Raw genomic sequence first — 288,358 nt, forward strand, 5'->3', positions numbered from 1 at the left:
TCTTATTGCCCAGCCTCCCTCCTACCTTCAGCTTACTGGTGCCCAGTGGGGCTGACCAGCCAGAGCCCAGTGGCTCTTGGTCATGGTGGCCTCCCAGGTGAGGCATGACCCTGCCTGTGCCCCAGATGTAGAGAACCTGGGCCCCCAGGTCACAGAACTTACGTATATGTCCCCAGAACTGGGGTCATCCTCTGGCCCCAGAAGCTCCCAGAAACACCAGCTTCTAAAGTTATAGGCAAAAAGGTCAACAAATCTGAACCTATTACCTCCTCCTGCAAGCTCAACACATTTCCGTGTTTAGACATCAGCACAAGATCCAGCCTGCCTTTCATGACTCGGAGCTTTGTATCCAACTTACCATTAACAGGGTTCAGCCAAGGCAGGCCTTTGACTCGCTCTCCCCCCACCACGGCCCCCTCGCTCCGTCTGTCAGCCTTTTCTTCATCAACTATATTTGTTACAATCAAGTCCTGTCAACTGTCACAGCTTACATACGGACTGCCAGTAAATATGTCTTTCCACTCATTAGACATTCCTCCGAGTCACCTTGGGATTTCTACCTTGTCTATCTCACTCCAAAAAACTTTTGTTCAGAAGTACGAGACACCCACTGAGCAATGTCAGCTTGCGGCCATTACCTCAGGAAGTGACAGAAAACACCCAACTGTCACTCATTAAGATCCATTTTTTCCAGAGTTGATGTAAGTCAGACTTTGCCCCCAAAACGAATCATGATTTATTTAATATATTTGCTTCTACAAGTGTCAGCTCATCAGTTTAAAATGTTCCTCCTTTAACTCTATTGAGGACTGTACAGAAAGTTTTCTTTGAAACCTAGTTTTTGCTTTAAGGCTTAATAATTAAAACAGAACCAAGAACAGTCAAGACTCTGCTCTATGGGTGCACTTTGGTGGCCCCTGGTTTTATAATTATATGTACAAAGCCATCGTGTTGGAATTATCGCCGGACACTCTGGGAAAATTGCCTCCCACTGAGCAGGCTGGCTTTTTCTGCCGGGCGCACTGGGCTGGGGCAAGATGAAATGAAAAGCGGGATGGTTTGAAAGCAGGGACAAAAATAACAATTAGGGAAGCGAAGAGGAGAAAAATGCAGTTTCTTAATTGCTCGGCCCAGGTGCCAGCGGGCAGCTCCCTGTCACACTGTAGGAGCGTGGGGACCCAAGAGGACCCGGTGCTGTCCAGAGGCCTGGGGGATGCAGACACAGGTGCATGGGCTAGAGCTTTCTGGAAAAGATGCCCGAGGCCTCCCTTTGACCTGGATTTGGGGAGAGATCAGGGCCTGAGCCCAAGAGGAAGGTGATTTGACGGGCTGATGGCTTCCTGTGGGGGTCATTCCAGCCCAAGGTCATTTCCAGCCACCCTCCCTTCTGCTTCAGATTCACTCTGGCTGGTCCTTTCTCCCAGGAGAAGTGGGGCTGAGCACCCCAAGAGGGGCCACTTGGAAGGCAAGAACAATGCCCAGCAACTTGATGTCCCCCTAGGCCAGGCAGCAGGAGCTGCAGCCACGTCTCACTCGACAGTGAGGTTTGCTTCCCTCTATCCCAGGCCCCAGGAGTGAGGTCCATCTTGGCCCCAGCTCCAAACATCAAAAGGACAGACACCCCAGACCCATGTCGGGGCTGGTGCTATGCAGCAAGGACAAGCTCAGTTGAGGAGAAAGGACAAAACCTGGGAGAACTGGAGCCCTGGGCAGAAGGCGGGGCTCCTGTCCCACGCATGCCCTCACCCGTAGGAGAGCCAATGCTCCCATGAGCATTAAGCTCAGACCCTCAAAGGCCCTCTCAGATGAAGGTCTCAGCAGTACAACATTTTGCCTGGTGCTGTTTTCACTTGTTTGTTTCCATAGCACCAAGACAGCATGAGCCTACGTCCTCGCCTGTCCCCCGCCACTCAGCTCAGGGTACGGAGCTCCTCCAGGGCCAGACTTTGGGGTTACAGCCTCCATCTCTGAGACATGCAGGTGCTGGAGTAGCAGGAATCCTAATGAAGTGTCTGGATGCAGGCACTGGAAGGCAGGCCCCCAGGAGGCGGAGGAAGTCACTACCCTGTCCAGGGACAGCTCTGGATATCCTGCCTCAGCACCTCCTCCAACAGAAACCAGTGACGTTCTCAAAGCTCAGCTTCCATCATAAAACCTCAGGGCGCACCCACGAACCACCCACATAGGACTTTCCCCTGGCTTCCCACGGTTTGCAGGATCAAGGTCAGACTCAGAAGAGGGTGAGCCAGGCCTGGCCCACCTGTCCTGGACCTTTCTCCTCCCCCCACATCCCACAGAGGGCCTCCACTTCTCCTGAGTGGAGCCTCTGACTTCCAAGTCACCACACCAGTCTTGCCTCACCTTAAAAGCCTGGAGTCTCTGACCAAATGTGAGTCCACTGAGGTAAGAACAGCTTCAGGTGGCAGCTGAGGTGAAGGCCAACACTGTGGCTGCCCAGCGGATGGAGAAGGAGGGAACCGGAGGCACAGAGTCGTGGGGCAGTTGTCACTTTGCCAGAGCACCCAACAGTTTCCAGCAGGCTTTCTGACAGGTGAGGGTGACTAACTAAAACCAGGTCCAAGACCCAGGCGCCAGGAGGCGCAGAAAGTGGTTGCTACCCCTGCTGCACCTGCCCTCCTCCGAGCCTCACGGAGTGGAGAATTCTCCAAACAGGAGTCTCAGGTGCTGGCTCTCCGTGGGGGGGAAAAATGCTTCCTCCTAACTGAACTCTTGCTTTCCCAGGCTGAACTCCTCCATCAAGGCCTAATGTGGGACATTTTCTATCCCTCCAGCTCCTCAAATACCAGGAATGGAACCATCTGCCACCAAGCGCCTGCTACGTCCCACCCAGCTCCTCCACCTAGCATGACAGACAAAACTGAGGGGAAAAAACACATTGAAAATCAGCCTGCAAACGGGACCCTTTCATGTTGCCCGTGATCCGCAGCTCGCAAGGTAAGATCAGATACGGAAGCGTTTGATGAGGTTAAGTCCATTGCCAACCCTTTATTCAGCATTTAAGACCATCAGTTTTAAGAAGTGAAGGGCTTTAATGCAGGGGGTACGGGAGCTGGGCTCCTGCTCTACACAGAGCACCAGGACACAGGGGATGTGGAAAGTGCTGGAACCTTTTTCCCTGACTCCATAAGGAAGAGAAGCCCCTATATGCTGAGCTCTAAAGATGATTGCTAATGATCTACAGCTGGGCTGACATCGGGACCTATGTTAAATTATAAATCTGGGTGGGAGAGCTCTAGGATGGACACATCCCCTTAGGGACCCTGAGCCTAATAGGCCCCCTTCCCCAAACAGGAACCAAAGAAACAGATGTGTGCTCTTCCTCCTTTGGCCCCAGAGCCCTGCTGAAATCCTATTTCCTCCTCAAAGCCCTTACTGATGAGTGACTCACTGTTCCTTATCTCCCAGAGGATCTCTCATCCATACCACTTATTTGACCCTTAGTATAAGATTATTCATTCACTTTTTTTTCATTCGTTCACCAAATCTTCATTAAGACACACCATGGGCCTCTCAGAGGGTTTTACCTCCAAGATCTTCTTCCAATAGACCCCAAAACTGAGACAACCTTGGAGATGGGGTGGGAGGTAAGGGTTGGGGGTGAGGTCTCTGGGTGCCCACAGATTCCAACAAACTGGTCCCTACTTATGGCTGGTCCCTCCTTGGACTCTGTTCTTTCCAGGATTAGCTTTCACCATGCACTGTGGTCTCCTGGCAAGTCTCTCCACCCATCAGACTGTAGGCTCGTGAGCAATGATTGTCAGCCCGGGATGACTACCTGAATTGCATGAGGAAATTTACAAGACACCAATGCCTGGGTTCCTCTCCAGGGATTCCGATTTCACTGGCATGGGGTATATGGCCTGGGTATTAGGATTTCTACCACCACCATCTCCCCAGGTGATGCTAATAGGCATCTAAGCTAGAGAAACACTGCTTCTCAAACTGTAGTGTGCACACATATTGCAAGGTAAGCTGGTAAAAGGCAGGTTCTGATGCAGTCAACCTGGGATAGAGCTGAGGATTCTGCATCTCTGATGAGCACCTGGTGTGGTCCTTCTGTGGACCACACTTTGAGTAGGAAGGCTTTGAAACTGGGTTTCCCAACCTCAGAACTATTGACCTTTGGGGCTGGCGAATTCTTTGCTCTGGGGAGAGATTCAGAGGGAGCTGTCCTATGCATCGTAGGATGTGTAGCAACATCCCTACACCCACTAGATGCCAGCAGCACCTTCCCCGGTTATAACAACCAAAATGTCTCCAGTCAACACCAAATGCCTGGGATGGGGGGACAATCACCCCAGGTGAGAACCACTGCCCTCCAGGACAAAAAGCTCACGTTTAGCATCTTAGAGTTCTGCCTCCTGATTCCGAGTCCTCGCACAGTGCCCTGTTAATTATGTTCACATTTATCTTATTTGCTAATTTATAAACTACTGAAAATTAGAGATCATACCCCATTCATTAATAAGTCAGAGATTTAGCAAATAGGTACTTAAAAACCATCTTCAATCTTCAATCCTCAATATAACCCTTGGAGGTAGGTCCTAGGGTTAGCCCCATATCACAACTGAGACTAGAGAAATTAAGTAATTTGTCCCAAATCACACAGCTAGTAAATAATAGAACCCAAATGCACAGATTAATAGGATACAGATCCTCTCCCAATGAGCTCATAATCACCGGCTCAGGGCACATATCCACATTCCTGACTCTTCCCCTATATGATGAGCACTGGATCCGTAGGCAGGGCCAAGGGAGCTTACAAGGGGAGCAGTCAGTTCCGCTGGAGGGGTACCAGGGAGGAAGGAAGACCACGAATAAGAGATGATAATTAAACTGAGTCTCAAAGGACGAGAGGGATTTCACAACCACCCATTTGCTTGTCAGCTGCCCACCTGCACCGGACTATCTTCTTAAGGGGAAAGACAGTCTCGTTGATTCTTCTCTTCTCAGTTGCTGGCATGGTACTGGGCACTTAGCAGGTGTTCTGTAAATAGTGAATAAATGAGCAATCCAAGCCGAGACCATGCCAGTGTGGAGATGGGTGAGCATCATGTGCTAGAGGAGGGCGGGGTGGATGTCAGGGTGGAAGTGGTAAGAGACAGGCAGGTCTCTGCCATTCTGATCCCACCCTGAGCAGCTGGATCTGTTCTCACTGCATGCTGGGGAGAGGCAATGGGGTTTTGAGAAACTTCAGGGAAATGCCTCCCATCCCTACCTAGGGAAGGACCTACCTAGGATGGAACAAGTCTCTGATGCATGCAGGAAAGTGAGATAAAGACACCTGGCTCCAATTAGCACGTGGGGAAGGAATCATATGTGTTTTTGTTTTTTTTTTTTTAATCCTACTCTCCTAATGAATTGATGGATCTAAACCTTGATGACCACTAGTGGCGAGAATCACAAAGAGGGTCCCCTGGACATCTTGAGCTTCCTGATGGAAGGACAAAACACCACCCATGAATCTGATGCAGGCAGCCCCTGGGAGAAACAAACTGCAAGAGTCACGGAGGACAGAGGAACGTGCTACATCACGGGGACGTCATCAGTAAAGTCCAGGCTGGGGACACAGCCTGGGACAAAGACTTGGTTTCTTAAGGACTGCAGATGAATTTCAGAGGTGGGAAAAAAAGAGACCAAGGAAGAATTAAAAGACACTTAAGAACATTTCAACCACCTGCAATGTGCAGACTTCATTTGAATCCTGGTTTAGACGATTGTAAAGCGGAAATTTGTACAATAGATACTTGAAGATACTAAGAAGTTACCATTAGAGTTTTAGTTGTGATAATGGTTATGTCTTTAAAAGAAGTCTTACCTTTTGGAGATACATACTGAAATACAGATGGGATAATATTAATGTCTGAGAGGAAAAGGGTTAAAATACAGGCTAGCACCCGATTGGCTCAAAGCTGGTAACTGTTGAAGCTGCCAAGATGGGTACCCAGGCTTCACCTGACTATTATACTTATTTTCTTTTTTAAAACAGTTTTATTAAATTATTATTTACATACCATACAAGGCATCCATGGAAATTATACAGTTCAGTGACTTTTAGTATATTCAGAGTGTACATGCATCACCAGTCCATTCTATAACGTTTCCATTACCCTAACAAGAAAACCTTGTACCCCCTTGCCATAACCTGCAAATCACCAGGCCCCTTAGGAAACCACAAATGTACTTTGCATCTCTATGATTTGCTTATTCTGGCCAGTTCAGATAAATGGAGTTCAAGACTAGCATCTTCACTTAGCACAATGTTTTCAAGGTTCATTCACAGGGTAGCATGGATCAATATTTGATTTCTTTTCTTGACCAACTAATATTCTAATTTATGGCTATATCACATTTTTACCTACCTGTTCATCAGTGGATAAATATTTAGATGGTTTCCACTTTGGGGCATTATGAATAACATCGCTATGAACATTCATGTGGAAACTTGTGTGTATGCAAGTTTTCACTTCCCTTGGGTGTATACCTAAGAGTGGAATTGCCAAGCCCTACAGTAACTATGTTTTACTAGTTAAGAAATCTCCAAACCATTTTCCAAAGTGGCTGTACCATCTTACATTTCCACCAGCAGTATCCTGTCTGTGTTTTTATGTTTGAATTTTCGATAATAAAGAATTAAAAACACCCACCTTCCCAGGCTGAAAACCACCTATACATCATTACTTTGTCAGCTACTGTGACTTTTCCTGCGTCTCTTCTACTGACAAGGGCTCTGTGAGGTAAGATCACAGTCCATGGTCATTTTCAAAACCTTGTTTGTTAGACTGATAGGCATGTGTCTTCTCCATTTCAATTTGGGGGCAGAACTCTTAAAAAAGAGAGAGAGAGAGAAAGAAGAAAAAGATTAGAGTCGGTAATGACCCGTGCAGCTTCCCAGAGCAGAGGGAATCTGAGGCAAAAGTCTCGCTCTCCTCTGCCACTAAGTAAATGCTTTCACAATGACTGTCCAACATAATTACATAAAATGAAGGCCACAAAGGAAATAATTGCTGTGGTAAGATGAAGGAAGGGGGAGAGTCCTCGGAACCCCAAGGTTAAATGCTGGAGCATAAAGAAATGTAAACAAGAAAAATCTTTCAGCACAACAATTTGGAAAGTAATGACACAGAGTCACATTCTGCAGGTGGACAGCAGGCACTTGGCCGCATTATTCCATCCCAGGTTCCCATTTTCTCTTGTCAAGAGGTCTTTGACTGAAGACACAATTGTCCCCTAAAGAAAGGTTGAAATGCCAGGCAGATGACTTCAGCGGTGGGCTATAACATCTTAGATGCTTAAGAAAAAGCAATGCTAATGGATTTGTACACTGAGTAGCATGAAAGGGAAGAGAGGGAGCCCCCCCCCCCCTCCCCAGCCACTGCAACAGTGCACAGCAGAGTCGCCTTCTAGAACGTTACTGGGGCATTAAGGCTTTGGTTTTTAAAAAAAAAAAAAAAAAAATGGCCTCCCTCTAGTAAGGACAAAGGCACCTGGGTTTCGGGCATCCAGACCCAACTCTGCCCTCCCCACATAGGCAGCCTGGGCTGACCTCTGGTTCTCAAATTCTCCAAAGACCCAGCACATATTCTCTCACAGGCCTTAGGAAAAGCAAGCTTCCTGCCCAACCTGACCCAGGACTTGGGGAGTTTTCCCTCCCAATGTGTTCAGAGCATCCTGGAGATTTCCCAACCCTCCAGGTGAAATAGTCCAAACCTTCCTAGGTTTTTACAAACCCCCTGGGGTGCTTAAATGAGCTGTCATGGGATTACAAAATAAAAGACATATAGAATTGGGGCACAGGAAGGAACCTCAGGGTCCTTCTTAGCCAGTACCCTCCTATTAAAAACAAGGACACGGAGCACCAGAGATGAGCCCCCCTACAAGCTTATGTCACTGGCTCATGTCAAGCTGCACAATTCCACTTCTTTCCCCCACAGGAAAAATAAGAGAATATCCCATCAGAATCTTCTCTTGGCTCTCTGCTTCCTTGTTGCCGTGTCCTGAGCTGCTTTCCCCTCCATGTCCTTCTGCCATGATGGTCTGCTTCACCTTGGGCCCAAAGTTATGGAGTCAGCCATCTATGGACTAAGACCTCTGGAACTTTGAGCCTCAAATAAACTTTTCCTCCTCTAAAAAAAAACCCATTCTCTAAGGTGTCTAGGAATGAGACAGGACAGGAAGTCCTGAGATGTTTATATCCTAATAACTTGGAGAACCATGACCTAGAAAACCACTTCTTAGGAGTTCCTTTCAAAGACGGTGACAGTGTTTACTGCAGGTTAGATTGTTCTTGTTCACAAACGTCAGCAACAGAGAACTGGAACATGGCTTTGGGGATCACATTGCCCATACCTATTCATACAGAGAGGAATCCTAGTGGATCCATCCTTGTGGAAACCCCAGCCCCATCCCTCCTGTTAAAGGAACCAGAAGGTGAGGCGCCAATCTTGAGGTGGGCCCTCTCCTCCCTCTGCCCACCCATCTATCCTCTCCAGTGTCTCCTCCTTTTCCTCGCCGGCCATCACCACCACCTAGCATGGGCCATCCTTACCTCTGCTTGACACTCTAACTGGATTTGAGTGTCTGCTGTTGTCACCCTTCTCCATCCTTCTCAAAAGGATCACCACAGGTATGGTGATCATTATAAGAATGTGAATGCCCATTTAAAAGCCTTCAGTGACCCTTAAGATAAAACCCCAAATCCCAACATCAAGCAAGCCCTGCCTGGCCTGGCCCTTGTAGGAGCCTCCAACGTCATCTTGGAGCACTCTGCACCCCTCGTGCCCTTGGTTAAGGCACACTGACCTTCTTCCTCCCCTTCAAATGCACTGTGTCCTCCTCCACTCCAGGGCTTTTGCATGAATGCTGTTGCCTTTCTGGAAAGGTCTTGTCCCACTCCTCACTTCCTTCACTTGTAGGCTTTAGCTCACGTCTGTCCTCAGGGAAGCCTCCCCTGACCATGAACTGAGAGAAGCTCCCGTGTGTTCTACTCTCATAGCAGAGCTTCTTTCCTGGAACCTCCATCCCAGTTCACAATCATAGGCTCGTTAGCGTAATGAACCGAGGACAGCCTATGTTCAGAGATGTCACTCCGTCTCCCTGTTATTTTCCCAGCACCTAGCATCGTGCCAGACACCAGGCACACCTTTGTCATTATGCACCTGCATGACAGGAACAATTGTTAACTGAAATGTTTCTGCATCCACTGTAATTAACTACTGCTGCAAACCTTCCAGTGTCCCATGTCTACCACCTGACCAGTCCCTCCCCTGGACCTTTCAGAGCACCCTTAAATCCAGTAACTGAAAGGGCAATGTTTGGCACAGCCTTCAGATAATGATAACTAAATGTTTTGATTATCACTCCAGCCTGTACTCGGTGAACTTAATAATCATGGGTCACCTGAAAGAACAATAGCAGATGAGCGTTTCTATCTCGATCTCTCAGAGCTACCCTCTCTGCATGTCCTGCTGTCCTTCACCCTCCGCTCCTGCAGTTGGCACCCTGGGCTTTCTTGGCAAACTCCAGAGGCTGGCATGGTCAGGTTCATGCAAGGGTTCTTCTGAGCATCCCCATCCCCCATTCAAGCCTACAAGAGCACTACCGCAGACAGACCAACCACCTGCCTGTCGGGACACTAAAATCCACAGCCTGTGGTGGGCACCAGGAGCAGAGGCATGCAGCTAAGTGTGTCTCACCACCTGCCAAACTCTCTAGGGGTTCCCTACCTCATAGAAGTCATGTGACCCTGGAAAATCCATCCATCCTTTTCAAGGAGTGAGAAACCCATCAGTCTTCCCTCCAGAGGAGCGAGGCAGAAAAAGGAAAAAAGGAAAATCTTTCTTCCATTAAAGACGCTCGATCACCACCATGCTTCTATTCTTGTCACTGGCATGGTCCTGGAGGCTCCCTAATTTCTGGGCATTGAGGAAGGGGTGCTTTCTTAGTTTTGGTTTCCCCAAAAGTAAAACCTAAGGGGAAAATGTAGGTATAAGCACTTGATCTGAGACCTGAGCCAAGAAAGTGCTCAGAGTGGGTAGAGAAGTGAGACCCAGAAAGCATGGGCCTGTGCGCAAACTCTGTGGGCGATGGGACTCAGTCCAACAAGAGACCCTGAGAAACGGGGGGCCGTGCTGCCCCCTTGTTGCTGAGCAAGGAAGCTGGGATCCTTTATATAGTAATTCCCATCCCTCCTTGGTTGAGGATCCCCCCCCCAGGGAACATTAACTCTGGCACTTCTGGCCTGGCCTGTCCTCTGCGCCGGCACAGTCAGGAGCCATCAAGAGAAGTAGGACATTGTGACTGCTGATGACCTCATGGGGGTCACGGAGCTAGGCTGAGTGCAGGGGGTCCCATAGCAGCTGTTACAGTGTTCAAATGCCTTGGAGGGAAAAATCCTGAAGTCCACTAAGGAAACTTCACTTGGAGCCTATGGTACTGCAGGAAGAACCTGACCTTGGAAATCCAAGTCTTGACCTTGAATGTCCATTGGGTCTGCCCTTTACTCCCTGGGCCACTGTGTGAGTTAGCTTCTCTGAACCTGGTTTTTTTCATCTGTAAAATTACACTAAAGATGAAATTCATTGTTGTATATAAAATGACTGACACCGTGATGGGCAGCACGTGACTAATGGTCATCAACATAATAGAAATTACTATCTGAGCTAAATCGCCTACTCTGGGGTTTCTCATGACCTAGGAGGCTCACCCCAGACTAAGGATCTAGAAAAGAAAAGGGAATGAATGCCTGTTCTTTTTAAAGGTAGGTGTAGACGTGTTTAATTAATCTTTGGCTTTCATCCATCCATCTCTTCATCCAGCAAACATTCATTGAGAATGCATCTCAATTACCTCATCAGCAGAAAGGAGGGCTGCAATAATTGCTGCAAACATTATTTCTCAAGTGCCTTCTAGCGTTCCCCTCCTTCCCATCTTCAACTGTTCTCTGCAGACAGAGCTTACTATCTTGAAAAAAAAATTGTGTTGTTATGGTATAACGGTGCTTAAATGTGGATTCTGTGCACTTAGTAGCTACAAGATTTTGCACAAATTTATTAACCCTTCTATACTTCTTCATCTGTAAAATGGGCACAATAATACCCACCTGTTGAGCTACTGCTGAACTTCAGAGCAGACGGCACCCTAGGAATGTTTTCAATGTCAGGCATGTGAGAGGAACTCAACAGCATTGGCTCCTTCCCGTCATCTCTATGATACGCGGGGTCCAGTGTGGCAAGGGGCATTCAAAGGGCAAGGCTTTCAGATCTCTTCAGAGAAAGAATGACACAGCAGGCCATAAATGAAGCTGAGCTCACCAGCCGCACTTCCACGTTACATGAAAGAACAGGCCCTGCAGGACCGTGACGCCCACGACAGAGCCTTAGTCTGCTGTTCATTCCCCACTCCCAACAGCGCCTGCACAAAGTCGAGACTTCATCAATATTGGTTGGTAAATAAGTGAAGCAAATCCAGCCTCCTTTTGTGAACAGAATAATATTGCAACACTTTGAATATACTTTGAAGAAGAAACGTGGACAAAACCAAGATCCCTGAAGACAAATACCATCTTGGTCCAAGAACCAGACAGCTGGGCAGTACTAGGTTCAAAAATGTTCTAGCAAAACAGAATAAAATGTCTCCTAAGACTAGAATCTACCTGCACTACAAATACAACTTATTGGAATAATAAGCCCTATTCTAAAGAGAACCGCTTGAAGCCAGGCATGGTGGCACACCCCTATAATCCCAGCTCAGGAGGCTAAGGCAAGAGGATCATGAGTTCAAAGCCAGCCTCAGCAAAAGTGAGGCACTTAGCAACTCAGTGAGACCCTGTCTCTAAATAGCAAAATAGGGCTGGGGATGTGGCTCAGCAGTGGAGTGCCCTGAGTTCAATCCCCAATACCCGCCCCCCCAAAAAAGAGAACCCCTTGAGCTCCTAACCATTTAAAAAATGCTCAGCCCTGGTGTCCCCTGGTTCTGCATCCTCAGATTCAATCAACCAAGGACTGAAAATATTTGGAAAAAATCGTCTGTCCCAGACGTGCACAGACGCCCTTGTCACTATTCCCTATACAATATGTACAACAACTATTTGCACAGCATTTACATTGCTCTCGATATTGTAAGTAACCCGATGTTACGATATTGATTTACAATATTCAGGAAGGTGTGGATAGGTTCTATGCAAACACGAAACCGTTTTTTTTTTTGTTTTGTTTGCGGTACTGGGGATCGAACTCAGGGCCTTATGCTTGCAAGGCAAGCACTCTACCAGCTGAGCTATCTCCCCAGCCCTGAAACCATTTTATGTAAGAGACTTGAGTATCGTGGTTTTGAGTATCAGTCCCCCACCCCACGGATACTGAGGGGTGACTCTGTACTGTTTGGTTAAAAAGGCAGAAATATAAGGAAGTACCAATGGCAGAAAATCAGCCTTACTCCTCAGGTGTGATCCCCCTGCTAACACCAGCATCACTGAGTTGGTTCCGACTAGCCAGATTTGCACTCCACCAGCCTCCACGCAGTTGTCAAGTTTGGGCCACGTTAGCGCTGGTCTTCTAACTTGGTTGCACATCATCTGGGGAGTCTGTAAGAACATTGGAGACTGGGTTCCTCCTTCAAGATGCTCAGGTTAAGTCAAGTCTGGAATGCAGTTTGGGCAAAGAGATTGGAAGAAGGAAGAGGAGTGGGAAAAGAGAAGGGAAAGAAGAACGAGGAGGAGGGGCAGGAGAAGGGGTTAGAGGGGCGGAAGAGGAGAGTGAGTAGAATCTCTGCAGCGAATTCTAACTTGCAGCCCAGTTTCCCTGCCCCACCAGAAGGGCAGCGAATGCAGGGAAAGAACAGTTTCCACACGTTCTTCATGGTACCCTGCATCTGGCCCCTGGGAAGAAGGCTTTACTGTTGCCCAAACACCAGGCCCCCAGCAGGCTGGGCTTCCACCTTCTGGGGGAAGAAAGAGTTAACCCCAAATCCTGCCTGCCCCCGCCCCTTTTGGCGTATGGCCCCTCTGCTGAGCCCCATTCGCAGCCCGTAGCTTGTACATCTGGTTCCGTTCCTTGGAAATACCTCCTTCTCATTGCTTCCCTCTCCTCAGGGACCGCTTTCCTGATTCCTGCCCAGAAGAATGACCCAGGGCCAGCAGGCTCTAGCCCCGGAATGTCCCCACAGCCTCCTCCCCGGTCCAGACTTCCAGGTGGGGCTTTTGAAGTGATTACATCAGCCGTTCATCAGAAACTTCCAACCCTCCCAGGAATCTCTTTGGGACAAGTACAAGGTTCTGGCTAATTTTAAATATAATTAAAAGATTTTCTTCCTTTCTTCCAAGGCATGCTCAATTTCCATAGCTCCCCCTCCTTGGAATATATTTCCTCTGAGGTCTTTTTTTTTTTTTTTTCCAGAAATTTCCCTCAAATGAGAACACTTACAGCAGATGAGCAGATGCAAATCCTTTGCTTATTTGGCCTACTTTATCAGCAGATAGTGTTTTTACAATGCAGAAAGGTTTTCTAATGGGATGTAGAAAATGTCTTTTCCCCCAAAACACTAATAATAAAGAAAAATCCCTTTTTTTATTTTCTCTAAATTGCTTTTTATAACCCATTCAGCATTTTCAGGGACATAATTAAAACATCAAACAGTTTTCCTGCTGGTTATGCTAAAATTTGAATACTTGAGGCAGCCACTATTATTAGATATTAAAATGGACTTGAGTATTTATTAAAAAGATCCTCTTAAGTAACTATTCATTTGGGTTTGCTCTGTTTAATATAAAGACAAGCTCTATAATGTGAAAATACCTGTTTCTAATAAAGACCATAATTGGTAACAGGAGGATATTTTTTAAAAATATAAAATATGTATTTTGTTCACTATTTTTCTAGCTTAATGCGACTAATTTCCCCATTCAACTTTATCCCTAAGGAAAAATATAGAAAGAAAGGCCATTACCAATACATGAAGCTCAGTAGTTTGCTTTCGTTGGATGTAATTGCTATCGAGAAGGCTAGTAGCTGGGTAATTTTAGTTTAAATGAGTACATAGCCTGAAAAAGGATAAATTAACCTTTAAAGGACTGAAATTAGATTCCAGTGAGTGATTGTCCTAGCTCAATGACCACTAAGTCCAGGGTAGGGGGATGTGCTGCCCAGGAGGAAAAGCCTAAAACAGCTCCAGGCCCATTGGGTGGGTGGGGGCAGCCAGGGGGGATGGTGGAGGCCAATTCAGTGAGAGGATGGGGCAGAAATGGGGGAACTATTTCTCTTGCTTTTCCAGGGGTTTGTGGACACTGTCTATGTAAACAATTTTCTCTTTTTACAAAATCCTGGCAGGCTTCTCAGAGACCAGTGCACGTCAGGCCAATCTATTCCACACGGTTGTCACCAGCATATGGCACAAGAGAGCCATGATTGACACACAAGGTCTAACCATGGAATGAAGGTGTGAATGCCCTAGGAGAACTGGTCTAGGGAGAGCAAGACTGGTGAGCGAATCTGGATGCTGATGGCGTGGGCCAACTGTCCTTTAGCACAGAGGAAATTCATGGAGAAAACTGCTTTTGGTTCAGGACATAGTAGAAGGGTTCTCAGTGGAGGTGGTGAAAAACATGTTGGCTTTTCAAGGCACGGACCATCGAAAACACGTCGGCTGGAGAAACCACAGCCAACTAAGTCCTCGGAAATCCCTGCAACTGGGTGTGTTGTAACTTCCAGGATTAAAGTCCTACCTTCCATGAGGCCTTTATGAACTCACGCCTTTGCATGCAGGCCTTGCTTTCTTTGTGGGCTGGAGAAAGAATGATCAGTTGACCTGCAAACGGTAACTCGATGTCCAAGCATAGATGCTGTGGAAAAACAAGAAGAGGGGGCCCAGTTAACATCTGCAGCTGGCAACCAACTTCAAGATCAGGGTGTGCACCACCCCGCAGGCTCCGCCAGCCAGGACTGACAACCATAGGAGATATACAGCAGGTACCAAATGAGCGCCACCGTGGCCAGTGTTGTGGAAAGTGAGGTCCCGGCAGCTGGGAAGACCAGCTTAAAAATGCATGACTTGAAGTCAAAGCTGGTAGATCCACCAAAAGCCTGCTGTAGGTGAGGAACTCTACAGTGTGGCCCAGGAGAGGGAGGGAGGTGGGGAGGGAGGAAGGTGGGGAGGAGGGGAGGTGCATTCCTTGGCTGCAACACTATTGGCACCTTCAAATCAGAGAACAGATAGTTTCCATAAGGCGTGAGTAATTTCTCCAGGGAACAGCTTTCTCTCCCTCCTCTGCTCCCTCTGTCCTTTCTAAGTGCATCCCAGTCCTCTGCCCTCGTCCAATTCAGTGATGCTGGCCAGTGTTCGTCGGGAGAAACTAGGGCTGGGAAAGGTTCCCGTGCCAAATTCTTCTTGATGAAAGCCTTGTCCCTCGCAGCTTCACCCTCCCCACCCACGCTGGGAGCTGGCCCAGACCTCCAGGCCTCAAGGTCAAGGCCCCTGCTGTGCAGGTGGGGAGCACACCTGCATGTCACAGCCCGTCCATGGCCTCCCAAATGGAGTCCTGATGGATGGTAAACACAGAAGAAGAGGCAGAGCTCTGAGGAGCCAGCGACAAACGTGTATCTAAAGCCAGAGAATTTTGTTTCACTACCCTCTGTTGAAGTCAAGACATCGCCAAGTGTATCCCCACGAGTGCAAGCCGGTTCTCTCATCATCCGGGGTTCAAAGGCACTGGGAGGCGTGTAGCGTAGCTGAAAGTGTCTGTATATAATAATGCCTTTATGATGTTGTTTTGTTTCTGGCTTGCCTTTACCTGAATTATCTGAAGACATTGTTTGAGGCTATGAAAAAATGAATAATATTAGGCCTCAAGATCAAAAATCATTTTTTATTTCCATGGTTGTTAGCCGCCAATATCCCACGCACAGCTCTCAATTTCCAAAGCGGCAATGAAATGCTGGAGAGAGCAAGTGAGGGGTTTTTTGTGTTTTGTTTTGTTTCTTTTTCTTATTTTTATTTTTGTTATTATATACTGGTCTTGATTTTTCAAACTGTTGAAAACTGTTTGATGTCACAAAACCAATCAGGGGAGGAAAAGCACAATTTAAACGTGAGATAAAAAGGCACTGTGCATGCATGTATAACGAGGCATCTGCTGATGGAACGAACTGTCTGTTGCCTTCCCGGGTGGCACCGTCTGCCCAGCAGCCCTGCAGAGGAGGTGCTGTTAAGGACCAGGGACCCGCTGTGGCAAGAGATCCAAAGAGCACTTCCCATACAAACAGACAACCCTCTGGCCCATCCTTTGGAATGACAAAAAAGAGGGTTGTTGTTGTTGTTGTTGTTGATGTTGTTGTTGTTGTTAGGTGGTTTGGTTGTGTGTGTGTGTGTGTGTGTGTGTGCCTTTTTTTTTTTTTTCCTCTCTTCCACCACTTTGTCCAGTCGACTTGAGTTTGAGCTGAGTTTGAAGAACAAAGTAAGAAGTTTGATTTCTTTTTCCTTCTGCCCATTTCCCGATCACAGGCAGTGTCCAACCCAGGTTCCAACAAGCAAAAAAGGTCCAAAGTCACAGCTGACAGGAGTTCGTCTCAGGATGATCTCCAGGGCACAGGCTCCAGGATGTACGGTGTCTAATGCTCCTCTAGCAGGGATCTCTAACATCCGCCATGCTAATGGCTTCCTGACTGGAAGACAGAGCATGTGGCTTCTGGCCTGACTTAACCTCTAACTAGGTCACAGGTTTGCACGAGTCACTACCCCTTCTGGGTTTCGACGTCTTCATGTCTGCCCCGTTCTCCCCGTTACTAAGACTCAAAGCTAGAAAGCTGTCAATGGCTCGGTCTTTGCTGGCTATGTGCCCAACTGGCCTGTAAGCCAGAGTCATGGCGTCCAAGCCACCACCCCCACTTTCATCCCAGACGCACTTACAGGAGCGCAGCACTCACATACCCCGAAGCTCACTCCCACCCAGCTCCAACTCATCTCCCAGTCTGCAGATTCTTCCCCCTCCCTTCATTGTCCTCTGACACCACTGTTGCGTTGCTCAGCATGAGCACTTCTCTGACTCTGTCCTGAACCTGTTCAGAACCCATCAGTGGTTGCCTGTCACCTCTCGACTAAGGGCTTACCTCCCAGCCAGCCAGTCATGGTCCTCAACAGCCTGCCTCTGCCTGCCTGCCAAATGCACCTGCACTCCAGCCAAACAGCATGCTGAGCTCCTGAGCGTTCCTTCTCCATGTGTTTGTTCTCACTGAGGGCTTTCTGGAACACCCCTTACCTATCATCTCCGCCCTCACAACAATCTCTGCAAAACTTTCCCATTCAACTTATGCATGAGAAGATTCGGCAAAACATTATTCATAATTGTGAGAAAATAGAAACAAAGTGAATGTCTAATTGGAAAACAGTTAAATAAACTATTGGGCAAGCAGGAAATGCATTTATAAATAGTGTCTTTGAGAAATGTCTCATGATATGTTGAAACTCATTCTTTTATTAAGTGAGATTCAAAAGTATTTATTCAGTATAGACCCAATTTTGTGAAATGCATACGCATGTGTGAACATATAGACATGCATACACAGTGACAAAAGTCTGGAAGGAAGTACATCAAAATGTTACTTGTATTCTCTCTGGGTGCTGGGATCATGAGTACTTTAATTTTCTTCTTTATACTTTTTAAATATTTTCTATAATTAACATGGTACTTTCTATAATTTACAAGTCCTATAATTAATCACCTATAAAACAGTAAACAAAAGAAGTTCCGCTGAAGTTCAAAGTCATCTCAAAGTTTCTTCTTTCCTCCAAGCCTCTCTTGACAGTGTCCCCTGTCTACTGATTCCTACCAATTGGATGTAATTTTCTCTTTCATTTGAGCCTCTACAGTGGCACACGGCCCACCCTGCTAGCTGGAACTGTCATGTCCATCTTCTCCCCCAGGACTGCCTCCTTTCTCAGCCTAGGCAGGGTGGACCTTCACCAAGGGCTTCTACACTCAGGTTCTATGGCTAAAAGGGTCAATAACCAGACAGCCTAAATGCCTGCAGTGGCCATGCTGGGTATCTTGGTGGATCTTTTTTTTTTTTGTTTTGCTTTTTAATTCTGCAGGGAACCAGTTTGAAGAGAAGTTACTCAAACAACCTGTATTTATTCATTTTTTCAGAAGAGGAAGCCAGGTCCAGCTCACCTCTGCCTTCTCCTTGTTAGCAAGTTCAAGAGATCCCTCACAATATTGACCCCAGAACACCAAGACTGCGATCGAGGTTTCCTAAGGATGTTTGTCCCTAGAAAAAGGTATATCCTCATTCTTGAAAACCTAAAAAATAGATGTACAGTCATTACTCAAACACCCCCAGGCCCAGGCCCAGGCTAGGAAGCATCAGCTGTGACAGATTAACACCAGCATGGTCAGCGTGCGCACGCACTCAGGAGTCATCTCAACTTGGGCCTCAGTCCCAACTTCTCAAGCCTCAGAGCCCGTGTGCAAGGATTTTTTTTTTTTTTCTTTTAGCCCCTGAAGCCTTGGCAGCCTATCTTATTTCTTTCTCCCTCACGATGCGAGAGAAGTGCAATTCTTTCTGTGTGTAGGAGGGACTGACGGAGCCCACCAGTCGCGCAGTGGCTCAAACACACCGGGGAGCAGGGCACACTCCCTGTTTGGGAGGAAAGCCACAGTATGGAAGAATGAGTTGATTCACCCCAGGCCAACCCTAGGCACCCTCCCCTATTCTGAGTCCTCTTCCCCTGAAGGGGTCCTCTGAGGCCGTCCATCCTACATCACCTCTTTCTCTGAACCCCCACAGCCAGCTCAACACCCAGCTCATGAAGTTTTATGAAAATTATTGACAATGCAAATAAAATACCCAACACAGGGCTGAACATGTTGGGGCTCAGTGACGGTCACTGGGAAGCCATCATATGGCATTTACCTCTTCAACTAATGTCAGCCCCTGAAGGTAGGGACCCTGTTCACCACTGGGAGGGGTTGGTCGAGATGTCAGGAATTTCCAGATAGCCAAAGTCTTGGCCCTGTGTGGGTGGCCTCTGCTGGGCACTGTGAGCTGTTCCTCTCTGGTGCCAGAGGGTCTGGGGTCCTCAGTCCCCTCTTCCAAGTATGTCTCTCTGCCCTAGGAGCTTCCTCTTTCTTTCCTTACATCCAGGCTGGTTGCCATTCTGGATGGTGACAGTGAACCTCAAGATAACAGCGCTTCTCCTCTCCTTCTCCAGGACCCCTCCCACCTGGTTCTGGATGATCCTGCAAAGCTGTCACTGAACAAGAAACTGCTCAGGCCCGTACTTGGCCTCGGCTTATCAAGGATGCATGTGAGCCACAGAAACTTCCCTGAGCCCTCCAAGGCTCTGCTGAGTTTTGAGGGGAATAGAAAGTTTTAGGTGAGTTGGTTTGATTTTTGTAATTTCCTGAAGACATTTGACATCAGAAGCTTCTAGGGTTCCAGACGTCTGGGTCTCTGTGGCATGACCCCGCGTGGGGCACGATGCCGGGAGAAGAGGCTCGGCGGGTTCAGCAGATAATTAGCGCAGCTGAGGAGCAAACAAATCCCTGCCCACTGCTCTGCTGTCTGCCTGGCGCTCCTGGAGTCTGGGAGACGGGGACCTCCTCCTCCTCGGCAGAGGCACGCGGGGGTGACTAGGGAGAGACGCAGGGAAGATGAAAACACGTCTCATGCAGCAACACCGCCACACGCTCTGTGAACCGCTTCTGATTTGCAAATGAAATTTCTCCCACAAACAATGCGGGCAGCACGGAGCCCCCATTGAAGAACGGCTCATGAAAGTCTCCAAGTCAGAGCAGGGAAGCCTCCAGCCACCGAAGGCGGAAGGCAGCGCTGGAAATAATGAACCGCATTAACGAAGAAATCGCCAAAGCCATCTCTATTAGACAGCTGCGCAGGTCAGAGGAAACCAGACAGGAGACATCCAGAGGAAACTCAGGCTCCCCGGGATAATTGCGGTGCAATTAATACGGGTGAGTCACCGCCCTGGTGGAAGCGGGCTCCTGCTGCAGCGAAGAGGGAGCCCAGGCCCTGGCTGTCCGCAGCAATTCCCCTTCCTCACCATCTGTGGAACCCAAGGAAACATCCTCAGGAAATAGGTCAACCAGATGACGTCGCTGCACAAAAGCCAAGTCGGGATCCACAAATATCAACACAGAAAGGGCATCACCTAGAAACCTGAAAAGGGATTTAAAAGATTCCCCTCCCAGTGCTTAGACCCGTTGGGCTCTGACAGCGACTTAGAGGCGCAGCCAGTTACCAGGAGGCGGTGAGAGGGCCAGGGGCAGGTAAGCTGGAGTGGACGGCACGCACTGCCCGCCTGCAGCAGGCAGGGCAGGGGTGCTTTCCTCCCAGGACCTTGTGGGCTGAGCACTCTGTCCCCATTCCACAGACATGGAAACTGAGTGTCAGCCATGATAAAGAAAATGAAGCCAGGAGAAAAAAATGGGGAGCAGAGGCAGGAATGGAGGGTGGGGCATGAGAGGAGAAAACGAATTGGTCCATGAAACGTTCCCGTGGTCTCCTCCCTCCCCGCTTGGCCCTTGGCATCCCAGATCCTGGGGGGTGGAGGTCACTGCACTCTCAGAAAAGCCCCAGGGCCCTCTCCAGACCCCCAATGGAATCACCTGCAGGATGGAGCGTCGCCCCAGCCCATTGGCTGCACGTAGCACGTGCTCCAAACGGGACAGCAAGGGGCTGATTCTGTGGAGGGGAGTGCGTGACATGTGCACAGTCAGGGACAGACTGGGTCAGGGTGGCTCTGAAGACGGAGACAGCCACCAATCACACCCAGAACACTGAGATCGTACAAGTGCTAATGCCTCAAAATTAAAGTGTGAGGTCCTCCCACCCGGGGTGCTCAGGGAGGGCTGAGCACTTTCCAGGATGCAGAAGGGGCAGCAACAGGCCACCCAGGTGGCACGGTGGTCACTTCCCTCACCTCAGTGGGTCCACAGGGAACCTATTCACTGGGACTCTAAGTTGCAAGCTGTGGAGGGCTGGAGCTGGCTGGTACTTGCTCACAAAAGCCAATTGTCAAATATTAAGTTTTCAAGCAACCAGTTAAACCTGGGCCACTTGACATCTGCCCTTGTAGGCAGCAGTTACACCACGGTAATGGACAAACACTAAAAATCAAGGTGTGTGTGTGTGTGTGTGTTTTCCCTTCCAGAAAACCAGGTTAGTGGTTACAAGGTTACAAGTAACAGACTATTTGAACCAGTTTAAGCAAGAAGGGAGATTTATTTGTTGTTGTAACTAAAAAGTCCAGAACTGCCTATAGAGATGGCTAGATTCAAAACCTTACAAGACACTGGTAAGTCTTTGTCTCTATTTCAGTATTAGTTTTAATCTGTAGACACACTTTCTTTAGGGGGCAAAGAAACTGTCAGCTGCTACAGTTGGAATATGGTTTGCCCCTACCAAAGTTCATGTTGAGGTTTGTTCCCCACCACAGCAGTTGGGAGGCGGAGCCTAGTGGGAGGTATTTAAGTCATGGGGGCGGGCCCTCACAAACATGAGTGCCTGTGTAAGTTCTTACTTCCACAGGACTGGACTGGTTACTGTGAGAGTAGGTTGTCATAAAGCAAGCCCACCCCCCATGTCTTGCCTCTTCTTCATGTGCCCCGGCTTCCCTTCTACTTCCCAATTTGAGTTGAAGCAGCAGAAGGCACTCACCAAAAACTGGGCAGGTGCTAGCACCATGCTCTTGGACTTCCCAGTCTCCAAAACCATGAGCAGGGTAAACCTGTTTCCTTTATAAGTTACCCAGTCTCAAGAATTCTGTTGCAGCAACAGAAGAAGAACTAAGAACAGCTACCTGTCCCATATTCACATTTACCCAAAATATAAACCCAAGGGAAGAAGATTATCCTGATGTTGAATCTATTAGAGAAATATTTAGAAGGTTCTGATTAACTCTGGATCCCATGTCCAACCCCAAACTAATCAGACATAAGGGGGAAGGGGAACCCTAACTGACCAGCAAGGATCAAGTGTCCTGCCCTGAAAGGGAAAGTAGCCAAGATGTTGACATTAGAGATTTTTAAAACCTCCATTAGAGAACACTTGACCAACCCCTCTGACCTGAGACCATGGACAGTGAGAACCTCTGAAATGGAAGATTTTGCTCAGCCTATTGATGCGCTAGAGGATGGAAGAGAGTTAAGACATCCACGGAAATCAAGCAAGTCCACGGGAAGAGACTGACTAATGATGAAAGCAAGCGTAAGAAAATGGCAAACAGGATATCGGAGTCAGACCCAGGAACATGAGCTACGGCCACGTGAGCCGTGATGAGGACCAAGTGAGATCTACACGCATAGGGGGAGGCAGCTGCCTGGCAGCTCGTGAGTGCTCAGCAACGGAGCCACCATCACTGTGACCTCTGTGTGGCCTCAGATCCCTCGTCTATAAAAAGAAAGTTAAGATATTCGGGCCTACTCTGTGGAGCTGTTGGGCTGCAAGGAGCTGCAGTAGGACAAGTCCTGGCGTATCACAGGAGGCCACTCCATAGAACCTTAATCAACCTATTAGGTGGGGACTTCACTTCAAGTCTTCCTTCCTCTCACTTCAGATCCTTCTTCAAATCACTAAAATATACACTTGATGTTTTTTTTTCTTTTCTTCTGAACGCACCAAGCAATAATCAAGGAAATAAGACAAGCATTTTGCCTCCAAAATGAACCTTCTGGAAATGTGTTCCTCCAGTAGTTTTTCCAGAGCAGGTGGGTTTGGTTGAAGGGAAGTCAGATGTTAGCAAATATTTTCTCTCATGCTAATTTCCTGAGAAAATTGTGCAACTTCCTGAAAGGTTGGGAAAAAAAAATCTTTGCTCGAACTTCAAAAAAGACATTGAAGGGTAGACTGCGGTCCACAAGATCTTTTGCAGAGTGGGTAATATCAATGCATGTTGCTACTTTTGATATTGCCTCGATGACAGGAGTGGGGGCGGAAGGGGGAGTTCAAAAAAACAAATTCAGAAGAGACAGATGGAAAGAGCTTTGTCACTCAAAGAATAATAAATGTTTGCAATGGCCTACTGGGCAAGGCACAGAGGTAAAGACAGTGGGTTCGTTCAAGTGGCAATTAGATGCTATCCTGGGGGAAATACCGTATTACAAGAGAGCAGCCTCAGTGTGCTGAGTGACTTTTCACGCGTCCGACACTGCCTGTGTTCTTTTCCTAGTCTTAAAGGTCTGCAGTCCCAGCAGAATAAGTGAGCGCAGAAATTAGGCCCAGCAGTATGCCCCAGGAAACTGGGCCAAGAGAAATAATGCCATTCCGGCAGGCCGCCATTGGTGACATTCAGCTCCAACGTCCATTTTATTTCCATTGTATCTTAGGTCTTGAGAGACACAGGTGAGGTCAGGGCAGAGAGTGAGAGACAATCGCATCCTCAGGTCCCACCAGCTCTGCTCAGCCATGCCCAAGAACGCCACACAAGGCCCCCTGTGTTCCTGGGTTGGGGAATTCAATGCCATATTCAACGAGCTTATTGAAGTACATGGTGGTTCTCAATAAGAAAGGTCAAAGGCCAAAGGTCAGAGCTTTCCCTCCTGGAAGTCCATCTTGATCATTGGATATCCTAGTTTCAGGGACCATCAGGTCTGTACCATTTTCCTAACACAGGTGAAAGTCAAGGTTTTCAGATATTTTTCTAGATATGGACTTTGTAGACTCCATTTGCACTGAAGCAATCCACATGTCTACTTTTGAGGTCTTTCAAGATTTTTGTCAAACACGTACGTTTATGGTGCAGCTTGTTCATTTCTAACCTCAAGTCAAGGCATCAGCATAGTGGTGTCTCCTGAACATCCCTCCCAAGTAACATTTGAAAAGAATAGGCAGGTAGATGGAGTCTTGGACAAAGGAAAAGAAACAATTGAAAATGACCAAATACATGAGAGGTGCCAATCAAACATAAGAATGAAAACTAAGGTAACAGATTTACTCAGGACAGAAAAAGATTCTAGAATTTATATAATTAAGAACTGAAAAAAAAAAAAAAAAACCTGGAAAGCAGTATGGAGATTCCACAGAAAACTTGGAACGGAACCACCAATTGATCCAGCTATCCCACTCCTTGGTTTATACCCAAAGGACTTAAAATCAGCATACTGTAGTCACGTGGCTACATCAATGTTTATAGCAGCTCAGTTCACATTAACTAAACTATGGAACCAACCTAGGTGCTCTTAAACAGATGAATGGATAAAGAAAATATGGTATATATACATGATGGACTATTACTCAGTCTTAAAGAAGAATGAAATTATGGCATTTGCCGGAAAATGGGTGGAACTGGAGACTATTATGCTAACAGAAATAAGCCAATCCCAAAAAACCGAAGACAAATGTTCTCTATGGTATGTGGCTGCTAACACACAATAAGTGAGTGGAAAGGAAAGAATAGAAGTTCACTGGATTAGACAAAGGGGAATGAAGGGAAGGGAGGGGGATGGGAATAGGAAAGACAGTAGAATGAATCAGACGTAACTTTCCTGTGTTCATATATGAATGCAATGACCACTGTAACTCCTCATCATGTACAACCACAAGACTGGGAAGTAATACTCCATGTATATATGAAGCATCAAACTACACTTTACTGTCATGTATAACTAAAAAGAACGAGTAAAAAAATTTTTTTAAAGATCTGCAAAAGAGAGGAGGGGAGAGAGAGAAAGAGAACCAACTAGCAATCTTGAGAATCAAAATATTGTCCCCAAAAATAAGGAATAGGTGTGCAGAAAACCAGCAAGAACTTAACCATTTAGAAAACTGAGAGGAGGTATTTGTATAGAATACAGTGTAAACTGATGAATCCAAAATATAACCCCCCAAAAAGGTTGTCCTTGTTTTTCATTTCATCCAGTATGACTTTTTGATGGAAAGGATGGAGAGAACAGAACAAAGAAAAAAATGGTCTTATTTTAATAGCAAAAAAAAAAAAAAAGTAGAGCTGATCCTCCCTATTGAAGGCATCTACTAAGTTCCTTGAAAAAAATTGACTTTAAACTAAACATATCATGCAAAATTTTATAAAACATATGATAGAATAAAAAATCTTTTTAAAAAATGGAATCGGACTTCTCAATAGCATCATGCTAAAGGAAAAGAATACCTTCAAATTCTAAGGGAAATTAATTTTTTACCTCAAATCTATCTACTCAAATTACAATCAAGTGGGAAGATTAAATATTTTGTCTAACATTCAGAAAACTGTAAATATTACCACATTTATATTCTCTGAAAGAATTATTTCAGCAAAAGCAAAGATAAAGTAAAAGGTAGATGAGGAGTTTTTAATTCAGTTTTGCTTAGTGTATAGTTAAATTCAAATCACTTTCATGCATAAATAAGTGCATAAAAATAGTATTTGGAAACATCTCAAATGATGTCAACATTAGAACAGGAGGAGATGGGGAAGACTAAAAAATGGAAGCAAGCCAAGATTCACAGTGCATATGTGTGTGTGTGTGTGTGTGTGTGTGTGTGTGTGTGTGTATGCTCTGCACACTAACAGAAAAATAAAAGGCTAATGCACCTGTGTTAAAAGTGTATGTGGGTTCCCTGATAATGGCAGAGTAGCTCCTGTTGATATAAACTTCTTTCAGATGCTAAATGTAAACTCTGTACAAAATATACAAAACAGTAATCTGCAGGAGTTGGAGAGTAAGCAAAAAGTGGAAATCGATACTTGGACCCAGGGTACGAGAATGAATGAGTTTCCCATTCCCATGGTTTACCAACAGTCTCATGGCTTGAAGATGCACAGGGTAGAACTGGTTCTCAGAAGCTAAGGAATGAGAAGAAACGTCCGAGAAAAGAGAACGGAAGAAAGGAACCACAAATAAATTGTGCTGACCTCTGACTTAGACTGGTGTGGGCAGACTTCCAGAAGTTCACTTATGTCAACAACCACAGAGGATTTAGAATTTGAATTTTGAGCCCAATCAAGTTAAAAGTCTGCAAAATGAGTGTGTATGTGCCTGTGTGTGTCCTTCAAAATGTCCAGGACACAATCCAAAATTACTAGACATATGAAGAAAGAAGAAAATGTGATTCATACCCCAAATAAAAGGCAATCATTGGAGACCTACTGGAAGATGAACCAGATATGGAATTAGCACACAAGAACTTTAAAACAACTATTATAACTGTTCTCAAGGGTGTAAAGGAAAATATGTTCATAAAAATAAACAAAAGTAGGAAATCTCAGCAGAGAAATAGAAACTATAAACAGTCAAGTGGCTATCCTATAACAAAAAAAAAAAAATAATAATAAAGTTTTTTAAAAAGAAGTTAACAGTCAGTGGTACAGTGCTTGCCTAGAATGTGCAAGGGCCTGGGTTCAATTCCCAATACCCTCCCCAGCAAACTGAAGTTAACAGCAGATTGAAAATGATAAAAGGAATAATAATTGAAATTGAATATTGAGCAAAGGAATAATACAATCAGAAGAACAAAAAGATGAAGGTTTTTTAAATAAACAAATTTAATGATCTGTGAAACAATATCAAATATCTAATATCATTTAGTTGAATTTTCAAAAGGGACAGATAGAAAGAATGAGACAGGAACAAAAATGTACAGTAAAAAGAGCCAAGTATTCTACTGCACATTTTCTTTTGGTGAAAAAGATAAACTTCCAGCTTTAAGAAGCTCAGAAATCCTAGGAAACACAAATAAAAAAAAAAAATCAGTCTTTGATATATCACAATAAAACTGGTGAGAAATATAAAACATTAACAGCAGACAAAATTAAATGACACATTAAACAGAGAGAAATAATAATACAAGTTATTGCAGACAGTAAATAATTTCAAGGTCAGAAGGCAGTAGAAAGTTCTTTGCTTGTCTGTCTGGTACTTTTTGCTGGGGATTTAATCCAGGACCTCGCTCATGCTAGCACGTGCTCTACCACCTGCAGCCCCCAAAAATAAAGTGCTGAGAGCAAATTTGTAATGAGAATTCTGTATCCAGAAAAAATAAATCTTAAGAATGAGGGTGAAATAAAGACATTTTTAGATTAACAGAAACCAATGGAATTAGCACACAAGAACTTTAAAACAACTATTATAACTGTTCTCAAGGGTGTAAAGGAAAATATGTTCATCACCAGCACACCGAGGCCACAAGAAATGCTAAAGGAAATTTTAAGAGTGAAGGAAAATTTGGATTGTCGGGACTAAATAACACCAGAAGTAGTAAGTATATGGGTAACATCAAAGGCCATTTTTTTCTTAATTTCTTTAAAGCATAGCTACCCGTCTTGATTGTTTTGTATAGTATTATTTTGCTTTGTTTTGGTACTGGGCATTGAATCCAAGGTGCTTTATCCCTGAGCTACATCCCAACCCTTTTTACTATTTATTTTGATACAGGGTCTCTCTAAGTTGCTGAGGCTGGCCTCAAATTTGTGAAGAAATAACAATAAAGTAAATTGAGTCTGGTGCAATGGCATGCACCTGTAATCTCAGCAACTCAGAAGGCAGAGAGAGGAGAATCACAAATTTGAGACCAGTCTCAGCAACTTAGTGAGACTCTGTTTCAAAATAAATTTTGTTTTCCTAAAAAAGAACTGGGGATGTAAAGTGCCCCTGCGTTCAGTCCCCAGTACTACAATTAATTAATTAATTAAAAATAAATTGAAATGAAATTGTGAAAATACTCAATAAATCCAAAGGGCAAAAAGGAGAAATAGAGAAACAAAAAAACAGGTGGGGTAAACTGAAACAATATAGGAAATGGTAAAGCAAAATCCAGTCATAATACATTACAAAAAACGTAAAAGGAATAGCCACTCTAATAGAAAAGATCATGAAAATAATAGCAAAGTATGACTCAACTGTGCACTATCAACAAGAGACAAGCTTTAAATATAAACACTCAGGTGGTTGAAAGAAAGAAAACAGATAGAAAAAGATGTATCATGCAAACAGCAGGCACAAGAAGGCTAGAGTTATTACCAGCAGATAAAGTAAACTATAAGAATAAAGAGTATTACAAGAGAAACAGAGGTTTAAAGTATGAGTTTACCAACAAAACAGTTGTAAATATGTATTCATTTGATGACAAAGCTTCCAAGTATATAAAGCAAAATGGACAGATTTCCAGAGAGAATGCATCAAGTTCACAGTCACGATTGGAGATTTAACACCACCATCTCTCTGCCATTTCATCTCTTGATTTATAGAATAACTAGACAGGAAATAAAGCATAAATTTCTGAACAACATTGCCAACTACATTGACCTAGATACTGAAAGAGCACTAGGCCCCGCAACAACAGAACACACAATATTTTCAAGGGTACGTAGTATTTTCATCAAGATATACCATACGCTGGAATTAAAATGGGTTCCAATAAAATTAAAGAATTGAAATCATACAGAATGTTATCTGACTACAATGCAATGAGAAATTAAAATCCAGAGACTGTCCAGAAAAATTCCCCAAATAAAATTCCCCAAATATTTGGTAATTCAATAACATGTTTTCAAAACTTGATGGATCAAAATTATGGTACAATAAAAAAAATAAGTAAATATTTGATCATTGCCTACAGAGTTCCTAAAACACTTGGCATTCGTGATCTTCTGTGTGCCCATGAAATGAGTCATGGAGGGGGGGAATCCATGGACAAGTTGTGGAGGCGTGGATGGGAAGAAATAATGAATAAAATCCAACTAGGAATATCTAGCAAGGTAACTTTTATTAAACTTTTTCTTTGTAAGTCATTCTTAAATATGAGACAAAAAATTAAATAGTATCGAATATTCAAGGAAAGGATAAAAAGAAAATGGATGTAAGTATGTAACAGGAAAAATCATTCTAAGAAAAAATGTAGGAATTTAGGAAACAGAAGAAAAGTTGCTTCCTTAGTAGTGTTTCAAGAAGCCACTGTCTGTGCACACACGTGTACACACACAGGAAAGAAAAACTGGGTAAGAAAGAGCTCCTAAAAAATAAAAATACCATGATTGAAATTAAAATACCAACAGGAACCTAAGAGCTAAGAAGGAAACAAGGAATTCTGACAGAAAACAAAGAAAAAGGAGAATTTTTCGAGTGATTTTTTAAATATGAAAGACCATATGATGGATGTAAATGAAAAAAAAAAAGATTCTTTTCAATATTAGCTGAAAGAAATTACTGGGAAGATGGAGAAAATTGAAGGAAAAAATTGTCAAAGAAATAATAGAGGAGAATTCCGACAAGTTGAAGTAGACAAGTCTTCAGATCATGAAGATACAATAATGGGTAGAGGGGAATCACATAATGGCTAACAAACATAAGATTTCAGAACACCGAAAATAAAAAGCTCTTTAATCTCAGAAAAGGAAGATTAAGAGAAAGCAATCAGATTGGTGTCATATTTCTTCTCAGCACGCTGGATACCAAGATGCCATGAAGAAATTGCCTTTGATATTTTCCACACATAATTTTATATCCAGCAAAACAGTCACTGAAGGATGGGGGTGGAATAAAGACATTTTCACACATGCAAAGAGGTAGAATTTTCACCTCTTTTGCATTTCTTCTTTGAGGTCATCCTCTAACAAAGCAGGGGAATAATAAGAGGAAAACAGGGAATCCAGGAAATGATGAAACCAACTGAATAGGGAATTCGATGGAAATGCCAGAAAAACAGATATGCTTCCATCTTCTTAGTTTGTTTTTGTTTTGCAGTGCTGGGGATCTAACCAGGGCCTTGTGCTCCAGGCAAGCTCTGTACCATGGAGCTACAGCCCCAGCCCAGCTTCCTTCTTAAGGAGCGGTCTGTTCACATTTAATGGCAGGCTCATGGGCAAGGAGGGCTATGTCTGAGAAAAGAAGGGGGGGGGGGGGGGGGATTTGGAAGATATTAAGGATGTGGTTTTTAAAACAACTCAAGAAAAAGAGAAATGCCATTAGAAATGCTTTAATATAAACAAGAAATTCACAGCAGAAATATAACTGGTGAAGCAAAATATGATCTTTAAAAGGCACTTGGCTGGTTGTAAGATTATTAGACTATTAATAGATCAAAATTATCTATCAGTTTGATAAAAATTGAAGACTAATTACATCTGTGCCAACAAGAATGCAATTTAATGGGCACTCGTGTGTTATTGGTGTTGTTTTGAAAGGAGATTTGGCAATAATCAGGGAAAATTTTAAATTCACATTTGTTTTAATCCAAATAGATACTTTCAGAAATCTAGGATAAGGGAATGAATGTATGTCAGGAGTATTCACTGAAGCATGTTTTGTAACCGTAAAAGTAACAATGGTAACAACTTAAGTGTCAATAAATAGGAAGTTGAAGAAAAAGATAAATATAGTAGACCCACACTGAAGAATACCATGTAGTCATTTTAAAAATATATATGCACTGGCATGAAAATTTTCTAGAAATACAGTTCAATGAAAAACAAACTGTCAGGGAATGATATTGGCCAAATTATATTGTTACAATCTACAAATAACAACAAATCCCACCATTATGTACAACGATCATGCAGCAATAAAAATGTGGAAAGAAAAAATTCTGCAGAATGAAGTAGACATAAACAGGCTTATGTTTTTTTTTTTTTAAGTTTAAACATATATTATATATACTACTGAAGAGAAATGAGCTCCAGAGGAGTAAGATAAGAAATAAGGGAAAAACTGATGTGAACCTGGATACTTTCTACATTTTGATTAGTTGACTCTTTTGCAAGATAATTAATTTACACTTAATTTTAAATTGAATGAGCCCAAGAAAATAAGGTCACTAAGGAAGAAAGTCCTAGGACACAGAGGCCGCTAACCTGCCTCTCTGTGTGTGTTGGGGCAAACTGAGCCGAATCTCAAAGATGATAAGCAGGATGGTGAAATACCCAAGAACAAAGCTTTAAATCACGAGAATATGTAGTCAGGAGAAAAAGAATATGTTTGAAAAGGACATTTTTTTAAAAAATATTTTTATAACTATTTTGTTTATTTATTTTTATGTGGTACTGAGGGTCGAACCCAGTGCCTCACACGTGCTGGGCAAGCACTCTACCACTGAGCCACAACTCCAGCCGCTATGACTTTTAAAAGGGGTTGGGACAGGATATTTCTCTTTAGATGTGGAATTTATGCTGTGTGAACTTGGACAAGTGGATGGAATGTTATGGAAAGAAAAAATGAGTTCACTAGATAAAAAATGGAATTTTATTTGGTTTTTTTTTAAATATACACAGATTTAAAAGCAAGATATATTCCTGTTAGCCTTATTTAAACAATTTGACAGTATGTATCAAAAGTGTTACTAAAAGTGTTCATTCCCAGCAGGGGTGTCTGTAGTCCTAGCTACTCAGGAGACTGAGGTGGGAGGATCACTGGAGCCCACAAGTTTGAAACCAGCCTACAAGCATAGTAGTTTAAAAAAAAAAAAAAATAGTGTCCATTTCCTTTCAGTTAGTAACACCAATTCCAGGAATTGATCTTAAAGAAATAATTTTTGCTTAAAAAGTAGTCATAGATTTAAACAAAAGGTCGTTCACCCCAATGTTATCAATAATATCAAAAAAAGACTGGAAACAACTTAGTTGTCCAAACATGTGAACTTTGATTATTGTTCATAGTTATATTGGTTATACTGGTGATGATCATTTGATGGTGGCTATCCAGTCTTTAAAAGGTATTTAGAAAACAAGAGATTATAATCTTGTTTGGATATTTTTGTTTGGCCAAGTGATTAGCTTAAAAAACAATGTCTATGACATAATTCTAATTTTGCTTCATAAAGAATGTACATATCCATAAAATTTTATAAAACATATAACTGTGTTAACTTTTCATCACTGTGACAAAATACTTGAGAAAAACAACTTAAAGGAGGAAAGATTTATTTTGGCTCAGAGTTTCACAGGTTTCAGGTCATAGTCCCTTGACCCTCCTCTGGTTTTGTTTCACATTACTGGCAGGGTTGTAAGAAATTCAGTGACTGCATGCATCTTCCAAGAAGGCTATAGGAGAGCCCCCTCAGCTCAGCCCCTCCTGGGTCAACTCCCTCCTCCAACACCTGTCTCTATGATGGCTTAAATGATGGTGTCTCCTCCCAAATTCAAGGAGACAGCTAACCCGAAGCGACAGTATTGGGAGGTGTCTCCTCTGGGAGACAATTGAGCCCTGAGGATTCCACTTTCATGAGTACAATTGCCCCACAGCCTTCCACCGCATGAGGACACGGTGTTCCTCTGTTCCCGTGTGACCATCTTAGCGGCAGAGAATAGTCCTTCCCAGAAAAAGGAAACTGGACTTCCTGACCTCCAGAACTGTGAGAAAATAAATCTTTGTTCTTTGTAAATTATCTAGTTTGTAGTATTTTATAGCAGCACAGAATAAGGCAGGCTCTAACAGAGGACATGCCTCTGTTCCATCCCCAAGAGCTTCAGGGAGAACGGGATCCCTCCTCCAGCTCCCTTCGGCAGGGAGCTGGCAGTCAGCATCCCAACCTCTCTGTGCCTTCTCCACTCTCTACGCCCCCAGCTGTTCTCTGCATTGTATGTTTCCAACGCTGAGTCTCAAGGTTGTTTCTTCAGGAACCCTCGTCCATGAGCAGCAGACTTTACTGGCCTTCCCCAAGTCCCTCTCCAACCTACTCTTCTTTTCAACCCACTCTCAGCTTACATAAGAAATAGCTGATTCCAACAAAAACGTAATTGGTTTTATTAACCTATGCAGAAAGTTCCATGGTGCCAAAGAGCTAATGCAGCTATATCAGGGGTAGAAGCCCACCAGCTAACAGTGTGGGCCTGGTCAACCCAGAGAAACCAGAAGGAATCATCTTCAGCTTTGGCCCACGAATCACATCAGGTGTGTACGAACTGCAGGAACGCTGGGGAGAGGTAAGCGCTGCTGAACCACACTAGAGATTCGAGATTTTGAGTCAAGCACCACCTCTTCATGGTCTTTTGGGAACACGCATTAGCTTACAAACAGGAATTATTGCACTCCCTTCCAAATGGAAAAACACCAAGCAGATAGATGGAGTAAATGCCCAAGGTCACCTAGCTGCAGATCACACTCCACTGACACTCTACACTCTATCCAGATCCTCTGGTTGGTGAGTAATTATCCCAAGGTACACTTGCTATTTTGAATATGGGTTATGATCAGGGGCTTTAGAATCAGACCTGAGTTCAAAGTCCAGATTTGCTATTTAAAAGCCTGGGCTCTATCTCTGAGCCCCATTTCCTCATCTGGGTCACATGGGTAATATCCTGCCCCCCAGGGCTAGTTATGTGGGTTACAGAAGATCACCCCTGAAAAGCAGAGTGCCTGGGCCGTGGCCCCTGACGACAGTAACCATTACAACTGTCCGTAATGTTAAAGCTCAGGCCAGGGTCACGGGACACCTAGGCTGCCCCACTCACCGCTGGACACGTCACTGTCACTCCCTCTGTTTACCCGCAGTTTGCATTTCTCTGGCTTCACAGGTCTCTCAACAAGTCTGAAGGATTCTGTGGAGCAAACACCTCTGTCTCCTCATGGCACAGGAGGCCCAGAGGAGCAGAGAAAATTGCCCAATTAAGTGGAACCGTCCCTCTGGCTCCCTCATCTCACATCCCTTAACAGTACGTCATGAACATAACACCCTTTGTGAGAGGCTGAGGAGGATGGCAGCCACCACTGGGTCTTCTCAACAGCCCAGGCATCAACCCAGAGAGCCAGGCACCACCCAGGCCAAGTTCACTGCCAGCCAGGCCCTGCCAAGAAGCATGCAGCTCAACTACACTTGACTCTCAAAATAAATACTTTAAGTCAGAACAGATGCTGTCAGCTTGGCCTGGAGCCATCAGTGGACAAATGGCTTGTAGAAGGTTCTTGGAGCAACAGGAATGTGGCAGGAGGCCCAAGGAAGGTGCCAGGTCAGGCCCTTGGGGACCTCCAGAACACACTCCCTGGGTGGAGGTGCAGAGTCTGCCCAAGAAGACGCAGCTCAGCACAAGGGGCTGTGCTGCAGCCTGTACTCCTGCCCAGGGACAAAGAGCCAGTTCTCTCCCGGCTCTGCAGCATCTCCCTCTGGCTCTGGAGCTCAGAGTCCACACTGTGAACGGAGGTCGCAGTACAAGTTCCGGGAGCTCACTAATGTAAATGTTGGAGAGGGTGGAGATACAGTAGCCTGAGACCACCCAGCACATTCTCTGTTGCTATCATCAGGCACAAGGACAAGCTAAAGGGAACTGTCTTGGTGACCAGGACCTTAGGACCAGCACAAGAGAAGGTCATGAACAGAATCCGGTGCTCTTCCCCCACTCCCAGTCTCCTAACAGAAGAGTCCTGAACTCAGACTTCAAATTTTCTCTGTCCATTTGCCTTTCCCTTCTTCCTCCCTGTCCTCCAGCCCTCTCTTCTCTCTCCCTCTTTCCTTCTTTCTGCTGTCTGGCTCCAGACCCTGACAGTTCCCCTCAGGTCCTCCTCCTTCTCTCTGGCCTCTGCGCTTGCTGAGCCACTCTCTGCTGACTCTTGCCATACTTGCTCACCTTCTGGGCCTCCACTTGCTATTTCTTCCTCTGGGCTGGGAAGGGGTCCCTCCGTCGGCTACTTCTCGTGCCCCAGGTCCATGATGATCTGTCTTTCATCAGGACTCTGCAATCTCGGAGGACAGGGACAGCTTCTTAACCATCAATCAGAAAAGATGTGTGGACCAAATGGATAAGTAGCTGTTTCTCAGGGACACAGAGAACGCGGCCTAGCTCCTCTGAGTCCAGTTCTCCCTCCTTCATCTAGTTGTTCACTCAGGCCACAAACACGCGCTGAGTGCCTTCAACATGCCAGCCACTCTGCGAAGTGCTGACCACAGTGGGGAGCAGGGCAAGTTCTTTGTTCTCAGGGAGTTTGCAATCTAGCAGGAAAGGACAGGCAATGGTAGACGACGAGAACAGCAGTCAGGTCTGTGGGTGCCGCCTGGACAGCTGAAACAGTGGGTGGGAACCCTAGGTGGGACAGAGGGGACAGCCCCTCTGACGGAAGCACTGGGAGGCAGTGACAAAGAATGAGAGCCAGTCTGTGAGTGTGGATGGACAGTGTGGCATTCCAGGAGAGTGACAGCGGGGGGAGGTGGCTTAAGACGGGGAGGTCTGAACAGAAAGAAAGTCATGTGATGGAACGCACTGACAAAGGGGAGCGTGTTTGAGAAGTTGGTGGAGCCGGGAGGGACCAGGTGGCCCATGATAAGGGAGTTCTGTTCCAGTCCAGGGAAGCCAAGCCCATTGGATCAAGGCTGGAAGTGAGGTGATATAATGTATGCTTTTTAAAAGGTCAGCCTGGCCACTGTGTAGAAATGGAATGAAGGAGTAGGGAAAAGAGAGAAGCGGAGAGGTCAGCTAGGAAGCCGTTCTGCCTGTCAAAGCTGAAGGTGATGCTGGCTTAAACTAGGAGATGGACTTAATAATGATGGCAGACCCAGCTGGATCCATGCCGGCAGAGTTGTCTGGACTCGCTCATGTTCAGAAAGTAGAACTGATAGACAGTGCTCATGGATTAGACATGGACAGTGGGGATAAGGGAAAAGAGGACCCAAGGACCCTGGGTAGATGGAAAGCCCTTTACTACAAGGCAGGGAAGGAGAGTGGAGAAAGAAAGCCCTCGAGAGAGAAGATCAAGAATTGCTGGGCCTGTTACTTTCTAGATGCCTGTTAGGTCTCTAAGGAGGTATCGTTTCATGGCTGGCTTTACATAAGACTGACGTTCTGGGATAGATCAGGGTTGCGCGTGCAGATTTGAAGATTACCTGCTTCAGGTGACCTTTAACTAGATGGGTCTGGACCAGGTTGCCTGAAGAGAGAAAATATGTAGATAGAATGCTATGGACTGAATGTGTGTTCCCCAAAATTCATATATTGAAACCCTAACCCCCCATGTGATGGTATGAGGAGGACTTGGTACAGTCATGAAGGTAGCACCCTCATCAGTGGGATGAATGCCTTTATAAAAGACAAAAGATACCCAAAGGACTTAAAATCAGCATACTACAGAGATGCAGCCACATCAGTGTTCATAGCTGCTCAATTCACAATGGCCAGATTGTGGAACCAACCTAGATGCCCTTCGATTGATGAATGGATAAAGAAACTGTGGCATATATATACCATGGAATATTACTCAGCTATAAAAAATAAGAAAATTATGGCATTTGCAGGCAAATGGATGAAATTGGAGAATATCATGCTAAGCGAGATAAGCCAATCTCAAAAAAATAAAGGACGAATTATCTCACTGATAAGCGGATGATGACACATAATGGGGGGTGGGAGGGGGCAAGAATGGAGGAAGGCGGGACTTTATAGTGGGAAAAGAGGGGAGGGAAGGGTGGGAGGGAAGGAAAAAAATAACAGAATGAATCAAAAACTATTACCCTAGATAAATGTATGATTACAAAAACGGTATGCCTCTACTTCATGTACAGAGAAACGAGATGTATTCCATTTGTTCACAATAAAAATGAATTTAAATAAAAATAAAAGACAAAAGAGGTTGCTTTCTGCTCTCTGCCATGAGAGGCTATGAGAAGATCACCATTTGGGAGCCAGCAAGAGAACCCTCCCCACACACCAAATGTGCCAGCACCTTGATCCGGGACTCACCAACCTCCAAAACCACGAGGAACAAGTACCTAATATTTAAGACCCCCACTTAGTTCGTCACAGCAACCCAAACCAAGACAGTGACATTTCACATGATAGGTCTGGATGAGATTCCCTGGAAGGAGAAAACGTGTGACAGAGGACACAGTACAGGGCACAGCTCCCAGCACCCCGTTATCAGGAAGTTCATACAAGAGGTGGAAGCAGCACGAAGATCAGGAAGGCTCAGCTAGGGATGCAGGAGGACAACCAGGGGAGCCTGAATTCCAGACACTAAGCAAGGGGGGTTCCAGGCGCCTTTTTTCCAGCTTGGTTTCCCTGACGCCTCTCCCAAAGCTTCCCTGGGCCACCCCACCTCCCGCCGGCTTGTGAAGCTCCCCACCAGCCCTTGAGTCAGTGGCTCCCCGTGGCACCAGCCCACCCTGCTGACCAGTGGCACAGGGCAGTCCCTCCCAGCCTCCTGGCACTAAATGACTGTGTGGCCTCTGCCAGGTCCTGGCCCTCCCTCATTCTCAGTTCTTCCTGGGACAATGAGGCGGCTGGAGTGGTGTTCTCTGACTGACCGCCCTCCCTGAACCAGGACCACTGCAGGCTCAGCCTCTCCTCCCCACGACAGGGGTCTCCAGGTTGGGCCTTGCTCAGGCCCCCTTCCTGCTAGGCTTCCTTCCCTAGAGACAAAGACGGTCTCCGACAGGATCGCTGGGATTGGACCCAGGGCTGTTACTCGGGCTGTGCAGTGCTTGCCAAAGCAGGGTACCCACAGAGCTACATTTGCCTAGAAGAGGAGACTTCAAACGTGCCCAAAAGTGCCACAGAAGCAGTGCCTGCCACCCTCCTTTGGATCTGTCACCCACCCTCCTTGTTCCTCAGCTTCTTTGCGCTCACTGCCTGGCATCCTTGGCCTGCTGCTCACTATCTTTCAGCCTTCCATTTGCATGATTTAGGCACATGGCCTGATGCCTGGGCAGGCCTCCCAGTGTACAGGGCCCGCCCCACATTTCTTTAGGTTCGCTGTCTGGAGTATTTAAGCATGTCATGTCATATCTTTGGGGTTGCTGCCAGATTGCCCAAAACCCTGGGAACTTGGGCTGCTGTTGAATATCACGGCTACCTGGAATGTTAACACGACCCTGGGAGGCTGCTGTCAAGATGGGGGATGAATGCTAGCATCTCTGGCCCCCAGTGGTGACCACTGTGATCAGGCCAGCGACTCCTGCTTTGAAAGGAGCGTTTGTGTGGTTTGTTTCTCTCTCCACGAGACCTCCAAGGCCATTTCCCCCAGAGACAGGCTTGTTTACCCTTGTGATTTTTTCTTTTTTCTTTCTTTCTTTCTTTTTTTTTGATAATCCATGTTTAATAGGGAGCCGTGTGTGCAGCTCCCCTGTGCCTCTGGCCAGGAGCTGCATGCTGGCAGGGCGGGCAGGCAAGGAAGCCCAGCAGCAGGGGTGGGAGCGGGCCAAGAAAAACCCCCAAGCTTCAGGCTCTGCAGGAGGGCTCGCCCCTGCGGCCTGCTCACTAAAGCCCAGCTTCAGAGAACATGGGACTGGCCTGGCCTGGTGCCAGCAGCCACTGCTCAGTCCCTTTGCAGAGAGCCAGGGAGACAAAACAGAGCCTGATTTAAAACAGAGACACAGAGTGGTGTCTTCACAGACCCTCCAGCCACTGGGACCAACACAGACGGGTGTTTTCTTGCAGGAGAAGGGGCCTTGGGAGGCATAATATACAAGATCCATCACGTGCAAGAAAGTTGGGCTGGGACAGAATAATAAATAAAGCAGCTCCTATTTAGCAAACCCTCCTAGTACAGCAGGCACCATGCTAAGTGCCTTACCCAGACCATGTTGATCAGCTCCTGTAAGAATTCCATGGAGGCACAACTATGGTCTCCATTTTACACATTAAAAACCAAGGTTCACACAATTAAAGTGGTTAAAATTCTAAAAACTGACAACATCGAATGCTGGTGAAGAGGCAGAGCAACTGGAACTCTCATACATCCCAGTAGGAACATAAATTGGAACACAATATGACAGTTTCTTATAAAGTTAAACCCACACTAACCATACGACCCGGGATCACCAGCCAGCTTACTCCTTGGTATTTATGCAATAAATGCATAATCACCCCAAACTGGACACAAGCTGAATGTCCCTCAACCAAGGAATGAATAAACAAATTAGTTCTTCCATACCACAGAATAGTACTCAGCAATAAAAAGAATACCCTACTGATACCTGAAAAATCTGAATGAATCTCAAATGCATTATGGAGAGTAGAAGAATACCATAACCAAAGAGTCACATATCATGATGACTCCATTTATATGACATCCATGTGAAGGGAAAGTCATAGGACGAGAAAATAGATCAGTGTTGGCAGGGGCAGGAGCTGAGGGCCGGTGGGTGGAGGGGATTGACAGTAGGGGCAGGGCTGAGTTTGGGGAGGGTTTGGAAATGTCCATGTGTATCTTCATTGTGGTAGTGAATTCCACCACTGTATGTTTGTCAAAACTTTTAGAACTACACACTAAAAAGGGTAAATATTACAATATGCAAATTAAATCTTAATTCTTTTTAAGTGGGGGGGAGGATCAGAGATTAAAGAAGATCATTTGCCCAAAGGCAAACAGCCAGGAAGTGGCAAAGTCAAGACAAACCCTGCAGTCTGATTACTGTGCTAAACCATGATACCAGTTGCCCTGGAGACCATCTGGTCCAAGTCTCGTTTACGATTTATAGGGACTTGTCAGAATACTTAGGGATCGGTAACTCTTCCAGAGGAGCTGTCCTTTTTTATATTAACTAAAGGGTAATCTCCCAATCATTTTTCTTTCAATTGCTCTTGCTACAAGTCGTTGTAAGCGGTCTGAAATACTGTCATGCCTTACTACTCAGGTCACAGACTCTGTGATGTTGGAGAGCTGCAGATTCTCATGCCCTGTAATGTAGTCACATTTTTTCCCCTCTTTTAGGAAGCATTAGCTGTGTCACTTTGCATATGCCATTCGCCCTTTTCTAGACCCTGGTTTCCTTGTGTATGAGAAGGGGATCGCTGCATCCAGCTCAAGATCAAATGGGAAATTTACATGAGAATCCCAACACCTACAGCTCTTTAAGTCTTCGTGATCTAATCAACTGCTTTCCCCCCACATTGGAACTTATGTATTTGTCCAGCAACGACATTAGTGAGCACTTAGTGCTTACGGTGTGCTCTGCGGTTCACCGACATCATCCTGCTGTTGAGCCATTGCGAAGAAGAGAGGGAGGTACTTGGAAATGGAGCCATGTATCAAGGTCCCACAACTAAAAGTAGGAGAACCGGGACTGAAACCAGGGTCTGATTCCAGAACCTGTGCTCTTCTGTTTACTACTTCACCTCTCCAGCCACGTCCATCCTGAATTTCCACTGCCATCTTGAGAGCCAGAACAGGTAACTCCACACCTTGCCCACTATGGAAGGAGCACCCCCCTACTAAGCTTCCCCCAAAGGGACTGGAGTCCAATCTGGATTCTTCTCCAGCTCAGAAGAGTCAGAGGTCTGCTAGCCTCCCGGGGGTGTGTGCTGTTTCCACCACTAACCCAGCCCAGGGCGCAGGACAGTGATGGGCAGCTAAGGGTCCTTTGGTACTGGGAGAGGGAAGAGGAGGAAGAGGAGAGAAGCTACTTCCGAGGGAGAACGAGGGAGTATCAGCGCTTTCGCCTCCCGGTCCGGGCGGCTCATTGTTCCTCATTATCAGAGCTAACTATGTTCAGGCGAAGGGCGAACATGTTCCTAAATTTATGTCTCTGTGTGCGACCACGACAATGCGTGTTTTGTGTGCTTCTCCCTGAAAAACTCTTCTGGTGACACGGGCGACCCAGCTTGGACTTGGTCTTTCATGTGCGCTACCCACTCTGACTGGCACCCGCTGGCAGATTTTTCTTAAAGTCTGAAATGAGGGGCTAACCTTCTCTTCTCTGCTTTTTCTTCTCCGCTACCTATAATCTTGATTTGAGTCACACAAAAGTGACTCAGTGGGAAACCCACTCAAGAAGGCTTTGACGGGGAACAATGGACGGGCACCTCTCAGAGGCCGGCCCGCCGCGTCGAGAGAGGGAAAATGGATTAAAGTTTAAAGATGTCATGTATGTTAACCGATCAGTATCAGTTTTATGTATTTTGTCAAAGAGACAGCAGCGAAGCCAGGCCCACGAGGGCGAGGGGCGCGAGGAGGGAGAGGTGGCCCCCACACACTTTGGCCAAAGGCCTCACCAGTGATCACGAGCCCAAGGAGCCAGAGGGTTTGAAAGGTAATAATAACAATAATAAAGAAGAAAGGCTGAGAGGAGATGGTGGAGGGATTGTTGTGTGTGTCCGCTTTGTGCTTCCACAATGGCCTGGGGCCAGGAGCCAGGCAGTCTCGGGCAGCAGAGCAGCTCCTTCAGAAAGCAGACGCTGCCCATTCAGGCCTGATGCCTTTCTTCCCGGATAATGCTTCCACCGGCCCCCAGAGCATGTGGAAGCCCAGGGGAGTCGTGGGTGATGCTGCTGGACAGGGAACTGAAAGCATCAGCTCCCCACCAGCCACCTCTAACGGCCAGGCCCAGCACAGGAGCCGTGCACAGGAGCCAGGCCAGCCTGGAGCCTGCGTGGGGCTTCGGCCCTGACCCCGCTTCTCCTTGCGTGGGAGGTTACCCATAATGCCCTGCTCTCCTGACAGGATGCCAGTGAGCAGATTTGGCCCCTGGCACTTTTCTTCAGCACCCCTGAAGGAAAGTGGAATTCCCCACTCTGATTTCTTTGGACTTCTGTGCACTTTTCCTTTCACATGAAACGCCCTTTGTGAGAGTCGTTAGAATTTTCGCAAGTAGTCAATAGGCTGAAAATCAAGTATCTCTGAATCTGAGGGAGTCCAGATTCAGACAGGACAAGCCCAACTTCCTTGGAGTATGCTGCATGTGGCAAAGCATGTGTTTGTACATTACTTAGCCTTCATTCATCTCTGGACTCTAAATACTAGCAACAGGGGTGGCCATCTTGGCTGGACATGCAGGGTGGATGCCCTGGACATGTTATGTTCCAGAGGCCAGCAAAGGGAAGTCTTCAGCTGGTTCAAAGACTCTCCCAGGGGCTCCAGCTGGGGGCAGTAGTATACTGGGTTCAGTTTATACTGGCTTACAGTTGATAAATTTTCAGTAATCTTGCAAGCCAGGTTTTAAAAATGAAGATATGTGAACTTAATATCCAATAAATACAACAAAGTAACAAATACTTAAAGCTCATCACTTCCTGATTATTTTACTGTTACGTTCGCTCTTGAAGCGAGATATGTTCATTGTGTCTAAATGGTAGGAATATGATAGAACGGCACACTTCTGAGGATCTCTTCCCAACTCCACGTACAATGATGTCCCATCAAGAGCTGGAAATCAGTCATGGTGGAATATTTACACCACAGAAATTGGCAAAGGCCACAGACCAGGGCCTTTTCCTCTGAATTATTAGTTGTTGAACATTTACCAGTTCACCAGTCAGGGGGTGGTCTGGCCCAGTCCCTTAGTCACTGAATTGAGTTAGTTTCTCTCTGAAACTAATCACCATGGAGAGAAGAAAAAGAAATTGAATAGCATGTCGCTTTGAAGATAAACTGTATGAAAGTATGAAGTTCAGATTTCGGAGCTTCTCGACCCTAAATTTGTGTGGGCATTCATCCACCCATCCTATTTTTTTTTTTTTTTTCTCCTCTCTAAAAGAAAATATTGGATCCAGAGGAAAAAATAATTTCTGATGCCAACACCCTTTATGAACAATCTGATCCAATGTCTATTTTTAATGAGGACAATTCCAGGTCAAATTTTTGTGGCTAGAGGCCATGCTGGACTCAGGAATGGGACTAGGAGGGACTCTTTTCCAGCTCTGGGGACCTCACCTCCCTTTGGACCCACCTATGCCTTCACGTGGCCTCTCCATGGACCTCAGCTGAGATGGCTGAAGCTATGGACCCTCCCATGGAGCATCTAACTTTTTTTTTTTTTTCAGTTGTCAATGGACCTTTATTTTATTTATTTATATGTGGTGCTGAGAATCAAACCCAGTGCTTCACATATGCTAGGCAAGTAAGTGCTCCGCCACTGAGCCACAACGCCAACCCTGGAGTGTTTATCTTTGAAGAAGGATCCTGGAAGGCTGAAGGGTCTTCAGGGTCATGCAGGATGAACCCCAGGGGGATCTTGGGCCTGGGGAGTGATCTGCAAATTTAAGTTTGGTGACCTTCCAAACACACATTACAGAGGCAATCATCTGCCCCATCCCAGAAGGCTGCCCTCAGTCAGGGTCCTTCTCTTTCTTGCCCCAAAGAACTCAAGGCAACGGAAACAGTAATAATAGCAAATGTTGATGGAAAAGGCCTTAAGTGTCAACCTCAGGTCTAAGCACTTTCACCTTAGCTGAGCCTCCCAGAAGTAAAGGGTGTCTTGGTCCCATCTTCTAGCTGAGGAAACCAAGGCTTAGAGAAGTCCCTTAATGTGGCCCAAGCTGCTTGGCCAAGAGAACACACAGCTGGGACTCAAACCCAGGCTGAGACCGGAAGACAAACGCTCTGACCCCAGAGGGCTCTCTCTTAACCCCTATCTCTGTTGGTTCTCAGGAAGTTGACCTTTTTAACCAAACAGTCACAAATCTTGCTGGCTCCCTTTGGCCCAGGTCTGGCAAATAGAAAAGAAAATGATAGGGAGGGAGGGAGGGAGGCTGAGGGGAGAGGGAAGGGAGGCCAGAAGTGGGACGAACCCTGACACGTGTGCAAGGAAGCTGGCTGCCCCACCCTGCGGGGCAGTCCCACAGGTGACCACTGCCCTCAGGGCGAGGCTCACTCAGGCCATTCCAGAGTCTTCCTCCTCCCTTGACATAATGGACTCAGTGTCTACTTTGAACCAATTCACATTGTAAGGGGAAGCCGCTGGGGTCCTGAGACCCTGGGCATGTGGCAGGCTCTGGGGTTGCCTGGGGGCTCTGGGGACACACATGCTCCCATCCCCATTTCCAAAGAGGACAGTATCACTGAGTGGCCCCCACAGCATGAGGCATATCATGGTCTTTCCTTTCCCAAAGGCTTTGCCATCTGCAAAGCGCTTTCAAAGCCCATTTTTCATTTACTATTCATAATTTTGTAAGACCAGCCCTGGTCTTGAGGATGCCTTTCACGGAAAGGAGACATTAACTGAGACACACTGCAGCCCAGCCCTCAGACAGCGCGGGGGCTCTCTGGCCAGTGCGCTCTTCACTACCCAGCAAACACACCCTCGGCTCACAGGAGGCCTGGTTCTGCAGCAGATGAAATCAATTGGCCCCTGGAAATGTGTCAACTGCTGAGACTGGAAGACAAGTGCCAAAGGAAAGAAATACTTGAGATTCCTGTTAAGAAACAATGTTGGGTTTGACCTGAATAACACCAGAGAAAGAAAGAATGCCAGACATTACATAATCGAGGGCGACATAGGCGGGAGCAGGGTCGCAATAGTGGGGCAAATTTCAAAGGGGACAATGCTCCCCACGGATGTGACGGGGGTAGGAAGGGCTGTGGGTAGACCAAGCCACCGTCATCTCTTAGACACAGGGCAGATATGAATTCAGATAACTGCCATAACAGCCCTGTGGTCCTGATTAGGACCCCCAGTCCGCAGATGAGGAAACTGAGGCACCAGTAGGAGCAGGTGAGATGCCCAAGGGCTCTTCCTCACATCATGGAGGTGGGGTGGGCTGCATGGTTCAGGGGCCAAGCTTTAAGTGTCAAGAAGTGAACAATCAAAGGCAGCCTCAGCAACTTAGTGAGGCCCTGTCTCTAAGTAAAAAATATATAAAGGACTGGGGATGTTGCTCAATGGTTAAGCATCCCTGGTACCAAAAAAAAAAAAAAAAAAAAAAAAAAAAGCAGCAGAAACCACCTGAAAGTCCATTACCTGTTGAACAGGTAAACCCCATGCAGCAGGTGCCTACAGTGGAGAAACCATCAAAAGGGCAGCAATACAGATTCAAACTCCAACAGGGATAAACCTCAAAAATATCCTCCATTGGGATGATAAAACTCCTAAGCAGGGAGAAAACTGTATCTTGGAGTTAAGAAAAAATTCTTAGATATTTGCTATGGTTTGCAAGCTCAACCCTAACCAACAAAATTGCATTTCTTGACATGTAATTTCTGACTTTATAGAGAATTAGAATTAAATTAAATTTTTCTCCTAGGGGGAGGATAGGATGATAATTAAAGAAAGGTTGAGAAACTGTTCAATAAAATAAGCCAGACACCAAAGACCACATACGTGTGAAGTGTCCAAAAAGGCAAATCTGTAGAAGTACATTAGGGGCTGGGCGTGGGAACAGGGAGTGGCTGCCACCAAGCAAGAGGGATCTTTTGGGTGATGAAAATGTTCTAAACTTGAATTGTGGTAACGGTTGCACAACTCTGTAAATTACCTAAGAATCATTGAATTGTACATTTTTAAAAAAGAGTTTTCTGGAGTCTACATCATACTTCAATAAAGCTATTTTTTAAAAAAAAGGAAGAACACAGGCTTGGAAATCGAGTTCTAGTGCTCCATTCCATGGCCCAGGCAAATTCCTCTCGGCCTCAGCATCCACATCTATGAAATGGGGTCTTCACCCGAGTTTTGGGAGGCTCCGAGGATCCCATGAGATCTCTATTGCCATAACAGAATTCCTGATAAATGAATAAAGAAAAGAAGCTATTTTGGCTCAAGATTTAGGTGGCTGAATGGTCCAACAGTATGGTGTTGGTGCATCCCAACATGGCAGAGAAGGGGAAAGGCAAATGGACCAAGCACGTGGGGTGGCCTCACTTTAGAGCAACTCATTCTCTGGTCCCGAGAAACCTAACCTACTCCCAGAAGATGGGCGGGAATCTCGGCTGGGGTAGAGTCTGATCATCTCCCCCTATGCCCCACCTCTTCGAGGTTCACGGCCTCTCAATACCATCACACTGGGGACCAGCTTCCAGCACAGGAACCTTCGAGCACAAGTCATAAACCCGAACCCTGGCACTGTGATGTGAAGCCCAAGGGCAACGGCCTCAGGACACTCTATTTGAGCTGATGTAGAATTCCTTCTCATCTCCAGGCCTCAAGTAAGATAGCAGCTCCTTGAGAGGCAGTCCTTGATCCCTGGAGGTTGTCCCTCAGCATGTTTATCTCTGTGGCGCTCAACGAAACCTCAAGTGTCTCCCTTCTCACTGGAATGTTAGCTCCTGGTGGGCGGGGACCTTATCTCCTGTGTCCCTCCTTGTTGTAAGGGCATCCTGCAAGGCACGAAAGGGGAACATACCGATATTAGCTGTAAGTATTCTGTGGGTTGAGTATCATATGAATGTGGCCACGTGAACTAAATTTGTTTATCAGAAAGTTACCAATTTCTGGAAGCTTCTTTACCTCAGAGAGACTTCTTCATCCAGTGTGTGAAGGGGTGAACAACTCTGGGGGAAAGATGGCTTCAATGTCATTGATTCACTTGCATGTTTAGTGTAATAATGATTCTTATCCTGGGGCCAAGGGGCTCAGGAAACTCCAGAACCATGTGCAGCATGCGCACACGTTCACATGTTCTTTGGGGTGAGGGTGACCAGCACTTCCTGGAGTCACAGAGGGGTTTGTGAGGGAAACAAGGTCATGATTGGCTGGTGTCCCAGGTGAAATGAAAACTCCTTGCTAGGGAGACCACGTCCCCAGCCCTACCCCTCGGCTTGTGCCATCTCACCTCTGTCTCTGTCTGTCTGTCTCTCTTTCTCTCTCTCACATACACACACATACCCACCATGGGAAGCTCAAATCTCAACAGAGGACCAAGGCTCGGCAGTGCTGGGGAATCTTGGTGAATCAGATCAGCTTAGACAGGAGCCCGTCCCTAGCATAAGCTGAAAATAAGAACCTGGGACTGGCACACATACAAAGAAAGCTGCGAAGAGACCCAGTGAGACAAAAGCTCCCCTCAGCCACCTACCTGGAGCACATGCCAAGGGAGGAAGGGCAGGGCAGGACCTGGGAGCAGGGCATTGTGGGTAGCACACCAAGGCCGTGATAACAGTCTGCTCCTGGTGGTTCTCCAGGGAGGGGTGTGTGTGAGTCAGGCTTGAGGCACAGAGAGGAGGGCGAGGAACCAGTGATCCACCACGAACATACTTAACGCATCCGCTCTTAAAACAGGGCGTAGGACAGTAAGGGGCCCAGGAAATCAGATCCTGTTCTCTGAACATCATGGTCCTTAAGGAATAAAAACAAGAAGGGAGAGGGCCAGGGAATGGGCTAATTACACCTACCAAGCGACAAATCACTTGGAAAACATAAATACGTGTTCAAGGACACTCCTCCACTAACGATGCTAAAGTGTTTTTCTTTCAAACCCCAGCAAGAAAATCCAAGGGATGAAACAAACTTCGCTTATTTTAGTTTCTACTCAATTACCTGTTAATGGAAAAAATCTGGCACCAGCCGTAATGAGGCAGGCATGAGCTCACTGGCGTGGGGGTCGCCGCTGTCAGGAACGGCTGCAACAAGCGCGCATTTATCTGCCTCTCTATAACCCTTTTCAAGCCGCTGTCAGGACGCCCACGCGGAGCGGGAGGGGAAGGAGGAACTTGGAACCTGCTCCAGGCCTCCGAGTCCCTCTGGGAAAAGGAAAATTGTTGTTGGCAAGTCTGCCTGGCTCCAGAAATTGATCCAGTGCCCCCCACTTGTCCGAGCAGCAGCAGACGGAGCTAAGAATTTTGTTATAATTAAATAACAGAGTGCTGATTGGTTGCTGGAGGTGGTCTAGAAACTGGTGTTTAAAAGCAGAGAGAACAACGGTTACTATTCATAGGAAAAGCCCAGAGTCTTAAAAATCCATCTGTTTCATTCCCAAATTTAGGCCAAAAAAATGCTCACTTGCTGTCTTTAAAAATACCACCTGCTTTGCGACGTTGTATAATGTGCCATTATATAAGTTGGGGGGTAGGGGGCGCGGCGGGGGGAGGATGCAGCGGGATGGGCAGAGCCCCTTCCTGAGGAAAACAGACGGTCTGGCAGGAGGCGTCTACTCCGCCTCAGATGCCCGACCAGCTTGAGGCACTGAGTCCCACCAGGACCACCTCAGCCAGCTGCAATCACCAGCCCCCGAGTGCCTGTCCTGTCAATTATGGGCATCCATCCTGTACCCACCCGGCCTCAAGAGTTGGCCAGCCAGCTGTTGCAACCAGGGCTGATCTGGGTTGTGACCTTAGCCCACATCCCATTTGAGCTGGGCCCAGGCTCCTGGAACCACAGGTAGGAGCATCCGGGGCCTCTTAGCCTGGCCTCTGCCACCTTCCCACCAATCACCACCCCACCCCTTGGGTGTGGTGGCCATGGGACAGATGAGTTCTTCCTTATTTCTCACAAGCAGACAAATGCCTCAGTATAGCCTAACCTGACAGTTTCCCACAAAGAAATTTGGAAATTCAGTTTCTTTTTAAGATTCTTATTCATAGGGTAACTGAAGAAAATTGGCTCCAGAGTCTTAGGCCTAATTTTAATTCCACATCTGCCACTTTCTGAGTGATCCTGAACATGCCACTTCTATGACATTAGGAATATGCTTTACATTATAGTACCTGAGTACAGAATGAATAAAATAATACAGCTGTTCCAGGCCTATCTGATGCCAGACACAGCAGAGGCAAGGCCAGCAGGTGCTGCTGGGCTTCTGGGAACGCCATAAATTCGCCACTGCACTGGAGTCTCCAAACCTGGATAGCCATCCAAACGTGGGAGCCAGTCTTGGAGCTGGTAGCAGGATCAAATTTCCCCGATGAAAGCAAGCAGTAGAGAATGCAGGACAGCATGTAGTTATGAGGAGGATCCCTGGTTTAGACTGCAAGGACTCCTGGCATCCAGCCTAGACCTTGCCAGCACCCACCTGGTGGCGACAGGCAAGGGCCCCTGGGGACCCTTCTCTGGGCTTCAGTTTCCTATGGTCCACCCTTCCAGGTCTTAGAGACTCAACAGCCTGACTCTGTTGAGAGAGGCTGCTCTTCTACAAGTCTCTCCCAGAATTCCTACCCAGGAGAGAACCTAGATGTTCCCCTCTGGAGAGTTCTGAGGTCCCGGGGGAGAGGGACCACAGAGGGAGCCCCAGGCACTGAGTTCCATCCATGCCCTGACACCAAGGGGCAGCTCTGGCTTCACTACCAGGCCCAGGACTTCCCATTCCCACTCTCCCCATCCACCTTGCACCCCACAGACCCCAGGACGATTTCTAGCAGAATTATCGGGAAGTGATTCAGAGGGCTTGAATCTGTTTTATTATTACTTATTCTTAGGGGCCATTCCAGAAGCCCCACGCCACCAGCATTTCTTGCTGTGGGTTTTCTGCCATACTCAGTCTCTCAAAGCCAACAGGAGTGTGGGTGAGGGGGTTGGCGATATGGAGCTCCTTCTCTGCACAGCAACCGCCACACCTTTAGAATGCACAGGAAGTGAGTGTCACATAAGCTGGATTCTTCATAATGCCGTAAATCAAGTGAATAGGGGGCATTAGCCATGTTTTCTAAAGGCTTGTCATGACAGCCGTGGCTACATCCCTTTCAGGTCGCACTCCACAGAGCCAGGCAGCCATGGCTGCAGAGTTTTATTGCTTGCTCTTGTGTTTCTGTCCCTATCACCCCCAGCATTTTGATGGAATGGAGCATATACAATGGGAGATAAATCCAGAGGAAGCTGTGGGTATTGGATGAGAACCACCACCCTGCCTAGCTCCTCTACTACTGATGGACAGTTAGCCTGGCCCAGTTTTTGGCCATTAAGATCGAAGCTATTATGACCATCTACTGAAGCCAAACACGGGTCATTTGGATATTCCTTTTTGTGAGTTACCGAGTCCCAGTTTTGGGTTGTGTTTTGCCCCTTTTTAATGGATTGAACACTTCTTTTGAAATCTGGGGATTTTTTTTTTTTGTACTGTTGCCAGATTTTTGTCCTTTGCCAGATAGATGTGTTACAAAAGCCGTCTTCTGAGCTGCAGCTTTGTCTTTACACTCTTTAAATGAGTTTGCAATACTTCTAGCACACTAAGACAACAAAGGAATGTTCTTAACTTGATAACATGCATCTACACAACACAGCTAATGGTATACTTATGGTGCAACAGTGATTGCTTTTCCCGAGTTCAGAAAAATGAAGCCAATGCTCCCCTGGTGTCCAGCATTCTGATGGAGGTTCTTGCCAGTGTGCAAAACTTGAGATCTCTAAACCTCAGTTTAATACTGTATACAATAGGGACAGTAATTACACCTGCCTTGAAGAATTTTTGTAAAGATTAAATAAGATGTGAAAAGTGATTGGTGCAAAGCTTGGTAGATTGTATTTTTCGTGTCTAGTGATTCCTCCTGATATGACTGTAGGATTATACAGGCACACCCTCTGGCATTTGATTTCATCAGTCAACCATGGACAGGGTACTTTCCCACCTTAGTGGTGTGTGGTTGAACCATGCCACGTTCCAGCCAATGGAATGTGGTTGGAATTGACAGTGTGCTAGTTTCAAACTGAGTTCTTAGGAGGACTCAATATATTTCTGCCGTAACAGTGAGGGAAAGCCCTGGAAAGCCACTACTCTCGGGGAAAGAGACACACTGAACAATTTGGAACCCAAGTCGGCCTGAAGCCAAGGCACAGCTAGTCCCATTAGGGTCACAGTCAGCTCATAGACCTGATGGCAAGAAAGAGAAATGCTTGTAAGCTTCTGACATTAGGATAGAACGTTACGCAGCATTACTGCAGAACCAGCAGACAAATACATATAATTTGTGCATGATAAATAGTAACTATTTAAGTGTTCATTTCCTCATCTGAAAATTGGAAGTAATACTATAACAGAGCTGTTAAAAGAATTAAGAGAGGTAATGGGCTGGTAGAGTGTACTCCATAGAGCATTTATTCAGGAGGAAGTTAACGGGCATTATCCTCTCAAAACAATCTTCCATTGTCAGTTACATCTGGAAAATATTGTAGGTGAAGATGAAAAAGAGTCTTCCCGACAGCCTTTCATAGAACCTTATAAATTAATGAGCATTTTGAAATGCTACCAGGAAGCACAGTATAAAATGTTACCCACAGCTGAGTGCGGTAGCACACTGTGCCTGTAATCCCAGTGACTCAGAAGGCTGAGGCAGGATGATTACAAGTTCAAAGCCAGCCTCAGCAACTCAGAAAGGCCCTAAGCAACTTAGTGAGACCCTGTCTCAAAATAAAATATAAAAAGGCCTGGGATGTGGCTTAGTGGTTAAGTGCTGCCGGGTTCAATCCCCAGTACCAAAAAAAAAAAAAAAAAGTTGCCCACAGATTTGACCTTGAAGACTCCATAGTACTAGGGCTTAATGGAGCCTATTGAGGAAATGTTGGCAAAATATACTTAGTAAAATGCTCATCAATAAGCTTTATTCTCGTAGCTACATTTTATACACCATGGATATTACATTTTAAATATAAAGATTATTATACTCAACATATTACAGCTATTATTGTTTACACCTGGCTTTTAAACTATTTTACTCTTGTAGAAAGAACTATTTTATGTAATGCATTACACACAGACAACAACAGAGTCCATGTTCCATTTCATTGTATCTTATTTCTTTAAAATGCTGGCTTTGGTTCATTACATTGATCTTCTGACCCATAATTTGAAACACTATGTAATTTGAATGTACAATATCATAATAAATATTCATATATATCTAATTTTCTTCTGATTTCTAGGATTCTCTAACTTCGAGTGCTTAATCCAAGTTTTTATTATTACATACCAGCATGAGAAACAAACAAAAACTTTTGCATACAGAGGGAGCAAGCACACCTGATGGTCTCATAGCAAAAGCCTCTCCCAAGGGTTTGGCTCTAATAACTCTCCCTCTCACCGCCCCACAGCCTCTCTGCAGTCAGGCAGATGCTCCGCGTCTTTTTTATAAGCAATATGGCATGGTCTTTAGCCATGCAGGCTCCAAGTCAGGCTGCCAGGTTCACATCCTAGGCTCAGTCTTCTCATATATGTGAAAAGCCACTCAACTTCACAAGAAAGAGAAATGCTGGCTCTATAAACTTCTGATTTAGGGTGCTCTGTTACGCAGCATTATTGCAGAACTGGCTGACACATACACTTGGCATATAATATGTGCTTAGTAAATAATATCCTTGCATGAACTTATTTTTAAAAAATTGCATCCTATACTATGGTGCCACACTGAACTCAGAGGGAAAAATGGGGGACCAACCCGGTTTCATTCACACACTTGTGCCAGTGCCTAGTGCAAACAAATGCTCATAAATAGTTGTGAATGAAGGAATGTGCTTACTCATAGCTTACATCAAGTGTGCTTGCAAGATGCTAGCTTTAAAAAACCCAGCTTTAGAGCTAGAACTTGACAGCACTACCTGTCAAAACCACAGCATGCCACAGTTCACAGCAGGCCTTGGCCAGTGCCCCAGTCTGGGGATGGTAAACCAGACCTGGGGTGGGAGACAAGAGGCCAACAGGAAATCAAATCCAAGGACCTCCCTGTTCATTAGCGGTCCCAGCTCTGGTCTGTGGCACTTGCCTGGGGCATGGCTCACAAGAGACTTTTAGGCTAAACTTTAGTTCTTTCCAAAGAGCTTTAATTAAAAACCCATTTCTATGCCACAGAAGCATGCCAGTCAGGGCTGCAGCTCCCCCAACAGGGGAAATCATTTTCCAAGGTCATGAAGGTAAAACGAATAGCCATGGAGAAGTCACAATGTCCCTGGGCCACGTGCGGAGTCTTCCACATCTAGATTTCTGAGGTTTTCTATATGGGGGGTAAAGAGCTGAACTTGCAGAATTCCAAGGAAAAATAAAGATGGCTGACCTTGGCCTTTGTGAGCAAAACAAACACGATGACTTGTCATTCCAGGTGACCCTTCCAACACCTGAAGTGGAAAACCACCTACTACAATCCACACTTCCTCACAGGCCTATCCGAGGCCCCCTCCAACTGCCCATCCTGTAAGAGTTCTGTGCTAACACTGCATTTGTCCCTGGATCAGTGAAGTAGGCTGCATTGTAGTCCCTGAACATAAGTATCCACATCCTAATCCTAGAACTTGGGAGTATGAACTTATATGGCAAAAGATATGATTAAGGATCTAAAGAGAAGAGGTACATCCAGGATTATCCAGGTGGGCCTGGAATATGATCACAAGTATCCTTATAAGAGAGAGGCAGAAGGAATTTGGGGAAAGACACAGAGAAGGAGATGTGAAGATGGAGGCAGATCGGAATAATGTGGCTACAATGCAAGCAATGCCAAAGCTGCAGGAGATCACTGAAGTCAAACCAGGCATGGAACAGATACACCTTCAGCACCTTCACGGGAGCGTGGCCCTTGATTTCTGATTCCTGGCCTGCAGGAAATACATTTCTGTTGTGTTAAGCCACCAAGCTTCTGGCAATTTGTTACAGTAGCCACAGGAAACAAAAATAGATATAAAAGTACACCACCAACAACAGTTGTAAGAGAACCTGGATCTTCTAGATTCAGGACTTCAGGAGAGGAAGAGGAAGCAGGTGGAGCAGGAGAGTGAGTCTGAGCTTGGACATTCCCACATCTGACTCTGTCCTTGGTGTAATTCCTTTGCATCCATGTGCACGAATAGATTTGGCTAGGTCTGTCAGCCAGGAATGACATGACTCAGAGTGAATCATGGTCTCCTCCATGTTGTCTCAGGGTCTCTTAGTAACAGAACCCCACAGATTCACTTCTACAGATGAAGGAAAAGATGCTGAGTTTGAAAATCAATTCTTAAGGATGACATCAAACAGATGCAGAGAGGAAGTGGTGACGAGCAGGACTGGGCCCAGCACTTGGGAGACTAAAACCTGGGCCACTGAGAACAAAGTAAGCCCAGGGGAAAAAAGTTCCATAGAAAGCGCCTCCAAGTATGCATCGAACACTGTGGGGCGAGCAAAGCATGCGGCTCGGTGACACACACTGCGGATTTTAGAACGAGGTCTGCCCTCAAACTGGCTGATGACAGAGGGGCCCGTGCCCTCTGTCCCTTTTCTGGCCCTTATATTGAGCTTACATTCCAACATGGCTGAAAGGGCAAGGTGGTCACCAACACCCGGGAAGTTGTGAGAAAGAAAACCGGGGCACTACGGAAAGTTTCCATCCTTCTGCTTCTCACGACACACACGTCACGCTGGCCGACCGCACGCCTTCCTTTCTGCACCCACTGGGGGCCCGACATGGAACCAGGACCCTATACGGAGCAGCGAACATGAAAGCCACACTCCTATCGCTCTGGAGGGATCTCTAAAGGATTTTCACCCAGTAATATCAGAGGCTGCAGAGGAGGATGGAAGTTCCAGGCCAGCCTGGGCAACGGAGTGAGACCCTGTCTCAAAGTTTTTAAAAGAAGTTGAGGGGGAGGGCTGGGAATGTAGCTCAGTGGCAGAGGACACCTGGCTCAATCCCCAGTATAGCAAAAATTTATATAAAATATTGAGAGAGAGAGAAAGAAAAGAAAGGGTTTTCAACTGGGGTAACTGTCTGCCCTCCCACCCAGGGAACATATGGCAATATTTGGAGACATTTCTAGATTCCATGATTGTCAGGCGCAGGAGTGCCACTGGCACCCAGTGGGTAGAAGCCAGGGATGTTGACTGTCCTACGATGCACAGGTCCAAGTTGTCACAGCACCGGCTGATACGCCATGCCCTTGAGTGGCCTAAGTAGGCGGTGCCCATTGGTGCCATGGTCATGGTGAGCTAAAGTGAGGGAAGACAGGGCTGCAATAGGCATCAGCCGCCCTCATGGGGGGTGACAGGCAGGACTGTGAGAAGTCCTGAACGTGAGGGGGAATTGTCTAGGCAGGAGAGGACACATGCTTACGTCCCCAGGAGAGGGGAGAGTGAGTGGGCATGTGGAGCAGAGAAGCGGGTGGGGAAACACGGAAGCCTTCCCAAAGGACTGTCCATCACCTGGTGCGGGAGCCGAAGGGCAACTCTTCTATCAAAGGCAGCTCAACTTGGCATTAAGAACGTGGCTTTGAGTCAGGTCTCCATCTAAATCCCGACTCTACCACACACTAACCGTGTGGCCTTGGACAAAACACTTTTGACTTTCTAAATTCATTTTTAGAAAAGGCAGAGGGAGCAGGGAAGAATAATGTCTTCCTCAGGTGGCACTGTTAGGATTAAATGAGAAAATGCACATAGACGGCTTGGCACATGGCCACCAATAACACACAGTGCTCTTATTTGTGTTTTCAAAGGTCACTCTGGGGCCAGTGTGCAGAATAAAATGGGAAAGGACAACGAGAAACACTCCTCACTGGGAATACAAAACAAAGCAAAAACAAAATACCGAAATTTCACAGAACAAAAACTAGCTCGAGCAAGGCAGTTTCCAAGGAGCTTTAAAGTCCTCGATGTGACACCGTGGTAACCTTAAGTAACAATGGCAACACGAACAGCTTCCATGCCCATTGAAATCACAGTCCTTCGAAGGTGCAGACGTCCTAGATTCCCGGAACAACAGATCTGTCCATCCACCTCATTCACCTCGGGAAGATCTTTACTTGGCCCTCCACAGTGATGGTAACAAGCTGGCACCCTTGCCAGTGTACAGCCAAGGCACTTGGGTCCCACAAATATGGCACGACCGCTGCCTATCACTTAGATCCAGTTTTCTAACAATCCACTTGCTTGTTGATAGAGAAAGGATTTCAGGGCAACTGCTTATAGAAAGGTCTTGAAAAGAAGTCAGGCAACTTCTACATCCAAGGTCACCAGGCAGTAACCATGGTTTCCTAAGCCACTCTTGGTGAACCAGTCTCATTCACCAGAATTAAACCCTTTCCGCTAGACACTGTGAGGGACATAGGCACAAACAGGACATAGCAGAGTATTCACAGGCGAACAAGTGACATCCGCTCTTCATTGAACCACTTTCTGGTAGTGGCATGGTTGAATACGGGGAAAGATGCTCCAGTGACCCATATTTCCGTAGGTAATCTTCACTACAAATGACACTTGATACAAAGCAGGTACCCAGGCAAACCAGATGGGCATCTAGGATGGGGGAGGGGAGTCACCCCTTCGAAGAGTGCAAAACCACCTTTTGGTTATTCTGGTCACCACACAAAAACCCACAACGTGGTCTCAAATCCCAACCTGGGAATGTTATCTCCCGGTGAGGGCAGGTTCAATTGCCAAAGAGATAAAAATCCAAATCAACACAAACAAGGGACCAGCCTTGATCTGCACATACTAAGTTGCTTTTATTAATCCAGAACGGCATGCTACAGATACTGTACAGCATGAACATTTATTCATTACAAAAATGGCTTCCAAACCATTAAAAATGAACTCGGAATAAGAGCATAAAACGGAACAGTAACGTCACAACTGTTAGGAAACATTCAAAGTATTCACAAAAAATGTTATAGTTAGCATTTAATAACCAGAGAAAAATCGAGCAGTTTTACAATCGCTTCATGTCAACTACAATGGTACTGAATGAACAGCTTTCAGCTTTATACAGCATTTGCAACATCACATGCCTAGGTTTTTTTTTATTTTTAAAGTTCGCTACCTACTTGTATGTCGTGTGTATACATAAAAGCGCAGCTGGTTTTTCGTTTAAGAGTATCTAATATACAGAATTTTGGCCCTTAAGGGTTTATACCTCTTCATTTAAAATGCTTTCTGGACAATCTGCTACCAAACACATTTTGTTATAGGTGACATTAAAACTACATACAATCTACCTATGTAACATCACAGCAAAACATGGTGAACAAAAAGTACAGCATCAAAAAGAGGGAGAAAGCTAAAGTCACTGAGAATTTTGGCACATCAAGTTTTGCACACGGTCAGTCCATGTCCTAAGGGCACAGGGCATTTGACTAGGAGTTCAAAGGGGAAACGGGCCGTTCCCACTGTTGCTCAGACAGCTTCCCTAAGATTCCCTCACTAATGTTCAAGTCTTGTTTTACAGAATGGCTTTTAAAGCAACTTTTGTTAATGCTACTGATCCTTAATGCAACTATGAATGTCCATTTGGCGGCATCTGGGTTTCATACAGAAAAAAAAAAAAAAAAAAAGTCAAAAAGGGAAACAAAAAAATATATACACATTTTATATATAAACTTAAAAACCTTGTACAAATGAGTTGTTATATATAAGATGCTTATGCTAAGGGGAAAAAAACTTTATACAGTTTCAAGAAAAAGGAAAACATATTTAAAAAAGGGACGACGTACAGGTACGACAAGCATCTCTAAAGCAATAAATACTACTGGTCCAACAGCGTTGTGATTCCATAATTGTTGCGTAGCATCCCCGCCCCCCAAAAGAACAACACCATGGAACAAGGTATATTAACACATTTTAACCCTTTGTTTCTGTACATTTAAACATACAAGTAACATCACAATAAAAGTTGTTCACACAGGGAAAAAAAAAACAAAAAACAAACAAAACAAAAGTCACGGCACTGCATCCACCGTGCCCCTGTGGTTTAAAACCAGGTGTAAAATGATTGGTTCGCAAGCTCGTATTTAATACAAATATACAGAACCAACATCCCGTCTGGAGGGCTGCTTCAAAATTGCGTCTCTCTTTTTTTTTTCCTTTTTGTTTTTTTAATCAGTCTTTTAAAACTAAGCTATCCGACTACATAACAGTTATGTATATATATATATATTTTAAAACGCTACAAAGACTTTAAACAGCTGTTGATAAAAATTTTGGTAGAATCATGAGGTTCTTCTCTCATCTACATATTTAAAAGGAGAAATTGAAATAAGAATGGGTCAAATATTGACCAATGAACTCGATAAACATCAACTCATGTAGCCACGTGGCACAAAATCAAGAGTACAAACAAAAGCTTTCCCGGCGGGGGCGCAAACCAAGGGCCGAGGACACGGACAGCAGCGGGACACCGACTACTCTAACGACTTGGTGACGAGGGACAGCGGCTGCGGCTGCGGCCCGGCCAGCGCGCCGAGGGAATGTAAGGAAGACGTCGACGGCTGCGCCAGCGGGGCGGGGGCGGGCTGCAGGGCGGCCGGCAGGTCCAGCGCCCCGTTGGGGCAGAGGGCGGAGGCCTTGCCGTGGGCGGCCTCAGCCAGCAGGAGCGCGGGCGGCGGGGGCATCATGGCCAGGTGGGCCAGGGGGGTCGGGCTTCAGGGACAGCGAGAGCGGCTGGGTCTGCTCAGTCTGTGCCTTGGCGTCGGGGGGAGGGGAGCCCAGCGGGTGCGGGGACGGGGGCGGCGAGTCTAGTAAGCTTCCATCTGAAGAGGGTGGGCTGAGGCAGCTGCCTCCACCTTGTATGTAGCGAACGCACTTTTTTTTTCTCCTAGAAACAGGGGAGAGAGTCATCTGTGAATAGCGGGCAGGGATGCCAGGGGACAGTCAAGCTAAAGCTCGGGGCCAGGGCAGGTGGCACTGCCGGGCGCCTGGCTCCCTTGACCCTGCCCTAGGTCCGCTCCGCACGCGAGGTGCCAGGAGGGCGCCCTACCTGCTGGCCCGCCCGCGGCCCACCCCTGCCCAGCTAGTGAGCAGACTGACGGGCGTCACCTGCGGACGGTGGCACCCATTGGCCAAAGTGGCTTTGTCCAAACGGAGATGAACAGAAACGCTCACTTCTCCTTGGGCTTGCACGTTCCTTCACTTTCCCGCCACATTTCCTTGCCCCCCCTCCCCAAATCCCACCACTGCCACCCCAGCCCCCAATGGTGTGTGTGTGTGTGTGTGTGTGTGTGTGTGTGTGTGTGCATGAGTCTAAAAGAGAAAGACAGAGCTCCTTCCCCAGCCGCCTCTTTCAATGAGACTCAAAATGCTGACTGTTGAGCCCACAGAGCTGAAGGCAGCCCTAGCAAGAAGCTTAAAGGTTTAACACACCACCACCGTAAGGCTGCCGGCGCCCAGAGAGCTTTCGGGCTTGTCTGTTAAGAACCACACCAAATCAAGAGAGGTCAGAATCAGGTGAGAGGGGAGGGGGAACAAAAATAAAACAAAATAAACTAAAAAAAAAAAAAAAAAAAAAAAAACAAAACAAAAAATCGAAAGAAAAAAAAAAAAAAACACCAAAAAAAGGTAGAAGAGGATAAACAAAGGTGGGGGAGGGGCAAGAATAAGAAAAACAGAAAATGATCCAAAGGAACAAGAATAACTGGTTGTATGGCCTGCAGGTTGTGGATTAAATTAAGATTCAAACTTGATTTTTTTTTTAAATTTTTCATTTTATCTTTTTTTTTTTTTTTTTTGGAAGATTTGGGGCTTCCCCTCCCCCACCCCCTGGTGAGAAGGTTGGAAGGAGAGACAGTGAGGATGGGATGGAGAGCTGTCATGCCCTTGACAAAATGCTAAGGCCAGGAAGTGGAGGGCGCAGCACAAGCCAGTCACAGAGGAGTGACCACAAAGAAGAAGTGCCAGGGAATCGCAGCATGGACCTTCCTGGGTTGGGGTCGTCATGTCTGAACCAGAAAGACTCACTCTACTCTGCACCAAAACCGGAACCTCCCCTCTCCGCTACCCATGTATGTAAGGAATAGGAATGTGAATTTCAGAGCCTTTCTTGCTTATCATCAAAGGATGAAGTCAGGGAAAAATCAACTCAAGAGATTGGGCATGTGACTTCAAAGCCTCTCCCACCCTTAATCCCAGTCTGATGGGATCACACTTGGTAGGAAAGGTGATCCTGGGATCAACCCACTAATGCTATAAAAATAATGCAGATAACAGAAATGTGCTCACCCAAAGACCCTTAAATATGCAGTCAGAACCAAGGCCGCAACACTCCATCTAAAAACAAGTGTGTGAGCACTGGCCACTGCAGCACGGCCAAGACGCTGCCTGCATAAAGGCAACCACTGCTGGACAGTGTCACTGGCCTTTGAGAGATAGGGGTGTACTGAGCTCCCCCTCTGCTCTGAGCCCCACACCTGTCAGTGCATGGGCTGTGGACTCTGCAAGATGGCAGGGAAGGGAAGGAGAGGAGGGTAGAAGGAAGCATGCTCGGTCCTGCTGGCCTCCTAGAGGCCGAGACCCATTGGGGCTTGTGGCCTCAGGTTTGTCTGTCCCCTCTGGGTTGGAAGGAACTCTGGGGGAGCAGGGGCAGCCCCCCCTCACGGTATGGTGAAGTTCCTTTTGCTCCCTGGGACAGATTGGCACAGACTACAGGGTTCTGCGCCCATCCCAGGAACTATAATAAATAAGTAAATAATCAAGCCTTTCCATTTTAAACCATCTAAGCCTGCAGATCAAAACATGCTCAAAAACTAAGATGTCCATGCATTTTTAAAATGGAGGAAGGAAAAGAGGGGGTAGGGGGAGGCATATGCAAAACTGAGAAAGCAATGGGTAGGTAAATGAGAGCGGAAAGGACAGGCGAAGGAAAGGGGGGGTGACCAGAAGACAGGGTGGCATCAAGCAGCATTCCAGGCGCTCAGGGCAGAGTGAAGAGACTTGGTGAAGAGCAACTTGGTGGGCTCAAAACAGAGTCGGGTGAGAATGTTCTCGAGTGCCGAGTGAACTCAGGAGCCCTGTGTGGCGAGCTAGGAGCCCTGACTGGCAGAGTCTCTCAGGGCCTTCCTCACCTCCCCCGCCCCCCTTATGACATGAAGCTTCCAGATCACGGGGATGCATGGGCACTGTGAACATGGGACACAAGGACGATGGTGACGGAGCGATGCTCCCCAACAGGGCTGAGGGAAAGGCAGCTGGACACACACACGCGTCAGGAAATGCCTCGGTTGGCAACTGCTTTTCTCTGTCCCCCCACCACCCACTTTTTCTTAAAAGCACATTTGGTCCTATTGATTTTCACATTAAGCCACATGTGGTCATGGCAAAGTTAAGAGAAAGAGTTTGGGGGGGAAGGGACAGGTTACTTTACAGGTTACATGAAACCCAAGCTCTACCCACCCGTCTAGGCATCTGCAGCCACAGCTAGCTTCTTCCATATTTATTCTGAAAGGAAACTAAGGACTCTTTCTGATCCTGTTTTGGAATAATATCCTCAAAAATGATAGAAATGAATTTGCTAATACATTTAAGGTATGAACAGATGTCCCTAAGAAAAATAGCTGTTGGAAATGTTCTAAGGGGGCTGAGGCAGGAAGAAAATCTGGGGAGAGGGCCTGCTGAGCTGCTCCTCAGACCATGGCCTCTCAGCATCTGCAGCCACACCAACAGCCCCTAAAACTGCACATGGAAACCACGCTGGTAAAACGTGAGGCAGCTACAAAGGTTGGAGCTACAAAGGCTGGCGGATTTTTTTTTTTTGGTAAAAAAAATATCAAGAAAATTCCGGTCTCTGAGGAAATACTCCACCCTGGCTTTCAGCAAGCGTGGGCTGGGTGAGGAAGGGATGCCTGTCCAGGTCAATGTTAGTAGCAACTTCTAGAAGGAAATAAAAAAAAGCCAAATCTAATATGCTGCAGCTGCTTCTGAAACAAAAACAAAAACAAACAAAAGGGGGGGGGATTTATAAACCGCTCCCCATGAACAGAATAAACCAACTGGGAACCCGAACCACTGTCACTGTGAGGCACACTCGTAGGTGGCAGTGAGACATATCTACTGCTCAGGAGGAAGGCTCCCACCAGCCAGTGATTTGCCACGGCACAGTGTCGCAGGAACGTTTCCTGGCCAAGGATCTCCCAGCTTGGCTGGTATAGAGTGTGGACAGATGCACTGGCCTGTCTTCCCTGGCTCATCCTGATTACATACCTACAACCTCAACTTCATCACAGAACTCCTTTCTGTGCTCCAGAGAAGACTCCAGGGATGTGCTGCAAGGACACTCTTGAGAGCTGCCGGCTCTGAGAACCAGGGACTTCCTCTCCCACTGGGGGACCATCTAAGGTCCCAAGTCCCTCACTCAGGACACCTGCCTCATTCCTGCCTTGGGCCCTTTCTCCCCAATCATCTGTTGGGTCAGCTAGAGGAGCACTTCACCCATCTCAGTACTGGCTTCAGAGAAGGGGGTCAGAGACACAGCAGACTCGTGGGCATGCACGTGATGGGATGGACATCTGTTCTAACGTCTAGACACAGAGCACATGGCAAAGGCATGGAGGAGAGGGACACGTGACAAGGAGGCACTACAAACAGGGACACGTGTTGGGGTGTCGAGATACCTACCATCATAATATTCCAAATTCAAAGACTGCTTGTATCAGAACAAAGAAACAACAAATTTAACCAAAGGTGGTCATTAAAGGAAAGGAAATGAGACAGGAACTAGTTGGTAGCCCTCCACCAACAAGGAAGTACCTACAGCTTCCCTGAGAAGAGTGGGGCGGGAACCTGCCGGAGGAACACGGGGTGTGGTTTGGACTCTTCCGGGCTGCTCTGTTAGGAACCACTGCTACGTCGTGCACACCTGTGCATGCATTTTTAAGTCTGTGGCTCTGGGACGCTGCAGCATGGGGCTGCAGGCCTTGCTGCCCACAGTCCCTTAGCTGGTGCATGCCGGTCAATGCCACGCTTCTTTTTTAGCACTGTAAAACAATGTCAGCTACACAAGCTCCTCTGTATAGAAATACGTAGTTTTAAAACACAAAACAACCAGGGGTGTTGAGGGGGAGCAGAAAAAAATAAGCCTGCCCCAGAGCACTCCTCAGAGTGCCCAGGCTCCCGAGTGCACAGGGATGCTCTGGCTGCCAAGTGTAACTGGTCCAAACTTGAGAACTGCTGGCTCTCTACACTCAGGACACAGGCCACCAAGGCACTCATTGGGCCAGGCCGGGCCAGGCCAGGACGCTGGATGGCCAAGGAAAAGCACTGGTGTCCAGCCGTGTTTGTTAAGGCCATGGCCTAGTCCTGCCACCAGGGATACTTTATTTGGAAGAGCAGGGGAGAAAGAGAGGAGGAGAAAGTGGAGAGAGGAAACAGCAAGAAATTAGCCAGGAAATTTTGAAGAATGAGGATCATTAGTCATTGATGCCAGTGGGGAAAGGAGATGGGAAAGAGGTCAAAATAAATTGTCACACTAAGGTACCAGAAGAACAGAGTGATGTGATTTTCCCAAAGGCCTCGCAGTGGTAATATACCTGCATGGTTTGCACCATAAAGTCTGTCGGTCAAGCCCGAACAGTGCCCGACACTTCTTTGGAGTATTTGCATCTGTTAGCATAAGGTAAACACAAAAAATACAACACAATGGTGGGTCGTGCTCAGTCGGATGTGAGATCTCAGCTACAGCTTACTGTCTTCTACAGCACCTTGGCTCTATTGGGTAATCGTCCCTCACCAAGGGCATGAAAGGAAAGGACTTCTATGAGTCAAATGAAAAAAAAAAAAAAAAAAAGAAAAAAAAAAAGGGCAAATAAAACACACACACACACAAAACAACAACCAGAAACCAAAAAACAACGATAAAATAAATAAATAAAAATAGAGAGAAAAGAGGAGGGGAGAAGGTGACGTCATTGGCTTCTACCTAGGCCAGGATGAGGATCCTGGGCTGTCACAAGGGGGTTGGCAGGCAACATTCCCTGGGAGAGGGCGCGCTGGGGTCTGCGGTCGCTGACCCGAGGAGGCACACGTGATGCTGTTTTACAGTGGCATTTTGGCTAGCAGCAGCGGGAGAACAAGCACATCCCTCATCGAGCCCACACATTTGGCATGTCCCACTCCCTCGTGTCTCCTATGATCCACACACAGAGCTATGAAGCAACAGGCCAGAGAAGGGGGAAGAATGGAAGAGACCAGCTGCAAACCAGCACAGCGAATCTGGGAGACTATACACACCTGCAAGGGCCGCACCAGTTATTCTGTTGATCAAGGCCAAAGCGCGCTCGGCATTTCTTAGGAGCGCTCAGGTCTGAATGAGTTCAAGAAAGGAGCGAGCAGAGGAGGAGGACGTGGGAGAAAGGGAGAGAGGGAGAGAGAGAGAGAGAGAGAGAGAGAGAGAGAGAGAGAGAGAGAGAGAGATTGGGAGGGAGGGAGGGAAGGGAAGGGAGGGGAGAGAGAGACACAAATAAGAAAAAAATAAAAATAAAAAAGGGAATAAATCAATGACCTGGTTACTAATGGCAAAATATTGACTTTTGTTTTTTAACTTTCTTTACTTTAAAAAAAAAAAAAAAAAAAAAAATAGGTAAAAATCACATTCTTATTCAACTTTGAAATTAGCTGTTGCAAATAAAGCTGCAGTATCCCTTCTTTAAGGACTGTGTCTCAGATTCAGTTTGAGCTGCCAAAGGGAAGTTAGGCACTGGAGAACTCACTCATTCAATTATTTTTCCCTCTTTTTAAGTTCTGCTTTCCCTTTTTTCCTCTCAATTTTCTTTTTCTTTCTTTTTTTTTTTTTTTTTCCAGAAGAAAATAAAGCGAAGGAGGGAATTAAGTTGTAACATGCTTTTTTCTTCTCAGAGTATAACAGTTTAAAAAAAAAAAAAAAAAAAAAAAAAACTACAAATAAAAAAAAAAAAAGAACAGAACGAAACAAAACAGAAAGAAATAAAGAAAGAAAAGGGTCGTGGTCTTGGGATATTGCAGCTTTTGGAATGTCCGTCTTTTCTTTTTTATCTCTTTTCGTTAATATTGAGAGAGGAACAGAATGAGGTCAACAGGCTGTGTGGACGAGCCGTTAAGGGTTAGTTAGAAGCTCACAGCAGCATTGAAGCAGGCATGGTCAGTAAAACGCTAGTGGATTTGCAAATTATAAGCAGAAAAGCAAAAGGGAGGGAAAAAAACTAAAATAAAAAAAAGCAAAGGAAAAAAATAATCATACTGCGGATGCATGCTTGTGGGAGAAAACTTAGTGGGTGCCATGGAAAAAAATGCCATTAGATTAAGGAGGTTTATTACTGAATTCCTTCCATTTTTTTTTTTCTCTTTACCAGTCTCTTTTAAAGAAATACTGCATATTCAATTTGCACAGTTAGTTCAGCTCTAAATCATTGTCATTGCTGCTTAAACAACTGTTATGGGAAAAATAAATAAACAAAACAGAAGTTAAATTAAATTCAAAAAACAACAAAAGCAACTGGAAAAAAAAAAATCTACCGAAACATACGAAACCGTGTAGATGGTCATTTTAAAGGATGTTCAAATGTCATACGTGTTTAATGTTAATAAAACTATAACGGCAAGAAAAATTAAAAAACAGTTTATCAACTATTTTAATGACTCAAAATGACATTAGCACCTGTAATCGGAGGAAGTGAAAGGCAAGGATTTAGGAAACATTCGCTGTGTTCTGAAAAAAAAGAACAAATTATACAAAGCCTTCAAGAGTTTTGTTTGTTTGTTTGTAAAAGCCTGGTCTTCTCCCAGGGACCTCTGAGATTGCCTATGCAGTATTTCTAATTCCTCTAGAGAATGACAAACCTCCTTAATTTAAAATGGGTGCAATTTACCACTGTAAAGGCATGCATCAGAACATTCAGGAACAGCCCAGTTAATACCCGACACTCACACCCCTCCTGCTCCCTGGCCCCTCCTCAGCCCTCCTCAGACACATACAAAATAAGCAGACTGCCTAAATCCCCGCAGAGGCATGCCTGCCGCTCACTCTCCAGTTACAGGCTTTGCAGTTATTTAAAAACACATTCCACTAGAATTACAATGTGCTTTTTCATGCAACAATGGATGTTACTAGCTTTAAAAGGGCAGTCATGAAGCAATTAATTAAAAAGCATAAATAAAAAGGCTGCCTAAGATGCACCCCCCCATGTCCTGGCCTTGAATTTCTCCTGCCTCCCCCAGATGGAAGCCTAACATAAGAGTGGCCCTCCAGCTACTGCACTTCCTCCTCCATCCTGAGGATCACAACTCACCATTGGTCTCGCCTGGCTGCTTGTCCCTTTTCCTCTTCTTCTTCTTCCCCTAGATGAACAGAGGAAACACAGAGAGTCAGCTCAAGAAAGACGGGAGGAGGGTACCTGGGCTCCCCTGGGCGAAGGCAGAGGCGGGCACCCTCTTGCCATCTCCACTCTCACCTGCCCCTGGAGTCTGTCCAACCTCCCACCCCTCTCACCCAGATCCCTTGAGCTTGGGCCCCATCCAGAGGGATGCGCGCTTCTTGAGAGCAAAACGCCTCTCTGCTCAGGTACCTCGCTCATCCTCCCCTCGACCCAGGGCACCTGATTACACAGTAGGGAGGACGAGAACAGGATGCGGGGCATTCAGAAAGGGGTGAAGTGCCAAGTGGGAAGGGCTCTGAGAGCCCCCCTTGGGAGGGTCAGATGTCCTCTGTGACGGGTAGGGGAGAGAGCTGCCCTCCCCTCTTCTGGATCCAAAAGGACAGCCAGAGTGGGCACTTCCTGGGCACGGGTTTTAAGAGACTGGGTGGTGGATGGGACACAACCCGGGGTTACCTTCTGGGTGGACATCCACAAGAGAAAGCAAATTCCCCTCTTAGCCTGTCTTATATCACCAGGTGGTGTTGCAAGAAACCCGACCTAAGTTAATATATGGGTAGGTCTGAGCGCGTCTGATTCCCCTCCCTCCTGAGCCCGGGCGCTCAGGTCCAGCCGACCTCAGAGGTGATCAGAACACTTGCCTCGGCCTACAGCTGGCTCAAATGGGCTGGCACAAGCCTACCATAGTAATAAAGTGTTGACTATCATGTCATTTACTGAAACTGGAAGACAGAATGGTTGTACAGATACGTCTTCACATGACAAGCAGCTGGAAAATCCTACATGGAGCCCTGGTAGGGGCGGGACCACCTGGTGAGGAGAATGGCGGACGCTCCTGACCGAGCTGGCACCCAGCGCGCACTGCCTCGGGCTGGGTGTGATCTAAGAGCGCCACGCGCATTGAGTGCTCTACGCCTCCTGACAACCTACACACCAGCTATTACCGCCACTCCAGCAAGACCCGGGCCCAGGACGGGGACTCAGGAGGTCTCGGCACCCCGGCCTCAACCCCAGGGCTCTGCTGCCCACTATGTAGTGATGCCGGCCCAGCACAGAAGCCCTCGGAAGTAGATTAGGGGTGATGAACTGCATGGAGTCATCCACGTCCTCCAGCCTGGGCCTGCCTGGGATCCTGGCAGGGTGCTAGTGGGCCGAACCCCTCACCTGGGTCTGAGGCTCACTCCTGCTCCCCGCACAGCACTAACCCTGCCTGGCGGGAAGGACACTGCAGTGGCCTACACTCCTGGGTGCTGCAGAACACCTTCAACTCTCACGGTATGGGGATGAAGTCGAAGAGAAAAGAACAATGATGGACAGGAACCCAGACTGTGTGAGGCCCCGCAGGGCCCTCCAGGAGACATGCTGTGGGGCTCTGCTCCATCTGAGAGCTGAGAGAGAAGGTAGCTTGGTTTTCCTGGGGCATGGGGCCTGTGTCCCTGGAGAAATGTGTTTTGGCTTCTGATCAGCACTTCGCTTAAGCATGTTCTATTCCTTGGTGTATAATGTCAAAGAGGCAGGAAGAAACCCACGTTCTGATATGACGCGGGGGTGAGGCATTACTATGGTACCCTAGACCAAGTCTGACCATCCAAATGTGACTTTGTTTTCCTAAAGTAGCATTAAAAAGTTCTGTCACCCCTTGGCTCACATCAAGGCTGTGGAAGGGGCAAGTTCAAAAGCATTTCCCAGAAGAACCACTGGGACAAGAACCACAATAACAAGAGTAATTTGCAAAAACTCCTGAGTCCAAGGGAGCTAAGGAAGAAAAGTTCCCACCACAACCCAAAACTCCATGCAACCCATGATTCCACACTTTGTGCTCCTTGACTGTTCCCCAGGTGTGGAAGAAGACTGAGTGTGTGCCCATGCTCCTCACATCAGGGACCTGACACACTCCTAAGAAAACACACAGTCCTAAATCCAGACCTCCCCCAAACCTCAAGTCCCCCAGGAATTGCCTATCACACCAAGCCACCTTCTGAGTGAGCAAAAGTCACATCAAGTGCCTCTGGAACCTTCTGAAGCCTAGAAAGAACATCACAGAAAGCCTCGGGGAACACTCTAAGCGATTCCCAGGCAAGTCCAACACACCGTTCTTTTGAAGATATCAAAACACTGAGCTTGTCCCTTTGTGGAGAGTTCACCCTGCACAACTCCAGGGGGCACCACTGCCGCAGACCCTGATATAAACAGCACAAGCTAGAACTACACAGTGTCTGGCCTGCACAGCTGTATAGGAAGCCCTACTGGGGTGACCCCAAAGGTCCACTGGAGCTATGACATCTACAGAGAAGCTGGATTCCACTGTGTGGTACCCACTGGAGATCCCTCAGAGAACTGGGTGTACAGCAAGCAGACCTGGAGATGACTCAGGAGAGCAGCTGTCCTGAAACCGTGCGGCGGCGGGCTGTGGAAGCTGCCTGCTGCTGCCTGCTCCACCTCAGGCTCAGGCAGGGTGAGCAGCAAGCCTGTGGGAAGCCATCACTTTCTCACACTCTTCCTTTCAGCTCCAGAAAAAAGGCATCCGCTTGGCACGCATGCTGAGGACGCAGCAAAGGTCCCAAGCAGCTACACTCTGTCCACCCGTGGGTGACAAGGGCTCTCGGCAGAGCAGCCATGCCATCGGACAGTACTACTACTCCTTCCTGTTTCAGGCCCAAGGAGGAATGCAGACTGATGCTGCCAGTCATGGCTGGTGGGACACAGGGGAGACAGGCAGGAGCGGGGCAGTTAAGCCCAGTGGTTTCCCTTCCCCTGGGTCTACACAGTAAGTAGATGAGCAAGCACACGCTTAAAGGTATGAAAATAAAGAAGGTGGAAACCTGAGGTAAGTGGCCAGGACAAGCAGGAAGCCACCTGCCACGTAGTAACGCACGTGTTCACGGTTTCCTGGTGGATGCCAGGTTCTCAGACAGCAAAACCGTCTGACCTGACCCTGGATCCCCACGATGCCGAGTGTGCAGTAAGGCTACAATCAGCGATACACAGAGAGCTTCCTGACCACGGATGATGCCCAGCAGAGAGCACAGGCTGGTGACATGGCTCTCCAGGGTCCACAACACCCATGAGACGGGAGGGAAGGGCTGCCACCAAGATGGCGTGGTTTCCCCTCAGAGTGGACAGCAAATCACTATGGAAGGAAATGCCATGTAATAGACTATCATGCAAAGAAAGAGGTGTCTGGTGCATACAGGGGGAGAAGGAGCCCAGCCCACAGGCCACGGGGGAAGATGTAGGGGTGGAGACGGTGAGAACTGACAGTCTCCAGAGGACCGCAGGCCTATGGGAGAGGAGTGGGGGCTGCTGACGCAATCAGCAAGTAATCCTCCAACCAGGGCGTTTCCTAAAACCCCAGAAAGGAAATGAGGCAAATCCCGCAGCCACCAGGGTCCAGGAACACACACATCACACAACACACACGATGTCTTCCATCCTGCCAAGGGCGACCTCCACTAGCTACTTTAGGGACATTCCGGTCATTTCAGGGATATGCCCTCTCTGGAGAAGGCAGGCTTCCCCCTTCTAGTACCCCATGGTGTAAGGCCACTGCTTTGATTTCCTTCAGGCCGCAAGTCCTGTGAGGACACAGGCTCTCTCCCTGACCCCACCCATGGTCTGCTCTACAAAGTCACAACACGGATGGCCGCTGAGCGATCTCATCCAAGGCACCCTCTGAGTGCATCCTAGAGGCTGCTCTCCTGACAGTGTGCACAGCCCCCAGTGAGCTCAGGGATCCTGGGCTGGGTAACAGACTCCCACTTCCTCCTCCTTTCTGGAGGAGGACAGCATGCTGCCACAGCCAGACTAGAAGCGAAGACACACACCTCCAAGGGATCAGGCCAGATGGAAAGGTCACAGAAGTGGGCAGGATGAAGGGTCCTACAGTCAGATTCAAGCTGGTAGTGACCAACCTCTGCCCACTGGACGTAACGCGTCTCTAGGGAATGTGTCCTGCGGCAATGATCCACTTACATAGTTATCCCGCGCGGACCAGCCAGGGTACAGCTGCATGTGAAGCTGTCGCTCCTTCCGGGCCAGCTCGTAGTACTTGGCTTGCTCTTCTCTGGACAGTGCATGCCACTGGAGGGGACACAGGGTGGCACAGAGAAAGACATGCAAAAACAACATCATCAACCAGACCACAGTCGATGAATGACTGACGCTTCCTTGGGAGCGAGCAAGTCCAGAGATGGCCTCAGGGACAGACGGAGAGTTGGTTGGTCCTGGTGCTCACAGGCCTGCTTAAGCAGACCTATGTCCAACTATCATGTCTGCCCTCTGGGGTGGGGAAGACTATGCTCACGGCTGCCTGAGTGCTGGGGACTGACTTGGTGGAGTCCCCCCCGAAGGCTTCAGAAGGGAGCTGGGGACAGGAGCCACTCCTCCCCTCGTCCCCGGGTCAGGGCCGCCTACCCTGCGCCCGAGGATCTGGTTGATGGCCGCGCTCTCCTTCAACGTGCACTCGGCCACGACCTTTGCTCTCATTTCCTTCATATACAACATGAATGCATTGAGGGGCTTCTTTATGTGGGGCTTCTTCTTTTCCTCCTCTTTTTTGGAGTCCTGGTGCTTTCTGGATACAGACAGAACGGACACACAGCCCAGTGAACCATCACACGGTCCGACTTCCTCCAGAGCGAGCCGCTGTCCCGGCCGCCTCACGCCCCAGCCTTGCCGTGTTGAACAGAAACATGCTTCCACTTTCGGGCTCCTCCACCCCAGAAAATGGAACAAAAATAGCCGGGGAGGGGCGTGGGCAAGCGACAGACTCTGTAATCACTTCAAGTTTCACAAACAGACAACTTTCCCCAGGCGAGGGAAGCAGGCCGCGGCAGCTGCGAATGGTCCCTTCTGGGGTGAGAAGACAGGGAAGTGGCCACAGATCCCAGGCCATCCAAACACACTCACAAAAGAGCTCTGTCCTAACCCACAGGGGTACGACCGGGGAAGCCCACCACGGTGTGTTTTCTCCTCCGTCACAGGGGAGCCCAGAGCCCACAGGGCCGGGTGGCGTGGGCACTGCAGCCCAAGCAGACGAAGCCAACACAGGGGCGCAGCCACCACCACAGGCCGCAGCACAGCCACAGACTCGCTGGACGCTGTGGCCACAGAGGAGTGATGGCGAGGGACACTTACGAGCTGTGGAGAGAGCCGACGTCACTCTGGGAGGATTCCTGTTTGACGGTTGGCGTGACTATGGCCGGATGGGGTATGCCGGTGGTGTGCAGAGTGTGATGTGGTGGGACCATGTGGGGAGGGAACCTGGAAGACAGGAAGCTGTGTAAATCGTCAGAATCAAAATGGATGAATGAGGAGGGATGTGTACACACAATTAAAAAAAAGGAAAAAACAGCACGTAACAGGCACATGAAAGGCACCCACGGCATATGAAACCTGTCAGCACTAATTAGTGATAAATTAAACATAATGATTCTCATAATGTCATTAAAGCCAGTCTTCCCCTTCATTATTGCTACTGACATGAGACATTACGATTTTTAACATCTTTAGCAAAAGACAAATTCAACTGATGTACTTGGGTGGAAAGGCGGGCGTGGGCTACCTGCCGGAAATGGCATGTCCACTTTTTTTGAGACATTGTTAGTGGCATCTAAGAAGACAGTTTCCTAAGTCCTAATCTGCTCTAGAATGAAAGGTGAACTCTTTTGTTGTATATTGACAGCTAAATAAAATATTAACGTGGTTGAAATATACATACATTTCTGACAATGCTATGCAGGCCTCATTAGGCCTCATTCTGTTGATGGAGTGCAATAAAATTTTTATTTTTCTTTCGTTGCTATGTCCCTCATTTGACAGGAATGGGAAAGAGTGAGGAAGAAAGATAGGGAAAAAATTCAAATGTTTTCTATTTGGGTCTCATAAGTCATGGACACTTTAAATAAGTCCGTATCATTTCATAGAAAGGTACCCCCCACACACCCCACACACACACACATATGTAGTTTTAAGTACTGACTGTCCTTTCTCAAAGTCCTAAGTCATTTTTAGGTACTATGTTGTCTGTATGTCATGAAAAAAGCCTCTTGAGCAACAATCAAAATTCTAACTAAAGATCAAGTCTGCGCTTTCTTCTCTCATACTATTCAATTCTGAATTTTAGTCCCTGAATTACCACTTCCCAACCAAGCAATTGAGCCAGGACACACAAAGTGAATGTCAAAGCACTCATGGCCCATCTGCAAAGTGACAACTGGGCAGGACGAGTAGATTCTGAGCCCTGCCTCCCGGTTCAGAGCAGCGCACGATGCATACGTGGAGGGTGTAGGAGCCAGAGGACCACAAAACGGCAGCACCTGCTCCAACCTGGCAGGACCACGCAAGCCAGGCACAGGGAGGCTATCCCGCCCAGGAGGAGCCTGGACCAACCACCACCCAGGGGGTAACAACCTCCTCTTCAGAAAGCCACCTCCTGTGGGAACTAGAGGTCTCAAGGAGGCTTTATCAGGACACTTGTTTACAAAGAACCTTTAATCACAAAGTTCTTCCCATAAGCGGATCAGAGAGAGCTTTCATTTAGTCAAAATGGAATGTTAATTTGAAAAATTAAACAACAAACAGACCTACAACAGATCAACAGACACATAAACATCGATGAACAGTGACTTTTGCAGGGGCCCCAGAGGTACTGTGGACACTTAACCTTGAAATTCCACCCTGAGGTGGTCCACTTCTGTAGCGCCTTTACAAGTTTAAGAAAGTGCTGAAGTTTGGCGACCATGGTATGATTGTTTCATGTACTGATTTCTTTTTTGATCTTTTTAGTGGTGCATCACAGTCAAGCATCCTGGCAGGGTTCATTCTGACACAATCATACACGCAGGGAAGGAAATCAGCTCCACATCATTCCCCAGTGCTTCCTCCTGGCATGACTATTTTAAGAGAATCACCTAAGAACTTTTAGAGTGTATGTGTGGTGGTGGTGGTGACCCAAAAGGGTTGGGTGGGGTGAAGAGACAAACAACTTCCAACCCCTTCCCCCCAAAATAACTATAAAAGGAAAAGCAAGCCCTTGGGAGTTACTTGGGCTCCTCCCAAGCTACCCCTGCTCCTTCCCACTGCTTGAAGGCCTCCTGTGTTCTTGGAGGCGTGCTGGGCCTGACGTTCCTCAAAACTGTATGTTCCCTTCCTACAGAACATAAGTGCACACACGCAAAGCACACAGTATATGCGTACATGTGCGTACACATACACGTACAGACACACGATACCAGAGGAACACAGACACCAGGAGGAGGTCATTTTGGGGTGGGGACAAATCTTGGGTGCAGACACAAAGAACACACGCTTCTGCATTCCTCTATCCGTACACAGTCACCGCTCTAGAAAATGTACAGAGCAGAAAGAACGACTGCGTGTGGACGTGGATGTGGCCTGTGTGCATTCCTTCGCTCAAGAAATCCCCTTCTGCAGACAACTATTTCATGAAATGCAATAAACACCCTAAAAATTCTAAGCAGCTCATTATATACCCCCGTCTGCTTTTATGGCTCCAAGCCAGAATATAATGATGAACCTTAACTTGTTAAGGACAACTAATTTTTGTTTCTGGCTGTCTCAGGGGCTTCTCCCTTACTCACGCTCACTTTACTTCACTGTTGACACGCTTCTGTTAACTGGATGTCATCTGCCGGCCTTGATTTGATGCACAAGCAGTGGGATGCATCTTCCCGTGCCACACTCCTGCTTTGAGTTGCATTAGGTTTGTCATTATTCTCTCATTTTCCCCCTTGCACTTGTAACATTTCATCTCTTCCTGCCTTATTTTTTGTGAGCCACGGTGCACCCACATTATGGTTTATACATGATCTCGCTCCCTTTGAAGCCGGCAGATTTCAGAGCCCGCTCTCGTCAGGAGGAGAGCCTTGCACCAATTTAGCAGGCTGAGGGCCCGGAGCTCCAACATCTCAATCTAAAGGGGGTCACAGGGTGGCACAAGTGAGTGTCAGCAAGAGCTGTTTAATTGCCAATCTAGGCTTCTCCATGGTGTTTAAAGTATAATGACCCATCACTTAATTCTGAGAAGTCCTGGCCCCGCTGCTGAATAGAATGAATATCAAAGGGTGTTCTGGAACAGGGCAAGCTGCCTACATTTGCTATAACTGCCATAAGTATAATAGACCTATACTTCTGTCACCCCATTATCACAATAATGTATTTAATTTGCTGTATACGCTTTTTAACTAGCTACCTTTCATACGGCCTACCTGGGGAACCGGCCGCCTTCCCTGCACCTCTAGGCCCTCACCTCTCCCCAACGCTCCCTTCCTCTCCTCCCCCCCCGCTGCCCACCTATAAATCATCGACTCACCTCCTAATGATAATTCAATCGATAAGCTTAACCCCGATTCCTATCCTACGACTTTACTGCTTTCAACCTCTGGACGCATCGAATAAACAAACACAGAAAACCAATCGGGTACCACGCAAATGCGGGGGCGTGGGGAGGCCAGCTGCGGTGCCAAGGCAGCGCCCCTCCTGGGAGGCTCCCGCACTGCTGCTGTGCTGGCGAGGCCACAGACCATGATCCCTAACGAGAGTGACGTCCTCCCTCTCGGTGGTCCAAGAACACAAAAAAGCGTTTTCCCGCCTAATGCCGACTGGATTTTGAAATTGAGATGATGTCATTACACGTGGGAAATGATCCTGCGGTGCTACCCACGGCATAATTACCCACACTACACGTGCTATGGTTTGTTTTTCTCAATGGGTCTGATTCTTATGCTCTCCCTGGCCAAAATCCACTGTTCTGTAAGTAGGAACAGAGGCATCCTGGCCTGACTTTCTGTCTCTGGTCTTGCTGCCCCTGTGTTGGCCACAGAGAAGAAGGGAAGAGGCTTGGGACAGCATCCTTGCCGTGTAATGCATGCTAATTTAATTATATGCCATCATCAAAATGGATTGGTTGTTTCAGTCCATCAGGAAAGTCTAAACCTCCACCGATTTAATTAACTTGACTGAAAATCAGATGAACAGAAAATAAAACTATCATTAGGGGCAATTAGTGACTACTTAAACATACTGCTGCCAACCAGTTTGTAAATAAACTAGCAGTCACTGAAAAATTAGCCAGAATTAATTAGAGGGAGGGAAATGAGAACAAGGAGATATGGAATTTTGTCATATAGATATTTATATGGTTAAATAGAAATATGCATGACTGTCAACATGCACTGGATGTTTTTCTGTTTTTAAGGATTTAGAGCTGCACAGGCCAATATGGTAACCATCAGCATATTTGGCTACTGAGCACCTGAAATGTGGCCAGGCACACACACACCCCCGCCAAAAAAATAAAAAAAGAGGGATGGGGGTGGTAAAATTCCGTAATCCGCTGTTGTATGGTGATCGCCTATTATATTTCAGCTATATTGGGATGAATAAAATATACCACTAAACATCATTTTACCTGTAAAACTTAAAAAAAAAAAAAAAAAAAATATGTGGCTACCAGGATATACCCAAATCCCTATGTGGCTCATACAGTTTTTATTAGGCAATGTTGCTTGGAGCTGGGGAGGGTACCGGGTCCCTCTTGGTGACTCAATCAGAATCTGAGTTCTGAAAAAAAATAGTAAAAATCATTCCACAAAACTCTTCTTTGTATCATAATAAAATGACCTCCATTTCGTCCCTTCTCACCTCATTCAGGACAAGAGAGAAATAAAACTTTAAAAAGCTCCATGTGCCCCAACTGTTTTATCCTGCCTTCTAAATCTCTGAACATCCAAAGCTCCCATTGGCTGAGTTATGAAGATTCCACCTAGAAAGGCCTCAATTCCCTGGAAGTTCAGGTGACCGCTCAGTTTTTTCTAGAAGCGAAACCTAGTTACACGCCTGCTTTGCACTCTCAGGGCGCAGACACCCACGTGGTGGCTGGCCAGAGTACTAAACAGTCCTGCAAGGCCATGGCCCTTGGAACTCACCTGGACATGGAAGCATTGACGGTCAGCGCTGTGGGATAAGGGTGTCTGAATCCTCCTGTCGTGATAGGGTACACTGGCTGACCTTGCCTACAAAGAAGGGGTACAAGATGAGAGACTGAAGAACAAGGCTGGGGGTGGGGACAGGAAGAAGAACTGGGGAAAGTTCTCTCTGCACAGTCAGCTTTATTCTCATTTGATCAGAACAAAAATCTTGGGGATTGTACAGCAAGGATCAAAGGGAAGAAACACAGAACAATTTGAATGCCATAAATCTGATAGGAATGGCTAATTAAATTTTATAACCTCTGCTTATGTCAATAGAGACCCTCTCCCCAAGCTGAAACTAGGTGTTTTGTTGTAATAATTAAAGGCGAAGTCTAGCTTCCTTTAATGGAGCCATCACACTAATTGAGGGCTACACATCCAAAGGAAAACAATAATGAATGTAAATTTATACCAAAATAAAGTACAGTGAATCAAAGGACTTCAGTTGCGCTTTGGGCCTCTTTCGGTATTTAGATCTCGGTGAGAAAACATTAAATTAACAGAGCTTAATTTGTAGCCTTTTGTCAAATTAACAAGTGTTGACAAGAGTTACCGGGGGGAGAGTCCCCAAGAAGAATTGTGGGTAACCAATAGACAATCACACCTCATTACAATAATTAAAAAATACAGCAACATGCAAAATAGCATCCTCATGAAAGACACACAACTTTTCCTGACAGAGGGTTGTCTGAGTTGGCTATTCCTTTTTATCTAGTCTTCAATATCTTCCCATCAGCCAAACCAGGCACAAGATGACTGAGAACTATCAAGGTTTGGATCCCATCAATTTAAGAAGAAATGGGTCAAAATCTCAAGCTCGGTTCTCCCCCAAACAAAAGTAACACAAAAGAGAAGCTGTGCAAGGGCTGGTATTCGGTATAACCAATACTTAATCCAACCTATTCTTTAAAAATCATCCCAGAACCTGTTCAACTAGAGCAATGAAGTGGAACTAGGGAGTGAATCAGCCCCAATTTTTCTTTAAGGCTACCAATGGCTGGCTTCCCTGAGACCCAGGATTTCTTTAAGCATTCAACAATTGTCCTGTGTTTTCTAAAGAGCAGAAGTTACTGACAGATGTGGAGAAACACACACAAACATACAATCACAAAACAGGACACGCCTGCTCAGGCACACTGTACACGTGGCACAAAACACTGGATATGTTTATGCATGAAAGGCCTTTCTGTTCTGATGCTAAAATGTTAGGATTTGAGGCTGGGAAGGGCAGATGAATCATCTCCCCACCACTCAGAAGGGCCCCGTGGGCTACACTGGGTGCTCCAGCCGCCCACCCCACCCTTCGTAGCTGGGAGAAGCACCCAACGTGCCAAGGATCCCAGAGAGTTGCTGGTTAAATCATGGGCTTCTCAGCACACAAACATTTTCCACCGTCAAATTTTGGAAGTGATGGGAGCAAAGGGGTTGGGGACACCGGAAGTGTAAGAGAAGAGCCCCAGTCCACCCCTGAATTTCAGAGCCAGGATGTCTCTGTTCCCACGCCCTCGCCCCACATCTGCAGTGAGGACTCCAGCTACCCCTTGCCACCCTTCATAGCTGGGTGAAGCACTCAGCATGTCAAGCATGTCACCACAGTGACATGACTTCACAGTCTGGGATGCCACCAGCAGAAGACCAAGATCAACCTCAAAGGGTGGAAGCCCCACAAGCTTTCTGCGACTCCCCAAGCACCCAGTTCACAGGGCCTTTGGGGACCCTTCACGACCCATCTGAAGGTTCCGATCCTCCTGCGTTCCCATGGACACGTCAGTACCATCTGCCCCGGGGCCTCCCGCCAACCCTGTTCTCTGAAACACACACACATGCACAGACTAAATAATAAGCATGCCCATGTAAGAAACAAAAAGGAAATTAAAAAAATGGAACTCCTTACTGTGGTACTAACCATCCTAGCGGATGGGGGATTTGTCCTACGGTGCCAGGCGAAAGCGGGTAATACGGAGATATGTCTGGAGGGTGCGGAGGCCGTGGGATTCCTGAGAGAAGACGCAGTGTTTTAGGTACAGGAGGGGGAGGGGAGGAAGCAGCAAGTTCTGGGGATGGGAGCAGGAAAAGGATCAAGAGTGGCCTCTTCACAATCCTAGCATGAGGTCATTCATGATCCCGATGGCAAAACGTGTCACTAGGATTCGTCTCCTTCCAACAGCCTCAGTTTAAACAATTATCTCATTCTAGATGGACTGGTATAGTGGCTCAAATCAGATTAAGAAAATGTCACCTGGGGCATTTCAGCCTCATGCAATTACTTGAAGTTTAAAAAAAAATATCTGAAGAGCTGTGCACACAGTAGGTGAACAAAGTTGTATTAACTTCCTTTGCCCTCAGAATGGGTTCCTTTGCCCTTTAAATGCTATGACTTACCTGCGGACAGCTACCCCTGTGATTTACAGCACCTTTTGAGCTATGGCTTAGAAAGGTTACCCAGACTTCTTTCAAAAGAGGTGACCCCTCTAGAAAGGCAGCTCCTCCACTGAGACCAGCAGCTGCAGGAACTACCAGATGCCACTGCTGCCCTGACCCCAGGAGAGTCAGAACTGAAGGGACAGCAGCTGCTGGAGGCCCAGTGTGCTCAGCTCTGGACCTCACTCCCTAGAGGCTGTGGGCCCTCGCCCTACCTGCCGACAGGTCTGGGGGTCCTCCCAAGGCACGCAGGAGTAAAGCTGAGGGTGGGCCCGCCACACTCTGCAGGGAGTGCTGGAAGGATTCTGACGGGGCCTCTCCTGCCCGGCTGAGCAGGAACCAAGTGCACAGCCACACCATCACACATCTGCGGCATCACACCAGAACGGCCCCGGAAAGAGCTGTGTGTTCACGGATTAAAAACTATTTCATTTTTTAAAAAACTTCATTCCTGCAGCTTTTAATCTGTGAATGAAGTCTCCTGGGTGACGCTGCCATGCAGACACTGCTTTCTCTCAGACATTAACTGGGCTTGGACCCTACACCGAGCCATTTGCACACTTGAAACAATGTTCACAGAAGAAAAGTAAACAGTCCACGGACGTTAATCATATGTTTTACGATAACCATTTAAAAGCTATTCCCTGTACTACCATTATTTAAATAAGACGCTGACGCTGCCATTCACTCGCAGAGCCTGGGGCCGGCTGGCAGTCCCCTCCAGTCATGCAAGTGCCAGGCTGGGTCCTGCACCAGCACAAAGCGGGCTCAGAAGGGAGTGAAAACCCACTCATGTGGCTTCTTTCAGGGCCAGTGAAGTTCGCCTGGCCAGGCAGCCTCCCTCAACCCCACACCGACTGCTCGCTCTGACAATGAGGTGGGACGACCATTTTAAGTCCACTCCTACAACTGGCTAGCTGGGAAGAGGTACCCCAGCCAGCAGCATGCTGTCCAGCCTGCCAGCGGCTCCCTGGCCTTAGCCGTTCTCCCATGGCTGTCCCCCTGGCAGCTGTGGCATCAAGATCTTTGATGAATCTTGTTCCTTAGAGGGCTCCAAGGAACCCTGCCTTCTTGCCCTTTCCCCTGAGGGAAAAAAAACAGTCAGCAAGCTGGGTGTGGTGGCGCAGCCTGCGATCCTAGCAACTCGGGAGGCTGAGACGAGAGGACTGCAAGTTCAAAATCAGCCTCAGCAACTTGGCAAGACCCCATCTCCAAAAAAAAAAAATTAAAAAGGGCTGGGGATGTGGCTCCGGGCTTAGGTGCCCCTGGGTTCAATCCCTGGAACCAAAAAATGAAAAAAGAAAAAAAGTAGTCAGTGACCACCAGAATAAGGAAAGGGCTGAGTGGCAAGAATGGAGGATAACGTGGCAGCTGCTGCCTGAGACCCTGCAGCTTGTCCTGTGAGGGAAAAAAGAACCCTTCCCGGACGTAAGTTTTCACATCTGTAAAATGGGCTTGGTAATACCCACAATACAGCAGGGGAGAAGAGTCCAGCTGAATCAGCAAAGAACTCAGTGGTCTTCTGAGGTTGCGCCTGCAAGTCTGTCCAGAAACTGGAGTCTCTTGGTCACCAAGAGAACTGTGGCCTACAAGCCACGTGTCCTCCCTCCCAGAACTGTGCAGGAGGCCAACACCACTCCCACGCCCAAGTCTGTTGGGACTCTTGTTGTTGGAGTTGTGAGCCTCTCTTGAAAGAGAGGCAGGGACTCTGGAGTCACTCTGGGCTGTATCCCTGCAAATGGGCTTGTCCAGAGGGTCAGGGGGCCCTCCTGAGAGCTTCCTGTTCAGTTCACAAGAGGGAACCGGGGCCCCCCTCCACCCCAACCCCACCCCACCCAGTCCCCTCCACAGGCCTCCTGGGCGCCCCCTGCCCTGGCGTGCAGCCTGTGGCCTACCTGTTTTGGGGTCTACGTCGGCTGGTAAGTGTGGAGGCGGGTTTCCCGGGGTGAAGTGTTCGTTGCTATAGGTGATGAGAGGCGTGAGCGGGTGGACATGGTGAGGGTGCTGCACCACCGGCACTTTGTTCGACTGTGGGAGGGAGAGAGCAGAGAGTGACACATCGCGCCGCCCGGGCCGGTCCCCCTGCAATGCCCCCGCACCTCAGTTTTGTGAGATGCACTCAACTCTGCCTGCCCCCCACCTCCCCCATCCATTTAAAAATAAGTTTTAAGCCGGCCTCTGTGTTGGTCTGCTTGGGTTTTCACCTCCCCACTGAGCCTGGCTTTTAAAGCGTTTTCTCCGTCACCACCCCAAGAGCCTGCACGGTTCCCACCGCAAGGTGAGTCGGAAGTGGGGGCTTTCATCTCCCAGGCCGACTGTGGTCCTGCACGCGGGGGAGCCTCCCACCCAAGCTCCCACGGCAGGGCTCTGGGAGGCAGGCAGGCTGGGCAGGGACCCAGATCCTCCCAGCTGGCCTCCCTGCCTCCCCACCCCTCCCTGCCCTGGAAACAGCGGGCACGCTACAGTCTTTACAGATCGCAGGATGAAAAGCTCCCACTTGGGCTCTGGGTGGGAGTGTGAACTTTACCAGAAAGCTCTAAACTGCCTGGCAAGCACCTGCATATTTTATGCAGATTACAGCAGCGCTGATTCATTAGGAGTTTCATTAGGAAGTCATCAGGGACCACTAATAAATTAACTGGATGATGATGAATTGGGCTAATAAAAGGTATGAATTTTAGAAATGGGCAGCTCTAGCAAACAAAGTACAAGCATTTTTGCGTGTGGGCAGGGTGGCTCAGAAGGGAGAAACGGGGGAAAGAAAAAGAAAGAAGAGCATTTAAAACACGTTTCTAGGTGCATCCGCAGGCTTCCGCCGCTCACTCTCGGCTTCCCCTCCCCACGCGAGTCCACTCCCTCCTCTACGCCAGGCTATAACTCAGCCCAGCAAGATCACAAAGAAAAAATTAAGCTGAAACAAGCGAACTACTGGGCCATTTACTGAGAGTAATCCAATTGCAAAAAACCCTATTCCCAATAGAGGATTTTCACTAAAATCCTACAACAGGGACATTTAACCAGATTAGGTACCAGCGAAGATAAAGAGGCTAGTATTAGATGATGAATGGATTAGAGTCAAGTTTCATTTCAGAACGTGTCTTCATTTCCTTTTATTACTTTTAGGAAGGCGCAACTTGCATTAACATCAAGGAAAAGGAACTGCATTAAAAGAAGAAGTCAGGTGCCAGGCTGCCCACTAGCGCCTCTTGAGCTCAGGGACCGGAGCAGCCAGTTCTCAGCAGATTTCTGCTGGTCTTTTTTTTTTTTTTTAAAGAAAGGGTGGGGAAGGCATAGGATACAGGAAGAACAAACACAGTGCACCTTGGCGGAGGTGTGTTAGAAAGACTGATGTGGTCTCACCAGATGAATCAGAAGGAACAACGGAAAAAGCACCTCCACATAACCTGCATCGGCGACTCCTATAAACCGAGGGACTCACAGAAGCCTGGCTACCATTTTGCAATCAAAACAATTGAGTTAAAAGCCATCAAAGCAGAAGGAGCAGCTAGGAAGGTCAGGGCTGGGTGGTGAGAACCAAGCAAAGGGCCCCGGCGTCCAGGCCACTGGTAGCATCTGGAGGTGCTGAGAGGCCCTTTAGGGAAACAGAACAACTGGAGAAGAAATGAACAGATTAGTCCCCACAGCATGCTGGGTGTTGTTGGGAAAAGAGCAGTGGAAGGAGGTAGAGAGACAGACATACGCTGGGTGCACTGGCACATGCTGCAATTCCAGAGTCTCAGGAGGCTGAGGCAGGAGGATCATGAGTTCAAGGCTAGCCTCAAACTTGAGAGACCCTGTTTCAAAAATTAAAAAGGGACGTGGCTCAGTGCTCCAGGGCCCTTGTGTTCAAACCCTAGTACTTTAAAGAGACGGACAGAGACAGACAGAGGCAGTGGACACCAGAAGGAAAGGGAAATGACTGTGGTTGTCTTCTAGAAGTTTCCTATTTGGTTGGAAAGATAGGAAGCTACTGACATGAAAGAAAGCAAGTGGGTCCAAGACAGTTTAAGTGTAGAAAAATAGTGACCCCACCACGGAAAACAGCACCCCCCCAGGAGGGAAGACTGCCACTTGGGGGTGGGGGACTGCTCAGGAAGCAGAGGAAGCCCACCATGCAGGGAGAAGAGGCTGGTGGGCGGGAGAGTCAGCAGCTGCCCAGCAGGCCGGAGACAGGCAGCTCTCGGGAAGCCTTCCACAAATCCAGATCCCAGGCTGGGCGATCTCAAGGGGAACCTGGCCCAGGGAGTCTGCGCTCAGGCTGCTGTGGAACACCGTGGTGGCTCTTCCAGCCAAGAGAGAGAAGCCGCAGGCCAGGGAACCACAGGGATACAGGCAAGCAGAGACTAAGGGGTGCGAGTTCTAATGGTGAGCCAAGCCCCAGGTCTAGAGAACCCACAGGGAGCGCAGGCACAGGACCTCGCCCAAGGTCAGGCTATTAATCGTGGTGGCTGGTTATTAATGTCACTGCTAGGGAGGAGCCCCCTGGTGACACTGCAATACAAAAGCACAAGTCCCAAGCCGCCTTTCCAACAGGACTAATGGGAAATGTGGAGCAACTGTCTCTTCCCACTTGTACAGAAGAAGATGAAGACCACATCTTTTGGCAACAGGGAAGTATGGGGGGGATTTAAAATTTAAGTCTCCCCCTTCTTCTTGAATACATGTATGAAAGCAATTCTAACGAGGTCTGAGCTCCGGGGCGGCTGCCAGGGGCCCCGCACGACTCGGCATGCCTGAGCCTAGCCGACTAGCTTTTTCCTGTCCATTCAAATCGCGACAGCGTGATGGAAGGGTAGGTGTGCAGAGGGGTGGGCAGGGACTAGGTGCTCCTGGCTTGGGGAGAAATGATGAGAGTCCTACTGGGGCACAGTCCCCCTTCACGGCATAACCACAACTGTTCCCAAGCAAGAAGGGAGAGTTCTGTGGTCATTTCTGCCAAGGCCAGGGACCATCTGGGGCTCCACCCAACTTACCCGGATGGCTTTCATGATGGGAGGATTTTCATCCTGCAAAGGCCTGTGTCTCTCTAGCCTCAGACCCCACAGTTCTCTCTTTCCACCTCATGTCCTGCCCGCTGCAGGGGTTGGTATGTGTCTTTCTTAGCCCCACCAGGTTGCTTAAGGAAGGATGGTGCCTTCTAGAACTCTGCCTCCCGTGGGAGCGGTGAGCACCATCTACCTCAGAAACACTTGAGAGCCACCAAACTGCAAATGAAGTGGCAGAAGAGGAGGACAGGGCCACTCGCAGACCGGCTTCGGGGAAAGGCAGGCTCTGCGCACACAGCATCCTTAGAAGTCGGGGATCAAGCTGGATGGACCTTCAGGAACCGTTCAGCCCAGTGTCCTACAGACACCAGCACAGTTAGATCAGTGCCTTTAAAATGCTTTCAGAGCCCACTGAATTTACACAGGGCCCAAAATTATGGGCTGTGAACTCAAGGAAGACCCAGGTGTAAATTCTGCTCCACTGGTCTGGCTGTGAGACCAGTGGAGCAGTGAGTGACGTGACCTCTCAGGACTTCACTTCTGTCCCTCGATAGTGCAGAAGAGAATAGTGTCTACCTGAGAGGTTGTTGCAAAAAGTTAAATGAGACCATGTATGTGAGGTGCTTAGCACAGTGCCTGGCCCACAGCTAAGCTGCCATTAAAAAAACCAATGGAATGTTCGTGAGTGGCCATGAGGTCAGCTGTCCCTCTAGTCTTGTAATTAAATTCACAGGAGGATAAAATGCAGCCAAGGACAGCACCCCTTATTTCAAAGGTAAGGTTGCTCAGGACAATGTGGACGACCTGCAGATCCCCTTCCTCAGTCACACGCCCTTCCTAAAAATGTAATATTTAGTAAATATATCACATCTCTTGTGAGAAAAATCATTGCTTTACTATGCCAATGAACAAGATTGTCAAAGAGGAGCTGAGGTATTTTTGAAAAGACAGACCAAAAAAGAAAAGATACTTGGAGATGGCCAAGTCCTCTGAGAACCTGGGTGAGGACCTTGAAGAAGTCAGAGCTAATATAAATAAAACAAAAAATTCAAATAGCAAGATGTCCCTCCAGCGTTCCCTTTCCCTTTGAACAGCTTCTACTTCTTAAAAGAGGTCTGAAGTACTGTGTTCAAAACCGGTTCCCCCTCCCTAAGAAAATTCACGTGAAAAGGGACTTTGCTGGGGAGGGACACAGACAACCCCCCAGACGCACAGCACAGAAGCTAAGTCAGGGGCTGGTACTGGGGTGCCCACGTGGCGGGGTGGGTAACAGCGTGCATGCGAACAATTGCAACACCAAACTTGGTGCCTTAACTTCAATATGCCTTCAAAACCACCTGGGTGTACACAAGCCAGCCAGGAAATGCCCAAGTTTCTAGTATTTAACCCTTTCAGAGTGAGGAAAATCATGAATCCCTGAGGCAGGAAAACAAATTCTCCTGACACGCTCCACAGCTGCCCACGTACACCAAGGCCAGCAGCACCACACACTCGCCGAGGGAGCTCACCGCTTCAGGCCCCGTATGGAAGGTCTGAGGGTAGCCAAGGGACTGACCAACTGCCAGACCCAAAGGGCCAGCCCAGCCCAGTTCAGGGTGGCCCCTGCTTCAGGGAACCAGGGCTGTGGACCAGCCTCCGTGTTGAGCGTGTGACATATTTATTCTATGTAACCTCGTGACAAGACTATGGAGCGGCTGGCGTTTGCCATTAGTCTCATACAGTAAGTGTCTCCCAGGTCACATTCTTGCGAGATGGCATTTCCAAGCCATGCAGCCCCACCTGCCTGCCTCCACATCTTGCAACTGCAGCTGCCCAAGTGGAATGGGGTTGGCTGCCATGCTGTTGCAGTGAGAGGCACCCCATGAGATCAGCCAGGGACGAGCTTTCCAATTGGACGCAGATGCTCCAGGGCTCTGAGTGGGAAGCAGTCCTCAAACCCCCTAGTGACTCCCTCTGGGCCTACCCCAGTTTCAACCAACAATGTCCCCTGCCCACCACACCTCCCAAATCCAACTTCGGGAGCAGATCAGGACTTCCCAATCCCTCCAGGCACACCCTGGCCATGGTTCACTGATTATTTTTAGCTGGGATTTTTTTACAGCATCGGGTGGTTGTGGAGGAGCACAGGGGGAAGGAGTTAAGATATTTAATGGGAAGTTTCTGTTTCCCAAATACAAACAGGCAAGTATCAGGACCCAGCAGGATTCTGATAATAAAAACTCTGTATGTGGTCAGTTCTGGGCTTACAAGAAACTAAAGAAAAAAACTGAACTCATTAAGAGAAGCAAACAATATCTATTTAAAAGAAGCCAAGAATCCTCACCTGACTTCAAATTAGCGGGGCTTTCTGCTTTCTACCTGGAACGACCGCTATTTCCAAAGCCAAGCCCTCCCCTGCTCTGTTTCATTGAGCTCCATGGGTTCTGAGCACTGAATAGTTAAGTCATGAAGAAAAGGTCCTTTAACGGCCCTCAAAGCACACAAAGCCTTTCCACTGGAGTATTCACAGAACTACAGTGGGGGGTGTGGAGGGGCTGCCCCTATGGCTGACCTTTGACCTTTCGAGGACCCTTAAGTGTAGTGTTCTGCAACTTGGCCATGCCACCCTGGTCGCCCAGCGCCCACACACCCGTCCAAACGCTACTTAGAAACTGGAACTTGGCAAGTAAAAGATTGATGAAGGCACTTCTCCATCCCTGCGCCAGCCCCTCTAACCCCAGCCCCTCAACCTCCTCTAACTAGGGGCAACCTGAAGGGATGAGAGCTTGCCTTTCACCTCCACAGCCGATTAATCAAGACACTGGAAACAAGTAGAGCCGTTGCTGCGAGGCCTCTCCCGGCCCCTCCTCAGCACCCCCACACTTTGCTCTCTCTTTCTGCACAAGAAAAATGGGGCCAGAAAGCGCCTTGGAGCCCAGCACAATAAAACAAAAGCCACACAGAGGAGCATTTGTCAGCCTTCTGCCCTCCTCGGTGGACAGGGAAGGTCTTCAGTGGTCTTGAATTACGAGGGGCTGGCAAGGGCTACGGGAAGGGCCACCACTCACTCTGGTTTTCATAAAACATGGGTTTATAGCTTATCCTTGCGTTTTTCCAGATGCCGTCCATTATGGCAGCACCGAGGCCAATGGCGACCAGTAAAATGTTAATAGATGCCTCACGTCACTGCAGCCACGGAGGCTGGGGAAGAGGAGGGGCTGGGGGTAAGCCAGGAGGGGTGCTGCTTCTCAGTCATCAACAACCCTGTGGTGACACCACTGCTCCTGTTTGGCCAAGCTCTGTGACAGAGGGTGGCGGAACACTCGGCCAAGGTAGCCCTCCTACAACACTGGGGTTGAACCCCAGTGCTGAGCAAACCCCAGTCACCGAAGGACCACAGGGGGGCATGCAAGTAACCTGTACCAGGTATTGTCTCCACCCCGGCCCAACACCCTGCCAGAGGTGGGAAAAGGCTGGCAGGGGCCTCCTCCCCAGCCCCAGATGGGCTCCCTCACAACAGGGCTGCCTCCCCGTTCCTCTCCTCACTACCAGACACCTAAGGCGGGCTCCCCCCACACTCTGCCTAGTGGGGCATTTTTTCTTGGACAAGAGTCTATCAGTGGCCACAGCACTACTGCTGAAAATAATAGATAAGAGGGAGGCTTTCTCCAGGTGTGGGGTTTTCACTTGAAGAAAGAAGGTGGGAAAAGAGATCTGCCGTGAGATGCAGAAATGAAACGTCCCCAGCCGTGGTGGCTCTCAGCCTGCTCTGGCCACCAGGTGCTGGAGACAGTGCCCACCATGCCAGGTCCCTAGGTTCCACCTTCGCGACCCGGGAGCCTGCCTTCTGGGAGTTCTGCAGACTGTTTCTCATGGGCTCACACGGGCACGAACGGTCTCCTCCCAAGGAGATGACTGACCGGGCAGGCAGGGACAGGGCAAATGTGCGGTTTTCATCCAAATTCTCACGCACACGCATATATGGAGAACTAACTCGAACCCTCTTAAGTTCTTGGGTTGGGGGCAATGGGTTCTATAACATGGGCACCCAGCTGGGAACATGCCAAGCAGACCACCAAGCGATGAGGGCCTAGAAGGTCAAGTTTAGCTCCTCATAAGGACCTTTTCTAAATCCTCACCAAGGAGGTGGAGCAGGGCTGGAGGTGCTGGGTGGGCACATAAGGGGTCATTCGAGCCTAGAAAATAAAGACACACTCCAGCTGCTCAGCTCTGTGCAGACAGTAGCCAAGGCCCGAAGCAGCCGAGCTGTGCTCTCACAGGCTCTTGAACAATTACTTCCAGTTAAGTTCATTAAACATAATTTATTTCCACTCATTCTCATTTATTTTCTAATAAAAAGAAAGCATCCATTGTGCCTCCCCCAACTAAGTCTTAAAACACTTGTGAGCTTAAGGCGAGGCCCACTGGTAAAGTTTCACCCCTGACCAACCAGGTTTCCAGAGCTTCCTTCCTGCCGGCCTCTCTCTAACAGCATGGCTCTGCATCAAAACCTCAGCCCAGAGGTCAGCAAGAGGTACCACAGGCACCACAGGGTCCACTGTCTGTCCCCATCCTCTGTCAGGCACGGAGATGAAGGACCAGCTACTTCACCCCTAAGTAATTTCCCAGGAATCTGCAACCTCCTCCCTCCCTCCAAATATTTCTCTACTACTTGGGTATTAAATGATTAGTGTTAGCATAATCAATCTTGTTGAGCATCCGGGTTTGCAGAAAATGTTTGGGAACTGGGTAAGAGGGTACAGCTGTTTCTAGGAGATCTGATCTTCAAAACAGAGCCAGGGATAAACCTAACCTATTCCAAATGAACTCCAAAAGCCCAAACTGAAACAACTTTTAATAATAACAATTTCCAGTCGCTGCCCGCCCCCTCACACTCCCAGCAAACACAACAACCCCAAACCTAGAGATTCCTCAGTACGGTGGAAAGGAAATCACCAATTTTGACTGGGAAAAAATTTTAAGTGGGTAACAGTTCTTATATCCCCAGAGTTCAATAAAGAAGTAGTAAGCAAAATCCAACACTACCTTCCAAACTGACGTGTGAGAACAGCTGCTAAAATGTCTTTTGTTGTTCTCCTGAACCCTGGGCCTAACTTTTCAATCTTAGTCTATGTTTGGAAATCATGCCTGCTCCATGGAGCCTGACAAAAGTTCAAGAAACAGCTATTTCCTTCCGAGATGAAGCACATTTTCTCCCTAGACAAGAGAGGGTAAACCAAGAGGAGGAAGGGACATTTCACTCATGGGGCCCAAAAGCGCAAAAGCAGAAACCCTGGGATTCAGCGAGAGGTGAGCAAACTGCACTCTACTGCTGCCTTCCGCCTGCGAGTAGTACCCCAAACATGGGCGTCCTTTAAAGGCACCTATGCTCTGGAAAGATGACAGTGTCGCCAGCAGGGCCAAACATGGCCATTGCAAGTTCAAGGTCAGGAAGGAATGACTCAGGCAAAGTTCAATTTTTAAGAATCCTCGAATGTGTGCAGATATATGTAATCTGGAGGGCATGTCAGGATTTCATCACATTCCACTGCAGAGGGAAAGAATTCCATCACATAGCTCAGCCGGGATCCCACCAACTCCAAACCACCAAGGGGAGTTTTCCCTAAGAATCCAAGGTTGCAGGCCCTGTTGCTTCCAGAAAATGCAGATGCAGCAGCCTGTCGTAACAATACAAAGATCATGATATCTGTATCACTGGAGTTCGGAATTCACCCTTTGAAAGCAACTCCCTTCTCAGAAGATGTCAAGAATGGAGGTTTATCTTCCCAAAGCAGCAGGACAGCTAGTAAGTAACCCAAAGCTATTTCACTCAACAAGGGTCTGGGGCCCCTCAGAAACCTTGCAAGGGGCTGGTGCTGGGTGTGAAATCCACGGCAACCAGTCTGCACTCTCTTTCCCACAAGTCTTGATAGTTTCCATAGTCTCAGAATGAACTAGAAAGCTGAACACAACTAGTTAGACTTCACACCTGGCCTTGTTTGCACTCAACTTTAAAGCATCACCTGCCACTCTGGGCTTTAATCCATGTTTAGTACGACATGTAGGACTTAATTCACAATTTTGAAAACATGGATTCTCGCAGTCCATGATATATTTCATTCCTTCTCCTCGGACTGTATCTGAACTGGTCAATCACTGCAAGTATTTCTTGGACATTCAACAACAAATAATAAAAGTCATCATAAAGGTAATGAAGGAATTGCCTCCAAAAGAAAGAGAATTCCTTTCCTGCTTTAGGCAAATGATATGACTTGACCACAGAAGAGGACAATGTCCTCACCCCGGTCCGGACTGGAACAGGACCTCCTTCCCCAATACCAGAGCACAGCGAGCTGTCCAGCAGTCCCGTGTGCTTGGGTTTCCAAAATGCACTGTTTTATTAAGTTCAGGAAATACAGACACCACAAGCAATCACCAGAAGCCAGAAAGGTCGACATCTACATCTGGAGATGGAAAATGAATACAACCAAAGACAGCAACAGCAAGTGAGCGTTCGATGTGACAGCCAAACACACAGTTTGCAGCAGCCCTGCCACCGTGCGAGACCGGGAGCTCAAGACCTCCCTGAGCTTTGCAAGCGAGCACCTCTGTGAGGCAGGCCATTTTCCCTCCTCTCTCCCAGTGGAGCCCACTCTGGTGGGTGAAGGGAAACAACGAAGCGATCCCAAGACCCACCACTGCTTTCCAGACTCCAGCTCGCCTGCCAGACTGGAAGGAGGGCTGTGCAAGTCAGACTCTCTCCTCCCCATCTTTTCTTAACCCTTTCTCTCCCTCTCCAAAAAAGCTGTTGTGAAAAGGACACGGGGCAAGGACTCAGCCTGAGCTGACCAGTTCTTCTTCTGGTTTCTTCCTCCCCCCCGCCGGCCAATTTTTTTGAATTAAAAAAAAAAATTATTAAGAAAAGAAAGCACAAGTTTAATAAATGGTCAAGACCATGTGCATGGAGACACACACACACACACCCCGCTACTCACCCAGCAATTCAAATTGAGGTGCCAACCGCCCAACTGCTGCAAGAGAGAGACCCCGGAGGCCACTGTGCCCCCCTTACCACTCAAATCCTCCATCCCCACTAGGACTGCATCCCTAGGGTACATAACAGCTCCGCTTTTCCTTCTCTCCACCTCTGAAAAAACTTTCTCTGTACCTTCAAGATGGGCCTGGGCCAGCTTTTTTTTTTTTCTTCCTCCCTCCTGGCTTTTCTCACTTTTCTCTCTCCTCCCGGCTTCCCCTCCTTTTATACCGCTCACTTAAAGAGCTGAAAAAAAGCATCTTAAAAGATGGAGAAGGCTCCAGATTTGTGGCCAGATACACTCAAAATGCTCCAAGTTCTCCACTCACGATGCCTATAATTACTTAGCTAATTCTTCCCCCCCTGCACACCCATCCCTATGAAATTTCTAAAAATTAAAAAACCACCGGTAATCTAATTCAGCTGGTTGCGGATTAAAAAAAAAAAAAAAAATTAAAAACTCCTTCTAGTTCCTGTTCTTTAATACCGCAGAATCCATGAAGGAAGGGGGAAGGCCCATTTTCCCCAGCCAGCTCAGGGCACCTAAGAAAAGGCCCCCTCCCTCACCCGTTACCTTGGGCAGCAGGGACAGAGCTGCCGCTAAGAGTAGCAAAGAAATTACGGTCAGCCATGAGGGAAATGATCAACCGGATGCGGTAGGCAGGCACTTTATCTGCAAGATTGTCAAATCCCTCATAACAAATTTCTTAGGGAGAGGGCTGCGACGGGAGAGGGGGAGGGAGGAGGAAAGTATATTTTCTTGTCACGGTGACACGGAAGTGACACTTTGCAGGGCCTTGCCTGCCACTCGTACGCAACCTCTCTTCCTTCCAGAGTAGGAGACTTTGCCTGAAAGATTTTCAACTGACCTCCCTGGAAGCAGGAGAATCGAGGCTTCCTGCGCTCACTGGCATTGCAAGAGTCGGACCTTTGACCAACTCCTTCCTTGGCTGATGAATTTTGTGAGCTGTCCCCAGAAAGAGCAGGAGGAGGAGGAAGAAGAAGAGGAGAGGGGAAGAAAGGAGAGGAGAGGGGAGGGGAGGCAAAGGGATGCACGGGGGAATTCCAAAAACCCAACTTACTTTTCCCGGGGCTCTCATAGGATCCAGGGCTGGGTACATTTGTGTGGGTTTAACTTAATTTGAGTTGAGACCCTGAGACATCACAGGCCTGAAATCATCTCTTACATGCAGCAGGGGGGGCAGGAGGGTGCTGCTCAAGGAGGGGTTAAGCCAGAGAGCAGAAGTCCAGAGGACAAAACCCATCCACAATCCCTTTCTGGTCCTTTTCACCCCCCAAGTGTTAAATCATTCACCCTCCTCAAAATCAAATGTACGGCTCCAATTTGCACGCAGGTAAGACAACATCTCACACCTGTCCCACTGGAAACAAGACCAGTGGCAAAGGTTTGCTCTCTCTAGCGGCAGGACACCTAACCTAAAGGAGATTTGCTGCACTGATTGCCGGACTGTTTATCTCCAACCCCACAGGACTGTTTATGACGTAGATCTTTCTTTAAGCGACCTTAATGCACGGGCCAAGTTAATAACCCCTTGCCTCCCCCCCCCAAAAAAAAAAAATTCAACAAAAATAAGGGCTGGAAGGGCTTAAGGATAACAAAAAAGTAAGAATTCTTCATTTTCTTTTTTAAAATACTGCTCCGTGGCAGACTCTTTCTGGACTTATCTGGCCTTCCTGTGTAAGTGTCAGGCAGCAATCTTTAAGGCCCTTAATACCAAAACAAAACCCTGCCATTTCCCTTTACATGGCGCTAACAAAAGCAATGAGCCTCCAGTTTGACAAGTAAAAAGCCCCAGTTACACAGCCCCCTAATTGCCTTCCCTCCCTCTATTCACACAGACCACCACACTGCTGGCAGCTGCCTTTGTCGCACATGCAGTTTCTTAAGTAAACTGCAAGTTCTCTGCCTGCTGATGGACAGCTCCCAATCACGCAGCAACACTCAGAAAGTGCTGCAAACATGACAGGCAACTTTGACTAGGAATTTATTTTCTGGCTTTCTCAAAAGACAAGGAAAATGGAAACAGCAAGAAGAGCCAACACATTCCAGACAGACCTCCTCCTCCGCCTTAAAAGGAAAAGGGAAACCTCTTGAGTTTCTCCAAATTCAGGACTGCTAAGACACTCTTTCCAGAAATCCGCTGTCCCACCACACTGTCCTGAATTCATGCTCCCCAATTCAAGCACCCCAATGTGTTGGCACACCCATGCACCATTGCCACAAAAAAAAAAAAAAAAAAAAAAATCCAAAGGTGACGGATGGAGTGCGGCAAAGTTCTGTGGGATTAACAAGGGGGAAAACCCCTACGATGTCCTTTCTTTTAGCACAAAATTACAATCGCGTACAGGAGAAAGGAAGTGGGGGGGGGGGTGCTATTTACATCCTGCCGGTTTCTTCTTCGCAGCATCAGCGAAGTTTTGTTTTTTAAATAAAGCGACTTGAGATGACTGGAAGGGGAAATGGGGTCTTGGAAGAATACATAAAAACGAAAAAGAGAAAAACGCAGCTACTTTATGACAATACTTGGGGTTGGGGAGGAGGAGAGCCAGAAGGAGGGTGGAGCATTGTGACTTTAACTTAGTGAACGGAAAGAATCCGAGTCCCCCCCCCGCCCCCCGCGCAGACAGTCACTTCCAATAATAATCATAAAGCGTGTTGCATGGGGAAAAGCGCGGGATAAAAAGCGATGGTCAATTTCTTTCGTTTTTATTAAGAACCTTAAAAAAAAAAAAAAAAAAAAAAAGCCTCCATCCATCAGGCACCTTACCAGTCAAAGGACATCAATCTTAAAGTTACTGCGAAGTGACAGCGGACGTTGCACGGGCTGCGCGCAGAGCATGCGAGGGCGCGGCGGGCTGCGCAGCACGGGCGGCGGCGCTCCGGCCACCGCGCCGCGCACCTGCACCGCCCGCGGGCGCCGCTTACCATCTAGAGCCGGTCGCGGCGCTCCCCTTCCCGCCGCCGGCTCGCGGGCATGCTGCCGCGCCGAGGGCCGCCGGGCCGCGCCGGCCGCGGGCTCCACTGGAGGGCAGCACCCGCCCTGCAGCCCGCGCCGCCGCCGCCGCGCGCCCGCAGCACAGGGGAGCCGCACACAGCAGCAGCGCCGCCAGACAAGATGCTCACGCACAGTTCCATTCACAGAATTATCTCGCTTGACGGGGAAGCGCACAATAACCGGGATCTCCCCGGTTCCACAACAATCCCTCCATCCCCCCAAAAAAGGGAGGGGGCGTTAAAAAAAAAAAAAAAAAAAAAAAGGCAGGGCTTTCTTACTCTTCTCTTTCTCCCCCCAACCCGGCATTCAATCAAAAGAACAAAGCCTGATATTTTGTTTGCCGACTTGGCAAACATAAAGGCAATTTCAATAGTCCAAAGGAGTTCACCTAAGTTGGTGAAAGTAATGCTTTGCAGTTCTCCAGCGAAATTAAGCTTTAATAGCTATCTGATGCCATTCAGAGAAAGAAGGGGAGGAAACTGGCTGAATTTAGATAAAGTTAGAGGACCACTTCACTCCGAAGAAGTTTTTTTGCCAGCTGAAAGTACCCTCTAAATTCTTGACAACATCCAGAGCTTAATTATCTTGCTGAATTCTTGTTTTGGGGGGCGGGGGGATACAAAAACCAAAATAGACCATTAAAAACACCCATATGTCAGAGAATTCAGAACAATTTACTGTATAACATTTTTTCATAACTTAAAAAAAAAAAACCTACCAAAACTTGTGGATGTGTTCCTTTAAAGCAAATGGTCCTAACACATATTAAACCACCGCTGCGCGTCTTCTAAGCATAGTAGGAAAAAATGACTATTGATCTTCAAATAGCGATAATTGAAAAGATCAAAAAGATTAAACAAAATCAAGAATGTGCTGACTTACCATGCTATGCTTTTTTGTTGCAACTTTGTAGAAATTTCACTCAAAGAAACTGCATCAGAGGTGTCAAATTTTTTAGCGGACTGTGATCGTATTATTTCCGCAGCCCTGCCTTCCAATGCTTCAGAACTTTTTCCCCTTTCTCTTTTTTGTTTGTGGTACCTAGCTTTTTGCTATAGACTTTAAAAGCCTTCAGCTCAGCAAACCAGCACAAATTATCTTGCCACCTTGCGCAGCTCTGATGCTTTGGCCGCTAACTTTGGAAGGCCCTTTACTACTGCATCAAAATTAGCATTGTCAAAGCAGTTAATGAATATTAATATTGTATTTGTCATTGGAGCCGGTCCGTTGCTGAACTCCAAGTCATCCATCAGGGACAAGATTAAGAACACAATTATTTCTGACTGACAGGGACCAAATCTGCTAGAATTTTTTTTTTTAAACAATTCGGGGGGAAAAAAACCCACAATATCATCATCTTAAGGTGTCTCCCAAGAGACTGGGAACCAGATTAATACGCTTTTAATGAAGTAGAGATCATTATGTATGAAGGGGAAAAAAAAAAGAAAAGAAAAGATGTACTATTCAAGCTATTTAGTTATGGTGGCGGCTAGAAATTTTTTAAAAAATGCAGACGGCATATCTTTTTCGACAGCTGTCCAGATTTCATACTGTTCTAAAGAAAAAGACGACTTTTTTTTTTTTTTTTCCCTGAAATCTTTTCCTTTTTAAAAAAAGAACAGAGAACCAGCGATTCGTCCCATCTGGGATAATTTTCCATGTCTTCACTTTTACTGTGGCGGCTCAGGAAAGACAGCACGGTAAATAATTCCTACACAAATTTGACAAGAAACACCTTCATCAGCTCAGCTCCTTCCACCCTTATTCCCCAGGTTCCAAGCACTGTCTCTCTCACTTTATTCAGAATGAACCATTACATTTACAGAAACTCTTAAGTTCCCTTTCACAGTGACATCTTTCTGTCATCAACACACAGGAAACAACACAACTCAACGAAAGCCCCTCTTGTACATGCCGCTGATCCCGAAATGCCATTAAGAGACAGTGCCCACTACCCTCCAAAGGAACCGACACTATCTAAGCCAGGGTGCTGCAGAGCGGAAATGCAAGTTTTCTCAGAAATTAAACCAACCGGCAGCAGCTTAACGAACGGCACAATTAGCCCAGAAGCAGAAAATGATTTACGAGATGACTACAGTAGAGGACTTTCTCTACACAGGCAAAGGACTAATTAAAAAGAATTAAGTTTAAAAACTTGAAGCTTACCTGGCATTACCAACTTACATGAATACACCCAAATCACTTCAACATCTCTATCTGCCATGCAGAGTTACATCGTGATAACTATAATATACATATGGACACACAGATACATATATAGAGCGATTTCTTAGGCATTTTAGGAATAGCGTGCTTCATTGGCTTGCTCCATATAAATTGTCTTCGAGACGATATTTCCACCCCCCTTTTCGTATTTTAAATGTGGTAAAAGGGATAAAATGACAGATGTGACGGTTAATCTACCCAATGAATCGCGGGGGTCTAGGTAAAGCCGAAATGGCCACTGAGCTAATCTTCAACACCCACTGACCACCCCACCAGCCCTCTAATACCATTATCAACCCTTAGATGAACATTCTAAATTAGAGTTTTGTTCGAAAAGGGTGTGAATCTGACCTTCGATGCTGGGAGGCCTGTGCTGTACATACAGATGGCAAAGTTCTTATTAAAAAATTTTAAAGGTTTGCTACTTTCTTGTGATTTGCATCTTTGAACTCTGTATCTTTCCAACCTCCTCTTACACCAAAAAAAAAAAAAAAGCACCCTCCCAAACCCCCTCCTGCAATAGCCACTGATGTCATCTACCACACACCCACGATGTTTATACTTATCCCTAAGAAGGATCGAAGCAAAACCACTGAAAACAAAGAAAATCCCAAACACACATACAAACATGCCACCTTGCCCCAACTTGTCGTCTTCTCTCTTTCAATTTGCCAGTAACTTGCCTACTGGTTTCTTTATGTCCAACAAGTCTTTGGAACAGATCATAAAAATGTTATCACTTTCTAAGTGGGGAGATCTGAGACAAAATCTTGTAGGGGAATAGAGACGGAGCGCAATAAAGAATTCCATCTGTTTGCACACACATCGAGTTAGGCATTAAAGGAAAGTAATTTGGGGGCTAAGATGTCTTTAGATCAAAATGGACAGGTAGCAAATCATCACTGTCCAGGCATTATTCACTTGAAAGAGAGGATTCCCACTTTTTAAACAAATCGAGCTAAATCCTCATAATGTAGTAAGCATACGTTCAAAGCTTCCTTCAAAAACCACAGGCTTTGTACTCTCTCCATCATCCCATGAAACCTACAAATGGTCCTCATGTAATAAAACAGGGAGTACTTATGACTCTTTATTTCACAAAGGCCTGTGCATGCATTGCCCCCATAACCTATTAATACCAAACTGAGAGAGAAGCAAACACATAGATAAACATGTATATCTATCGAAGATTCTTCAAGCACAGACTAGCTTCCACATAGCCTGAGATGTCTAAATTAAGGAGCCCTTGCATTAGCAATCCACGGCTTCCCCATTCCCAGCCAGAGCTTGGCTTTTCAGGGCCGTGCACATATCCTTCATCTGCATCTTTGTGCGCTCTATACCAGAGTTGTTAATAGGCAGCTTTCTCTGCCTCTCTCTCGGCTTCCCCAGCACGATCGCATCAGCACTAGTATCAAATTAACTCTCCGACTTTGAAACTTATTGATCTGCTATTAAGACACCAGTGAACTTGATGAAATGAGTGCTGTAGGTGCAGTCATGACTTCAAAGTCTAGCACAGCCACATAAAGCAAGCGCCTTTGATCCTAACTCCGATCTACTGAGGGTTTAAAGCCCAGTTCTCCCTAAGCTGCCCTTCACTCTCGTCATGTCTGATGTCTCACCAACTAGCGACTTGATAATGTTAATAATGCAAATTTTACAAATGATTTTTACAATGGCAAAATTAATGATATGAATTGATGCTTCTTGCAACGGGGGTTTCTGCTCTTCTCTCCCCGATACCATGACAAATGGAGCAAATGTGGTGGCTCAGGAGGATACCAGGCCCAGGTAATTCCCGACGAGGATCTACTGCCTTCTCTCACCCTTCCATTGTGCATCTGAAACTAAAGTCATTTCTAGAAATGTAGCTGATGATCCTAGCAACATTTATTCCTGTAATTCTCACTTCCTAGTAAATAACTACTGTTGAACGGAGGCAGTCTCTTTTTGACATGTGGTTTCTGTGTTTATGAAGGTCAGTGTAAAATCTTTTTTTGTGTTCAGAATTTCTTCCTGATGGTCACGAACCTGCAATTAGGTTGCAGGATCTTGTGCCCCCTGTTACCTTTTTCCAATTAGGAATTATCCAAAGTGGTATTTAGACAAGAATCAGATTCTGCGGCATGGAATGTTTAAATACACATATCCTCTCTTGATCTGGCTCAACAAAACTTTTAATCCAAAGCCAGATTTTTCCCATCACCAAGGAGTATGTGTTTAAATGTGGATTACACTTACAAATTTCTAAAGTCAATATTTAGAATCATCGATATTAAAAATAGGTTTCAAATTTTGATTCTCTCTAAACAGAAAGAGAAACCATAGTAATCAGTTTCATCAAGAAGTTTGGGCTCACATAATATAAAAAGATGTTATGTTCTAGGTTGAAGAACAATCTCATATTTAACCAGAACGGCACAATTTACACAGAACTACGTCTTGGTACTCGAGTGAAGAAATCAATTCCTGAGAACAAACCCTCTGCCAAGGTTATTCTCCTTATGTTGATTTTGGACAGAAGAACGTACTTGACTAACAGACACTTTATGTGACCCTCTGATTGTAGTTCGTTATGTAATATTTGGGTCACTGTGGTTCAGGCTCTCTTAATTATGGGATATATTTCCCTCAATCAATATGGCAAAGTGTTTTCCCCATTCCAGATGTCAGAGCTGCCCCTGCCCATGGCAAAACATAATGGAAGTTTAAAAGGACCACGATTTCAATACTTGCCTTCATCCTTGTGTATGTGCTGGGGGAGGGGTGAGTGCAATTAGCTGCCTTCCCAATGCTACTCTGATCATAAAATTTAGGGAGCAGTGACTTAGTGTTGGTGTTTTCCCTCCTCCCGCCCACCCCCAATGTTGATACTCACTTAACCTACTTGCAATTCTAAAGAAGTCAACACTTGATTGTGACAACGTTCAAAAGAATTTCCTCTGCCACTAGCACAGTAAAAAAACTTTCACCAATTAGTGCAGGAAAAAAGGAGGGAAAAGCCACAGTGCTGGCGCTCAAAGAGCCAGGCCTTGCGGCAAATCTGTCATGTCGAGAGGATTGATCAACAGGACGGCAATTTCTAATGGCATGTTGTCATGAAAAGTCAGCCACAGGGAGCCACCTGCTTTGCTCCTCACAGACAGCTAGGAAAGGAAGGAAGGAAGAGGCGGGAGGGGGAAAAGAGGGGACCCGCTCTCCATCCATCCACTTCCCTGCCAGCTCCCTTTTGCTAACAGTTTTGGTAAAGGTATCATGATTTTTCGTTCAGCTGAAATATGTCAAGTCTCCAGCCACATTACCCCTTCTGGAAGCCTGGACTATGGTGGTTTGAAGGCTGACTCTTCTAATACCTCAATCCCTCTTCCCCCATTTTGCAAAGGCATTGAGGTACCTTTCGATTACCATAGTCCCTCCCCACTATTGCCAACCGGCACTCCTTAGATCAGAAGACGTCTACTGTGGCTTTAAATCAACAAGGAGCATCCCCACTTCGTAAGAGTCCATGTTGGAAAGTTCTGGGTTCTGGAAGACGAAAGAGATGCAGATGACAAGACCTGATGTTCTTTTTCTGAATCAGCTGGCATTTAGCCAACTGAAGGCAAAACTGCTGATGGCCCCATACTCCATGAGGCTTTGTCTAGAGGAGAAATGGTTCTGAAACGAGGGTTTTATAGATGGTCTAATCCACTACAACCTAGGCTGCCATCAGTATCCCCCATTGAATGCGGTGCTAACTGTTTTTTGGTTGTATATTTTCTTGTGCTCAATGCAACTCAATAGTCCATAACAACTTCCAAGATACCTTTGAAAATAGCAGATGCCCCGCCTCTGAAAGCATTACTTTCTTGGTACACAGGATTATCGACCACTCAGAATGAAGGGAAGGGTGTTCCTTCCTCCTCCAGATACCCTACTTGATGGCCCCCTACTTCTCTGAAAAGATGCTGTACCTGACTATCCATATTGCTAGATGGTCTAGCAGTATTCACCCCTCCCCAATGTCCGGCTACTGGAGGCTAGTAGAAGGACTCAACAGTACATTGAAATGTCTGAAAAACTACTTTCCGTTGACCTGATCTTAGAGTTGATGTGGTTGCTCTCCATAAAAGCTAATAACACAAAGGCTATCTTCTCTGTGAGGATGGTCCCAAATATCATTGTGACCTACTGTCCCTGGTAATTTTCGTACTTTAAACACTCCACAAACATACTACCCCTCAATCCACTTTGAACAAAAGAAAAAAAAGTCAAATAAAAGTTAAAGAACTTTTAAGTTCATGAAACCAAACCCCACTTGGCATGCAAATCACGTACTGTAACCTTTTATTGGCGGAGCCTCTGGTCTCATCAGTCGATGAAATTCTCAGCCCGCGGCAACAGCTTAGCCGAGGGACACAGACCAATGAGAAAATATTCATTGTGTTAGCATTTCAAATGGCGAGAAAGGAAGAAGAAGCGCTAACTGATCACTGCCCGTGGAATTAATTGGATATTCCAAGAATAATGTCTCTCACTGGAGATCCTTGGAGGCCGAGCGCTGGTCGAGACCACATTTTGTGCGGCGCCTTCAAAAAGAGACCGCTTGGGGGTACTGGACATATTAGGGTTTTAGCGCATTTCCCTAAAGGCCAGAAGATAATCAGATGCACTGAACCAAACTCAACTAATCCAATCCATAATTATACACACAAATCCAATAAACTTTGCCACATTACTGGAAAATTAAACTATTATATTGAAACCTTCGATAACTTTAAAAGAAAAAAAAAAATAACTTGAAGGGGCATTACGGCTAACATGCTTCTTTCAGGGGCAGGGGTGTGTGTCCCAGAACCCTGCTCCCGGTGCTAGCAGCGGGGCCTCCTGTTAGGCTCAAGGGCTGATCTCAGAGCCAACACGGCTTCTTTATTCAGGGCCGGATCTGCGCTCCGGCTTTCTTGCACATGACCCAAGCATCTGCAATGACCCTGAGAGATATCCGTGTATCTTTCCTTAAGACACATCCCAATCTAACCTTTTTAAGACTCTTTTGCTTTCAAACTCAAAACAGCATAAAAAATAACCATTGTTGGTGGAACCAGGAGCCTGAACTAAGGGCCTGGCATGGTCGGCGGCAGTAGCCCCCCGGATAAACAGCTGCCGGGGAAGCTAAATAACCATCGGAGACCAAAAAGGTGAGGGGGGAAAAAATGAGATTAGGAACTTTCCCAAATGTTCCATCTCTCCTATCGACCACTGGCCTAGCGTGAGGTGTCAATTTTGACTCCAAAGAGAGCACACGAATTCGCAGTGGTCCCATTATGCGGTCTCTGCTCTCATTGTAAATTCTGTCAACGAAGTCAATCTTATTAACTTCCGCACTGGTTCACACATGACATTTTCTTCAATTTTCTTGCTGACATCAAAAACATCAATTAGCAGCCCGAAAATAGGAAGGAACGAATGACAGGGCCTGATAACGTCGACTATTTGAAGCCAAGGGTAAATCTATTCTCCAGTTCTGAATGCGTTCATTACAATTGCATTTTCAAAGAAGACCTCCAAATAGCAAAGAAAATTAAATTTATCATCTAGAAATGCCTAGAAATTGTTTTTTTAATCCTATGTCTATCTCTCAATCCCAGAGCGTAATACAAAGTATCGCAATTGAGTTTTATGATAACATGCCACAACTTTAATGGAAAGTTTATAAAATATGCAGCCTGGACCATGCTCACTATCAAATGGCAACTACAAGGCTGAGAAAAAACTTCCCCAACAGATTACAGCCTCGCCGGGTAGGGTCCATCCATTTGTCTGGGCTGTCGCTGTGAGGGAAATGTGTAGGGGAACAAATGGTGGGTGCAAACACACGCGCACACACAACCAGATAATCAGATGGTGGAAAAGTTTTGAAAAGGAAAAAGAAAACACTATCTGGGTCTATCATCCAAAACTCAAAGGGTTTTGGGAAAGCAAGCAACACTACACCTCGATATAAAACTGGAAATATCTTGCTACCCACAGCCTCTGTCTCTTCTCTAAAGAATCAAGTCTCCAAATAGAATCCCAGCCACCCCCACCACCGGCACCTCAAGACAGTGTGGCTACGCCTGCTCATCTGCCCCACGCAAGCCACCTGACTGCCACCCATTGCATCCTGACGGACTTTTTCCCTCCAAAATCAAACAGACAAATAACAAAAATGTCAAGTGTTCTCTCCTGTCCAGAGAAGCAACAGAGCTGGAGGAAAGCTCCAGACCCATCTGGGCTGGGCCTGGCCCAGCCAGGAGTGGTGGGAAATGAGGCAAAAGACAACACTAAAAAATGTGGGTTTTGTCGTCTTAGGAGAAAAGCTTTTTAAATTTATTTTATCTTGGGGGCGGGGGCAGGTGTGGTGCCAGTCAGCTAATGTCCGCTTTGTGAGCTGCGTGGCGTCTCCCAGGGAGGAGGCGATGCGACTTCGGTGGCTGGCCTGGACGCCGCCTTGGACTCCTGGCGGAGCAGAAAGAGCAGCTACACCCTGGTAAACAGATCGCGTTCCTGCGGCCCATTGATTTTTTGATCTTTTGACATTTTTTAGTTGCCTCCATTCCCTGCCTTGTCTTTTCTTCAATGTCACAAAAGACAAAAATGTCTGAACAATTGAGGGCAGAGATATCTATTAGCTGTCAGACCGCCGCTTTCCCGGCATTGACTAAGCGCACGCCACAAAGAATGCTGAGAACTGGTAAGATGACAAATTATATCATTTTTTCCCCCTTAAATAGGGATAATCATATTCCAATACCTTGAGTTCTCCTAGCCAACCAAAACATGCTGCTGAGAGGAGGAAAAGAAATCTCATTGTATCCTTTTCTGTAATTTCTATTACATTAGCTAGATTTGTTGGGAGGAGAAGAAAGAGAGAGGGAGAGGGGGAAGAAAGTCCCTTCTAGGAAGGTGGTCACACATTTCAGGTTGCAGCATGTGAGAAGCAAACACATCCCCTGATCATTTTCCCCTAAGAACTGCTGCCACGGTGCAAGTACCACATTAATAAAAGAAACAATTTGTTCTACTTAGGGATGAAAGACTGTAAAAGAATGAACTGATGTCCCCTAAGTTATCTGTTTCCCCCTGAAGACAAGCAAAGCCCCCCCCCTTTTTTCAAAGCAGTTAAATTGTGGATTTGAAGCACAGCCAACCTCAACTTTTTAAAACCTAAAATCTGAAACTTATCATTCCCCTTAAATAATGCCCTGACAGGAAAGCTTTAAAAAATTGTTTCAAATGGGTTCTCCCTGCTTGTGATTTGACTGCAGTGAACATGCTGTACATCTGTGATTTCAGTTAAAATTCAAAACACACCCATATGTACATTCCCCTTCAAAACCAATAATCAACGATTTATAGACAAGAAGGCTAAAGTGGATCAACTTTACACTTGCATTTAAGAAGATTAATGATTTTCTTTCAAGGAAGCAACGTTAGGAGCATTGCTTTTCAACGTATAGTTTGTGTGTGATAAAAATGTTTGCTTTCAAATGTATTTACCTACAGCTCTTATTTATGTGGGAAAATGTGTAATGGGAGAAATTATTTTAACCCTATTCAAAATAGGCTCAAATGAGTGGGGTGCATTTAGGGAGGAAAAAAGAGACAACAAAAATAACTATTTCAATTTGTACTACCTCCTAGTCTTATAAACAACTATTTTGGAACTAAGCAAAGGCTCTCCAGATTTCCTCCGTATTTTTATGTCCATTATATTTACAAAGACTCCTACTTGACATCTAACATTTAATGTTTACTTTTCTATTTTCAATTATGCTTCTGACAGACTAAACACTAAAGATACTGGGGCGTGTTTGTCCTTTCACGAGGCAAGGGAAAATATTAATTACATATAATATTTAGAATGTAAGTAATAAAATAATTCAAATTCGGGGAAAACAAAGCACGTTGAGGTTTTCAGCAATTGAAATCACCCTGACTTGCAAACGTGGGCACAAAACAGCAAATATGTAAACTCCAAACTGGAGGGATCAAGATTTTTTCACCAAATTTTTAACGTAACGTAACCATCCTGGGTTTTCTGCTGCTGACAAACTAATTTCTGTATTACTGGCATTACTGCTTCTGGGCATCCGTGTTTTCATCGCAGAGCATGTTGCAGGATCAGGCAGGCTCTCTCAAACATTTTAGTGAACAGACCCAACGAGCTAAAGTCATTCTGCAGCACAGAAGGCAGGAAGGAGCTATAGGTGCGTAGAGATTATACAGTTTAATACTGTTCAGCTTTAGCTCAGGAAACAAAATTCGATGCCCAAGCAAACCGTTCCCAGGGGCAAGGCAGGAAGGGCTCACAGGTGCCGGCACAGACAGACACACACACACACACACACACACACACACACACACACACACACACACACACAACCACACACGGGTTCACAGAACTGACCACAGGTTGCGGGCGGGATGGTCGGTGGTTGTGGTTTTTAAAACCGCGCGCTGTCCTTGAAACAGAGGCCGCACACAGCTCCATTAGATACCCATCCAGTGCTCTTGATCTATTATTTACAAAGAAAAACCCTTCACTGCCTAAGTGCCCCCGTCTACTTCAGCCTTCCATCTCAACAGCATCAAACAACCTGGTGGGGGGAAAACACAAGACACAACAACTTGTGTTCATCCTAACGTCCCGGGCAAGTCAAATCCTACTTGGATGGAGGAAAATGGAGAAGAACCAGAACACAGAATGTCAGCTAAGGACAAACAAATGCGAGGTGTGCGCTGCAGATCTAATCTGACTGTCACTCTCCAGCAGGCGACCTGAGCTTTGGCCATCGTTCTGTGGGAGAAATTCCTATCTGAAAAGAATGGAAGAGACTTCACCTCAAGGATGTGAAGGGAATGTTTTTCAAAACGTATATTTGGTATGAAATTCTTTAATTATCGCGTCTGCTCTTAAAGTCAAACTGCATTCGATCTAATTAGTAAGCTTAGATCTCACCTTCATGCTGAACTTTAAACTCTCTGAAGCCAATTAAAAACTATTTAAATGAATATTAAAAGGATTCTTGTGATCATTTCTGACATGAGAGAAAACATGCTTTTCAGCAAAAAATGGGTTTACACAGCATGCCTACATTCCATAAAACATTTGAGTTGAGTCTTGCACTTCAGCTGTGTACTGCCCTCCTTCAACTCTGCCATCCGGTGCTTTTCCTCCGTCGCTTTATCACCCTTGCTCAGGCATATCTGCTGCCAATACAGTTTTAACTGCAATTAGAACTGCTTTATTATTCAGCGCTCTTCAAATTTTCAATAACTTGTTAAGATTTACTGGACGGTAACTGTTTCCTGCTTTCATTTCAATACACGATTGGACTGGGCACATATGGCTATGTACCAATAAAAGTTGGAATTGAAAAAAGGCAATTCTTAACAATTTGCAATTTGATAAGCCAACGCATGCTAACGCCACCGTTAAATGCATATTCTTTCTGAGTCCAGGCCTTTGAAATAGCTTTTGGAGAATTAATAAATTATTCTGTTTGCTTATGAAATTAAATGCTCCCATGCAAAGCCGTTACAATTAACACTACTAAATGTGTTAGGTTACACTAAAGAAATCTTCACAGTATAATCATATCAATGAGTCATTTAACTCACATATATTAATTCAATTTATCTTCATTTTGAACTGAGTGGACTGATGGATTGTCATCATTAGAAATGACAAAACTCCACACTGGAGGAAAAAAACAGACCTGCTAATGCTCCGACTTCTCCCAAGACCACACACCACTGCCTGCACCCAGGGCCTGCAAGTCCTCAAGAGAGGTATTCTCTGCTAAGGACCAAAGAGTCAGGGCTTCTGTTCAGGATGCCAAAGAGTATCACCTGCAGTTGTCCAAGCCTACAAACCAGTATCCATAAGTCACAGGGCTAAGACAAGGACCATTACCTATCTATTAGAAAAATCCTGCAAATGCTTTTTGGGAAAATGATACACAACAGATTGCCATTTTTCCCAACTGCACAACCTCCTGATAAGCATTTCTGATTAAGCAGAGACAACTGCGCCACAGCAAACATATTAGCCAAGAGCACCCAGCTGGGGATGCTGTCGATAAATAAGACGTTACCACGCACAGCAATTCCAGGGTTTCCTTCTCAAAACGCACAGGATTAGAGAGGGCATGATTAAGACTGTAACAACCATGAGGCCACATTTGACCTGTAACCACCAGTGGTCAAACTAAACACACCCTGATGGTCTCAGCCCATGTTCTGAACAGCAGAATCATAGTGGGGAAGTTTGAAGGTAAGTGCCTGGCTTTACGTTTGAATCTGAAAAGGCTGGCTTTTAGACTCAGATCTGACTCAAATGCTTAATTCCCTCTCCCTATTTAAAAAAAAAAAAAGATCTTTGGCCACCTAACACAGAAAACCTTTGTTTATGAGACTCACAGTAACGCTGATCTTTAGTAAGGAACCAAGGCATTAGCTTCATTTCTTTAAATGCTGGTGGGAACGGGGAGAAAGCATGGAGTTCTCTGGGCCTGAGAGAAGTGGGAGCAAGGCCGGGGGGTAAAAGGCTGCTCCAGGAAATGTCCCACACACACCTCTTTCAAGATGAAAATGTGGGCCACGCAGGGCCTCCTTCAAGAGAACCCACCCACCTGGCAGTGCAGCCTGCCCAGGCCAGCCCTCCTGGGGAGTGAGGAGGCCCAGCCCCAGGATGCTACTGACCAGTCAGCCAAGTATGGAGGAGAGGGAAGATTAAATGATGACATCAAGTTGCTTTACAAGTAGTTGCCCTGATGTCAAAGGGAAGTATTTCAAAATAACATGCTGATGGGAGGTGGGGGGCACGCAGGACTATTACTGTGCATCTCTCAGCGGGAAGCAACACTTAGGCACCTGTGAGTTGCCCGGATTTCCCTGACCTGGACAGCCAGTGTTTGGGGTTGCTTTTTGGTTACTGAACCAAAAGACTCCTGTCACTCATGGGGCCTCTAATTAAATGCCACTGCAGCACTATGACAAAAATAAGGGAATGTACTTTTCAGGTCACCGTGACTGCTGGAACCAACAGTTAAAATTCACAAGTGAATTGCAAGGGGAAGGAAGAAGCCATTATTAACAACAGCCATGACAAACAGAATGCAGAAAAAGGGGACACGCTTCTACCTTCTATCTCATGTAAGGAAAAAGACCTGAACGTGTAGATACCAGCCAAATTCCTGCCCTTTCTGCCTCAAATGCTTAAAATGCAACGCTGCTCCCCACTGGGGTTAACAGCACACGCTGCCAAAGGTCAGGGGCAAGGGGACAGCACGGGAAGATGGACCCCATCTAGAAATTGCTTGGTTCTTGTCAACCCTTGAGTGATGGGTTTGTGCCTCGCATGAAGTTCAGGAAGGCAGCCAGGAGAGTCGCCCAAACCCAGGACTTGGCTTTCACTGTGCTGAGCAAGCCTGCAGACTGGTGTTACGTGCGTTCTCTGGGAAGTCAGGCGTACGCACGCCCATGCCTCAGACTGCCACAGGGAATTCCAAGACTAAGGGGAGGGGACTTTAGGAAGGGAGGTTCCTTCTGAGCCCGGTCAGTCCCTCACTGGAGGGAGATTTCACCATGGCCCAGGGCTGGTACTCAATGCCAGGGAAGAACCGGGTGTGTACGCGCGTGCATGAGTGTACGTGCACGTGTGTGAACATGCCCGACTCTCAGGATGACAAGGCTGCCTTTATAAACATGACAGCCTCTACCTCTTTCCCAAGTCCTTGTAAACACACCCAGGGGCTAACACATGATGGGCACATCCAGTGAATAATAAAGTAAAATTAGATTATGTCATGCCTCCTGCAGCAACGCCCACTGGCGCGCTTGGGAGAGCCCTGCCCGCGTCTCTGCCGAGCGGAGCCGGGGCCGCGCTCACAGGCCCAGATGGAAGGCATGTCGCAATCGCCCACCCAGGGCAGGCTGCGGGGCTGGTTTCGAACGCGACCCAGCATCTCCACAGTCTGGACGGTAGTGTTATTTTTTCAAAACTGTTTTGTTTTTGTCTAGTCCTCCTCTTCCAGGAGGTTTAAGAGAGACTGCTTCTCATAATCAAATAAAGCTTCACACGACAGCAACCCACTTTATAGACAGAAAAACAAGCTCGGAGGATCTAGAAGTGCGGATCCGAGGCTGGTTGGTGAGGACTCTGAGCAAACGAATAGGAGGAGGAAGAAGAAGCCGCGGGGAACCTTCCTGCATCCTCTCCCGAAAGCACCAGGAGAGTGCTCCCTGATTCCATAGATACTCATTCAGCAACTCATTCAGCAACTATTATGCACCAGTATTGTACTAGGGTTTTATCAGTAAACCAAATGAGGAAAGTGTCTGTCCTCAGGGAGCTTGAGAGGGACACAATTATTTAGAACTGTCGGCAAGCTCACGTGGAACCCCTGGACTACCTCCACGGTGCCCCTCACTTAAACTAACAGGGAACAGAAACCAATTCCAGTCTCATGCTCAACTCACTTTGATGATTCAGTTCCCCAGAAAACAGAATGAACAGCGAGCTTCACTCACACGCTGGAGTAGAAGCGCAAGTTTTAATCCCCACTTTTTTTTTTTTTTTTAAAGACTCTCAGATGCTAAATTACGCTGTCGAATCACCTAACCACGGGCTGCTGCTTGCACAGATCAGAACATTACGGACTTGAAGAACCTGAGTTCAGCGATCAGATGCCCTTGTTTTCACACCACCCAAAACTCAGCTGCTGGCTATTCTGCGTGACCCAGGCAGTTGGCCAAATGAGTCTACGACTGGGACAGAAACATCCCTAGCACTCAGGGAGCACACACGAATACCAATTAACATATTAATTTGGATTTCTCCTCTTTGACCCAATGCTTACTGCAGGTTTCCGTATTTGATTCCAGGGTTTTATAAAATGACATCTCAAACTACTGGAATGAACTCTAACATTTTTAGCTGCCTTTCCAACTATAAATTAGGTAAAATATATAGATGTAAGGGTCAAAAATCTCCTTTTCCTCCTCTGTAATTTCAAGCTAGCCAAGTCTGTGAGAAAAAGTGCTGCCTCTCCCAAAGATGTGTCCCAAGTGTAAACACACAGAACCCATGAACCAAAGAGGTATTGGGTAAGTGCTCAATAAACGCACGCTGCGAGAATTTATACATCAAAACACTACTACTAGAATACTTATGGGAGGGCCTTTTGGGGAGCAAAATATCTTTTGAAGGAGTGGGGGGAAAAAGACCTGGTAGACAATCTCAAAATATCTCAAAGAAAATGCTAGAATTAGAAATTCTTTAAATACAGTTCCCAAAATAATTAAAAAGCTATACAGACTGTGATAGGTTAATTAAAAAGGCATTCAAATCTACTAATGACAACTAAAACAGTCCATTATTATCAAAAAAGTTACTACTTCCCTAAAAACACATTTTTAATCTGATCGAGATCTATAAGAATTGATCTCTGTAAGAGAAGAGCTTCTTAAACTGAGAAAGAAGCCAAGAATCACCATGCTTGTTAAGATGAGGCTAAGACTAACATTTTTAACATTTTCTAAACAGGACTCTTTATTGGCATCACCAAGTTGATTTTCAAAGTGTAAACATAGCAAAGCTATTTTCCGTGTGAAATGATTTGTTGTAATCTTCAAGGAAGAGTCACTTTTCAAAACTCCATAAAATATACTACACCATGGTTCAGATTAGTGAAAACTATCAGAGAGACAGGTAAAAGCAACTTAAGCTGCACACACAGGTTCAAAAGACAATCCAGGCCAGTGCGACCGTGCAAGGCCTTCTGCAAGGAGGCCCAACACATCGGAGAGCCCCTCTTAACTATCTCATTTAAATCTCACATCATTCCTGGGATGTTGATACCACTGTCCCTATTTGAGGGCAAAACTGAGGCTCCCAGGGGGTAGAGGGTATGACTTATCCAAGCTAACAGAGTAAACAGCAGGGTCAGAGTTTGTACTTGAGTCTTTTGACCCTAGCTCCCTGCTCCTTCCAGTCAACACTACATGGAAGAAATTTGGGATAGAAAGTGCTTGCACAACAATTCTGAACCCTTAAAAAAATAGTAAGTCCTGCCTCTACTGAATATCTAACATTAGGTGTGTGGGGGGGGGGGGGTGCACGCTGTGTGGGCAGGGATTGTAGCGGTTCCCTTTGCTAACTGAAAGGACAGTTGGCAGGTATAGCAGCACAATTAGTACAGATAAACCCTCAATAGCCTATCTGCCTTCTGATTTTTAAATAAACAAAGGCTGAATGCTGTAATTAAGATCAGAAGTGCCTCTGAAGGACCATATGGCAAAAGGGAAGTTAAATGAAAAAGTCACCAGCAGGGACTGAGGGGAGTTTGTTATTCCTAACGTGGAAGAAGTGATTTTTAAATGTTTTGAACTCTGATGCCTGGAGGAAAACAGCAACCTCCCTGCAGAAATGATGGCTGGGACCGAGGCGGGCAGTCCTGGGAAGAAGTGGAGCACCTGCTGGTGGAGAGGCAGGGCAGGCCCCTGCTTGCAGGGAACACCACGGCAGTCCTGCAGGGGGCGCTGCAGGCGCTTCCTGTCCAGGCGGACCTCGCCCAACCTCTCGGTTAGAGGGTGCCTCCCGGATAACGCAAAGCTAGACGCTCAGACACTGCAGTGTCCGGCACACTGATGCCTGGAGGTCCCCGGAGTCTTGCTCCTTTCTTAATACTTAGGAAACAATGGCATCTCTATGCTCACAATGGCTTCAGTGTGAGCCCCTCCCCCCCACAATGGCCCCATTCAAACCCCCACCATGAGCGATTGCCCCAAGTTTAACAGCCTGTGTTAGGGGGGCACTGGGCATAAAAGGAGGTGTTTCCAGGTTCAGTGAACACTTTGCATCCATTCATCAGAGAAGGGACAAAAGCAATTCCCCACTTCACCTCGAGTAGGGCAGAGGCTGGGGGCGCCACCATCCCGACCAAATGAACCTTTGGGGGGGGGGGACCACACTGTGTTCAAGGACAGTTGTGCAAACATGGTTCCTGATTATTTCTACTTCTTTTAAAGATATCTGCATAAAAATGGCACACTTTGTTCCCGAAGAAACCTTCTGGTGGGTAGTGAGACCAGGGCAAAGGGAAAGAAAAGACCAAGAAGGTCAGCAGACGGGTCCTAAATGACACTTTATTAGGAAAGGAGCCCACCTCTTTCTTTAAAAAGTTTATTGGGGTTTGCTGCTATTTTTATTAAGGAACCTAATATTTATTTTGTAGAACTGCTTTAATTACTAAGTACCCAGGCCAGCAACACTGAACCAATGTAGGCTACTTTTAGAAGCAGCTCACCTGACAGAAAGCCTTACTACTACTGTAATCGCAAGTGAAATGCCTTGATGTCTGACCATAGGTTTCAAAGTTGGAGTAACAGTCAAAAGCTCCTTTGAGCTCTAGTTGGTCAATAAGGCTCAAGTGTGTTTGTTTGTTTGTTTGTTTGGGGTGGAGGACTGCAAAGTTTACAAGAAGCACTAAGACTGAAAAGAGAAGTCATCCCCCACTCCTCAGAGGGACACCCACCCACCCCTTCACCCTCCTGCCAAGTGGGACCAGTCATCCTAAACACAGCCCAGTCCTAACCAACTCTTCAGGCTCTGCAGGCCCAGCCCAGCTGTCATTCCAGGCCCAGTTTAACATTACATAATGAGCGCTTGCTCCCATCTCGGGCTGCAAGTCAAAACAAACTTGCTGAACTCAACCCAGGGCACTAGCTTGTTTCCTGGTTACAGAAGTGGGACTGACTGCTAGCAGCAGAACAGAGCTTCTAGGCGGGGAAAAATCCAATCCCAGATGAACTGCACCTATTCTCCTCGCGGTCAGCTCCGTCAGGACTGCCCTGACTTCAAGCATGGGTGATCCAGAGCTCTATCACACGGTGTCGGTATCAAACCTGTTCTCAAAGGATCATTTTCACACATTTCTATGTCGGTGTTGGTAACAAAAGCCCGGAAAGCAACACTGTAAAAGCATTCCCAGATACCAGTCCTCTGGGAAAGAAGATGGTAGGTAAGAGAACAAAATTTCCTGCCAAAGACTGGGTATAAGTTTATCCTTCAAAATATACATTTTGACGATGAAGATCTGGTTTTCCGTATATTGCTAAAACTGTATCATTGCTTGCAAAGTTCCCAGTACTCTACGGTGAAGGCCAGCCTGCTCCTCCTACTCAGCCTGCAGTGGGGATGACCATGTTAATTCTCCTCAGTGTCACCAGATCACATCAACACTCAGGGCACCCGAGAAAAATCAGGATTTCAAGTGGAAAATAAGTGAATTCATACTGAACACACTGAATTTCACACTCTAATCCAAGAAAGAGCTTAAAATTAATGGCACTTAACATGAAGAGTCTACAAAATTAAACTCTGCCTTGCATGGGGAGGAGCAGAGTGGAAAGAGAAAAACCAGGAGTCTCAGCTCTGCTCTCCCTGGGTCTCAGTTTCCAAGGGTTAGAGAGAAGCACTGAGGGGTCTGGGGATATAGCTCAGTTGGTGGAGTGCTTGCCTCGCAAGTACAAGGTCCTGGGTTCAAATCCCCAGCACCGCCAAAAAAAAAAAAAAGAGAGAGAGAGAGAGAGAGAGAAGCACTGAGGAGGGGCAGGGCAGAGTCAATTCTCGCCATTTCCAGGTTTCGAAGCTGATTCTACCAACCAACCCACCCACATCAACCATGGTGAAGAAGTGGCTCTAGCTGGGGAGGGCTGCTCCCGGGACTCTGTGCATTAATATTTATATTTCTCTCAGGCACGTCCACTTGCCTGGTCACCAAGTTATTTTACTTGTCCTGCAACAGAAACCCAGGCCCAAGGGAATACCTCAGCCCACTTGCACAATGACCTTACCTGTTAGGTAACATTCAATTTGTTGTTACCTCCCTGCTATCTACATGACATAGGACAGTCCCAGTTAATCGCCCTAGACAATCTTTTTTTTTTTTTTTTTTAATCCTGGAGACTACAAATTTTTATTAACAAATCAGGATTTTAATTACAAACAGCAAATGCCTGAACTCTAAGGACTCCTATTCTGAATAGTTCTAGCTTACAATGCTTCCTAAATTATTTTGTTCTGTCTTTGTAAATGTAAGAGGCTAGAATGCTCAAAGACCCTCATCTACCAGCAACCTGAATGGGATGCTTCTGGCAGACAGGTATGAACAGTGGGTCTCTGTGCTAGGAAGAGGGACAGAGCAAACACTGGATGTTGAAAGACCAAAAACAAAAACAAAAAAAATACGCAGTGGGAAACCCTGCGGGGGTAGAGGACAGGACCAAAGGGACACAGTGGCCAAGCAGAAGCACACAGTAAAGAGTCTGAGAAAGGGGTCTTCTGGAATTAGGGCTATGTTGTGAAGCATAGCCACAGGAACCCCAAATTCAAAGGTGGACTTGCCCACAGACCAATCCCTTCAACCCATTTTGTCCTACTGTCACAGAAGCTTTATTTGCCCAGTGTCCCAGTTACAGGACAGTGGACATATGTAGAAGATGCTATATTGTTTGGGTGTCTTACTAATGGGAAAACTTAGATTTTGTTCTTAATGATAATAAAGGATATATAAACTCTAGGTCATGATTTCTAGCCTGTTTTAAGCGCCTGTGTCAATTTCACTGAAATGTTTATGTATGTTTGCAGACTTGAAGTCTAGGACTTAATGGATTGATAATGGTTTTCCTTGGCAGCCTCAAAACCAACTCCATTCACACCATGATGGTGAGAGGTCTGAAACCAGAAGCTCTGCAGGTAATTCCTCCTGGGGATTGCCTCACAGAAGGGCAGTCTCCATGGGAGGCCCACTAACAGCAGGATGACTTCCATTTAGAAGGCTCTCTTCTGCTCATACCCTTTCCCCAGCACTGGAGACTGGATAACTAAATGGACTCAAATCTGTCCCCAGATCCACAGACCTACTCATAACTTCTCTCCAGAAACAGGCAAGAGAACTGACATACCTGTAGAGTCAGGTTCATGGCGAGTCACTTCCACAGTCATACACACTCCGCCCCTCCCCCCAACTTCCAGGCTCCTGCCCACGCTGTGGGGAGGTTTTTGGTCAGAAGTCAGATGGTTAAGCAGGATCTGAGGACCCCACTGTGCCCTGCCTCCCACCACACCTTGTGTGCCCTTCGCTCCTCATCCACCTAGTTCATGAGAGGTGCTATCTCAGGTGCCAGAGCATCTGGTCTGGGAACCAGGCCCCAGCCAGTCAGAGGAGCAGAATAAGCGATCGCAGAGTCAGACAGCTGGATCTCCCGTCTTGCAAGCAACTGGGGGAAAGCCCAGTGGTGCTGAGACATTCCAGATCCGGTTCAACAGGCATCTCACCAGCCACATTTTAGGCCATCTGCAAGACCACTGGGGCACTGTATTCTTTTATCCTAGAACTGAAGGGTATGATAAGCCACACTGTGGGGTGGGGGAGGAATCACTCAGATTGCCCTGAAAGGGAACAATAGGCAGCTGGCAGACGTGGGAGGGGTCTCCCCCCAGTGCTTTCGCCCCTCCCCGGGGTCCAGATGACATCTATTAAGTTCAGGCACTGCTCCACAAGGGATCTTGGCCTCTGGCTATGAGAAGAATAGCATCAAAAAATTGCTTGCCAACAACCCATAAATTTAAACAAGTCAGGATGGCAAGAGGAGGCTGCCTGGGAATCATCTCAGAAGAGTCAAAAGCAGTGTGGCTGGAAATGGGCCGCAGCCAGCAGCACCTCCAGCATCGTGGCCCTCCCCGGACAAGGCGCATCCGGCAGGCTCCCATGTGACCACTTTCAGCCTTGGAGCGATGGGGTAGGGAGGGGGCTCTCGAGCAGACAGCACATCTGGCCTGACCAGAGGCATCCAACTCAGACCCCAGCCATCCTCAGTCTTCAGAGGTGCAAGAGTGAGGGAGCCACAGGTATGCAAAGGGCCTGATTGTATCAGCACACCAGAGGGGGCAGCGCTGAGCATCAGAGCACAGTCCTAGGGAAGCTAGCGCCCGGCCCCAAGCAAAGAGGCTGGCCTTGCCTCTGCCTCAGTGACTCAGTCCACACAATGGGAACGGCTGTAGCGGGTCAAGGTCTCTCCTTCTTCCTCCTCGTCCTCGCCAAGCAGCCACCATGGGCAGCGGGACACGGCCCCGAGGACCACACACTGCAATACATGCTCGCGTTCCCGGGACTCACGCCCACCCGCACAAAAGACATACCATTAGTAAGTACCAAAAAATGCACGTCTCTTCCCACAGCGGTCTTGTGCATGGCAATCCCCGCTTCGTTGGCAACTGCCACAAACATGGCTTCTGAATTTGGGCAAAGAGGGCAGTGAGGGACGAGGTTCCAGGCATCTGCACACAGGAGCTCCCCGCCCCCCCCGCCCCCCCGACACAGACTAAGCCCCATCTTAGTGGTTCTCTACCAAGTGGCCTGATTTTTTTTTTTTTCCCCTTTCTTAATTTGTGGGATCCAAGCAATTTTTGCTGTGGGTGGTAACAAGAGTCGAACTGTTTCTAATTATTTAAAAAACAAAACCACACACACAAAACAAAACTCAACGTTGCCAACTGCTGAGAGACTCAGAAGCCACAACTTCCGGTAACAGGACCGTCATTCCCTATGATCCTAAAGCCGAGGGTCTGGAGCACCCATGTGCTCAGAGCTTCTCCCACGGCTGGGCCCACTCACGTGCCCCCAAACTCAGGGTAGCAGGACGATGGGGAGGTGGGCTCCCTGGCTCGGAAAACACTTAAGAGTCCAGGCTTCACGTCCTGGTCCCAACAACTGCTCTCAGTGGAGCCAGGGACAGAGTATTTAAAAAAACAGAAAAGAAGCAAGCAAGTCACCGCCAGAAAATAGGTGCTATCAACCAGGACTGTCAAATGAGTTATGAGACAAAAACCTCTTGGTACACCGCAAATACTTGGTAAATATTAGCTACCTCCTTTTTTACAAGAATAATTAGAATAATCAGCTGTTCACTCACGGTGGAGCTATAAGGGGTGAAATAAGAACACTTACGAACAGCTTCACTCAGCAGTTGAAGAGTAACGACTTGGGTCCTCAAACTCCTGGGCTCAAAGGATTCTCCTGCCCCAGCCTCCCAAGGAGCTGGGACTGCAGAGCCAGGGGTTTTAGTAAGTGGAGGGCACTATTCACATTCAATCCGACCACGGCCACCAGCACAGGGTTCAAGTTTCTCTCCTCCCACAGAGGTGAAATAAAGGTCCAGACCCCAGCAAGGTCCCAGGTACTCCCTCTGCCTTAGGTATTGCTGATAAATGAAAGTGAGTACAGTAATTTCTGGGTTTTACAGACAGAACACTCAGACCTGAACAGGCTCCATAAGCTGCATGTGGTCACTCAACAGCCTGTGAAGCTGAGGCCGAACACCTGGCGTGCAGACCCCATGCTCCTGTCTGTCCCCTTGAGCAGACCTCAACTGTAACAGAACCAACACCACATTCTCCCTTCCTAGGAGGGAAGGTATTTCCTTTCATAAGAACTAGGTCTTCATCACCAATTCTGGAAGAAGGAAAAAACAAAACAGAGAAAACTCACTGACAGTCCAATTAAAAAGTCTGAGGGAATGCAGGCCTTTCTCAGGACACCTCAACTGCTCTATTCCAAACTGCATTAAAAAAAGAGAGAGAGGGAGAAAGAAAGAAAAGCCAGCACCCCTCCACTGACCAACCCTCATACACTACCCACCTTGGGACTCCTGCCCGAGGTGGCAAAGACTCTAACTGCAGACAGTCGTTTTGTTAATGGAATTCTAAGCCCATCCGTTTTCAGCTGGTAGGATGAGAGAATCTTTCACTGTGTTTTTCTAAAGCAAATATTTAGTGCTTTCATCTTTTAGTGCCCTAACATGCAATCTGTCACCAAAATAAAAAAGAAAACAAAAACAAAAAAACACCTTCTCATGTGGGTGTTTGTAGAAATGATATCACGTTTTCGATGTCAATCAGACAAATGGCGAATGCGTTCGGCGAGGAGCCGATCGTTTGCATTCTGCCTTCTAGAGGCAGATCTGAGAGCATCAAGGACCCACTTGCTCCTCGTAGGAGGAGGCAGCTTCGTCCTGCTAGGTAGCCGAGCTTGGGACACTTCATTTAAAATGTGTGTGTGTGTGTGTGTGTGTTTTGTTGTTTTTTTTTTGTTGTTGTTGTTGTTTTTTTTTTTTTTTTTTTTTTTAATGAGGTCCATTCTTCTCCCACCTGGAGAACACCCCCTGCTGCCAGACCCCAGCCATTATCAGTAACTGTTGGTCCTCCAGCTAAAGCAGGGATACTGTGCCTGGACCACATGCTGGAGAGATTTTCCTCAGCCCAGCAAGGGAGAGGCAGGCCCTGGGGGCCAGATGGGAAAGCGTACGAAAGGGCAGTAAGGGTGCTTTCTCCTGCTTCCTAAGCGATTTAGATGCTGCCAAGCAAGCAGGAGAGCTATGATCTGGAGGCCATCTTCACTTCCCTCCCCTACAATCCTGCTTTCTGGCTGGGTCACTGCTCTTGCTTCTCAACTGGCTGCAATGGCAGGTCTCCAAGCAATTACAAAGCCAGGAATTAGATTGCACAAGAATTTACACGTGTGTAGCTGCTGTTACCTTGCACAGCAAAATGCATGGCAGAAGCATCTTCTTCAGTTCACTCAAGTGTGACAGTCTGCGCTGGGGACCTTGCAGGTCACCTCTCATCATTTCCCAAGAGAATGACAAGCACACAGACAGGATGCTCCCCAACATACATTCCTGTACACCCCTTTTCTCTAAGGAGGCCTAAATTCTGAACCAACAGTCAGGGAAGCAGAGACTCTGGTCTCCCAGGCACGTGCCAACATGTTCCAGAACCTGGGTGGGGATGGAATGCACCAGGATTGGGACGAGCAATTCCAGTGCAGGTGATGGAACAAGTGGGGACAGCCTGGGAGAACCAAGCCGGGTGGACGAAATCTCCAGATCACATTCCATCATCTCTGGAGCCATCAAGCCCAAACTTGGGTAACCTGCCCTGCGTCCCTGAACAATAATACAGATAATTCAAAGCAGAACACCCCAAAAAAACATCTCTAGGGTTAGCAATCACATATTACCTTCATTAATTATATTTTTCTTTGGCTATCAACAGTCAAGTTAATTGCAGCATGAATTTTAGTTCTCCTAAGTCCACAAGGTGCTCCAGAGCATTCTGGGTATATAGGCAAGATCCACTCAGAGTAATAAATGGAAAATCCAATCAAGAATTGACAATAACTGACAAGCCGACAGCCAGAACAGTAGAGCGTAGGAAAGCGGTGCTGTTCTGTGTGCTGGTGATGGCGCAGGTGATGGTTACACAAACACAGGTGAACATTCATAGAACTGCAGAGCAAAAGAAAAAGTCGATGTTTACTCTAAGGCACATCTTAAAAAATGAGGATTTTTTTTTTTTTTTTTTCCCCAAATCCCACACCTCAAAAGAAACCTTGTCCTCAAACCTTAAATGAGGGGCACAGAAGTGTATGTAATGAGTGTAGATCCAAAAAGCAGACAGCTGCAGATGCCCCAGCCAAGCCAAGACCAACAGAACCTGGTGTGGGTACAGTCTGCTGTCCTAAGCAGGACAGAGTCCAGGAGACACTGGTGTGCTCTTAGACACAAACACATCCATACCCCATAAGGGCTAAAGCCCATGGCCAGATGCCGCTGTCCACACCAAGAAGGAGGACAGGAGGTGATGCGACTCCCCTCTGGCATGACACATCTACCTGTGGTCAATAAAAGAGGCCATAAGCAATCTCCCGCCACCCTTCACTCTCACCTCCACCCGCCTTTCTCATGGGTTCTTGCGAAACTGGCAACAGCATAGAAACCTGTCCAAGAGTCACAGTTGTGACAACCAATGATCTGGATACCCTCTGGATGCTTACAAGTTACTTCTGCTTTCTACTTGCTTTCCCAGACACAAGAGGAGTCCTCACCTGTCACCCTGGCCTCGGACAAAACAGGGGTCTTCCGGAAACCTGCAGGACAGGAGCTGGCCTGAGCGGTACCGACTGCGAGCCTCCGTGGTCCCACTGGGCCCAGCCAGGAGATCACGTTCAATCCAATGCCATCTCCTGCCAACTCCTAAGCAGCAAGAGGCTGCCACCAAGGGCAGGGCAGCCCTGTGGGAGCCCAGACAAGGTTGACAAATCGGGTAACCAGGGGGTTGGGAATAAACAGAATGGGCCGACCACATGCCCTTCAGTGACCCCGAGTCCTTCGCACTTCTCTGGGCTCTCGTTTCTTCTTTCTCTCTGTCTTTGTTCCCTCCTCGTCCCCTCCCCAGGTTCTGAAAGGAACAGGCTTTTCCGAAACAGAAACTTTCTGAGCACAAATGGGTCTAATTCAGTCCGTCCCAGGGAGGTCTCCGGTGGTCTCTGGCAGCACTAGCCACTGAGGCTGACCGAGAGCACGCTCAGAGCCGCCTGGCCAGGGGCAGCGGGGTGCTCAGAGGGTTCTGAGGGGCTAAAAACTGTGCGGCTCTCCAAAGGTCACCTCCTTCCTCACTGTCAGCCCAAGTACAGGAGACCAGACGTTGATCAGGAAATGACAGCCATTGGACAGTATGGGGATTCTACCACCCTGCTTCTTAAACTGAGGGGAAGAAAAATTAACTGCTGGTTTTTTTAATGCAAACAGGTTTGAAATGCTCTTTCAGAGACATGACAGGAAAAACCGGAAGGTGTAGATAAAGGATGAAAGGTGATGTAGTTCCTTGTACAGTCTCTCGTTAAACTAGCAGTAGTTGATGCAATAAATACCCTTCAATAAAGGTTCACAGGATACACCATGAGGCAAGATTAAAAACGAGGATCTTCCACTTTGTTCATGTAATAATAACAACTGCCATTAATAAAAATGAATAAACTAGGTTCCAGAGTCTGGGCTGAGATATGGTCCCCCTGTTTCCAAATCCTGAACACCCACCTCTCTGAGGGATTGGTAGTAGGACAGGACTGCCACAGAGCTGCCACACCACAGGCCAACGGGGAGAGAGCACACCGGCGCCCCAAGTCCTGACCACGCGTCTTCGTGTTGGGGTCCCACCAGAAAGAGAGTCTAAGGGCCATTTATTAAAAACTAACCTGCCGGGGGCTGGGGATATAGCTCAGTTAGTAGAGTGCTTGCCTAACATGCACAAGGCCCTGGGTTCAATCCCCAGCACCATCAAAAAAAGAAAAAAACAAAAACTAACCTGCCACCTAACAGGATTTACAGAAAGGGAGGATGCAAAACAGTAGGTCGTGGGGATGACAACATGCCAGACACCGAAGGCCCAAGGCTTCTCTCCTGATGACCTTTGTCACATGGATGCAAAGGAAAATATGTGACTCAGAAAGAATGGGGAAAATGGACACAGCCGAGATAAGAGCCAAGGATACAGCAGGTGCTGGGCGGGCCGCGAGGCCTACGCTCAGGGCAGAGGGCACCCCCCATCTCCCGAGCTCAGGAGGCCCCTCCAAAACTGCGCCTCCCGCCTGGTGCACAGGACGTGGTGAACAGTGCTCACGGTGGCAAATGTGAGAAACAGGCCTCAGAAGGATCCCCCCTCTCTCTCTCTCTGGTCTGTGCCTAGTAAATAGAGTGGAACTTTGTGATGCTCCCCAGACAATGAACGTGAACTCACACTCACTGAGGCCAGCCAGGTACACGTGCACTGCTGGAGCAACTAATCAGAGAAAATCCACACACTCACTTAAACTTGAGAGTACAGAAGCTTTGCAAATGGAGAACAAGAGATGAAATAATACGGTGGCCATCTTCCACAGCGAGCACAGGCGGGACAGGGAGTGTGGCTGGTCCGATTTCTCAAAGATTGACCCAGGGCAGTACCAGAAATCTCTGGGCCACACACATCATGAGGGCATTGTAGAAAGTTCCAGAATACATTGTCTTCACTATTTTCAACTTACACCGTCTGCCAATGACACTGTGACAGAACTTGCAGAATGGTCTGTTTGCTTTGGGGCAAGAGCCAAGCGCATTAAGGAGTGACCACTTCTAGAGTGGACAACCACTGAAGTTTCGTGAAGAGTCTTCAGGGCATAACATGGGACAGCGTTTCAGGCAGAGAGAGGAAAACAGAACACACACACAATACAACCCCGCCTGCGACTTCTAACGCATGTTCTGGAAGTGGAAGAAGTTAGGTAAAAACAGTAACCTGCCCTTGGAGGTGTCCCTGCTGTGCTACTCACCCTGCTTCTCTAATGGGAAGGGGACAAGCCATAAGTGTTAGTTTGGTGGACTCCTTGCTCACCCAGAGCCGTAATGCAGGGATTTACACATTAGCAAAAATGTCCTCGATTATGCGCTATGTTGTGTAAATCCAGATTTTCCACACATAACATGTACTGAAAAATAAAGTAACCAGGAAATGAAGTAATATCTATATTTGTTTTAAGTGACTAACAAGCAAAAATAAAACCCTGGCCATAATACCATGCTTTTTAGAAATCAGACATATAATAAGCCACAGATTTATAGGATGTGGTCTAATAAACCTAAGAAAAGTTTCATTTCCTCTCACCAAACTGGTTAACTCCCTGTCTATGTGACTAGCTTTGCAAATTTAGCAGAAGTCTTTTTTCCCCTTAACTTTATAGGCTAGCGGTTAATGAGCAAGTAGCAGCAGTAACATGTCCCCTTCTGAAAATGCTCCCACGTGCGCACACACGTACACCCACACCTCCCTCCTCGAGGCTGGCAAAAGGGCAGGTCAATCAAAAACCAAAAACTCTAAAGGGACAGGGCACCATCTTGCTAATCCCCAGCTCCTGCTCAGGAAAAGTTCACAGAACCCCAAAGAGGAAGGAAGCAGGGAATGAGGGAAGGGCTGGACAAAGAACTTTTTAAAAGTTTGTTTGCAAGTATTTCAGTGGAAATGGTATTGACTAAGCAATTACAGGAAAAAGCATTTTCTTTCTTATCTGAATGTAGCTATGCCATGGGTCACACCCTATTATTGTCACTATTCAGCATGTTAATAGCCCCAATGCAATGACTTTGTGTGGCTAGCTTTAAAATGTACATGAATAGCTAACTAAAAAGAGTGAGTCATGCCTGCCCAGGTAGGTGTTGACTTTCTTAGTCATATTTACTCGACTAGTCCATAACCTGCTGTAGGGTAAGAACCAAGCCGAATGGCAAGGAAAGAGGGACAAGGGACAAGGAATTTCAAATAGTCCCCAGTGTGAGATCGAAAACTACAAACCTCGATGTCCCAAATCAAAAGTTCTCTCCCAGCTCCCACAGGGGTCAGGGGCCAAAGAGGACAAATGTCTTCTCCCTTAGCAAGTGCAGGATGGTTGGTGCGGAAGGCCCTGCACCACAGACGATAGCCATGGGCTTTCATTAACAGCATTTTATGGTCTGCATTCTCTGGCTGTGTGATCTTAGGCAAGATGCTTAATCCCTCTGTGGCTCAGTTATCTTATTTGCAAAAGGAATAATCAGAGTGCCTCTCCTTCCTGGTGCCGTTGTCAGGCGATGAAGAGTTTATGGAGAGCCTGGTCCCCCAGAAGCCTGGCCGAGATGCCGTCACCACCCTCTTACAACCAGGCGTTGCATCACGAAGCAGGAGTGCCCTGCCACAGAGGCAACGGACACTGAACTCACACCCAGTCCACCTGTGCGTCAAGCCCACGTGGCTTCCTCCTCCTTCCCCAGAGCCTCTTCCAGTCCACTCATGCTACAGCCTGGGAATTTCACACTCCAGCGAAGTCCCTGAAGTGGCAGGACTGTTGGGTCCAAACCCCCCGAAGACCATATGGAAGGAAACACGAGGGCGACGGCCCCAACGGTGGCACCGAGTGTGGGACCGAGAGTGTGGCACACCAAGGCTGCCAAGCACCCACCGCACAAGCAGCCCCCGTGAGGGAGCTGAGGCCAGAGCAGTCGGGTGCCTGGCCCAAGCTGGTACGTGACATCTGCATCAGTTCTACGGATTTAGACCTGATCCTGGGAACGTGACGCTTTGGCACCTGCCTGGGAGATGTTTCTCTGTTCCAAGGACGAGGCTGATAAACGCTCGGGGTCACTGGCGCCAGGAATCTGATCGGCCCTCGCAGATCTGGAGTTATCAGGAAGAAGCCAGCCTTTCTGTTTCGGTTTCCTCAAACTGGACATGGGCACCTGATTCTCCTTTATCTACCTCCTAAGTCCAACCAAAGATTAATGAGTGACCATTTGCCAGGTCCTGGTGGAGGGACAGCCGTATCCTTGACGGTCAATGAACAGCACTGCTCACTAAAGGCTGACCAGGGAGGGAACAGGCTGCTCAAGAAAAGCCCCCCACTGACCATGGCTACTGCAAACGAGCCGAATATGGACACATGCCCATGGTCAGCAGGGTGTGGTCCAAGTGCAGGGCAGGGGTGAGACAGTGCCCTGATATCTGCTGGATCCCCATCTGGAGGACGCGGCGGAGTTAGAAGGGAGGAGTTCCTCAGGACACCTGCACAGAATCACTGACCAGAACTGACACTCGTTCCGATTCCAAAAAAGTGTTCTCAGTGTTGTGACAAGCAGATGAGAATAAAACTGTGTAAGTTACAACCCCAGTTTGAACATTTTTCAAGTTTATGCACATGAATGATAGGAAAGAATGCACCCAAATATTAAAAGTTATTAATAGATAATAAGAGCATGGGTGTTTACATTTTCTATTTGCTTTTTTAAGTGTTTTGAAGTTCTCTGGAACAGTTGTTGAAGACTCAAACTCGAGCGAACCGTTAAAGACAACCTACTGCACACCTCCGTCCCAAGATGAGACACGCATACTCCTGCTGCAGAAAGTAGACCACTGTCCCAGTAGCCTCGACAGAGCACAGCACCCAGCACCAAGGAGAGATACAATAACTGTTTTTAAAGGACAGACATTCCACTAATTGGCTCATGAATATTCACTTTTCTTTAAAAGAAAAACTAACACTAGTACTAAGTCACTTGCTGTTTCGGAGTTACTTTAAGACTTTTTTTTTACCCGCATTGACTTTTGCTTTCCTGAAGATAAAAGCATGTTCTAGATGTTCTTTTCTTTGGGACTACTAATTTGAAGAGAACTGTCACTCCCAAGCACAGAACAGTGTGGGGTATTGACGCTGTATTGAATTATTTAAAGGAAATTCACAATGCTTCCTGTCCTTGGAGAGCAACATCTATGAGAAGCGCCATTCACATCCGCCTCCAGTAGGCATCCTTGCGGAGGAGTGAGCGTTTCTCAGCACCCTGAATTTTAGAAGAAAATCTATAAGTTCTAAATTACTAATAACAAAGGCAAGGTTGAGGTGGTAACTTCCCTTCCACTGGGAGCTGTGAGCAGTCCAGGAAATGCCTTCCTGGGGGCCAAGTTTAATGGGATGGTGTGCTCATCGCTCCCGGAAGCCCTTGTGGGACACTTCATCACGTGGCCTTTATGGGAGCCAGGCCACCCTGAGATCACGGGAGCACCGCCCCCACCCCCTCTTGTAAACGGCATTTTTATGGGATAACATCCCTATCGGCAGGCAGCACAGCCAGACATCAGGGCACCTGAAAGGACAGTGACCCGGGGTCGGGCGGAGGGACGGGCCTGCGCAGGTAAACTGTGGATGGGCGGTTCCATTTCAGAGCTGGCTCATCTCATACCGTCGTTCTGCTCCCAGACGTACCTCCAAACACCAGGGCTCCCCAACCTTTTGTAAGGAGTGGCTCCTTTTCATGTCCCTGAAGACTGGCGTGCTGACAGTGAAGTCTGAGGGGGGGTAGAAGTGCTGACAGTCATGTCCCTGAGTGCAGCAAGGGAGGGGGCTCTGCTGCCAGGAAGAAAGGGGAACAGAGTGAGGCTCGGAGGGAGCGGGGCGCGGTCACCGCGGCACCAAGCCCCCAGCCTGGCTTCCTACCCTGCCCACGTTTCCCTCGAAGCTCCAAATGACAAGCACAGCAGCTCCCAGCATGAACCCAACTCCTCCACCTCCCTGCCACCAGGACGTCTCCAATACGACCTCCTCCATGCAGCCTTCCCGCCGACCCCAGCCCACCCGCCTTTCCCGACAGACAGGGCCACTCCCTCTGGGGGCCTTGGGGAGCCTCCTAGCTGCAGCCCCTCGCAACTTACCTTCCCGATTCTTCTATTAGTCTGAACTACGTGAACCACTGACACTTCTGCCCCACAAAAAATGTGATTCACAAATGGTGGGAATCTGGTCTGTGGTAACGCCTTTTCCTCTGCCGGACTATAGTCTTTGGACAGAAGCAATGACACCACCATCACTGGACCCCTCACGAGATCAGGCAGCCCACACCGTGGGTCCTCGAACTTGAACCCACGGAAGCCAGCCCGAGAACCTCCAGGGAGCACTCCCGCCTCCTCCACAGGGGGCACTGGACAGAAGCACGTTCATTATCACTCCGTCAGACCAGACCTCAGCCACTGTGAGGGAGGAGCGTCATGCCCGTTTTACAGAGGAAACTGACTCAGAGACGTTAAGGAGCGTGCCCAAGGTCACAGAGCTAGTAAATGGCAGAGGGAGAACATGGACCATGTTTCAGCAAACTCCTGTCAGTGACTGCTGTGTGGACCTGTCTGCTTTGCGGCTGTTGACTGAATGTGTCGGGTAGAGGATTTAGGGGTGCAAAGAACAATCTGGGGCCCAAGAAGGGCTACTTCACAAACAAAAAGAACATTCTAATTTTCCATTTTTAAGAAGTCAATGTCTATGCCCTTGATGTTCTTCAGAAAAGATAAATGCCTTCTTTTACGCTTTTTTAATAATTTTCACTTGAAGGAAAAACACATCAACAATTTTTTCACCCTTCTTTAATTCTGAATAATAATAATTCAGGACTAAGAATATGAGATTGCATACAATGTTTAACGACTTCCGTGCTCTGATATTCACTATCAGAATGAACGTGGTGGGTACAGATGATTCTGGAAGATAGGAAATCAAAGAAAACAAAGGACAGATTTACAAACTAGCAGGCACAATTCTAGAATCATTTCCAAATTACATGGACACCACACAGTCTTCCCATGTGCCCTGAGTTTTTCCAGGTGAATTTAAACCATTCATGGGCCAAGTGAGCTCCCCCAGTGAGAAGGGGCTGTTCTGTCTGAGATCTGGACTGCTCAGGGCCCAGGCTGGTTGCACCAGAGCACCAGAGGGGGCAGGTGCCCTGCCCTGTGGGTGCCCATCCCCACCTGGGCAGCAGAAGCCCCGCCCACCTCTCTGCACAGCACTCACTGGAACACACGCCTGAGTCAGGAGTCCACTTAGAGATCAGTCCACTTTACAACAGAGGTCATCCCCTGGATCACGGGCCTAGTCACAGCAGTGACTCACCTCCATGCTCCCCCTCAAGGCAACATGATTTACACCCCACCCCACCCCCGCATTGTTTCTGGAAGGAACGAAGACACTGGGGTTTAATCTTTGTCTACTTGCTTTGTTTTCTAATACTGGGAGAGCAAAGAGACAAGGCTTCCAAGGATAAAAGCCCCAGAAACAGAGTCTGGAAAAGAACCACAGCCAAGGGTTGCCAGATCGCCTCATCTTACCAGCCCAGAGCACTTCCTCGTGACCTGCACTCTCCCAGGGACTTGTGCCTTATGAGGAAACAGATGTGCACATGCACCTCTGTAGAGACCTAGGTATTCTCATCTAGGAACCTGGGAACCTCAGAGCCCAGTTTTTAGGTCACACCCTACCAGCTTTGATTTGCCTTATCCTCACCTTAGCTAATGGTCCTACCCTGCTTTTCCATGTCTGTAATTATTCATGTCTAATCTACTGCAGGATGCAAAGTCTTAAAAATCACTTCGATCGTCAGGGTGTATAAAAAATCTTACATAAACTATTTGAATGTGTATATGAATATAAAATCACATTGCACCATGAGAGCTATAACTGAGTCAGCTCTGAAGAACACAGAATTCTTCGACAGATTTCAAAGATCAGTAGGTGCACATGCATCCCTTGAGTCTTCAGTCAGCAACCATTCATGAATGATATGGAAATGATATGCCTCATTACTTAAGAGACCCCACCCTGACCAGGGCTGAGGTGGTGTGGGCATGTCCCACAGGTCTAGTGGTAGATCAGTTAACTTGGTTCTTAACTCAGCCCAAGAGCATGTGGCACATTGCAGCCTCTTATCACAAGCACTGGTCCAGAATCAAGGTCACAGATATGAGGGAAGATAAGATCTCCCTGGACATGAGCAAGCCTCTAAAAAATGAAGCCAACATGGAGGACAACAGAGTGGAGAGCTGGTGGAGAGTGGTCCTGGTACAGGAAGCCCTGGGCCTGGTCATGCCTCACAGATCTCCTACCTCCTAACTTTGCAGTTATGGATCAACAGACTCATTTTCTTAGGATAGCTTGAAATGGATTTGGAGATAGAAGAATTAGGAGTAAAGCAATCTAATCACCTTAGTCTGTTGGCCTAGGTAATGGTCCACCTGAGTCAAGTGGTGATGTCAAAAATACTGGAGATGTTCCAGAAGAAAGCAAAGAAAGGCCACAGAGGTTCTGCTCATGGTATGATGGCAGGACTGGAGCAGACATTTAGTACTTCTTAAAGTATGAATATACCAGGTGGCCAGGCTCTGGGATGGGGAAGAGGGACCTGGCATCCACATACCTGCCCTGAAGGCCATCAAAGAACTGGCAGCACTGACCTAGTTCAAAATTGGATACCGCCAGGGGCAGCGGTGCACGCCTGTCATCCCAGAGCCTAGGGAGGCTGAGGCAGGAGGATCACAATTTCAAAGTCAGCCTCAGAAACTCAGTGAGGCTCTGAGCAACTTAGAGTCTTAGTCTCAAATGCCTTCAAACTGGGACATCAGTTTCTTCTTGACGCTGGACTTGACAGAAACACCATCTCTCCCACCAGCTCTCCTGGTCCTCAGGCCTTGACTCAAACTTAACCACTCTGTCAGCTTTCCCGGGGACTTTCTCCATCTGCACAGCTGTGCAAGACTATTGCTTAGATAAGCCTTGTTCTGCATATCCACACATCCATCCTAGTGGCTTTATTTATGGAGAAACCCAACACATACCAGTGTGTGCATGTGTATGTGTGTATGTCTGTGTGTCACCTACATCAAGAGGAAAAGGATGACAGATGAAAACTTCTGAGATCAGAATTTTAAAATAAAATGAGTCTTAGAAATCACCTAATTCTTCCTCTTCTTTTTTTTTTTTTTTTTTCTTTTTTCTACTGAGAATTGAATCCGGGGGCACTTTACCACGGAGCTATATCCCCGGACATTTTTATTTTTTATTTTGAGACAGTATTTCCCTAAGTTGTTGAGGCTGGCCTTGAACTTGTGATCCTCCTGCCTCTCAGCCTCCCGAATCGCTGGGATTATAGGCATGCACCACACCTGGCCCCTAACCTCATTCTTAGTTTTAGTTTTGTTGAATCCCTAAGTTTAGGTGTAAAACAAGGACCCGCCAGGTCTGGACACCTAGAAATGAACGAAAACCTAGATTTTATAAAACAAGAACTCAGGGATCTGTGCACACCATAGAAGAATTTCCTTTTGAAAATGCTACATCTCTGGAGGAATCAGGACTCTATCTGAATGAAGGGCACTGACAAGAACCATTGTAATAAGAAAGCAAAACTGGTCAAAGGACCATTTTAACGAGGAGGGGATAAAACCCTTAATTATTTCCTCTCTATGCACATCTATGTACAAATAAGGACACTAAGAAACAAACAAGCAGTAGCAGTCATTCAAGTAAACAAATGACTCCACCAGGCATCACCTTGGAGAGGGTTAAGGTCTTCTCAGGTCAGGCTGCCGATAATTCTCACCTCCCAAGGCGAGGTAACTTTGATGGGAACTAATTACCTCGAAGCATGTTGTCTAACAACTCCCAGCAGAAGCGGACAAACCAACCAGGGCTGCGGGCAACCCACCAACAGCAGCAGTAGTGACAGGCCCGGTCTCCCCCAAATCAGGAACCATCACTCTCGTGGCCACAGTCTCTTTCCATCTAATTTGTTAAAAACGCGAGCATGAGGTGGAGCTGACAGAGTATGAGCACATGTGCGGGGTGCACGCATGCGGAGCCAGGAACAGCGCGTGGCCAGATCACGCGCAGGCACTTCCTGTGTCTGGACCCAGGGCACTAGGGCACCCGGCTTAGCGCTGGCCAGAGGGGGCATGGAGCCACCATCCCTGCTCTCAGGGAATAGAGAGGGGAAGTCTACCTGGGCTCTCAAGGACCTCACCTTAGAGAGGAAGAGACAGAAGGCAAAACGGAATGGACACAATCCATGCCAACTCTTCGTCCTAGTGTCCACTGCCCTTACAAAGCACTCTGCACCGCTCCAACTCAGCCCCAAAACAGATGTGGGGCCTCCCAGTCACTGCCACACCCTGACACTCACTAGCCATGTGCCCCAGGCTGGCCCTGTCCCTCACCTGAGGCAGCTGCTGTACACACCCCCTCAAGGACTGCCCACCTCCAGCAGATTCCCATTCCACGGGCCTAGCCACATACGGAATAGCGCCTTTTCTGAGCTTGCTGGTGGGTATAGACACATGGGGTCCTCAAACTTGTATGTCCAGAAGCAATGTGCTTCCCCAAGCCCGGGCATGGCCATAAAATGTGATAAAGGAGCATATTTACTGAAGAACATTATATTCAAGGGGAAAAGGTGACACATAGTAAATATTTATCTTACTAGGTAAGCTCCACACCACCAAAATAAAAAAATTTTTACATGAGAGGCATGGTAATAATTGCATCTTTCCAAAAGTTCTGATACCTTCTCCCCACCCTGCCACCTTGGGTGGAAAACAATTTCTAGCTGCCCAGCACTAAGAAGTTGGCAACAAGGTACGCCGTGTTCATGATGAAGTGCACACAAAACAGTTATTGTGAGAGAGTTTGGGAGAAAGTAAAAAGGAGGAGGAGGCAGGAGGAAGTTACGGGAGCAATATCAAGCGAAGAGGATGCTTTTACTTTTGTAAGTGACGACACTAAGTGAGCTCAAAACATGAAGGCCACAGATAAAAGTAAAGAGGCCAATCATAACTTTATCCGACTCGGGATGTTAGCCAAGGCATGCAGAAACTAAGGATGTTCTGTCAGACATGGCTGGAACACAAAATGAAGTCCTCGGGCCGCGATCCTGATTCCAGCACACCGGCTGACACCAGATGTCGTGTATGGGAAACCATATTGTTGGGATATAAAGGTTAAGGACAGTGGAAAGACATGGGCATTACTACCCTATGTACATGTATGACTACACTACAGTGTGACTCAGCACCATGTTCAGCCAGAGGAAGAAGTTGTGCTCCATTTGTGTACAATGTGTCAAAATGCGTTCTGCTGTCATGTAGAACTAACTAGAACAAATTACAAAATAAAATAAAGATGTAAAGGTTCCGTGTGACCTCAGGCATTTGAGTGAAACTTCTCCCTGTCCTTTCACAGCTGCTGCTTTCATAGAGAATCATGAGTCCTGTCCTGAACGTCTCCAGACAGCAAACTGCCAGCAAGCTTGGGAAAACCCAGGCCCATCAAGGACTTGGAGAGAGGGCAGATGCCTCCGATCCAGCATGCAACACCACACCAGTCCTCCCAAGCCACGCTGACTGGTTATAATGGAAGAACGTGGGGCAGGAGCTGGCGTTCAAGAACCACAGCCTGCAGAGAGCGGTGTGAGGCCAGCTGGCAAAGCAAACGCTCAGCTGCCTGTCCCAGGCAAGCTTTGGGGGAGAAAGTGGCCTGTGTGGCATACCATGAACAGCGCTGGGCAGAATCCTGGGGACAGAGGGGTCTGATGGGATCTGTGGTGTCCTCTAGGCAATCCTCTCTTTAAAAACCAACATATTGGCTGGGCACAGTAGCTTGGGAGGCTGAGGCAGGAGGATTGCAAGTTCAAGGTCAGCCTCAGCAAAAGTGAGGTGCTAAGCAACTCAGCGAGACCCTGTCTCTAAACTGGGATGTGGTTCTTTGTTCAATCCCTGAGTTTAATCCCCGGTTAACCCCCACCCCCAAAATTAACTGAGAGATGGTTAAAACACAGAGGCAGGGTGTGCTGGGAACCTCATGTACTGTTCAGGATACTTAGATTGCTTTGCTCAAGAAAACAGTGTTGAAGAACAGCACCCTCTTCCCTATCCCTGGGAATCCAGTGTTTTAAAATGCAAATAACAGGTTTCCAGAACAACCCTGGAATTTCTCCTGAAAATGTGTTCGTAATTCACATCTTGTTAGCCACGGGAACCCCAATTACATGTCCTCTTTTCTCATTTATACTAACCAATTATTAGCATTAGATAATAACATACTATTTTCTGCTAATATGTTTCCTGACAACATCAAACTCCAGAGGGTCTTCGTGGTGCAATAACTGAATAATTGTGCAAACAAGGGCTAATTTATGAGAAAATGTTATTTAAACCTCCTCAGGTGTTTATGAAAACAACCCATTTTAGTTGAGACGTACCACAGACAACTAATTGCATAAAAATGTATTAAACTGAAATGATTTTGAAAAAAAAAAAGTTCTCTCCAGATGTTATGTATGGAGAGATCACATTATTAGAATATAAAGATATAAATACTCAAAAATAGTGGATTCCCATAGACAGGACAGATCTTGACATCATGTGGTTCAGAACGTGAACGGACAAGAACATTTGAAAAGGACTGTCAGCCCAGTTCACTAACATCCCTGACTTCAAAATGACACTGGGGGACTGGGAGACAGCATGTGCAAGGCCCTGGGTTCAATCCCCAGTACGGCCAAAAAGGGGGTATAAAAGACACCTGTCCCAACATACGACCCAGAATCACACGACTGCCAAACCAACCATCGGGAAGTCACTTGACCACTGTTGTGAATGAGCCACTGCCAGGGGCAGCCACGGTGGCTCTTGCCTAGGCTGTTGTGGTGTGGTGGAAGATAGGGTTTCCTGACTCAGGGCAGACCCAGCTTGAGACTGTGGCTTCGTAATTAATTCTCTCAGAACTATGGTATTTGGTGTTTCCCAGCTTGAAAAGAGAAGCAGGAATCATGGCACAAGGGGTATGAGGTCTGGGATAAATTACAACCCAGGCCTTGGGCTATCTCCTTCTGAGCCAGACACTGATACCTTTATTAGTGAAAGCCAGGTGTCGGGGGGGGGCCCAGGCATCAGGTACAGAAGGCATCAGAGACAGCACACAGGTGAGGTGGTGGACTGGGCCCCATGTCACCCATTTCCTACCACCAGGGCACAAACAGGCCCACTGGTGAGAAAACAGGCCCCATACTCTCACACCTAGATGGCCCAGAAATAGCAAACACTTTTTAGGGTTCTCTCAAAGACTGTTGAGGGTTCCCTGCTTTGTGAAGTGAAAATCATCTTCATATGTTTAATATGCACAGAGAATGAACTAGAAATTCCTTCAAAAATTCATGTTTTCCTTCAAAAATTCATGTTTTCCCTCATGGTACTTAGGAGACATTAATGCCAAAACCAGCCCTGGAGGGTAGTGAAAAGAACCCATTAGAAAGCAGCTCACCAGACCAGGTCCACCCTGAGCACAGAAATCCTGCCTTCGGCCACATTAGCCACAAGGCAAAGGGGACCAAAGGAATGTTCCTCCTATCTGTAGAATGTAAACATACCTGGGCTTCTTAATATTTACAACGGGTCAAAACAACAGCCCAAACAGTAACCAAGAAGAAAACCAAACACAAAACAAGACTCCCAGGGCTAGAAATAAGGTCACCTGACCACATCTGTTAGTGGACATAGTCAGATGTCAAACACAGCCTCAAGGATCAGCCCATGGAGAAAAAGGAGCCTGGAGACCGCACCTGTCACAGATGAGCTTGAATCACTACTCCTGAGCCAAACTATAGAAAAAGTACTAGGAAAGTCCCTCCTGAATACAAGTCTGCAGTGCTTCCATGCTTCTGAAGTCACCTGGCTCCGATGCTTGCCTCTCAGTTGAGTCCTGTGAACTTGAACTACACGGATCACTCACAGACTTGGAAAGCCTCACCCCCAAAGAACACTTAACTTCCCAAAGGGAAGTTTTTTAAATTTTGAAAATTAAAAGTTTACAAATATGAACTACCTTAATATTTCTCCAATTCTGAAGCTAGGTATCAACTATGAATGGATCAATAAAAGGTGATAATAGAAGTTATCAGTCGTAAAAAGCAAGAAGTACTGACATTAGTTGGCACAACACAAATGAATGTTGAAAAAACTGCCAATGAAAAAAGTTAGTCATCAAGGATCATGAGCGATATGATTTCATATGCACGCTGAAGACCCAGAATGGGCAGATCCACAGAAAATGTTGATGGCTGTCTGAGCAAGAGGGGAGGGAGAACAGGTGTTGGCACAGAGCTTCGGGGGGTAAGGAAATATTCCGACATTATGGTGACTGGTCGTACCACTCTCTAAATATACTAAAAACAGTGAGCTCTCGGGTGCTTAAATAAACTGATTTTTTTTTTTTAATTCTGAAGTTTAAATTGGCATAATTGCCCACTGTCTTATCTCTGAGTGACTGCTTTGTATTTAAACTCTAAGCACGTTTTACTGGAGATGAATACATGACTCTGGGATCCAGGCAGGGCAAGAATTATTATTCCCATTTTACAGGAAGCAGAAGTCCAGATAGCTTCTGTTTTCTTTCACTGGCCAGCTGGGTTTCTGCAGGACACAGGGAAGAAGACTATAAATTATGAGGGAAGTATGGGAGATTATAGACCTTATCGTCCACCAAATCAGGGAGGGACTGACTGACAGCTCTTTCCAGAGGCCTAGAAATTTATATGGTTGGGTTGCACGGACAATGCTACTAAACAAAAGACGTCGAAAACATCACTTGGATTACTGGAGTGCAATTCTGAATAGCATAAAATTCAGGTTAAATAATTTAGCTTAAAAAGCAGGGGAGGGAAAGAGTCAGCCCTCTAGTTGGTATCTGGTGGGGTGAAAATACACCCAATTAGATGTGTCCATATAATTTTCACATCAAACATCCTGTGCTCCCAAAGGCAACTAATGGCACAGCTTGCTGAGGATTTTCCCAAGTTTTCAAGAGCAGTGACAGCCCTCTTCAACAAAGCCATTTAACATAACAGAAGGTTAAAGTGGGAACCACAAACACTTGCTTTTCTTAATTTACACCTTTCATTTACTTCCCCAGAAATGTCACAGAAGAGCCATGAAATTTATGATGCTCTGTCAATACACAGGTCCTTTTAAGAACAGGATTTAGAAAACAAAATGTAAATCCTACAAGGTAATCTGGAACTATACCTTTAAAAAGAAAAAAAAAATTAGTTTTCTTAAGAGAAGCCTGGAGATTTCAGGTCTATCACTTAAAAAAAAAAAAAAAAGAAAGAAAAAAGAAAAAAGAAAAGAAAAAGAACTTGGGTAAGTGGAAAACTTGAGAAATGCTAAGTAATGACTTTGCATTATCTCCTCTACTAAGAAGGATCTAAACCCACTGCTGGACCATCCCAAGCAGAATATTACTCAAAGGGAGCTGTTCTCTGTCTGCATCTCAGACCCAACGCAGCATGAGACACTACCAGCTCTTACATCATTATGTTTATGTAGTTTTAATTGTTTGTTTTTTTCAATACTATAGTAAACTACTAAGATATTTTAAGCATATAAAGTAAAAGGCAACTTGAAAAAGAAAGATGAAATGTTTAATTGCATATTGCGTTGGCATTCATATTTTAAAATACTCCTTCCTGTACCTTTAGTCTTTTCAGTTGCTCAATAAACATAGACATTAAGGCAGGGCTTCTCAACCACGGCGCTGCTGACACAGATGCTTCTCTGTGGTGGGGGGCTGCCCCAGCAGTATCCTTGGCCTCTACCCACTAGATGATATAGCACCCCTGCCCAGCTGTGACAACCAAAACTGAATCCAAATGTCTCCCGGGGAACAAAATCACCCAGTGGAAAACCACTAAGTTAAGGGGTAGCTGTTCTGAAATTTTTCTTGTGACATGGGCTGATACATGCACTGGCAGCAGCCAGCAGCAGCCAAACATATTCACATTCAAAGCCTCCGTGGACATCAGGAAACCCAGCAAACTACAGGATGGTTTCAAGGTGGAACAACTCCTCAGTGACCAGCATGTGGCCTTCAGTGTGTGTGCAAGGTCCCACGTAGCCTCACAAATCTAAGTGTCCCTAATATCATAGGTTACAATGCACAAAGCGCTAGCAAGATTAGTATGGCTAAAGACAGACGGGGGAATCAGCTGCAGGCATGTGTGGGTCTCTTTAAAGCCATCAGCTTTTGGAACATGCCCTTCTGTACTGGCCTCGGTCACTCCAGAAAAACTCCAACTACACCCTCTGTGGAAGGGCAGGAGACTGGTGACACGCAGATGGCAAATCTATCTATCCTAGTTTTATCTTTGATCTCCTTAAAGAGAGGATCCGAAGTACAAGATAATAAACTGAGCCCAAGCCTAGCTCATAAATCCAGAAATGTTCTGTATCAAGCACCAGAAAAACCCAAGGTGCAGTGTGTGACCAAGGAGGAGAGGTGCTGGCACCAACAGCCTCACTGACCTTTGGTGTGTGAGTCAGCCTGACCGCGCTCTCCAACCAACCGCCGGGGAGAGCGCTCCTCCGCTGGCTGCAGGCAGCTCGGCAGCTGAGGAACACGAGGGTCAACAGCAGCCGCGGATGTGGGGCGGACAAACCCCAGAGCAGAGCGGGCACAGACCCCAGGGCCTCCTTTCCACAGAGAAACGCGGTAACGGATCATCAGCCCTGGGTGTGGTTTGTTTTCTAGACGCCGTGCCAGCAACTTGCGCAGGGAGTCGTCCAGGCCACAAGGAAGGGCGGTGGGGCCTGGCAGTCTGGCAAAGTGACTCACGCTGAGGCCGGCAGGTTGGGAAGCGAACACAGACGGGAGGGACACAATTCCACAGAGAAGCATCAAGAACGCATGCTGATCTTCTCAAGCCAAACGCTGGTGATCGTCAAAACCCAGCCTTTCAGGACTGATCCTCCCCAAGATCGGGACGGAACAGAGCCTGAACTCGGGATGGCTTGACAAAAGGACCCACCCAGGTGGGCACCATAGGGTGCGTGGCTGGCACACCTCCATCTCACACACCACCACCAGGCTCGGCTCAATCTAAGTGTGGCTGACCACCAGTATCCAGGGGTGCTGCTCCACTCCTGGGGACAGGAACGGTGTCATTACCCAGCTCAGGTCCACACTCTTCACAGAGCACTTAACACCTGAACTTGTTTAATAAGAAGCCTCAAGAACCGTGGCCTTTGAATTTCTGCCTGGACACCAGAAAGGGTCTCGGCCCTGGTGCCAGCACCAGTATGGTGCACACCATGTGTAATCACACTGCTGTTTTCTCCAAAGTCAAGCAAGAAACAACAGATACAAGAACCAACACAGGCAGCACCGAGTCGCCTGCTCTGACCCCAGCGGAGACTCCTGATATCCCAAGGCCAGGATGTATGCTGGTGCCTCCCGTTTATTCACAGTGAGCTGTTTGAACACACCCTCCCTGTGGCAGTGTTTCTGATGAAGACAAAGATGCCACCTCTTCCAGCGTCCACAGCCCCAGCCTGCCCCCTGACCTAGAGGAATTCACACATGTTGGGTCTGCACGGTGATGACCCAGTCCCATTGTCAAGGTCCCCAAGGTGCTAGGCTAGCCTGGACATGTCTACGGGACCGGCCAACGAGCTTGGTAGCAGCCAGCTCACCCATGACGCACCTTGCTGTCTTGGGTCCAGCTGTTTCAGCCCAGGCACCAGCAGGGTCTGGTCCTGTGCCCACTTCCAACACTGGGCCCAGGATGGAGAAGGTGAAAGGCTCCTCCCTCCAGTGAGGGAACCAGGAACAGCAGGACAGCCGACAAGGACTAGAGAGGTGAGCTGAAGCTCTCTGGCATGGCTCTCAGCACCAAGGAAACAGCAGGTGCCAAGCTGCCCTAGTACCCCTCACAGCAGGAAGTCCCTGTGGGGGAAATACCCACTTATCACCCTCCCTGCCAACCTAGAGCGCCAGGAATAAGAGAGGAAGCCCTCTGCCCAGTGCCAGGTCTAACCCACCACACATTCCGCTTCCCATTCTAACAGGGCTCATGGCTACTCAAAGAGTCAATGTAGGGGTTCACGATTCTGGCCTCTTGTAGCAAACAGGGTAGTCAGGCGGAGCAGAAGAAAGCCAAAGAACACAGCTCCCGAAGGCCAAGCAAAGAAGACAACTTGGTCAAGATTCCCTCAAAAATCCCTCACCCAAGAGAAAGCAACCATGCCCTACAGATGACACGCCCCGTGGTTCTGTTGATATGTAAGATCAGGACAGCAAACCCAAGGGGACAGAACCGTATTCTCAGTGCCTAGGACTGCGGGGGTCACGATGTGGAGTGAGTGCTAATAGACGCAGCGGGGCCTGGGGGGAGGTGATGGAATGTTCCAGCACTGACTGGGGATGGCCACACCCCCAAGCACTACACCAAGCAGGCTGCATGCTCCAAATGGGTGAACTGTACAGTATGCGAATCATATCTCAATAAATCTGTTTATTCATTCATTTACATTTTAAAAGCCACATCCAGCATTAGCCACAGCATATGGCACTTTCACCTCCCAAGGCTGAGTCACCTTTGAATATTATCTCTTGGACTAAAGTAAAGATCACCTGGAAGGTAGCTGGGTAAGTAGGAGACTCAGGAGCACGAGACCAAGGCGCCTCGCAGAGAGATAGTAGATCTACTCCAAGATGTCACAGGACTACACTGCAGGACACAGCCTGGCACACAGCAGGTGCTCCGGAGCACAGGTCCATCTCTAGCGCTGACCCACAGGCAGGGAACTCAATGGCCAGCACCCAGGCAGCAGGACAGACAAACTAACCACTGTCTGCCTGGACCCTGCCGCTCTACTGGGCACCCTTCCTCAGCTTCAATAGCAACACTGATCAGAAGCTGGACAGATTCTTAAATTTAAAAACAAAAAACCACAAGATTTGGGAACATTATAGAAGCTGGATCTTCGAGGGACTATTCTGGAAATATGCCACATTCCTGGGGTGCTGCCCTGGCTCTCAGAGGCCTTATTCGGCAGGTGGGCCAGAGCAAATGGCGGGAGGAAGATGTCCACCACTATATCAGACCCAGCGGGAAAGTGCTGCTCATAATCAGTTCTTAGGTCAAAACACACAAGGGAAGGAAGGAAATGCTGAGAACTGGTAACACCAGACGAAGGGCCAAGAACTTTACGTCACCGGTTAATGCAAATTCACTGACGACATTAAATCAACTGGACTCCTGCTAATTTCCCACATGACCCTGTCATGTGATCCAACAGGAGCCCCCATCTCCTACTGGGTCCCTCCCTACTGGCCTCACTGGTTCAGAGAGAAATGGTGCCCAACCCAGCAAGGCCAATTAGAATTCTGCCCTGAAATTTTGCTCAGTAAACGCTAGGTTCTGCCAACCTCCAGCTGATGGTAAGAGCCCATGGCCCTAGCCATTCCGCAGACCTTCCCACCCGAGAGCTACACTTAGAAGAAAATGAAGACAACAAGGAGAGAGAGGACACACACACAGCCACTAACGGGCCTGATGGCCCTAACGGGGACAGCATTTCAAGGGACCACAAGGGAACATCCACCTCTGCCCTTCCCAACGGCTAGTTATCAGAAGCAGTAAACTCCCCTTTTCTATTTAACCTTGCTCGGGCTAGGTTTCTGACACTGGGCACCATAGAGGTCATTAGAAGAGTTCTTTCAGGTTTTAAAGAGGAGGGAAGGGGCTGCCATGGACAGTAACTATTTCTTGTCACATAGGTAATAAGGAATGAAGCCAAAACCCCTTGGCCTTCGTACCACCTCCAAAGCCTTGGCTGGTCCATTGCACTATTCTACACTAAGCCACCTCCTATTAAAAACACTCTGCCCCAGAACAGGACCCTGGGGCATTCAATGAGACCCTAAGCTGGCCCCTTACAAGATTGCACAGGGCTGGGTAGCTCAGTTGGTAGAGTGCCTGCCTCGCATGCACAAGGCCCTGGGTTCAATCCCCAGCACCAAAAAAAGATTGCACAAATGTCGTCCCCAACATACACATGTGCAGATTCAAGTAAGTCAATTGCAAACACAGCTCTTCTGCCAAGTAAGCACCAAAATAAGTAAACATGGACTCCACGCAGCCTGTGTGCTGTGACAACGTAGGTATGTACCTATCTCCCCCATAGGTTCCTCACATAGTGCTTCTATCACTAGATGCAATGGCACGCACAGTTTCTACACTGTGGATCTGAATGCTACAGATAAGGGGAATGCCACACCCATTCATTTCTGCAGAGCTCGACCTCAGAACCTCGAGGGACCGACTAGCAAACAGAGCTGTCCAACACAAGAAACGTCACGAGTGCATCCCGCATCCCTTCTGGAGTTCAAAACACCTGGTTTAATAAGGGAAACTCAACTGGGCTGAGTAATTGGCCTGTGCAGATCTCAACAAGCAAACACGAAGCTGCTGGGAAGAGTGGCTTACGCTTCGGCCAACGTGGCCCGTGAAGGCACCACACGCCCACTGCACTGGCTCCTTCTTTTAAACGTTTCCTAACTCAGTCTCTACATAATATCCTTCTGGAAGGCAAGCAGAAAGAAATGCTTTCTGTTATAGACGCGGTTATGGTTTGGTCTGGAATGTCCCCCTGAAAAGCATGATTCCTAATGCAGCAAAATTCAGAGGCAGGGTTTTAGGCAATGATGAGAGTTGTGGTCAATGGTGAATTAATTCATTTGATGGATTAATAATCTGAATTGACTACTGGGTAACTATAAGCGGGTGGGGGTGACTGGAGGAAGTCACTGGGGTCACTGGGGCTGTGCCGTTGTATCTCTTGTGCTTCGCAGCTGTGTTCCTTTCTATATCGTGTGACATCCCTACCTGCTAACAGGACTGGACCCAAGGGCACCAGCCCAAGGCTTCCCAGTGCTTGGTGATGCTGCTGGATCAACAGAGATGAGCAGCACCAAATTCTTGTCCTTGGATATCAGAAACCGCAGAAAGAATCGCAAAACCAAGGTAAGGGATGTTTCGAGGAAGTTCATGAGGCCGAGGTAGAGTAGGAGTGGCCACAAGGGTGCAGGGAGAGGGTGAGGGAGGACAGAGGAGCAGGCGAGCCTGCAGGCAGGGAGGTGGCAAGTGGGAAGGCCTGCGAGGAGACAGGCCAAGATGACACCGAGTAAAGAGGACACAAAGCCACAGCCAGGCATGCAAGGGAGCGAGTGGTGGCCACCTTCTTCTGCAGGCCCAGTCCCTGCCTCCAAGTCTCTCAGGGCCAACAAGCAATGGCCTCTGCTCTGAATTCTGGCTGTGTCTGAGGCCTGGCACTGTGGCAGAACATCTCTTTCCCTGACTCCTGTGCACCTGATGGCCAAGTCCATGTGACCCTCAGGACTTGATTTAGATCCCTCACTCCAAAAGGCCCACCATGCGGCCCCTTTCCCAGCATCCTGGTTCATTCACGGGGGCTTTTGGGGAACCAGCTTTCAGGTGGGTCATCTTTGGTTAGTTAATTCCCTGAGAGAGTCCTTGGATGGGGTGTCTGCAGGAAGAAGACGAGTGGAGAGAGCAGAGAAGCCAGAACCCTCCCACACAAAGAGCTGTTCTGTCTGATCCAGGCGAAGCACTTGGTCCAATATGGGAGGCTGGTATGAGCTTCGTGAGACATCTTTTTATTTAAAGGGAGGCTATGTCTAGAGTGTTTTCACAAGGGAGACTTGAAAAAAAAAAAAAAAAAAGGACTATCTCCTTGGCCGGTTTAACAAGGAACTTAAGTATCTGAAAGGGACTTCAGGGTCCAACTGAAGTTCATAAAGATGTATTAAATGTCATGGATGAAGACTGTGCCCAGTTCAAGAGGTAATTTTTAATGGATACCAAGAGAAGGAAAATCCTTGCTCTCAACAATTATAATGCTCTGCTCACTCTATTTTCCATCTTGTGGTCATAGCCCAAAACCAGGCCGAAAACTTCCAAGTTCTAAGGGACCAAAAAAGATCATACAGAGCCTTCTTCCCTTTTAAAAATATCTTTTCTCTCCTGAGGGAAAACATGCCAAGACTTGACCAAGGTCACACGGTAAGTTTCTGACCCCTCAAACGAGGGCTCTGGATCTTGGGGTCTGAACCCAGGACTCACTCACTCCTTTCTGCCCTGGAATTCAACTTCCAACACACCGAAAGTTTTTGTAAAATCTAAACATAATCATATCAAAGGCTAGCACTACCGCTCATGAAATCTAATAGAAAAATATACTGCTTCTCAGAAGCTGCACCAGAGAAAAAAATTATGACTGAGTGTTTTCTAGGGGGAAGGAGGTACAAAGAGGTCTGTGGATAATAAAATCACTTCCAACCCAAACTGACCCACATTTAGAAATCCAGATCCAATTAATCTGACATCAGTCAATTCTGTGCTGCAGCCCAAGCATTTGAAAATTTATTTGGGTTGAGTATTACCAGAAAACTCTGCCAGTGAATGGTCTGCAGTTCATTTCTTCATATGACAACCTCCATGCCCAGAATCCCAGTCCTCGAGCCCATCCTACAGGCTTGTAGCTGGTGGATTTAGTTCAAGGTCCTCAAAGTATGTATCATTGTCCAATTCACATAATATGTTAATAACCATGTGCTATTATGTTGATTTATTCAAAACCACTCACAGCAGAAATGCATATTCTCTGGACAGTCTTCAACTCTATATTCAAATGCACCACACTCACAGAGAGGTTAATGTATGGTGCCCATTCTTCACAAAAGAATACACAGGAACAGCAGTTCATTACATGCTCAAATATCGCCTTCCAATGAAGACTCTGTATTCTTTGTTCTCATTCAACCACATCCCAGCTCCTCCCAATGGGAAATGGGAAAGGAGAGGCTGAGACAGGGCATCTTTTCAATGGTGTGCATCTACTAGGACCAGCAACCCTTCTGAAGGGTCAAAAACTAAATGAAAATTGGACTTGCAGAATCTCATGCTGAAAAGTTGGTCAGTATGATCTCAGTGCTCAGGTCTGACCAGACCATATCTTGTGACTCTGGTTTGCTGTTCCACTTTCAAAACAGCTGAAGAATCCAGTCCCCGTGTGTGCTCCACAAATGAGTTTGGAAGCTTCTAGCACAGCGCCCTTTTGAAACCTAGAGCTCCAAACAGCACAGCTTTTAATCAAAGCCTGTGCTCACACAAGTGTGACCTCTGTCATTCTAAGACTCACATTTCTTAAATTTAGATGCAAAAGTAGATAAATTTGACATTGCGGTGGTTTTTTCCTCCCTAAAAATGTGTTGTCAGATTAAAAAAACATTATACAGTTCATGATCTTGAGAAGATGTAGTGTTGCAAATAGTAATTTCCACACCTAACTGCTTCTTGCCTTTGTGTACTGATGATGAAACCAATAAGAATGATCACTGCCTTCTATTGGTGCAAAAGACACATCTTTCGCAAAGCACTCCAAAGATCAACAGCACCCCTCCTGAACACCAGGCAAAGTCAAATCAAAAGAAGTTCCAGAAGGAACAGCGGGGACCAGGGTCACTGTGGCATCTGGAAGCTAAAGATCTGCCCTGTTGAGGCAGCAGGTTAGGGAGCCTGGGTGAACTTTTCTTTCTGCAGAATGGGATGATCAGGCCATCCTTTCCAAAAGGCCCTTCAATCCCTGGATGAACATGTGGACCTATGAAGGCAGAGCAGTGGCAATGACCCAGTTTCACGGCGTGACCCGCTTCTCAGCAAGTCTGGCTACACTCTGGCACCTCAGCAGCACAATCCACGGGCCTGCCTCGGGAAGAGAAGAACTTCATTTTAAAGAATGACAAAATTTTTCCCAGGCCCTCAGCTGCTTCATTAATGTTTGCCTTATTTGGGGAAAAAGAAAACCGGCTGAAGCATCCGTGGTAGTTTTATACGCCATGAACTGGCAATGTTTTGGAACAAAAAACAACTTTTGCACAAGGGTACTTACAGCATCATTATCGCATTTTCCAAGCCCAGCGACAGTGTGTGCCAGGGAAAGGAGAGAGCAGAGGAACAGTAGGACCTTCACTGACGGCAGGGCTAAAACAAGGGGGCTTTAGACTAAATCTTGGTCCGTGTGCACATTTATGGCAAAAGAACCCACGTGCATTTACCTTATAAAAGTGTTACAGGTAGACATACTTATGTAATTTATTTAATGTTCTTTAACATCCATGCTTACTTGGGTTTCATACAATTTATTAAGTTTTCAGTCTGGCCTGCAGAAAAGGGAAAAATAGAAGCAGATGTGAGCCTACTGCACCCATTTAAATATTCGCCAACCTCCTGCAAAGAGTGGAACCGGCTAGAAACCACCTCTGTGGCCACCATTCAGAGCCCGCCCTGGTCTGGGCCCTCTTTCTCACTGAGGAAGCCCATTCCTGACAGGTATTAGAGTCCTTGCAGCCAACACCCAAAGAACCGAAAAAATCTCAAGTAAGAAAGCCTTGATGTCTGAATTCAAGCCTGCTACACATTCCAAAGGACACAGTCCCTCTTGCAAAGCAAAAAGGGACAGGCCCACCAGACTCCAATAAGTCCCTAACAATCTCCCCATGTAGCAATAAACACCTCCCCTTCCTCCCAGGTGTTCCCTAGATTTGTCTATTCCAGAAACCCCATGGCCCTTCAGGAATCTGAACCCACTCTTACCTGCCTGGATGACACACATGCCCCCATTCAATAAAACGCACACACACACACACACACACACACACACACTCACACAGGGGCACCCACACGCACACACGCATGCATACAGGGCACACACCCACAGGTGCACACTCACCCACATGCACACACGCATGCTCTTCTTCCACTCTCATCTCCCCCAGGCTCGGCCCTTCTATTTAATATTTACCAAATCTCTTGGCATGTTTCCCTTTTCCTAAATAAAAACTCTTTCATTGCTCTTTTCTTGGCAACTTTTTCTTCCTATTTCTTTCTCTACCCTCTGGCCCCTTGGAAGAGACTCAGAATCAGCCAAGTGAGGGGGTCTCCAGAGAAACCCCCCCCAGGGAAGGGTGGAAGGCAGATTCAACAGCTCCAGATGACTTCACCAAAATGATGCCCCAGCCCATGTCGAGTTTCCCGTAGCCCCAGCCGGAGCTCCCCTCTCGACCAGGGCTCCCACCTCCTTGCCCACTCTCCCTCGTTCCCTCCAGCCAGAGCAATGCCACGTCCCAGGGTTGTGGCGATCCATTCACCAGTACACACAGCACTGTGGAACGCTGCTGCTTCACTGTCTGAGGACTGGGGGCAAACAAGGAGCATGCTGTGTGCTGCAACAGCCAAACAGCTTGGTTGGGGCCCTGAAGCCAATGACTGTCAAAGAGAAGGGACATTAGTAAATACAAGGAGTAAACTATGTCAAATTTACACCCCCCAAATACGACCACCCCAACATAAGACAGACAGACAACTGGCAGGGGCGGAGGAAGGGATCCTGAGCTTAGCAGCTTAGGAAGGTCACCTCCAGTTAGATGACTGCACTGTAACTTCACCATGAAACACCGTCCTGTCTGCAAGCTCCAGGGTGGAAAACAGAGGCCCGAGATGCAAAGCGCCCGGGTCCAGAGTTCCCAGGTGTGCTCTCCTCCCTGATGGTCAATGAGAAACTTCATGCAAAGTCCCTAACAAATTATTCATGACTGACATGTGTCTATCTGTAAATACGCACATTCTTTCCCTGCCTTCGGTGGCTGCTGATGCTTAAAACGAAAGCATCACATCCAGTTTATTATTCAGTTTTTGGGTGCAAAGACACAAAATGAAACCCCTACTCATTTATTAAGACCCCCAAGTGTCCCAGGCAGAGATTCCAGGAGGATTGTACAGACAAGGGCCTGGCCTCTGGGCCTCAGTTAAACTCCTTCTGGTCTTGTACAGATGGGAGCCGAACTGGTTTGAATTTTACCTAGATGGCAAAAACTAAATAATCTGGCCTGGAAAGACTGGATTTTCTGAACCATTATCTAACTATGGAGATTTACTTCCCCCACACATATGGACCCCCCACACACCCACTCTCAAAGAAAGAGGAGATGAGTGACCACAAAAAAAGTGCTTCAGCCACCAGAGAGCCACATGCAGAGGACTATGGCTGGAGCAGTGAAAGAAGCCACCCTTCAGGAAACCGGTCACCTGCGTTTCTGTGGGTCTGGTGCAGCCAAGATGTGGACAGAAATGCCATGTGCTCCCTTCTCGAACCTAACACGGGGCACTCAGTAAGCCCCTCGGAGCAGACAGAGTTGAAACCTCGCTGGGCACTGTGCTCTGCAGGCTACCCAGCTTCCAGTCTGGAGGGGAGGCAGCCAGTGTCAAGAAGGGGCACAAGTGAGGGTAGAGGGCTAGGCCAGGAACACAGGGCACCCAGCAGGGCCGTCGGGTGGTGGCTCTGGACCTCATCCTTGAAAGAGGCAATAAATACTGACCAAGAGGCTGGGTGTCAGTCACTGCTGGCTTCCAGTCCCAACGATTTCAGCCGTGGTGTTAATTTAAACTCTTGTTCTCCGTGCCCTCCTCTCTCCCTAGCAAAAGTTTGGTAAGAGAAATCCCGTCGCCCTTTGTTAGCAACAAAACAGACAGATGTCGAACGCGGTGTTTGCCTTCTTCCTCGTGTTTCTTCATGTCACGCTTCTGAAGCTCTTTTCACTTCTAAGTCACCAAAGAGATTCTTTGAGGAACATCTTCCAGCTCTTACGAGGGAAGACACTGGAAGCACGGGGACCCTCGAGAAGGCGAGCACGGCCAACTTTCAACTCCTAAGCAGCTCGTGCGAGTGCAGCGAACAAACTGGGGATTCCCTTTGCCGAGAAAAAGATCAGAACGTGAACTGTGCAGTTCCAGGGGAGGATCAATAACCGTCAGAGGGAAAAAGGGAGAAAAAGCAGGCACTTAATTCGCTGCCCTTTCATCTCAAAGGAAGAGCAAATTTCCTAGTGGCACAGCCTTCCCGCTCCTCCAAAGTCTTGTCCATCTACGAACGTGTGAGATATTTATGACTGGACCCCTTCTCACGAATACCCGAGTATATTACCAATACACTCATTAGTACCCAGACATAAGAGGGAAACAGGAGACTGACTCGGACCAGTCCTGGGTCGATCCACTGTGTTAGCACGGTGCAGGCTGCTCCCTCAGGCGAAGGAAGCGACACAGGGAGAACGGACAGGCCTCCACGCAGAGAGGACCCCAGAGCACACTCCATCCCAGAGCGGGCGACAAAACCTCTGTGACCCAGGAGTTCTCTATGAAATGACTGCAATTCACAGGCCCCTACTCCTGCCCCTGAGGGCCATGCCAAGCTGCAGCCAGCCTTAGGAACCTGGCTCCCAAGTCACCGCACTGTCTCCCAAAAAGAAGCCGTGAGATGGAGATCCTTCCCGAAGGATGAAAGTGGGGGTAAGGCAAGGACAAGTGGGGGACGGAAGGCTGGAGTGGTGGGGTAATGGGAAAGGAGGGCACGCAAGCAGTAAAGCTTGACAGCTTGGGGGCTTCCGCCCTCAAGACCTCACGCCTCCCAAGCAAGGGGAGGCCTCACCAAGCGATGGGCCCCCCAAGGGTGGCACCACGCCATCTTCACAGAGCAGCAGGAAGCAGCAGCCAGCACAGGGTCAGGAGCAGCTGGACTCCGCCATTCTGGGTGGCGCCTCCGCCTGGGGACTCAGCTCCTTTCCAAGACTCTTCCCTATGTATTTTGGGCACTTTGTGATCACACAGCGTACCAATTTATGCTTCCGCATCTAGAAACACAGTCTTCTGGGAAAAACATGCTCTTTTCGGTGTGGCCGGGGAGTTCTGCCATAGCTTGTAATTTTGGCTAAGTAAGTGACTTCCTGTCTGACAGGAAGCAGGAGCCAAAGCTGACTTCAGCTGCCTGCAAACCTCTTGCTTAAAAGCTAAGCGGAGAGAGCGCCTGAGAAGATAGTCCTTTATCAGGGAGCCAAAGCCCAAGTCTTCCAAGAAGCCAACCTCTCCCCTGACCCCTATTTATTAAAACGAGTTTATCTAACAAACAACCCAAGTGCATTCTGTCCTGAAGAAGTAAGCCTGGTCTCTGCTTTTGAAACAACACAGCCCTTTTAAAGCTTCTAAGGACATAATTACCAGTTGAGTTTTGAACTTTGCCCAGATAAAGGCTGATAGAGCAGGCTGAGCTGTTTGTTTCACTAATCAACCAAGTTCAAGTGTGAATAGAGTCCTAGCCTTCCTTTGTGCCTCCAGTTCCCTCTAAGACAAAGTTACTCTTCCCCCTTCCCTGTATCTCTACAGGGGGAGAAGAATCAGTTCTGTTTTGTAGAATTCCAACCACTTGATTTTCATTCTGTTGGGGCATTTTTTTCAAAGGAACAAACACTAGCAGGATTCATCAGCTCAAGCTAAAATGTAAAGTGTTATCGGAACACCCCCCCCCCACGCCCGCTTCCTTTCCTAAGCCCCAGTGTCACATCCACCAGGGCCAGATGACCCATGTGCAGCAATCTTTAAAAACTGATGAAATGCAAAGCTAACGTTCAAATTTAAAAAGCAACATCCTGCAGTGCCTTACACTCACATACACACCCCAAAAATAGTGCCCAGGAATATGGAGTTTACAGTAGATAATTAAGGAGCAAACAATCTGCTGTTCTCTTATCACTCACCAGCATGTTTAATAGTGTCTAAATAAAAAAAAAAAAAAAAAAATGCAATTTTCTGTCCTTCCTTTTCCCTCTTGAAGCAATTTCCCAGCCAGCCTCGGGCAGTAAACAGTTAATATTCCACTCTCCCCTGCTGCCTTGAAAACCAAGGAAACAATTGAGACATTGTCCAGCGAACAAGACTCCCAGGGACTGGCATTTTTGTTTATGTCCCAGTTCTCAGACTGTCAATTTCCACCAGGCACGTTAAAGCCTGACCCGCACCAACACGGTCCACCGTGAGCTGAAAGGGCTCCGCTTCATTTATTTTATTAAAGCTTCGGTGTCTGTTTTTGATTCAAACTCCAAACCTCCCCACCACCGCCTTTCCCCAGAAAGTTGCCTCCTGACTCTGAGACTGTGTTGCAATTCCTTCTTGGAACCCGTTGCCAAGAAAAGTAACAAAATATTTTTGAATACCAATGTTTGCATGGTTTGGCCAAAAAGGGTGGGGGGTGGGAGGAGGTCCTGGACAAGCGGCCCAGCCTTGAAAGTCGCCTGTTTTTAGAGTCCCGAAAATATTCCGCTGAAAAGCCTATAGGCGAGTAGACACCTACAGTGACTGAATGTCCAAACTCTGGCACTCAGAAAACATTTCAAAATCCACGGCGGACTCCAAAAACTCCAAACTTCAGGTTTAAAAACAAAGAAGGCACATCAATATTTTCCTCCCCGTGACGCCACTGCCCGGTGACCTGCACAGACCACAGCCCCCAGCTCCCTCCACATCCTGTTTCCCCCTTCCTTGCCATCGCCCCCCACCCTTTTGGGGTGTGGGCAGCAGGATGACTGTGAAGGCTTGGGGCCCCACTCTGACACGCCACCAGCAAGAGAAGCACCCACGGGTGGGTGAGCAGTCCGTCTCCTGCACAGCGCGGGCAGTACCTAATCACACGCTCCGCTGCGTCCGAGGGCGTATGGCCCAGCACGCAGGCACCTGGGGGCCAGGCAGCAGTACTCTCCCACTGCTCCTGTCCAGCCCTGTCCCTCTGTGCTTGGGGTCTCTCCTCCCACTGGCCAAATCCACCTCCCGCTGGAAGGATGGACAGACAGAATGACACACACACACACACACACACTCCACAAAGTCTACACTACACCCAAAACCTAGACTAGCACAGGGAACAGGACTCCTGAGGACTTGAAATCCACTTGACGTCCAGCCCCTTCACACAACCTGACCAGGAAGCCAAAGACGGAGCGGGGCTCTCAGTTGCCCTGGGGTACCACAGTCAAGTCCATGCCAAACTGTAAGCCCCGGGTTCCAACTAGCCAGCTCCACCTTTCTTCTGCTTGCCGGCTCCAAGAGCAGCACTTGGTCACCTTCCCACCGTCTTCCGAGGCTCCTCCACCCTCCTCAGGCCCCCCAGCTGGGCTCATCAGACTCTGACATAAATGGTGGTACTTTTACGGCCTATTTGAATGTACCCAGGCATTCTCTCCCCTTTCCTAAAAGGAAGCTCTTCTGGGTAGGCAGAAGTTACCACTGTACTGAGCGTGAAAGAATCTGAGGCCCAAGGAAGACTAATATGACAGCCTCAGCCTTCTTTGCTCTCAGAAGCCCTGACAAACCAGCATGGGGCCCACAGGCGCGTCCACGCCCTTGCTCAGGGAGTGCCCTGTCAGTGAGCATCATGGCTCAGGAACCCCCAGGGTTCAGATCTCAGCGTGGACACTGGCTTCTCAGGGAACCTCCATAATCACCCAACTAAAACAGACCCCGGCCAGGGTCCCACTCGATTGCTCCTACACCATCCGAAATGACCTCACCCATTTTCAGCTGGCAGAGAACACAGGAAATATGATGTTGGTCACTTACTGAACTATAAAGAAGTCCCCTCCTCTCTGCCTGGGCCTGTTTCTTCATCTCTAACGTGAGAGTAATGGTCATATTCCAAAGGCGTAAAGATTAGACAGCGCTATGTAGAATCTGGCACGGGTGTCAGTGGTCAAAACATTTTTACCTTACTACGTATTAATTTGTCAGTTTTTTCAAATTATTTACCTGCTTATTGGTTTCTATCTCAGTACCATCCTTCCTCTCTTTGCTTTCCAAAGAATGGAAGCTCCATGAGGGCAAGAATGTTTGCTCGCTGGCTGATCTACTCCAAGTCTGACTCCTCACAGGAGGGCGGGCAGGAGGCCAAGGTGAATGCTGGCTTTCCAGTTCGGGTGACCAGTAATCACTCCACTGTGATCACCGATCACAGCAGCCTTCCTCGAAAGACAGAGGAGCGCTCTGTGGTCCCTCAGCAGGACCTGCTGCACCCTGGCTGCCTCCTTCCTGGAGTCAGGGAGATGCTGGAAACCCGGTAAGGCCAACAACCCCTGCCTGCCCACCAAGCGTCCTCTCCAGGCCTGCCCATCTGCAATGACGATGCTCTGCCAAGTGGCAAATCAATCATGTCAGACCAAAAGCCATTTTTAAAGTACACTTCGTAAAAACCCGAGCTACAGCACATTTCATTTATTAATTATGCTATGGATTAGGGATCAAAGTGGTAGAAATCTCAGTGTACTCAAAATAAATGGCTTTTGTGGTTACCTAAATCCTCGGAGTCCCCTGGAATGTAACTCCTTAGGCAAAAGCAACTCCCCGGGCTCCTTGCCTCCCCCTCAGTGACACAGGGGGGCTGATTACTCAGCATCAGACCCACATGATGCAATTATTTGTGCTTTTAATGTTTTGGTTCCATGGAATATGGAACTGCTCCTTTTGAACTGCCTTCCTAGTGATGGGTCTTTGGTTTCTATTTTTAAATATCAAACTCAAGTCCTTCCCCTTCTCCTTGTCCTGCGCCTTCACCCCCAATCAGATTTGAATTCTAATTAACAGAGAAAGATGTTGAGACTCAAATTCCAAATAACTCTCAGCCAGGCTATGGAGCGCAGTACTAAGCACATAGGCTTTGTGGTCAAAAGACGGGGATTTGGATCTTGGCTCTGCCAGTTTCGCCTCGTAAGTTATCTGGCTTCATTGAGCTCTGGTTTTCTTATCTCTAAAATGGGGATAAAGTCACTTCAAGAGGGACTGCTGGAAAGAATGATGAGATAAAACATAGAAAACTTCTGTCCCACAGCCAGGGGCTCAGCACCTCTTCCATACATGTCCAGGAGTTATGTATTACCCTGCACCTCCAAAGTTTCTAGCTATGTTTCTGCATCTTATTCTAAGTGGATGGTTTTTAAACACATTTAAATCCCAGTTTAAAACTAACACCTGGCTTAGATTCCTACTGAAGACAACCAATTCCTACAGATGTGGCTATTAGAAAACAGATGCACAAAGTCAGGTAACTAGATCAGCTGTTTGCAGAATCTGGAGTCACTCAGAGTAGGTAGCAAATAAAAGCATAGAGAAAAATACTGATGGTTTTGAGTTCATTAAAAATCTCACACTCTTTACTCAAAAATCCATCTATGCAAAGTTGAAAACGATCATAAATGAGGAGAAAATATTTCCAACACATATAACCAAGTCTCCAACTCTATATAAAGAGCACCTAGGAATCAATATGGGAAAACTACAGAAGTCCTTAAAAATGGAGAATTAAATCAGGCAAGCAACAGGGGGCAAAAATCATACAGCAAGATGCTTGAGTCCCCAAACATCTACATTTCTTGGCCAAAGAAATGTAAATTATATGCCACTGCACACCCAACAGATTGGCAAAAACCTTAGATCTGGCAAGACCAAGTGTAGGGACGACTATGGAAAAGTTTACACATTGGCAACACTAGTAGTCATTGATCAAATTGTCCACGGAGATCTGATGATGTGGACTACAACCTACAAAGCAGCAAACCATGTCCTACCAAGTCCTCTCCCTAGTACAGATCCTAGAGAAAATCTCACACATGCCTGCCCAGGGATGGTTACTGCAACACAGTTTGCAATCTTAAACCTGTAAACAACCCAAAGAACCATCAACACAAACTGGAAAATTGGTATATTCACACGACAGCATGGTTCATAGCAGTTAGGTGTGTAAACAAAATGTAAATGGGTAACATGAGGAAGAAACAGCACTGATAAAAATAGCAAGCTGCAGGATTTACAAACCGTGAACCCACTATCATAACATTTGAACATCACTAACGTGGAAGGATAGATATGTTGTAGATTCATGTACATGTGCACACACGTGCATACACACAGCAAAACCTGAGGAGACACCAAAACTGGACATAATAATTGCTTGGGAAGGAAAATCATGAATGGGCTAAGAAGAACAGAGATTGGATTTTGTTCTTTTGAACAGAGGGAGGAAGATGAATAATTGCTATTTTGTGCGGCAGGTACGTGAGCTGTACGTGTTATGCCGTCCTTGGTGCCTTTCTGTATTTTTTGTTTTGATTTTGAGAAGAGTTAGACAGGAGGATAAACAGAACACACCAACATAACACTACTACACTCGGGAATTCCACCTTGACCCTCTCACCAAAGCTGCTAGAGAGACCGGGATACAGATGCTGTAAAGGCAACGCCAAGCATCCTGGAAAGCTCAGGACTAGAAGATCCAAATCTGTTCACTCCCAGATCAAGGACTGAGAGGCACAGCACACACCACTGGTGAGCTGAGAGAAATATTCACAAAAACCTCGGTCCATTGTGATTTATCAAGATTTGTAATTTGCCCACAAGTCTGCAGACAGGCCCACACGCGAAGGGGGAGGTATAATTTGGGGTAAGTAGATGGCCTGCAGTGGTGTGAACCTCCCTCTGTTGCCATGAGTTCACACCTTTTCCTCCTAGGAACCCACAAAGCCTCATGCCCTCAACAGGAACTAACAGCCTCACAAAAGACAAGCCTCCAACGGGCAGCCCCAGAAATACCAGTCTGCTGTGGTGCCCAGAAACCTGCCCCTCCCTGCCCATGTGCTCCCCATGGTCCAGCATGAGGCCCTAGCTCTGCATTCTCCTGCCCTTGGTCTCCTCATCTGTGGCGCGGGAGTGACAAGAGCTAACTCAACGCTGGTGTTGTGAGGATTCAACCTGATGGGTACCTAAACTGCTTAGTAACGTGCCTGGATCCAGTGAGTGCCTAGTGAACAGCCAGCACGGCCACGATCTTGTCGCTACGGCTCTTCATTTCTCAATGCAGCACTTCAGCTAGCATTTAAAACAAGGGCTTTCTACCTGGAGATCGCCCAACACGCAGATTCTGGGGTGAAAGGAAAAATCAGCAACGAGAGAGTTAACACAAACAAGAACAAGGCTGTGGTCTTGAATTTGCAATCCTGTAGTAACTGAGGCTCCGGGACAGAGCACAACAGAAGGTTCTACAAGACCTTTAATTTAGATTCTGCTCTGACCTCTGGTATCACGGGCCTGGACCCAGCAAGATCCCGACAGTCCACACCCTTGCTCTGTATGCAGTAGGTTCTACTCTGCCAACTGAAAACCTGGGGAGGAAATTCACACAGGCATCCAGACACCAGAAAGCTCAGCCAAGCCCAACCCTGCTGGCCTCTGCACGCGGTGCGGGCCATCCCTGGAGCCCCAGCCCAGTTCCCTGGGGCTGGTGGCCCGCCCTCCTTCTCCCTGACCAACGTCCTCTCTGCCCACTCACTCATTCCACACAGACGTCCAAGCACACACTGGCTCACTGTGTGCCCCGCTGCCTCTCCACGGGCTGCAGTGTCAAATTATTTTCTAAAACTTAACCATGATATTGTTGGCATGAGACCTGTGCTTGTGTCTCAAATGGTGTGGTAAATAAATCAGGTCAAGAATCGCCACACTTATGTAGCAAAACACAATGGAGAAAGAGTAGGTGGCTTTTATTATAGGAAAAAGGGAAGAAAACCCTGTCCTTCCAAACTAAAACATTCAGATAGCATGAAAGTCATCGCCCTCTTTAGGAACACCTTGATTTCTCAGATATGACTTTTAATTGAAGGGTAGGAGGAAAGGAGAAATATGGAGGTCACTCCTGACACCTGGTTTAGGAGCTGGCAGAAATCCATGACTGTGTACACCATGAGGATCCACAGGAGAGACGCAGCAAAGTGGGCTGTGACTGCATGTAACACCTGGCTCGCAGGTCAGGTCCCCAGGACATATCCCACAGAGATGGCAAGGCGACATCCTGCCACGGAGGAACCAAGGGATAAACCAAGACTGCAGGTCTCAGTCCCGCTTCTTATGGATCAGGTTCCTCTCTCCCAGCACTTCCTTCGGGACAAGTTTTACAATGGCAAGTGATGACTTTTGTGCATGGGGACGTCTTCATGAGACAGGACTCTGATAGACCCAGTCGGGGGCTCGACTCCCGATATTTTTCACAGGAGATGTACAGCCTAAACAAAAATGACAGCTGTGGCCCCTCCACTGTCCCTCGTGCTCCTCCTTTCCCCCCTGGCAGATGTGACTCCATTGATTCTTCCTTTCCCCGGGGAGCCAACAAGGCCTTAGAATCTCTATCAACACACAGCTCAGGCCAGACACACCCAGCGCACAGCCTAGGTACTAACACCGTACTCAGCTCGAAGACCGTGGAACAGCCCCTGGTAGTTGCAGCCTTTCCTGTTTGCACGGGCTTTCGTGGACAGAATCTTCATCTAATAGGAAAGTGGGGATAATCGGTCAAATGGAAATCACTGCAAACTCAGTGTGCCACTGATTAGCCATAATAAGAAAACAACGCTTCTAAAAGAATACAAGTAAACGTTCCCAAGGAACAAAAATAAGAGCTTTGGGGCCAAGATGAGTATGTTCTGTGGGATCCAGAAAAGAAAACTGCAAGAAACTAAAAATATGAAAACAGGAATTTCATGAAAATACCTAAAGTTCATTTTCAAAATTCCCCATGACCGCAGAAGCAACTCATGGAAACTCCTTTTTTCACACAAGCCTCCATTTACAGAAGGTTCCTGGGAGAAGATTATGTGTTATATATCCTCCTTATAGCAAATTCAGGACCAGCAGGAGTCCATCCATTCTGAAGGAACGGAGGGTGTCTTCTCCCCATGCAGGGTCCGCTATACAGTGGCAAAAGAACCTGTTCGTGCCTTAGCATTTTCAGATAAAGAGAATGAAAAATCCAAAAGAAAGAACGATTCTTTTCTAAATTTTAATTTATTATGAGCCTAAGGCTTAGAAAACTGCATTAGTTAGAACTCCCTTGGTTGTAAGGGACAGAAAGTCACTTCCAGCTATTCACAGCATTGGCTTCCTTACTGATGGTCCAGGGCTGGAGCTGGCTAGCAGACATCAAGGGTGCTATCAAGGCAATTCTTCCCACAACCATTTAAATCCTCTGCAAATGATGGTCCTCGTTGAGGGGCAAGGGGCATGTGTCCACGGGACTAGCGGACGTGCCTGTGTGCACATACGAAGGCAGTCCAAAGACCCCCTCCACATCAAGACTCTCAAATTTCTATCTTATGCCTGCCCCTTGCCCAATCACATGCCCACCAGAACCAAGTGATAGGGGCGAGTAGACCACCACCACAGTGAAGGAGGGGGGTGGCCAGCGGGGAAAGAAAAGTGGTGTAATGATAGCAGAAATGCTCCCACCAGTCAAAAGCTGCTCAGCCTGAGTGGCCCCTCTCTTCAGCCTTGGTCTTGCAATTCTTGGTTTCAGGCACTCCTTCATTTGTGGGCTCTGGCTAAAGGGGGCTGCTACCTCTCTCCAAAACACCCTTCTTTTTCAGGAGTTCCGACTGAACCAGCCTGAAGACTTCCGCAGAGGCCCTTCTGCCCTCCCAGATTCTCCTTCCATTATGAGAATTTTTTCAGATTTCCTTTTCTGCCTCCACCTGCCAAGGTCAGAGTCCTGAGAAGTGTGAACAGGATGGGGAAATACGCATCTCTCAGACCTCAAGGCCGTCCGAGTCATGCCTGATTTCTGGAGCCACGGAAAGCAGAGGATTTAGAACACGCCCCTGCCACAGGCCTTGACTTGATAAGGGACCCACATTCTGCTTGGTCTCCAGGGACCCTAGAATAGGTCGGGCCCAAGGCTGAGCTGAAGGCTTGCTTCTTCCCCGCCTTCCTCCTTTCAGCCATTCAAAAGCTTGCTGTTTTCTCCACCTGAGCACCTGGGCAACAGGTAGCTTGTGCTCTCAGAGGACAAGAGGCCTTTGCCCCACTGAACTTGGACACATGGTGACCCCCATCTCATTCGTGCCTGCTAAACAGCTGCAGTGACGCAGTTAATCGCTGCCCAGATCCACCCGCCATGCGGGCTCGGGCTGGAAAATAGATTGCATCACACCACCCGGAGCTTGCAGCAGCCTGACACTGCAGGAAGCTTCGGATGACGGGCATTGTGGATGGTTGGGTCCTCTAGGTCCTGCTCCAGGTATGATGACCAAGACACTGGCCACATCCTCACGCAGCCTGCAGGGCTCCAGTCCACAAGAAGCTCTAAGCATAGCCAGTTTCTGGACTTAACTTACTTGTCCTTGATCTCAGAGTCCCACCAGTCAATCAGGTGATGAGGCAGTGTCTCTTGATAATTGCTCTGGGTCTCCCTCAAGACAAAAATTTCTCCTCAAAATGTCAGTAGGAGGTCATGTGATACACCTGTCTAAGGCTTCAAGGTCCACCTCGGTGAGGGCACCAAGGATGAGTGATGGGAATTTATACAAGTTGGAAATCAGTAGACCCACAAAGAAATCCAGTCCCACGTTGAAGTCAGAGATGGCAAAGGGGGTGAAGGTCAGATCAAGAACGAATCCCAAGGTTTGGGGCAAATGCTGTCCATCTTTCCTGAAGTTCTACTCACAGTAGGTAACCGGTTTGGATGTGGGAAGTGGGGAAACGTACAAATAAAGAATGTGATTCTGGGCGTGCCCATATCCCATCTATCTGGCATCCAAAGGAGAGTGGACCTGGATCTCAGGAGAGGATGTGGTTGCAATGAAAATCTGAATAATTATCAAAATATGGTCAGTCTTACCTGAGGATTCCTGGGCAACTCAGCCAACTGGTTAGACCTAAATATACTTCAACATAAAATACCCCACAAGCCCTCCCATTTTAGTACCCAGTATCCCCCCAGGGACAAGTCTAAAATCCAGTAGTTTTTTCCATCTATATTATTTTAATTTTTCAAAGAAATGAGAATCTGACCTGTAAGTCAATTACAAAATAAGATAGTCAATTACAAAATAATTCCATAAACCCGAAATTATTGGTTAAATACAGTCATTTCCCATAATCAATAACCAAGTTATGGATTTCCTGCTGGGTACCATCTTAAAGAGTCCAAAGGCTTGGGAGGCTGAGGCAGGAGGACTGTGAGTTCAAAGACAGCCTCAGCAATTTAGTGAGGCCCTAACAACTCAGCAAGACCCTGTCTCTAAATAAAATATTTAAAAAGGCCTGGCTATGTGGCTCAGTGGTTAAGTGTCCCTGAGTTCAATCCCTGGTATAAAAGGAAGTCCAGAGGTCTCATCCCATTAGTCCCAAAGGACAGGCCACAGTCAGCCTCCCTGGAGCCTCCTCCACACAAGCCAGTTTGCCCTGACTGGACGCACTGGGCAGTACACTGGAATGGGTAAAGGTGGATCACCAAGTTACTGGCAAACCATGCCCAATGTCATAACCCAAAATCAAGCTTCTCCCAAACACTCTCCCCCAGCAGGTAGGGGACAGACACGTCCGTGCTCTCATGTCGACCAAGCGGAATGTGAGCACACTGTGGTCACGATGGAATCACACTCTTTCCAAACTAAATCAGCTCCAGTCTCTCGACACAGATCGTCACCACCATGGGAGGGGGGCAGCCACATGCAGAGAAGTCAACCACAGGGGCTCCTTGGCTTCAAGAAACTTCCACTCGGGCTGGAAAACCAAGTGAGCCCCAAACACAGCTAATCAGCAAGACCAGAAACGTCAAGCAGGACAAAACAGGCGCCAAAGGAACACTTTTGTTTTATTTACTGGAAAGATAAACATAGGGGAAAGCATGAGTTTAGCTCTAAGTAGATCTGTGTTAATTGAAAACAGGCTCCCACGCTTGGTAAACAGAGCAGGTGCCGAAACTCAAACAACTTTCCAAAGTGGGTTCCAATCTTATCCCTCCGCTGAGAAGACCGCAGGAGGACTCTCCTCTCCTCCAGGAAAGGAAGGGCTCGAACCCAGCGCTGGAGAGGCCTCTGCTGGGCTCCACCAAGACTACATTAGCAGAGAACCTTTCTGTCCAGCGCCTCATTAAACACTCAGCGAAACAAACCTTAGTGACTCCCCTGGCACAACAGGACCAGCACCAGGAAAGGGTGGCGAGGGTGGCAAGTGAGGCCAACATGAGGCTGTGGGCTCATCTTCAACACGGGAAGGAGGCGATGGCTCTCTGCATCGTGGGCACACTGTCCCAGAAACCTAATCCTGGTCCTAGTCCTGACCTAGCTCACATATAACAAATAACTTTGTCCAATAACAAAACACTATAAAAAATTGCTAAACTTTTTTCTGAAATTATTTGCAATTTTTAAGCAAAGGGCACAGTCAATACGTAAAATAACCACAGAAGTACTGAGTACATTCAGGGGCTAGGATACACCGAAAGCAAGCTGTTATGCTGTGAATTACCTAAACTGAATGTGTTTAATTCTGTGAAACAGCAACACATCGGCTGACTTTAAAACCTGCTACTCATTCAGGAAACAAGCATTTTCCTTGCCCACCTTGCAGGTAAAAGGCCTGAGGAGGATGCCCCGCTCAGCTGGGTGGCAATGGGTTGGGTCATTATTCTGGGGCTCACCTCTAAAGGGAACTCTGGTCTCTTGCTAATTCCCAGAAATTTATTTTGTTAAAATCATTCCGGTCATGATAAACCTCACATACCACTAAGAGTTACAAAAAGGAGAAATTTCGGCGGGAGTGGGCAAACATGGGGACACACACCTGTAATCCCAGATTCTGGGGAGGCCGAGGGAGGAGGGTCACAAGTTAGAGACCAACCTCGGCAACTTAGTGAAGTAAAAAGGGCTGGAGGTATAGCTCACCCGTAAATGAACAATCCCTAGTACCATGAAGAAAAAATGATTTTCAGGAAAATAATTTGTGGCTACATATTAAAAAAAAAAAAATCTAACTCCATTCTCCTTTACCTTTCTTCCTAATAAGTTATCCCAAGAGAATAAAAAAAAGAAAAGAGGGAGAAAGATTTATGCACAAAGAGATGATCAGCAAAGGATTATCCAGAACGGCAACAAAAGCAGATAATCTAAAGGCCGAACAATATGGCACTGATTAAGTAAATTGGGGTGTAATCATATTATGGACTGTTAGTGGTCATTAAAGAGCCTTAAGAATTTTAATGACACGGGGAAGTGCTTATTAACTACAGCAATTTTCATTTTAAATAAATACGAGGCTAGAAATATTGAGCACAATTATGAGCTCAAGTATGTTAAAAACAAATATAAATATTAATATATTCAGAAGAAAAAGCCTAGAAGGAAATCTACCAAATTATTCATAATGTAATCTGAGTAGTGAGATTATGGGCTCTTTTCCAAACTGTAACAATGAACAAAGTTTATGAATGAAGAACATCACACGGATTGAAAAATTAATTTTACCTACTCTAGAGGTAAATGTTTTAACCAAAAATCTGTCATTCTCCTGCTTAAATAGTTTCAGCTATCAGACACTGAGGATGTGAATTACAGTCAAGGATGATCCTTGGAAGATGACAAGGTGATGGAGGGGTGGAGTGTACAACAGCTACCTTCCGATACTCGAGACCAGAAGGAGCAGAACGCCAGCCCAGGAGCAAGCACTTCAGGAGCGTGATCTCGGCTCACTACAAAGGCCCCCCTCCAGTGGTCTCCACAGAAGAGAGTCTCCCCTGCTCTGGAAGCGTTCAAGAATAGCCAGCTGCCAAAAAGTGATGGGACACAGGAGGGACACAGGGGGAGAGATGGTGAGGGGCTTTAAGGCCCTGCAGATGTGGGTCTGATGCACAGGGCACACAACCAAAGTGACAGTCTCTCCTGACACAGTCCTGCCACCACCACAGGACCCCAGTCCTCAAGAATCCCACAGCTCCATGGGGCTGGGGAAATAGTTCAGTCGGTAGAGTGCTTGCCTTGTTCGATCCCCAGCACCAAAAAAAAAAAAAAAAACCCACAGCTCCTCACTAGAGCACCAGGTTACTGGGGGCCACTACTTCTGGACTCCACAATGGTCCAGAGACCACTTTAGGGTTTACATCACACGATGATTCCATTCATCACTTCTTCCCCCCAAAAGACGCTCAACCTGGTTGACTAACTCTCCATATTAGGATCTACTAACTCTACTTACAATAATAATAATATTTTCACAATGCTCACAGGCTTGCTTTATATCCTTAGACAAAATAGACAACCTCACCACAGCCCTGTCTGTGAAGTGGGAAAGTTCTGACTCAGCTGCCACCAGGAAACACACGCTGAGTGTTCTAGAAAGTCCAGCTGAGTCACAGAGAAATGGATGTTAAAAAATAAATATATAAAAACAAGGAAAGTTCACAGGGACGCAGCAGTGGGAGGAGGCAGTCCACACTTGCGGCTCTTAGGCAGTCAGGACAGGTTCACTCTCACATCACCCAAAGGGCCCTGCCCTCACCTTCCCACAAGTGCCAATGAGCCATCTGCACAGCCATAGCACCTACAGCCCAGAAAGCAAATCCCAGGCAACCTTACGTGTATCCCGGAAGCTAAGGGCCTCCTGGAGCCATGCCCACTGGCCAGGGTGGGTGAAGGCTCCCCTTGGAGCACCTGCCGGCAGCACAGGGACACCACTTGGCTCTAGAAGCCTGGTGGGTGAGAGGTGGCCGCTCAGGAGCCATCAGGTCTTTGCTTCACATCCCGACTCCATTGGGGCACGCACGCTGAACCCCACTGCACCCAGCTCCTCCTCTGCAACATCTACGAAGCCTCAGCAATGCCTGCCATGGAGGAAATGCCACGGGCCTCTTTGCCACCACCAGGGTTACCGTTTGTCGTCGATTCCGCAGTCTCTCAACGCCCAGGAGGCTTTTTTGCACACCAGAAGGAATCGCTGTCTGCAGGATCCATGACTGGACCCACGAGCCCGCTCCTGCTCCAGCCTCCCCTTGGGCAATGGTGGGCTCCAGTCACTGGCTGCTCCTCAGTGCCAACACCTGAAGCCCCTGCAAGCTCTGCTGATATTCCCCAGTGGGCTCACCTTCACCTCCCCGTGCCAGCAGCTCAACACAGCCCCCGAAGGCAGGGGTGACAGCCAGACCTGGCCGTGACTCCCCAGTGGTTAGGATCAGACGCCAGCTCCTCAGATGTCCCACCTCCGTCCACTCTTCCCCTGCCCTACCCACCCTGCGCCTCACCTGAGCTGCGAATCTCAAAGCCAACTCTTTCCTTTCCGACCTTCACATGCATTTTTCCTTCGGCCTAGAATATTCTCCCATTCTTACACCTTCTCTGGCCAACTTCAACAATCGTTCAAATACCATTTTTAACTTTTTTTATTTTTAACTGAAGCATAATGATGGTACGTGTATATGGGGTACAGTGTGACATTTCAATACATGTACACAATGGCAGGGACCAGGGCAACAGGCTTATCCATCATCTCAAATGTTTCTCCTTGATTTGTGCTGGGAACATTCAAAACCCTGTTTGTGAAAACCATTTTGAAATATGCAATTAGATCTCGTCAATCATAGTTAGCCTCTGGGGCCACAGAACATTAGAAGACCCATTAACTACCCCCTCTTAAATACCATTTTCTCACGCAGCCATCAAGGCACAAATCCCGACCAACTTCCCAGTCACAGTCAAGTCTCCCTGGTCACCCTGATGGCCTGTACTCCTTCATGACACCTGGCAGGTGCCTCCCACGTGGAGAGGGTGCCATGGCTATGCCAGCCCTAACACAGAGCCTGGCAGTCCACACCAGGCGCACTGTGTGCGCCCCACTCTGAAACAAAACAGGAGGGTCCTACGGCCTGAGCTCACTTGAAAGTGCTCAGCAGACAGCGGGCGTCTGAGGTCCTCCTTCAGTCAAACCTGCATTTCGTAAGAGCTGGCCCCTCTCCTTCAAGCATTTAAGCAATAGCAACAAAAATCTTGCAGCACCACCGTCTGCGGCTGCCTTCCCCGGGATGCGGCCTGCTTTCCCATCCCACACTTCGATGCTCATTACACAACAAAACACCCGAGTCGGAGAAATTCTAGAAATCCACCCCAAGGTGAAATTTCACATCAACTTCAAAAGGAAACCCCCAAGATAAATTGTAAAAACTTTTGAAGCCTTTTGCTGGTTTGTAAGATACATACTCTTCCAAAATACCACCACTTTTGGTCCCGAGTCTTTTTTTGCCAAGTACAAAGGAAGTTAAATGAAAAGTCTTTGTACCGCAAAGACACCGGGGGTGGTACCTGGGGAGCAGCTCCTAGCCCGCAGCTTGCCAGCCGCTGGAGGCGAGTCGACCCAACTCCCGCCCCAGCTCAGCACCAGCCAGGCCTGGCCCTCAGTGAGGGAGAGAGAAATGGAGCAAGAATTAAAAACATAAATTTCGAAATACCACGGAGCAAGAAACGGACTGGTTCTATGAGTTAGAAAATGGGACTGGGCCAGAAGAGGTTTGGGAAAGTGAAGCCAGTGGTCAATGAATTTGTAGGGAGAGGGCGTGGCTCCCGGTGTGAATGCTCTTTTTTTGGACAGCCCGCCCATCAAGACGTCATCCCTGGGGAGCAATTTCCTCTCTCTCCCCTGAACAGGGATCCGCAGTCGCCAGGTTACAACAATCAGGATGCCAGCTTCAGCTGCAGGAACTAAAAGGCGCGGGGTTTTGTTTCTTAATTTAGATATTGTTGAGGGGGCTGGGGACACAGCTCAGGGGGTACAGTGCTTGCCTAGCATACGTGAGGCCCTGGTCCCGTCCCCACGTCTGCCAGATAAGCAGACTGCTCTCTGGCTGAGAGCACCTGTTGTCCACATCAATTTTTTTACAGTGTGGTAGCCCATGTATCACCTGAAAAAAAACCGATCAGACTAAAATATTCCAACAAAATGCTTTGAATTCCCATGAGAATTCTGCCCTAAACAGGTGCTGGAGAAAGTTATTTTGTTAGCAATCTGTGAGGGCTGTAGCCCTGAACACTTCCCTATTTTCAAAAAGAAACATTAGAATCATGAAACAACTTGGCCCAAAAGTTACAATAAATCCAAATTTCAGAGAATTTAGGAAGCAACACTTAGACCATTATTTTGAAACATCTCTGGCAAATTACCGCAATGTGACATAAAACCCAGTGATGTGACACAAAACCCAGCGTGTGAGGAAAAGCACTGTGTCTGGAGAAGGCACAGCCATTTGTGACTGAATCTCAACACCAACCAGACCTGAAACTGCGCGGACTCCCGCCGACCGAGCCACGCTTCAGAGGGCAACCTTCATAAACAGAGACACTCTGTACCCGCCCAGGTAGGCTGGATTTTAGTTGACAACCTGCCCTATGTCAAGTGAAAAGGTAATTATATAAATTTGTGGTCCCAAGGAAAATGGATCCCCGATCCCAAAGTTTACAGGTGAGCAGAAGGATGAAGAAGTGAAGTTGATGTCCCCAGTCGATGTCCCCACCTGGCTTTCCCATCTCCCTCTAACTCCCCTTGCCCAGAAACCCCTCCTTGTAGCCCCTCAGTGAAGACTGCACAAACACTCAGGACAGGGCTGACTCTTGGGGCCTAAGTCACCTTTCACTGCCACAAAAAGCATTACACATCTCCCAAGCTGGTCTTCTTTGTCCAAACTTATGGCTTTTCTCCTCTCTCCAGCGTCCAGCATCTGCCCTCCTCCACCAGTGCATACCCCTACACAATGGCTGGTTCCAGGTCCCCAAGGGCACAGCAGGAAGCATGCAAGATCCTGTAACTGTTGCCAGCTGTGGCTCCTTTGGACAAAGGTCCCCATCTCAAAGGTGATGTGTGCTCCAAAGCGGTTGCTATGGTAAACGTGCCCTTCATTAAACAGCAGAGGAAAAGAGTCTTCACTCTGCTACCCTTGCCAAAATCCACACTGGCTCTGGAAAAATTGTTCGGCCATCCCCTCCAGATCGTTAATTTCCACACGAGAAAACAAGGCTCTGAGGACCTGAGCTGCAGCAACCGTTACGGGACAGGGGAGACCAGCGGGATGGGGAGGGGCGGGGACAATCAGCTCTCGCCAAGTAGACAACTCCCGTTGCCCTCCACACGTCCCATGGACCTGTGACACACCACTAGGGGCCATGTCCCCTCTGAACCACTCCTAGGACCTGATCTCCTTTCCACAGTCAAAGACGAAAGGCCTCCAGGAGATTTTAAAGATAAGGTCCTTTCTCTAAAGTTAAAATAGGTGGGACAGTTCCAGTGAGCATTTCTGAAAGCAGAGAAATAAATTTCAAAGCCTGGCCCCACAGAGGGAGACCCAGGGATGCAGAAGAAGTGAAGCTGTTGGCTTCTCACCTGACCTGTAACTCCAGGGATGTCCCACGTGTCAATCTCTGTACCTTAATTTTTTTTTTTAACACAGTATTCAATTTCCCAGGAGAAACCTACATCAGTACCCCAAGCCACCAACTTCTTTACACCTCTGTCACTGTCCTGGCTAATGATCCAATTACAGGGCCAGGCATGGAGAGGTGCTTTCCCTCTCCCTGAAGGGACCATGTCACAAGATCCTGCAATGGGAGCAGAGAACTGAATTGGGTTCTCACTCTGGCTCCTAGCTCGGTGTGTGACGTTGGGCAGTTCACTTAAGGCATCTCTGGCCTCAGTTTCCTTTTCTGAGATCAGGCAGGACCTAAAATGATCGAGGTCACCTCCAGTCCTGAAATCGTGATATTCTAGGAGCATCCGTGATTGTGGAGTTGGAGGAGGAGGAAGAAGCTGGCAAGGGTCAGCCTTCTTCCTGCATGCCGCATTTATACCATGAGGCCCTGGCACTTTCACAGACCATGATTCCAAATGCTGTTTTACAAAAACTGTTGCACACATACAACACTGGTATAACTCATTAAACATACTCAAGCACAGCAAGCCGCAAAATAAGGAGGCAGAGGGCCTACAATTTGCACAATGCATGGTAAGATTTTTCTACTCACAAAAATTATTTTGCAATTTTTAGAAATTACAAGAAATAGAGAGGCAGAATATAGTAATGAGTAATATTTCATGATGCTTTAATAAAAAATACATGAATTGTTTCATGCTTTGCATAACTCTACCTGTCGTGGATTCATTACAAAAATACGTCTTTCATTAATTATTTCAAAAGCATGAAGTCCAGCTCATGATATAAATACATAGAAGGGAATAGATATTCTAATAAGGCTGCACTATCTTCTCAAGAGGTTAATTTATAAACTTTCAGAGCCGACAAAATTCTAAGAAAGTGCATTAAAAATACATGTAGACACACACTGTATGTTGCAGTCTCTTAGTACTAAAAACAAGTGTTCTCCGTGTCAAACCCACACGCTTTCCAAGTCATGAACATACAAATTAAATTTAATTTTAGCCTAAATTCATTTCTGCTCAAGGGTCACCATCAGCCAGCCAGACGAAACTTCCTAATGCTAGTACAGAATGTTACTTTCCTACAAATGGCAAGATAAATTGTGGGGCCGTGGGGATTGGGAAGCCTCAAGCCCAGGGTTCCCTTTCCTAATCCTCTCTTACCTACCCTGGCTCCCCACTTGAATTGTTTTAGATTACTGACACCAATTTTGAGTTTACCCAACTGTGGTGGTTAATTCTAACCCAATGCATGAAAAAAAGGTAGGGAAAAGACTCAGAAATTTTTCGGGTAGGTTATGATCAATAAAAGCCATCACCAAAACTAAGCACTTCATAAATTTAAACCATAGCCAAGAATATTTAAAAAAATAATAATAATAATAATAACTTTAAAGAAAAGAACTGACAAACAAGGCCTGTTTCCACCAAAAGAGACTTTTTTTCTTCTTTGTCCCCTAGTAATGGAGACAACTGTCTTTGGGGGCTTACTTACAACAATGTGTGCTGGTGACGGTGAGCGGGCATCCTTGAGAGCCTGTCTGCTCTGGAGACTCCCTGCCTGGACATCAAGCAGTGGCCATTTCATCTGGAGATACTGGAAAACCAGAAACCAAGAATTAAACAAAGAAATACAAAAAGTTCACCCGAGAAATAACTGTCCCATAGGTCAGAAACCGAAAAAAATTTTAAAAGCATGCAAATCACAACAAAAGAAATCACATGCAATACCAGGAAGTTCTTTCCTAGAGTTCAAAGTTCATTAATGCTACAAGCAACTAGAGTTTCTCTGCAGTCAAACTACATGGTGGCTTTGGATAAAATGGGTCCATTGATATACCTTAATGGGGGGGGGGGGGGGCGGGGGGAGGAAAGAAAAATGGGAACACAGAGCTATCCCAGAAGAAGAAAGCAAAGACAAATCTCAAGCCAGAAATGTCCTAGGACATTTCAATTCCAAATCTACTCTTTCAGTGACCTTCATCTTTCTTTCAAATGCCACCATCCTTCAATTTAAAGAAAAGCCAAGTACATATGTACAACTGCCCTTTATGTAGTAGAAGCTGCTTACGTAAGGGTAACACAGAGTTCCTCAGCCAATTCAAAAGCTTATAAAACAAAAATATTTCCCAGCAACAGATGCACACCCAGGGCACAATGCAATTGGCACACTCATTTCAACAGACATGCACAGGAATACCAGAGATAAAAATGGAGATCCCTCACTGTCCCCCTTCTCTTCTCGTCCTCCTCCCTGCCTTTTTGTAAACTGTGAAATGAATAAATGCACTGTACGACCAAACACTTTCTGGCCAAAGTGACACATCAGCTGTCAGGGGGACCTGAGTGATCAAGTGACCCAACTCATGGTTTTGTTTTACAGTAAGGGAGACTGAGGTGAGGTGGCTTGCCTGGTTCTGGAGATACTGAGCCTGTGTGTAAAAAATTCCCAGGAACTTGACTTGTTGGTAACAAGTTTCACGCAGGAAAACTTCAGACCCCCAAAGAAACTTAGACACAGTGCTTGTAATTATGGACATCAATACCAACCTTTAAGGTTCCAAAGGCCAACTCATCAGTATAAGGAGCAACCTTCAACATTTCACAGACCCAAAGCAAAATAAGGAGCTCGTTTTAATATTCGTTGCGCAGAAATTTTATTCAAGGAACACTGGTGTCCAGCCTCATTCTAAGGATTATGGGAGCTTATCTCGCCTGAGGGAGACGCAGCTACATGGTTGAGTCAAGGGGAGCACGGGGAGCCGCGCAGGCACCACCAAGAGGGGTGACAAAATTTCTGAGAAAAGACTTGGGAAGGCTGCACAGAGTGGACCTTGATAAGTTGGAGGTTTCAAAAGAAAGAAAAGGGACAGCAAAGAACAGTCCAGAAAGAAGGGTCTGCACAAACCCTACGAAACAGAAGGGCCAAAATTATCCACAAGCCAATCAAACATTCTTCAGAGACACAAATGAAAACCGAACCCAGTAATTCCTGGTGCTGGAAGATTCTAGACCTGAGTTACCTGCATAAATGCTGCATCTTCTGCTGAGAAGTTACCTGCATAAATGCTGCATCTTCTGCTGGTAAGGGAACTGGCTCTGTGGGTGACTCACTCGAGCCCTTGCTCTAAAACCCCCACACAGGTCTCCAGTGTTCACCCATAAGGGGCTAACCTGTCTGAGATGGTGGAGTGGGTGGAGGTCGCCCTGGACACTGAGGACTTGGAGGACCCCAGGCCCCAGACAACAAATCCCAGCAGAACCCTCCCAGTTGTCCTTACAATCCAACCATTTCCACATACCGGTGTCTTTGGAACCAGTATCACCAGAGGAGAGAACCACTGAAGCAAATGTTCCCAAGGTCCTTCAGTCTGTACCGGAGCCAGAGGGCTCTGGGAATCCACTGTGCCCTGTCTCACCCCAACTGCTTCCCATTCACACTTGCCACATAAACACACAGACTGCACTGGTCAAAACCACCCGATAGAGTCATTTCCTTGAGGGCTACCAAAATGGACACCCGCCAACACTCACCTCTCCATCTCACAAAAACCCATGAACTAAAATGCCAAGCCGAGTGGACACACCTACACCCACACCTCCTGCTGCTCTCCTCAGGGAGGGTGAGGTGAACAAGCTTCACGGTCTGCCATCTGCAAAACTGATTAGATTGCATTCTAATACAGGTGCCATAGAATAAGGAAATTCAGGCTTGGTTTAAGGTGACAAACCCACCCCGAAGACCCCACCCAGGAACTGTCATACCCATAATGCAATATTAACGCGGAGACTTACAATTCTTATTTTACATAAAAGCTTCATTGTGTGCCATATCCAATCTCCATAGGCTACCTGCACCACATATTTTTATGAGCCTGCATTTCAGCGCTCTGAGCCTACAACACACATAATTTTCAATTATGTTAGGGCAGCCCAGGATCACTGCCTATATAACATTACTGGTTGGAGGAAATGAGACTCGGCCCTGCTGCCCAGAGAGAGCTAACTGAATCCAGATGGTGGAGGAAGACGGCCCTGGTCCCGCCGACTTGCAGGGACTCCACAATGACAGCCCCAAACTCTCCTTCCTGGTGCAATTTGATGCCACAGAGCAGCTGGGCACCCACAAATCCCTGATCGTCCCTTGAATCTGAACTGGCATTCGGGCTGATGTGGCTCCTTGTGGGGCAGCTTTGGAGTACAACAGGAGTCTTTAGAGGAAGTTATTAACCTGCTCCAAAAGCAATGGGTTCCCCAGGTTCCTTCATCTGCTACAATTGGTCCTTATTAATGGGGAAAATAAATAAATAAAGGGAAGAAAAAGGAAATTAGGTACTATTACAGCCTAGAGGAAAATCTTTTCCTTCCTGGAGACATTAAACAGCAGGAAATTCTATTCTGCTGGGTCCTAGACGAAGACCTGGAAGAGGAGGCATCTCAGATTTACAAAAGGACTGGAACGTTCGGCCACATTTTCCCCACAGCACGACTTCACTTTTACATCCTTTTGGGGAAGGGGGAAAAGTTCCCACCATCCCACTAGGAAAACAAGACCGGCTCCAGCGCTCTTCCTCCTAGGCCGCTCAACGTGGAAATTACGAATTGCCTACAAAAACATGAAGCTTTTCAACAAACGGCAATCAAACGGGGCTGTGGGAATTCCGACACTGAAAACTGTTGAAATGGAGTCTGCTCGGCTTTCATTTCATTTAAAAAAAGAAAAGGGGGGGAGGGAAAAAAGGGCCATCCTGGCTTAAGCATTTCATCCTTTGTTTCATAATAATGTTCTGATCGCGGCCCATGAGGGTTTTCCCCCAAATCATATTTTATGACATGTCTCAGGGAGCTTAAGCTAAGCTTTGGACCTGTGGGCAAAGTCTCGAAACATCTACAACACCAAGGGCCTGACCAGAATCAAAGCAGCTGAAAAGCCTGTTAAATCGTCAGCAAAAAGACAAAGGTGAGCGTCTGACTTCTTCCCCGTCACCTCCCCCAGTAAAAGGGAAAGCGAAGGCAGAGGAGACCGTCCGGGCGGAGGCTCACTCAGGGAACAGGTTAGCAGCCACCCGCGCCTCCTTGGGCCACTGGCCCAGCCCACTCCCACAGGCACATGTATCCTGGGGAATCCTCCATCCCAGGAACCTGCCACCTGTGGCTGCTACCCAGGCTTCGGGCTTCCCGCAAATTTCTTCTCTAAACAAACAGGACAACTCAAAGGACAATGGTGGTGGCAATGACAATGACAAAGTTGCCAGGAAACTTGATTAAACATCAGTAGGGCTTCCCGGCACTTCCTTTCATTCACTCCGTTCCACAGATGGACAGGCCAGAGCAGACGGTCCCCCGTGTTTGCTCAGGGCAGGGCTGACAAACTTCTGCTGTGAAGCGCAGATAGTCCCTATCTTCGGCTTTGAGGCCCACGCCACCTCTGCCATGACCGCCAGGCTCTGCCGCCATAACGTGAAAGCGCCCCAGGCAAGGCACGTGTGTGTGTGGTGGCTGTGCTCCAATCTAACATACTTAAGGACACTGAAATCCGAATTTCATATAATTTTCCTGTGTCAGGAAATATCATTCTCCTCTCGATTTCTTCAACCATTTGAAAGTAATAAAAATCGTTCTTCCCTCACAGGCCATACAAAAACAGGTGGCAAGCCAGTGTTGGCCTGTGGGCCGGAGCTGGCCATCCCTGGCGCAGGGAATGAGTCCTGCCCACAGAGTCCTATCAGAGAGGCTGCCTCCCTCACTGGGCCTTCCATTCAGACAGCCAAGCACAACTGAGTAGGAAAGTGTGTTCGAAGGCCCGAAAGCAACATTTTGGATTGCACCACCACTGGCAAACTCAAGTTTTGGGGGAAAAGCCTGGAAGATTCCAAGCCCTCTGGCCAAGACTCCCAGTCACAAGGTCTAACCACTAGACCACAATCTCACCGAAATAACTACCCCTCCTTTCCAAAATGGAAGTTTTAGAAATCCCTGAGCAAGTCTGACTGGAAAAGGTTCACGTGTTCAACAGCTCTCACCCACGTCCCAGGGGAAAGTGGTGACCTGTCACATGACAACATCAGATCACCCCAAGATGGCAAGCCAAACTTCCTCAAGTCTCAGGGGAAGCAATTCCAGAGCTTTGGGGCCTGTCTAGGCTCAGAAGTGCCTCCCTCCTAAACTCTCCAACAGACAGAACTCTCATAAATAACAATGCTGGGGTGAAGTGGGCTACCCAGAGGGCATCAGCCATGGGCTCACAGAAAACCCAGAATTCAGGGTGGGAGGAGGGACAGGATGGGGTCTACACAGGTAGAGCTGGTCTCTTCCAGAAAACTAGGCCCTGCAGGCAGCCTACCAGCAAGGGACAGCAAGCTCCTACAACAGTGCCTCTTCCCCCCACTGCACCTACCCGGGGTGCTTTTTCCTAGGACAAGTCATTTTATGGGAAATCAAATTGCTTGGACGCATCCTCATGATGGATTTCCACCACTGAGTCTTCCTAACTCACTAGTGCCAGAAGCTTGCTTCATTTCCAATAGAATGGAAGTCAAGCCTCTGCCTACACACCTCGCCAGGGTCCCCCGGTCCCTTCACGAGGTTTCCTTGCCCTGCGAGGTGGCTTGTTCCTGCCCATGGGGTTGGGCCTCCCTGCGGGCCACTCACACCAACTCCAGTTCAAACACGCAACACGAGGGAAGAACCAGATTAAGCTTTTTAAGTCAACAGATGGTACCTAAGACGGAGCCACCAGAAGCCACTCATTGTAAGAAGGAAAAAGTAAGAAAAGAGCAGGCTCGAGAATCCAACCCAAGAGCGGTCACTCGCTGCTGGGAGAAGCACCCAAGAGACATGTGCACATGCCAGACTGCAAGGAACAGGCCTGTCTCTTTCTGAACCAACTTCATTTCTCAGAAACAGGACACAGAAAATTCAGCCTGTCTTCCATAACGAGCAGCACTGCCCTCAGGGATCAGGAAAATCCCAACTTATACACAACAGTTTAAATATAAGAGGTTGTGGTCAATTTAAGATTCTCTCCTACTCTCTTTACCCGTTTTCCAAAAGTTAGCACTGGTCAAATGTACTAATGCTCAAACCACGTGCCAATATTTCAAGAGCCCTTTCGGCATCCTGCAGGATCACGCATCATCGCAAATCGATCTGACCAACTTCCCTGCACGATGCAGAAGGTACAGGAGATCAGGCTGCCTTGTCCTAGGTTAAAACATACTTCTTTTGAAAAATCCAGAGAGGTTCTATTTTAAAAGGCTTTTATTTGCCAAAGATGCATGACCACAGCATAGAAAAAGATGGAATCCCTAATTTCTGGTTGTTGGGATTTAGCATAAAAGAGTATGTACCACCGGGTACCTAGAAAACCAAAGGCCTCTGAAGGTCTCGAAACTTGAGAAGGAATAAAGCCATGGGCAGTGGAGGGAATCAGTAGGATATGAAGGGTTGTTGTTGTTTGTTTAAGAAAACCCAATGTATAGGAATCCAGAAAAAGTCATCCTCAAAGTCACTATCCTGTCTCTCAAATAGAAAGAACATGAGGGAGGAGTGGGATATCCAGTACCTAGGTTATACGATTGAATGCCAGGCCCTCTGTCTCCACGGGTCTCTCATTCTAAGGTTTAAGTGAAATACTATATTGACCTTTTTCTCATCAACCCTTTTAATCATAAGAATCTAAGGGCCCTGATAGTATCGCTTCATATTTTGAGAGCACCTTAGAGTCGGCAGCTTCGTTCCCAATAGCCCTAAGAAGTCAGGAGCGGGAAAGCAGACCGACATGCTCCAAGGAAGAAACTGAGGACAGTGGGGCAGGATCTGGGCTGCCTGACGGGGCAGCCAAATGCGCAGGGTGCAGCCACCCCTCCCCACCTCTCCTGGTTTCCAGTTAGGTGCCAGCGGCCTGAACGCCAACTGTGAGGGTGTCTGGCAGTGACAGTAAAGGGCCGGCATCCCCAAGGTGGGACACCTCTGTCTTCACATCTATCATCTCTGCCTCCCAGGTCTGGGAAAAACACTGAATTATTTTCAGCTAAGGAAATTTTTCCACCGGATCTACTGAGGCCAGAGCTACTGAGGTAGGAAAGAAGAAACAAAGCAAAACAAGCAAATCACTAAACAAACCACAAACAAAAAAATCTGAGGATCAAAACATGGAATCCACCATTCTTTACCCCGCCTACCACAGTCCTGGCCCTGAGCTATTTTCCCCATTTTCCAGGTCAGGGAAGTTAAGGTGTTGCTATGGAAGCGCAATCTGTACAGAACTTCCTCGCATACCAAACTGGGTCCCGATCTTCCCTCCCTCCTTCTCAAAATGTCGCTCTTAAAAGTTATGACGGTGTGGGCCAGGTGCGGTGGCGACACCTGTCATCCACTCAGGAGGCTGAGACTGGAGGATCACAAGTTCGGGGCCAGCCTCAGCAAGTTAGTGAGGCTCCGTCTCAAAGTAAAAATAAAAAAAGGGCCGGGGTGTAACTCAGTCGCAAAGCACCCCTGGATTCAATCCCCAGCACCAAAAAGAGGAAGAGATGTGACTGTGCCCCTGGGAATGGCCAGTGGGGTGGGAGGGGTCTAGAAGCCTACGCTCCAGGCCCAGCACGGCCACTGACTTCTTCCCACTCTGTGTCCAGGTCTCCAGCAGGAAACTGGGAGCAGGATTTGAAAATCCCTTTCTACTCTGACACACAGGTCCCTGTGGTACTTTCTAATAAGCAGATGTTCTGCACAGGGGGTGGCCAAGGCCCAGAAGCGTCATCTAAGACAGTCAATGGGACAAGAAGCTAATGAATGATACAGGGACACAAACCGGGAGGCAGAGACAGTGTAAAGGATAATCTAATTCACCATGATGACATGATCCCACAGTTCCCGAACCTCTCAGACTTGTTTACAGACTTTTCTCCTTACCAACCCTGAAACTGCTTAATGAAAACATCTGAGAGTGGGCCCACTTGGGGGTCTATTTTTCCCCCCACCTCACCAGGCAACTCTGACGATCACTCATTACCATCCTCCACCAGGGCTAAGGCAGTCGGTAATGAGTACGTGGAGTTTGTGTGGATGCCATCTTACCTTCTCAGACGCTTTCAACCTCTAGCCTGACTGTTGCGACATCCTTTATAGGTGGCCAGAGCCAATTAGCTCCAAACCCGTCTTGAAGGTGAAGAAGGAAAGTGACTGAGCCATACACACAGTTACTAGTGCTTCTGAACCAGAAGGTGGGACTTGGGTGTTTCTACACAGAACTTTTTCAACTGCAACTTTCTGAGTCTTTCTGTTCACTCTGTGTGAACGCAGGACAGTCTGAATGGAAGACACAATGGGTGCCCAAGCAGGAGAGAGATCCTCAGAGCAGGAAAGGAAGGTGCGCGGGACCCCTCTGAAGAACAGAGCAGGGGCTGCTGGGAAGTCAGCTTCAGAGAAGGCACCATTTCACTCCACGGTCACCAAAAGCAGCCCAAGACTAGCCACCTGGAAGTCCACAGATAGCCCCAAGACTGAGCCCCACACAGAGGCTCCAGTGTCCAAATCCCTAAGCCAGGGGTCAGAAGACACGAAGTCACTGGAAGAACTGGGAAGGAGAAGCCCTGCCTCCCATCTTGTGCCAGCAGTGGCCTGCTCTTCAGGCCCCAGTCAGAGCCACGCAAGCTCGTCCCCCATGGCCCCCAGCTGGCGATAAAGAACGAACGTCTGAAAGCCACTACAGGAACTTTCCATGAAGAGGAGGTCCAGCGACCGACCACAGGAACCTTCCATGAAAAGGAGGTCCAGCGACCACAGGAACCTTCCATGAAGAGGAGGTCCAGCAACCATCTCCCTATAGGCAGAGAATTTACAATCTGTCATTTTAAAAGCAACCACTGCAGTCAACCTACTTAAGAAAAGGCCAGTGCAGTCAAGTTAACTGGCTGTCACTGGCGACTCCTGGGCATTCGGAGGTAGATTCAGCCATCTTCGAACCTGGGATGAGCTGGAACACCTAGCAGCCCCCCGGGGCAAGCATGGGAACCACCAGGAGCTTAGCTGAACGTGGGGGGTTCTGGGACAAGAAAGCCCAATCTTAACGGATGGCAGACAGATAAAACCCAGTACATCCACAAAGTGGAATGTTACTCGGTAACAAAAATGAATGAAGCACTGCTACATGTGGGCCAGCCTGGGAAACACCAGCACCTTGAGATGCCACGCCGTCTGTCTTCATTTTTCCCTTGGCACTGGGGATTGAACCCAAAGGTGCTAACCACGGAGCCACATCCCAGCCCTTTTTTATGTTTTATTTAGATACAGGGTCTTGCTGAGTTGCTTAGGGCCTCGCTAAGTGGCTGAGGCTGGCCTTGAACACACGGGTCCTCCTGTCTAGGCCTCAGGAGCAGCTGAGACTACAGGGCCACCATGCCCACTCACTCTGCTGTCTTACTTTAAAGAAGGCAGACAAAAATATCACGTGCCATGATTCCTTTTGTATGAAATATCCAAAACATCCAAAATAAGCAAAATCATAGAGATATGGCCTGCCAGGACCTGGGGGAAAGTGGTAGGTAGGGAGTGACCACTTCGGGTGAAGGTGTTCTGGGAATAGCCAATGGTGATATTTGCACAATCTTGTGAAGACTAAAAACAAAACAAAACAAAAAAAAAAGCAAAAAAAAAAACACCACACTGAATTTACTCAATTGTAACTGAATTATCTCTCAATTAAAAGTAACTTTTTTAACAAAGAAGGTACCAAGTCACTGGAAGGTTACCACATTCACTAAGAGACAAGCCTCCCGTACACATATTCCATCCTGAATGTCACAGGGCACAGAAAATCCTGGCACCTGCTCTTCACAGAATCGTGCCCTTCGCGGCTTCTTGGGACACTAGCAATTCCCAAATGTGGTTCTGGATCTCGGGGAGGGACGGCGACAGAGGCAGGGGAACTCTAAGACCTCATGAAGGAGAAAAGAGCGCAGTGTCCCCTGGATTAAAGGCACTGAGGAAAGTGTGCCTGCTGCCGGGGCCTATGGCTACCAGCAAACAGGAGGCCTGTGGCAACTGGGGTCAACAGAACCACAGGCAATTCAGAAACCCGAATCTCACAGCCCCCTCCCCTGTGTGCAGCCCTGTTCCTCCATCTAAAAACTGGGCATGAAAAATCGCTTTCCTACAGTCTCTCTACTGACTTCCTCGCTGTGGATTCAACCTCAAGGGACAAACCCCACCAATGAAATAAGTGAGAAAGTGAGAGGCGGTGGAAGGGAGTTGGGATCTGCCGTTTCCTCGACTCCATGGGGTTTACAAGTCAGAAACTTCACTCTACCCTGGAAGCCGGTAGGCATGCAGCCCCTGGGTGACCTTTCAGAGGTGCAGAGCCTGCAGGGAACAGGGTCCTAAGGACCGGGAAGGGTCATTTCCAATGCGGGAACTGCATCCGAGGCAAGTGACAGGAAAACCAAAGAAGTTTCCAAATTCCCTCCTCCCTCTGTGGCTGCAGCGCTCAAGGCTTGGACTTTTTCCAGCTGGCTGCTTCTCCTCGCACTCCATCTCTCCCAGCCCCACATAGAAGATGTGCGCGGGCCCGCAGGCCAGAGCCATGAGTTAACCTGCGGCTGATGGCTGCGCGGACAGCCAAGGCGACACAGCCGGGCTCGCCGGCTCCAGCTGAAACCTCGACCCCAGCTGCATCTTGCTTTTATTTCTTCTCCCTTGTCGCATCTGAAAGAGGTCGGTGGCTCCAGAAGGTCTCCCTGTCCAAATTTTTATTGTCAAGCTCTAGCTGTGACGAGCATGTGGAGATGCCTCAACGCTGCACCCGCGAAGCCCAAGGGTCAGCAGCGCCTCTGCTTAATTTTGCCCGGGGAGAAGAAGCCCCGACGCGGGGCAAGGTCTCCGCGAGGCTGACCTCCGCGGGCCCCACGACCCCCCTGCACACACGTCTTGCTGCCTCAGCCAGAAGCAGCCTGCCACTCAAGTATCATCTTGCTGTAACAAATTACTCCTAACCCAGGATTATGGCTCTTTCCAAATCCCTCCTAGAGAGCAAGGAAATAAACATTCTCTCCCAGGACTCGGCCCCAGTTGTCCCCCCTGTTGGTAATCCCTGTCTCTATTTGCTTCTCCTACCAGCTTCGTCTGGGAGGTCTGCTAGACCATTCCAGCCCACTCTGCTTTCAGGCGAAAGCTGAATGTCTCAATTGTCCATTAGGCACAGTAAAAGATGAAGGCCGGCTTTCTGTCCCAAGCAGCCTCGCACAATGGTTTCCTTTGCCTGCACACTCCTGACTGCAGACTCCACTGCCCTAATCCTAGTCACTCAAGGAAGTCCACACCCCGAATTCCTGCCCCAGTGTTGCAGAGGGACCAGCGAGAGACAGGTCAGGGAGAGCTGTGCAGCGCAGGCCTGGGTTTCCCTGGGACGCGGGGCTGCCCCCAGGGGTGGCAGAACATCTGCAGGCGGAGACACTGCTCTGCCCCAGCCCGCAGCTTCCCTTAATAAACTAGCAGGAGATATTTCGAGCACAATAAGATCATTTGGGGAAGGAAATACAGTTCTGTCCACTTCCCAAGTCTCCTCTGAAACACTTCGGAGACACAGCGCTGTTTTGTTTTGTTTTTAATTGTATACACAGCCTGACAATATAGGCCAAGAAGCAAGCAGCAGAACAATGAATGTTATAATCAAAGTGGGTGATTTGAGGAGATAAGATCTCAGGGCTGTTTTAAGCAAGACTTTCTCCCTAGAGAGAGAATGGTAGTCAGCACACTCCCTGACTTCTGATAGGCCAAGACAGAAACTTCCTGAAATAACCAAGACTCTAGAAGAACAAATACCCCCTATCAAAATGCAGACACCAACTCAAATGTCTGCTTAAAAAAGAACAAATAAAGGAACAGTCAGGTGAAGGCACAGAACCGGTCGACACCACGGACTTGGTGCAGGGTGCGACCCCCTTGCTCCTCTCACCTGTAGGCCCCGGCTGACCACCCTCTCCCTCCTGTTGCCCAGGCCCCGGTGCCTCTCTAAACCAACTTGTTCTCTGCTTCTGTGGTTTTGGTCTTTACAAGAACTTGGCCAGGGAAGGAGCAGTAATGACCTGAAGCTAACCACGCAGTCGTTAGTATGTCATCCGGACGGGCGAAATCAATTCCAACAGCATCAAGTTGGGTTGCTCCCTCCCCCCAGGCCTGCACTATTAATAGCAAGAAAGTTTCCCAGGCTTCAGTTTATTTGTAATCCCAACCAGCCCTGACCACAGGGCCTGGCCATCTGCACTGCGAGAGCTCCCAGGGATTTGGGAGACAGAATTCCAGCTCTCCATTTCTTGATAGTAGGGAAAGATGTAGAAAGAAGCCTGAGCTTACAGGAGAGGGCGTAACTCAGGCCAAGAGGGCCCAATCCCAGGAAAGGCCTGGGTGGCAAACGCCAAGGACGATCTTGTCTCTTTAACCATCTCACCCAGCTCCTGACACTCTCCCAGCCTGAGCCAATCCCACGGGTCGCCACCTTCTCTCCCCTCATACAGTGGGCCAAAGAAAGATTCTAGAAGGAGCAGATTGGTTAAAAGTAAAGGTAAAAGCTCCCTAATTTTGACTCAGGGGGCACAGCAGAATACTTGAGAGCACACACACTAGGGTCAAGAACGTCTGGGTTCTGGGCTGGGGAGATAGCTCAGCTGGTAGAGTGCTTGCCTTGCAAGCACAAGGCCCTGAGTTCGATCCCCAATACCGCCAAAAAAAAAAAAAAAATGTCTGGGTTCAAATCCAGGACCTGCAGCTTGGCACTCTGGGGCCCTGGACAAATGGCTTCACTAGTATATGCCTCTGGACTCTTGTGTATAAAATGAGGCTGATAATACGGGAACAATCGCAGCGTCCCCTCGTACACAGCACAAGTGGGGGAACGGTGGTCTAATTACCACCAACAGGCCCTGGGACTACGGGCTAAACGGCTCGCCGGATGGGGTTGATGTTGGAAAGCAAGCCACCTCCTTGCAGGAAGTAAAAGGGAGAAAGGGTAGCCTGTGGCTTGTGGAGGTGAATGGGGGCATCAGAGGCTGCCCGCTGGGGCACCCAGGACCCACCACTCTCGTCCACATGCAAATGGCAAGGCGAAAATCATTCCTTTGGGCATTTTAAATAGATCCCTCTTCCTCTTTCTTCTTACCCTGGAAAGGGGCTTTGCCTTGAGAATTCAACTCCAACTGCCTAATGGATGAATGAGGAAGTCAATTTAATGAGGCCTCTGCTGGAGAAAATGACAGGTGGAACTCAGTCCCTGCTCAGGTACAGGTGAGCACCATTGCCCCCAACGAAAGGGCTTCTGGACTCAGGCCAGCTCATTCTGCAGACGCAGGGCTCTCGTTGCTACTAATGACTGGACATCGCTACCTCAGCCCATTCTCTTGAGTGACAGTTCACACCAGTGTGCCCAGGAAATGCCTCAGCAGCCTGGTTCTTGCCAGATCGCCTTCCTCTGTTTCCTTGGACCACTGAGCCCACTTCCATGAGGACCCAAAGCAGCAACATGAGTTCTGTGGGGCCCATGCATCCCAGACCAGAGTTCTAACTCAATCTCCACGACTCCACTCACTCAGCAAGATTATCCACCGAGTGTCTAACACAAACCACACAAAATCATCATCCAAAGGAGACATCCAAAAGAGTTGGGTTCTTCCAGGGGAGAAACTGAGAGGCGGGTAAGCATGGATAAATGACCTCACCTCCTTAAGCACAGGTTTGCTCGTCTGTAAAATGGGAATATAAACAGAGTCCTTGCAAGGATCAAAGGCTTGGCGTGGTGCCTGGCATATGGTAAGTCCTTAGTAAATGCTAGCTATTATATTATTAGCTAGCCATTATATTGCTATTAATATAATCAGTATCATCAAAATAAAAACCCCTTGAGTTATTGTGAGATTCTAAATCATCCAGAAAGTAAATCCCTAGATAGGTACATCGTATAGTGCTTAAAAGGAAATGAACACTTCGGGCTAAGTAAAGCAAAGTGACCAAACACATTCCTAGTTACCCAGCCTCCGGCTCTCCCAGCCCCACGCCCAGCTCACTCATCCCCCAGCCTTCTGGTTAAGTGGAATTTTCCTGTTACTCCATCTGGGCTCCTCCCAGGTACACTGCCACTCAGCTGCCGGCCCAGGTTCTAAGTCCAGCCTTCCCCCTCCAACAGGATCCTCCCCTTAGAGAGGTGTTTGAAAGGCTCTTGGGGCGGGCAGAATCTGCTCAGGCCCCTACGTTTGCACGCAGCAGCCAAGCTGGGCACGAGCACGCACGTGGGGGCACAGACCCGTCCACAGCGCAGGGCGTTGCAGGGCGCAGGGTTACGCCCGGCAGCAGCTGCTCAAAGGCTACCCAAACCACACAAAATCGTCATCCCAAGGAGGTTTTGCAATGTGCACAAAATAAAAATGAAAAAGAAAACAAAATTCTTGGAGAAAACCTGCCACTTTTCTCCCAAGCCATGTGTTGATTTTTCTCCCCTCCTCCTTCAGAAAGGTCAGTACGATTTAAAACTCGACTCTGGAATCCGTTAGAAAGATCGCCTAAAAGAAGAGTAAGAAGTTGGGAAAGAGGAGTTTGGAGAACTCCCCGGTGCCCCTAACTTACCACCGTAAGGCATAAAAACAAGGGTCAGCCATCTGGTTCAGGCCAAAGACACTGTGGGTTTCCTCTGTGCGGGCCTCGTTCTCTGAGAACAAGGAAAGCCGAGCCAGGCTGCAAACCAGCGAAGGGAGATAGAAATGCCCAGAATGAACCCACATGGGAGGTCGGGTCGAAGAGTGGTTGAAAGAGTGGGGAGTCCAACCAATTCTGGTGTTTGAAATCCGGGCCACTAAGTACTTCCTAAGAGACCTGGGCTGATTACTTAACCTCTCTGAGCCTCGGTTTCCTCTTCTACGAAATGGGAGATAGCTCCTTCCACCAACCAGAGTTGTCGCCAAGCCATGACTGCAGGTAGCAGCATAGAGTAGAGCCCAGCATTTGGCAAGAACTCAGGAAACATCAGCTCTTAGGCCTCTGTCATCATTATGATTAAGTTGATCTCTGCTGCATTTGGTGACTTTGGCTATAATGTCAGGAAACGCCTTTGTCATTATCCAACAATGCAGTATGTCATCACAAATTTATTTTCTAGGAGGCAGACATAAGAAGGGAAGCTCAGTAGTTGAATCATCTAATATTTCATAATTAGAACTTCTAATTTTATATAATAGTATTTTATAATTTAATAATCTTGCCCTCTGATATCCCACCCATTTTCAGGAAACTGCACTAAGAAAGAGCTCAGACGACCAGCCCAAGGTCACAGGATTTGGAAGTGAAGGGTGTCAATTCAGGATACAAGCTCACCTCGCTGCACCTGCACCAAGCACCTATGAATTCTTTGAACATCACTGAAAATTCAACATATATTTATTGATGCCAGCATTCTGCTGGGTACCAGAGACGGAAGGAAAAGATCACAGGGCCTAAGAGGCAAATGACCCAGATGAAAGACCCCAGGTCTCACCCAACTTGCTCCGTGAAAGTGAGCGGAGGTTTGGTCTCGACCCTCAATGACTGAGAATCATGTCCTCTCGCTCCACCCAATAATATGGATGGAAAAGTGTGTTCACCAATACCTAGCTAAGTGGCAACCTGTGACACAGCCTCGGGAGTCAACACGGGCCCCTCGCCTGTGTCCCCTGCACCATCCCCTAACCTACAAAATGAAGGTGATGGTGACTTCCCTTCCCAGGCTGTGGTGAGAGCTAAATGCGGTAAGGTGCCTGCAAATGACTTTGTAAAATATCACGAAAACACAAGCTGTCCTTGTTACAGGGACGCTCCCGCCTCTGCAGCCAGGCTCTCCACCATTAGTCCTCCAGCCTGGGGTGGAAGGGAGCACTGGCAGGGGCGGGGAAGAGAGGTGCAGGGGGAGCACCACACAGCACAACCAGGAGGACCACACAGCACAAACCAGGGCCCCGCAGCGGTGAGGGGACAGGGGCCGCGTGCAGGCTCCCAGGACCGTGCACGTCCTGCTCTGCTGCCAGCCCTCCACAGGCCACCACCACTGAACCTCCCAACCCTGCCTGGACAGAGGCAGCCCCGCCTGCCCAGGGCCTTAAGGTAGGCCAGGCACATTCAGGGTGACCAGGACCGCCATTGCTGCCCTGGCTGACCTCCTCACCTCCAGGCCCGGCAGATTCATTAATTAAGACAACACACACGCTGACCTCTAAACAGCTCACCCTGGGGCCACCGCATTTCTCAACCCTTTAGAGGCATCCGTCCACTCACCACCTATTACTCCTGCTTTTAAAGAAGGGCAAAGGTGACATTTCTGCACGCCACCAGCTCAAAGGGGACAACAAAGAAAGCCACGAGGGGTTCTGGGTTGTCAAGCTTCTAACATGATGTTAGCCGGCTCCCAGGTGCCGTCGGGCTAAACCGGCAGGCGAGTAAGGTGACGGCTGACTTTTCATCAAAGGGCAGGCGTCCGGCTGAAGTCCACGTGAAAAGCTATGCCAGCAGCCCACGTGACCTCGTGCGCACCTGAAAAATCGGTAGGTCAAAATACTCATCTGTTTACAAACGAATCTTTCGCAGTGCTTTTCTCTGGGTGGTGGGATTACAGACGATTCTTTTCTTGTTCTTTACTTTCTAAAATAATATTCTGATTTGCAAAAGAAAAAACAAAACTGTTGAATTGACTTTTCAGTTTGGGATAGCCATCACCTACCCAGGACGTAAGGGGAGAGAGGGGCTCCCAAGGGGGTGACCTTTCAATTTGGCTACAGAAACTGGATGAGCCAGGCAGGTCGGGTGGAGGAAGCCCTGTGATCAGGGCCACCACTGCACCTACTTCCCCAAGAGGACTCGCCGGCCACCAAAACCACGGAGAGCCTTTCACACAAGGACACATCCCGAGGCAGAGACGGGGTTCGGTGTTATCTGATTTACTACCATGCTTCCACCTGTGAACCCAGCAAGAACCACAGCCCCAAGCATGTTAAGGGACTCCTGCTCTGTCACCACAGCGTGCCCAGAATACGCCCTTGGCACCACTGGTCCACAGGCTGAGGCATACCCTGTTCCTTCCTCCTGGGGACTTCCAGGAGAGAATGAGGACGCTCTGCCAGCCGGCACCACCTGCTTTAGCCAAGGCGGCTGCAATTTCACGTGCTGGGTCCCACAGGCCCTAGAAATCCACCAGGGTTCGTCCTCCCTCTTTTCCCGCCCTGGGGACACTGCTCGGACTTCCGCCCCCACATCTGTGATAACTTCATTCTCTTCCTGTTCTCACAGCTGCCCCCAGAGCCACATCCTGCTCACCTCTTTGCAGTTCCCAGCAGTGTACCTGGGAAAGCACAGGAAGTACACAGGAGACTCCAGCAGTCCATCCCAGCAAGAGGGGATGCCTAACGTAGGCGCCAATGAAAGAACAAGAAAAACCCCACAGGGTCTGCTCAGTCTCTGGCCAGGGGCCCTTTCACCCATCCTCAAAACCAAATATGCCACAGGCTTGAGAGAACCTTTCCATCCCAGCACTCCCTAAGTACAAAAGACAAAAAGAATGCAGCCAGGCCGCGCACGGTGGTACACGCCTATAAACCCAGTGGCTCAGGAGGCTGAGGCAGGAGGATCGCGAGTTCAAAGCCAGCGTCAGCAAAAGCGAGGGGCTAAGCAACTCAGTAAGACCCTGTTCTCTAACTAAAATACAGAATAGGGCTGGGGATGTGGCTCAGTGCTCAACTGGCCCTGAGTTCAAAGTGGCACATGCCTGGAGGCCCAGAGACTTGGGAGACTGCGACAGGAGGATCCCAATTTTGAGGTCAACCTCAGCAACTCAGCAAGGGTATTTCAAGATAAAAAACAAAAAACATCTGTGGGTACAACTCCATGGTACAGTGCTTGCCTAACATACATGAAGCCCCAGATTAGATCCCCAGCACTGCAAAAAAAAAAAAGAACACGGCAGAGAACAGGCAACAAATCCCAGAGAGGCAACAGGGCAGGTTTTGTTGAGCATCTATTATGTGCCAGGCACTGATCAAATGCTCTGCAGGGTTCATGTCATCTTTGTAACCACTGGCAACATAAATATATATGAGTTCATCTCCAGTCAGTGGAGATGAACTCAGGGGATAAATTAAATTACTCAATGCCTCTCAGGGGCCGTTAGTTCCTCCATCACCCAGCAATCTGCCCACTCTGCAGTGAGCACCTCAGAACTATGCACTGGCTGCCTAAATATTCCCTTACTCAGCTCTCTCCAGTCTTCTCAAACACACTAAATCTCTTTGTTAGCACGAAATGCATTTTAAAGACCACAGGTCTCCATTTTAACCTCTCTGGCCCTCGGTTTTCTCATCTGTAAAATGAATACTTCAGCAGTGTTTGCACCACTGCTGTGAAGAGAGACCCAATTAAGAAGCCCAGCATGGGAGTCGAAAAAAGTTGTTTTCGATCCTTTTTTCTGAAAAGTAGTGACCAAGATACATAATGCTTGGACATCCCAGTAACTACACATTTTCTTAGAAGGTTCTCTGCAAGGTGCATGCCCTTCAAGGAGGACACTGGACAGGAGGGGTCATCTACAGTAACCAGAGAGGGTTTCTCCAAGGACCAGCCTGGCCCTCAGCTTAACTGCAACCCACCCTCCTTCCCAGGCAGGCTCCAGTTAAGAGCAGAGTCCCTGCAAAATTTTGCACTTCAAGATCTCAGTCACTGCAGTAGGGCTCACAAAGGAGACAGTGTGGGTGGCTAGAGAGGACATGGAGGAGGAGCTAGGAACAAGGACGCTCAGCTAGAGAGGACACGGAAGAGGCGCTAGGAACAAGGACGCTCAGCTCTTGCTCCACCACCAGGTAATTCCTGCTTCCTCGTGGGTGAAATGGGGTCACGCTGCTCTGCATGACCACGCGGGATCCCAACCACACGGGATCCCTTGCTGGATCGGGGCTCCCAGTTGGGGAAGGAAATCACCAGGAAGTGCCAGGCCTTTCCCGGGTATCGCTGTTGAGCGGGGCTAGAATGGAATCCTTCACAGCTCAGTAAAGTATTACAAACAAAATCCAGGGTGACCATGAGAAATGGCTGGGGACAGTAGGCATACAGCAATTTTTGGCTTCAGGGCAGAAGAGGATTTAGTATCACGGGCTATTCCACATTCAGAGGGGACAGAGGGGAAGGTGATAAGCTGGGGCAGGGAGAGGACAGGGGCACTGCTGGCATGAAAATCCTCTCTCTGCTGGCCGGGGACTCCTCGCAACCTGGAGACAGCCTCGGGAAGGGGTCAGTCCTCTGGTTTCTAACCTTGGGGCAAAGGTACCATGGCACTTACAGCGTTCGACAGCACAGGCTGTCCTGCACCCAGGCTGTGGGGATCCAGGGGGCAGCTTTTCTGGTGAGCTTGGGAGTGGAGAGTGGACTGGCCCCACGGCTTCCTGTCCGCCCTCTCCACCGCGTGGGCCCATGAAGTAGGCCCCTGGCAGCTGGGGGTTCAATTCCAGTCTAAGCTGCAAGGGGCAGAGACAGACGAGCAGAGAGCTCCTGCTGAGTCTCCTGGCTGTGACGAGCGTCGCGGTGCCAGCCTTGGCAGGCCAGTCCTCTAGCAGGACTCTCCAGGCCCTCGGGATTCCTGCACATTTGGGTCCTCAGGAAGCCCATTTGTTAAATTTAGTAAAATTTAAGTTAAAAGCAAATACACAGAGTTTCGCTTTATCGTGTGTGCTGCACTACCACCAGGCGAGCAGGACTCACCATAAGCCCCTGAGCCCAGCCCCTAGCCAGTCTCTAGCCGGTCACCACTGCATGACGCTGCTCAGTCCTGACACTTCACTGGTTCTGTCCCTCCCCAGTTTCTTCAGTCTGGATTCTGAATAAAGAAAGCCCATCAGGCAGGAAAAGACTGGCAGAGCGGACACACTCCCTGCCAGGGCCCGTGCTCTCCCACTCTGGCCCGGCTAATAACAAGTAATAATACTTTGCGCTTCTCTGGTCCTTTCATCTGAGGATTTCAAAGTGCTCTGCAAACATTAGCTAATTATTCCTCACAGAATCCTGTGAGACAGCAGAGGAAAAGGACAGACACTGGACCGGAAAAAATTCAGAATCACTGTCCGAGGATTCCAAGCTCTCTGAAGAACCAAGGCCCTCACCAGGGTCCAGGGAAGAATCCACTCACGTCGGATAAGGCACTGGCTTCCTGAACTCTCACAATGACAGCTTCACAAATCAAACTCCAAGGGCCGAGCGTAAACTTCCATGCTAGAAGCATCACTGGCCTTGAAATTTGGCCTCGCAAAACTACAACACGGTCCCATTCGGGCCCAGCAGGCATGATGCGTACCTATTACTAGATGACCTTACTGTGGGACCACCCTGGTCCCACAGAGCCAGACTGTGCCAGAGGCTGGAGGCTTTGCAGTGATGGGGTCACAGAGCCTTGGGAGGAGAAGGCAGAGTGCAGATGTACTTCAAGGTATCTTCACCCACTTCAGCCGAATGCCAACCCAGAAGCCACCCAGAACCCTGTCTCCCACCCTCCCCGAGTCCAGGTCCTCCCCGTGCAGCCCTGAGGGGCACACACCCATCCTCACGTGCTGACTCAGCTCATTTTTGCAATCGAGTTTCGGCAACACACTTATGGGTAACGAAAGGAGCTGAACGTATAGGGGGCCTCCGTGGGTCAGCAGTCGCCAATTCTCACCCATTAGTCAAAATTAGTAACTCAGGGGAACTGCAGATGAGCGTTATTTTTAAGAAGAATGTTTTGGTTCCTTCAAACACTTACTGTAACTCCGAAATATGCACAGCAAATATTCCCAACACAGATTCTCAAGGAAGTGCAGAAACGAACAGTTCAGCCAGGCAGGTGCTTGGATGCAAATGACACGGTTTCTAGAAGGCCTGGATGCAGGTTAAGGGACCTTGGCTCTCAACGCCAAGCAAAGACTTTCATCACAAAGAGGAGAAATTTCAGTTCTGGGTTCTGACCAAGCACCTGTAATTCCAAAGTTGCGGGTCTTTCCTAAAGGGCCTCTCCTCTCAGAATCCCACCTTCATTCCCTTTTCCCTGTCTCCTAACCCCAGACCAGCCCCTGGCCCACTGCAGCCCTCAACAAATACCGCTTGTCGCCTCAGTCAGGGAACGGTGTCACTGCTGTCTCGGCTGGGTTGCAGTTGGTCCCAGGGTGAAAATTCAGCCAGCTCCATTCCACCCCTGAAAGGAGCAGTTCTCAAAGGCTCATGCACACTGGAATCACCTAGGGAACCTTTAAGACTACTGGTGCCTGGCTCCTGTCCCCAGTCTGCCCTCAGTGGAATGGGGTACAACCTGGGCAATAGGTTTCAAGCTGTTCCCAGCGATGACGATGCGCAGCAGGCTTGGGAGCCACCGGAAAGCCTCGTACTCAAGGAAGGGCCTGAGGGAAACGGGCTCTCTCGACTTGAGAGCCTGCGTTTTAGCCAACGCCCAGAGCACGGGAGGTATCTGCGGCGCGCAAACGTCACAACGGGGCCTCACACACCTTTCCAGCTCCAGAAAGGTATCTGGTCATCCCGACGGGACTCAGCCTTTGTCCACGCCATTTCCTCTACCAGGTACCCATTTCTTCCAAGTTTCCTTCAGTCTCCCAGGAACAACAGATCTTCCCAGACCCCTGACCCCTAAGCACACTCCCAGCTACGGCCAGTTCCTCCCAGTGGACAATGGCAACGACTCCACAAGCAGATACACCCAAGTTCAAAGGTGCCTTCCACCAATGACTAATGGCCCTGGTCAAAGGACTTAAACCTCTCTGGGTTTCAGGTGTGGGAGTTATAAAATGGGGACAAGACCTCCCGTCTCCCTGTGTGGACAGAGATGACCTGTGCAATGCCATCAGAGGACACCTGTGGGGAACGGCCACAAGGGACTTGGACAGCACATGACTCAGGTCTTACAATCCTATACGGCAACTCACGGACTGAGGAGTCACTCAGGGATCTTTAAAGTTACTGCTGCCTGGGCTCTGGGATTGTTACTAAAGCTTTCCACGTGCCTCCAAAGTGCCACGAGTATGGGGAAGCTCTGTCCTAACTCGTGGCAGGTAGGAGACACCCATGAGTAGGAGCCACTGTCATAAAGAACAACTATGAAACACAACCCTTCACCCCTGTTCCCGTCACCCCTTACCTGGCTGCCCCACCCCAATCTCCCTGCCCAATCATCCAGAAGCTTCTGGAGGACACTGTAGGAATGCTGCATTCCCCAGCCCCCGATGGTATACTCCAGCCAGGCAGGAAGGGGAACAATGGAAACGAAGTCCACCAGGGCCACAGGTGACACACAGAGATACGGTCAAAGACAGTCCGCCACAGATTTAAGGCTCCCAAGCTGAGCTCATCTTTCACATTTGTCCCCCCACCCCCAATCCAAAAAAAAAAAGCCAATCCCACAGAACTGGTCTGGGAAAAAACCTTTCATCTCTCCCTCGAGGCTCCCCCAGGGAGACTCAACAGGTTTTCTTAAATGTGTGAAAGGCTCTGTCCAGGAATGCTATCTCTAATTTACCATCCTCTAAGGAACATGAAGGGAGAAACTAAACAAATTTGACAATGGCCCTTTACAGCTTTAAGCACGGACAAAAACGAAGAAGTCCATGCCAGGAGTATCACGCCCAGGTAAGCACCAACACTTCTCCTGGGGAGCGTTTTAAGGGGTCACTGACTCAGAGCCATGAATGTGTCCCAGAAGCTTGGGCTGCCCCTGCCCCAGAGACTGGCATCTTGTATTTCCCAAGAATTTCCAGAAGCCCACACCCCTGGGTGGCAAGAGCTGCCTTTTCCACAAGGCACCAAATGGACATGTCTAATGAATGCAGTCTCAAAGGCCAAAAGCCAGGAACCCCGGAGCCTGACACCAGCCACCCTGATCAGGAGGTGGCAGGGATTTGCTCGGAACATTCGGAACTCCACCCATAAAGAACTGCCCCAGGCCAGCTTCCCCATTCCCGGAACACCAGCGAGAACCAGGAAAATGGGGAGGACTCTGGGAAGGCACGTGCAAGTTCAGAAGGGAGGCCCATAAAACAAGGTTTCCCCGGGACGGAGACCACTGTGTGAGCTGGAGTTTGAGGTCACTCCATTTGAGCAGTGGCTTACTGGACTTAGTGGTCAGTCTGCCTCAGAAAGATGAGCAAGACATCACCAGGAGGCATCAGAAGTCCCAACGTGGGTCCCCTGAGGAGGGAAAGCCGTTTCCCTACTGGAGGCGCTGCCAGCATCCTGTTAAATGGCATAAGGAGTGCTCTACAGTTTAAAGATCACGCTAAAGTATATTAGGGGGAAAAAGCACAGATCTGTCATTTCCTAGGTATTAAGGCTTACAGCAAGACAGCTAAAATAAACAAATGAGAGTTGGACATGGTGGCCAACTCCTGCAGTATCAGCTATGCAGGAGGCTGGGGCAGGGGGATTTCATGTTGGAGACCAGTCTGGGCAATATAGGGAAACCCCGTCTGAAAATAAAAATTAAAAAAGGAATGGAGGATGTAGCTTGGTGATAGAGCTGCCTGCCCATGTTCAATCCCAGAACCAAAAAAAATCAGGGTTTGCCAGTTGCCAGAAAGCTGGTCTAGCACGTGCGAAGCCCTGGGTTTAATCCCCAGCACTGCAAAAATAAATAACGAAATGCTTGAGTGCATCAAATAAATAACAGTGCAGGTGGCGTACAGTTACACCAAAGACCACGAGGAGGGATGCTGGAGAAACCACGCTAAAGAAATCCAGCAGGAATTCTGACCGCACAGCACTGACATCACGAGTTTCAAAGACACGGCAGAAAGGAGAGTCCAAGAGCTGCGGCAGCGACAGGTGAATCAGGTGGCTGAGAGAAGGGAGCAGGCGCTCCATGCCGCACAGACAGAGCAGACGTCCAAGGACACTCCGGACGCACACCCAAAAATGCCCCAGGCTGCTGTGGGCAAGATGGCCATCCCCAAGGCGACGCACCCCGGAGCTTTGGAGCTAACGCTCCAACTCGGCTTTGGAGGATATTCTAAAGCAAAAGCATTAGAGAAAATGTTAAATGAAACCACAGGCACAGAGCTCAGCAGAGACCAAGAAGAGGCCGGTGGCTCATTTTCACTTTCGCTTCCGATTCGACTGGCTTTCCAGCTCTGCGGCCTGAGGCCCTGCTGCTGCCACACAAGACACCCCAAAGCCCGGAGTCACACCGCCTGCCTGCCTGCCCTGCCCTGCCCCTTCTTCAACTCCATCAGAATTCAGCAACACCCAGCTAAATCAGAACAGCAGGTGGCCGTCACCAGGAAAAGGCAGGCCCAATACTGCAGAGTCCCATGTCCCATGTCCCATGGGGACACCTGCCCCCCAGACACTCTTTGGGTCCCACCTCTCCTCCCCACACCCGCACCCACCTCCTCCTGCACACTTGGAGGAAAGGGCGGAAGGGGAAAGACTGGGTGCATTCATGCGAAGCCCAACTCCAACGTTAGGGTGTGTTTCCAGGAAAATGGGCCAGAAGGGCCATGTTTACCCCGGCCGCCGTGATGCTGCCGCAACCCAGCACAACCTCCAGTCAAGCTATTAACTTGAACGTTGAACTTCACAGCCTGGCTGTCTTCCTCAGCCTTCCTTTTGATGTTACCTCCAAAGCAAAAGATCAAAGGCTTTGAGTGTGGTGAGGGGAAGTCCCAAGCTCTTAGCCTAGCAGCCTGTGATATATGTTAAAATCCTGGCCAAAAGAGAGCGGGCAGGAGCGGGAACTGGCTCCAGAGAGGCCTGGCGCGGGCAGGCAGCGAGGAGAATGAGGCCGGGGACGGAATGAGGTCACTGGTGACAGGGACTTTGGGGACACACAACATGCAAGCTTGCAACACACAGAACCACCCCCCCAGAAGGAAACCGCCTTGGTAGGCATCACACACCCCACACACCCCAAATGAGCCAAGTGGTACTCCATTCATGAACCTCCTCCTTACAACGAACCCCAACCTATCGTCCAAGAAACCTGAACTGGGTGTCCAGTAGGTCGGGACGCTGGCCCCCTGCTCTTGGGAGAAGGCACTTGTTAAGCAAATAATCACACCAGATATGCAAATGACCGAGACCCCTCGGCTGCTGGGAAAGGTGTAGGTTTAAGAGGGCGAACAGCACAGACCCACCAGCCTGGGCTGCGGCTGCGGGAGAGGCTGTCCCCTGGAGGTTGTGGATGAGAAGGAAGAGAGTGGGCAGAGCGGGAGGACCCTGCACAGGGGCCAGCATACAAGAGAAGGGAGGACCGAAAAAGGGCCAGCACGGCCAAGGACCCCACAGGGCTTCCAGCTAGGGGACAGGCCTAGAGGCCATTCCACCTACAATTCTTTGGCACCCAAACAAGCTATAAAAAGCATTCTTAGGAAGAAACATCCAAAGACTCCAAAAGATTGTGCCTTGGGGGGTGGGGGGACTTGGGGCACGTAATTAAAATGCCTATGATGATTCTATGTATATGAGGCTCCAAGAGAGGAAAAACGAGCCCGTGGTTATAGGAATCAGAAGCAGCTCCCTCTGGCAAGGGGCAGGAAGGTCCTTTAACCTGACTGGTCATGGTTATGCAAGGGTGGGCGTATGACAGTCATCATGCGGGGCCCTGAGGTCCACACACTGTTGTACCTTAGCCTCAGTAAATCAAGAGGAAGGCGAGAGAAAGCGTCCCACAGCTGGCACTTCCCCATGCTGAGCTGGCAGGGACGGCTTCACAACACCACGGAACCCACCCTCGGGCCCTGCTTGTTCTCACCCTGGAGAACGGACTGAAATACAAAAACTGAGGTTTCAACTAAGCAAACAAACAAGCCTATCTCTAGCCCCCTTTCCCCTTTTAGAAACAGAAATTTGGCTAAAGGGATAAAACACAGAAATTCTTGTGGGACTCTCATTATGGACAGAATGTGCTGTTTCCCAAGTTGCTGGCTCTCCTGAGTTCCATTTTATTTTTTTACAAGAAAACTCTCTAAGAGGAATCAGAGACCCTGAGGGCCAAATTTATCCTCACTCTGCAAATCCGGCCAGTTCTTCCTCTAGGACACTAACAGCCGGACTTCCCTACCTGTCAGGAGAGCACATCGCCCTCAGGCCCCTTTTCCCTCCTCTGTGGATGCCCTGGAATAGTATTTGGTTGTTATTTCCTAACATAACAGCTACATTCTGCATTCAGACAATGACGACTGGGGGCAGGGCACTCGGGTACCTAGAAGAACAATTCTGAGAGGGAGCCACCAAACGTACCCAAAATCTTCCCGAGGCACCGCGTTTTCCTTCCCTTCCTTCTCAGTCCAGGCGAATGGCCAGGACCACTCAGGGAATGGCCTGCCCCTCCCCCTCCTCAAACCCCTGCAGACCACCACTCCCAGTAGCAATTCCATCCCAGACCACCAAGCAAAACAGGGGGAGGGGGTGGGCAGAGAAGGGGAGATCACCATAGAAGCATCCCAGGGCCAGCAGTTCAGGGGCACCTAGGAACCAGTGCATTCAGCGGGAAGGTCCCCAAGGGGGAAGGACATTTTCAGAAAGCAGACCTGAGCACTGCGGACGATAACCAAGATGAACCTTGAAGTAGAGAAGGACGTGGAATCTGGCCAGTATGAGCTCCCTTTCCACCACGGGAACATTAAATGTGTGAGAGCTGGGACATTGCTCCCTTTTGCCCAGTTACCCGCCAGCAGCTGGCACCAGAGAAAGACTACCTCCAGTCCATCCTGAGAACCAAGATGCCCTGGGACATCACCAGGACCTGTGTGGTGACAGCTGGGTAGCAGGAGGGTCCTGCTGCTTCCAGAGAGAAGGCATTCCCAGGGATCCAAGAGGAAAGTAAAACACGGAGCTGTGCAAAGACAACATACTTGGATTCAGCATGAGAAGCTGCATGTGAATTGTCTAGGAAATCCGGTGACTCGCAGGCGGGAGAAGAGGAATGCCATCTCAGTTTTGGACAGGGACTCTTCCTGCTGCCATCTCTGGGTGGTGACCTACTGGGACCCTATTAATCTCTTGGTCTGAAGAATGACACAGGGGCCTTAAAGTATTCCGTCCATTTAGCTGCACATTCTACAGCAGAACGACTGATTAATGAGCCAGATTAAACCTCCACAGCATCAGCAGCTCCGTCAGAGCTTCCCAAAGTATTAAGACAGCCCCCCACCACCACCAAGGGTTCACTTTCCACCGTTTCAATTACCTGCAGCCAACCAGGGTCTGAAGTATTAAATAGAAAACACCAGAAATAAACAATTCATAAGTTTTAAATAACTTTGATTGTACTATGGTGTTATGATTATTCTATTTAGTTACTGTTCTTAATCTCTTACTGTGCCCTAATGTATAAACTGAATGTCATTATGGGTGTGCATGTGTAGGGAAAAAAAAGGTGCAGTCTATGTTGGTTTAGTATTATGCAGGGATTCAGGCACCTGCTGGGGGTCTAGGAACATCCTTCACAGATCAGGAGGGACAGCCGCAGAGTTGGAATCTACAGGCTCAGTATATCCTCTGGCCCTAGGTGACCGCGCTCCTTCCTTCCAGGACTCCTTGGCTGTCCTCCCACAGTGGCTTCTACTGCACTTCTTTGCCAAGGCTCCCTGCTAGAGCCTTCCCCACCCTCCAAGCAAAAGCCCACCCTCTCTTCAAGCAACTGGTGGATCTCTTATTCACGAAGGACAAACTCCCTGACGGATCTTGAGCCACTGACTTGTTGTCCCCACAGGCCTCTCCATCTTCCGTCTAGATGTCCCATGGTAAACTCAGTGTTATGGCTTGGATATGAGGTGTCCCCCAAAAGCTCACATGTGAGACAATGCAGGAAGGTTCAGAGGAGAAATGATCGGGTTGTAAGAGTCTTAGCCCAATCGGTGAATTAATCCCTGATGGGATTGATTGATGGCAGGGTGTGGCTGGAGGAGGTGGGAATTGGGGCGTGGCTATGGGGCATATGTTTTGTATCTGGAGAGTGGAGACTCTCTCTGCTTCCAGATGATGCCAGCTGCTTCCCTCTGCCACACTCTTCCGCCATGACATTCTGCCTTGCCTGGAGCCCCGAGGAATGGAGCCAACCTTCTATGGACTAAGACCTCTGAAACCATGAGGCCTCAAATAAACCTTTCCTCCTCTATAATTGTGCCAGTCAGATCATTCAGTCACAGAAGTGAATCAGCTAAAACACTTGGCTTGATTCTTTCAGCCACAGGGCACCTAAACTCTCCAGGTTCCTCACACAAAAGGTGCTCATTCACAGCACCTGTCACTGAGGGGGATGGGGTCCTCCAGCTTGGCCCCTCCAAGCACAGGGCAACCTAAAAGCAGGTGCCCCAGTGCCATCTTTAGCGGTGTTCCAAGTCAAAGAGACCAGGTTCAAACCCTGACACTTGCTGCCTGTGGGATCCCAAGCAAGTTCCTAACAGAAACCTGGGGTTCCTCACCTGACTGCAGAGGGAGGGACGCCTGCCAGGCTGAGTGGCTGGCACAAAGCAGTTCACCTTGACAGATGAGACCCTTCCCCCTTCCCTTGCTTTCCCATAAAGCACATGATAAGTTACCAAAAAATAAATAAATAAATAAGGCTAAGAACAATGGTCTGACTGGGGAAGGGATTTGGGGAGGGGAGAGAAGCGGGGAAAGACAGTCTTTATTCTAAAGCCACGAGTATCTCCAGGAGAGCCCCAAGAGCGATCAGAGACCATCCCCAAGCCAGTCTGGGGCTTAGAGGCAGCTCACCACCAAGCAGTCATCACTGGCCCAAGAGTGGCTGGAAACAGCCTGGCAGCCAAAGGGTCTACGGAGGCAGGTAGGTGAGAGACGCTAAGCAAGAACATCAAAAAGAAGCTCCAAATCAAGACCTGATCACACATCGTCCTTAATAAATAATGTTTGCTCAAAAGTGGGAGTGAGCGTAGGGGCGAGAGAGACAGGCCCTCATTGGAGAACACAGACTTGCACATCCAATGTGGAAGAAGAGCCTGTTTTGTAGATGACACAATGGAGACATTGTTCACAAATGCTTTGCCCATACATAATCAGGCCTGCCTCTGGTTATTACATAAGTCTCCCATGAATTGAGATTCCAAAAATTAATTAATTTCTACATTCATACAATTACAAATTTTAATTTATATATAAATACATACACGTAAACTGAAGAACACCGGCTCTAAAAGGAAATTTACCAATGTGAAAACGTACAGACGGATCCAATTGTTAAAAATGGATCCCCCCACCTGACAGGATGGTGAACTCAATTTCTCCAACATACTCCCTTTCCAACACAAAGTGAAGAAAGAATGTTTTTTTTATTTTCTTAGAATGTCTCAAACCAGAAAACAATTTGGGGCAGCCAGGGGAAGTTTCTTGACCAAATGAAGAACAGGAGAGATGCACACGCCAGGCACTAAACCAGGTTTCTCCACAGCAGCTCTGTCCACATCTTGGGCTGGATAATTCAGTACCATGGGGGACTGTCCTGTACGCTAGAGATTTTCAGCAGCAGCCCTGGTCTCTGCCCCCTAGATGCCAGGAGCTCCTCCCAAAGGCTGACTACACTGGTGACTGTCTCCAGACATGGCCAAATGTCTCTGGGGAGCAAAATCACCTCTGTGTGAAAACCACTGAACTGGACAACCTGGACCACAGGCCCAACACCAAAGTCCCCGGCCAGCCTCCCTGACGGCCAGCTCATCTGGCACACAATAGGCGCTCAAGGACCAGTAACAGAACTGAAAACATCTGGCTGGGGTGGCCACCTGGATGCTGTCCCAGGCCTCATCTAAAGCACCGAGTCCAGCTGACGGGTGTCATGGGCAGGCATTTTTCTTCCTAAACACCGGAAGCCGGCAACGGAAACTGTCATCGCATTTAATTCTCACCCTCATCCTCAGTGGTGGGTATTGTCATGCCATTTTACAGGTGAAGAAACTGAGGCCCAGAGAGATGCCAGGACTTGCCTCAAGTCCCCGAGTTTCTAAGCTACTGGGCTCAGACCTCAGAGTCCCTGTGGCAGACGCTGACAATCAGACACCAGGTAAAGCTGGGTTATCAAAAGGTTTCTAACTCTTTGGGAAATTATTTGAGGGTAAAAGAAACGAACTAACAAGAAGTCTGTCTCAGATTCATATCGCTTCTGTTTAGTTTTCACTCAACACTCAGAAGACAATCAAAACTCCTCTGCACAACTAGCACCCTGGAGAGTGGCTTGGTCCTCAGTGAGGGGGGGCACGCCCACCATCCACTGAACGCACCCCTCCACGTTTTTGTGTGTGTGTCACAAACCAGAAAAGCTCCAGGACCCTTTCAGGACCTGCTAACATGCCCCAGAGAAAAGTTTAGATCCATCCTCTCTCCATACCAAAAGAAACGGAGAAAACACTGAATGATTGAAAGCTGGGTGCTGGAGACCCCGCTCCGCAGCCCGGCCGTCTCTTCTCAGAATAACCCACCAGCCAACAGCACTGAGCCCCGAGCTGGCTGGCTGGCTGGGGTGCTACTTACCCTGCAGGCATTTTTCTTCTTTCAAAGTTTCTATTAACTCCCCACTGATGTGCCCTAAAAGAATTTTTAAGGGCTTGGAAACACATAAATAAAATAGTCTTTGCTGGGCCAGCACAGCCAAATGAAAGACTTTCACCTGTAGCAGTGGTGATAAAAGTTTCAGGCCTCACTTTCAGAGAAGCCATCCGAAGACCAGGGAGAGCCCCGAGAGCACCCGTAGCTCCCCTGCCCTCCAGCTGGCACGTTCCCCGACCAAGGACAGGAAGCCTAGGTGTACCCACTATGCACAGGCGCTGCACACATCCTGTCTCCACACCTGTCCTCTGGAGTGCTGTGTCCCACCCAGTCTTTCAAAGATAACCAGTCAGTCATGCTTGCCAAGACCCGGTTCACGTGGAGTTGAAGATGAGGAGGAATCCAGACGCCCTGGCTGAGGGGAGGACCAGAAAGCAGCGGTGGAGAACAGAGATGGATTTGGAGGAGGAGGAATAGGACCCGACCACATCAAACACACAGGACGGAAAACCGGGGTACCCAGCCAACTGGAGACAGAGTGTGCAGTCTTCAGGTACAACGGGACGGGCAGAGCCGGGCACCCATGCGGCAACGCCCGTGTACTCAGCCTTCTAACAGATGACTTCCTGCCTCCCCTCCGGGCCCAAGAGATGGCTTGCCATTGGTAAGACAACAGCAGCACTGCCAAAGGCCATCCTAAGCAAACAGCACGCTTACACTGTCCAGGAAAGCCATCATCCTCACACCATTTGGCAGATTAAATAGCTCTGGCGTCTCGCTATGAGCTATTCATCAAATCCGGGCCACCGGGTAACTGCAGGACCTCAGGCATGTCACCATGCTCTCTGGGCTTTAAGATTTCTCGCCTTTACAAGGAAGAGACTGGCTAGATTATGACGAATTCCCTCCCAGTTGCACAACTGTGTACGGGTGCTCCTTGACTTCCACTAAAATGATTTCATGCACCACCAAACGCCATGGCTAACCTCGCCTACCTTAAACATGCTCATGTGTGCGCTAGCCCAGAGTTGGACAGATTGTCTAACACAAAGCTGAATAGCTCATGTCATGTATTGAATACTGTACGGAAAGCTAAAATGATTCACCGGACACAGTAGCAAGTGCCTGTAACTCCGGCAATGCAGGAGGCAGAGGCAGGAAGATCCCAAGATGAAGCCAGCCTGGCAAATTAGGGAGACCCTGTCTCAAAATGAGTAAAAGGGCTTAGTGTAAGTGGTGTAGCTTAGTGACAGAGCACTTGCCGAGCACGTGGCTTCAATCTCCAGTGCCACAAAAACAAAGAAAGTTAGTTGTCAGTTAGTTAGTTAGTTGGTTAGTTGCTTAGTTAGTTAGTTATGGGTATATTTTTGCACCACTGAAAAGTAAAAAACATCTAACTCTAACCATCAGGTCAGGGACATCAGTACTTCTATTTGCCACAAGGTTCAAGTCCCGACCCTGGCAGGTCATGCTTTTTCTTCTTCTTACCAGAGCTTAGTTATCACATGCTGCAGGCAGCCAATGAGACAAGCAAGGTGGCCACCCCTTGACTGAGCAGATGCCTGTGGCCCATTCCAGGGGGAGAGAAGAAACATGGGCATGACTCATCTTAGATACGGAGGCTGCTCAGACACAGCCCAACCCCACATTTCCAGGGTACACTATCTGGTCCAAAGGGCTATCTGGACTGTAGCTGGCTGTAGGAAGTCTCAGCGCTTTCAATATCCCAAAGCACATCTGAATTTTTCCAAGGGGCGTTCACTGAACACTCTCAGGTCCAGTATTCTAGGACATTTTCAATGACTCCCCACTTCATTTCACGGATGAAAAAACAGTTCCCAGGGAGGGGATTCCAGCCAGCCAGGAGTAGGCCCCACCACCTCCTTGCTCCAGGCCAGCTTCTCCTGAATCCAGCCTGATGCCTTTCTACGTTTAACATAATACAGACTAGTACTTATAGAAAGACAGGTATGGCACATGCATACAGTCATCTGGAGTTTCCCAGAATCCCCACAGTTCCTTGCATTTGCAGCCAATATCCGTCAGGTAGAACATTCTAGAAATGGGGAACTCCTGAGGCCAGGACGTTTTCTATACATGCCTTACTGACGTATAGTAACCAAAATTTCAGTCCATTCAGTTCTTTATCCTTATTAAGAGAATAACTAACAATCCCATTTATCTACAGTCAAGTCGTCACCAAGGACTTTATCTATGAGCAGCTTCCTCTCCTCCTCCCAGGAAGGAAACTGAGACAAAGCTCCAGAGAAGACCCCAGGGCCTGAAAACCTTGCCACAAAGACAGCAGCAGCTCGCTGACTTGCTGAGGCCATGCCTCTCCCACAGATGAGGGAATGGGGCTTCAAAACAAGCCACAAGTCACCAAGTCTCCAAAAGGCCGCCTGCTCAGTTCTGCAGAACACAGCCAACAGTCCATCATCCTGGCCTGGAAAGAGGGCTCCCAGGCACAAGGAACCCCCACTGCCTGGAAGGTCCCACATCAATGCAGAAAGGCTGAAGCTCACTTTGAGTGAGCAGAGGCCCAAAATCCATCCCCAAGCTGCCTCCAATGGAGAGGGCATGGGAGCTAATCCCTCACTGCTGACTCTTGTGCCCTCATTTGGTGGAGATGCTACGGCCGCTAACACGAAGCTATTCAAAGGCATAACCAAATTTGAAAATTTCTGTCGCTGTGTGTTGTTCCCAGTTTGCAAATAGCAAAAGGGAAAATGTGTACTGGTGAGAGAAAGTGCAGCAATAAGCGTTCAAGCTTCTCAAACAGGCCTGCATCCAAAGCACTTCCAACCTCTGCTAGCTGAGTGACCACGAAGAAGGCTCTTGCCTTCCCTGTACCTCATGTGAAAAGCAAGCATGCCGCATGCCCCAATTACATTGCATCATGTCTACAAAGTGCTTAGTCTGGTACTGTTCAATAGGGGACAGTCGTTTTAATGATGAAGCAGGGTAAGTCCACAAAATTTTCACCATAGAAAAACGAGTCTTCCCAAGGGACTGGCAGAGACTTCGAATCTGCACTGCTGTCTGATGGCTCCCCCAGCTCAATCCTTTTTCTTTTTTCTTTCACTAGAGTGACTTTCCGATAAAACTTGTTCATGTCTTAAGAGGGGAGGGAGGCTTTATACATTTGGGGGAAAAAAAAAAAAAAAAACTGGCATGTTTTAATCCAACTCCATTCAAAGATAAGAAAACTGAGGCCCAACCTGAGTTTGTACAAAGTGACCACAGGAAGAACAGGACTTGAGCTCTGGTCTCTTAGGCCAAGGTTATTTTCACCGCTAAAGACTCTTCCCCACTCCTACCTAATCCCCACCCTGCCCTCTGTCTTCTAAGGTAAATCAGAATATCATCATAAGATCCCTTCTTTATAAACTGTCAAAGAAATTGATTCATTATCTCCTCCTTGGCATATTGCAATACACTGGAAATTAGAATAAACTGACAGAAGAATCATGTCAAGTATTATTAGATTACTCTGATGTAATGATAAAAGGTCTCTGATAAAATCGTTCAGCCGCAGAGGTCACCCCTTACCTTCCAAGGCAGTACTGGAATTCATAAAGCAGGGACCTAGCCTCAACAGGACACACAGGCACCAACGAAAAGAAACGAACAGAGTCGGACGTGGTGGCGCACGGTTGTAACCCCAGCGGCTCGGGAGGCTGAGATAGGAGGATCGCAAGTTCAAAGATGGCCTCACAAAAGGAGGTGCTAAGCAACTCAGTGAGACCCTGTCTCTAAATAAAAGACAAAACTGGGCTGGGGATGTGGCTCAGTGACCTACAGCCCCTGAGTTCAATCCCTGGTTCCACACCCCACACACACACAAAAAAAAAAAAGAAAAAAGAAAGAGAAATAACATGGCCTCTGAATCTGCTGGATCCCAGTCCAGAGAAGGGAAATCCTGGAGGGCAGGAGGAACTTCCCTGAAGAGATGAGGCAGGCACCCTCGGGTGGTGATCATTTGATGGACTCTCCGCTCTGGTCTCTGGGGAGAGGGGCTGATATCAACCCTTTTGCCAGGAGCCAGCAGCTCCGTATTCTCCTCCTGGTGAAGCCAAGGAGGCTCCTGTCCCCTTTCTGCCTCTAGGTGCCATAAAAGAAAGCACCTATCAACAGATGGCATCGGCAACACCCGCCCAGCCGCTCTCCCACCTCTGCCTGAGGTTTCCCAGCCTCTGACCTGCTGCCCCTTGACGGATCGGGAAACCTCTCCGCCCCCCAGGAACGCTCTCTGAAATTTCAACACATACCGTCCTGGCTCAGATCAAGACCTGCACAAGTTTTCCATCTGCCTTTCCCGACTGATGCGTCTGGGGTCCGCCTACACCACCTGCCTTCAGGAGATTCAGAAATGCCCTCCCAGCTGTGGTATCCGAACCGTGGATCCTCGAAGACTTCTAAGTAGCTAAGCTAAGTCATCCCACATAATGGGGGACACAGGGGTGACCATTTAACTCCAAAAGCCCTGGCAAACATTCTTGCAGACCCTCAGACTCCCACTGCTTTGTGAAGGACTGGACACTTGAGCAGAGTGTCACCAAGCTCCCCAGAACCGGGTGGAATTCAGCTCTGCTCACCACTACCACCCCTACAATCACACACAGCTGAGCATCTCTAAGGGCCTGGGTCTTCCCTTCAGTTGGAAGACGACGCCCTTGAAAAGCCTTGAAGCTGCAGAAATTCCCACCTCTAGAACCGGGACCCCCGCCCCAGCTCAGCTTCTAAGCAGTCCCGAACATCTCAGTCTTGGGTCCCTGGTCTGAAGGCTCCTCAGGCCCCTGTCAACTCTGTTTGGGACACAGCAGGCTGAGCACACAACACCTACTGTCTTGCGGCTCCAGAAAGGGCAGGTGGGTAAACGGGTCACCAGTGAGCACTGTTGCCTCCACCAAGGTCCTGGCATAGCTTATGTGGTTGTGTCCTGCTAAATGCTAAAGGCTGCAGCTAGGAGACCTTGGTTAGCCATGGAGGCATCAACAAGGAGGCCCGTGGCGGCCAGACAGAGTGGCTCTCCACAGAGGGCTGCCTCTGGTACCTGGGGCACATGCGCCAACAGGCTGCCCCTTTGCCAGGCTTCAGGGCACAGGGCTGCAGGACTGCATCTTTTATTGGTGCTGTAAAAGCTACCCGTAACAAAGGCCCACATCATTTTGGGTGCCATGTCCCAGAGAGTCCCCCTCCTCAGTGCTATGATTCCATACACAGCATGCCTGTATCTGCTTACTCCCTCCCGGTGGCAAATGGCTCCAGAGCCAGGCTGACCCCCTCCTGGTCTACCTCCTCAGCAGCAGAATAGGAGTCTGTGAGACCAAAGCCTCCCTCGGGGGGCTGCTGCGGGGTATAGACGAGGTCAGGACTAAGAGGCCTCAGCCCTGTGCTGGGCACGAGGGTTTCAAAGTGTTTAGCCATTTCCTCTTGAATACAGGAGGAGGAGGAGAATCTCAGCTCACAGAAGTCCCAGCTACATCGCCACTTGAGGTAAAGACTCAATAACTCATTTAATTACTCACGAATGTTTTCTGGAACCCTGAGATAACAAGGATTGAGTCATGCAGCCAACATCTGCGTGGGGGAAGGGAAGGGATGGCTGAAGGACAACACCAGGTACCATCAGTCCTCTGAAGGAAACCCAGGAGGCCCAAGCCAGGCAGGCCTCGCAAAAGCAGGATGTGTCCAAAACAATCTAACCAACACGCCAGGCAGCGGTGGGCTGGGGAGGAAGTCTGCACCTGGGAACAGCACTCTAGCTCACCCCTCATTTTGAGCTGCCTGGCTGCCCATGATTTGCCCAAGGTCACGGGCACTTAGCAGGAGCCAGCACAGGTGTGGTCTCTGCGCTCCTAGGTAGTTCCTCCTCCTGCCAGCACCAAGGAACAGCAACACAGGACAGCCTCGCTCCCGCTCCCATCTCCAGGGCTGGGGGAAAACGACAGAACACCAAACTCCGGCCACTGTCAGGGGACCAAAATCTCTCCGCCCCAGTCTCTATGAGTTTCTGCTTGGAATAAAAGTTTTAGAGCCAAACTCCACATACCGTAGGAGGGTCTTCTCCAGCCCAGCCACAGGTCGAACTTCTCACAAGCCGGACACGGACCTGCCCAGCCCTGGGTCTCTATCTACATCCAGAGAATGCCCAGGCTTCTCCATCAGGGGAAGGCCCATCCATTATTTGGGGTCCACTAGACCAATCCCACACATCCCCTGTGCCTTTTTTCTCTCCTCAGCCATGGAGAAAAGAGGAGAGAAATGAGAAACACCAGTTTATGAAAGAGCAGGCTGAGACCCCTACCCGAATTCGAGCAGGACCTTTTCTTTCCTAAAAGTTACCAGGTAGCCAGTGATCCCAGCCATGAGAGGCTGAGATACAAGGACAGCCAGCACAAGGCAAACCTGAGCAATTTCAGGAGACCCTCAGCAGGACCCTGTCTCAAAAAAATAAAAAGTACTGGATGTGTAGTGATAAAGTGCCCCTCCGTTCAAATCCTAGTACAAAAAAAAAAAAAAAAAAAAGCAAGCATAGACAGCACCCCCAGGGCCGTTCACTGGGTCGGGGGAGAAATGCAGCAGGTGGGGACCCACCCAATTAGACCATGGGAAAATGGGCAGAGGCACAGTTCACATGACCACTTTTTTATAATACACAATCTTAAATATTGTCTCCAGCCAACCACAGTCACACTTTGTTGTTTTGCCTAATACAACTTTTGCATCATGGATTCCAAAATTTTTAAGTTTGGTGGTTTCTCAAAAAGTTTAACATAGGTATCATGAGCCAGCAATTCCACTCCCAGAAGAAATGAAACCATTTGCATATAAAATGCTGTACACGAATGTTCAGAGCAGCATTATCCACAAGAGCCAAACAGATGAACAAAGAGCATGTGGTATATCCAGATAATGGAGTATTATCTGGTGATAAAAGGAAATAGAGGGCTGATGCATGCTACCACATGCACGAACTCTGAAAACATTATTTAAGTTGAGAAAAGAAGCCACACACAAGACTACATGTTGTATGATCCCATTCAAATGAAATGTCCAGAACAAGCAAATCCACAGTGATTGCCAGGGGTTGAACGGGGTGGAAATGAGGAGTGCCTGCTAACAGACACCGGGACTGTGGAGCCAGGAACATGCTCTGGGTTCGACAGTACTGGCAGCTGCACATGCTGAACACACTGAAAATCACTGAGGTGTGTACTTCAAATAGGTACTTGGGGTTTCTAAATACCTCAACAGAGCTTTTGCTTCCACAAAAGAATGAACCTGAAGTTGTGTTCACAAGAGCTGTGCCTGGTCCCCCCATTTTAGTGTAGCATCAGTGCACCAAAAATGTTTAAAGGGCTCGGTGGGACGCCTCAGTTCCCAGGGAACCTCGCCATCTAGGTCCAGAGGCCAATGCAAAGCAGCAGGAGACTGTCCAGGAGAGAGCATCCTGACACAGACATATTCCCAGGTGCTGCCCACAGAGTTCTGCCTCACTACATGGGTGGGGACAGGACTAGGGGTGAATCTCAACTTGGGGTAAAGTAAGGGAGATGTGATCCAGAAAGTCAGAGAACAGCCAGAGAGTGTGTCTAACAAAGCAACAGCGCACCCCAGATCTCCAGAGGGCTCAGTGCTGGGTTCTGGTCAGCAGCAGAGGTTCCCAGGGAGAGAACCCACGCATGGAGCCTTCCTCAAAGTCTTCTTGCTTATCCTGAGCCCCAGACTCTTCCAGAAGCTCCAAGCACTGGCAGAGATAACGCAGTGTTAGCGCCCAGCAGCCTCCAGCTCCTGCAGGCCTTGCTGGGCAGGCTGCGCTCCTTTTGGTTCCAGAAATGTTAGCCCAGCGCTCAGGCAAGCAGCAGTGAGCTGGAACTGGAACCCAGGAATCCCAACACCCACAGATTCTCACCTCCAGCTCCAACAAAGCTCCCTTTGTCATGTCCGGGTGTCTCCCAGAGGGCACGTTTCCCTCCCAGAGCCAGCCAGGGAGGCGAGGCTGGTGTGTGAAATGGCATCCATGCTACCAACACGCACTTTCTGCCTTCCAGGTTGCTCAATCCCACTGCCCGAGGGGACAGAGGACAGAGCTTTCCCTGCACTTGGCGTGGGGTGTCCTGTGGGGAGTCGGGTCCTGGGCCAGTCACTCGCCCCCTTCCCAGGCCTCACAGCTCTCTGATTCCAAGGCCCGATGCACAAGGCCGCTGGGAGCCTGCCTCCTGCCCAGGCAACAGGACTGGCAATGAACAACGGAGCTCTTGTTCAGACACGCTTTCAAGCCCACGAGGTTACCCTCTAGAAATACTGCTCCATAAATCCTGAGCCAGCCCCTCCAAGGTCCACATGCAGCCGGCTTCCGGCACCCCATCCCTCCACAGCCCTCGCCGCCACACCCCTGAGCAGTTCACTCCATCTTCACCCTGGGTGTCCTCAGGAATCAGAGGCAGAACCCACAGGCCACAGTGTGGGGCTGGAAGGCTGAAGCCAGCAAGCCCTTCTCCCTTCAGAGCCCCCTCCCCAAAGAGCATAGGGAGGGAAGGTGGACAGAGGCCTTCAGCTGGGAAACGGCAGCCTGCACCCCCTCTGCGTCCGAAGTAACTCAGGTTGGGGCGAGGCCACCCTGAATAGAGACCACTGGCCCTGCGACAAGAGGGCCTGGGAGCCTGACCCCCTGGGGCTGAGACTCTTTTCACCCTGGGGGAGGGGCTTGCCATCTTCTGGGACAAGGTTCACACCACACACAGGATGTGTAGGGCTCTGCAAGTAAGAACTCTGCAGCACCCGGGGAGAGAAACCGAGTCCCAAAGGGGTGGGGTGGGGATGTACCTCAGTGGTAGAACACTTGCCTAGCACGCATGACACACTAGGTGTCATCCCCAGCACCGGAAAAGGAAGACAAATGCTGGTGTCTTCAGTCTCAAGGTGCTAAGAGAAGTCAGGGTCCAGGGGCTTGGCCCTAACTTGGCACACACTGGCCACCTGGCAAGAAGGAACCCAGAGGGTTCCTAAGGGTTCCTGGAGAAGGACACATAGCTCACCCTGGTGGGAAGGGTCATAAGGAGAGAGGCAGCACCAAGCTATCAAAATGTGGGACTCGGCTCCACCTGACCAACACGCAAACTGAAGAGCTGCACACTGAAAAGCCCATCTCTGGTAAACTTCCCCAGAGGACTTCCATCCAACCTCGTCCCCCTGGGTGCTCAAGACTAAGCACTGAAATAGGTACCCCCCGGAACGAGTAAGGAAACATCGCCCCACGTGAGAGGTGAGAAACCAGCTTGGAAAGATGGGAGCCCTCTAAGCACATGACTGGCTACTTTACAACCACCTTGAGGATTCAGAGGTGGTGGGCTGGGGGTGTAGGGTTGGGGAGAAGAGGAGTAGGACCCGTTTTCCAAACCTGAACTGCTCTAATACTTGATGGGGGTAATAAAAGCTAGAGGAAAAAACATCTGAATACATGTCTAATCTGGGTTCTCCTGGGACTTTGCAGGAGGACCATCAGTAATAAAGCATTCCTGCCCCCATTGCTATGTGACCAACTGCATGGAGAAGAACTCTTGTTAACCACATGCAGAAGTCCTGAGAGGCAGGCAATTGTTCTTACGTTATTAACGGTAATGGGGACGTACAGCCAGGAATAATCATCTCCGCATCATGCCAACCTGGACTCTCATTTCACTGTATGAGCTGCTGGGCATCAAAGCCAACAGAAATGCTCCAGGAAAGGAGGAGGTGGGGGGAGGAAAAAGCCTGGCTTCCTGCCCCCCTCCACCCCCACACCCCATCCATTAGAAAACATATTTCTAAATAAACCATGAGGAAATCCAATCTGCAAAATATTCTGTCATGCTAGGGAAGCTGAAGCCCCCCCAAGACATCATCCCACACACATACAAAAAGATCTCCATCTCACCAGTTCATCTACCCCACCTTGGTCCAAATTAAGTGAAATGCTATCACACTGCTGTGTTTTAAAACAGTGTCCGAGAACGTAGGAAAGGTTACCCACAGCAAGCTAGGACTGCCATCCTCACCATAGCAACGCGCCTATTTATAATATGGTCTACCTGCATCAAAGGCTCTGCAGACACTCAAGGCAGGCCTAGCGCTGCAGCAGAGCCCAAGATGAAGCCGCCAACTCTCACGAGCATGTGAATGAAGCACTGCCAATTACATTACATGCCACAATTATTAGCATTGACTATCAATTTTTTTTTTCTTTCTACTCAAGTAAGAGTAAAGGAGAAGATGAATTAAGACAGTTTCTAGGACATAGCGGAAACCCAGCATGTGACTTCCTAAAGTGCTTTGGCCATTTTTTTTTTTTTTAAACTGGTTAACTCCAAAGGCAGAGATGGAAAGGAAGGGTTGCTAGAGAGAGCCAGACCCAAGGCTGCAATCCTCACCAATGTCAGGCTGACGAGGCCTGGTGAGATGTCACTGGTTCACGAGTAAGACCTCAGTCATTCCCAGCGGATGGAGAAATTTCAGGAGCCCAGAACCCACACCCAGCCTGGGAAAAGAGAGACTTTCGTTTTATCCTCTGGGAGACACCGAAATCCACATCTGACTACTTGCTTGCAAAAGGATTACTCTTCAGAGTCCAAAATTTTGAAAGACAAACCAAACTGTGAACAAGTTCCAACTGCAATCTCCCGTTCCCACATCTCTTCCCAGGGTTAGTGTAGTGACCACACAGCACAACAGGCCCAGGTGAACCTCAAGGCAGACACCTACTAGTGACATATCCTTGGGCCAATTCCCTCACCCTCTTAAAATTCACATTTGTTTGTTTTTTTAATCTGTAGGAGTTTAAAGCTGCATTGAGCATTAAGCTGAAAAATATATGGAATGATCTAGAAACTGACACATAGTAAGAGTTTAAAAAAAAAAAACCTTACTGTCTTCTTATTCTTAACGTTTTTTTCTGGAGTAACAATGATTGCTGCATAAACACAGCCTAAGATCCTACACACGACAGAACCACAAGAGAACCTCAAAACTGTGAGCTTCCCCAACAAACACTTCTGGAATAATGTCAGACCCATCTCACAGCTGGGGAAACTGAGGCTAGACTCATCTGCAATAGTGTGACTGCAAACTTGGCAGGCCTCCAGGAGGTTAAGCAACTCAGCTGGACTACCCCAAAAGGAATCATTAATGGTAGGCAGGGATCCATTATTTTCATTTAATTAAACAGAACAAGATAAACACATCCCTGGAACCAAGATGATTGATACAGAAGACAGGAGCTCCTAAATAATAATAATAATGGGATTCATAGTTTGAGACACCCTCCTCTGCTCAGTATTTCTTTTCCCAAAAAGTCAGTACATTCCTAAAGGACAGGTATTATGTCGCTGTACCTAGGCATCCCCAGGGCAACTGATACATTGCAGACCCTGAGGAAATATTCCTCACTAGTAGGGGGTTTTCCCCACCGAGGCATTGTAATGCACGGATGTACTGCATCCCTAGAAAAAGAACCCTGGGCTCCTGGGCTTGTCCCTCCTGTGTATCTTCATCTAATTTCTTTGTGGCCCACGATGCCAGCTGGGGTAAGTACAATGGAGACTAACTGCCTGGACAGGATTATTCTGCCATTTTACTAGATTTTTGAGCAGCACATCAAATCTGCAGCTGGTCATTTCACACCTGTTTAATCTGCCTGTGAGGTTCGCCACAACCTTCCCAGCTCCATGACCATCTATGATTTCGAATTCACCAATGTACCCAGGACTCATTAGCACAATTAGAAACCAGAGGACAATTCAGGCACACAATCCAGTAAAGAACCTGGCACTTGCTTCTCTGTTTCTTTTCTCATTCATCCAAGAGTACCAGGCATGGTTGATACACTCATGAGCCCGAGCCAGAACACTCACGTGCACCATTACGTGGGACGGAGAGTCGGCAAAAAGAGGTATTTGTGTCTGTTGAAAACATTTGAGGAAGAAAGTTTCAGCTTCCTGGAAACTTCCCCAAAGCGGCCTTAGTTTTGTAAATAAATGCAAAGGATACAGTACTATTTCATTTCATTATCACAACAATCCTTTGAGGGAGATAGTTTTACAATGCCCACTTTACAGATAAGGAAACTGAGATTTAGAGAAGTATCTGCTCAGGGCTATATACAGCCACAAAGCAGCAAAGCCAGAATTCAAAAATGAGTCTGACTCTGGAGTCGAGTTCTTAGCCACTTTCCAATCTTGATATTTCTCTTGGTATATCAGGTGTGTCTAGAATAGTTCTTAGGTACTAGTAGATGCTCAGGAAGTATTTTTTAACAGAAACACATAAGAATTAACAACTCAGTTTTAGCTCCCAGGGCTCACAAAAGCCTACATCAACCATAGCAGAGAATGCTTCCACCTTGAATCTTTGCAAACTTTGTAATTCCTCACTGCAAACATCATGTGTTTAAAAAAAAAAAAAAAAAAAAAAATTTTTTTTTTTTTTCCAATGCATGTCTTCACCCACCAATACCTGCAAGAGAAAGCCCAAGAGCAAAAATCGTGACATGAAAAGGGCTAGACTTGGTCAGCCTCAGGAATTAAATTAAACTGAACTAGAAATTTCCAATCCAGGGATCCAGCATCCTTGAAGCAAGGGAGAAGGAGTTCGGTGCAGCTCCCATCTGAGCCAAGTTTTCAGACATGACATTTTCTCAAAATCTTCTGGGGGAGGTAAGGGGAGGAACACAGAAAGTGTTCTTCTAATACATCCTGTTAGCCACAGCCTGAGCATTTTCCACCAGAGAAACACCAAGTGCAACAACAGTGACTTATAAGTGTGCAGACCGATTATAGCTTTACTTTCAAAAGAGCTTTGATTGATCTTTTTTGATAGACCTGAAATAAATTAAACTAGATTGACTCACTTGAGAATGGACTCTAATCCCTTAGTCAGATCCCGGAGAACTCAAACCAAACCAGCTGTTAATTTAGGCTTTATAAGATAAAGCATGAGAAATCCAAGTTGATGTACCCCAGAGCAAAGCTTACATCATCTCTGCAAGCAATCAACCCACTGCTTCCTTCAGGAACTAATCAGTTCTTGGGTAAGTGGGTGCCAAGCGTGTGCCCTCAGCAAAACCAGCTCAGAGAAAGGAGGAAGGGCGAGAGAGGAAGATGGAGCCGGGAACATCTCCTGACTCGCTCCCCTGAGCAAGCCCGGATCTAGCCTGAGACATTTCTGTAAGTCATCTGTCTCCTGATCCACAAAGAGCTGATGGCTCCAGAGCCCAAGTACCCAGAAATCTGTCAAGCAAGAGGAAGCCACTGACGCTCTGGATGGTTCTTAAAAAGAGAGGAAAGGTAGAATTGCCCAGAAAAATGATCCCCACTACTATTTTATTCCCTCATCTTTGAAGACCACGCTGTCCCCTTTCTTTTCTTCTGGGTGCCTTTGATTTGAATGTAGGAATCCCAACGCTTTCAAGAGAAAGCCGTCCATGGCCGTCAGAGAGTTAATGAGAACACACGCGCGCACGCGCAGGCCTCTCCCAAGCCGGACTCCCTCACCGCCAGACTCCCCTCCCAACTTGCGCCAATGTTGTTCCAAAAGGAATTAATGCCTCCACCTCAAGTGAAGGTAGGCATTCGCCTCTGAGGGGACCCCACCCACAGCCCAGGAGGCTCCAGCACTTGGGGACAGAGCGAGGCTGCCAGCCTCTTGCTTCGTGACAATGGGGTTTCATAGAGCACTGCTTACTGAACATAAGGGGATCAGAACCGAAATCCAATTTAAGGAATTATGGTGCCTTCAGACTGTTTTTCCTCAACGATGAAAAAAGACAGGCATGTTGTTTCTGGAATTAAGCCAGAAGAAACTGATCCTTGTAGTAATACAAGAAAAAAGAAAGAAATCAATGTATGTGTTTATGCTGGGGGAGGGGACAGCTCAAATGCAGTTAAAACCTGAGTCGTAAATGAATCTGTTTCATTCAATGGACGGATCCTGAGGTGCATTTCAAAGCCCTAGTATGATATCCACCTGTCAGGCAGAATATGGTTTCTGAAAAGCAGAAATTTAACCCCAAGAGGGTGGACATAACAAAATCACCCACAAGCCGCGCCCACTTGCCTTTCACTAGAAGAAGGGACCAAGGTACCCCAGGCACTGCAGGAATAGACAAGATCATAGACATATCCTTCCTTCCAATGAAGGAACCCACTGCTATCTTGACACGCTGGCCGCTGTGCCACGGCTGTCCGTGTTGTCCATTCAATTCTGAGGTTTCATACCCATCTTACAGGTAAAACTACCGCTCAAGGAGGTTAAATAACAGGCCAAGGACCACCGCCATCGGACAGCACAGGAGTCCCCAGGCTGGTCTGACTTCAGTACAAAGGGAGTACCATCATCCCAGAATGCCTCCTGTCTCACACACACACACACAAAAATAAATTGGCGGGTGGGGGGTGGGGAGGCGGGGGGTACCAGGGACTGAACCCAGTGGCGCTTAACCCCTAAGCCACATCCCCAGTCCTTTCCATATTTTATTTAGAGACAGGGTCTCGCTGAGTGCTTAGAACCTTGCTGAGTTGCTGAAGCTGGCTTTGAACTCTCAATCCTCCTGCCTCGGCCTCCAGAGCCACTGGGATCACAGCGTGTACCACCGCGCCCAGCACACAGCAGAAACTCACAACACCACATACGCCACTTTTCTGGCTACTAATTGGTCTTGCCACCACATACATCCTGTGGGGGCATTTCACAGATGAGCAAACCTAGACCTGGAGAATAAGCTCTCCACAGCCACGGATGGCTGATCTAGGCGTGTTCGGAGCTCCTGGGCCCTAACTCCAATTATTAAGCCTCATCCTCTCCCGTAATTAATTCTTCCCTCCGCCATACACAAAGGAGAGGTTCTCCCTGGAGAAAAATATCTCGTCTCACCGAGTGCTGCCTGGGGAAATACTTTTGTTGGGGTGTTAATTGGGAGGGGGGACTATTAGATTAAGTAAATTAAGACATTTCTGATAGGTAGGGGATAAATCAGCACTAGAGGAAATAACCAATTAAAAAGGTACAGCTCAGCCTTGCTGAAAAGCGTCCCAGGCCAGGACAAGCCAGAGTGAGAGGGGAGGGAACCGCAAGCACTTCCTCCGCCTAAGGCCTTGGACAGCTACAGAGTGGCCCAGGCCCCCTTCCAGACCCAGCTTCTGATTAACAAAGCCTGCAAGTCCCTGTGCAAGGGGGCGAGGAGGGATGGGAAAGGGGGGCTCTATTATTGTATGCCTCCCCAGGCCAAGAGCAGGAGAGAAGGGGTAAGTCCACTGCCATGACTGGTTTCTGACGCCTCATATTTCACTTCTGCTCTTTGACTGAGGCCTCTGAAAAGCTGAAGAAAGACAGCAATAAATACACAGATCTCAAGGCACTGTTTTAATTCAGCCTTCTGCAAATGAGGAGGGCTGAAGGCTACCTTCTGGAACCAGGAGGTGGTAAAGAAACAATGGCTGCCTTCAAGTCGACTGGGAGACCGATGTCACTTCTTACCCACTACTGCGAATCAATCATTCTGGACAAGCTCCTCCCTGCACCACCATTACCAAGCTTAACGTGAAGAGGCCCGGGTTGGCTGGACACTGACTCGCTTCTTGCTCAGGAGAGCCCCATCCAGCTGAGAGGCCAGGGCCTCCTCTCATCAGGGGGCAGCACCCAGAGACCCCAGGGCAGGCAGCTTCCAATCACAAGTTCCCAAGGTCTCTTGTCCCTGGTAACCAACTAGCAGGCTCCTCTCTGAGGCAAATTGGAGGGGGACGGGGCTGTTACACGCTTATTACAAACTCAGACAAACAAGAGCCTGACCACAGCGGCCCGAGGAAAAGTCCCTGTAAAGAAGTCGTGTCACTAAGCTCTGGACTCTGCCTTTCAGGAACGGAAAAGGATGACTTTTTTAAGTATTTCTTTTAATGAAGATCTAAGCAATAGGAATTTGACCAAAGAAGAGAGCAGACATCATGACCAAAGGTCACAAATTCCTGTCTTGCTGTCACTAATTTCATGCCCATCAGAGGCTGAATAATTCTAAGTCCAACCTCCCCTCTGGGTTTTGTCTTATTTCGTTTTCCCTCCGTGGGGAGATAAATCATGTCACAACGTGGTCTCCTTCGCCATCACTCTCTTCAAGAGGCATCCTGGCCTGCTCCCCTGCAAGAGAAATAACTCAGGACTGGATTCCTGTGTAAGGTGGTGGGCGCGGGGGGACAAGAAAAGCAGGAGAGGACATTTGCCAGGCACCAGCCTAGGCCCCTGACACCAACTCACAACAACTTCATGACAGTCCAGTCCTCCATGAAACCCTTTTCTCAGGACAGTGCAGCGGCTGGCCCCCTTTGAAACTCTCAGCATTATGTGTTTTTTAAAAAGTGATGAGTGGGCGCAGTGGCACACGCCTGTAAACCAGCGTCTGGGGGTCTGAAGCAGGAGGATCGCGAGTTCAAAGCCAGCCTCAGCAAAAGCCACTCAGTGAGACCCTGTCTCTAGGTAAAATACAAACCAGGACTGGGGATGTAGCTCAGTGGTTGAGTGCCCCTGGGTTCAACCCCTGGTACCCGAAAAAAATAAAAATAAAAAAAGTGATCAAAATGAAATACAGCACACAGGAAGTTCATGCTTCACAGGGAAATTCTGACCTGGAAACTAGTCAATAAGGAAAAGCAGCCCCTGCCAAAGGAGACAGCAGGAGAGCAGGAAACTGGGAGCCATCAACTGACGGCTGTTCTAGATGTTTCAGTCCTTAGAGGAAGTACATAAGGAGCCCTGAAAGACAGAAGAAACCACATGGAGAAGTGTGTGACAGCCAGGGGCTCTGCAGTCACCTGCCAGGGTCGCCAGGGCCCTGGAGAACACCATGCCTGGGCTGCCTTGTCCTCCACCGGCCAGCAGCGCTGGGGAGCTCAATTCCAAAGCAGACACATTCATGGGACTCAGAGGGCAGTGGGAACCACAAACCATAACTGAACAGAAGTCAGACGGAGAGATAAAAACACACTCAGACAACAGCAGCGATAACAACCACGAAGGCCGAAACCAAAGCCGTCTCTGCTTTGCATGTGGCATGTGGTTTTCTCTGCACTTCTTACGTGTCAGGTCATGGGTTCCGGTCCCACTCAAAGTCATCACCCTGCTCCTTGAACTATGCAAACCAGGGTGGCTGGGGGCTGTCATCCAAGCCAAAAATTCCACCATGGGGTAGGGGCCACCCAAGGACTATGGGCTTCTCACTCTGGAGCACACAGACCGGGTGGGGTGGCGGGCACCCAACCCAACCTGCAGAACAACTCTCTGGGTGTGCTTCCTGAGCTACCCTAAAATGACAAAAAGCACATCAGGAGCAAAACTGTAGGGTTTTTTTTTTTTTTTTTCTGGTGGAGATAAACCAGCAGGGACCCCAGCAAAGCAGATTTTCCTTTTATCTTTCTTTGTTGGGAGAGAGGGACTGGAATTCTACTTCAAGTAAAGAGGCCCCACATCCTGGAAGCGTCTTCCTCACTAGCCAGGTCGAGCCCTGAGCCCTGAGCCCAGTTCTTCCAACACAAATGGCTTCACACTCTGGGTCTGTCATCTGCTCTCATTCACCATTATGACACTGGCAAGTGACAAGTTTTAAGAAAACACAGACCAAAAAAGGTGGCTTGGTAAACAAGTCCTTAGCTTGAGGGCTTTTTAAAACCACCCTTAAAGCTCCCTTTCAAGGAAAAGGAAAAAAAAAAAAAAAAGGTCTAAATACATTAATTAACAGGAAACTCTTGGCTTCTCTAGGAATTACAAAGAAATAAATACTGCTGCATTCCAGAATGAAGACTAAGCAACTGAAAACCAAGAGAAAAGAGCAGGGGAGGTTTGTTTTTTGATTTTAAGGATAAGAATCAAGTTCAGAACTTTGTGACTCCTGAAACAATTCTGAATTGAGTCTCATACATTCCGCAAATCAATAAAGTACCTTTCTAGATATCTCAGTGTTTTATTTCTGCATCCTATTCAGCCTTAGGTCTTTTGGTACATGTTTATATCTGAGGAGTTAAATCAAAAGAGCAAAGGTTCCTCTTTGCATATTAGAGCAAGATGTCAGCTTGGCTATAATTCCAGAAAGCAGGAAGTTAACCAGGAAAACAATCTAGAGAGCCCCAAGAAGACTCGCCCCAGAACCACAGAGGCCATTCTAGACTGCGGGGTGGGCAGTGACCACCTGCCCAATTCCATGTCTGTTCCCCGCCCTCAGGGGTATAAATCTGACACCTACTCTTTTTTTTTTAAGTTGTAGTTGTTGATGGACCTCAATTATATTTATTTATTTTTATGTGGTGCTGAGACTCGAACCCAGTGCCTCATACATGCTAGGCAAGCTAACACCGAGCTACATCCCCAGCCCAACACCCACTTTTGAAGCAAACCAGACAAGAGTGTCCCATCAAACTCATGGAACCCGAGGGATGCTGCACCCCTCAGTGCAAAGACCTGGGGATTCCCAAACGCATCCCTGTATGTTCCCTCCCAGTTCATTTAATGATACCACCGAATTATTCTTAAGGGATTTGGAGGTCTACCATGGGGCAGGGCAAACCGGGGCATGGTGGTGAACATGGAGGTAGATTTTCTCAAAGTGCTTGACTACATTCTACTGGTAACTCAACTGGGATATCCCAAATCAGATGCTCAGAATTCAAAGTGCTAGAAATTATTGTCAGGTCTACATTCTTTTCATTATGAAGCCCTTAGTGCTTCTTCAACTGAGTTGAACCCTGGAGAAAACTAAAAAGTAAAATCCCATCAAATTTTGCCTCTGGGAGAAAGGATTTGCCCAGAATGGGCACTAACTGTACACCATGTTCCCAGACGATGACCAGTCCCCCCCAATAACAGAAAAACCCCTCAGGGCGTCAGCTCCCACTCCCTTTGTGAGCTTTATGGGGGCTGGGGCAAGAGTGCAGAGCCATGAACCTCTTAGCGGCCCAGGGCCAAGCTCCTCACACCTGCCCTTTAAAGCTCTCCTTTCTGCAGCGTTTCCAAGTCCAGCCCACTCCACAGAGAAAAGAAAGAGGAAAACCCCAAACGAAAAAGAAAAAAAGCAAACAATAACCACTCATTCCAGGGGCTCTATCAAGTTCCTCCCCAAAGTAAGAAGAGGCTAGAGTCGGCTAAGGACGTGCCTGGTAAAGCCAGCATAGGGATAAAAGTAAAACCACAAATCTATGAAGATCACAAAAGTCCTGGGAATGCCAGCCAGGAATGACCACTGGGGGCAACTGAGATCCGAGGTCCTTCCATATTCTAACAGGCTAGCGGTGTGGGAACGTCCAGGGTCCAGTCTGGAAAGCTCCCTCCCTTAAGGCCAATGTTTCCGTTGACCTCATCCTGTAAAGCACCTATGGTGTACAAGGCTGGGTTACCACTGAGAAGCTATTAAAAATAGAACTTTTTAAATAGACAAGAACTTCAGAACTCTTTCAAATATGCATAATACATATATTTCATCATAATAATAATCCCTTCCTGCTTTCCAAGAGGATCAAGTATCCCAGGATATCAGTTTAAATTTAGCTGTCCCCTCTCTCTTTTAAATCACTCTCTTGCTGCCTAGAAAGAGCTTTGCTAGGCCTCCCATTAAAAGACCTAGAAGAGCCCACAGGTTACCAGGGGCTGGAAACAACAGGAACCTCAAATTTCCTCTAGGCTTTGGACTCTCCATGGCATTGAGGAGAGCGCCTCTTCTCCTTTCTGCTTCACGTGTTTTCCTTATTGGTTCATTTACACAGCCAGGCTCCCTGCCTGGCAGTTAGTACATCGTTTTGTCATTTCTGCCTTTCCCCGCCATTAGTGCAGGCTGCCGAGACGACACCCCAGCTGCCTCCCCAGAGTGGCCGCAGCGTTGGCACATCCCTCTCCCCCAGTGGTCACCCCTTTGACTAATGTTCACCAACACTCATACATCATTCCCAAATTGGTCCAAATGAATTAAACACAGCTCTGCTTAACATTACGAGATTTAAATGGATTTTCTCTCTACAGGTCTGCCCCATAATTGGGTTTATCCATCTTGTTGAAGTACAGTTTACACTTGCTAACATCACGCCAATTCAAGCTACATTTTCTGCTCCAGTGGCAGGAGCAAGGCAGATTTGTCATCGGATCATAACAGGTAATTCAAACAACAATTAGTTTGATGACGGCCCGTATGTCAATGTCTGCTCCAGCAGCCTGGCTCACACCGATGCTCTCTGTTCCTCAAGATGAATTGTCTTCACAATTCTTCAATTTCAATCATCAACAATGCTTACTGAATCAACTTCGCGACTCTTGACACAGGCTGTCCTCCCTGCGGGGCAGCCATACCAAAGCCAGAGTGGGAAGAATCTCCTGATCCCTTAAGATGGGCCTCGACCACAGCACATCCATTTTCAAGCCTTAGAAAATACCCAGTTTTCAACCAAAGCCATTTATGCTGGTGCTTTATCTCAACGTCAAAATTCAGAGAGGCACAGAGTTTGGGAACAGAAAGGAATGGATTTGTGCAGGCTCTTCCACCCACAAGTAGGAAAACACTTGTTTACAGGTTCTGAAGTCCTCTGCAGGAATGATGGATAATCAAAGTCTAACACACGTACTGGGTGTGGTGCCACATGCCCACCAATCCCAGCTACTTAGGATCCGAAGGTCAAGGCCAGACTGGGCAACATAGCAAGACCCTGTCTTAAATTAAAAACTCAGTGGCAGAGCATGCCTAGGTTTAATCCCCCATACCAAAAGTCTTAAAACATGCTATGACCCAATGGACACACTACCTGCCATTAAAAAAAAAAGAGTAAGATCACTTTTAAAAGTCAAATAACCTCCAAGCATTGTGAAAGTTGGAAGGCAATCATATAAATATAAGCCAGTCCAACCATGGATGCTCACTGAGCAGTGCCACAGGCATGAAGACAGAGTGCAAATGTGGAGGGAGAGCTGTACTCACACTGGAAAATAACATCAAGTTGACAAACTTATTGAACATCCTTCTCAAATAATTTGTTGGAGTTAAAAAAAATATATATATATATACATATATATACATATATACAGTTGTACATACATACAACTGACCTTTCATGTTATGAAAGGAGCAGTGGTTTTTAAAACTCAAAAAAAAGTACTCTCCAGTTGCTATCTCTAATGCACCCACCCAACCTCACCTTCTGCCCACAGTCATGTGTTTAAACACACCCCTTGTTGAATATCTACTATGTCCTAGAAACTCCTGTATGTGCTACAGGGACATGCATGAGAAAAACACAGGTGAGCCATCTCAGCTCCTCACCAAGAGCACAAGTTTCAGTTCCATGTAACAAGGAAGCCAGAGACCAAGGCATGAAGATAACAAGTTCAAAGTCAAGTGGACAACTTAGCAAGATTGTTTCAAAAAAAAATAAAAGGGGCTGGGGCGGGAGCTCAGTGGTAAAGCACCCTGGGTTAATCCCTAGCACAGCAAAAATAAATAAAAGTAACAAGGACTAGGTAGAATCTGTAAGTGACATGAGAGAAATGCAAACAGCTACCAACAGTAGTCATAAATCTTTGTTACCAGCAAAGATAGTCCAGGTTATCAAATTTATCATGTGTGATGTTCCTGACAGCAAATAAAAACTACAGGATAAGGCGTATTCTGAGCCTGCAAACGAGGACTCGGCAGTACCGATGGCATCGCAGCCCCATGGCCCTGCCCAGTCCTTTACACCTTCATCTACCCCCAACCCCCTCTGAAAACAGGCACTACCCTTCTCCACATTTTGCAGGTAGGAAACAAATCTGCAGCAGAACTAGACTGCAAACCCCGGCTATCTCCAAGACAACAGAAGCAAACACTGAACCACCCACCTCCCCTCCTACCTATGTCGAGGAAACGTAAAGGTAGTGCCGCCGCGGCCTAGGTGGCAGGGCGACTCTTGAAACTGTTCTACCAAGCCAGCAGCTCCCAGCCAGGGGTGACTGTGACACCCCCACCCCACCCGCCCAAGGACGTTTGGCAATTTCTAAAGACAATTTCGATTGTCATACTTCTGTTAGGGGCTAGTGGAATCAGGAGGGCAGAGGTCAGGGATGGGCTACATAAACGTCCTATGTGCACAGGATGGTTAGTTCCCTGTGATAAAGAACTAACGAGCCCTAAATAGCACCAGTGCTGAGAAACTTCCACACGCCACCACCAACCAGAGCAGAGACTCGTCACTCAACAGAGAATCACGATTCATGTACCTACTTTTAAATTTTAAGTTTCAGTGCATGATTATTATTAAATACTAAACACACTGCCAACCCGTGGTTTTGGTGAAACCCTTAAGAATAATGGTCCACTGTCATTTTTGTTTAATTGAAGAGTATGCTGAGATTTCAAGGTAAACCAGTTTAAAAGAAAAAAGGAGAAGAAGAAAAATTGCAGTCACTTATCTGTTTGATCAGGGTTTGATACCATCCAACCAAATCAAACTCCAGAAACAAATTAAGTGCTAAGCCTGATAAGCCTGCAAATGTCAGCCATAACCCATTTAGAAATTTCTGTGCTCAGTGAAACAGTCCCACGATTTTCGGGGACTTAATAAAAAGTAAATATTATAAAGTGGAACTTACAAGTTCTACTAAGAAAACACAACCAGCTGACTGCCACTCAGTACTGTGGCCTGTGAGGGGCACACAGATGGTGGATAGACACTCATTTTCGCTTTTAGTGTTCCAGGTGAGGACTACCAGACACTCTCGGTGTCCCTTACCAGCCCTCTACAAACCACGCCTGCTGGTCCCCACGTGCCTTAATATGGTGGACAATGAACAGATGCATCTCAATATATGCAAATACGAAGGTATAATTAGAGCAGATTTAAGTTTTAAAATGACATGAGCGAGAAACAGCAAAACTAGATTGTTCCATCTCATCCAATGCAATGCAACTGCTAGACAAGACACTAACTTCTACTCGAAAGATAGAAATGAGGAGGAGGGGGACTCCGGCGTTCTCAGTCTGCCCTGTTCCCACCAAGATGTGGGACCTTTGACAAACCAACCCATCTCCCTGCACCTCAGTGTCCTGGCTAGCAAAATGGACTCTTATCTCTGCTCCACTCCAAGAGGAGTCTGGGCTATAAGGATTCACATCACCTTGTCAAGAAATGCAGGGCTGGGGAGATAGCTCAGCTGGTAGAGTGCTTGCCTTGCAAGCACAAAGCCCTGAGTTCGATCCTCAGTACCGCAAAAAAGAAAAGAAAAGCAGAAGCCTGGGCCCCACCCCAGATCTACTGACCCCAAGTCTGAGACGCACCAGACTCCCAGGGTCCCTACCGCTTCAGGGTTCTACCCTTGCTGACCGACACTAGATCGCACCTTCACTCATCAGTACAACCTAGACCACCTGAGCATCGTCCACAGCTTGTTCACAAATGTTCTACCTGAACAAGCCATCCTTCAGAACTCAATGACCAACCAAAAAACGGCCTTGCAACAACTGTCCCGTAATGAGACTGTGTGTGAGAGTCATGAGCCGGGAAGGGGGCAGACTCCAGGAGGCCGCAAGCTGGAGCGTCTGGAAAGCTGGTCAACCAGGGATGCTCAGACCCAACCCCCAGGCAGGAGAGCCAGCTGTCTGGGGCAGTGCCTGGGCCTGGGCACTGCTCGAGGCTTCCCAGGTAACTAACACACAGCCACAGATGGGAACCACTGTCCTCATCCAGTGGTTCTCCAAGGGCTGTCCCCAGAAAAGCGGCCTCGGCTTTACCCAAAAATTTGCTGAAACTGCAACCATGGGGACCCACCCTAGACCCATGGAATATGAAACGGGGGATGGCAGTTTGCATCTTTAAGCTCCCAGGTGCCTCCAGGTTCAGAAGACACTGACCTACAGGGTCCTCCTGAATGGAAATCTCCAGCATAGAACCAGGATTCTCTGTCTCTGAGCAGCTCCCAGGTGATTTCTATGTAATACAGTCCAGAAAGTTGGGTAGCTGCCGCGGCCTTAGGAATCCCCAGGCCTTCTTGACCACCCCCACCCCGAGCCAGGGATGGAACCTGGCTCAGGCACACTAGGCAAGTGCTCCAGCACCGAGTCACACCCCAGCCCTGAGCAAGGCTTTAAGCAAACTGTACTTAACAGGAGGCCAGCGGGCAGTCTCCCCACTCACACCTCAGTCTGAATCCTAACTGACCTTGGGCAAAACATCTCAGGTCTGTTTCTTCATTTACAAAAATGGGGATAATGGTAATAACAGTAACTACCCTTTTAGGTTTCCCTCTGTGACATGAAGAATCAATAAATAATTCACATAAAGCACTTAATATCAGACCGAATGCATCAGGATTCAATAAACATAAGCCACTATCATTATTAACTGTTGCTCCTGCCTCTGACCCCAAGACCAAACACTGTCCAAGCTACTCCTTTGTGAATAAATGTCTCTTCTGGAGCTTTGCAGAGTATCTAGCTGCTTCACATAAGCAGAGAAGAAAAGGCCTCAGAAAGCTCATCAGTCCACTTTCCCATTCAAAATGAGAAAATGTCATCCCAGCCCAGGTCCTGCCAGCCCTCAATTTTGATTCAGCAACTGAAAATGAACAAGCGGCCGATAAACGATCAATTGATTGATTTCAGAAAACTCTTAAGGAGGCAATGCTCAACCTTGAGCTGGCTGAAAATCAAACTGTGAATCACAAAACGCCACTCCCGGACTGTGCCAGAAGCCTACAAGAGACGGAAGGGGCGGGGGGTGTTTGAGACACTGCTGGAGTCGGAGAGAAAAGGGGTTTTGCTCACTGATGAACTTCCCGGGGCCTGGCACACGTGTGTACAATACACATTCTCAATGAAGGAAGGCTCTGAAGGGTGGGTCTAACAATCAGGCTCAAAGTCACCCCTGCTGAAGTGAGCGGACCTCGGGGCGGAGCCACCTGGCACCACAGGCTACGTCCAGCTCCTCCAGGGAGCACCTCACACCTCTCACTTCTTTTTTTCTTTTTTCTGGAGGGGAGTACTAGGAATTGAACCCAGGAGTGCTGAACCACTGAGTCACATCCCCAGACCTTGAGGCTAGCCCTGAACTTGTGATCCTCCTGCCTGAGCCTCCTGAGTTGCTGGAATTACATCAAGTACCACCATGCCCAGCACCCTTCACTTCCTCTTTTAATTTTTTTTTTTTTTGATGGACACAACACCTTTATTTTATTGACTTATTTTTATGCAGTGCTGAGGATCAAACCCAGTGCCTTACATGTGCTAGGCAAGCGCTCTACCACTGAGCTACACCCCCGGCCCCACCCTTCACTTCTTTAGGGAAAGTGGAAGTGGAGCCTCAGAGCCGGGGCCTACTGCAGAACTAACGGGAAACGTGGAGGTGACCGCCCCTGGAACTGAACTCATTCCTGGGGGTCCTCCATCCCGCCCCGATCTGCGAATCCTCGTGAACACAGAAAGGCCAGAACTTGTGGTGGGTGACAGCACAGGCCCAGAACACGAGATCACCACCATCAGAAACCCAAAGTAGGGGAGAGCCTGGCACACACGCCACTTCTTTCTTAAAATCTTGGTCAAATCTTCTGGTACTAATCTCTGACCCTATTCATCAGATCAGCAGAGAGAGGAACTCCACAGCACCTCTCAAGTCTCAATGATTTTAAGACGTGGACAAGATGTCCTGGTCAAATCCAGGAATAAGGAACTAACGTGGCACAATGACACTGTATCCTCCTCTCCATGACTCGGGAGGAGAGTCCTGGTGGCCCTAGTTGAATCATGGCGGAGGAGTTCTAGGACCAAGAAGGAATCTTACAGGCCTAAGGACAAGAAGGAAAGCAACACCCACTGCAGTCTCCACAGCTCAGCTGTGTAAACAAATAAAATGGTCCATTTCTTCTGGATCCTCTCCTAGTTGTCTTTGCACACACACAAGCACGCACATGCGCACGCACATGCACAAACCACATCACATCTTAGAAGAAAAACAACCAAGAAAGGTCTACACAGTTTGTTTTTGCTGCTTGAAGTCGTCTCCCCCCTTAAATCACATCTGACTTAGTGTTAAAACATCAACCTTTGGCCAAAATACTCTTAAAACAAAGGCTTAATTGGTTGAAGTAGCCCTTCTGAAAACCGAGGGAAACATCTTCTGTGGCTCTTGACCTTGATTACAACACTTCTCTGGGTTTGAATCATGAGGACAGGGAGAGCTTGGGAAGAGCTCCCTTGGGGGAACCAACAGGGATGCCTGAACACTTGGCTACAATCACCTGCAGGGCCTCCCTGGGAGTTGCTCCATTTTTACACGTCTGCAATTTGGGCCCAGCTCTCGGAACCCCGGCCTTCTCCTCCTCTTCCCAGTTAAGGGTGAGTGTGGGAGGAATTCCTGGGGGCTGGGACCAGAGGCCAAGTTACGTGAAGGGCCAGCACTGAAGCTGGGTCAAACTGGTCTCTGATCACAACTAGATAATTTTATTGCCTCCCCCAACCCCCACAACATGCCACTCGCACCCCTAACAACCACCATGCTCGTACATTTCAATGACAACTGTCCAGTGTCCGGCCTCTCTCAAAAGCTAAAACCCAAAGCTAAACACACATTTACCTCTCCATATCTCCCAGTCCACTCCTGGGGGATGAAGAGAAACATACATCCCCTGTGCTTCTGGGTGGGGGCAGATGTTTCTAGAACTTTATTCATACTAGCAAAAGACTAGAAGGAAACCAAATACAACAGCACAGAAAGGACTGATGCACTGGGACATGTTTGCACGTGGACCGCTACGTGGAGACGCAAAAGGGCAAGCCATTGCCACCCACGGGGACAGGGGTGTAACTTCCAGGCACAGTGCTGCGTAGGCACAGGCACAAGACAGTACGTTCTGAGTGACTCCATTTACATGAAGCCAAAAACCAGGCGAAACTAATCCACCGTTAGAATTTTCACCAGGGGCAGGAGAAGGGCGTAAGACAGATGACTGGGAAGAGAAGAAAACAAGGGAGACTTCTGGGGAGTTCTTTACCAGAGGTCAGAAAACCACAGCCAAGGCCAGTCAATGTTTGCTTTTATAAATAAAGTTTTATTGGCACATGGCCATACTTAATCCTTTATGTCTATCTTCAGATGTTTTCAAACAACAATAGCAAAACTGAACAGTTGCAATAGAGACCACATGGTCCAAAAGGCCTAAAATATTTTTATGTGGCCCTCTACAGGAAAGATGTTCCAACTCCAATCTATATATTGATCTGGATGATGATCTCGTGGACATTCACATGTGAAAAGTTCATCCACCTCTCTACAAAGACCTGTGTACTATACTGTATTTATATTCTCCTTCAATGATACTTCCAGAAAGCCAGGGAGCCAAGTGTAGCTTGGTGGCACAGCACATGCTCAGAATGTACAAGGTCCTGGGTCCAGACCCAAACACACGCAAAGGTGACAGAAATAAATAATGGTTTTCTTTAAAAGCCCTTTTAATTTTCATTCCATTTACATTTGTTATTCTTGCGGGAGAATGTGCCCATTTATATTGTCCTTGTCTTTTCAAACCTAAGGGGAGCTAGGAGACTGTCAGAAATTGGGGGGGGGGGGGGGGGGGGAGGAATCCCAATGTGGCAACTGAGATCAGCTCCAAACAGTTTGATTGTGCCAGGTCTACCGAGTCACTCAGAGGCCATTCATACAAACGGTGGACTTGGCCAGTCCCGAGATTACAGGCAGGACAGGAGGAAGGGGGGGGTAAATCTCATGTGATGCACGGTGTCATACTAGGAGGCTATTTTAGGATACAGCTTAGGAGAGCAGCATGCTCAGCTCCAGCCGAAATACAGTATGTATTAAGGTGAGACAGTTCTAAGTTTCCAGGGAAGAAAATTCCTCTGACAATCACGTTGCACTTAAGCCCTGAACTGGAGAGTGGAGTACAGGAAACGTGTGCACGGCGGGCCCGGGAGGGGCGCCACCCTGGCCTGCTGCCCAGGTGCCCGGTGTACTCTGGGAACAATTTCGATTTGTCTGAGGTTTCCCCTTTTTTCCCTTTGCTTCTTTTGTTTTGTTTTGGCCATTTATCCTTTGATGATCACACTAAAATTACAGCTAGATGCCATTTGGCTGGGCCTCGTGCTGGTCTAGCAGACACTGAGGGAGAATGAACACTGCAAGCGTGGTGCTGGGTCGCTAATAAAACGTCCCTCTGTTTGCCCACATGGGCATCAAGCCTCAGCAAATAGAAGCAGGGGAGAACAATACTACCTGTTCATGGAGGAATAGTGATGGTTTCAGTCCTCCAAACAATGAGCTCTGTAATTTACTCCATCTTCCTCCTGAGAAAGGGCTTCACATGGCCTGCACCGTGCCAGGTGGTTTGGAGAAAGACGAACTGCTCAGCCAAACAAGGGGCACTTCAGCGCCGGGTGTAAAGATTCAACAGCTGGTCTGGTCTCGGCTGGTCTCCAGTGACATGGCCCCAGCCAGCCTTTCCACACCAAGATAAGGATCACTCTCCTATTCAGCCTCCACAATCCGTACCCCCCGGGGGAACAGGATTTTCCAGCAATCCCAGATGTAGTAGGCCTCAGGCCACCGTGTGTTCACCCAGTCACCAAGAGTTAGGGTCTGGGCTTGTCCTCCAACCAAGCCTGCCTCTAAGCCATTTTCTGGGAGCAAGGCGCACTAGGCCTTAATCAAGAGAGAGAGGAGGGTCCACCAGGAAGTGTGCCAGCAAGAGCAACTGTACCATCGCCTTCACGCCAGTCTTGAAAGTATCTGCGGGTGGAGGGGTAAAATCAAGAGTCGCAATTTCCCCCTAAAATACACAAACAGAAGATCAGCAGCACCACCACAGAAGTAATCAAAATATTTTTAAACGAAGTTACTGCAGCCTTGAAATAAGTACAAAAAGACCAGGAATTCACCAAATAAAAATGTCTGCTGACTCATACTTTCCACTGGGGGAAGAATTCCGTGTACCTGGGGCAAATGGCTATTTCAAAGTCTTATCGAGGAAGACGCAGACTTGAAATAGCAAAGCTAGAGAGGCAAGGTGGTGGGAGATGGGAAAGGCCACACCACACAGGCATGCATGCATGTGTGCACACATACACACGTGCTCTCACAGGACCTGCAAGAGCTGGCTGCAGGACCGGGAGTAGTGGGACCACTTGGCTGACCCGCCACACCACGTCAACCTACAAGCAGAGGAAAACCTGGACCCAGCCTTCCACACCACACAAATGGCTTCCAAAGCTCCCTTCCAAGGGTTAAAACAGAACCCTCAAGAAGTTTTGGTAGAGCCAGTTATACCATGAGGACATCCACCCTAGCAAGGCCAGGCAGACAGATGAAAATCCTATTAGTCTGCTCTCCCCCCACGACTGCTGTTGGCTTCAGTTCAGCCCCGAGTCTATATTAGTCTGTGATTTGTTTAGCCTTTGGATTTAAGAGAATGGAAGTACTACGTGAGCAGGAAACAGGACACTCATCAGAAGCTGGGATCTGTCGCCTCCCCCTCCTGGCACTTTCAGTGTCATATGTCAACGGGCCCAAGAGAAATCAACATTTCAGGACGATCAGGTCAAAAGTGATATTCTTAGCACCACTTAACATGATTTTGATCCCCCGGAAACAACTCTCTCTGGCTGTCACACGGCCTCCTCTCCCATCTCCCCACTGAATTCTTCCCGTTCACATTCTGTCACCCTGTTTCACTCCCGATTCCGGATCCCTCCCCTGAGCGAATAGCAATAAAAAAGTTGGGGTCCACGTGCCCACCATGCCTGATCAAGACATCTTAATACACACAGGCTTCTCTTTCTTCCTGTATCTTTAAATCATTTTAGCAGCATTTCTTCTATTCTTCGTTCTTCTTTGCTTCCCACCTCCCCCAGTGATTCAATCACCACCACCACCACCACCACCAAGGCCACTGCCATCATCATCATCATCATCATCATCATCATCATCATCATCTAGGTGGGGGAGGGGCAGAGAATAAAACACACAAGAGACCTCCATATTGACAATTCAAGCTTCAGAATCTCTTGCATTTCCTACCTGAATTGCAATCTGGTGCTCAATCGTTTTGTACGCAGAGTAATGTGTGCTGCCGGACTGAAAATGGAGCTGTAGAAAGAAACCAAATCAAAGCGTTCTGCTTATGTCACAAACTACAAGAAAACATCTTAAGCAGTTTATGAATAGCAGACAAACCTTCCTAGATTGAACTGAAGCCTTGGCATTCAATCAAGACCTGTGTACTTTTATTTGTTGCTATGGATAAGATGATCATACTAATCTAAGGTAAAGTTAAAAAAAAAAAAAAAAAAAAAGCGCCTATTCAATAAGCAAAAAGGGGAGGAGGGGGCAGGAGTGAGAATCAATGACATGAAAAGGAAAGACTGGTGCCCATTAAGACATAAAGGAAGCCAGTGTGCTGAGCGGGAGGCTGCAGAGAAATTAACTGTGTGCTGCAAAAAGTCGTCGGAATTGCGACACAGAGGCGAGAACACAGACAGGAGAGACAGGATCAGAAGACACAGGACTGCAGCAGGTGGGAGCCCCCTTCCCTCCTTCCAATAACTGGGCCCTGGCTCTCCAGCACAATTCTATTTCTGGGGAAACAAGCGTGTCCGGCAGAATCAAGGGCCACCCAATGCCTTGCGCATTCCTTCACAGTGACTAGGCTGTCCAGGCCATCCCTGCTGCCTCTACGCCAGGAATCACACTCCCCCAGAGAGGGAGCCGAGCCTGCCCTAAAGCCACGGGCAATCTAAGGACCACCTACTGGTAAGTCACTGGCTCATTCCAAGGCTCAAGCCCAGCCCCAGCCTCTCCAGCCCTACAGACCACCATCACAGAAGGGGGTTATCCCAAACAGGAATACCAAGATTCCTCACCCAGTTCCCAAGTTCCCAAATAATACTTGTTTATCTCAGGATCCAACCAATTGGGAAAACAAACACCATCTGCTGATTTATTTTATAAATAACACAGTAATCACTAAAAAAAAAAATCAACAGTTATCTGAAAATGCACTTTAATTTGCCATAAACAAACAAACAGTGAGGAATCAGATGATCCACCACCCTCACTGCGAAAGACAAATCCATTCCATCTCCAAAGAAACCTGTATTAATCACAGACCAGCGCTATCAGGACCATGCTAGGACAAAACAATTTGGTGGGTTTCAGACCCAATTAATTTGTCATCTTGCTCCCTGAGAAGGGGGTGGGGAAGAGAGAGAGTCCAGTTTGTTTCTCAAAAAAAAGAAAAATTCACCTAAGAACTTTTGAACCACCTCAAAAATATACACAACGTAATCAAATAAAAAATAGTCTAAGTCCATACTGCTCATGCGATAAAGATGGTATTCATTGTAGGAGAGAGTAGACTGAGAAAACTTTATCTGCTTCAAATAAACAAACAAAAACACTACATACATTGTGTGTGTGTGTGTGTGTGTGTGTGTGTGTGTGTACCACTGCAGTTTAATCATATTTTAAAAGGCACCATAAAGAAAAATAAAAGGGAAAAAAATCCCCATACCTGTCAAAACAGAGCAAGGAAACCCACTCCCCAAAACAACTAAAGGTGAACAATGAGCAAAGACAAGCCCCGCAGGCACGCAGCCCCACACCCAGCCAAAGCCACTGCTAGAAGAGAAAGATGGAGCTGTACCCTTTGTCTCCCTGCCCTTTTTTGTAAAAGCTGCCACTCAGTAAGCAGAGATTGCACTAATTACTGTGACAATTCTGCACCATGTTAAAACAACTTTTGTGCCTGGGACAGGTCTCTCTGCGAGTTTGGAATTCTTGGCCGGAGAGCTGAGCTGTCTGAGGAGGTGCTCCTTCCCAACCAGGGCGGGCAACACTAACAACCTGTCCCTCTTCAGTCTGTTTCATTCTCCTCCTTTCCAACTGCCTGATTCAGAGCTTAATAGAAACTTGTCCAAGCTTTTCTTCCCACAAAGCCTGCGGAGCCCTAGGCAATCTGTACTCAGGGTAACCACAGGAATCTTATATTGTCAATTAAAAATTGAATGGACACCTGATAACTAAGGGTATGTCGTGGAAAATAATTTCATATAGTCACAGTCCTATGAATAAATTAATGAAACTGTGGCTAAGCCAAATTCAATTTTCACTTGTCCAGTTCTGTTCTTAATCCTTGCGCTCATCACCATCCAAGTAACTCCAACAATCCTGCGGAGAATGCAGCAATTAAGGGAGTAAAAATGCAGCTCCAAGTTTCTTAAGGTCCAGCAGGGAACACACAGGACAAAGCTAATTCCCGTTTCAACTACACACAAGCAGAACCTCAACCCAACCAAGCAATGCAACTTGCCTTGGGTGTCTAGCAACAGAGAAAGTCTCAGACCAGCTCACTCTGGGTCTAAGTCAGGTCTTCAACTCCCACTAGGATCACTGTGCTGCAGAGATTTCCACGCTACACCAGCTGCAGCCACAGCAAACAGGGCTGTTTTCTCCTATTTTCTCCTTCTCCTCTGGGTTCCCACCCTCTTTCCCCAAAGACACTTTTGTGCAATGTAGGCTTGAGCTCTTTTTGCCTTCCCTGTGAAACAAAATGATGTTACAGACCAGTTTGTTAAGACAGAATACAAATGATGTAAGTATAAAAGATAAAGACCCAGTAAAAACCTGGCACTTTAAACTGGCCTGATCATTTCTCCCTCTCTAGAAGCCATCATTAAGAAGAAAACAAGAGCTGGTCTTGGAAGAGGAGCAGAGGTGTAGAGATTCAGAACAAGACAGCTGGGTGTATGAGTTTCCAGGTGCCTCGCCTCCTGGGACCCACCTGTGCAGGTCACCTGGCAGGCTCCAGTCATCTGCTCTCCAGCAACTGTGGCTGCTCTAACCTGGGCATGTGCCTCCCTGAAGTGCCAAGTCACCAAGCAGAAGTCCAGGGCCCTCTTCCTTTCAGCCCTGCACCCCCCTGGGGCTCTCCCTTCCTCGGCCCTGGTTTCCAGTGGCCAAGCCCCTCCTCCCCATCCTATGCGCCCAGCAGCCTGTCCACAGGAAGAACCATGAAGAGCTGGCAACATCTCACAATTAATGGCTTCTCTTATTATTACCATGTCTTGATTCCTCTCATTTTATTTCTAATCACTACCACTGCCTCTTGATTTGATGTTTCAGGTACAGAACATCAGAGCTATCCAGAAACCGGGGGAAGAGGAGACAGCTTCTTCAACCACAGGGCTCTCGTGCTCCAAGGTACAAGAAAAACCGAAATCCTATGCTAATTTTTCCAGCTCCGAGTTAACTTCCAAGGGAAACGAAGATCACTTTTTGATGCCTATTCATTCCACCAAACTGGTGTGAGGAGGAACATTTGCATTATTTTGGTTTTAAGAATCACCTGGCTTTCCCCTCCATATATGAAAAATTAATAGCTCCATTTCCCATGAGGATTGGGTTTCTTGGGCGTTTTTTCATCTACTTGCACCCTCTATGAGCCACTCGAAGTCTAATTCCATAGCATTAGCTTCAAGGAAAAAATACTTTATTAGTATGTCTAGACATCAGGACATTTTGAGGGAGCTGAAGCAGCAAACCATACCACTGTGTGTGCACAGCCCCCCTAATCCTATGCTGAGAGACTTTTTCATTTAATGGGAAGTAAACTTTTGACCAGGACTTTGGATGACTGTCTGTGCCAAGGGAGACTAACTTCAAGAGGGAAGAATGCAAAACCAGGATTTCTCGTGGGTCCTTAGGTTTAAACATTCCTGCAAAGATCTAGACACAGGAACATCGGCAGGCAGCATCCTCACACAACCCGTGAACAATGGCACCTCCTTCTCACCCCCTGGTATTCTCCCTTCAGAAATTGCGCTTCAACAAAACGCATGCCCTCAGACACGAGAACAATCTCTCCTACTGTCTCGGTGTTCCATCAAATGTCTATTTACCCTCATTAATTTTTTTTTTTCTTTTCCTCAACCTGAAACCATCAGCTATGAGTCAGAGAATGATCATTAACTTTTACAGCTTCCATACATATCCACCTACTCACATTTGGGGAAAGAAGTATTGACTTGCAACACTGCCTGAGACCAAAATCCTCTAAGAAGCAAAAAAAAGGGGAAAAAAAAAAAAAATCACTTCAAGAAAAGTTTTACCTACAGGTCTACAGGGGATGTTACATTCATTGTTTTTCCACTTTGTGCTGCGATCCTTGGCCAAAAAAAATAAAATAAAAAGGAAGAAAAAGAAGAGCTGAGGTTGAACCAAGCAAGGGCGGTAGGCATCTCTGGGTTAGTTTTTAAGAAAAAAATTGATGATCTTTCTTTAAACATCAAAATATAATTAAAAGTTTTAAACTGGGGGAAAAAAAGTGACGAGTTTCCTGCTCTTGTATAAAACACATTTCTAGCATATAAAAACACGTGGGCTGAAGTGCTGAGACATGTTCTTAACACAGCATTTTTCATTAAAAGTTGCTACACTAACACTCTTAAAATGATGCCCCATCATTACTCCACTTAGCAGTCACAGGCCTGCAACTCATAACGAATTAATTTGCATTAATGTGGGTTTCATGTGTCCTTCCCTGGGCATGCCATTGTGATTCAGGCTCAGTAAAACTGACATGACAATAACACAGTGCCTTTCATTTCACTTTCCAAAACAAACCAACCCACCCAAAGACCTACACAACTTCTCTCGATTTTTTAAAGCATTTTACTAATATATTTAGTACATCATAATTGGCCCAGCATGCAGGAATCTAGTTATCTTCTCAGTAAATATTTATAGCATCACTCTTTCCCATTCATTCCGCATTTTCTTAGAGAATCTCACTGTAGCCTACATCTGCAATTCATTGACTTTACAATTTACCACATGTTGGGATGGGAGAGGTCTTAGCTCCATTTGAATCACTACACAAATATGCAAGTGATTTATCGGTTTCAAGACTGCAAGAAAGGGACTCCACTTTTCCTGAACATTACTTCTTCTGGCAGACCATGAACAATTACAGTTCGTACTAATTAAGCTCTGTAAATGTGCTGTGCCCTGCTAATGCCTACCAGGCCTCAAATTTATTTTCATGATGCCAAACTTTAGCAAGCAACGTTTAACTCCTTCGGAGCTGATGCCAGGCACAGCAGCCCCTTCCCTGCCCTGCGGTCGGCACTGTCTGGGGCCACTTCATGACAAAAATAACAAAATATAATGGGCTGAATTACCGACCCGAAATCAGATGTGCCTAAGGAAGAAAAACCTATCATGGGAAAACCAAGAACACCGTGGCTGATAACCCGTTCAAAGATCCCACAGCCCCATCTTTGTAATGAGCTGTTAAGGGATTCACATGTATCCCTGAGGGCTAGTAAGTTTCTGCATTCCATTGATTAGAAAATAAAACCTTTCAGCCTGGGTCTTTAAGTTTAGGTTGGATGGAGGGAAGGATCCGGCCAGAAATGACAAGGCCAGCAGCTCCCCTTGCCTGCTCAAGACACTCGCACGCACATACATACACACACACACACACACACACACAGAGGTGCGCCCCCAATTCCCAGGACCCTCCACTGTGATGGTCTGTAACACACACACCAAAACAGCCCGGTTTGAAACCAAAGTTAAAATCGGCAGGACAATCAGCCTTCTCTCTCACAGCCAGGTCTCACAGATAATGCCCCAGCTGGACCCCCCACCTCCAGATGCTTGCAGGCAACTGATAGGAAACATATTTATTGCCAGGGAGAACCCTTCGGTGGTGAGGGGATTGGACCAATCTCTGCTGAGCAAAGCAATAGTTTTTAACAGTGCCTCCCAAGATCCTCCAGCCCCTAAGAAAACTTCCAGCCCCCCCCATTTTGAACAAGCTGTTCCCCCAAGTCTTTGCCCTACTTCCTAGTCCTTTTCTAATCAAGTCAAGCCACCTCAGGTTACTGTTTCGTGCCTCCTCTCCCGGATACCAGCACACACCCCCACCCCCATGAGTGGCCCTCCTATGCCCAGTATAAACCTAGATTTTTTTTGTTTTGATATATTAGATTCTGTTAATCAACTCTCCTCACCCAACTCACTTTGCTGAAGCCTTTGCATTCACTAGCGCGCTCTGCAATGTGTGTCTTTTCCCTTCCAGCTCGGTGGAACATCATACAAATTAAAATGCAGTCTCCCAATCAGGTTCCTTAAGTATTCTGGGAATATGGCACATATAGGCAGAGAAGCCTCAAAAAGTGGGGGAGAGAGGATTAAGAAAGAAAAGAAAGGAAAAAGAGGGGGAAAAAAGGGGGAAAGAAAGGGGGGTGGAAATGCAAACACCCAGAAACTTTGCTTTTGAAAAAAAAAAAAAAAACGCATTTGTACAGAGCCCCCCAGTGAATTTCCATCCCTCAAAGTCCTCTTTACAAACGTGTATAACAATAGCCCAGAGGGAAAGTACAGGTCAGCTGGGGGGGGTCCTGTGTCGGGAAACTCAGATTGCAGAAGTGGGGGTCGGCAGGGGAAGGGCAGCCTTTGGGACGCCCCCCCCATCTCGTTGCTTATAATTAGTGAGAGAAATTTGAGCTACTGCCAATGTCTGCGGACCTTGAATATTATAAGGCCAACGTGGCGTCAAATATCTTAACATTCATAAGTGTTATGGGCTGTAAATAAAGCCTGTGGATTTATGACCCAGTGCGCTTGCCAGCAAAGGACTGGGGCACATTTCTTTCAGCAGACCTGTCGAGGTGCGAGTTTGCCTTTGGTTGTAAAATTAACCATTTCCTTCACAAATGTGCTCAATTATAAGTCCGACTTGAAGATTTATTCACATGATTTCCAATATATACTCCCAGAAGAAACTCAGACACCCACGTCTCCCACCCACCCTTCCAAATGCAAAGCCCCGGGGGGGATTTGGTTCACCCCTCCTTTTCAAACTGTTGAAATGTGTCACCTCCGAAGAGATATAAATGTGGTCAAAGATACTATCTAGCTCTACTTACCCAGACTAAAAAGCCTACTTCCTCGGAAAGGGCTTATTTATTTAGCAACTCCACGATTTAAAAAAAAAAAAAAACCTGTAAATCGCTCTCTGCTGAAGTCTCCTCCTCTCCCTCAATATAATGTCATCTACTTCCTGTGTAGGAGAGAGCATTTGCTAAATCCAGGTTGTCCCATACTTAACTGCCAATAAACCAACTTCCACATAACTTCCAGACAGCTGGGGAAAAGGTCCTCGGAGTTTTAGTCATGGTGCAGAAACACGCGTCCACACAAAAATTTGCAGCTGTCCTTTCTCTACAGTGCATTTTTAATGTGATTCGGGGGCCCCTGTTGTGAAACATCTGACAAAATGCAAAATCCTCTTAGATACCTTCCAGTTTACCCACTGCCAGTGTGTAACAGAACTTGTACCAGGATTTCTCAACCGAGAAATCTAGGCACTTTTTACACCAACCCCGGGCACCCCGTGGGATGTTAGGAGGCATTCAAATCCTGGAAAGACTTGGACTGTAATCTTTAAAAGCGCAGCCTCTGGTGCAACTATTAAAATGCTAGCTTTCTAAAGCAAATATTTTTTTAATGGCGGGCAGAACTGCAGCCCTCCTGCACTGCTAACAGAACAGCATTCTTGATCTGTAAGCTCCCGGAAACCTTCCTGTAACTTTTTCACAGCTTGCTAAGAAACAGCTGACCGACTTCCAGCAGGGACTCTAAATGAAATCCCTATCAGTAAAATTAAAATCAAGGTGAAAAACTCCTAGCAAGAACCGGGATTGTTTTCCTCCAAATCTCTTCATCAGAGATAGGGGAACCAGCCAAAGCTACTGCCCCTAAGCACTGGGTCAAGGTTCCCAACACTTCTCCCAGATAAGCAGGTCAGGATCCCAACTGCCTCAGAGTTTGTTGCTGGGGTTTCAGAAAGCCTTACTATCCACAAACTGCACGGCGCTGGCATATTAAATTTATAATCATTCAAATATGACTTATGGGGTGAATGTTGAGCCCATAATCCATACTGCAGACATTAAACCCCAACCTATAAAGATTAGCACAGAATTAATACTACTGCATTGAGATTGAAATCTAAATATGTTCGCCATAAATATTTCTGAAGGAGATGAAAAACAATTAGCATAAATACCAAAGAAGGGCAAGAACACCTGTTCTTTTTCAGGGCGATAAGCATTTTATTGTTCTCTATTTAAAATGTAATGACCTGTGTAATTACAGTAATATTACATTGTTATGTAGGGGCTTGGAATGTCACACTTTGAAAAGTGTTGTCAAAACAATCAGGGGTGAAGGTGGGGGGCGGGAAGACAACGGGGAAGGACCAACATTAACCCTTCACAGTCCTGGGTCTAAATCTTTTGTATCAGAAAGGATTATGTTGTTTGAGTGAGGAGAAAACATCCATTTTTCACAAGCCAGAAAAAGAAGTTGCCTGGCTAAATAAAACCCCAATGAATAGGCCCCTCTTGGTTTCCTTTAAATGTTGAATCCCAAGTTCAAAAATGAATTCAAGATAAATAAAGCAGCAGCTTATTTATCTGTTCAACCTAGTAGCAAACAGCTCAGCTGAAAAGCAAATAACTGTGGATAAAAGAAGATGCAAGAGTTCTAATAATCAAATCCTTAAAAAGAAATCTCAAACCTAACCGGAATTTCCATCATTATAGCCCTATTTCTTGTTGGCCAGGAGGGAAAAAGAAATGTAAAACTACTCTTTCCTACCAACTCCACTGTGGTAACAGCATTCTTATCTGTAGTATACAAATGTCATCCACAGTTCTAATATTTGCAGTTCTAACCCTTCCCGGCTCCTTGACTAGACCTCTGCTTAATGCATTTCTGTATCTGAATCTGTCTTTTTAAAAGCCATTCCTTTTACTGTATCAAAGACTAAATTAATGTTATGCGGAAATCTTTGTCCTTTTAAAATAAAATTATTACTATCAAGCTTTATGGCGTCTTCAGCAATTAAAGCATTATTCTTGAGATAATGTATTATTCATCATAAGCCGATTTAATGGTACTCCTAATTCTTTACATTCTTAAACAGAAAAGCAGAAATCAAGAGTTCCAGAGAGTGTGCTTTTTAAAGGATGCAGTTGCTTTACAGGTATGCTCCTAACTAACAGAAAATGTAGTTTAAAAAATAAAAAAAACCACCACCAGAGGAGGAAGGGAAAGAGGATCAAACATACCGATAATTTGTCTTTACACCTTGCCCTCAAAAACAGACCCTAGGTAAAGCACCGAGAATTTCAGATGAGCACAGAATGACCACTCTCTTGCCTATGGATTCCTCCCGCAGCTGTATCAAATCTGGAATTGCAAGCTGGCCCTCTGATCGAAGACGTCAAGAGTGACACACAACAGCCTCGAGTCCTCATTTCCCCCCGCTCGGCTTACCAGCCTAAATAAATAACTTTAATTTTGGAGCACATAATCTAACCCAGGTAACAGAGGAAGGAGGAAGAGGCAGTGTACACAAAGATGTCTGCTGGTGTTTGACATGCAAATACTAAAACTGCCTACTGAGTTCAGAAATGTCCTCTCAGACTCGATCTGATGTCACAGCACAAGGCCACCCGCTATGTCCACAATTAAAATAACTAGATGTGTCTATTCCTATAATGCCCACAAAGGGGACCGAGGTTTGGGAGCCTTCCTTTTCTCACCGGGAAATAATTTATTTGCCTTTAACAATTTCCCCGTTTCCTAATTACAGCACCACATCACTCTTCAAGTTTTAGGCGATGGTATGGCAAGATTGCCAGCGGTCACAGACGTGGACTTTGAAAGGAGCCAAGAAAGCCAACAAGCCCACCATCAAGGCTCAATATTCGGATGGTCTTTCGGATGGCTAAGTGGATTTTAGAATAATACCAAGGCGGTTTCCATCCGAGGGAGGAGGGGAGGAGAGGAAGAAATTCCCAGGATTACTTTGGAATGTTGCTTGGTCCAGTTTGTTAGTACAGGATACTCGGATTCTGAGCAGAATAGATCCTTTTAAGATGCCACAAGCTCCCAAGAAAAATACCAAATAACCTGACTGTATAACCTGACTGTGCTTCCCCTACATTTGCAAGCCAGAGCCTGGCCCAGCAGCCTGAAAGAGCGGGCCCTACAGGAGGAGGTCGGGCTGAACCTCGCTCCCAGCTTCCAAAGCATGCAGAAGCCTGGGCAGAAGGGGGGGGGGATAATTATTTCTTTCCTAGCCATAAAAAAATGACCGGTCTAGCACGCCCTTGCCATTCTGCCAGGGCAAAAAAAAAAAAAAAAAAAAAAAAAAACAAGCCAAACCTGATAGTTAATATTTTAATGCTTAAAAACACTTGTAGATCTGATCAACTCCAGCCCGGCAAACCCTGGGCCACGAGTACCAAATCCACTACTGCTGAACAGTGGGTGCATTATTTCAAATTGCCATCTCCAGTTACCGAAAAAGAAAAAAAAAAAAAAAGTTCTGTGTGTAAATAAGGGGTGGGGAACCAAACCAGAAAAGGTGCAAAATGACAACTGCGGAAAACCGGGCATAAAGGCATCTTGCGTGTCTCGAGATTCCTAATCCAGGCTTTTTAATAGAGTGAGATGGGGGAGGGGGCTCAGGACGAGGGCAGGGGGACAGAGGCCCCGTGGGGGGAGGGGATGAGCCTTTCGAACAAATGTCAGCGGTGAGTGCCGGACGCACGCTGCAGGAAGCGCCCCAGGAGCCTGGCACCCCGCGCTGCTCTGGGGCCCCCAAAGTTGGATGGCCGGCCATCAGCGGCCCACTGCCTGGAAGAACGGACACCCCTGGCCTCTCACCCGCTGCGCCCCTAGAGCCGCGCACACAGGTCTCTGGCCCTTCCAGGCCCACTAAGGGCCTTTTCAGAAACTGTCGAGAGCAGACCACACTCCACACCTCAAGGCACCACATTTCCCTAGAAACACATCAAGTCCACCCAGGAGGCCATCTCGGCTGCACACAAACCAAGAACCCTGCCCACAAGGGCCTCCCCACCCCGCACTGCCCCGTCACCCCGCGCGGCCCGGGAGAGTCGCAGCCAGTGCGCCCTTCGGCCGAGCCCGCCTCGGCACCCAGAGCGCTCCGGCCCTGCGGGGTTGCCAAAGAAAAGGATGCCCGGAGCCCCCAGGTTTGTAGGGGGGGACCCGCCTAGCGTGACCTTCCAGGGAAAGAGGTAAGGTGGGCCGAAAGCCAGTGATCTCCACTAGAAAGCTAAATAAATAAGCGCCCGAAAGAGAAAGCCGAGGCGCCTCTCCAGGGCCCCGGGCGCTGCGCGCTCGCTACTTCTCAAGTGCAACGCCTGGAGGAAAATGCACTCGCTGCCCCGCGCTCCGGGCACAGTCCGGTCACGCCGGGCCCAGCAGCAGCAGCCAAAGGGTTAACCGGGGAAAGCCCAAGACGCCACAGAAGAGGGAAGAGAGAGAGAGAGGAGAGAGAGAGAGAAAAGAAAGAGCCACACAGTCATCTTCCCAGGGCGAAGAAACAAACAACACCACCAAAGGGGGAGGGGGAATCAGAGCGCACAAAAAAGTTCTTCTGATTTTTCTCCCCAGCCAAGCCCTGCTCGGAAAGAAAGGGCTCCCCAACATCGCGAGGCAGCAAACTGAAAGCAAGAACATGGCGAAGTGCAAACAAATCCAGTCCACAAAAGGCAGAAAAGTTTGGAGAGTTTCGGGCTGCCTGGGCCACGAGCGGGGGAGGGGAGGGGCGGGAGGGGGAGGGGAGGAGGGGGCAGGGCAGGGCCGCATGCGGGGCGGGGAGGGCGGGGGCCGGGCGCGGAGGCACTTACGGTTCGGGCGGTGGGCGAGAGCGATCCGTTGGGGAGGTAGGGGCTCGTCAGGTCGGGGATCATGATGAAGGGGTAGCCGGGATACGGTGGCCCCTTAAAGAGCCCTCCATCTTGCCTCTTGGCGGCTAACATGGCGGGGCGGCGAGGGGACGGCGGCGGCCGCGCGGAGCGGGAGAGAGCGAGGAGAAACTTTTTAGAAAGTGCCCCCAGGGGCCGGGCGCCCCGGCAGGGCCGGCGCGGGGCCCGACCGAGCGGGGCGCGGGGCCCGGCGCGCGGGGCGGCCGGCCCGGGGGCGGCTGCGGGCGGCTGCGGGGCGCGCGGGGCGTACTCACCTTCTTCCAAACTTTCCCGGGATTTATCTCGGAAACTTTCGGAGCGAGGCGGAGGCCGTCTTTCCGCCTTCCCGGAGGGGTGGAGGTGGGGAGGGCGAGGGGCAAACGCCACGCAGAGGGGGGAAGGGGGAAGAATCGGCGGGTGGGGGGGCAGAAAAACAGGGTTACAAGTTTTTGCAATGGTGGCACCGCACGCACACGCCGCCCGCCCGGCCCGCGGCGCCCCGCCGCCGCCCCCAGCCCCGCGTTCTCCCTCCAGCCACCTTAGCCCAGCCCGGCAACCAGCGAGAAAACCCCACCAGCCCGAGGGGCTTTTCCTACCTCGGAATCGGAGGAGCTGTTTTGATTCGTTTCTGATTCATTGACTAGAGACGATTTGACATCAGCTAAATCCCTCTCTGCCGACGAGTTTTCCGAGCTCTTCTCCTCCTGTTCGCCCTCGTCTTTGAAGGAAATCAGTTCGTCGTTGGCGCCTAGGTCATCTCCTCCACCGCCGTTCAGCTGCGGCATTTTTTTTCACCCACCAGCAGCAATTTTGGAAGAAAAATGAAGGAGGAAGAAAATCCAAAAAAAAAAAAAAAAAAAAAAAAAAAAAACCAAAAAGTTTTGCCCCCCCCCAAAAAAAATTGCAAGAAAAAGACGAGTCCAAGGTGAACTTTTTTTTTTCTGCTTTGGGGTCTTTCTCTCCTGGGGAGGGGAAAAGAGGGAGGAGGGGAGGGGAAGGGGGGGAGATCTTCTGCACGCGTGAGTTTGGGTTTCTTTTTTCTCTCGTTCCCAAGGATCCGATCAATGTGCAAAAAAATAATAAATAAAAAAGGGGGGTAAAAAAAAAAACACCAACAACAACAAGAAGTCAGATATAAAGAGCAAAGGGGGGGGAAGCCGAAGATACAGGAGGAGCTCGTGCCGCTCGGATTTGAGTGAGTTGAAGTTAGACTGAGAGCTTTTCAGTTCAAAGGCGGCGCTGATTGACAGATAGAAAAAGGGGGATCGAAATCCGGAGGAACGGAGTAGTCTGGGAGCGGAGATTATTGACAGGGCGAGAGGAACACACTCGCCTTAATGAGATGCCGGGGGGCGGGGCCGTCCCGGTGACGTGTGCATAAATAAACAGCCGGGGTGGGCGGGGCGGGGGCGGCCAACAATGATCCTTTCGGGCGCCGGGAGAGGGAGGAAGGAGAGGGGCGGGGGCGGGGGCGGCGCGGGAGGCGCGCAAGGGGGGAGCGGCCTGCGCGCAGTGCGCGAGCCCGGGAGTCTGGAGGGTGCGGGCACTCGCTCCGGGAGGGGGCGGTTGCAGAAAGACAATGCGGAGTGAGAGAGGAGGGGAAGGGGGTGGCGACCGAGGCAGGAATCCGAGCCGAGGAAGGCGGAAGGAAAGCCCACTTGGGGGGCGGGGATGGGGAAAGGCCCAGAAAAAGTGCACTTTAGAAATAGTAGAAATAAGTCTTAGGGAAGGGGCGAAGGAGGGGAGTATTGTGGGCAAGGAGAGGGGGTTCTTCGTGGTTAGTCCAGCAGCGAAATCAGCTGCCCCGGGAGGGATGTAACAGAAGTGGTCAAAAGGAAGGATCACCCCTCCAGTTTGAGAGAGTTTGGGGAGGCAGAGGGGCTGGGCAAAGTTCCTGGTCATCTACAGTGAAAGAAACTATTAACCCACGACGTCCCCCCACCACCTTCCCTTTTTGTTTATTAATAGTGAATCATTTTATTACATGCAAAGTCCCACTTGGATAAAAATGCCAAGATGACTTCTTATCCAAAAACAAATACTGCAGGGTTTGTCAGGAGCATTAAAAATATCCTTAAGGAAAAAAATTTGATTCTTTTAAATGTAAAGTGTTGTTCTTTTTTCAACTGACGTTGGAGGTAGTAGGAAATGAGCTAGGATTCAAAGTCCTTTCTGACTTGGGAGGTGAAAAGTTTGGGCGTTAACAGCGCCAGGGAAAATAAAACTGAAAGTTCACCAAGCCCTGGGGTCAGTGGGACTGGACTCTTTCTCGAAGGGGGTCTGAAATGAAGTCCCCAAAGACTGACCGAATAATCAAGATGTAGATAGTCCTGGCAGGAAATTGCTCACCAAGCCCACGCTGGAAGACCTCAGGGAGGAGGTGGGAAACCTGGGAAGGGAGACAGGTATTTGTTGATTGTTAGGCGCTCGCCAGGGGAGCAGATTGATTGATTTGCTACAAAATGGGGAAAGGAATTATGTTAAAGGGGAAAGGCCCAGCTCCCGAAGCACAGCGTTCCTGAATGATGGAAGAGAAACGTTGGTTTTCTTGCAAATATCCAATGAGAAGTGGACCAGAAACCACAACATGAAAAGGGAGCAAGAAAGAAAAAATAAATAAATAAATAAATCGATAGGAATTAGCGAATTGCCTATTAGGAGCAATGTTGTTCTGGAGTCCACAATGTATTCAATTATCCCACCCCTCCCTAAAATAAAAAATAAAAATAAAAAACTCACCTGTTCTTCAGTTGGCCCATCAGCACCTATATTTCCAAAAGAAAGCAAAATTTACCATGTAATATTTAGAGAGTTGGGGTTTCAGCAAAACTGTTTTATAGGCTAAGGTCTCAGAAAGAAGACTACTAAAAATAATGATACCCAGATTGACAAGGCCAACGAATTCCCCTGCACTGGAAAAAATTCACAACCACATTTGCACACTAAAGAGTAAGATGCTGGCAAAATAAAAATGGGTTGGGGGGAGGCAGAGGAGAATCACGGTAACTCCCAACTTTAATATTAATCAGAAAATCAGAAGTAGAGTGAGAAGGAGCCTGAAAAGAAGTAAAACAAATGTGTACATTTAATCAGACAGGATTGCATAGGATACAAAGCACAGGGCTAATTAGTCTCAGCAGGTAGGAGTAACCTTCAGACTTCATAAATAAATAAGGCAGGCACAGTGTCTAAGAGGGAGAGTGGAGACAGAAAGGGGATTATTTCAAGACACCAAGTAAAAACATGAAGAATGAAATGCTTCACTGTTAAATCCATGTACAAATGGATTTAACAGTTTCCTTTTTTAGGTCTTTTCAGGTGGTTGCCTTTAGATTTACACATTTAGCAAAATGACCATAGCTTTGCACACTTGGTAATTGTCACCTGTATGCTTGTTGTGCTAAGTCTGTCTATATACAGCGTAGACTTTCCTAAGGCCTGTTTTAGGGGCTTATTTACTTGAACTGGAACATATTTATAGTAACTCAGTTTTATGGCAATTTCTTTGTCCTGTGGGTTGGGTTTGTTGTTGTTGTTTTACTCTAACCCTGATCTGAATTAAGTTAGATAATGAGGTCTTCTATGTCCCTTACAGGACTACCTGTATAATAAAAACTCATAAATATATTGAATTGAAATTTTAAAGAGTGTCCTGATTGTTTCTAATGTCCTGGCCTGCATTTTTATCACATGTAAATACCAAAGGCTTTTTTCCAATGATTAGAAACCTCATCCATTTTGGCATATCCTTATTTTTCTCATTCGAAAAGAACTCTTGAGTCTTGCCTTCCTTAAATCTCTGATTTAATTAAGCAATTAAAAGTTATTCTATGATAGCACATGTGCCACATTTAATTTTATTGCTTCATGCTATAAAAAGGCATGGAGAGACCAGCAAGATCTCAGAGGGTCAATAACCCCTGATCTCTGGAAGGGCTTATGGGGATGCCCAGATGGAGGAGGAGGAGGGGCAGGATTGGAACTGCAATTGGCAGGAAACAAGGTAATACAATATTTAAAAGAAAAAGGAGGAAAAAAAAAAAAAAAGGTCAGGTTGGCCCACAATGTAGACATGCAATTTATAGATTTGGTGTGAAATCTTAAACAACAGTTGGCTTGTATCCAAGTGTTGAGGCAACTTGTCTCTCTAGGCACTGACAACTCTTGGTTTATGGGACCAAAAGTTCTGCCCAAATGGCTGAAATTCTAAAAACAGAAGGAGGAAAACAGACTGGTTCTGATGTTAGCCCGGGCCTGGCAAGGGATTCTGCCACCATGGGTTTTGCTTATGGGAAATCAGCCGCAGCATCTGGAAGCAGCTGTGCCTTTCTCTCCTGGACCCACTTCCTGGGGACCCGGGGTCCCTCGGCCTCCGATTCTCCTCCTCTTCATCCACTACTCCATTTTGCTTCTTCACTTCTGTTTTCTCCTCCCCTTCAGCCTCCTTCCATTAAATTGTCCTCTGCGAGACGTGTGTTGATATTATTAACCTGCATTTTACCTTCAAAGGCCCCAGGGTGTCTGTCCTTCCTCATCCCTATCGGTGAGTCTGAAAAGGAAGTTCGTTCCTAAAAGTCCCCTTTCAGGTATTGGTTCCCTGTAAAGGATGTTGTGGTGGGATATTCAGCACCCGCTGAAGTAGTGGGACGTATTCGCTGGGGACTGTAGACACAGGCTGCCATGAGCCATGTTTCCTGGGGCCCCTTAGTCTGATCTTACCTGGAGGGTAGGGTGGTTGGACTGGATATTTCCTTGGGTCCTTTTAAACATTCAAGGAGTCTGATTCCATAGTTTCCTCCCACACCCCAGTTATGTCTGAGAGCTTCACAGCACACCAGCAAACAAGACAAACCATATTGAGAGGTTGGCTTTGGAATTTAGGAAGAACAAGGAGAGTCTGCTCAGACTTACCAGAAGGAGGGAGCACATGTTGACAGCCATGCTCAGCTCCCTCAACCACTCAGCAAGAGTCTCCTACGTTACCCTTGACCGCGATGTGTACGCGCATGCAAGTGCGTGTTTGTGTTCCTGTGTGATTTCCCTTTAAAGAGCCAGGTTCCAAGATGGATGATCTGTTACCCACTGTGTTAGACTTATCTGTGCAGGGAGCGAGCCGGCTGAGGGAAGCCAAAAAAAGAATCCAAAAACACAAGGAAGCTATAAAATGGGGAAATGTTTAGAACCCAAAGTCCTGATTCCACTGGGAGATTTTCTGTTTGCTTTTTGTTCTGCGTGGGTGATGGTTCCTTATTTGGACTTTGAAGAAAGCTCCTCCCTTAACCAACATAGCAACATTAAAAAATTGGACACCCAAGAGTTTTTAGTTTTAGCCCAAGGGAGGGGTAGACAAAAGGGCCCACTTCATGGGTGTCCTTTTCCCCCTCCCCCAAAAGATTCCATCAAGAGACTTGGAAAGGCACATACATACCCTCCCGTGGAAAACCCTGAGGAACCATCTTTGGTTCTGACGCTGGATGTGTCGCTTCAGCTAACAGCAGGTCCAGGCAATAAAGCAACAATAATGCCTGATGATCCCCGGGGTTAATGGGGAGATGTACACCTCTATGCATTTCGTCACCCGCTTTCATAAGCCGATCACTACTGCTATAGGCATTTGTGACAGGAACAGCTTTCCGAAGACATCAGTCCTCCGTAAATACACTTTTTCTATTGACAAGATGTCTTTTAACCCTAATGGTAATGGAAGAAGGCCAATAAATGAAACATTTACTGCATAACTTGCCTTATTTTGGGGGTGGTGTACGATTCCTTTCTTGCTGTCTCTAGAAGATGTTTTCAGCCTAATTTGCTCCCTAGAAATTTCACTTGCTACAGTTATACATCTATGACGTTTCATTGCCTGAAGCCAAGTCTGCATAAGAACTTTCTTAAGATAAACTTATCCTAATGCCAGGCTACAGGAACCCGGCTGCTTTTTTGCTGAATTATTTGTGCTACCCTGATATACAGGGCAGAGACTTCCTGACAGTCATTGCCATGGGGTAGGTCTAAATGTTTCTGAGAAGAGGGGAAGGCAGGAAAAAGGTGACGAAAGTTTTATCCAGGTTGATTTGTAGCAGTCTTTAGAATTAATAATGGGGTGTGTATTTAACATATTAAAATGCCCGAGGTTTTTCCTTTCTTTCCTTTTTTAAAAGTACCTTCAACGACCCCTCCTGTATTACAGAGCATTTTGCCTACCTGGACCCATTGCTGTGTTCAAAAGCATCATGCATACCAAGGCACCTTGCACAAAAGCGGGGGCACTTTCAATTGAGGGAAAGATCGTGTCAGCCAGTGTTGAGCAATTTCACAAGGTGGCTCATGTGTGTTCTAGGGACAGGGCAGGTGAAATTTCAGGAGAGGACAATGCCATTGTTCCCCTTGTAATTTATCTAGGTGTGGGTTGACACACCTGCTTCAGACCAAAAGCATCATGGGATGGAGGAGGTGAAGGATCCAAGGAGACTCCCAGGTCCAGAGTAGGAAGATTTCAGGTTTGGTCACCCTAGGAATTCCCAGCCGTGTGAGTTCCGTCCCTGTGTTCTGAGGAAGGGCTCAGTCTATGCTGATCAAGCCACTTGAGACTGGATTAGAATCAACAAGTTTTTCCCTCCTCCCTTGCAAAACCCAGATTATTTCTGTCAACTCCAGGGGTGCGTGTGGATTTCGTTTCCTAACGAACGTTCATTTGGACGGGGAAAAGGAAACAGGTTAAGTGAATGAGTTCTGGGGTCCAGAGTGAGCCTGGCTCTCAGTGTAGACAACAGCCTGCAGCGCCAGGTTCAGCAACAGAGGCAGTCTTCTGGTTGACTGTCATCTTGAGCAAACTCAGCTTCTTGGTAGCCTCAGGGCGCACTGTAAATACCTAGAGTAGGAGAGAAATCATTAATCGGTATTTCTTAAAGGCTCCAGGATGCTGAGTGAGAGGTTATAATGACCCTGAAACCTCATAAGGAACATTAGGTGCCCTCGTGGAAACCTAAAGCCTGTGCGCTCACGGTGATTTGGCCATGCTGCCCCGTGATGACAAGCTTCCCGGGGTCCTGGTCCCGGATGGAGAAGAACCTGAAGAGGTCCCCCTCTGTGCCTTCAGCCAGCCCACCCTCACCCCCCAGTGGCAAGGGCACTCGGTGGGGGAGGCCTGGACTGTCCAGCTTCCAGCCTTCCCTTCTCTGAAGGAGCTCACACCTCTTTTACACCAGCAGTCTCTCTCCAGTGTGATCTGGCTTCGTGTCATGTTGTCGCTTGTTATAAAATAACACGAACTGCAGGGCTCTGGGGGGAAGGGGAATTGTTCATTAAAATCATTTGAAAGGATATATTCTAAAATATCAACAACACTTCTTTTTCTCCCCAGATAATAGAATTTGGGGAAATTTTCACTGTCATTTTCATACTTTTCGGGCTGTGTGTGTGTGTGTGTGTGTGTTTCCACAACCAGGCATGGGTTATTTTCTTTATCAGAGTGGAAATACTATATTTGAAGAAAGAAACTCTGACTTTCTTCCTCATTTGCACGGCAGATGCCGGGAATTGAACTCAGGGGCACTCGGCCACTGAACCACATCCCCAGCCCTATTTTGTATTTTATTTAGACACAGGGTCTCACTGAGTTGCTTAGTGCCTCACTTTTGCTGAGGCTGGCTTTGAACTTGTGCTCCTCCTGCCTCAGCCTCTGGAGCCGCTGGAATTACAGACAGGCGCTGTTGGGTCCTGGCTTTCTCCACCTTCTCTCTTGTATCCAGGCCTACCTGCGCAGGCTGGGGATATTTCAAGGTAGCCATTGCTAATGTTGCACCTACTATGTAATTTTAAACCTCTTTTAATCAAACTGGCTTTTACTTGAGTTTCTAAGCACATGGATTGACTGGGGTAGCTTAGTAGAGTATGTTTGTAGCCTGCTGAAAGCCCTGGGTTCAATCCCCAGGGCGTGTACACATGCACCTGAATGACAAAAGATTCAATTTCTTTGGGTGCAGTGGCATATACCTATAATCCCAGAGGCTCAGGAGGCTAAGGCAAGAGGATCTCGAGTTCAAAGCCAGCCTCGGCAAAAGTAAAGCCCTAAGCAACTCAGTGAGACCCTGTCTCTAAATAAAATATAAGAAAGGGCTGGGGATGTGGCTCAGTGGTTGAGTGCCCCTGAGTGCAATCCCCAATACCCCCCCCCCAAAAAAAAAAGATTCAATTTCATTCTTCCGGTGTAAAAATAAGTAATGAACCCCACCCGTGGAAAAAAAACTTGGAGATCCGCAGGCAGATTTCACACAGCAACATCCATGTCCTACAGAGCCGTTTTGCATATATTGACCTCTTGTTGATCACGACACCTTGTGAGGTAGAGAGAGAATATACTTATCCCCATTTTTGCAAGTTAGAAAATTGAGGGTTTTTTTTGTTTGTTTGCTTGTTTGTTTGTTAGTTTTTGGTACCAGGGATTGAACCCAGGGGTGCTCAACCACAGAGCCACATCTCCAGCCCTTTTTCAATATTTTATTTAATGACAGGGTCTTGCTGAGTTGCTTAGGGCCTCACCAAGTTGCCAAGGCTGGCTTTGAAATTGAGATCCTCCTGCCTCAGCCTCCCAAGCCGCTGGAATTATAGGCGTGCACCATCATGCCCAACGGAAACTGAAGTTCCGAACAATCCACGTGTCCCATAGCTGGTAAGTGGCCAGGCCAGGACTAGAATTCAAGTTTACTGACTCCAAGTCCAGGTCTTTTAAAGAAGTTACTGGATCCTGGTCAAGTTGACAACAGAATCATCCTTGTGATTTTTCTGTGACGTTCTGGGGAAAAATACCAATAGATTCCTTTAAAGCAACTCACGCCCAGCCCCAGCTGCACTGAAGAGTGAGAACATCTGTCTTCTAAGTCCTCACCTCCCCAACTGCGCTGCTTCTGGGAAGACCTGGGGTCTTTACCCCACTTCCCCCGCATCGTGCCCTCACCCCAAGGGGTCCCCTTTATACCAGAGTTTCTCAGTCTCTACACTTGCGGGGGCGGGGAATGGAATACCAGAACAGCCCAGCCCTGCATCCTGGGAGCTTTGGCCTTTACCAGTCTGACCCTCTTCCTCCTGGTTGGCCCCTCCAGAGGCATAACTTGTCCTCGTGAAAAGGAAAGAAAACCCAAACACATCTGTAATGGTGACTACCGAGTCCCGAAGACAAGCTGGGCATTTGTTCCAAAGATCCTTTAGGGATCTCTGAGGTGCTGTCCTTCATGAAGGGGACTGCCCAGCAAGTCCTTCCTCTCCCAGTCCCTGTAGGCAAGCCCCTCCCACTCAGGGCAGCACACAGAATTCCAAAACCCCAAGGCTTCCTCTTGATTGTCTACTAATTTAATAATGCACCAGCCTTTGCAAACACTAAGCAAGAGCACCCTCCCACCGCCATCCTGGCTTTCAAAAAAGAGGCAACGCAGGGCGAAGTGGTTTGCCTTGCCTCTGGCTAGAGGGGAAGGAAAGGAGGAAGGCTAGGTCAAAGCCAAGAGCAGAGTCACCGGTAACAGTAGTCTAGTTGAGGCCACCACTGGTAACGATGCTGGGCCTCCTTCAGACCAGGCATCCTCTGGTCTGCTCTTCCACTGTGAGGGGAGGTGTCAGAACACCTTTCCAGACTCTGAGCTAGGTTTAGGCTATCTCACCAGGAAAATGCACAGATGTTTTAATTTTTGCAAATAATTTCTTGACTCTTTAATAAATTTCCACCTTAAACAATCCTAAGTGAAGTTATACGTGTGTCGAGTCTTTTACAGTTTAAGAAGTTCTTTCCCAGAGCAAAGCCGTGGTGTGGAGGCCAAAGGCATGGCAAGATGAGGCCTTTGAACCTGTCACCAGCTGGGACATTCCCAAAGTTTCTACCTCCCAACCCTTCTGCTTTCTTTTGCATAGAATGCCGTTAATAGAAGTAACTCTTACTAAAATTATTTCCATTATATAGATGGAAAAACTGAGACTTGAAGAACTTGACCAAAGTCACTCAAGTCCATAAGAGTTGGGATTTGAACCCAGGATTCCTGATTCTTCCTATATTGCTCTACTTCCTTTAAGTTTTAAAACCTTTTTGTTGAAGTACAACATTCAAGTTGTGCTAAATCTCAAACACTCGCCTTGGTGAATGTTTACAAATGGACACACCCATGTAACTACAAGTTAAAATATCATCGGGGTCACAGAAGCTATGCTCATGTCCCCTGAAAGTCAATATTCCCTCAAACTGAGGTTGCCAGATTTAGCAAATAGTTATTAATTTTGCTTGTTCTTGTCTAGCATACAAGTGGTTCATGAGGTATTTTGATTCTAGCTTTTTCTGTGTAGCATTATGTCTTTGAGATTCGACAAAGTAACAGTAGTTCTTTTTCATTGTTGTGTAGTATTCTATTGCATAGAATGGTTATATAAAGGTATAAATATATATGTATGTTTGTATATACAAATACACATATGTATACAATAAATATAAATTCACTTTGCACACTGCTATAGATAAAACTTCAGATTTGGGCTGGGGATATAGCTCAGTTGGTAGAGTACTTGCTTCATATGCACAAGACCCTGGGTTCAATCTCCAGTATCCTAAAAACAAAAAACAAAAACAAAAACAAAGCACTTCAGGTTGTTTTTAGCCAACACAAACAGGGCTACTATGAACATTCTTGTACTTGTCTTTTTGTTAATATACGAATGCATTTCTATATGAATATATTCCTATGACATCTGATAAGTAACTTATTTTCAGTTCTAATAGTACCAAACTTCCCCAAAGTGATTGAGCCAATTTTTGTAGGAGTGTACAGAGAGATCCAGGGCTCCGCTGATCTCGTCGGTTTTTCCCTTTCATGGTCAATGTAGAGTGACATATAATTGCATCTTGGCTTTGCGTTTCCCTGGTAATTAATGATGTTGAGCATCTTTTCACACTTTTCTTTGGGCAAGTTCTTCTTTTGCCCACTTTAAAAAAATGGGTTGTCGAAAGACAGTAGAATTAATGGGCCATAACTTTCCTAGCCTTGTATTTGTATACATGACCAGGGTAACTCCACATCATGTCCGACCACAAGAGTGGGAATCTACATAGAATGAGTTATACTTTATGTCTGTATTCTGCCAAAATACATTCTACTGTAGAGTGTGGCTAAAAAAGGAGGAGTTGTCTACCTTTTCCCTATTGATTTTTAAGAATATTTACAGATTCTAGAAAAGTGTCCTTTGTCAGATAAATGTTTTTACAAACATTTTTCTCTGTGTGTTGCTTTCTTTCCACTCACATATATAAGGTGCATTTTTTAAAATTTATTTATTTATTTTCTGTGGTGCTGGGGATTTGAACCCAGGGCCTTGTGCCTGCGAAGCAAGCACTCTACCAACTGAGCTATATCCCCAAACCCCACTTTTTTTTTTTCTTAAATTTGTTTTTTATTTTTACAGACTGCATTTTGATTCATTGTACACAAATGGGGTGCAACTTTTCATTTCTCTGGTTGTACACGGTGTAGATTCACACCATTCATGTAATCAAACATATACATAGGGTAATACTGTCTGTTTCATTCTGCTATCTTTCTGTCCCCTACCTCTCCCACCCCATTTTCCTCTACACCATCCAAAGTTCCTTCATTCTTCTCTTCCGCCACCCCACCTCGTTAAGTATCGTCATCCACTTATCAGAGAAAATATTCGACCTTTGGTTTTGGGGGCTTGGCCTATTTTACTTAGCATGATATTTTCCAACTTCATCCATTTACCTGCAAATGTCATAATTTTATTCTTCTTTATGGATGAGTAATATTCCATTGTATATATGTACCACAGTTTCTTTATCCATTCGTCAATTGAAAGGCATCTCTGTTGGTTCCACAGTCTAACAGTCTAGCTATTGTGAATTGAGCTGCTATGAGCATTGATGTGGCTGCATCACTGTAGTATGCTGATTTATAAGGTGCATTTTGATGAACATAAAATTTTAATTTTAGCAACTTTTTTTTTTTTTTTTGATAGTGCTAGGGATTGAACCCAGGGGCACTCTGCCATTAAGCTCCATCCCCAGTCCTTTTTATTTTTGGGGGGTGGGGTACCAGGCATTGAACTCAGGGGCACTTGACCACTAAGCCACATCCCCAGGCCTTTTTTGTATTTTATTTAGAGACAGGGACTCACTGAGTTGCTTAGTGCCTATGCTTTTGCTGAGGCTGTCTTTGAACTCACAATTCTCCTGTCTCAGCCTCCTGAGCACCTGAGATTACAGGCATGCACCACTACACTACCCCCAGCAAATTTTAGCAAATTATTGCTTTTGTGAGTACATGTCTTCAGAAATCTTTCCCTACCTCAAGGTCATAAAGACAGCCTCCTTTGTTAAATTGTAAAAACAGGTATGTTTTCTATTTCTCCTGGGCTTATTTTGTTGGCTATGATGTGTAACTTCCTATTAATTTTTTTGGGTGTGTCAGAAAAGATGCAAAAGGGGCTGGGGATGTGGCTTGGTTGGTAGAGTGCCTGACTCACAAGCACAAGGCCCTGGGTTCAATCCCCAGCGCCGCAAAAAGAAAAAAAAAAAAAAGAAAAGAAAAGAAAAGATGCAAAAGATGCAAGGTCCGTTATTAAGGCATCAAAACCAAATCCCAGATAAACTCACCGAATGTGGACCAAAAAGATGTAGCTAAGGTTGAGAAGACTCACGTGGGCAGGGAAGGCGACCCACAGAAGCAGAGGGCACAAAGGGCCCCACGGGCTCCTCACTTGAGTCCTAGGTTCCTTCTGAAGGTGATCTTGCTTCAGATGCCACCTTCCTATTAATTCAAAGTTATCTTCCATCTTCACAATCCTATAGAAACTATGCTAACATCCACCACCATCATCATTAGATAGTTTCTATCAATCTAAGAAAGAAGGGAAGCTCTGATACAAGGTTAAAAGGGAGAGACTGGCTTGGTGCAGTGGCGCACACCTGTAATCCCAGCTACTCGGGAGGCTGAGGTAGGAGGACTGCGAGTTCAAGGCCAGCCTCAGCAATTCAGTGATACCCTCAGCAACTTGGCAAAACCCTGTGTCAAAATAAAAAAGGCTGGGGGTGTGGCTCAGTGGTAGAGCACCCCCAGGTCCAATCTCCAGTAAGTAGGGGGCAGGGGCGGCAGAGGCTGGATCACTTGCACATAGGTCCCTGTGCCAGCTAAGAACCCACATTCCCGTCAAGTCAGAGGTAGAAAAGATGCCATTGTCCAGTCACTTGGAGTGACAGCAAAATGTCAATAACAGGGCAAATAATAAATTACGGAGACCTGATTATATCATAACTGTCCTCTTCCAATCAATCATCAATTACATCAGTAACACTCAGCTACAGATTCTGCAGGCTGGGAAAGCCGGTGGATTATTAGTAAAGGAAGAGCAAACTGGGTTCAATTTCCAGCATCCATCCTCTGGAGACCTTTGGTGCTGATCCAGAATGGAGATCATTAACCAGCCAGACTCACTCCTCTTGTTCCTTGGGCCCTTGAAGTCTCTTCCACTCTGGTCCACTCTTCCTTTCCTGGCTGCCAGTCCCTCCTGTTGTTGGCATAACCAGGCCCATTAGGACTTCCTTAAGAGAGGTGATCCCAGGGGCTCTAGCAAGGGCCACATCTTCCTATTTCACTCCGTTTTATTTGACTTCTACAAGATAAAGAGCCCACCTGGGGAGTGGAGCCTGCTGTCTCTGGAAGCAGCAGGGTGTGGCCTTTATTAAGGAAATGCTTCTGCCCCTGATATCTGTTTGGGCTGCAAGGAGAAAAGGAAGGCTGGAGACCTGTTTTGGAGAGTGTCAAGTGCAGGGAGTGTGTGTACCCCCTTCACCCAAGAGTCACCCTAATACTTACTCCCAGGGTCCCTTTTTTTCTTTTGCTGTGTTTTTAAAATAAATCTGGGGCAGTTCGCCTCTTAAAGTTCTAAAGGGAAAATGGGTAAAAACTTGGATTTTTTCAGTGCTGAGGATCTAACCCAGGCCTGTGCATGCTAGGTAAGCAGTGTACCAGAGTACCACCAAGCCACATCCCCAGTTCTTAAAATTTTATTTTGATAGGGTCTCATTAAGTTGCCCAGACTGGCTTCAAATTTTTTTTTTTTTTTTCCTTTTTTGGTGCTGGGGATCAAACCTAGAGCCTCATGCATGCTAGGCAAGCATTCTACCACTGAGCCACATCCCCAGCCCTAAAATCAAGCCTTTTTTTTTTTTTTTTTCCCCAGTACAGTGGAGTGAACCCACTGTATGCCTATGAGGCAAGTACTCTTCAGACTTGAGATCATCCTGCCTCAACCTCCCAAGTAGCTGGGATTACAGACCTGCCCCATCATGCCCAGTTCTGAATGCCAGTTTTGAGAAATATCTTTGCACATTAAACTGAGGAGTCTCTACCTCTTTTTTTTTTTTTTTGCGGTGCTGGGGATTGAACCCAGGGCCTTGTGCTTGCAAGGCAAGCACTCTACCAACTGAGCTATCTCCCCAGCCCTCTACCTCCTTTTTAAAAAAATTATTAATTTTAAAAAAAAATTCTTTTTTTAAAAAAAATTATTGTTATCATCTTTATTGAAACATAATTACTATATAACAGATATTTAAAGTGGTTATGGACCAAATTAGGTTTCTCTCAAGTTCCCAGTTTGAAGCTCTGACTTCCAATATGACTATATTTGGAGATAGGATCTTTAAGAAGGTAATTAGGGCAAATAAGGTCATAAGGTTGAGCTCTAACCCAAAGAACTAATATCCTCCTAGGAGGCCCAGACCCTAGGAACACACGCACAAAGAAAGGGTCATGTGCAGACCCAGCAAGAAGGTGGCTGTCTACAAGTCAAGAAGAGACCCTGCTGCCACCTTGATCTTGCTCTTCTAGCCTCTCAAACTATGAGAAGATAGATTGCTGATATTTAAGGCAATCAGTTTGTGGGATTTTGTTATAGCAGCGTGAACTGACTAATACAAAATATACAACGTGGTAAATGTAGAATGAGTATGTACCTGAGAAATATGACCACAATCAAGATAAGGAACATTTTCATCTCCCCCTCCTCCTCCTCCTCCTTAGACATGGATCCCCAGGAAGCCACTGAACTGACTTCTCAACTAAAGTTGAGTTTCCATTTTCTAGAACTTCATATAAATAAAATCAGACTATATGTACTTTTTTTGGTTTTTTTTTTTTTTTTTTTTTTTTTTTTGGTACTGGGGATTGAACCCAGGGCTTGGTATTTGTGAGGCAAGTACTCTATCAACTGAGTTATATCCCTGACCCTGGATGTACTCTTAAAAAAAAGTGTAGGGCTGGGGATGCAGCTCAGCAGTAGAGTGCTTAGCAGGAGCCAGGCCTTGGGTTCAATCCCCAGCACCACACACACACACACACACACACACACACACACAAACCTGAGTTCTTTCAGCATAATTATTATGCCATTCATTCATATTGCTATGTGTACTAACAGTCTATTTCTTTTTTTCCTGAGGAGTAGTCTATCGTATGGATAAGCATCAGTTTGCTTATTCGTTCACCTGTTGATGGACATTTGTGTTGTTTCCAGTTCCTGGCTATTATAAATATAAAGCTGCAGTGAACATTAGCCTGTAAGTCTTGTGTGGACATATGCTTTCACTTCTCCTGGGTAATTACCTGGAAGCGGAATGACTAGGTCAGATCATCATTCCCTAGCCTGCAGAATGTAGCTTAGTGGTAGAATACCTGCCGAGCATGCGTTAGACCCTGGTTCAATTCTCAGCACTGAAAAAAGAAGAAGAAGGAGAAGGAGAAGGAGAAGGAAGGAGAAGGTGTGCTTATGTACGATCTACAAACCTTCTTTGGTGATGTGGTTATTCCAATCTGTTCTTTGTCAATTGGATTGCTTGTTTTCTTATCATTGGATTTGGGAGGGTTTTTATTTTTATTTTTATTAATTTTTTTTATGCCAGGGCTTGAACCCAGGGGTGCTGAACCTCTGAGCCACATTCCCAGCCCTTTTTATATACATATATATTTTTTTAATTGTAGATGGACTGCATGCCTTCATTTACTTATTTTTGTCTGTGGTGCTAAGGATTGAACCCAGTGCCTCACATGTGCTAGGTAAGTGCTCTGCCACTGAACCCCAGCCCTGACCCTGGGTTTGGGAGTTTTTAAGGTGTTCTGGACAGAAGTCCTTTATTAGAGGTGTGACTTGAACATACTTCCCCCCATGTGGGGCTTATCTTTTCACTCTTTTAACAGTATTTTGTTTGTTGCAGTACCAGGGATTGAACCCAGAGGTACTCTACCACAAGCCACAACCCCAACCCCTTTTATTTTTTATTTTGAGACAGGGTTTTGCTAAAGCACCCAGGCTGGACTCGAACTTGGGATCCTCTTGCCTCTGACTCCTGAGTGGCTGGGCCTGACTTAATTGTTTTTTGGAGAGCGGAAATTCTTTGTTGAAGTTCAGTTTATTCATTTTTTTTTTTCTTTTGTGGATTGTCTTTTTCATATCAGAGTTAAGAAATCCTATGTCTTCTCGAAGTTCTATAGTTTTAGCTTTAACATTTAGGTCTGTGACCTGTTTTGAACTACTTTTTGCGTATCATACAAGCAAAGTACAGATTTATTAAGTTATTTTTCCCTTCATACAGATATCCAATTGTTGCAGCATCATTTATTAAGATATCCCTTCTGAATTGCCTTTGGATTTGTGTGGGAAATTAATTGGTCATATATGTGTGAGTCTATTTCTAACTCTTGATTTTCTCCCACTGGCCTATTTATCTGCCTTTCCACCAACACCATACTGGTTTTTTTTTGGGGGGGGGGGGTGCTGGGGATCGAACCCAGGGCCTTGTGCTTACAAGGCAAGCACTCTACCGACTAAGCTATCTCCCCATCCCCACACCATACTGTTTTGACAAACGTGGTTTTACAATAAGTCTTGAAGTTCAGTGGTACAAATACTTTAACTCTGTTGTTCTTTTTAAAAGTTGTTTTTGTTTGTCTTCTTCTTTTGAATTTTCATACACATTATGAATCAGCTTGTCAATTGCTACAGAACAGTGTCATGGGATTTTAATGGGACTGCACTGGATTAGGATTCAGCAAAAATTTTCCAAAAATGGGCCAGATAGTAAATATTTTAGATTTTTTTGAACCATACAGTCTCTGTTTCAATTACTCTTCTCTGACACTATAGCAAGAAAACAGCCCTAGGCGACTCAGAAACATATGAGTGTGACTGTGTTTCCATGGAACACTATTTGTAAAAACAGGTTGCAGGCTGGAATGGCCTCCAGGCCCTCGTTTGCCTGTCCTCAAGATAGTCTGGTTTGGGGAGAACTGACATCTTAACAAAATTTAGTCTTTTTATCCATTAGCATGGTAGATCTCATTTACTTATACCTGTTTTCTTTTCTGAGGATTGAAGCCAGGGGTACTTTACCACCAAAGTATGTTCCCAACCCTTTTAATTTTTTTTTTTTTTTTACTTTGAGACGGGGTCTCACTAAATTGCCCATACTGCATTCAAACTTTCAATCCTCCTGAGTCTCTGGGATTACAGGCACGTGCCACCCTGCCAGTCTCCTTACCCACTCTCTGTGTATTGCCATGTAATTTACCACCACAAATTTTATAAATCCACCATACATTGTCAGTAGTTCTGCTTGAAATAGCCAAAAATATTTTAAAGGTGTTTATATAATAAGGGAAAAGTCACATATTTGCCCGTGTAGATATTTATTTATTTACTTGTTATTGAAGATTGAACCCAGGGGTGTTTAACCACTGAGCCACATCCCCAGCCCTCTTTTTAAAAATATTTTATTTAGAGACAGGGTCTTGTTGAGTTGTTCAGGGCCTCGGTAAGTTGCTGAGGCTGGTTTTGAACTTGTGATCCTCCTGCCACAGCCTCCTGACCCGCTGGCATTACAGGCATGCGCCACTGCACCCAGCAGGATGGTATTGTTTTATCTCTAGACATGTATACCCATAATAATGTTCAGTTTATAAATTAGGGCACAGTAGGAGATTGAGACCAATAACTAAAATAGAATAATTATAACACCATACTATAATAAAAGTTATTAAAACTTATAACTTGTTTATTTCTGGTGTTTTCCATATAATATTTCAGACCGTGGTTGGCCGCAAATTGTAATTGAAACTGTGGAAAGCGAATCCGCGGTGGTAGTGGTGGTGGGGAGGTGCTGTCTTAATATTTTGGGACGTTGTGACAGAGCTGCTGATGATATGGAAGTTTAAACTCAGACAAAATAGGGCTGAGGATGTGGCTCAGTGGTCAAGTGCACCAAAGTTCAATCCCCAGGACCACCTCCCCAATTTTTTCCTTTACCTTTTCTTGTAGTGTGGATCTGCAGGTGATGAATTCTTTCAACTTTGTATGTTTGAAAAAGTATTTATTTCATTTTCATTAAAAAATACACCTTTCTTTTTAGAACAACGTTAGTTCATAGCCAACTCGAGCAAAGGTACAGATGTTTGACCTCCTGCCCACAGAGACAACTTCTGCCACTATCAGCACCCTGTAACACAGTGCTACATTTGTTACAAGTGACCAACCAACAGTGATATATCATTAAGCCCTAAGTCAAATTGTACATTAGGATGTGCTCTTTTTTTATTTTATATATTTTATTTTTAAATTTTTAAATTTTAGTTGTTCCAATTAGTTGTACACGACAGTAGAATGCATTTGTACATTTTGATAGATCACATATAAATGGAGTGTAATTTCTCATTTTTCTGATTATACCTATTGTAGGATCACATCGGTCATGCAGTCATATATATATATATATATATATGAGGTAATAATGTGCTCTTGCCCATCGTAAGGTACTTGACATATATAATGACATGTATCCACTATTACGGTTTTCAAATAGAATACTCTCACTGCCCTAAAAATCTTCTGTGTACCACTTGATCGTCCCTCCTCCCTCCTAATCCCTGGTCCTTTTACTAAAACTGCAGTTTCACCTGTTCCTGAATGCCATATAGTTGGGATAATATACTATGTAGCCTTTTCAAATTGACTTCTTTCATTTAACGATACGCATTTAAGTTTCTTCCATTTCTTTTCGTGGCTTAGTAGCTCTGTTCTTGTTGGTGAGGAATAACATTCTGTTGTCTGGCTGAACCATACTTTACCTGTTTACCTTCTGAAGGACATCTTGATTGCTTTAAGGTTTTGCAATTTCTGATCAAAGCTACTCTAAACATTTATGTGCAGGTTTTGGTGTGAACTAAAGTTTTCAACTCATTTGGGCAAATACCAAGGAACGTGATTACTGGATTGGATGGTCAGAGTGTGTTTTAGGATCTTATAATAGCCTGGTGCAGTGGTGCACACCTGTGATCCCAGCAGTGAGGGAGTCTCAAACATGAGGATCGGAAGTTCAAGGCTAGCCTCAGCAATCTGGTGAGGCCTTAAGCAATTTAGTGAGACCCTGTCTCAAAATAAAAAAAATAAAAGGAGCTGGAAATGTAACTCCATGGTAAATTGCCACTAGGTTAAAGCCCCAATTGCTCCTCCCCACCCCCTGCAAAGGTTTTATAACTGTCTTCTAAAGCGAGTTAGATTCATAACAGTAAAGCAATGTGTAGCTCCCGTTGCTACACATCCTCATGAACATGCTATTTATTTATTTCGGTGGTGCTACAGATAGAACCCGGAGCCTCGCAAATACTATAGTCATGCTTTCCCACTGACGACACCCCCAGCTCCTAGAATTTGATATTTCAATCTAAAATTCCCTAATGACATATGATGTGGAGCATCCTTTCATGTGCTTATTTCACCAGCATTTGATAATGTCAGTGCTTTGAATGTCAGTCATTCTAATAGATGTGTAGCAGTATGTCACTGTTCTTCCAATCTGCAGTTCCTGGGGATCAGTCCCAGGGCCTTGTACACATTAGGCGTGCACTCTACCACTGAGCTACATCCCCAACCCTTTATTACTGGTTTAAAGCCATTTTATTAGGATGTGCCTTAGTGTAATTTTATTCCTATTTTTCATACTTGGGGTTTATTGAGAACTGTGGATCTTTGGGTTTGTTTTTAAATCAAATTTGAACTCTTTTAATTTTTGTTTTATTTATTTATTTTGGTACTGGGGATTAAACCCAGGGACTCTCAACCACGGAGCCACATCCCCAGCCCTTTTTTGTGTTTTATTTAGAGATAGAATCTCACTGAGTCACTTAGGACCCTGCTATGTTGCTGAGGCTGGCTTTGAACTCATGATCCTCCTGCCTCAGCTGAGATTACAGGTGTGAGCCATCACACCCAGCTTGAAAAGGTTTTGACCATTATTTTTTTCCATATATTTTGTTATTTGAGAGCTCTGATTACACATATAGTAATTAGAAGCTGAAGTTGGTTCTTGAGCTGAATTTTTTATTTTTCTTTGTGGTACTGGGAGTTGAAGCCAGGGTCTCACACATGCTAGACTAACACTCTACCACTGAGCTACACCCCAGTCCCTTTCATTTTATTAGGGTCTTGCTAAGCTGCCCAGGCTGACCTCAAGCTTACACTCCTCCTGCCTCAGTTTCCCTAGTAACTGGGATTACAGGCATGTTCCAGCTTGTCTATATCATGAAGTCTTTTTCCTCTCTGTATTTTATTTTCTGCAGTGTTATTGCTGTGTTTGAGAGTTTATCAATCACTACCTGCAGTATGTAATTTGCTATTAATCCTACCTAGTGTATTTTTTACATTAGACATTATAGTTTTCATCTCTATATGAAACTTTAAAAAAATCTCTGATGCTCTACCTAATATATTCCCTCTAACTTCTTGACTGTAATTGTTGCAAGCAAGGTCCTTCTTTACTGTTTCCATCATCTCTATCATTTGTGAATAAATCAGTTTTGATTGAGTGATTTTCATATACATCAGTTTGAGTTGTGTTTTCATGATTCTTTGCATGCCTAGTAACTTATTCTTTTCTTTTCTTTTTTTCTTTTTATGAGACAGGGTCTCATTTTTTGCCGCAGCTAGTCTTGCACTTGTGGGTTCACTTGATCCTCCCACTTCATCCTCCTGAGTAGCTGGGACCATGGGCTAGTATTAGTCATGGACATGATTAGTATTTTTTATTACATAGCACACATACATTTTACCTTTTGGGTTCCAGGTATTTTTGTATCCTTACAAATATCCTAAATACTCTTGAGCTTTGTTCTGAGGCATATTTAAGTTCCTTGGAATCAGTGTGAATTTTTCAGACTTATTTTTAAGCCTTGTTGGATGTAGACTAGAACAGGATTTAATTTGGCGCTAATTTTTTCCAACAACCAAGATAAAATCATTCTCAGTACTTCGCCCGGTACACGGTGGATGATGAGCCTTTCTACTCTGGTTGAGGAGAACAGGAACTATCTGTCCCCTCCCCAGCCCTGGTGAGCTCCAGGAATTGTCCCCCATTCCTTTCAGGTGCTGCTTTTCCTGGCTTTGCATAGTTTCCTCACACGCCCTTGCTGATCTGAACTCAGCTGAAGAAGGCTAGGGAGGTTCTCTGGACTTTGTGAGCATCTCTGCTCTTTAGTATTCTGCTTTGCAAATTCCAGCTACTTGGCTTCCCCTTCTCCCCAGGTTTTCCCCCCTCAACTCAGCAAGACTGTCAGCTCTCTTTCCTTGAGCCTCCCTTTGGAAAAATCGTCCAGGCAGTAAGCTGGGCAATATCATACCTACTTTCTTTCTCATCTCTTGGGATCATTTCTTTTTGATGACCCATAGACAATGCTTTGGAAGTTATTGTTTATAATTGTTTTATGTGCTTTGTCAGACTCTGTGTGTGTGTGTGTGTGTGTGTGTGTGTGTGTGTGTATGTGTGTTTGCACTGGGTGTTGAACCCATGGCCTTCTGCATGCTAGGCAAGGGCTCTATCACTGACCTATAACCCTACTCTTTATTTTTGAAACAGTCTTGCTAAGGTACCCAGAGCAGCCTTGAATTTGCCACCCCCCTCAGGCTTCTGAGTAGCTAGGATTACAGGAATGTGCCACTATGTCAGGCTCTGCCTGACTTTTTGGTTGTTCCTGGCAGGAGAGTAAATTTGACCCCTACTTCTCCATCCAGGTCAGTAGTCAGTCTGCAAACAATCCTATGTCTTACAACACGACACTCCACTTATCCCATGTAAATCCTATTTAATGCATTTAAAACAAAATATGAACTCTGAGAGGGTGTCCATACCCTTCACCAGATGACCAGAGGGGACCATGACACATACACAAAGAAGCTTAGCAGTTCACTCTTTTCCAGAATGCACAGATTTCCCTGGGGCAGACAGGACAAGGCCTGCGCTGCTTTTTGGCAGGGGCAGAAACTTCGGTTGATTGTGCATTGGACAAGAAGCCTGGTCGCTGGGCGCCTGGGGTTTTCCTCTGAAGGAGACATAGTGGAACCCCGGTGTCCACGCTGCAGCGGCTCTTCTCATTGGTTGCCTCTTGCAGAGAGGTGAGCAAATCTGCAGGTTGTGGCAAATGTGTGATGCAGTTTTCATCTCACACGAACCTGGTTATGAACCTTTTTCTTTCTTTCTCCAGGCCCTTCCTGGAAGCCTTCCCACCCCCACTGCAGACTCTGCCCCCACTCTCCTCTCCTCCATAATTAGGGTTTACACTTCCTGAACCGGAATGCCTTTGCCCAAGCGGGAATCTGCACCCCAGCAGAGCATGTCTGTTAATCCGGGTGCAAAGTCACAACAGGTTGGAGGTCTCTCCGCCTCTGACTGACAAAGGAGCTGGGGGTGGCTGGCTCCACCTGGGCACTATTCATTAGTGCCATATTTCCCCCAGTATTCCAAGTCTTGCCTAATTCCTTTTGTCAACTGGAACTACCTGGGCTGCTGGGGAAAGCAAATGAAATGACCTCGTTAGCATTCGTGAGCAGGTCTGCAGGAGGGGCTGGGCTGGCATTCACATGCTGCAGCCCCAGGTGGGGTCAGAGGCAGGCTCTGAAGCAGCCCTCTCACCTGGGTTTGAGGATCCTGCCCCAGGGGAAGCAGGGCCACGGGTGCAGAAGTCTCCAAAGCCAGCCCTGGGCATAAGTGCATTTTTCCATTCGGTTAATATGGGAGACCTGCTGAATCTCAGTCCCTAAAAGGCACCAAACTTTATAGAAGCATCTTTCTTTCTTTTTTTCCTTCCTCCCTCCCTCCCTCCTTCCTTCCTTCCTTCTTTTCTTCCTTCCTCCCGCCCTCCCTCCCTTCCCTCCCCTCCCCTTTCCTCTCCTCCCCTCTCTTCTCCTTTCTTTCTTTCTTTCTTTCTTTCTTTCTTTCTTTCTTTCTTTCTTTCTTTCTTTCTTTCTTTCTTTTTCTTTTTTTTTTTTTGCCTTTTGGGGATTGAACCCAAGGGCTACAACTGAGTTACGTACTCAGTGCCCACCCCCTTATTTTTTACTTTGAGACAGGGTCTGTTAAATTGCCCAAGATGGCCTCAAACTTGGGATCCTCCTGCCCCAGCCTCCTGAGTTACTGGAGGCAAATATGCACCCTGTACCTGCCTTACTGAGCCTCTTTTTAGGAAACTTATTACCTAATTGAGACACTGATTGTGTGTGTGTGTGTGTGTGTGTGTGTGTGTGTGCAAGAGTGCAAAATTATATGCAACTCTAAATATACACACACATATGTAAAATATAACTGATAAAATTTGAGAAAGAATTAGAAAGCCTGGTTAGGGGACTGGGGATAGTTGGTAGAGTGCTTGCCTGGTGAGCACAAGGCCCTGGGTTCGATTCCCCAGCACCACGGGGGGTGGGGGGGGGGAAAGAAAGAAAGAAATTCTGGTTAGGGAGCTCATTTCCAGGGGAAATGATGACTTGGCTAAGGTGTGTGGGATGAGAAGATTTTAATTAGGGGAGGAAGAGAAGTGTTGTTCCAAGCAGAGGAAACAGAACGTACAAAGGTCCTGTGGTGTAGGAAACGTGTGTGTGTGTGTGTGTGTGTGTGTGTGTGACAGATTGGGTTTGCAAAACCGGCTCTTCTTACGACATGACACTACACTAATCCATTGAAAGGTGAGGTCTGCGTTCTCTTCCTGTTGACCTAGGTGGGCCTATGCCTACAGATATAAATGATGCTAAATCCGAATATCTTCTGCTTGGTCTTCTTGGGCCCCTGCCACCTTGCTGTGAAGCAGCCACACAGCCAGGTGGAGAAGCCCCAGCTGACAAAGGGCAGGCCCTCCAGACACATGCGGGAAAGGGCCTTTGGATGACTCCAGCCCCAGCCGGTGAGACACAGCAGCAGATGCCAAGTGGAGCAAGCCGTGCCCAAATTGCAGATTAGCGAACAAAATAAATAATGTCATCATCATTTTAAGCCATTAGTTATTGGCATGGTTTGTTCTGTAGCTACAGATAACAGTGCTATGGGGACCTATGGCAGAGACCAGGGCAGAGACTCAGAACAAGAAGAAGGTGAGGGCTGACCCAGAACTTGCAAGCGCAGCGTGACTGGAAAATGCACCCCTCAGGGTAGATGAGGACCTGAGGTACACAGCGTGGCTGTTGGAGTGACCCTGGGTTTCAGCCCTCACAGATGTCCTAGTCCGGGACACTCTGCAACCATGCTCAGGGTCCCTGCTACAGTACACAAAGCCTCAGAAGCTAAGTTAGGGATTTTGTTTTTCCCAGAAGCCATAGGGAACCAACTACAGGGGCCAATCCAATGATTTAAAAAGATTTTCCTTCAGCCCTGGAATTGAACCCAGGAATGTTTTACCACTGAGTCACATCCCCAGCCTTCTTTATTTTTTATTTGGAGACAGGGTTTCCTTTAGCTGAGGCTGGTCTTGAACTTGTGATCCTCCTGCCTCAGCCTGTCGAGTTGCTGGGATTATAGTTGTGCAACACTGTGCCCAGCTTTATGTTATTTTGAATTGACAAATAATAACTGTGTGTGTAGACATATATATATATAGCACAATGTGATGTTTTACTAAATGTATACATTGCAGGATGATCAAATCAGACTAATGAGCATATCTAGTCTCTCAAATATCATTTTCTGTGGTGAGAACACATAAAAGCCTCTACTAGCTATTTTGAAATTATAATACATTGTTGTTAATGATTGTCACCTCAGCTTACCATAGAACCAGCGCTTACTCCAGCTATCAAATTGAATTTTTTTTTTTCCCCCGATGCTGGGGATTGAACCCAGGGCCTTGTGCTTGTGAAGCACGCACTCTACCAACTGAGCTATGTCCCCAGTCCTCAAATTGAAATTCTGTCTCCACTGACCAACTACTCCTTCTCTCCCACCCTACCCCAGCTTGTTGGTACCTTTCTATTCTCTACTTCTGTGAGCTCATCTTTTTTCTTTTAAGATTTTATATATAAGTGAGATCAGACAGTATTTGTCTTATCTGTCTTTCTATGCCTGGCTTATTTCACTTAACATAATATTTTCTAGGTTTATTCACATTGTTGCCAATAACAGAATTTTCTGACTTTTTTATTTTTTATCTTTTTGTTTTTAGGGATTGGACCCAGGGGTGCTTTATCACTGAGCCACACCCCCAGCCCTTTTTAGTTTTTATTTTGAGACAGGGTCTCACTCACTCGCTTAAGGCCTTGTTAAATTGCTGAGCCTGGCCTCCCTCAGCCACTGCACCTGGCTGATTTTCTTTCTTTTTAATTTATTTTTATTTTTTTGGGGGGGGAGGGGTGCCAGGGATTAAATTCAGGGGCACTTGAACACTGAGCCACATCCCCAGTCCTATTTTTGTGTTTTTTTAAATTCAGATACAGGGTCTCACTGAGTTGTTTAGCACCTTTCTTTTTGCTGAGGCTAGTTTTGAACTCCAGAGCCTCCTGCCTCAGCTTCCTGAGCTGCTGGGATTATAGGCATGTGCCACCTTGTCTGTCTTGAGTTTTCTTTTTAAGGCTGAACAGTATTCTATTGTATGTATAAGCCACCTTGAAAATCCATTCATCTGGCTTTGGGCACGCAGGTGGGCACATGCCTGTAATCTCAGCAACTCAGGAGGGTGAGGCAAGAAGATCATAAATTTGAGGCCAGCCTCGGCAGCTGTGAAGGATGCTGGGATGAACGTGGCTCCTGTTTCTGCCCTGGTGAATGATGCTGCAGACATCTCTCTGACAGGCTGATTTCAGTTCCTTTGGGTATCTACCCAGCAGTGGGATTGCTGGATCATATGGTGATTCCATTTTTAGTTTTTTTGTCTTGTTGGTGGCGCTGGAGATCTGACCCAGCTCCCCGCACATGCTGGGCAAGTGTCCTACCACAGGGTCACCTTCCCAGCCCCCAAGGCCCAGTTTTAGTTCTTTGAGGAACTTTCATTCTACTTTCCAAAATGGCTGTGGCTTTGCCTTTTCAAGCCCTGGTCTGTGGCGTGGTTCTGACTGAGTGTCCCAGATACCGCGGGCTTAGGACTTCATGCTCACATCTGCACCTTCTCACCCCACTCTCTCTTCCAGGCATGCGAACAGGTACCGGGAATGCAGACAGGGCCTTCCGCTTCCAGCCGCATGGAACGTGGAGGATTTATTAACTGAGACAGCCCAGGGTGGGGATCTGGGTAGACACTGTGGCCCTTTCAAAGGAGGGCAGACATTCATTCCAGAGTGCTGCCATGTTCCCGGACTTCCTAAAAACCCATCGGGTGTCATTGTTTTTGTTTTGTTTGGGTTTGTTTCATCCTAACACTGGGAGGCATTCCTCACTAATGTCCTCAGCCTGGCTCACCTACTGGGCTGTCCTACCAGGCGACCCTCCTCTCTGAAAGTAAGAAGTACTCAGGACCACTCTGCCCTCTCCTCCCCTTGGCCTCCTGCTTCTTTGTGCTTTGCCTTTGTTCTTGCCTGTTCTCCACTCCCTGTCACTCAGTGCTCACTGAGATCTTTAGTCCTTGGGTTTTTGGGGCTGAAGAGGTAGCTGGTCCTTGGGTGGCCTCAAGACCCTGGCCAAAAGATTCCTGCAGCTCACGTATCCTTGTGTTCTTCGTCACTGTGCGGTAACAGACAACAGAGGATGTCCAGGACAAGACAACCCCCGGATGATGGGATACAGAACAACACAGACTGTGAGCTCCAGAGGATCCTTTAAAAATGTGAGCTCGGATTATTTTATAATCCCAAACAGGTCCAGTGGAACAGCAAAAGAAGTGAACAGACGCTGTGACTACTACTCTCTACCAGTTGTGTGACTTTGAACAACATGCTTCACTTTTCTGATGCTCAGTTTCTTTTTCTGAAAGAGAGGTAATGGCTCTGCTCAGACCAAGGAGAAGAGGAAATGAAATGATACATGTAAATGCAAGCACAGTGACCGCCCAGCAGTACAGGTCCAATAAACAGCGGCTACTTATCATCATCGTCTCCACCGCCATGCCAGGATTATCATCCTTTCCCATTTCATGTACTTTGTCTTCTCAGTGCCTTGAAGGTCTCGCACCCTCCGATGGTTAATGAAAGGGTTAACACCCTGGAAATGCCTTCCCGTCCTGGTAGAAGGCAGCGCTGAGAGCTGGATCAAATGACACCAGGATTTTCCTTTGGGAGCCAGAGGTTAGGGACTCTGCCTGGCCCCACCTGCCCCAGAGAGGGGTGGGAGCCCATTCCAGGGGGAGCCAGGTGGAGCTGGATTTTCTTGCCTTTGCTTTAGCCCGGTTTGTTTTGTAGTCCTTTGTGTTCCCAAACAAAGCGAGAGGAAAACTTGTCAATACTACAGCTGCCAACTCAGGCTATGGTGATGTGCTAAGCAACTTCCGCTCTCCATCCCCCCAGGACCCTGACCCAGTCTGGCCCCACGCAGTAACTAGTGCCGAACAAATGAATGAAAGGAATGAATGAGTGAGTGGGTGAGGGAATGAATGACAGGGCTCTTTTCAGCGCAGACAATCAATCGTTTGATTCTATTCTTTCCTTTTTCCAGTTCTCTTCCTGCTCCACCAGGCTTTCCTCCTCCTCTCCTGGGGCTAGGTAAGGGCTTTTATGAATTATGTCATCAACGGCTATTTGCCCCAGGCCTGGAAAACCAATCTATTCAAAGAAAATGGTTGGACAAGCACCCACAGGATTATGCCAAAGAAACAGTACTAAAGAAGCATCAGGTGACTATGAAGGCTCTACACAGGACTCTTCAATGCATGGCTCAGTCTCTGTCCACTGAAAATGTCAAGGAATACATCTTGGGAGGGAGGCAACCTCCTTTCTTAGGCTGCAGCCTCGGATGGATTATTTAAGTGGATAATAGAAGGTTCTAATAGAGCAACTAAGTTCAGGATTTGTCTTTCTACCTCTGTTGAGGACTCATGTCTGGGGCCTAAGAGGTTAGTACATTAGGAAAGATCCATCAAGAAGTACTTCAAGCTGGTTTGTTCGACAGTCAGATTAGATTTTTTTTTTCTTTTTTTTGCCAGAAACGGGGAAAAAAATCTCAGCAGGCAAGCAGTCAGACATAGTGGACATTGCTTTGGTTCCAGAAAGCTCTGGCTTAAGCAGTTTCCTGGATGTGGAATAATGTGCTTGAGGGAATGTATTAGGTTGCTCCCCCTGTTTCTTGGTAGCTGCTCTGGATGTGAATTATGCAATTCTCAATTGATATGTTGACGGTGTTATGACCTGTCTGCCCCTTGCCACATCTGAACCATCTTTGTTATACTCAGGCTAAGATGGCTCATTGTATATGGAAACATCCTCCTCCCTTCGAGTGAACATAAAAACAGTCAAATTAAGTAGTCTACATAACATTTAGCCAGGAATAACACAAGCTGGGAATCTTGTAGATCCTTCATATATAAAAGAACTGTAATGATAGAAACAGGTATTTTTAGTTTTCAAAGTATTTTCACATCCATTTTCTCATTTCACCTTTAAGGTAAAGTGGACAGAAATAATAATGCACCTTTAAATAATACTTATTGAGGTTGAAGGCATAGTCCAGTGGTACAGAGCTTGACTAGCCTGCATGAAGGTGGATCCCCATGACCGAATAATAAAATAGTGATAATAATAGTAGTAACAATAATAATAATAATAAATGATGACACATATTGCCATTTAGGGAAAAGAAAACTGATGTCCAAAAAATGCAAAGGACTTGTCCATGGGAAATGGCAAAGGAATAGGCACAGATATGGGCCACTCCAGATGTAATGCTCTTAGCTCTTAACCTGATTTAAAAAAAAAAAAAAAATCTAAATGCAGAAATAGAATTCCACTGTGGCATCGCTTGTCAAGTAGATGTGACTATCACCTGAGAAGCTTTGGTCCTGGCCTCCAGAAATTCAGAATCAGTAAGACTGGGCCAGGAATCTGCAAGTTTAATGAACTCCCCCAGCTGATCCCCTGGCAGGTTCACATTTGGACAGCTGGATAGTAGGCCTTTTCTTTTCTGGAATGATTGAGGACAAATCAAGAATGTTTAGCTACCTCTTAGTCTAGCTCCAGAACAACAAAATCAACTTTGAAAATCAAAGTTTGCTTATTCCTGAGATTTTTCCAGCACTTCAGCGGTAGTGATATTCCCAAGCAGCAGGCAGATGCCAACTTTCACCTTATTGTTGTACTGGATTGTCTTACAGGAAGGGAGTGAGTAAGAGACAGCATGAACTCCCTCCCTGGGAAAAACATTTATAAACCTACTCTTCAGAATTCCACCCTGAACAACTGAAATTTCAGACTGTCCATTGAAATATTGAGACTTTCAGTGAGAAAACGCCTGAATTTTTTCCCTACTAGTTATGCCTGAAATTCTATGGCCAGATGTCTATTTTCAGCAAGCAATTGTGAACTCTAGAAAGTTTAAACTGCTGTTTGATATGAGTTACTAATTTACTAGATCAATTACCAATGGGTTATCATGGTCAGTCAGGAGAAATATGACAGCTAAATTCCACCCGGACTCCAGCCAGACATTTTTACAGGAATCATTTCTAGGAGCCTGAGAAATTTTGCAGTTCCACTTTCACCGATTCATAACCCCCTTCTCAACTGCCCAGGACGGATGTTTTACTGATCATCAACACACGGTTCCAACGGTTGAATAGTTACCTTAAATCAGGGTTACTGTGTTCTCAGGTGGGGTTTTAAGGTACTTAAAGTGGCAGCCATACACATGTAAATAAGCCCCTGTTTGCAGGGTAGAGTGGTAATTCTCAGCCGTGGCCAGTATCGGAATCACCTATGGAGCTTTTAGAAAAATCCGGATGCTAGAGACCCACCCAGACCTAATGACTTGGGACCTCCTGGGATGAGCCTCCTGGCTGTTTGTTTATTTGTCCTTTCTTTAAAAAAAAAAAAAAAAATTCCTGGGACTCCCCCCCACCCCTTTCCCTGCCCTTAGCTGCTGATAATGTTTCTGTTCTTCCTTTAGAGTAATAAGATTTGTGGAGACCTCTCATGGACTGGGGGCTTTGTCTACAACACGTGTAATCTTTCTAGCAGTTCTGTCGGGCAGGGATTATCTTACACATATTAGGAATGAGGCAACCGAGGCTCAGAACAGCTTCAGCCAATAGTCCTACATCACTAAGTCCGAGTCTACGTTCTTTCTGCACGAAAATCCATCATTACTTAAGAGGCTCCGGGTTCAGCAAGACGAATTACTTTGCTGAGCAGAGTAGCAGAAACACCTGTGGATATTTTTCTTTTTGAGAAAAGTGCCACCCCTCCCTCCTCCTCTTTATTATCCTTTGGGGCTCAGATCGCATTTCTGTAAGGGCACTTTCTCGGAGTCGCTAGCTCTGGACAGCTTCCCCTCCTTTGTGTTCCCAGTCTGCTCTGTGCTCGACCTGACACGGTTCTGTAATTGTCTAAATCCTCCCAGAGGGTGGGGATCCAGACTCACTGCTCCATCCCTAGCTAGCCAGCTGGTTGAGGACTTGGGTCATATAAATGCTTAATATTTGTTGAATTTGTGGATGAATGGACAGATGGACAGATGGATGGAAGGATGGAAGGATGATGGATTGTAGTCTGAATTAACTGGCAATGCAAACATGAGGATGAGACAAGAAATTTTGGAATTCTTAGCACAGAAGAGTCATTTAAAGAAGACTACAGAATCCTTTTAGTAAAGTGAGTGAAGACTCACAGCAAACAAAATTTAGGGCATAAATATGCAGGACACCTCTGATGTGCCTAGGAGAACCTCGAGGTTAGGAATGAATGAACGGCAGCCATATCTTGTTACACGGCAACAGTAATAACAATGCTACCTTGGTTTTATAACAATCCTTTTTCCCCCAAGAAGCTAAATCACTCAGCAAAGGACAGAGTTCGTCACTTCCCATTTCAAAGAACTTTCTCAACAATCTGGTTATGTCAAGTTTGAAAAGAAAGAAAGCAAATGGGAGAATAAAGACTATCTGTGCGGCAAAGTCGGAAGCTCCCTCACCCTGTTGCTCCACAGTGGTTGATATAAAGAGAAAAGGTTTTGAAATCGTGGCTGGTCTTCAAGAGCAACAAAGGGCATCTTACAACACAAAGCAGAGCAATAACAGCACAACCCAACCAGGAAGGCGGCATGCGCAGAAGAAAGGGAAACGTCAAGGGGTCTGAAGGGTAGAGGAGGAAGCTCCTTGAGTCCTCGCTCTACGACTTGGGTAATCTGTGTACAGAGAGGAGCCTCATGATATGGTGGGTTGGTCAAGAGCAATCAAAGGCGGTCTAAGAAAGTGTCAAACACTGTGCATGTACACACACGCACACACACACACACACACACACACACACACACACACACACACCCCTCTTCTACCACAGCATCTTCTTTTCCCTCTCTCCTCAATGCTTCGGAGCAAGGAGTCTGATGTAAGATTAAACCCATTTTGAACATTAGAGGAAACCAGGCCCCCCCAACCCATTACATTTTTTCCTCATTACCACCTCATTAAGATGCCCCTAAGGCCCTTACTCTTTATATGACGATATCATGCAAAGAACAGGTCCCCTATGCCTGCGATGAAGCATGACTGATGTTTAAGACCAACAACTCAAGAGCAGTTGATGGCTTTTGTGTTTATTCAGAATGGCACTTTTACGCGAGGCTGTAAAGCGGTGCATTTCCTATACGGAGCCTTGAGTGTGGGAGTCGGGGCAGGTGGTGTGGAGGCCGGGGTAGCGACAGGGGCCCCAAGCGTGGCCACTGAGCCATGCAGCAGGCTTGGGAGGACGTCCCTGTCAACTGCAGCTCCTGTTGCCAGATCCCACAGATACCTCTGAGAAATGGAGAGGAGGAGGAAGTGATGTCCATGAGGAAAAAAGTCAGAGAAAAGCAAACTGTCCCTGACAAATGAGTCACATACATTCCATCCGGCTTGTTCTGAGAAAAGGAAGCCTCGCTACTTGACTTTAACCTCTGAGACTCCAGTATTCCAGGGATACTTAGCGGGTGAGACTTGGTGTAGCAGTGGAAACAGTCCTGTCCACAGAGATGTACTTTGTACCCAGATTTCCAAATTTTGGCTATAACCTTGAACTCACCTGCCATTTTGGTCTTTGGAAGGAAAGAAAAAGAATCATCATGGCTGGGGGCAGTGGGGTATGCCTGTCATCCCAGTGACTTAGGAGGCTGAGGCAGGAGGATCGAGAGTTCAAAGCCAGCCTCAGCAACTCAGCAAGACCCTGTCTCTAAATAAAAAATAAAAAGGGCCGGAATATGGCTCAGTGGTTAAGCTCCCTTGGGTTCAATACCCTGTACCAAATAATAATAATCATAATAATAATCATAATGATAACAACAATAATAATTTTTGTCTCAAGTAGAGTGAACGTACCACTTAATCTCTATTTCCAGACCTCCACCTATTTCCACCTATTTCCAGACGTGGGTCGTTAGAGATTCCTTAGTCTTATTAACACTGCTACAGAAATGTAGCTTCAATCTCCCATCCAACTAGATTGTGGTTCCTAGATTTTCTTCTTCTTTTAAACAGAATTATTGCATTCTGTAAGGATAATTTAAAAATTAAAAAAAAAACAGATTTATTGAGATATAATTTACATGCCACATAATTCATCCATTGAAAGTGTACAATTCAAGGTTTGGGGTGCATTGTTATTAATTTTGAAACATTGTTTCTATATTTCCTTAGTAGAAATTTCAGGAGTTTGCACACTACAGATGTGACTGCACGGAGTACAGCCAGAGGGATGAGCAACGGAGCTCCACTAGTGTACAGGGTGTCAAAATGCATGTTACTGTCATGTAGAACTAATTAGAACAAATTAAGAGATTTTTAAAAAAATTTAAAAACAATAAAAAAGTCTACATTCTAAAAAAAAAAAGAAATTTCAGTATTGCTATTGAAGGAGGAAATTGGTGCACAGGCTCAGGGGGATTCAATCCCCAGCACCACACGCACCCCAACCAAAAAACACCCTCCTTGTCAGTAAGTCCCCCGGTGCTGGAGGAAGAGATCAGAACCGGTTTGGGATTGGGGCTAAGAAGAGAAAAGGCTTCTGGTTGGCCATAGGAATCTGTCACCCTGCTGAGCCCTCTCCTGGAGGGAACCAGGCAAACCAGACACAGAAGAACAGCCCAGTGACCTGAACCAGGTGCCAATTTTCAACTCAGTCCTTTTCTGGCTTCTCAAATTGCAGCATTTAATGAGGTAAAACATCAGATTAAGGAGAACTTTTTTTTTTTAATGAGAATTCAGGGAAGTTTCTGGGTTAGCTGAGAAGTATGAAAGTATTTAACCTCTACTCAGCGAAATGCTCTTTATTAACGTTTTTCCTTCTACTGTTGCTCACAGAACTGCACTTTTTCAAGCACGCTCACCATTTGGCATTTGGATCTGGTGATAGCCAGACGGTGTGGGTCACTGGTACTGCATACAAATTGGCCTGGAGCTTGCTTGAAGGACCAGAGGATTTTTTTTAGGGTGGAATGACTGTGGGAAGGAAGAAGAGCAAAATGTCCTTGTTCCATGAGTGACACAGTGGCTGCTCAGATGGCAGCAGATGTTGAGGACGTGACACCCCCACGCTCTTTGGGGAGGGGCATTTATAATGTCTTCCACGGTTGCCACTGATGAGTGACTTTTCAAGGAGTGGGAGATGGGAGGACTGCGATACTTCAAGTCACCAACATTGTTCCGACCTTGGTGGCTCTTCATGAAGTCGGGGAGATACCTGGGACTGACTGAGCCCTGAGGTAGGGGTCTTTGGCCTTCATCTCAGGCCTGATCTGTGCCCTGGGGTTATAACACCCACATGACCTGGTGTCCTGTCTGTTCTCAGAGCCTCAGGGTTGCCCTGGTGACTGGGGTGAGCCCACTTGACCCCCACCCTACCCTCCACTCCTGGAGGCGGGGCTACCTCCATGTTAATGGTCCCGGGTGGCCACTCCGCCCAGGAGGACAGTGTGTACCCAGGCCTTGGAGCACACTGAGTGCTCTCTGACTAGATGTTCCCGGAACATTCTGCCACAGTCGGGCAGTGCAGGAGAGAAAACCAAAAACACCCTGAGCTCCCCGTGAGGAGGAACAAGAGGGAAGGAAGAAAGGAAACCAGACCTGAAATGGAGGCTTCTAGGACGTCACTGGCAGGACAGAGGAGCCCAGTAGAGCCGCAAGTCATCCTAGGGGCGTGTTGCTGGTGCTCACCTGAGTGCTGTTCCTCCGAGCTTCCACCGTCTTCGAGGCTCTGTCTGCACCCAGCAGCCTTTTACAGTCAGTAAAGTTGGTTACTGAGACTTTCCTAGAAGGCTGCCTATTGCCATGTGGGTGGGTTGTCTTAGCCACCTACTGCCTCAGTTTCACTACTTGTTAAGCTGGGGAAATGCCAAAATATAACTCACCTTTTAACTACACAACTTTTCTTTCATTTTGCTTAATAACATGGTAGTGAAGAGCATTTTTTTTTTTTTTTTTTTTTTTTGGTACCGGGGATTGAACGGCGGGGTGCTTAACCACTGAGCCACATTCCCCAGTTGTTTATATTTTTATATTTTAGAGACAGGGTCTTGCTAAGTTGCTTTGGGCCTCGCTAAGTTGCTGAGGCTGGCTTTGAACTTGCGATCCTCCTGCCTCAGCCTCCCTGGGATTACAGGTATGTGCCCCCTCGGCCAGCAAGAGCACGGGTTTTTAAGGTAGATGAGTTTGAATTCTGGCTTTGCAGCTCATCTTGTGCTTGGGGCAAGTGTGTTGTTAACCTGTCCATGCTTTAGTTTCCTTGGCTGAAAAAGGGACCAACTCACACCTCCGGCTTCACTGGGTCCTTGACAGGAATCAGCCGGCACACGTTCAGGTTGGCTGCCTTCTGGAATGTTCCTTGGAGGAGCCTGTGTGCACACTGTGGTCTCATCCTTGGCGAGTGCTCCTTCAGTACTAGCTCTGATGGCTTTTTGAGCACTTGCAGGGCACCTGGAAGCTCAGGTGAAACAGATTCAGTTGACACCTTTCCATACCCTCCAGGGTTTTGCAATTTGGTTGAGAAGACAGACTATTAAATCATTAGAGAAAATGATGCACATACTTTCCTGCAATTAAACTTCACAGTGTGTGGTTCCATATGTAAGTGCTGTGGCCCTGGACCTTCATGGAGGGAAAGAGGGTAACGGGGAGGGAGTGGGAGGTGGCATTGGGGTCCTGGGAGAAGATGAATGGTGTAATCTGTTGATGGAGTGACCTTAATGATGCGCAACCAGTGGCCTGAGAAGAAATCCCCTTCTATAGAACAAGTCACCCTTATTTCCTTTAGATCAGCAATTTTCCAATCTGGTACTGGGGATGGAGCTCAGGGGTCCTCTACCACTGAGCTACATGTCCAGCCCTATTTTTTTTTTTTTTTTTTAGTGGGGGGATACCAGGGATTCAACTCAGGGGCACTTGACCACTGAGCCCCATCCCCAGTCCTATTTCGTGTTTTAGTTAGAGACAGGGTCTCGCTGAGTTGCTTAGCACCTCAGTTTTGCTGAGGCTGATTTTGAACTCAGGATCCTCCTGCCTCAGCCTCCCGAGTTGATGGATTGCAGTCTGCACCACTGCACCCAGCCCTTTCCATTTTTTTATTTTGAGATGGGGTCTTGCTTAATTGCCTAGGCTGGCCTTGAATTTGCAATCCTCTTTCCTTAACCTCCTGAGTAGCTGGGATTATGAGTGTGTATCCCCACATCCAGCCAGCCTTTCCTCTAAAGATCTCAGCCCAAGACATGAGTTTGCAGTTGTCATTTCTCCTCATCTGGCAAGGACATTCTATTCCATCATTGAAAATTCCCACAGCCTCCGGACGAGGGATTGGAGGAGACAAACTTTCTCTGCCACCCACCCATGAGTACAGCTTTGTGGGAGGGGGGTGCCCCACAGTCCCTCCAAGCCTTCCTCCTTCCTCATCTGTTCATTCTCTAGGATCGCAGTCCTGTGTTCTGCTGCAGAGAGGCAGACAGGACCATGCTGTCAGATTGCTTCCAGTCTAATCAGGGGAGTGAGCCCTGGATTGTGGCTTGTCTTGGCTTCTGTCCACAGGGCAGATCTTCCATGGGGTCCTCGGTGTGGTTATTCTTGGTGTGCTTAGTAGGACATTCTCACACTTTCCAGATGTTTCTATGATGATTGGGACACAGAGTGTAGATCACATTGGGTTTCCTATCATTTACATCATTTCTGGGGGTCTTCTGATAAACCTGGTTAGAAAGGCAGGGAGGTATTTCTGTGATTGGTATTTAGCAGTCCGAGTGCCACAGAAGGAAGCTACTCAGCTGGAATGTGAACTTTCATTTCCTGCCTGTAAGTCAGTGACTCTGGCTACATCTTCATCCTCTGGCTCGCTTGGCAGCTCCTTGAAGGCAGGGCCTGTTTCTACACAGCTCTCTCGTGTTACCTGCATGTAGTCAGGGTGTGCTGGTAGATGTCTAACAAGCAGCTCTCCGAGGAAATAAATCCCTCATCTGTAGTGTTTGCCAACTTCTGCTGTGTCAATACCCACACTGTGGCTGATTTCAAGCTACTCATGTGACATCAGTCACTTGCAAAATCCCTGGAAATATAATAATTGGCATGGATGAGCCACTATAAGCTGGTTCCACACACCAGTTTGCTGAGTGCCTTACATATAATGGAGCTCAGAGATATTCCATGAATTCAGCGGTTATGATACTCCTCCGACCAAAGTCATGTACTCTGGGGGTAGAAGAAGCCTGGTATATACTAAAGGATGCACGGATCTAGAGGGCTCAGTTTCTCCTGGACCTGCAGCTCACCAGAGGTCAAGCAATGGTGTTGGTGGAGGTTACGGTTCTGGAAGAGAAGGGGGAAAACAGATTGCAACCGGAAGGATTTGAAGAATATGAATGAGAAAAAGAAGAGAAAGAAGACAGAAAAGGAAGAAAGAGAGGTTGGAAAGAAAGGAGAGAGGGAGGAGGAAAGAAAGAAGAGAGGGAGGAGGAAAGGAAGGAGAAAGGAAGAGAAGTAGGCTCCTAGGATAGGTGTTGGTAGAGGGAGACTCTCCTGAGGCACCTTCCTTCTAGTGCGTAGCACATAGTAGGTGCTCAGTAAGCATTGGTGGTAAAGACCCAGTTGTGCCCTACTTCTGCATTTGTGCCTGATTTTTCCTCCCAATGAGATTCTAAGATCTTTGAAAGCAGAAACCACATCACTCATTCTGTACCCATGATATCACTGTCTCATTCTCAAGTTCACAAATATGATTTCTAACTCTATGACAATGTTGCAAGGAAGAATCAGGCTCATCAAAATCAAGTACATTGTTCAGACTTGCACAGCTATTAAGCTCTGGGGCCAGGATTCTCCCACGCCACCTCTGAAGGGATCAGGAATCTTTCTGACAAATGAAAGGCGAACTCGTCTTCTTATCCAGAGACCTCCATTTCCCTTCTTTTCTATAGTAGCTATATTTTCACAGGGGCCTCAAGAAAAATGTAAGAACATTGGTACCTGCGTAAAACATGCATTCTGCAAACCTCAGCCTTTGTGCCCTGAATATTAACCCACAGAGATCATGAAATAATGAGGCTTCATAAATACCCACTAAGTTCCACAGAGCACAGTGTAGACATGGGCTCAGGGAGACAGCAAACGCACTTCTGGATTTTGCCATGGTGAAGATTAAGACATATTGTTACTCATCAGCAACCCTAGGAATCTGGTTGTAGTGGTGTGCACCTGTAATCCCAGGGACTCTGGAAGCTGAGGCAGGAGGATTGCAAGTTCAAAGCCAGCCTCAGCAACTTAGAGAGGCCTTAAGTAACTTATTGAGATCCTGTCTCAAAATAAAAAATAAAAAGGGCTGGGAGTGAGCATGGTGGTGTACACTTGCCATCCCAGCAGCTTAGGAGGCTGAGAAAGGAAGATTGTGAGTTCAAAGCCAGTCTCAGCAAAAGCAAGGCACTAAGCAACTCAGTGAGACCCTGTCTCTAAATAAAATACAAAATAGGGCTGGGGATGTGGCTTGGTGGGAAAGTCTGCCTGGGTTCAATCCCCAATACTACAAAAATAAATAAAATAAAAAATCTGGGAGGGGGCTATTGCCAGTCCCTCTTCACCAATGAGAAAAACCTTGAGGATCATGGAGGTTAAGTAATCTGCTCTACAGATGGAGTACTCCTTATCCCCAACATTTGGTAGCAAAAATGTTATGAATTTCAGATTTTTTTCCCCCAGATTTTGGAATATTTGCATATATGAAACGAGATACCTCAGGGGTAGGACCCAAGTTGGAACATGAAAGCCCTTTATGTGTTATGCACACCTTAAACAGGTAATCTCAAGGTAATTTTATCCAGTACTTTGAGTGTACCTGTGTTTTGACTGGGATCCAATGCATTGGGAAATGGCAGAGCTGCAATTTTCTACTTGTGGCCTCATGTGGGTGCTCAAAGAGGTCAACATTCTGGAGCATTTGGGTCAGGGATCCTCAACCTGTGTTAGCAGATCCCATAGCAAGGATCTGGGAACAGTTAGCTCATCTGAGAGGTGGTCCTGGAAGAGCAGCAGGGGAGAAGGAAGGCAGACATCACAGGCTCAGCCGTGGACGAGTGGTGCTTAATCCTGCTGAAGTCTTGTGAGGCTCCTGTGCCCAGTACCATCTCTTCCCACAAAGGGAGGGGGAGGCTGAGCTATTTACCCATCAGTTACTTCCCTCTCGGGGAGATGCCATCTCTATGGAACTCAGGCGGCCTGCTCAAGGGCTGAGCAAGCTTCCTTGGTGCCAGCAAAAATCTTTGCTGTGAAGCAGAGGCCCTGAGCGCTTGATGGGGGATCTGTCCACTGAAACACGGAGCTGCAGGTGAACCTGAAGGTGAACCAGGGCAACATGGGGCATGCTCGCCCCAAGTCAGGCCGAGAGTTGAAGGAGCCAAACTGAGATTCTAATGCATGCCTATTTCATAGAACTCATTTCCTTCTTGTGATACCAAACACCTGAAACAAAAGTAGGAGGTAGAATCCACGGACCCGGGAGGCGGGATGGGTGGTCTGGTGAGAAGGAGCAATGGCCAACGACTAGGCCCAAGGTCCAGGCTGGTTTGAGTTGGTGGATGGGGTTCAGTCATTTCCTGAGAAAAAGAGTACAGAGCCCAGGGATGAATGACGCCCTGTTGGCGGGTGGATCTAACTACTCACGGCCCCTTCATTCTGGCCTCATTTATTTCTTTTTGGGAACCCAGTCTCTTTATTTTATAGCCCATGGACAAGAACAGTAAGACCAACAGGAGGAGCAAGTCCCCAAAAGCCTCATGGGAGGGACATGATCTAAGAACACAGGTCTTCCTGGCCACCCAAGTCTCTTTTGAACTGCTCAGATTAGCAAATTATGCAAAACAAAACAAAATGTAACACACACACACACACACACACACACACACACACACACACACAGCAAAGTCAGGGATTCTGTCTCTCAGGGTTCCTTAGCCAAAGACGGCTAGGTACTTTTTTAAATGGCGCTGTTCGTTTAAGAGAAGAGCAGGTGTTCTCCTTTCATTCACGCCACACAAAGCGGAGCCCTGGCCTAGGCGTGGGGGACAGCCATTAGCGCGGGAGAAGGAGGGAAGGCAAGGCTGGGTCAACCTTTCAGTGTTGAAATGGTTTTGCTTTGTTTGTTTGTGTCTTCCTCTTTTTCTTCTTTTTTAAAGTGATTCCTTTTTGGCAAAGCCATTGGATTGAAATCTGACGAGACTCTGAATCCACATTAAAAAAGGGAAAACTGAAACCTGAGGAAAAGCAGTAAACAGACGCCACAGCTCCTTGGACCTCCTTGCCTTGTCCCTGCTGACCCCTGGGTCGCTGTCCCCATCTGCCTTTACCCGCCATTTCAGGCTGGCACTTTGAGCTCTGGACTTGGAGAAACCAGCTAGAAAGGACTTCAGGGGCCACCTGAGGGAACACCTGCCTCGTCTTGTTTGGGTGAGCAGACAGCAGGCCCACGGAGCCCACCTGGGCCCCCTGAGTCAGGACCCCCGGCTCCAGAGGGACCTGCTCAGACCAGAGCTGAATAGAGGCTGTCCACGTGGATGCAGCGCTTGTCCTTGGCCGTAAACAGAAGCAGCTTCCCGTCCCAGCCCAGCCGCTTGCTAGCGGTGTGGCCTACGGCTGGTCACTCCACCACCCACTGCCTTGGTTTCCTCATCTGTCATGACTGTTGCGATAGCACCTACCTCACAGGGGCTGTCGTTAACAACAAGAAGAAAGTAGCTCAGCACTTCTCAAACAACTTCATCCCCGTGTCCCTGGACACTCACGAAAGTTATTAAGACCTCATCTTAGAAAATTCTAGAAAAGACATTCATGGACCATCAAAGTAGTGACATCATCATGGATCATATATTCTCTGGAAAATTCTATTGTGTACTTAAGAAAGAATAAGAGTGAAAAATAATGCCTTAGTAATATTATGAAGAATGATGAAAAGAGTTTTTTTTTTTTAGTGCTGGGAATCTAACTCAGGGCCTTGTGCATGCCAAGTCAGTACTGTACCATTGAGCTATACCCCAGCCCCTTAGGAAAGAGTTTTGATATTGCCATTGCCTGAGAGGGTCTCGGGGACTTTGAGAACCCTGTACCAATGCATGTGAGGTCCTTAGTGCCTAATGCATGGGAGGTACTCAGTTCAATGGGAGGGTCTCTGGAGTTGGCATCACTGGCTGTGTCTTTGGACAGGTGTGTGGGTCTTACACACTTGAAGTTGTTGGCTAAGTCCCAGGTGGAGCACATGGCAGGAGGCCCTGCCATGGGGAAGACCAGCCAGAAGCCGGGCAGGCCATGAAGGCAGGAGTGGGGACTGTCGGCAGACTTGTGGCCTCCTTTTCAAGTTCCTGTTGCTACTCTGAAGAGTTTAGGCCAGTGCATGTGAGTCACGTGAAGCAAGCTGAAAAGAAGGAAAGAAAGAGAGAAAGGAAGGAAGAAAAGTAGGCAGCCGGCTGCAGGATTTGAGGGCTTCGGCAGAACCCTGTTCCCTTGTCCTGGACAGCAGAGATTTCGTCTGTTTCCTGGAGAGTAAAGCAGGACGATGTTTACCTCCAGAGTGGCCGCAGGGGCTAAAGGCCTACCATCCCTCAGAGGACAAGTCTCCTTGTCAATCAACCCCTGCTTATGAGGGGGTCCCTCTCAGTCTGCCAGATTCAACAGGGGCTTCGTGAACATTTACTGGTTCTGTCCACTCGGAATGCACTCAGGAAGGCAGGAGTCGGTCTTGCGCTCTATGCCTGCGCCGCCTCCTGCGTGGAGGCAGTTCCTGGACTCCAGGGGCTGCGACAGAAGAGCTGCTGGCTTCCTTCTTTCCTTCCTGTCCCTCATCCCCAGGCAAATGCTGGCTCCCAGGAGGGGTTGGGCCACCGCAATGTTAGGCCGGGGTCTGTCTTTGTCATCTGTCAAGTGACTTGGTGGTCCCCAAAGGGAGAAGCCCACCTGGTCCTCGCAAGGGTGAGAAGTGCTGTCATTAGCACCTGATGCAGGCTCAGCAGCATAGGGAAAGGCCCAAGAAAGGTCATTGGCGGCCATTGGATGGTGGGAGGAGGCAGGGAAACAGCAAGAGGAGTAAGCGCCCAAGTCCCAAAGGCCAGAGTGACCACGTGGGTGTTCAAGGCACTTCCTCCTCCGTCCGCGCTTCTGTGAAGCACCAGGCTGCATATCCCAGAGGTCAGCAAAATTGCCTGCAAAAGTAAGGATTTTCGGTTTTGCAGGCCACAGGGTCTTTGCACCTCAGCTCCTCAGTTGTAGCACAAAAACAGCAATGGATGATAAATATTTCAATGGGGGTAGCTGTTTTCCAATAAAATCTGGAACTGTATTTTTTAAAATGGGTGTCACATGCAGGGCACAGTGGTACACACCATCATCCCAGCGTCTTGGGAGGCTGGGACAGGAAGATTGTGAGTTCAAAGCCAGCCTCAGCGACTTAGCAAGGTCCTAAGCAACTGAGCAGGACCATCTCTAAATAAAATACAAAAAAGGGCTGGGGATGTGGCTCGGTGGTGAATCCCCCGTACCAACCAACCAACCGACCAACAAACAAAAAAAACGGGTGTCAGATAAATGTGGCCCACTATTCAGTTTGCTGAACCCTGACTTATACTATTCTGGTGACAATGCTCCGATAGCAGTTTTGTTGACTCCAATCTAGAGTGAAATAAACTGGCTCAGAGAAGTTAAGTAGCCTGTATGAAGTTACACAGCAGTTAATAGGCAAATCAAAATGGAAACCTTGATTTGACTCCAAAACCGATGTTTCTGTCGTCCTGACTGGTCTTCAGTCTGAGAATGTACTCGTCGGGAGCTCAACACCCACCGCGAGGCTGAGAGCCCTGTGGGAGCCCTGCCTTCCTGCTGGACACTCTAAAGGAGAGCTAGAGACCACCGACGGTTGTCACTCTGACTCCGTGTCTTCCAGGGGAGGTGGCCTCAGCTGAGGTGAAGGCCCAGGCACCGCAGCATGACTGGGCTGGAAACGGGCCTTGGCACCAGCTTCCTGGCGCCCAGTTAAACTTTTGACTTTCCAAATTAGAGAAGTTGAAAGTTCTGCTGGGCACTTTTATTTATTTATTTTTTAAGGGAAACATTTTTTTGTTGTTAATTATTTACCAGAAATGGGCTCTCCCTGCCCCCACCTCCTGGAATTACCTTCCCTACAATTTCCCGCCTCATCAGGTTGAACACTGCCTTAGGAGGTGCTCGGCGCTTCTCCTGCAGACACAGGAGGGTGAGGTGTGCTCAGGGGCAGAGAGGGGGACTCCTGGAAGCCGCCCCTGCAGGAGTGGCTTCCTATTGGCCGGCCCAGCTACCTGGCATCTGATCTATAATTTAGCAATGCGTTTCCTCCCACCCGGCCCCATCTGTTATCTCCATGTATTTATTGACTCTTTTACCCCAGAAGCTGCCTGGGATCAGGGTGGGGACAACTTGAAATCCCATTGTCAGAGAGGTTAAATATTAAGTTGGGCTCAAAGTTTGCTCCTTCCCCCCGCCCCCCTCCCTTGAATTCCCTTCTGGCCACACCTCCTTGCCAAAGCAGGAGGTGCTAATGACCTGATTTACATCTGTGTAAATCTGAGTCGGGGCACTAATGAGGCCAAGGCTAGCTGGCCTGGACGTGGTGTTGGGACACTGAGCGGAAGTCCCGCTGCAGATTGCCCAACAGAGCCCTGGCAGAGACACGTGAGCAGAACTCCAAACCCTGCTACCAAGACGGAGGCAGCAGGGAAGGGGTTAAGTGAGGTGCCAGAGACCCCCGGGCCACCACCGTTCCCTGCAAGCACCTCTCTCTTGCATTCCCAGGACACAGGAGCTTAGCCGGCACCATACATAATTGATGGCATCAGCAGGCCCCTTTCCCCAAGCTGGTAATGACCGTGAATATTCACCTCATCATAGGCCAGGGCAAGGACCCTGGTCTGGGTCACTGAGTGTCTACCTCAGTCCAGCGCTTTGGGGACAAAGCCGCCCACTGCAGGAGCTGATCATGGAGGAGGGGCAGTGGCATCCAGTTGCCTTCAAGTCAGGCTAATGGGAACTGAGTTTCTTTTCCAGTTTGCTTTGTCACCGTGTGGCCTTGTGGGCCAGACTCCCTTCCCAAGCCTGCTTTCCTGTTCTGGAGGGGGTAGTAAAAATTCTTCCTCTCTCCAAGTACTGGGAAAGTCACAGGAGCGAGTGGTCATGTGAGTGCTTTGCAGGACACCTGGCACCCAGGGGCTTGACCTCTCTTTAAATAAAAAAAATTTTAATTGAAACGTACTAATTACAAATATTTGTGTGATACAGTGTAATATTGTGTGTGTGTGTGTGTGTGTGTGTGTGTTATGAACCCAGGGCCTCAGGCACGCTAGGCAAATACTCTGCCACTGAGCCACCTCCCCATACCACAGTGTGATGTTCTGATACAGGTGTACTACGTGTTTAATCATTTTATTCATTTATCGCTAAGTGGAGGGTCCTAAAGGGAAAGAGGAATGGCAAGGAGGAGAAAAGGATTTGAATGAAAAGAGACTTGAGAATTTAAAGACCACCCAGTCACAGGCCCACGTAGTCTGGAAGCCAGCAACAGCTGTCGGATTTGGGGCATGATCTTGTTTTAACCTTTTGAGCTCAGTTTCCTCATCTGCTAAATGGGAGGGTCGGGGATGCTTACTTCCCTCTCTGTAGGTTGGAGGTGAGCTTCCTTTGAGGTAAGGAATGTGAAAGAACTTTGGAACCATAATCCCTTATGCGGTGGTTAATTTCATCTGTCAACATGACTGGGCTAGGAGATGCCCAGATAGCTGGTAAAACATTAGTTCTGGGCGTGTCTGTGAAGGTGTTTCCAGAAGAGATTAGCGCTGAATCAGAAGGTCAGACTTGTGGGGTGAGGACACATTCACCCTCTTCTGTTTTTGGACATTGGAGCTCTTCATTCTTGGGCTTTCATTTTCTGACCAGTACTTATACATTAGCTCTCCAATTTTCAACCACTGGACTCAGACAAAATGACACCCCTGGTTTTGCTGGTTCTCCAGCTTGCAGAGAGCAGATTGTGGGATTCTTGGCCCCCAGAATTGGGTGAGCCAAGGCTCACAGTCGATCAATCTCTCTCTGCCACCTTCCACGCAGACATCCCCTACTGGTCCTGTGTCCCTGATTAATACATTCTGCAAATGCTGTGTGTAGGGGTGGTAAGGACCCGCAGGTAGGTAGCATCGACTGTGCACATTCCTGATAATGGCGGTGCTGGTGACACTAGTAACAGCACAGCCAAAGTTCTCCAGGGACAAGAACCGCACCTTCTGAGTCACCTCGGCTCCTTCCCTAGGCAAGCAGGGTGGAGGGCTGGGGACTTGGGACCACAGGCACACCTGAACCCGTCCTGCGTAGGGGGTCGGCACCACCTTTACACTCACGCAGCAGGTCACACGGAAGCCAGCGCAGACCTGTGCTCCTTCCCAGGCGGTGACCATCTCTTATTCCGGTCCCTCCGCTGAGGGCCCGTGCCTCGCAGGTGCTGCACAGATGACAGTGGGCTGAACGAGAGGATGGGTTTGCTGTTTCCAGTTCAGTTGTCCCTCAGGACCCTTGGCCACATATTGTCCTAAAATAAGCCTCCTTTCTACTATCAGAGAAATCTTGTTATTATTACTATTTGTCACCACGGAGGTTTTAAAAACAGCCACGAGAACTCTGATACACCTTCTGTGGAGAGGCGAGGCTCCTCCCCTCCTTTTCTTTTTTTTAATATTGTTTTAGATGTCGATAGACCTTTTATTGCATTCATTTATGTATATGCAGTGCTGAGACTCAAACCCAGGCCTCACACAGGCCAGGCAAGTGCTCTACCACTGAGCCACAACCCGGCCCCTGTCCCCTCCTCTTAAACTAGTAGCTGCTTAGACCAAGAAGTGACACAGTGAAGCCTTGTAACTCTGAGCCCTTGCTCTCTGCAGGGTCAAGTCACGCCCCTATGAGGCTGTCTGAATTCTTGGCCGCAGACTCCGTGAGCCTGAGAAAGCGGCTGTGGTTTTACGGTCCTAAGTCGACAGTAATGGTGACTGCAATCTCCTTAGCTCGTCGGTGGCTGCTCTGAGCTGCGGCTCTCGGAGGGCAGAGTTCAGGTGTGGATTGCTCCTGACTCCATCAGGGCTGGGACTAGGGTGAAGAAGGTCCAATGCCAAAGGCACAGACTTGAAGGAGGCAAGCCCTCTCAGGGTCATGGGGGTGCAGGGCGAGCACCCGAGAGCTAGCGCCTTCCTCAAGTTCACCCCTTGGGTGCCTTCCTACATCAGCTTAGCCCAAGCCATGATTCCCAGAGAGCAGTAGAGTGCCTGATCCATGGTAGGCTCCCAGTAGGTATCAAATGGAGGAATTAATGAACATTACAAAACAGGCTCTGAGCTGGGCATGATGGTGCATGCCTGTAATCCCAGCAACTCTGGAGGCTGAGGCAGGAGGATCACATGTTGGAGGCCAATGTGGGCAAAGTAGTGAGACACTGTCTCAAAATAAAAAATAAAAGGAGGTGGGGATGTAGTGCAGAGTTAGAGCATCCCAGGATTGATCCCCAGTACTGGGGAAAAAAAAAAAAAAAGGCCCTGAGATGCTGTCCTCCTTGGAATGGGGAAGGAGAACATGAGTTGTAGGCGTGGAGGCAGGTGGGAGTGATCTGAGCCCGCTGCTGTTGCTCAGTTGCCGTGGGACTGCAGCACGTTGCTGGGCGTCTCTAAGCCTGCAGTAGTCTTGCTGTCCAGGGGTTACTGTGAAGAGCGAAGGAGATGGCACAGTGGGAAGGACCCGCGCGGACACTCAGGACGTGTCATTTCTCTTCTGCTTCCCTCTTGCCTTAAACTAGGCAACGATTCAGCAATTTCACAAGCCCACCCCAGATGACTTGGGGGCCCTGGGGAGTCATGGCTTGGGGAATCTTCATTTGACCCCGTAGTAACTTTACTTATACTCATTCAAATTTTTTCCTTAGCAGAGAGGCAGTATGTTCTAGTAGTTTGAATTGCAGGAATCAGAGGCAGTAAGATTTGGGTTAAAATCCCAGTCCTCTGCCACTAGCTTATTGTGTAACTTGCCTCAAGTCATTTAAGCCGAACCTCGGTTTCCTCATACAAAAGTCACGAGCAAGAACCCTAAAATCTCAGGGGCTTAACAAAGTGGAGATTTAGTTCACGACCACATTACCATTTCAATACAGGCAGATTCAGCAGGTGACCTCCTGTGCCGGGACCCCACCTTCTACTCTTCAGGGTCATTAGCTGGATCCTCTAGGTCTATGGGCAGAACCAGAGGAGAGGTATTAAAGAGGAGGCTTTCTTGTTTGTTTTGTTTTTTGTTTTGCAGTACAGGGGATTTAACCCAGGGGCACTCTACCACTGAGCTATATCCCCGGTCCTTTGTTTAAAACAATTTTTATTAAAAATATTTTATTTTGAGACATGGTCTCACTAAGCTGCTGGGACTGGCCTCAAATTTGTGATCCTCCTGCCTTAGCCTCCTGAGTAGCTAGGATTACAGGTGTGCACCACTGCACCTTGCTTGAAGGGGAGAATTTTATGGTCTTAGTCTGGAAGAGGCACACAATATTTCCCCCTCAATTCCCTTGAGCAGAAGCCAGCCACGTGGTTTTACCTAACCAAAAGAGACCATGGTCCAATTGGATACTCAGGGAGGAAAAGACAAGGCATGATAGTCTCTGCCATATCCATATTGCCCCAGCAGACGAAGGACATCTTAGACACAACCAGAAAGGCTGTTGGGAGATTTAAATGGGATGATGTGCCCACAGTGCTTAGTGAAGATGATACTCTAGTATGAGTGATCGATACATGGCAGCCACCTGGGTCACCTCTGTGTGTTTGTCAGTATGTCCCCTCTGTACTGTGGAGGACAGTCGGACATGACAGCGAGTGTGGAGTGTGATTTGCTCCCTGGGGCTGGGCACAGGCACCTCCATGTATGTGGTCCTTCATGTGCTGGAGACGTGGGTGACGGGGACCAACAAGAACCAGTCCCGCTCTCAGAGTCCTTGCTGTCACTCAGTGTGGGGGACGCACCCGGGCCCAGCGCCTGTCACTCAAGTAGAATGTGCCGTGTCCAGAAGGAACTCCTGCTTAACTTTTGCTAAAGGAACTGGGTTGCCATTTGGAGGGTGTGACATCTGGGCTACCCCAGGAAAGTTCCAAAAGGTGAGACAGAAGGAAAAGGTGTTGCCAGGGAAGAGGCCACGTGAAAAGAGGAACCCAGAGGCAGATGGGGGACAGCAAATGGCTCGAGTGTGAGGATTTTGAGCAATGAAGTGGCTATGGCCAGCAGCCAGGGACATGGGAGACTGGTGGGCTGTGAAAGACACTCTGGCTTTATTCTGCGGGCAACAGGGAGCCACCGATGGCTTGGGTTTCACAGCAGCGTTGTGGTTGTGAGGCGGGTGTGCTTACTGCTGTCATCCCATCCTTACCAGATCCCTGAGGGCTGGGGAAGGCAGGTCTGTACTTCCATTTTGTGGATAGAAGCAGAGAGGCCAGAAGTGGTCCAGCCGGGCTCAGAGAGCCTTCCCGGCCCAGTGTCAGAGCCAGTGAATAATTTCATCTGCAAAATCAGTGGGTAGGACCAGAAGCTCTTCAACACTGCCTCTGAGTTGCTTGGGTTGTTATTCGTCAAGACCGTGTAGCAAATGGCTCCCAGGACCCAGTGGCCCGCCACAGAGGTGTGTCTCTTTCTGGCTCGTATCTTTGTAGCCCAGGGTTGTATGAGTCAGTTGAGGCAGCCCTGCTTCCGGCAGTGGCCGGCTGGACCTAGTTGTCCCTAAAGGAGTGCTGTCAGAGCAAAGGAGTGTTCACTGCCTTCCGCCGTCACCATGCCCGAGCAGACACACACACACACACACACACACACACACACACACACACACACACACACGCTGTACTTGACCAAGCTCCTGGACCCACCCCGACACACACAGTAACTGGGGTTATTAATTGTTCTTCCTGCAACTCAGCGCCTCGCCCTGGTCTCTCTTGGCGTCAGCTCTGCCATCTGAATAGCTACCTTCCCTCGGAAATCAAAAGGCAAATTACCTTCCTTTTATTAATCATCTCCTTTCTTACAAGATTTCACCTTTTGTTTTTCTGGGCTTTACAAGGAAAAGGTGTGTTTTATGCCGCGTGTCGATGAGGCGGCTAAGGGAACCCTTTGATTTTTAAGTTAGAAGTGAGCCTTGCGTGTGCCGAGAAGGCTCCAGGAGGCTGGGGACAGTACCTTGAGGTTCAGGCCTTCTCCCAGCGCTGGATCGGAAGGATTGGACTGAAACTTTAAACATTTTGAGCAATACCTAGAATATGTATAATTTATAAGCCACACACCGTTGGCTGTCAAATAGGCGATTGATCTGACTCGGATCTTGTTAATTATCTTCCACATACATTATGCCTTAACAGATCTTCAGTATACTGTATATCAATATTAATAAGATTATAAAACACTATTGATAATTAGGAGCAGAAAGAGACCAGGCCTTTGATTCCGGCTCTTACAAATGCCCCTGCCTCTCTTCAGATTAGAAAGCGGCCACTTTCCATTTAATAATATCAGATCAGAACAGCCATGTCCTAAAGTGGGTCATTAGAAGACCGCGAAGGTTTGCACCAGGATGCGAGGGGCTATTTGAAAGCGAATATGGCAGCATCCTGATGTGTGAGAAATTTGTGTCTCTTGTCCACAGGAGGCCTAATGGGGTGGGTGGAGTTTCAGGGGGAGCGGAGCCCACTTTGATCAGCCAAATTCCTCATTTTCTTTGTCCAGACTAATCAGATTGGTTTGGTTTTGCAGGAGATTCACCAGGATGGCATTTTATCTTGATTTCTTCAATTGATGAAAGGGGCCCCGTTGGGAAGACAGAAAAAGGGGCTGGTGAGATTCAAGGCGGATTTTGAGCCCACCCCCTTTTCGATGGCACTTTATTTTCTATTTGCCTGCTTCGGAAAGGCCTCGTCTTTTATGTTTTTGTTGGGTTCACAAACTCATTAACATCAAACAGGCAGATCTGCCACTAACTAAGAAAATGCAAGCAATTTCCCATTATAAACAGAGAGCAAGCAGCTCGGGTGCTCCGACCAGGCTTCCTCCCTGGGGGCCTCTCACCTGGACGAGGAGGGAGAGTGGAGGAAGCAGAAGGGACGCCCCCAGGCGGCTAGGCCTGCAGGGTTCCAGTAGAGATCAGTGGCTTCAGGTCTGGGTGTGCATCAGACTCACTGGGGGTGTTTAAATGAAACCCACAGAGTGCCTGGGCTGCCTTTGAGTTTGTCCAGTTTTCACATTTATCTTTCTTTCTTTTGCAAATGATAAAAACCAACAAACAAAACTACCCAAACTGTTCTGGTGAAAAATGACAACTCTCTGGCTCTTGTAACGACAGTACAGAAGATCCTCCGGCTTCCAAGGGCGCTCGATACAGCTAGGACGGTATTTCCACTTCTCAGCTCAGCTCTCGGGTTCAGTCCCCCTCGCAGGCCGACTGGATCACTGGATTACACCTGGCTCACGCCCACCTCACACCTCTGATCCGTCACTGAGGGAAGGCAGAATGTCTCTTCCATAAACTCACGTGGAGGATATGAGCTTCTCTCTCCTAGAGAGTCCCAGGAGCTGGCTGTCCTGTCTCTGGCTCTGAGTTTGTTATCTGCCTATAGCCCAGTTGGCCCTCATGGATGGGATGGAGTCAGCTGATTGGCTTAAACCTGGAGCTGCGGGTGAATTCAGCTCACCCTAACCACATGGCTGAGAGCAGAGGAGAGACGCAGTTCCAAATGTTAGACGCCCTTCCCAAAAGGAGGAAAAACAGATTGTGGGGAGCAAAACCCAGAGATGTACCATCCACACCTTCCCAGTGACACTGGCATGCGCTGCAGTTGCCCTTGGTCTTCTGGAATGCTTTGCTTGAAGACTTGTGGTTTCAGAGCTCACAGTTTGCCTTCTCAGCCCCTGTAATCTTCAAATGATGCTCCAGAACGATCCGCTTAGAGTCCTGTCTTAAGGATACACAGGATCATTAAAAATGGTTCCTCACTTACTGGGCATGGTGGCACATGCCTGTAATCCCAGCTGCTCAGGAGGCTGAGACAGGAGGATTGCAAGTTCAAGACCAGCCTTAACAACTTATTAACACCCTGTCTCAACATAAAGGGGAGGAGGGAAGAGATAGAGGTGTAGCTCAGTGGTACAGTACTTGGCTAGCATGCAGGAGGCCCTGTGTTCAATCTCCATTAGAACACACATGCATGCACACAAGGCTTGTCTCTGTCTCCATATATCAACCCTTTAGCCCTTGGTACCTGACTGCCATGGTCATGTTCTCTGGTAACCCTATCTGGATGCTCTCATTTATTGGAACCCACAGAGAGAAAACACACATTTCTAAACACCAGGCATGGTGACACATGCCTGTAATTCCAGGGAGCCAGGAGTCTAAGGCAGGAGGATTGCACGTTTGAGGTCAGCTTGGCAACTTAGTGAGACCCCTGTCTCAAAATAAAAAAATAAAAAGAACTGGGGGTATAGCCCAGTGATAAAGTGCCCCTGAGCACTTCAGACCTCAGCACCCAAACAAGAAAACAAAATGTGGAAAAAAGCAAGTGTGTGTTTCCAAATATTTTATGAGTTTGTCCAGTTG

General features: G+C 47.4%; 1 protein-coding gene and 2 long non-coding RNA genes across 3 annotated transcripts; 1 reads left to right on the forward strand and 2 right to left on the reverse strand.

Moving 5' to 3' along the window:
• Positions 1 to 55,888: 55,888 nt before the first annotated feature.
• TCF7L2 (transcription factor 7 like 2) lies at positions 55,889 to 237,558 on the reverse strand (the record flags this gene model as incomplete). Its single annotated transcript, XM_079137515.1, is given in 16 exon segments — positions 55,889 to 57,815; positions 57,817 to 57,997; positions 63,400 to 63,472; positions 64,802 to 64,852; positions 65,433 to 65,481; positions 69,489 to 69,596; positions 69,930 to 70,089; positions 70,653 to 70,778; positions 75,464 to 75,550; positions 77,415 to 77,505; positions 79,825 to 79,957; positions 164,924 to 165,025; positions 225,000 to 225,068; positions 236,717 to 236,841; positions 237,049 to 237,115; positions 237,370 to 237,558. Coding segments are annotated over 16 exon segments (1,842 nt in total). The 3' UTR covers positions 55,889 to 57,584.
• Positions 235,408 to 237,885, forward strand: LOC306659782. The gene is made up of 3 exons (XR_013763433.1): positions 235,408 to 236,056; positions 236,481 to 236,586; positions 237,418 to 237,885. It is a non-coding gene; the product is annotated as an uncharacterized lncRNA (long non-coding RNA).
• A 563-nt stretch (positions 237,886 to 238,448) lies between these two features.
• LOC306659293 lies at positions 238,449 to 241,888 on the reverse strand. The gene is made up of 3 exons (XR_013763262.1): positions 241,685 to 241,888; positions 239,513 to 239,538; positions 238,449 to 239,162 (listed from the first exon to the last, which is right to left on the reverse strand). It is a non-coding gene; the product is annotated as an uncharacterized lncRNA (long non-coding RNA).
• Positions 241,889 to 288,358: the final 46,470 nt, after the last annotated feature.

The sequence above is a fragment of the Sciurus vulgaris genome (genome assembly GCF_902686455.1).
Source record: "Sciurus vulgaris genome assembly, chromosome: 4".
Classification (NCBI taxonomy): Eukaryota; Metazoa; Chordata; class Mammalia; order Rodentia; family Sciuridae; genus Sciurus; species Sciurus vulgaris.